The 249,985-nt window shown below is 38.0% G+C and overlaps 4 protein-coding genes and 1 pseudogene across 9 annotated transcripts; 3 read left to right on the top strand and 2 right to left on the bottom strand.

Annotated features, from left to right (window-relative positions):
* The first annotated feature begins 980 nt into the window (after positions 1 to 980).
* On the top strand, positions 981 to 17,264 carry LOC119542542 (annotated as a pseudogene).
* A 1,316-nt stretch (positions 17,265 to 18,580) lies between these two features.
* On the bottom strand, positions 18,581 to 31,707 carry RBX1 (ring-box 1). Its single transcript, XM_037847254.1, has 5 exons — positions 31,574 to 31,707; positions 29,650 to 29,728; positions 24,360 to 24,430; positions 21,586 to 21,671; positions 18,581 to 18,768 (listed from the first exon to the last, which is right to left on the bottom strand). Exons 1-5 carry the CDS (start codon positions 31,649 to 31,651, stop codon positions 18,756 to 18,758), a joined length of 327 nt encoding a protein of 108 aa, XP_037703182.1. The 5' UTR covers positions 31,652 to 31,707; the 3' UTR covers positions 18,581 to 18,755.
* A 52,272-nt stretch (positions 31,708 to 83,979) lies between these two features.
* Positions 83,980 to 205,566, bottom strand: XPNPEP3 (X-prolyl aminopeptidase 3). 6 transcript variants are annotated; one of them, XM_037846656.1, is made up of 10 exons: positions 205,404 to 205,565; positions 179,272 to 179,388; positions 151,655 to 152,062; positions 146,229 to 146,431; positions 122,345 to 122,407; positions 121,393 to 121,506; positions 109,685 to 109,770; positions 89,102 to 89,282; positions 87,887 to 88,007; positions 83,980 to 86,405 (listed from the first exon to the last, which is right to left on the bottom strand). In XM_037846656.1, the coding sequence occupies exons 1-10, from the start codon at positions 205,465 to 205,467 to the stop codon at positions 86,239 to 86,241; spliced, it is 1,524 nt and encodes a 507-aa protein (XP_037702584.1). In that variant the 5' UTR covers positions 205,468 to 205,565; the 3' UTR covers positions 83,980 to 86,238. The 6 variants fall into 6 exon arrangements, with proteins under 6 accessions (XP_037702584.1, XP_037702585.1, XP_037702588.1 ...); XM_037846657.1 differs by lacking the exon at positions 205,404 to 205,565 and adding an exon at positions 201,552 to 201,598; XM_037846660.1 differs by lacking the exon at positions 205,404 to 205,565 and adding an exon at positions 178,266 to 178,355.
* Positions 191,210 to 192,163, top strand: DNAJB7 (DnaJ heat shock protein family (Hsp40) member B7). Its single transcript, XM_037846663.1, has one exon. It carries the CDS (start codon positions 191,210 to 191,212, stop codon positions 192,161 to 192,163), a length of 954 nt encoding a protein of 317 aa, XP_037702591.1.
* Positions 205,567 to 205,742: 176 nt separating the features above from the next.
* Positions 205,743 to 236,859, top strand: ST13 (ST13 Hsp70 interacting protein). Its single transcript, XM_037846464.1, has 12 exons — positions 205,743 to 206,202; positions 213,002 to 213,059; positions 214,916 to 214,991; positions 217,559 to 217,629; positions 221,835 to 221,901; positions 226,485 to 226,569; positions 226,706 to 226,816; positions 229,844 to 229,946; positions 231,192 to 231,308; positions 233,271 to 233,319; positions 235,366 to 235,454; positions 236,010 to 236,859. Exons 1-12 carry the CDS (start codon positions 206,093 to 206,095, stop codon positions 236,136 to 236,138), a joined length of 1,065 nt encoding a protein of 354 aa, XP_037702392.1. The 5' UTR covers positions 205,743 to 206,092; the 3' UTR covers positions 236,139 to 236,859.
* Positions 236,860 to 249,985: the final 13,126 nt, after the last annotated feature.

The raw sequence follows: 249,985 nt of genomic DNA on the forward strand, positions 1-249,985 counted from the left end.
ACAAAGCATTGAAACTCCCCTCCCCTGATCTCTGTTGATAACAGAGCTCTACACCCTTGTGTCACAAGACCCTGCCGAAACTCTGTTCTCACCCCCCTTGTCCTAACCCTTATAAACCAGTCCCTGGCACCCCCTGCTTTTGCGGAGCACTAACTTCCATCTCTCCCAGCCCGTTGCCACCGTGAAACTGTAACTCCTGTAAGTCAGTCCTATTAAACTCTTGTCCGACTCCATGCCCGGTATGTTCTTGGTCCTAGGGCTAAGCTGGGTTGTGACATCCACACAGTAAATCTTTTAGGCTTTAGAGGCCTTACGTCTCTGTCTTAACTACTCAACTCTGCCGTTGTAGCACCCAAACAGCCATAGACAATACATAAACGAATGAGCATGACTGTGCTTCAATCAAGCTTTATTTATGGATGCCCAAATTTCAATTTCATAGAAGTTGCACATGTCATGAAATACTATGCTTCTTTTGATTTTTTTTCCAACCATTAAAAAACATGAAAAGCATTCTTAGCTCGCAGGCCATACCAAAAGAGGCAGTGAGCTGGATTTGTCCACCGGCTGAAACTTACAGACCCCCGAGGCCCCTGATATAAAGCAAGGGAGTGACATAATTAGGGCTGAGACTTAGAATTGGTGAGTCAGAGAGGCAGCAACTAAGCCGGCCAAGGCAACCAGCCAGCAAGAGTGGCAGCGATCTGGGAAACAGGATGAGGTAGAGAGAAATAAGTGATGAATTTAGGGATATACCGCGCAGAGGGGGCTTGGGAACCTTCCCTTCCCCACGCCATTCGGGGAAAGAAAGAATCAGGACTGGTGCCTTTTCCTGCTCACTGCAAGTCCCCAAAGACCAGGATTCTTAAAAGCTTGGGTAACGGCAGTGGGCGGCTCCACTTCCTCCACAAAGGGGAGTCATCTCGAGGTGGTTCCGGAAAGATCCTCCGAGAACAAATGCTGGGGGCTCTCCCTTACCCATGAGCCCCATGAATGTCCGAGACCCTCCCTCTTTGGGGGACGCTCATCTGCGTCATAGGCTGTTTGACAATGCTGTTGTTCACACAGGATGGTTTGGAGGGACTGAGCAAGGCTTCCAGGCAGGACAACTCCAGCTGGGCCATCAGTGGAAGGTTATTGCAGGTAACTGGTCATGGGGGTCTCACCTGAGGGCAGAGAACTCAGCTCAAGGTCTTCCTTGAAACAGGACACAGGTGAAAGGTGCCATGCAGTGGTGGGCGTCTGATGGTCCCTAGGAGTTGGCTTAGCTCCCTGGAGTGCTGGAAGATTCTGACTCCTGCTTTCGCTGGGTTTGGGAAGATCCCATTAAACTCCTCCCCACTTTCTTTCTCCTCCCCTAACCCCAGAGATAATCGCCCCCTCCCACTACTCTCAGGTGAAGTCTTGAAACTATTATCTCTTCTCCTTCTGAGCTACTGTGAATGGATAAATATCGCATCCTTCCCCATTCAGGGTTTACCGTACTAGTCTGGAAATCCAGCCCCTGCAAATGAAAAGCTTTGGCTCTCAGAGCTTCCCACAGCAGGGTGGATGGACAGCCTGCTGGGCTCCTGGCTCGCTAACCAGCCTGCGTTTCCCTCTGCCCTCCCCCCTTCATCCAGACAAACTGCTTCAGAAACTAGTACCAAGAAGGAGGCTGTATTCAGTGCTGATTACTTCTCTGCCTCTAAGAGAGGGAGAGAAAAGTGAACCAGAGAAAGGTGGTTGGGTTGCTGGAGGCACTGAGGCCCTGCTTGAGTTTTTCTCATCAACTCAAAGTGAGAACTTTCAGCCTGGTTGAGGTTTTTCTCCAGCTGCATTCAGCTGTTCAGCATAGAATGGTAAGGAGGGACATGAGGATAGGAAGGGCTATGACTTGTTAAAAGATGAGGGATTAGTTCTCAGAGGTCCCAAATGTGAAAAAGAATTGTCACATCAGGTTACTAAAAGGAGGAACTACAAATATAGATGGAGGTGGAGATCTGAGACTGGGATGCTTGTGCTCTATGATCTGTCAGTTCTATTCCTAGGTATATACCCCAAAGAATTGAAAACAGGGACTCAAACAGATGCTTGTATGCCAGTGTTCATAGCAACATTATTTGCAATAATCAAAAAGTGAAAGCAACCTGTGTCCCTCAACAGATGAATGGATAAACAAAATGCAGTACATACATGCAATGGAATATTTTTCATTCATAAAAAGAAATAGTGATACAAGCTACAATAAGGACATACTTTCAAAGCATTTTAGTAAGTGGAAGTGGCCACTCTCTCTCTAACTAAGCCACCTCTGCAGATGAACTCACTGCCTTCCCCACTACGTGGGACCTGACTCCCAGGGGTGTAACTTTCCCTGGCAATGTGGGATATGACTCCCGGGGATGAATCTGGTCCCGACATTGTGGGATTGAGAACATCTTCTTGACCAAAAGGGGGTGCAAAATGAAATGAAACAAAGCTTCAGACACTGAGAGATTTCAAATGGAGTCGAGAGGTCACTCAGATGGACACTTTTATGCACTATAAAGATAACCCTTTTTAGGTTTTAATGTTTTTGGAATAGCTAGAAGTAAATACCTGAAACTATCAAACTCCAATCCAGTGGCCTTGATTCTTGAAGACAATTGTATAACAATGTAGATTACAAGGGGTGACAGTGTGATTGTGAAAACCTGTGGATTGCTCTCCCTTTATCCAGTGTATGGATGGATGAGTAGAAAAATAGGGGCAAAAAAACAAAAGGAAAAATAGGGCGGGAGGTGGGGGACGATTTGGGTGTTCTTTTTTCACTATTTGTTTTTTATTCTGATTATAACTTTTTCTGGTAAAAGGAAAATGTTAAAAAATAGTCAGGTGATGAATGAACAACTATATGATGGTAATGTGATCAATTGATTGTATATTTTGGATGATTTTATGGTGTGTGAATAAACCTTAATAAATTAAAAAAAAAAAAAACATGAAAGTGGCCAGACAGAAAAGGACAAATATTGCATGATTCCACTTATATGAACTATCAAGAATAAATAAATTGATAGAGATAATAAGTAGATGAGAGGTTACCAGAGGCCACAGGGTAAAAGGAAAGGGAAATTATTGCTTAGCCAGTATACAGAGGTTCTGCTTGGGGTGATGAAACAGTTTTGTTAATGGATGGCTGTGATGGTAGTGCAACATTGTGGATGTAACCAATGCCACTGAATTGTATACTTAAAAATGGCTAAAATGGGAAATTCTATGTTATTAAATATGTTACTGCAATAAAAATTAAACAAATGGAAATGAAAGTGCCAAGAAGGAGGTAGTATTCCGTACTGACTGGAGGTGGAGCCGTTCTGGACAATGAGGAGCTCCAGGGCATGACAAGGGCAGCAAGTGGTGAGGAACCAGCCCCTGGCAGCCTGGGGGCTGAGGAAGCCCAGGAGTCGGGGGGATGGTCTACGTGGTCTAAGGAAGAAGGAAGTGAGGAGGAGTGGAGGCGGAGAGAGAGGGAGGAGCGCGGGAGTACTCCGGGAGGAAGCTGAGCTCCTGAAAGGCAGGCAGGTCCTGTGCACAAGGGAGGTGGGAGACTTGATAGGAAGGAACGAGGGACAAGGGTCAGGAAGAGGCAATGGGGAGCCTGGAGGAGCCCCCGCCTCACCTCCAGCACTTTGATATATGGAGCACGAGAGCTAAAAACAGTCCCCGTCTGAGAGCTGTAAGGAAGCAGTGTCTTCAAGGGAAAGTCAGGTTAGCAGAGAAGAGGTTGGGGGGTTAGAGAGTTTTGCTGAGCAGAGGCCGAGTGCTCCGAGGGCATGGTGGGAGCACTTAGCAGATTAGGGGGGTATGAGACTGGGATGGATTAGGGGATGTTCAGAGCTATATGGGGACAGGGTCCAGGTGATGAGGGTGACCTGGGAGATGTGGGCTTGGGCAGTGTGGAGAATGATGGGCTCCTGTCCTCTGAACAGTACATCTGCTCCTGGTTCCTCAGACTACTTCTCTTCTCTGTTGGAACTCACTCCATAGACGATCAAATTCAATCCCCCGTCTTTGAATACTAACTGCCAACGACTCCTCAATTGTATCTTCCCCTCTAGTCTCTAAACAGCCCCAGAAGGTCACATGCACGTGCTTGCTGGACCTCCAAAATAGGAATTGTGAACACTGGAATCCACTCTTCTCCCAGTAAATGGCACTATTTTTCACCCTATTACTTGGGACAAAAACCTAGGAATCACCTCTACTTCCTTTAACCCCCTCCATCCTTTAACCCCCTCTATTTCCTTTAACCCCCTCCATTCAATCCATCAGCAAATCCCAGAAGCTCTAGCTTCCGAATACATCCAGAATCTAACACAGCTCATCGCCTTCATGGTGCCATTGTAGTTTAGGATGCTGTCATCTTCACCTGGCCCCTATGCCACTTCCTAATCCGTGTCCTGCTGCCACTTCTCCCCGCTCCCACCCTACTTTCCATACAGCAGCCAGAGAGAATTTTCTAAAACATAAATCAGGCCATGTATATCGCCTCCGCTGCCTTCCCAAAGCATTTGGAATAGAATCTCAAATCCATGATTTTCAAGTCCTGCGGGATCTTGTGTGTCTCCTGTCTAACCTCCCATAACCCTCACCCTGGCTCACCCTGCCCCAGCCACACCAGCCTCCTTCCTCTCCTCAGACACTTGCATCTGCCTCCTCTTGGGGCTTTTCCCCGGGATGCTGGATCTTTGCCTCATTTAGGGCTCTGCTGCATCGCCACCTTCTCAGAGAGGCCCTCCCTGGCCATCCTGCTTAGATAGTCCCTCTCTTTACTCTGCCCCCTTAGTCTGCTTTGTTTGCTTCATCGGAATCAACCCTCATGGACATATTAATATTTACTTGTTTATTTGATGATGTTCTATCTCTCCACTAGAATAAGTGTTCTATGGAAGGTAAGGATAAAACGCCCACCTTCTTTCTACCCCCTACCTCCCAACTGATTTTTTTTTCAGTATAATTTTTTTATTAGAGAAGTTGTAGGTTCACAGAAAAATCATGCAGAAAATACAGAGTTCCTGTACACTGTCCTTCCCCCCTTACTAATGCACCTTGCATTAGTGTGGAACATTTGTTACAATTGATGAAATAATATTATAATTGTAGTATTAATTGCAGTCTATGGTTTACATTAAGGTTTCCTGTTTGTGTTGTACAGCCCAGTCCTATGGCTTTTTTTAAAAAAATATAGTCCAGTAACAACCTGAAATTTCCACTTTTAACCACATTCAAATACATAATTCAGTGTTGTTAATTATGTTCACAATGTTGAGCTGCCATTATCACCATTCATTACCAAAACTTTTCTATCACCCCAAATAGAAATTCTGTACAATTTAAGCATTCACTCTCCATTCCCTGTCTCCACTCTCATCCCTGGTAACATGTATTCTAGTTTCTGACTCTATGAATTTGCTTATTCTAATTATTTCATATCAGTGAGCTCAAACAATATTTGCCCTTTTGTGTCTGGCTTATTTCACTCAATATGATGTCTTCAAGGTTCATCAGTGTTGTTGCATATATCAGAACGTCATTCCTTTTAAGAGCTGAATAATATTCCATTGTATGCATGTACCACATGTTGTTTATCCATCCATGGACACTTGGGTTGCTTCCATCTTTTGGCAATTTGGCCACTAAGGACATCAATGTGCAAATACTTGTTTCAGTCCCTGCTTTCAATTCTCTTGTGTATATTCCGAGAAGTGGGATCATAGGGCCATATGATAATTCTATACTTTCTGAGGAACTGCCAAACTGTCTTCCACTGCAGCTGTAGCATTTTACATTCCCACCAGCAATGAATGAGTGTTCCTATTTCTCTACATCCTCTCCAACACTTGTAATTTTCAGTTTTTTTAAAAAATGGTAGCTGTTCTAGTGGGTGCAAAATGGTATCTCATTGTGGTTTTGATTTGCATTTCCTTGAAGGCTAAGGATGTTGAGCATCTTTTCATGTGCTTTTGGGCCATTTGTATGTCTTCTTTGGAGAAATGTCTATTCAAGTCTTTTACCCATTTTTTAATTGGGTAGTTTGTTTTTTTGTTGTTGAGTTATAGGATTTGTTTATATATTCTAGATATTAAACCCTATAAGATATGTGGTTTCCAAATATTGCTCCCATTCTGTAGGTTGTCTTTTTACTTTCATGATAAAGTCCTTTGATGCACAAGAGTTTTAAATTTTGAAGAGGTCCCATTTATCTATTTTTTCTTTTGTTGCTCTTGCTTTTAGTGTAAAGTCTAAGAAACCTGGTCCTGAAGATGCTTCCCTCTGTTTTCATCTAGGAATTTCATCATTCAGGTTCTTATATTTAGGTTTTGATCCATTTTGAATTGATTTTTTATAAATGATGTGAGGTAGGGGTACACCTTCATTCTTTTGCCCATGGACAGCCAGATTTCCCAGCACCATTTGTTGAAGAGGCTATTATTTCCCTATCAGTGGACTTTGTACCCTGTCAAATATCAGTTGGTCATAGATGTGAAGCCAATTGATTTTCTAAAAATTGTGATCAAGTATATGTAACATAAAATTTGTCATTGTAACCATTTTTAAGTATATAATTTAGTGGCATTAGTTACATTCATGATGTTGCACAACCATCACCACTATATTTCCCAAATTTTTCACTTAACACAGAAACTCTGTCCCATTAAGGCCTAACTCCCCGTTCCCCACTACTCTCAGTCCCTGGTACACTCTAGTCTACTTTCTGTATGTGGATTTACCTGTTCTCAATATATCATTGTCCTTTCGTTTCTGACTTCTTTTACTGAGCATGTTTTCAAGGTTCAACCATATTGTGTATGTATCTGAACTTCATTCTTTTTTATGGCTGAGGAATATTCCATGGTAGGGATAGACCACATTTTGTTTTCCCATTCATCTGTTGATAGACACCTGAGCTGTTTTCACCTTTTGGCTCTCAAAGTCTACCTTTTTCACTACCCTATCTCTACACTCGAAATTGTTCACAGCTCATTATAGAGGTCAGTAAGCATATGTTGAATAAATAGATAACTTGAAGGAGGTTATTTTATCTGATATGGGCCTCAAGAGCTCATTTCGAAAATCAAAAGTTGAATATTGACAGTTCCTTTTTTGCATTCTTGATAGAACAATTCTAATTCTCCCCAAGGCAATCTTTTGACTGAATAAGGCTGTTAGTGAAAGAAGAGCAGGGGTAAAAAAAAAGCATACTGATGAATACTTTCTCTTTTGGTTGGTACAGAGTCTTGGGCAGGACAGTAAAGAGTTCTGTGTTTCTCAGCATAATAATGGGCAAGTCTTTTTCTGAAAGGGCCGGAACAACATTCTGTCTCCATGGCATTCAGTTGCCTCTGAAAAGAGAAATAAGCAGACTTGGAGCACCCACCTTCACCCTCACTAGACGTTCCATTTCGGAGTCCACAAGGCTGGAGCACATCAGAGTTCATCTGTCCAAACACTGAGAGCGATCGGGGTGGATGGACGCTCTATTGGTGTTTGAGCATGGAGAGGAATAAAGCTTAGTCTTGTTTGAGAAAAAGAAACGTATTAGGCAGTGGGATGAGAGTGGAAGCTTTCAAGAGAGAAGGAACTGCAACTAAAAAGGCTTCAAGCTAATTAGGAGCAAGAAACATTTGCTCTGAAGGTTGATAACACCGGAGAGCAGTAGAGAATATCCCAAGGGACAAAGTGGCTCTGGCCAGACCAGTTAGGGCCTTGTGGGCCACAAGAAGAATTTTAGTTTTGATTCTCAGGGCAAGAAGCTGCCCTTGAATAGTGTGACAAGATCAATTTGGATTAAAAAAGATCCTGGCAGAATGGATTGGAGGGGGCAGAGCAGACTCAGGGAAACCAGGTGGGAAGCTGTTTGCAAATTTCCAGGTGAGGCATGATGGTGTCGTAGACCGGTGGGGAAGCTGGAGAGAACTACGTGCACTTGACAGATATTTAAAGACCGTGCATTTGACAGATATTTAAGACCTAAAATTGGTAGGGCTCAGCAGCAAGTCAGATACAGAGGATGAGGTAGAAGGAAGATCAAAGGAGAAGCCCGTGATTCTTGCTTGAGATATCTATGGATTTGGTACCATTTATGAAATGGGGAAGGCTGGGAGGGAAGAGGCAGGGAGGGGAGGGCACACGTTCAACCAGAGAAATAGGAGGAAAACCCGGGGAGCCCTGTGTCACGGAAGTTTAAGCAGACACCAAAACCAAGGTTAAAACATCTGTGGTGGGCTGACAGAAAACTGTTACCATGTATATAACAGGTTACTAATGAACAATATGAAAAATCCTAAAAGAAATAGGAAAATGACAAACAACCCCACAGAAAATTGGGCAACTGATATGTAAAGGTGATTTGCACAGAAAGGATCCAAATTCCCAGTAAACATATGCAAAGGTGTTCAGTGTCCCCAGAAATCAGAGAAATGCAAATTTAAAACAACATTGAGATGCCTTTTTATTGTTCCCATCATCTTTGCAAAAAATGGAAAATATTATCAATATCCGATGTTAGCAAGTAGGTGAGGAGACTCCCCCTGCAGCTGCTGGTTGGAGTGTGATTTTGCGACACCTATTTGGAGGACAGTCCAGCAGTGCATGATGGAGTAAAATTGAAAAGGCCCATGCACTGCAACGTGTTAATTCCGGTTCTTTCTGGCGATCCTGCAGAAATATTTATGCGTGTTCATAAATGAATTTTCTTTGCAGCACTTCTGTAATAGCAGAAACCTGACCAATCTGTCATGTCCACTGATGGGGAAGGTCACATACTCCGGAAGGTCTTTTCTTGGGGAGGATTCACAGGGAAGCTAATGAAGCTTAAGCTGCAGGGCTCTTCGTTTGCATCAGCCCCTTCCAAGACCTGGGGAGGGACTCCAGCAATTTCTATGCGTAAATTTGTATTATTTTTCTTTAAGAGGCTTCCCCAAAACATATAAGCTTCAGGCTGCATAAAATTGGAATCCATCCCTGTCATGCTATATAATGCATGGCAACAGTTAAAAAAGAAATGAGGCAGAAGACAAAAAGCAATGAGTCTTTTTCTCATCCAGAAGTTCTTGATGACCTTGCTGGGCTGTTGCCATGGAGTGGTGGGAAAGAGTTGGCAGATGGTGGAAAGTGGCAATGAGGAAGTAGGAACTTCAGTGTGGACAGTCCTTTCAAGAAACCTGGCTTCCAAAGGGCTGCAGAGGAAGATGAGCTAGGGGAGGAAGTCACCTGAGTGAGGGAGTTTTAAAGAAGGAAGAGGCTTGAGCCTCTGTGTTGAGGGAAAAATGACAGGCGGTGCCTAGCGTTGAGGTTGAATAACAGCAATGCAGAAAATATTTGTCATTTTGGCTGCCCAGCCTCCAAATGCTCTTCTAATTTGGGGGATTATCTCAAGCCCCTGCCTCCCATCGCAGAAGCAGAAGGAGACATCATTCCCTTCCACCCACCCACTGCCACCCAGGGCTGCCAGCATGGGCAGGTGACCCAGGCTGGGCTGATCCGGGGCTCTTGCTTCAAGGGTGGCATTAGAGCCCAGGAGTGGGCAGCCTGTTTCACAGGCTGTAGGGAGTGTTCCGGGGTGGCAGTGCTAGCTGACTGCTCCTGAAGTTTGCTTTTTGCCTCCTCTTTGCCCTTCTTGCTTCCAGTCTTTTCTCTAAGCTACTGCTCTAGACTTCCTGCCATTCCGTGAGCCATCTAATAGTCCACTAAGAAATCCCTTTCTTGCACAAGCTAGCCAGTTTGCTTCTGCTGTTTGCCACCAGGACCCTGACTGGTACAAGCAGCTTTTCCCCAATTCTCAGGAATATTTAAGGGAATGGACAGAATCCTTCCCAATCTAATGTTTTGCTCCCATAAATTTTTCTGAAATCTTTGGTGCCTGCTATCACTTGCCTCAACTAGAATTTCATATAAGATGGTATTTGATTTTGCACAAAAGGTATAGGTCTATTTCTTCTAGGTTCAGTACATCCCCTGATCATTGTGCTCTGCCAAGAACACGAGGCCATCCAGGAACCCAGACTCCTAAAATTTCTGAGGATCCCTGTGTACACACCCCTTTCTTCCAAAGGGGAAGATTCTCAGAACACTCAACCTCCTCGAGATTTTGTTCCCTGTATAAGAGGTAAAGTGATAGAGTGGAAAAAGTGTGAGATCAGGGGTCAGGGGTCAAGTGTCCTCAGGCAGGCTCTTAAATGCTCTGCATCCTGATGCCCTCATTTGCAAACGTGGATAATAGTACTCTACTGATGGGCCTTTGACGAGATCCTGGGCTGCCACCCCACAGCACAGTCTGAAGGAAGCAATCAGAAGCAGATGTTATGCACAAGTTGTTTCTCCCAGGGCATTTCTCTTTAAGCATCTGGGGGTCCTCTCTTAGCTTCTCTGGGAAAAACTCTAGGCTTCATCTCCAACTGTCAAGGTCTGTGTCGGCTCTGAGCTCTCTTCAAAATGTCTCTCTCTGCCTTTTATCCTCTCATAGAGGATGCCAGTAAACTAACTGAGACCCACCTTGAATGGGTGGGGTCATATCTCCATGGAAACAATCTAATAAAATGTCCCACCCACAACTGGGTGGTCACATCTCCATGGAAACAACTTAATCAAAAGATCCCACCCACAATAGGTCTGCTCCCACAAGAGTGGATTAAAAGAACATAGTCTTTTTGTGGGGTTCATAACAGATTCAAACCAGCACATCGAGACTGCACCACTCTGCAGAGAGCTGGAGTGGGCACTGCCTACTTTTGCCTCAAGGATGCTCCAATTTGGTGTTTCCAAGATTTATTTCCTTAGAAAACCACATGTTGTTTATTTGGATATATTAAAACCCTCAAGCCCTTCACAGTCCAATCTTGCTTGCCAGAGATCCACTTCCTTTCTGCCAATCAGAAATCCCAGCTCAGATCTGTTTCAGCAGGCAATCTAGTTTCTTTAAGTCACAGTTTTCATGGTAGTCCCTAGTTATACTATTTTTATTCTTATTCCTACTTTACAGATGTGATGGTTAGGTTCATATGTTTTCTTGGCCAGGTGATGGTACTCAGGTGTCTGGTCAAGCAAGCAGTGGCCTAACGATACTGCAAGGACATTTGTGGCTGGTTAATAAACCAGAAGCTGGTTTATTAAATCATCAGTCAATTGGCTGCAGCTGTGACTGATTATATCAACAAAGGGTGTGTCTTCCACAATGAGACAATGAAATCAGCTGGATTTAATCCAATTGGTTGAAGACTTTTAAGCAAGACAGATAGAGGAACTTCACTTCTGCTGACCAGCGAAGCGTTTCCCAAGGAGTTCATCGAACACGTTCATCGAAGTTCTCAGTTTGCTGCCTGAGGAGTTCATCAAACATCTTCGCTGGAGTTGCCAGTTTGCTGCCTGCCCTACGGAATTTGGACTCGTGCATACCCACAGTTGCGTGAGACACTTCTATAAAATCTTATATTTACAGATATCTCTTGTTGATTCTGTTTCCCTAGAGAACCCTAACTAATACAACAGTTAAGTAACTCAAGCTCAGAAACTTGTTCAGAGTCACAGCGTGGGTTGGTAGCAGTCACGATTTCAAGCTAAGCTTGTCTGACCCCTCCTGGGAGGAGACTGGGGATCAAGAAGGCCTCAGGGAGATATCTGAGTGGGAGTGAGAAAGAACACAGACAACACTGGATACCAGGGAGGACAGAGAATAATGACAAGAAAATGGCAAGAAAAAAATGACAGAAAGAGAGGCACTTGGAAACTTGGGCAACGCAAGGTGAAAGGACTCCAGAGCCTTAAAGCTTTATTGCAATGCACAGCAGATGGATAATGAAGAGAGTGTGGTTGATAATTTGATACAAGGAGCTAAATACAATCTCAGGTGTTGCTGAGATGAGCTGGTGACAGGAGCCCAGCAATTGACTTTGTTCAAAAGCAAAGATCTGATAGAAGAAGCAATTAGGCAGATCAGATGAGATTGTGTGAGAGCACCAGGGAAGTGGTAAGTTGTGAGGATAAACCCTCAACAGGTTGAGTCATCTGTCTTGGCAAGTGGAGCCTTCTGGAGACTTTAGACAGTATGGCTTCATAGGGGAATTAATTTTTCCTTATTTTAAATGCAAGAGAATCTAAAGCAAGAATAAAGGAAAAACAATTATAAATGACCCATAATTTCCTCTCCCCAACTGCAATTTCATTTTTGCATGTTATATATTTTTTACATTATTGTACTCACAGTGCCAGTGATAATTCTTGTTTTTCTTAGTATCATATAATAAATAATTTTCTATGTTTTTTTGTTTGCTTTCTTTATTCTTTTTTTTTAAATACAATTTTATTGAGATATAGTCACATACCATACAGTCATCCAAAGTGTACAATGGATATTGGGACTGGGGAAAAGTTGGTATTGAAGGTGACTTAGAGGTTTCCAGCCTGTTTGACTAGATGGCATGTCTTTAAGCAATATAGAAGCTACAGTTACATGAGGAGGAGTTAGTTTGGCAGAAAACAGAATATTTAATTATCAGGGCATCTCAGAGAGGTGTAATTCTCCTGTGAGTAAAGGATCTGATAGGTTCTCCTTTGATGGTAGTGGATATTCATGTCTCAGAATGCAAAATGCAGGCACAGTTAGTCTGAAGAGTGGCTACTCTGAAGTTGCTTTTGACCAACAAGAAAGAACTGGTTGGGTAAAGTAGAAGAAATAGGAAGCTTTGGAGAAAGTGACTGTGCTGATTCAGACTTCACTGTGGCCTGTGCTTATCCAGAAATATGCCCTTGCTTTAGGGAAGATTTCAAAATGTTCAGAGAAAAGAGCAAGCCTGCATGACAGGGATTCTAAAGGAGATGGGTGCCCACTGTCTTTTTAGGGGAGTCTAGGGTGGACCAGTGTCTCTAGAACCACACTGAGGCAGGGGATGAGGGACCCTGAGTGGACTGGACAAGAGATGAAACTTGGAAGGTGTTCCACTTTGCTAGAGCTGCCATTATGCAAAATACCAGAAAGGGATTGGCTTTTATAAAGGGGATTTATTAGGTTACAGATTTAAGTTCTAAGGCCATAGAAGTGTCCAAACTAAGGCATCAACAAGAGGATACCTTCACTGAAGGAAGGCCATGGCATCCGGAACACCATTGTCAACTGGGAAGGCACATGGCTGGAATCTGCTGGTCCTTTGCTCCCAGGTTGCATTTCAGAATGGTTTTCTCCAAAATGTCTCTGGGCTCTGTCACTCTTAGCTTATTCCAGCTTTCTGCTTGGTTCTCCTGGGGCATTTCTCTCTAAGCATCTAGGGGTCCTCTCTCAGCTTCTCCAGGGAAAACTCTGGGTTTCATTTCTTAGCTTAGCATCTACAAACACCCTTCTGTCTGTGTCTCCTAGCATCTCCAAGCATCTGGGTCTGTATGGGCTCTCAGCTCTTAAGGACTCCAATGATCTAATTAAGACCCACCCTGAATGGGTGGGGTCACACCTTAATGGAAATAATCTAATCAAAAGATCTCACCCACAGTTGGGTGGGTCACATCTCCAAGGAAACAACCCAATCAAAAGGTCCCACCCACAATAAATCTTCATGCACAAAACTGGATTAAAAGAACATGGCTTTTCCTGGGGCACATAATGGTTTCAGACTGGCACAGAAGGTATAACTAAAATTGAGCAAGTGCAGCTGGAGCTACAAGGCAGTAGTGGGATCGGGTCAGAGGGATGGGTGCAAGCCTGTAAACAGCAGATGAATGTGAGGGCCCTCTTCATTTCTCTCCAAAACTTTTGAGTTCCCTCCAACTGGTCATTCTGTCCTTAGTCTGCTTGCTACAACCCCAGTCCCCAAGGATACTCTGGGAATCGTGTGAGATTCTGCTTGCCATGGGGTGCTATGCCAGCTTGGAGGGCTGGGCAGTGGTCTCAACTGGGGACAGAGGTTCACCAAGAGATGTTCCAACAGTACGTTGAACATAGGTCTGATTAGGAAGAAATGAAGCACTGTCTAGAGAAACTTGATAACTACACAGGGAATCAACTCCTCCGTGAGTTATGGTTTGAAAAAGAATCTGATCAAAATATGAAACAAAAACAAAGTAAAGGATTCTGTCAGCAGACACTGATGGGTGTAAAATGTCAAATGACCCTCTAATGTAAAGGGCTTTTTTAGATAGGAATGTTTTGAGAATGAATGAGGAAAAGGTGTTGGTCCACTGGTACAGACAGGCAGGCATAATGAGAAGAGGTGAGGATTTTTATAGCAGAGTGGATACTAAGAGGATGTTGGAGAGCTCACATTTGCTCTAGGGGTGGGGGAGAATCAGGCTCAGAAAATGGGCAGCAGCTGCAGGCGCAGCCAAAATTATGCCACAAAACAAGTCTGGGGAGGTGTTGGCTGTTGACACTGAATGTCACAACCTATTTTGCCATTTGCACTGGGCCCCGGATTCTGCCCACAACCATGACAGAAGGTATGGAGATTGTCTCTGATCCCTGGAGGTTAGGTAACTGACCTCACTCAACACAGTATGTTCAAGGTTATGCATGTTGTAGCATGTATCAACACTTCATTCCTTTTTATGGCTGAGTAATAGTTCATTGTATGTGTACACCCAATTTGTTTTTCCATTAATCCATTGATGAACACTTGAGCTGCTTCCACCTTTGGACTACTGTGAATACTGCTGCTATGAACATTCGTGTACAACTATTTGTTTGAGTCCCTGTCACTGTCCTAAAGGTGGTCACCAGGCAGTGGTGTGCTGATAAATGAATGCCTAACTACGGGCTTTCCAAGGAAAGAAGCTCTGATTTGTAACATTTCCCAATTTCTGTGGTATAAATACACTCACTGTGGCCAATTTCAAGTAATCAGCATGAGGTTACTGCAGGTGGATTTGGGAAGGGAGGAATACAACCAGTTCTCTGGAGCTGATCTGGGAACTCAGCATGCCTCTGCAAATATGGGTGAGATAGGGGTTTCCCAGGAAGAGAAGAACCCTCTGAGAATGGAACCTTTGGGAACAGACTGAGGAAGAGGAGCTTCTACAGGGGACAGGAACTGTCAGAAGTGAAGGAAAACCAAGAAAGAATGGGCACTTGCTGATCAAGCCCAGACCTGGGCACTCAATCTCTCCAGAATCAACTTCCATCTTTCATTCATTTCATCATTTTAGCGATCTCCCCTGTGAACTTCTTGGGGGAAGGGATGCTGTGTTCCCAAAGCATAGCATACAGTAGGCAGATAATAATTCCATTAATGACCTTTGGATCAAGATCCAGAGACCTTAACAAACTAAATTTAGGGAAAAAAAAAAAAAAAAGCCCTAAACTAGCCAGAGGAAATTAACAGGGGTAAATAAAAAATTCTGCAGCTAGGTTAAAAAATCAATTGCACAAGAATATAGGAAGGAGGGGTGGCTTAATCACTGCTTTTGAGAAAACCATGTAGTGATTTAGTTGACTGCAAGTAAAACACAATAATGTGAGTAGCGTGGTCTGGAAACCTGCAGCATCAGCATCACTTGAGAGCTTCACAGAAATGCAGAATCTCAAGTTCCACCATGACACACTGAGTCAGAATCTGCATTTTAACAAGATCCCCGTGTGATCTGCATGCTTACCGAAGTTTGGGGAGCCCTGGTCTAGAGGTCTTCAATGAAAGAACGGCACCCAGTCTGAAGAGGTAATAGCTCCCATCTTTCCCTGCATATGAAGTGCAATTTTCAGTTCTGGGCTTCAAATCTTCAGAATACACTAGCTAACTGGAAGGATTTGGGGAGTTCGACTAGGATGGTGAAAGTTTGAGAAACCAGCTGGTGAGAAACTGTTGCGGGACCCAGATAATTTAGCTTGGAGAACACTGGGAAGGGGAAGGAGACCTATTGGCTATCTTTGAATATCTGAAGGGCTATCTCTCAGGAAGGAAGATTTATGTCCACCAACTTCATGAAGCAACACAAGAATAACTGGGTACATATTACAAGACACTTCAGCCAATGTTAAAAAGAATCTTCCCAGCAAGTTGTAGTAGACACCTCTGGTTCTGTCTGCCCCACACTTACTCCCGCCCTTCTGGGAACTGTTACCTTCCATTCTATGAGGCTCTTCAGGCAGCTACTATTTTTCTACATAAACCTACCAGCTGCTCAGTGATGGGCACCTGAACTGGCTGGGATCAGAACTTAGAGCTAGTCTAGTCCCTTACCTGGGGCAGAAGCTGTGGGAGAGGCAGTGCCAGAGGAGGCTCCTGCAGCCAAGATTTCCATCTCGTGCACTAAGCTAGTCTTTGGTAAAGAAGCAGTGTTTCAGAAGCTCAATTCACTGGTTCCATTTATTCTTGCCCAATCCAGCTGTATCCTAAGCCCTTCCCCTATTAGCTTACATAGCCAGGTAGCTCCTCAAATTTCTTTTGGCCTAAGCAGAAGCTGGATTTCTGTACTCTAAGTCCGAGAATCCTGGTTAATAACTGAGCAGAACTCTCCAAATACATAATGTGTTAGCTTGTGAGAAAGCAAAACATTCTTTGTTACTGAGAGTATTCACACACAGCTTGAGTGATCACTTGAAAGGGCTTTAGAAGAGGGTATCTCTACAGAGGGGGTAGTCCTACAAGGCAGCAATAGCAGCCACCTCCATCTGTTTGCTACATACGACACCGTGGGGTAGCTAATAAATAGTGGAGCTGGGCTCCATCCAGGTTCCTTAGGCTTCAGAGTTCTTACTTACAAGCTGGAGGTTCTCACACTTTTTAGTCTTGGGACCGCCTTAGGATCTTAAAAGTTATAGAGGACCCCAAAGAGTTTTCATTTATGTGGATTATTACCAGAATGAAAATCCAAACTGAGAAACTTAAAAAAAAAAAAAATTATTATTCAAAAAGAACAAAAACCCACTGGGATTGCAGTTACTCATGGGCTGGGCACGTGGAGGGGTCACCGGGGGTTGCAGGCAGGGATGTGTCCCTGCACAATTTCAGCCTGAGAATGTGGGTGCAGTTAGTCCATCCACTCCCTCACCATGTGGCTGGTGGAAATGCTCTTCCTATGGGTGGGGCCTGTGTTGCACCTGTGCAACCTCACCATGGCCATGTGCAGGGCTTCAACTGTGTCCACCTTGTGTCCACCACCCTCCTTGGAGATGCCAAGTCCGTGGGACAGGCCCAGGGCTTAGCTAGGAAGACCAACAAACAGGTGTCTGTCATATACAACCTTCCAAATACTGCAGCTTGGCATTACTTATAGAAAACAGGATCAAGTAAGAAATGGAGATCTTTCTGGAAAAGTGCTAGCTGAGTGGTTTAAAAGAAGATTTCTAACTTATGTACAATATAATTTTAAGTTGATTGAATTTCAAAACATGCTACTGTTAACACATTTTTATGAAAAAATTATTTTTCAAACTAAAAAATTAGTATGAGTGGCATTGTTTCACATTTTTTGCAAATCTTGTCTGACAGAAGACAGCTAGATTCTCTTATCTGCTTCTGTTGTGATATGTTGGTTTAGATGAAGTATATAAAATCTGGCCTCACACATGTATGCAGTTGCAAAAGGGAAAACTTCATGAACCCTCTGAAATGGTTTCAGATACCCCCAGGAATCATACTTTGAAAACCATTGCACTAAACTATCCTGCATCCCAGTGAAAATCCTCATATAGTCATTGAATTAGTATCAGAATTGGCAATTCCTTCCATGCCCAAGACATTTAAACAAATCGCAAAGAGGGGTGATGGTGGTGAAGGAAACTTGAATGCTTCAATTTTAAGTGACACCATTTTCCAACTTGAATTCATAAATTATTCTTTGCCAGTCAAGATTACATATTAGATTTTTAAAAGTTTATCTTTCTAAACTGAGAAAGCAAAATGTCATACATGCTGGGGCAATGGAAAGGTTGTGGTAATGGACAGTGGTGAAAGTAGCACAGTATTGTCAATGTAATTATCGCCACTGAATTGTATGCTTGAAGGTCGTTAAAATGGGAAATGTTATGTGGTATACATAACACCACAATAAAAAATATAAAACTTCACAGATGTAACCATCTGAGTGTTTTTATAAAATGTGTGTGTATGAAGGACCAGCAAGATGTATTACAAAGCATTAAAGGTGATCATCTTTGGTAAAAACAAAGAAAACAAAACACACACACACAAATGTCATGCACAAATTTAATCTTTGTATAGTGGGTTTACCTTTTAGAAAACCTCTGTGCATACCCACCCATTGTCATTTAGCCCTGATGAGCCTTTTTTAAAGGAGAATAGCTCAAGCCAGGAGGTGACTTGCCCAGGATGGCCTTCTGTACGAGGCTGTGGAACCAGGACTGAGGTGGGGTTTTATGACTCAATCCCACATTCTCCCACTCACTTGGCCATTGTGTACAAGGAAGACGGTGCTGAATGCTCTTTCCAGGTGCCCGGAATCCACTCGTTCCCACGCCTGGATTCCTTGCAACCTAGTGATACATTCACAAGAAAACTCTGTTCTGGCTCTAATGAACAAATGTTTTCACTTTCAGAAGCTGGCTTTCCAACTTTAGAAGAGGGGACCTTTTATTTAAAATATGTTTACTTTTTCCGTATACACAAGAGACAGCATCTGTTTTAGAATCCAACTGGATTTTATTTGACACAGAATACAATATGGCTGTATGAACAGCAAACTGAAAAGACAAAGCAGAAAAGACATGGTTCTATCTAATTTATAATTAACAGGAGGGCAAGTCATTAAATGTATAACAAAACAGTTGAGTTTGATGGGAGAATTCTCTTTGTCTAGTGCCCATACCTGAAAGACAAAGTAAACTCTTTTATTAACTCCAGGGTAATTTCCTATTTGAGACTATAGAACCTGCTTAAACATATGAGCAAATACAGTTAGAACTTTGAAGAAATGTGACAAGGTGCTCCAAGACTGGGTGATGACACTGGTCTCTGCCTCTGCCCTGACTTCCTCTCATCTCACCATCCTTCATACAATTTCTTACCTACTGGGCCCTTCCTGAAGGATGGCCCCTTCCTGTGGGTCAGCCATAGCCCTGGACTCTCCTCCCAGGTACCAGACAGACGGTGCTTGGCATTAGGGAAGGCGAGAGGCAAAAGTCCGAGCTGGTGGTTGTGAAAGGGAACTCCACCCACTGGCCCCACACAGCTGCTTAGACACATTTCCACCTTAACTCCAGTACTCAGACAAGTTTAGGGGAAGGCAGATACTGAAGAAAGTTTCTGAACTGCCTTCAGTTCAAATCTATCACCAACTCCTATTACAGCCCTGATTACATTCAGCACTACAGAAAGAGAATTGTGGAGAAACTAGGCATGTATATCAGGAGGTTTCTGATTTCCCCAGAAGTCAAAATTTGGCCCTAACAAGATCATACAATAAATAAGTGCAGGCAATTTCTTCCACATGTAAATGTATTTCTTCAACACAAGATCTTCATTATTATCTTATTTTTTGGGGCCTGGTTCTTCTTGAATAGTTAGCCTCCAATTAAAATAATCTGCTATGTGGATAGAAACCAGGGCCATCGAACTTTGGATCATTGCTTCAATCACCCTAAAGGCTTATGGCATAAATTAGATCCTTTAAGTATTTCTCATGAGAAATCCACTTAAATATTGTCTAAAAAAGACTTTGTTCTACCAAATTCCACACAGGTTAGAGCTCGGGTATATTTCAGTGGGCTGTAGAAGAACCTGGAAGTTGTCTATCAGATTAAAGGTGCTGTAATTTGTTCCTCATGAATTTGTTTTCCCAGTGCACTGATAACCACTGCCTTGCAAAGTCACAGGTTGGAAAAGTGGCAATGTCAGAGCCCAACATGAGGGATTCTTCACATTTCCTAATTCTTAAAAGAGTTTTGCCCTGGGCATGTATAATGGACAACACGAGACTGTCCTGGTCTAAATGGAACCTTGGGCCTGCTCTAGGGCACAGCCATTACAAAGGTCTCTTGAGAACTTAGAAAAGTTCTTCTGCCTTAACTTGTATTATACTGTCAATCAGAGTAGAACTTCCTCAAGGACAGGGAAGGATTGCTCAAACGTTTTTTGATCTTACACAGTACTTAGCAAACACTTTGATGAAAAGACTTAGATACTTAGTATTTGGTGAGTTTCTTAAAAAAGAAAAATGAACATGCTTTGATAAGACTTCCAAAATTCTTCACCAAAACAAAGGCTAAAAGCACTGTACCAATAATGGATTTCCAAACATTTCACAATTAAAGAACCCTATTTTTCATGTTTAAAACTTAAGAATATCCTATTAATAAAGACTCAGGTAAATAAGAATCCTTCTTACCATACAATTTAATCAAGAAAATGAATAACAATACAACAACAACAAAAAACAAACAAACAAAAAAAGAAGGGCACACCATGCATCAATCGACTATGAGGAATAAAAACTTATGAAAAATTGCCCAATCTCACCCCAATTTTAACAATGCAAATCCAAACAATGAAATACTAATTTTCCCTATCAGCTTGGCTAAGACAGAAAAGTTGATAATATACAGCTGGCAGGAAATGTAAAAGGTATTCTGCTTCACTGTTTGAAGAGAGTTTGGATTAGTACATATTCTTGGGAAAGGAGACTCTGACAATATTTATCAAAAATAAAAAAGTACACACTATTTACCCAGAAATTCCTCTTTGAGGAATTACTGCTACAAATATATTTGTACATAGACATAAAGATTCATGGGAAAGTACGTTCACCTCTACATTGTCTTTAACAGCAAAAAAATGGAAACCCATCAAAAGGGACTCATTAAATAAATTACAGTACATTTGAACAGGAAATTTTTAGTTGTATGTATGTTACATTACAATACAAATTTTTAAAAAAATTATAGTACATTTGCATAAAGAAATGCTCTGTAACCATTCGAAAGAGGCAGTTCAATATATACAGATGTGGAAAATCCTCCCTATGTACTAGTAAGTGGAACAGTAAGGTTTTTAAGTACATAGGATGCTCATATTTAAGTTATTAAAGAAAAAAGAAATATATCCATGTGTGTGTGCACATAGTCAGAAAAACTACTAAGAAGTTGTCACTGATGGCTACCTATGGGGAATGGGAGTAGGGGTCTAAGGTGGGAGGACTAATTTTTTTGTGGCATATCCTTTTCGAACATTTGGATTTAAAAAATTTACCATGTCATGTTGTATTTGCATAATAATAAAAAATGTAATCAAAGATATCCATAGATGCTATATTGGAATTAATCAGCCAATGAAACATGACAGGTGGATACAACTCTAGCCCAAAGCAAAGAAACCTGAAATTTAGTTAGTCCATGAAGCCTTAATATGGGTGTGATTTTGGAAATATTTATAGCTTGTGGATTCCTGTATTTTCTACTTTTACAGTCCCCAGAAGGTGGAAAACCCTAGGCTACAAACTTCTAACAATGACTAATCCTTTGTGAATCTTCTTCACAGGTGAATCTTTAACCAAAACTAGTTTAAAAAACAAGGCATGTTCCACATTTCCATCTTATAAGACATATACCCTCTCAGCTGAGGTGAGTCAGAGATTGGCACTGACCACAAAGCCCAACTGTATAATGTGAAAATGACCAGAGACACCTACTTTTGGAATTCCCACTCTCTGTTGTCCAACGGACACACCTGTCGCGTTTTGAGCCAGCGAGAGATGCAGTGGAAGTGAAAGGCATGCTGAAAGATAAAGATACATTTTATTAAAAATAACTCTGTATAGGCTCAACTATCCATTGACAAATGTCTCACATGTAGTGGTTCAGAGAAGAATAATGGCAGACAACAAGCAATGAGAGGCAAAAAAAAGTTCAACAAAAGATTACACTTTGGCTAGGTATAAGCGAATTTCCAATGAAATGTTTGTTAGGAAGGCCGTTACTACTAAAGGTAGGAATTATACAGGAAGCACACGAGTATGTTCTTGCTGTGAGCTCTCTACTCTGTAAGGATGGGATGAGGCTCCCAGGCCCTATTCAGACTTTAAGGAAATGCTTCTAGTCTCTTGGGAAAGGAGGTCCCTGATCACATGTAGATTTCAGACTTCCCCATTCTTGGTCCCCTACCCTTTACTCCCTTCCTTTCCTTGGAGAATGGGAACCTCAGGAGTACAGCCTTCTCCTCAGCCTTTGGTGTAGTGTACTGCCACTGCTGCCCACCGAAAGCTGAGACACTTCCCCAACCTCCCCACACCCAGCTCAACTATGTTCAAAGAAGTTTATTTCTGAATTTTTTTCACTGATATACTGCTATTAAAAGAGCTGAATAATCATTAAACCTGTTAATGGGCAAGGAGCTTTGTTTTAAAAAAGAATGAGACTCAGTGTGTGCATTCCATGAAGCAGCACCACAACTTTATAATAATTTTCTTCAGTTTCCTTTAATAATAAATCACAGAAGATATCCAACATGGTCCCCACCTTACAATGAGAGTCATACGATAAAGAATTTTGTTCGAGCAAGATTCATGTTAATATGTACATATTCCTATATAACTCTGACTAGCTTCAACATTCAGATAGCTCACTCTACCATTTTAGTGAATCCTAAATTATATAGGGTTGATATATTTAATATCAATATATTCACCACAAAATTTTGATAAAATAACATACTCTCATAGGGTTGTGAAGATTAAATGAATTAATATATGTAAAAGTTCCTAGATCTTTCAAGTTCTCAATGAATGTTAACTATTATGAAGAAAAAAAAGGAATGAGAAAAAATTGAGGTGAGAAAGGAAGTATTAAGAAGAAAAACTGCACACAGGAAAAGAACATGTGAGGGTCCACTTCATGGTCTAGACAGGAGTTGAGAGGCCAGAGCACCAAGCACACTGGTAACTGGCAGGGAAATAAGTGTTGGACTTCAAATTTCAGGAAAAGGAAAGTACATATAGTTTTTTGGAGTAGGTTAATGACATACAGATGCTAACCATAATACCTCTGCCATGGGCATTTAATCTCATCCCCAGGCTCACCTGAGGTTATTCTGGATACCCTTCTCCACCTTCCACCTCACTCATTAAGCACTTCGCAGCAGTACAGGGTCCTTTTATATCCCAACGACCTCAAAGACTGCCGATGTGGAGGGCAGGAGGGGCTATAAATGAGGCTGCAGGGCAGGGGCCAGGATCCCTGAGTGCTTCCTGATCTCAAATGTCTTCCTGTTAATAATCTAAGATATATTAATGGGTACATTTAAGAGTCTCAAAGTACACTAGAAAATGCTAATACATATTACCTCATTTGAGCCTCACAGCAACCCTGCTTGGCAAGCATGACAGACAGTATTATTATCTTCATTTTACAGGCAGGAAACTGAAACCCAGAAGTTAAGTGACTTGCCTAATTCATGGAGCTGGATAGCAGAAGACTCAGAACTAGAACCTAGAACTAGTCCAAAGGCTTCTGCCACACCAGGCCAGCTCTCCTTTATGGAGGCTCTGTGGCAGCTGGGCTGGTCTCTCTAGGCAAATTTAAGGGGAAGTCCACTCCCTTTCCCTACCACAACACAGAAATGCGTTTCTTTGTATATGCTGGAAGTATATATGCCAGGAATGGCAAAAAGCTCGATACATGAGGGAACCCAGGCACACAGATGTTAAATACTTCGCCCAGATACCTTTAGCAAGTAAGCTACAGAGACAGGAAATGGGGGCCTGATTTCAGAGCCTCTTGGCCCTGCGCCATGCTGGAAGCTGTGGTCCTCTGTCCCCATGGCACAGGAGGCCCAGAACAAGACAATTTTAGCTCATGTGAGTGTGACTATATAGCTATATGGCTGAATTTTTAACACATGCTAGAAGTAACATATTCAACATTTGTTATCCTTCACAGCTGTCACACCCTGGACTCATTCCAATGATGTTGCACAAAACATTTCTGGCATGAGCCATGTTAAAAACAAAAACAAAAACATCCAAGGTGTTACATTTGCCACACTTAAAACGTACACATACAAAGACATGAGCATTCAACTTATTCATCAAAGTTAGTTCTGCAAGCCTTTAAAAAATACATATATATTTGTTCAGAAAGTAAGGATTTCCGCCAACAAGAGAATTCTCTCAAGACTGTGCCACAGGCTTTTTCCTCAAGGATGAATTCCCAAAATGTTGCTAACAAAAGTGGGTTCACTTTGTAGCTAAGACACAAGTGCCCCCTTGCAATAACTAATAATTTTTACCCTGCAACAGGTAAATAGTACTATGAATTAAAATCTTTTTAAAATATTTGTATACTTTTTGGAAGAAAGGTGGGCTATTCTTTTTTTTTTTTTTTTTTTTACTTATTTTCAAGACTGGCAAAGCAGGAAAAGTGGTAATATGTTTACAAGCCATGCTAATAGGTAAAGATGTTTCCTTACATTACAGACTCCCCATGCAACAGTACACTCCTCCGAAGTAGCTGAGGCCTGGTTGGCTTGACACTCTATGCCTGTGGGAACAAGAGCAACAAGATCACTTGACCTCAGGAGCAGCAACCTTCCAATCTACAGCAGAATTGTAATTCTGTACAATTACATGATCTGGGGGGAAGGGGCAAGGAGGAGGGAGCAAACCTGAACAAAATTAGCTAATGGCTAAATAATCATAATTGATGTTTCATGAATGTGAAAAAGACTGAATAGAGAAGGTAACTATGTGACCTAACAGTATATTCTGCAACAATTTCCTATAAGGGTTTAAATGCAGAATAACAAATGGAAAAGACACTTTTTAATTCTGATCATAACCTCTTATTAAAATATAAGTGATCCCTTCTCATTTGGTAAATTGAGTGAATTCTGAAAGCCACCTCATAACTCTTACTGTTCTGAGAACTGACATCTTTTCTCTATTCTTGGTGAATGCTTCCTTTTAGGCCCTTAGAAATCCAGGCTTGCCTACATGAAGGCCCAGCTGGGGAAAAAGTTCCAGTCCCTAAAGAGGTCCGGTAGGAAACTGTAAACTGGGTCATGAACAAAATAATAGGGAGTAAATAGGTCTGTGGTAAACTGGAAAGTGTGGTCAGTCTAAAGGCATCAACATTCAAAATTCTATAAAACATAGCAAAGCTGTTAGGCCAGTGGATTAGAGATTTGGGGCCCACCACTTTGTGACATTTATAGCCCTTAACTGATTGTGTCTGTTGAGTAAATTACTGCAAATTTATCCATATATCAATTTCATGGAGGGGGAAGAGAAGGGAATTTAAATGGAATAAAAATCTTTTTGAGACAGAGAACTGATGAGTAAAGCTCTACTGGGGATAGACATTCAAAGAACAGGATTACTAATGTATAATTTGCTTTCTCTGAAGGTGGTAACTAAAAGGAATCTCCCTTTTGCAGAATAAAATGCTTCAGGAAAGACTATTTAATAGGAGACAATTACTTCAGACTACCACAAGTGGAAAATAATAAAACTGTAAAAATAATGCTGAAATGTTAACGGGTGTATTTGGTCTTAGGGAATGAGATATCCTGTAAGATTTTTATCGTCCTTCAGAAATATGAAAGACAAAGGATCTGAAATGACAGACCTTGCTTTTGCTAGATTCGCAACAGAGTGTCACTGGGTTTGCCACTGGTTAAGAGTGGAGAATGTAGCTTCTAACACAGTATATTTAAGAATCTATTAGGGCTGTAAATGCACTACCATATTCAAAACAAGGGCAGAGAAAATAATATCAAATGTCCTAGTTGGATCCTCTATCTTAGACAAGACCTATGTATTATAAAATTAGCTAAATAAGAAACACATTTTTTATTATTTCTTAAGGAAAAAAAAAAACTGTTTCATGGCTCATTATCATGTTTAAATTTGTTTTAGGTCTTCCTTTCCCTCACTGCCCCTTCAGGGTATAGCCTTTCCTTCCTCCATACCTTTATACCATACCTGGAACACCCACCTCTTCTATCACTGTAAATCCCTCCTTACCCTTCAAGATCCAGCTTAAATCCTTATTTCTTGGGTGAAACTTTTTCATGACTCCCCAAAGCTGAGTTGTTTTCCTCTCCTTTAGGTGCTCATAACACTTACTATTTATTATAGCATCTATCAAATGATATTATGACTCTTTACATACCTTACCTCCCACCTGCCCCCTCTGAAGCTCCTGCAGAGCAGGAACTTTCTTTCTATGCCAGGTGCATAGCAGGCTCTCAGAAGTTGAATAAACCAACAAAAACCATTTCTAAAACTGAGAGACTGGGGGTCAAATATATGTTTATTCTTAACCAAGAACAAAAATACACAGGAACGACAAGACGGTAATCTAGAAGGCCAGGTAAGAAAAGATGACATAAAGAATGATTAAATATGAATGTAAAATGTGCTCAAATATAAAATGTTTCTGAACTTTTGGTGCACAAAGTGAATACAGGGGTTGAATCTAGTTTAAACAGGGTTAGGAACTGTTTACGGTCAATTGGAGAAGACAAACAGAAGCAGTGCATACTGTGTTTGTGTCATACCCACTGTGTTTGTGTCATACCCCCGCAAAGGCAGAAGCTTATTTCATGTGAATTATAAAGCTTGGGGACTTTTACATTCAATACAAAAGCATACCCACCAAAGGACTGTTAGGGAAGCAATGGGTTCATCTTAGAAGTTGACAGATTTCACACTTTCAAAACACTGATGGATCTGTAGGTTTTAGGGAGAATCACTTCTTAAGGGCAAAAACTAGGTCCAAGCACTTGGGCATGCCTGCTTCATCTGGAATAAGACTACCAGAGGTAATGAAAAAAATAACACCTAGCAAATTGTGTATTTCAATCTCTTTAAAAACAACCAAGAAGTGGGGCAATGTAAAATAAATGTGAAGCTACAGTAGGGTCTGTATTATTAATATGGACTCAAAAGGGGAAGTAAGTCTTCAGACCAAGAATGCTTCTAGAAGAGTCTGACTGGGACAAAGCCATAACCACTTTTATTTACTTAAAGCTACATGTATAACTATTCATTTAATGCCAGACCAGAATTCATTAGAAATGGCCATGGCTTAATCAAGATTATTTTTATCTTTAATAAAAGTCTCTTCAGAAAAGTCATAATCCATTTATTTTTAAACGAGATGCAAGCCTGGTACTGGCAACCAGACTTCTCATTAGTGTCTTCAATAAAAAAAATGGGTACATTTCTTAAGGGTAAAGAATTTTTTATCCTGTTGCCCAGCAGACTGTCCAACATATAAATATTCACTGACTGAACAGAAGATATGACTTAAGAAAAGACTTTCATAATTTTTTGTTGCAGGATTTCAATATTCTGCCTCTTCTGTGATAAAACAGGTGTCTACCTGAAGACCTACACTGATACCTCAAGTGTTCAACTTGTTCTAAGAGAAGACAGAACATAGATGACCTTTATCTTTCTTGGTGCTCCCAAGAACTGCATTCTCCGGTATCCAAAGAAACACAAAATGACTTAAATATAGAGGTTAAAAAAAAGTCAAGGCTACAGAAAATCATTAACTATTTTAAGAAGAGAGCCCAACAAAAGTAAAATTTTCTCTGGGTACAACTCCTTGTGAAAGTGCAAGGCACAGAAATTGGCAAGCACATAATCAAAGACTCCACCCAAACACATTTAAAACTATGCAAGTGTTTTTCTGTGACGGGTATCTTCCATCTATATGAAACGTCCTGGTAAATGCTGATTTGCTTTGACTGTAATGTGAAAAGATAAATGTGGTCAAAGTCCACAGAAACCAAGGGCAATAAACTACCAACACATGCCATGATTGCTTTCCAGCACAAAATACTGATTTGTTTTCCAAGTTGCAGTGATCACAGACTATTCCCCTGTTTTGCCTTTTTATTATTCATTCAGCATCATTTACTGAGAACTTATTATGTACCAGGCACTATGTTAGATGTTGGGGATATGGCAGAAAATAACATAGCCATGAGAGAGAACCAACAAAATTAGAACATTGTTACAAAGGGAAAGTACAGGATGCCTTGGGAATATTTAACAGGAGTATAACCTTCTGTTAAATATTTTTGAGTGTTTGTCTGTGTTTATTTGAGGAAGTTCATGGTGGGATCTGAAGACCATGGCTTAGTCTTGGGTTGTCCAATACAGTAGCCATGAGCCACATGTGGCTATTGAGCACTTGAAATGTGGCTAGTATGAATTGAGATGTGCTGTAAATATAAAATACTCATTGAATTTCAAAGACTTAGTTTAAAACAAAAAGTGAAATATCTCATTTTTTTTTTACATTACATGCTGAAATGAAAGTATTTTGGGTATAGTGGTTTAAAGTACATTATTAGTTATTTCCTTATTGTGAAATATATATACAAAAAGGTAATATCTTTCAAAGTATGATTTAACAAGTAGTTATATAGGAAACTTCCAAGGTTGTTATGAGTTATAGCACCATGTTTGTTATTTCCTTATTGTGAAATGTAACATACATACAAAAAGGCAATAGCTTTCAAAGATAACTGAAACTGTGGAACTGTAACCTATAATAGTCTTTGAAATTTGCTCTCTAACTATTTGTTAAATTGCACTTAGAAAGTTATCACTTCTATGTATATATGTTATATTCTACAATTTAAAAATGATTAAAAACAAACAAAAAATAAAGTACATTATTAAAATAATTTCAACTATTTCTTTTTACTTTATTAATAAGGGTACTAGAAAATTTTAAATTACATATGCATTTGCACTTGAGGTTCACATTTATATTGGACTGTCTTGGTTTAGATAAAGGTCGGAGGCAGAAGAGGGGGAGAATATTCCAGACAGAGGGAAGAGAAAATGGAAGGACTCTTAACAAACAGCATGGAGACTTCGGGCATGAAAAGAAGGCCAGAGAACGATCACAGTGAGCAGCAGAGTGGCTCACAATGAGGCTGAAGAGGCAGGTGAACCATTTCAAAAATAAGTGCTCATAATTTCAATTCTAGAACTTTGGAAGTTTCTTCACCTGGTTTCTGATTTCAATGTTACTACATAGTACAAGGTTATCACTTAAATCCTACAGCATTGCTCCATAACAAACTCTAGAATTTAGCATCTGGATGAAAAAGTAATCTCAACTGTTTCAGTGTAATCAATCTTCTTGCCCCCATTACTACAAGCACACTAAGTTAGTCAGTTAACAGCTATAATCAGATCCACTATGTGTTGATCACCATATGTAATGAATATGGGAAGATTTAAATAAAATTTCTTTAGTGAAATTAATCGAAAATTAATTGCCTATTTAGATGTTGGTAGTGATGTCCTTTTTACTTCTGTTTGGGACTAAAGCTGTAAGTCCTTACTCTTTAGACTTCTTTTCTTTATATATCATGCCCAGCAAAAACTAGCTTGGATAGAATATTTTAGCTCAAAGTTTATTTTCTTCCTTTTATTACCTCTGCCTCTGAGTCTCTGTAGGAGATGGGAAACATGTAAAAAAGAAGAATCAACAGTGCCGCTGTGTCTACAATTCATTCTAAATGTGGTTTTACTGTCTTTAGATTTATTTTAAGAACTGGTTATGTCTCCGGGACAACACAAAAAAACTACTCAATTTCAAACACACCAACAAACTAGATGCAGAAGACCCCAAGCACTGTTTTACACATTTTGTGAAGAAAATTGATCACATTAGTAACAATCCCTGCCACCTTCTCAACTTGCTCCCGTCTTCCTCCAATTACTTACAAAGATCCATAATGTGGTTCCTGCAGATGGCACAGTTATCAACCACAATATCCCAGGCCCAGAGGGCTACTGCATTCCACTGCAAAGAGAGAAGAGAGGGAACAGTGCACTTTCCTTGTACCGTAACACACACACTAAAGGATTTCATGCTGCAGCTGCAGTTATCATCTCTTTAGCCTCACGAACCATCAAACAAAAGAGTTTCTAGATATTACACTACTCTTATTATATCAGAGGACAACAATAGGCCACAGATACTCTCTTCCATTCTCCAAAATGTTAAATACATGAAATTAATGTAATTTTTTTAATTTTATTTTTTTCCTAGAGCTTAAAATATTTAGCCAGCCATTTCCATGTAAGCAAATCAGGAATAATTTTTAAGTGCCTGTTTTAGCTTTAATAAGCACAATCCTGCATCACTGTGCAGGTTCCCCAGGCAGATGCAGAAGAGCTCAAAATCTGCATAAATAAATATCTGCCCTTAAAGGCAGCTTTGGAAGTATGAGTGGGGAGGAGAAAGCTAGGAACAGAAAGAACCGAGATGATGATTGGATCATAAAACAGGTAATCGTGGATTAAGCAGGATAATTACCCACAATGTTACTACACAGTACAAGGTTATCACTTAAATCCTACAGCATTGCTCCATAACAAAGTCTAGAATTTACTGAACTTTTAGTTTCTATAACCAAATAAAGGAATATTCTCAACTTTTATATGCCCACTTACTTCTGCATTTGACTGAGATAATTCCAACAAGAGATTATCTAAATGCAGCATTTAAGTAATTTCAATCTCTGCTTCTGCAACTCCCAAGGCCTTTTTCATCCACTAATTTGGCGCCACTCCCACACCTTCATCTACCGCAAAACCCAAGTCTCAGCGTCTAGTAACTTCTTCAGCACTTTTCACCCCACAGCTTCAACTTGGAGGAAAAAGACCTACTACTCTTATTCTTAAATATGGCTGCTGGCTGTAACTGAGCGTGCAGTTCCACAATGAGACGCCAAAAAGCACTAGGAGAATATTGTCAGTGTTTGGCCAGATATTACTCATTTTAAACAGATTTATTTCATCTTAGATGGAAATCCATACTTTTCTCCCAAACTGCTGGCAAACTACTAAAAGGCATTTCATGCAAAAAGATACATTCAACATTTTAGCTTTCCCACTTTGAACAGCTCACTCGCAAGTAGGACTCAACCCTTCCTAATGCCACGAGGTTTCGGCTTCTACATGCTTTTTTGGGGGGTGAGGGGGGCTTCTGGACGTGACGGAGAACCATAAGACTGAGGCGGCTGTGTGACAAACCAACAGACGCCCCAGAGAAGTCAATCGTCAGACTCGATACATTAACTTGGCGGGCGCGAGGGCCAGAGAGGCGACTAACAAGAGGCCTCGCTTAGGCGACGACTAGGTCGTATCCCCAGTCAGTGGGACTCCAAGCTTCAGAAAGGGGCGGGACAAGGAGATCACCAGCCCAGCTCCTCAAAGACCTACAATGCAGCAGGACCTCAGGTTCCCGACTTTCGCCTCACTGTCCCATCCTCCACCCACCGCAGTCGCCCCGACTCCCCCATCCACCCACCCCACCTTCTGCTTCCCCCACCCCTCCCTCCACCACTCCAGTGACAGCTCAGGCGCTTGGCTCTCGCAGCCAAGTCGCAAGCCGGCGTATCTCAATAAACACCTCAGTGATTGGACCCTCAGCCTCCGAGCGAAACCAATAGTTCCACGGACAGTGGGCCGCACTCACGCCGATCAACACTAAGACCCACCCCCCGGCTTCCTTTCGGTGGTACCCGGTCCCAGGAACGCCCTGAAGTGAAGCCCTTTTCTTCGCGCCTCGGTCACCCTCGGGCCTGCCAGCCAGATCCGCGCCTATCTAGCTTCTTTGAGGAAAGCGCTGGCGAGACCCAACCTTTTTCACTTCAAAGCGCTTCTTGCCCGCGCCGCTGTTAGTGCCGCTCGGGGTATCCACGTCCATCGCTGCCGCCATTTTGGAAACACACGATCCGTCGTCTGGGCACTGCGCCTGCGCAGCGGCGCGCGCCTCTTTCCTCCCCCCATCAAGCCCCTCCTCCCACACCCCACCCCATGACTGGCGCGCGAGGGGCAGATGGGGGCGGAGCACGTGACCACGCCTCTTAAAGGCACTGGTGCAGTTTCCCCCTCGCGTCGGCAAGGGAGGAGGCGTTGGCCGCGGTGGCCTGGGCGGCTGGGGCGGGGCCGGGCGGGGCCGCGGCGACGTGCGCGAGCAGAGTGGAAACCTTCGAAGAGACTCGTTCTCGTCGCCCTCCCGCGGGAAGCCCCCAACCACGCTCCCTGTGCTGGGGCGGCGGCTGCTTCCTCTGCCTTGGCCCCGAAGTGCAGTCCCGGCCCTGCCCCGCCTTCCCGGCCTGTGCCGGTGGACCCCCCGCCGCGTTCGGCAGCCCACACTGGCCTCTCGCAGGCCCGAGGTGCAGCCCGCCTGGGAGGCCTGAGGCTGGGGAAAGCCGGGGCCCAGGCACCGTTTGGTTTCCTGATTTCAGTTCGGGAAAGGCTCAGGGATTCGAAGGGGAGGGAGGAGATGTCCGAACCTCCTCCTCAAGGCTAGGATGAGCAGGCGTTCTCCTGCCGGGCTCTCACCCCGGCCAGAAACAGGAGGCGGGCGGCCCGGGAACCTGGGCGATAATCATCTCCTGCCTGCCCGTAAGCCAGACGCCTCTAGAATGGCTCTGCCTAAGGTCCAGGATTTTGGTTCACTCGCTTGAGTACGCATTCACCATTCCTCTAGTGGCCATCTGACCACAGGGTCCTTCTCCCTTGTTTCTTGTCATCTTTCTGCTCCCTGCGCTATAGTCAAGCTGACCCATCTGCAGTCGCAGTGCTGCTTAAATGTCTGTGGAGCATTCTGCCGCTTATCCTTAACTGGTCATTCTCTCCAGGCCGAAGCACCTGCACTTTATGTCACATTCCCATTTCTAGACAAAACCACCTTATACATCTAATCTTGCAAGGGTTATGACTCAGGTAGATCTGTCTTATATCTTTTAATGGTTTTTTTGAAATCTTATGTTTTCTCGTAAAAGAAAATTGGAGGGGTAATGGTTTATGTTGTTTGACTCCATTCTAAATCGGACCTGTGATTTGTTTCCTTGCCTTGGTCATAAACAAGAACCACAAATCTGTAAAAACATACCACAGCTGTTACCAGACTTGAAAAGAGAAACAAATCGGATAAGATCCTAAAGCATATAGGAACCCTACAAAGTCCTTCTTAGCCCAAGTTTTGTTAATGATTCCTTGTTCAAGTTTTCTGTCATCTAATTTATTGTGTACCTACAGGCTCCTATGGGAATAATAGCAGCCTATAGTAAATTAAGGTATGTTTATCCATCATTTAGCAAATGTATTGTATCCTTAATAGATACCAGGCCCTATTATAAACAAGAGAGACACGGTGATGGAGTCGGTCCAGGCCCCTCCTAGTAGGGAAACCAAACACTAGTCCACAGCTAAATACATCAGAAATCTCAGGTAGTGGTAAGTGCTGTGAAGAAAATGAAATAAGGTGATGAGATGGGGGTGGGGCGGGGAGGGGAGGAGGCAACAGTAAATCAGGTGACCAGGAAAGGCCTCCATGAGGAGGTGACCTTTGAGCTGAGGCCTCAGTGACCAGGCGCCCTGCTACAGGCTGAGGGAGGAGCATGTGCAAAGGCCCTGAGGCAGAAATACACTTGACTTGTTTAAGAAACAGAAGACTGTGTGTTTGGCTTCCAAGACTCCACACACCCGCTCCTTATTCCTACCTCACAGGCCGTGTCGTCTCAGTCCCTTTGTTGGCAAATGGGCCCCGATCTTTGGTCTACTTCTCCACCTATACTTAATCCCTTGCATGATTTTTTCCTATAGCATTTTTTTTTTTTTTAATTATTGTGGTAACATTCATAAAGTAAAATTTGCCATTTTAACTATTTTCAAGTATATCATTCAGTGGCATTAATTACATTTACAGTGTTGTGCTACCATTACCACTGTCCATTACCAAAACCTTTTCATCATCCCAAACAGAAACTCGATACTGATTAAGCAATAACTTCCCCTTGGCCCCTCCCTTGGCCCTTGGAACCTTTAATCCACCTTCTATCTCTTGAGTTTGCTTTTTTCTAGATATTTCATATAAGTAGAATGCTGCAATATTTGTCCTTTTGTGCCTGTCATCTTTCTCTTGGAATAATATTTTCAAGGTTCATCCATATTGTAGTGTGTATCAGAACTTAATTTTTTTTTTACTAAATAATATTCCATTGGATGGATATACCACATTTTGTTCATTCATCTATTGATGACACTGGGTTGTTTCCATCTTTGGGCTGTTGTGAGTAATGCTGCTGTCAACATTGGTTTGGTATGCAAGTATCTGTTTGACTCCCTGCTTTTAGTTCTTTCGTTATATACTTAGAAGCGGGATTTCCGGGTCATATGGTAGTTTTGTGTTTAACTTTTTGAGGAATTGTCAAACTTTTTCATAGTGGCAGCACCATTTCATATTCCCACTAGCAATGTACAAGGATTCCAGTTTCTCTGCATCCTTGCCAGCATTTGTTATTTTGCATTTTAAAAATAATAGCCATCCTGGTGGGTGTGAGGGGGTATCTCATTGTGGTCTTGATTTCCAATTTCTCTAATGGCTGAAGATGTTGAGGATCTTTTCATTTACTGATTGGCCACTTGAATATTTTCTTTGGCGAAATGTCTATTAAAGTTCTTTGCCCATTTTTAAATTGGGAGTTCTTTTTATATTCTGGATATTAAACCCTTATCAGATATGATTTCCAAATATTTTCTCACACACACCACATTCATTTCATCAAGAAATTCTCTGGACTCTACCTTCAAAACGTACCCAGGATCTGACTTATCTCACCATCTTCTCTGTGGCTCCTCTGATCCAAGCCAATCTGATCCTGAATTGCTGCCCTAGCTAGTCTCCTGTTTTTTCCTTATTTCCCCACCTTTACTCTCAGCAGCCCACAGATCTTTTTACAATATTATTCAGATCAAGTAGATTGCTTCCGAAAATTCTCCAGTGGCTGCTGATTTCATCCAGAAGAAAAGCTGAAGTCCTTACAATGGCCTAAAAGCCCCTGTGTGTCTGCTTCCCCATTCATTTTACCCCTCTCCCTCCCTTCTTTCCTTCCTTCCTTCCCTCCCTCCCTCTCTCTGTCTCTTTGTTTCTCTCTCTCTCATTGTTTGATACATGTACCTCCTAACTTACTTTGTAATTTACTCATTTATTAGGTTTATTGTTTGTGGTGTGTCCTCATGAAGAGTGGGGATTTGGGCTGGTTTTGGTTACTGGTATCACAAGCTTTCTAGTACGGTATCTGGGAAATTGCAGGTGCTCAATATGTACTAAATGAATACATTTGGAGCTTACTGAGCAAGGCGAGAGTGGTAAGAGATGTCAGAAAGGTAGGCAGTGGCCAGATCAAGTATGGATTTCATTACAAATATTATGAGAAGGATTGGAAGATTGAAAGCAGGGGACTAACAATCCTATATAAGTTTGTGACTGTTGTAAAGCTTTGTGGAGAAAGCATTTTAGAAATGCAAGAGAGGAAGGAGTAACCATCTGAAGGTTTGCTCCCCACTGAGTAAAGTCACAGTAGGGAGATGGATGGTCTTAGGGGCAGGTCTGTGAAGGGATGAAAACCTCATGTCTTGATCTCTCCTTCAGAGGTTTGCCTGCTGTGGGGATTCGCTATGACATTCTGTCTAGTAGATTCTGTTGCATAAATCTAGGAGAACTTTTTGCAGACTCCATACCAGATTTCCTAACCCTTCTTCATAATTTCACTGTTACAATGCAATAGATTGTAATTTTATTTTAATTCTATTCCTTTTATCCATCCATTAATTCAACAAACATTTAAAAAATATCTACAGCACCTGCCGGGGGTCTACTATGCCCTGCTGATCTAGATAAAAAGGCATCTAATATCTTAAGTATTTACTTGCAAAAGATCCTTTCATCATTGAACTGTGGTGTAGTAGCAGGGAATATAGTTGATTAATGATAATTCCAATGAATTTATTTTTGTTTTTATTTTTTTTAATTTTGAAATAAATTCAAAGTTATAGGAACAGTTGCAAAAACAATACTAACCCCATACACAGAATTCCATCATACCCTGACCCCCTTCCCCCGATAGCCCAGTCCACCAACTTTAACATGCTATCACATCGCTATTTCTTTCCCTCCCTGTCTATCATCCATCATCTGTTGCTCTGTCTTCTGAACATATGAGAGCTAGCTGCACACACCTTTGAACAAATACTATAATTCACATGTACACTTCCCATGAATAAGAACATTCTTTTATGCAATCCCATTAAGCGCAGCTGAGAAGTACAAGAGATTCAACAATGATACAAAGCTTACATTCTATATTTCCTTTTCCTTATGTCTCAACTGTGTCCCTTTGAGCCTCCTCTCCTCCATCCTCCAATCCCATCCAGGCTCATCCTTGGCATTCAATTGTCATCTATTTAGACTGTCTTTTTTTTTTTTTCAATTGTGGAAACATATATACAGCCTAAATCTTTCCATTCCACCCCCTCCCTAGCATTCCATTAGTGGGATTAATCACATTTAGAATGTTGTAATGCTCTTTCCCACCACCCATTACTAGAAATTTCCCTTCACCTCAGATAGCAACCCTACACTCATTTTTTAACTCCCCCTTGCCCCTTCCCCCATTTCCCTTAACCCAAACTCTACTTTTTATCTCTATGGTTATATTCTCTGATAATTTCTTTGTGTTTACTGTGGGGCTTAAAATTAACCTCTTAAATCCATAACAATCTTGTTTTTCTTTGATACCACCCTCATTTCAATAGGACACATAAACTATGTTCCTATACTCCTTCATCCCCCCACCTTTATATAGTTATCTAAAATTACATATTTTACGTTGAGTTCAAAACCACTGATTTGTCATTAGAGTTTGTGTATTTTATATCATGTTGGAAGTAGATAGTGGAGTAACAGTTCAAAAATTATTGATTTCTATTTGTATTCCATTGTGGTTGGAGAATGTGCTTTGAGTATATTAAAAAAAATTTCTTTTTTAATTTATTGAGGCTTGTTTTATGTCCCAGCTTATAGTCTCTTCTGGAGAAAGATCTGTGATCACTAGAGAAAATTGAGTGTCCTGGTGATTTGGGATGTAAGGTACTATATATGTCTGTTAAAATTCTCTATATCTCTTTCTCCTTTCTTTGTTTCTCTGTTGGTAGGGCTCTCTTTAGAATCTGAAGTAGGGCAGGTCTTTTATTGGCAAAGTCTCTCAGCATTTGTTTATCTGTGAAAAATTTAAGCTCTCCCTCAAATCTGAAGGAGAGTTTTGCTGTGTAAAGTATTCTTGGTTGGAAATTTTTCTCTTTCAGAATTTTAAATATGTCATTCCACTGCCTTCTCGCCTCCATGGTGGCCGCTGAGTAGTCACAACTTAGTTTTATGTTGTTTCCTTTGTATGTGGTGAATTGCTTTTCTCTTGCTGCTTTCTGAACTTGCTTCTTCTCTTCAGTATTTGAGAGTCTGATCAGAATATGTCTCGGAGTGGGTTTATTTGGATTTATTCTATTTGGAGTTCACTGGGCATTTATGCTTTGTGTATTTATATTGTGTATAAGGTTGGGGAAGTTTTCCCCAACAATTTCTTTGACCAATGAATTTTAAGAAAGGGGAAGTACAGGGTGCTTTGAAGCAGGAAGCAAGGGAATTTAACCTAGTCTGGCAGTGGGAGGGAATCCTCCTAGAGGAAATGACTTGAGACTGAAGGATGAGCCAGGCAAAGAGAGTGGAAATGGAATACTGGTAAATGTTTAAAAACTAGTCCTAAAAAAAAAGAAAAGCCAGATTTGTACCATTTAACAGCCAACTTGCAAAATTCCTTAAAATCTAACAATTGCTCTGCAAGCCAGTACAGGCTGGCTCCAGCACATACACGACGCTGAGGGTGGTAGAGGAAGGTGGCATTCAGGCAGAGGGAACAGCATGCAGAAAGGGCTGGAGGCTGGAGAGTGCACAGTGCATTCTTCTTTTTTTATTATGATAAAATAAACATAAAATAATTTTGATCATTTTTAAGTGTAAAATTCTGTGATAAGTACATTGACACTGTTGAGTAGCCTTCACCATGATCTGTTTTAAGAACATTTTCATTATCCAAAATGGAAACTCACATGCATAGTATACTCTTAAAGAAGTCTGGAATGACTGGTGTACAGAGAGAAAGATAGAGTGCCATAAAATGAGGCTGTAGTGGCATGCAAGAGTCAGTCATAGCATGTCTTCCTAATTCCATGTTTAACAACATCCTGTTGGTGGCTTGCAAGTGGCCACAATAAAAGTATTTACACTGTGGAAATCTGCAAAGACTACAAATCAGGGCTCCCGTGTTTGTTAAACATTTACCACTGGTAGGCACCAGGCCATACAAGACCATTTAGTAAAGTCATAGAAAAGATTTTGATCTTAACCTTAGTGATGAGAAACTGTTGATAGATGACTGATTTTTTAAATTCAGTTTTATTGAGATATATTCACATACGATACAATCATCCACAGTGCACAATTGTTCACAGTATCATCATATAGTTGTGCATTCATCACCACAGTTTCTAAACATTTTCATTGATCCAAAAAAAGATAAAAATAAGAATAAAAATAAAAGTATAAAAGAACACCCAAAACATTCTATCCCCCTCATGCCACCCTATTTTTCATTTAATTTTTGTCCCCATTTTTCTATTCATCTGTCTGTACATTGGATAAAGGGAGTGTGAGCCACAAGATTTTTGCAATCACAAAATCACACTAACTATATAGTTACATAATCATCTTCAGGAGTCAAGGTTACTGGGTTGCAGTTCGACAGTATTAGTATTAGTATTTCCTTCTAGCTATTCCAATACACTAAAGACTGAAAAGGGATGTTTGTATAGCACATAAGAATGCCCTCCAGAGTGACCTCTCAACTCCATTTGAAGTCTCTCAGCCGCTGAAACTTTATTTTGTTTCATTTCTTTTTTGTTTCATTTTGCTTCCCCATTTTAGTCAAGAAAATTTTCTCAATCCCATGATGCTGGGTCCAGGCTCATCAGTAGATGATTGATTTTTAACCAGAGAGTCACATAGTCAGACATGCCTCTTAAAAAGTGCAAGGGAATATATCTTAATAAAAATGAATTTTTTAAAAAAAGCATGGCACATTAGCTCGGCCTTTGTGAAAAAAAATAAAAAAATAAAAGTGCTAGGAAGGACTTCCATTTCTGGAAGATGGAATTGATGTACCTTTCCCTATTATTCCTTCTAACCTAGCTAATGTTATATATAAAACAAACATAGGAAGACCGAAAGGTGGAGAGAAGGTGGCAGAACAGCTGGGGGCCTCAAGACCTGAGGAAAGACATGGTGGTGAATCCTCAGGTTTTCTTTTTGCCTCGTGTATTCCAGACTTGGAGCTTAAGAAGCTGGCAACCTAGAGATGCCAATGGGTTCAGACAAAAATGAAAATCTCCAATAAAGGCCTGCTTCTCTAGCCAAAGGACAAGGAAAGGGGCAGCTTAGCAAACAGAAAACTTTTAGATAATAACTGCTCTACTCCATCCAAACACCACAGAAAAAAAATGACTCCATCCCTACCCAAATCATCAAAGGCAGAGTGGGGAGCCTAGATGCCCACTCTTGCAGGGGTGTATCCCCAACCTCCCTGCTGGTGTAGTGTAGGAGAAGGCCAAGTAGGACTCTGGGACTTTCATCCCTGTAGCTGGTAATGAGCCCTCCCACTCCATGGTCAGGGCCATTCAGGGAGCTGAGACTTACATCTTCACCCAGCAGTAACAAGGTGTACCTTCTCTTTCTGGCTGGAGTGGTATAAGAGGAGGCCTAGTAGGGAGTGAGGACATCCATCATCACCCAGTACTAATGAAGCCATCCCCACCACAGCGGAGACCGCATCGGAAGATGGAATTCCTATCTCCACCCAGTAGTAACAAGGAGCACCCACACCCTTGGTGTCAGTGGAGGCCAAGTGAGGAAGCTGGACTTCTGCCTCCATCTGCTAGTAATGGGGCTGGAGTCCTCACCCTCATCTGCTGGTACAATGTCAGAGAAAGTCAGTTAAATGTATAAATAAGATGCCGGGTCTCATAACATAACATTACAATGTCCACATTTCAATAGAAAATCACTCAACATACCAAATGCCATGGATACCTCAAATGGAATGAAAAAAGACAATCAATAGATGCCATTGCTGAGATGACAGAGATGTTAGAATCTGACAAAGATTTTAAAGGAGCCATGGTAAAAATGTTTTAATGAGTATTTATGCAATGAGTATTTATGCACATGCTTGAAACAAATGGAAAAAATAGTCTCAGCAAGGAAATAGGAGATATAAAGAATAACCAAATAGAAATTTTAGAACTGAATAATATAAAAACAGAAATAAAAAGCTCAGTAGATGGGCTCACCAGCAGAATGGAAGGGAAAGGGGAAAAATCACTGAACTTGAAGTTAGAATAATAGAAATTACCCAATCTGAACAAGACAGAGAAAAAGAAGGAAAAAAAGAAAAAAAAGCATCACAGACCTATGGGATATAATATAATAACAGATACAAAATCTGCATCATCAGAATCTGGAAGGGAGAGAAGAAAGAAGGCTTAATTGAAAAGGTACTCAATTAAACAAATTTGGCAAGATTCAAGAAACTGAGTGAACCTCAAACAGAATCAGGAAACTGAGTGAATACCAGACAGGCAAAACTTGAAGAAATCCATACCGAAACACATCACAATTAACCTTCTGAAAACTAAAGACAAAGACAAAAATCTTAAAAGCAGCCAGAGAAAAACTATGCCTTACCTATAGGGGAAAAATAACTCAATTGAGAGTGGATTTCCCATCAGAAACCTTAAAGGCCAGAAAAAAGTGGCATAATATTTTTCAATGCTGAAAGAAAAAAGCTGTCAACCAGTAATTCTATGCCCAGTGAAAATATCCTTTAGAAGGGAAGGGGAAATCAAGATATTCTCCGATAAAGGAAACTAAGAGAATTTGTTGCAAGTAGGCCTACCTTAAAAAAAAAATGGCTAGAGATATTTCCTAAATAGAAAGGAAACAATAAAAGGAGGAACCTTGGAACATCAAGAAGGAAGAAAGAACATGGTAAACAAAACTATGAGTAAACACAATAGGCTTTCCTTCACCTCCTGAGTTTTCTGAATTACATTTGACATTTGAAGCAAAAATTATAGAATAGTCTGAAGTCATTCTAAGTATATGTTGAGGTAATATTTAAGAGAATTATATTATAAATTGGGGCAATAAAAGAACATAAAGGGAGAGACAAGGTTTCTATATTTCACTTGAACTGGTAAAGTGATGATACAAGAAGACTCCTGAATTATGTATATGCAATATAATACCTACAGCAACCACTAAAAAGATACACAAGGTGATCCAGTCAAAAACACCATAGATGAGGAGCTAAGATGGTGGCATAGAGAGGAGTGGAAGACTGTTAGTCCCCCTGGGAACAATTCATAAATGACCAAAAAACTAGTAAATAACCTGGAATAACTGCAGGGAGACAAACATGACTGTTCACTCATCATCCACCAACCTGAATGGGAGGAACGCCCGAGATCGCAACATAAAATCTGTAAGTAAAAACTGTGGACCCGCGCTGAGAGCCAAGAAATGAGAGCCCCTCCCTCATGGAAGCCTCCTGGTGCTAGAGAGCAGCACTCTCCAAACAAGCGAGTGGGCCTCAGCTCAGCTCGAACTGGGGTTTTAATATTAACTGCTCAATACAGACAATGAATCCCCAACAAGCACACAGAGGCTTTTGGTGACAACTGACCTTGGGAGACTCGGGGGGCATATTTGTCTCAGGACAGGGAGCCCAGAGGATCTCTCTGTGGAGAAAACCTCAGCCGTTTTTAGCCCACAGCACTTTGCAGTAAAGAAAGTCGTAGCCATTTTAAAATCAAAACACTTGGATCAGCAGAGTCAGAGAAACAAAGAACTTATTGATATGCAGATGACCTCTCTGGGCATAGCTTCCCAAGAGGAAAGGGAGGGGCCCAGCTCTACTGCCTGCCTTTCTGGAACCAGACCCCAAAGCCTGGGGGAGGAGAGCCATAGGCAACACCCTCTTACACCAGCTGGTGATAGGCTGACAGGTGCATCTGCTCGGCAGAAAAGCACAGGTGTGTCAGCCCTCTAAGAAAAACCATCAGGGAAACCGGATACTGAATGTTTCCTCCTTCTGTGACCTGAGCCTGTTCTCATCTGGGAAAACCTGATTGGGGTGGCCTGGGAGGTGAGATGCCTAGACAACAGAAAACTACAACCTACACCAAGAAAAATGAAGTTATGGCCCAGTCAAAGGAACAGATGTACACTTCAGCTGAGATACAGGAATTTAAACAACTAATGCTAGATCAATTCAAAAAGTTTAGAGAAGATTTCGCAAAAGAGATAGAGGCTGTAAAGAAAACACTGCGCATACATAAGGCAGAAATCGAAAGTTCAAAAAAACAACAAGTAGAATCTATGGAAATGAAAGGCACAACACAAGAGACAAAAGACACAATGGAAATATACAACAGCAGATCTCAAGAGGCAGAAGAAAACTCTCAGGAACTGGAGAACAAAACACCTGAAAGCCTACATGCAAAGGAGCAGAGGGAGAAAAGAATGAAAAAACATGAGCAACATCTCCAGGAACTTAAGGATGAAACAAAGTACAAGAATATACATATCATTGGTGTCCTAGAAGGAGAAGAGAAGGGAAAAGGGGCAGAAGCAATAATAGAGGAAATAATCAATGAAAATTTCCCATCTCTTATGAAAGACATAAAATTACAGATCCAAGAAGCACAGCGTACTCCAAACAGAATAGATGTAAATAGGCCTATGCCAAGACACTTAATAATCAGATTATCAAATGTCAAAGACAAAGAGAGAATCCTGAAAGCAGCAAGAAAAAAGCAATCCATCACATACAAAGGAAGCTTAATAAGACTATGTGTGGATCTCTCAGCAGAAACTATGGAGGCAAGAAGGAAGTGGTGTGATATATTTAAGATACTGAAAGAGAAAAACCACCAACCAAGAATCCTATATCCAGCAAAGCTGTCCTCCAAATATGAGGAAGAGCTCAAAATATTTTCCAACAAACAGATAATGAGAGACTTTGTGAACAAGACACTCACCCTACAGGAAATACTAAAGGGAGCACTACAGAGTGATAAGAGAAGACAGGAGTGCATGGTTTGGAACACAATTTTGGGAGATGGTAGCACAGCAATGTAAGTACACTGAAAAAAGATAACTATGAATATGGTTGAGAGAGGAAGGTTGGGAGCATGTGAGACACCAGAAGAAAGGAGGAAAGATAAAAACTGGGACTGTGTAACTTGGTGAAATCTAGAGTGTTCATCAATTGTGATAAAATGTACAAATATGTTCTTTTATGAAGGAGAACAAGCAAATTTCAACCTTGAAGGTGTTAAAAATGGGGAGGCATTGGGGGAGGGATTCAATTAACATAAACTAGAGACTGTAACTAACAGAATCATTGTATTATGCTTCCTTTAGTGTAACAAAGGTGATATACCAAGGTGAATGCAGATAAGAGGGGGGGATAGGGAGGCATGTTAGACACTTGACATTGGTGGTGTTGTCTGACTCTTTACTTTGATTTAAGGTTATTTTTCCTTTTGCTGCTTCCTAGCTGTCATTTTTTTCCCTCTTTCTTTGCCTCTCCCTCCTGCCTTGTGAAAGAAATGTAGATGCCCTTATATAGATAGTGGTGAAGGTGGTGAACACATAAATGTGTGACCATACAGAGAACCATTGATTGTTTACTTAGGATGGAATGTATGGTGTGTGAAAAAAATCATCTTAAAAAAAAAAAGGGTCGATGACAAAACCTCGAGGGCAATATACTGAGTGAAATAAGCCAGACACATAAGGACAATTATTGCAAGAGCTCACTGATAGGAACTAATTATAATATGTAAACTCATAGACATGAAATATAAGGTACCAAGATATAGAACGAGGCTCAAGAATGGGGAGCGGTTGCTTAGTATGAGCAGAATGTTCAACTAGGATGAACTTAAATGTTTGGAAATCAACAGAGGTGTTGGTAGCAAGATGTGAGAATAACTAACAGTGCCGAATGGTGTGTGAATGAGGTGGAAAGGGGAAGCTCAGAGTCATATATGTCACCAGAAGGAAAGTTGGAGGTCAAAAGATGGGAATGTATAAAACTGAATCCTATGGTGGGCAATGTCCATGATTAACTGTACAAATATTAGAAATCTCTTCCATGAACCAGAACGAATGTATGACAATATAATTAGAAGTTCATAATAGAGGGGCATATGGGGAAGAAATATATACCTATTGCAAACTATATACTACAGTTAGTAGTATTTCAACGTTCTTTCATAAACAGTAACAAATGTACTATACCAACACTACGAGTCAACAATTGAGGGGGGTTGGTTAGGGATATAAGAGGATTCGAGTTCCCTTTTCTTTTTTTTCTTTTTTTCTTTTTTCATCTTTCACTTTATTTCTTATCTGGAGTAATGAAAAGATTCTAAAAATTGAACAAAAATTAAGTGTGGTGATGGATGCACAGCTGTGTGAGGGTGCCGGAGGCAACTGATTGTGCACTTTGGATCTTTGGATAATTATATGGCATCTGAACAATCCCAATAAAAATTAAAAACAAAAAGCAAAACAAATCAAACAAACAAAAAAACCAAACACCATAGATATATCAAAATAGAATTCTAAAAAATGTTCAAGTACCCTCAGAAAGGCAGGAAAAGTAAGAGAAACAAAAACAAAGAGAAAAAATAATCAACAAAAGAGAAAATGACAGACATAAGACTTCAACATACCAATAATTACATTAAATGTAAATGTTCTAAATACACCATTTCAAAGCAGAGATTGGCAGTGTGGATTAAAAAATATGACCCAATTATATGTTGTCTACAAGAAACTCACTTCAAATATCACAATTTATGCAGGTTGCAAGTAAAAGTATATGTCATGAAAACACTGATAAGAATATTGACACTCATTCATAATAAAAAGGATTAACAAACTACTATAGAGGAAAATTAGTTTAATAAAATAAAAATCTATAGCAAACATAAAAAAAACACTGATAAAAGGAAAGTTGGAGTGATAATATAGACAAAAAAGACTTCAAGATAAAGGTGTATTATCAGAGATAAAAAGAGACATTGCATAATGTTTTTTTTTTTTTTTTTTTTTTGCTTTTAAACTTTTTATTACAATACGGTGGAAGTATTTCCTTCAGCATCAGAAGTGTGGAGACTGATCAAAAGTTTACCCATACTATTGGTTTAGCCTAAGACTGCAATTCAGAAGATCAAGAGTACCAAGATCGAGGCTTGTTCATTCTTGTGATGCTTTCCCAATGTCCCCTTAATGCTTTGCTGAACCTTCTTTGATTCTTTTTTTTTTTATCTTCATTTTATTGAGATATATTCACATACCACGCAGTCATACAAAACAAATCGTACATTCGATTGTTCACAGTACCATTACATAGTTGTACATTCATCACCTACATCAATCCCTGACACCTTCATTAGCACACACACAAAAATAACAAGAATAATAATTAAAGTGAAAAAGAGCAATTGAGTAAAAAAGAACACTGGGTACCTTTGTCTGTTTGTTTGTTTCCTTCCCCCATTTTTCTACTCATCCATCCATAAACCAGACTAAGTGGAGTGTGGTCCCCACAGCCTTCCCAATCCCACTGTCACCCCTCATAAGCTACACTTCTACACAATTGTCTTCGAGATTCATGGGTTCCGGGCCGCAGTCTGACAGCCTCAGGCATCCACCACCAGCTACCCAATTCTTTAGAACCTAAAAAGGGTTGTCTAAAGTGTGCGTAAGAGTGCCCACCAGAGTGACCTCTCGGCTCCTTTTGGAATCTCTCTGCCACTGAAGCTTATTTCATTTCCTTTCACATCCCCCTTTTGGTCAAGAAGATGTTCTCCGTCCCACGATGCCAGGTCTACATTCCTCCCTGGGAGTCATATTCCACGTTGCCAGGGAGATTCACTCCCCTGGGTGTCTGATCCCACGTAGCGGGGAGGGCAGTGATTTCACCTTTCAAGTTGGCTTAGCTAGAGAGAGAGGGCCACATCTGAGCAACAAAGACACATTCGGGAGGAGGCTCTTAGGCATAGTCATAGGGAGGCCTAAAATGGACAATACATCAGGAAGACATAACAATTATGAATGTACATGGCCTAAAACAGAGCTTCAAAATATGTGAAGCCACAATGATAGACCTGAAAATAGAAATAGTCAAATCCAAAATTATATTTGGAGACTTCAACATCTTTCTCTCAACAACTGACATAACAACTTGAAAGAAAAGCAGCAAGGCTATAGAACAACTCAACAATATCATCAACCAATAGGATCTAAGTGACATTGTGAACCTTTCACCTAACAGCAGCAGAATAGACACTATTTTTCAAGTGTCAAGGAATATATACCAAGATAAACCATACTCTGAGCCAAAAACAATTCCCAACAACTTTAAAAGAATTGTAATCATAGCATGTATTCTTGCAATGGAATGAATCTAGAAGTCAGTAACACAAAGATAACAGGAAATTCTCCAAACACTTGGAAGCTGAGCAACACACTTCTAAAATTTCATGGGTTAAAGATAAAGTCTCAGGGACAATAAAGTAATACATTTAACTGAATGGGAATGAAAACACAATATCAAAATTTGTGGGACATAGCTAAAATAGTCCTGAGAGGGAAATTTTTAGTACTAAATGTATACATAAGAAAAGAGAAAAAATTCTCAAGTCAATAATTTAAGTTTCCACCTCAAGAAATTAGAAAAAGAAGCAAACTCAAAGCAAACAGAAAGAAAGAAAGAATACAGATAAAAGCTTAAATGAAATTGAAAACAGAAAAGCAATAAAGAAAAGCAATGAAACAAGGCGATTTTTTTTTGAAAGGTCAATAAAATTGATATATTTCTAGCAAGAGTAGCAAGGAAAAAAGATAGAAGATGCAAACTGCCAATATCAGGAATGATATACAGGATATCACTACAGACCCTGATGACATCAAAAGGCTCATAAAGGAATATGACAAACAACTCTAATGCATAACTTTGACAACTTAGACAAAATGGAAAGTTCCTTGAAAAATACAAGCTACAACTCACTCAATATGAAATAGATAGTTTGAATAGCTCTGTAACTATTAAGGGAATTGAATTTATAATTTATCCCCCACCCCCACCCCAGAAGAAATCTCCAGACTCATTTCACTGGAGAATTCTACCAAGTAGTAAAAGAAAATTAAACACCCATGCTATACATTCTATTCCAGAAAATAGAAAAACATTTTCCAATTTACTTTATGAAGCTAGTATTACCCTGATAACAATATCAAACTAAGACATTTTAAAAAGAGAAATCTACAGACCAATATCCCTCATGAATATTGATGTGAAAATCCTTACGAAAATATTAGCAAATACAATTTGGCAATATATAAAAAGAATTTTACACTATGACAAAGTAGGGTTTATTCAAGGGATGTAAGGGATTAACAGACTCAGGAAGAAAAAAATCAAAAAATAATATCAATAGATGCATGTAAAACATCTGACAAAATTCAATACTCATTCATGATAAAATTTTTCAGAAATATAGGAATAGATGGGAACTTCCTCAACCTGATAAAGAGAATCCAAAAAAAACCTACAGGTAACATTGTACTTAATAATGAAGCACCAAATACTTCCCCCCTAAGATTGGGAACAAGGGAAGAATGCCCTCTCTCATGACTTTTATTCAATATAGTAATGGAATTTCTAGCCAGTGCAATAAAGCAAGAAAAGGAACAAAAGGCATAAATATTGGAAATAAATAAATAAAACTCTCCCATTTTTTGATGACATGATTCTTTATGTAGAAAATCTTGATGAATCTACAAAAAGGACTTCTAGAACTAATAAGTGAGTTCAGCAAACTTGTAAGATAGAAGATAAACATGCAAAATCATTGTTTTTAAATATACTTTCAATGATCACATGGACACTACAATTTAAAGTACAATACCATTTACAATCATTCAAAAAAGTTAAATACTTAAGTGTAAATCTAAGAAAACATATACTGAACTTGTACACTGAAGACTACACAATGCTGTTGGAGAAGAACTAAATAAATAGAAAGATATACTACATTCATGGATTGGAAGACTCAAAATAAAGATGTCAGTTCTCTTCAAATTGCTATGCAAATATAATGCAATTCCCATAAAAATCCCAGCAAGTTTTTCTTTGTAAACACAGACAAGATTATATTAAAATGTATATAGAAATGTGAAGGAACTGGAATAGCTGAAACAATTTTGAAAAGGAACAAAGTGGGAGGAATTACTCTTCTGGTTTAAAGACTTACACAGCTACAGTAATTAAGAGTGTGTGGTGTTAGAGGAGGAATAGACTCAAAGATCAGTGTAGTAGAACAGAGAACCTAGAAATAGACCACACAAATATGCCCAACTGATTTCTGATGAAGGTTCAAAAGCAATTCAATGGAGAAAAGATAGCCTTTTCAACAAATGATGCTAGAGCAAGAATATTCATGGGCAAAAAAGAATACTGACCCAAGTTTCATGCCTTATGCAAAAATTAACTCAAAATGGATCATACACTAGCATGTAAATCATAAAATTATAGAGCTTTAGAATTAAACATCAGAGAAGATCTTTGGGATATAGGACTACACAAAGCATTCTTTGATTGACATGAAAAACACTATCCATCGAAGGAACAATTGATAAATTGGACATCATCAAAATTAAAAACTTTTGATTTTTGAAAGACCCTATGAAGAGGATGAAAAGACAAGCTACAGAGTGGGAAAAAATTTCCAAACCACATTTCCAACAAAACACTATCAGTTATTGAGAATATGTGAAGAACCCTTAAAACCCAATGTTAAAAACAACAAAACAAATTAGAAAATAGGCAAAAGACATAAAGAGACATTTTAATGAAGAGGATATACAGATTGTGAATAAGCACATGAAAAGATGTTCCATACCAATAGCTATTAGAAAAATCAAAATTAAAACAACACCTATCAGAATGAGTAAAATAAAAAAATAGTGACAACATCAAATGCTGACAAGGACATAAAGAAATTGTATCACCCATAAATTCTGGTTGGGGATGGCAAATGATGCAGCCACTCTGGAAACGATTTGGCAGTTTCTTTAAAATGTAAATGTGCAACTACCATAAAACCCAGGAATTGCACTCCTGGACATTCATCCCAGGGAAGTGAAGATTTCTGTTCACATAAAAACTTGTACACATCAAGGGATTGAGAATGCCTTTTTGACCAAAAGGGGGGAAAGAAAGGCAACAAAATAAGGTTTTGGTGGCTAAGAGAATTCAGATAGAGTCAAGAGGCTGTCCTGGAGGTTACTCCCATGCAAGCTTCAGCTACATATGCCAAATGATCACAGTATGATGAGCCCAAGTCAACAGCAGTCCTGAAAACCCTTAAGAATCTGAGACTCTATAAAAGTTTCACTATGCTTATTCTTCAGAAACTTAAATCCTTCAAAGAGCTCCTATGAGGCTAAGTCCCAAAACCCAGAGGCAATAGCTTCTTCAAGAACAACAACCAGATGTGTCCCCTTTTCTCATAAGGTTGACACCCCTTTTCAACATGAACAAGTTAGGGTGGTCACTGCCTAGACATCCCCAACGTTTGGGAAAGTGATTAAACTAGAGGAAAGGATAGCAACAGACAAGATGGAATTTAACAAAGGATTATGAATATTGAATCACTATATAATTTTCTTTTCCTTAGTTGCTAGGGTATTAGAATAGCTAGAAGGAAAGAATTCAAATGGTGGAACTGTAACCCATAGCATCCTTTGAAATTTGTTCTATAGCTACTTGTTAAATTGTAATTTGAAAGTTATCACCTTTTTGTATATATATTTCACAGTAAGGAAATAACTGAAACTATGGTGTTGTAACTCAACATTTTTGGAAATTTCCTATATAACTACTTATTAAATCATACTTTGAAAGATATTACCTTTTTGTATATATGTCATATTTCATAATAAGGAAATAACTGAAACTGTGGAACTGTAACCCATAATATTCTTTGAAATGTGCTGATTACTTGTTAAATTGCACTTGGAAAATTATCACTTCTATGTATATATGTTATATTTTACAATAAAAAATATGATTTTTTTTTAAAAAACATGTACACAAATGTTTGTAGCAGCTTTATTCATACTAAACAAAAAAATGGAAACAGTCCAGATAAGTACTTCAATGGGTGAATGTTCAAACAAATGTGATATATCTGTGCCATGGAATACTACTCAGCAATAAAATGGAATGAACTATTGATACATGCAACAATGTGGATAAATATCTAGGGAATTATGCTGAGTGAAAAAACACAACTCCCACAAGGTTACTATACAAGTTCTGGTCAACCAACATGGCAGTGTAAGATACTCCAGGGTGTCATTCCCCCATAGAATCTTTGAACAACTAGCAACTGGCAGAGCCATCTTCCTCAAAACTCCAGAAAACATTTAAAGAATTGCAGAACCTAGGTGAGTGCTGAATCAAGAAAAAAAACCACTTTAAAAGCAGTAGAAGCTCACAGCACCCTTGCTTGTCCCTCCCCCAACTCCTCCCTGGTTCCATACGGAGCCAACCTGTTCTCCTATTGTGGGTCCCTGGCCCTGTTCCTGCAGGAGCAGAGTTACCCCTGTGCACATATTGGGGTATTTGCATGTCAATGACAATCAGTTGGGTGGTAGCCTGAAATACTGAAATAGGGAACTCACATCAAGCTCACCCTGCAGAATTTGCCCTGCCTGCAGAAGAAGCAGCTTGCAGACAGCTAAAGCAGTGTATGAGAAAATTAAATAAAAGCAGCATGGGGCAAAGGATTACCTGCTTTAGGTCATAAAATAGAGCACCTGGGAGGGGAAAAAAGCCTTTTTCACAAGGAGTATATCTGACATTCAAATTCCTGTAAATGGGGGAATATGTAAGGCCATGAGTAAGCACAAGCCCAGGAAAAGACGCAGGCTCTTAAAAGTGGAGAAGGAACTTGTACTTCACATTCACCTTCAGCTGAACTTCTTGATAGAAGGGTTAAAATCTGAAGGAGAGCATCAGCCAATGCAGAACCAATTTTCAAAGACTGTGGAAGGTATTTTCTGCATTGGTTTGCTTTGCCTTTTTTTTTTTTTTTTTTTTTTTTTTTAGCTCCTGGCACTTAAGGAAATCTGTCATATCACTATTAGGATACAAACTTAAGGAACAGACAACCCAGGAACCAACTATCAGTTAACACATTAAAATATTAAAATGTACAATGTTCAACAAAGATTATAAGACAAACAAAGAAACAGGAAATGAGAGCTCTTTGAAAGGAACAAGATAAAAATCCAGAAGCCATTAATAAAGAAGGCCATACTTTGGACATACTGGACAAAGACCTTTTAAAAATTATCCTCAATATGCTTAGGGAGATAAAGGAAAACACAGAGAAAGAACTAAAGGATACCAGGGAAACAATGAATGAACAATATGAGAACCTGAAAATAGAGATAAAAATCTTAAAAATGTCCCAAACAGAAATATTGGAGTTGAAGATGAAAATAATTGAAATGAAAAATTCCCTAAGGCTTTCAACACCAGATTAGCGCTGGAAAAAGAAAGAACCCATGAACTCAAAGGCAAGACAATTGAAATGATTCAGGCTGAAGAACAGAAAGAAAAAAGAATTTTAAAAAGTGAACAGAGGAAGGTGGCAGAGTAGGTGAGGTGGAACAGGCTTCTCCTCCATGAAGGGAAGTAGAGAGGAGCCAGAGGATGGCTGGGACTGCTGTTTCAGGGTGTAAGTGGTCACAGAGGGACTCCTACAGTATGTGGTGGGGACATGGATGAAAAGACAGAGAAACTGTGTCTCAAGGGATGGGGTGAGTTTGTTCAGCTGGAACTGCCTCCTGGGGCTGGTAATTGTGAGATGGCCACCAGGCAAGGGAGTGAGCAGCAGCTCTCCACTATCAGGCACCCACTTAACAATTAACCGGGGAGATAATTCTCCACAGCCACATGGCCAGGAGGCATTGGATGGGAGAGACTGCATTTACTCTCCCCCCACGGAAGTCCAGGGGGTGCATGAGCAAGAAGCAGGGATAGGAGAAGACAACACATGGAAGCATCAGGAGCCCCTCTCACACCCAAGAGGTTCGTGGGCACACAGCAGGCAGGAAGCAGGGCACATTTGAGGTGGAGGGTGCCCTTGAGCAGATTCCCTGCCAAACTGCACTGGGCCCACATCGCACCCCCAGGGCAGGCAGTCCCCAGTGCTCAGTCCCCAGTGCTCAGTGCACTGATTGGATACCCACCTGGTTTGAACCCTGCCCAGTGCACAGCTGAAGTTGGGGAAAGCAGGTTTAAGAGTAAGAGGTGGCTCAAGAACTCCATCTGCTGGTTGGACATGAGCAACAATAGTACCAACAGCCCAATTATAAAATGGGCAAAAGAAATGAAAAGGCATTTTTTCCTAAGAGGAAATACAAATGGCTAAAAAACATGAAAAAAATGTTCATCTTCACTAGCTATTAGGGGAATGTAAATCAAAACCACAATTAGATACCATCTCACACCAATAAAAATGGCTGCCATTAAGCAAACAGGAAACTACAAATACTGGAGAGAATGTGGAGAAAATGGAACCGTTAATCATTGCTGGTGGGAATGTATAATGGTACAGCCACTGTGGAGGACAGTTTGGCAGTTTCTCAGAGAACTAGATATTGAATTACCCTGTGATCCAGCAATTCCATTTCTTGGTATATACCTAGAAGATGTGACACAGAGACTTGTACACTGATATTTATAGTGGCGTTGTTCACAATTGCTAAGAGATGGAAACAATCCAAGTGTCCTTCAGAGAACCTCTTTTGTTGCTCAAATGTGGACTTTCTCTCTCTAAGCCCAACTCTGCAAATAAATTCATCACCCTCCCCCTAATGTGGGACAAGCCTGCCCAGGTAAGTGAGTCTTCCTGGTGACATGGGACACAGATCCCAGAAATGAGCCTGACCCAGGCATCAAGGGGTTCAAATGCCTTTCTGACCAAAAGGGGAAAAGAAAAGCAACAAAATAAAGTTTCAGTGGCTAAGAGAATTCAAATATAGTCAAGAGGCTGTCTTGGAGGTTACTCCCATGCAAACTTCATATGGATATCCCAAATGGCCACAGTATGATAATCCCAAGTCAACAGTAGTCCTGAAAACCTAAAGAATACCCAGGTCTCTATCTGAGACTCTATAAAAGTTTCACTTACTAAGTTTATTCTTCAGAAACTTAAATCCTCCAGAGAGCTCCTATGCCAGCTATGTCCCAAAACCCAGAGGCAATAGCGTCTTCAAGAAATTCAACCAGATGTGTCCCCTTTGCTCATAAAGTTGACACCCCTTTTCAACATGAACAAGTTAGGGTGATCACTCCCTAGACATCGCTGAAGATCAGGAAAGTGACTAAACTAAAGGAAGGGGTAACAACAGACAAGATGGAATTCAACAAAGGATTATGAATACTGAATCTCTATATTTTCTTTTTCTTAGTTGCTGGGGTATTGGAATAGCTAGAAGGAAAGAACTGAAATGGTGGAACTGTAACCCATAGCATTCTTTGAAATTTCCTCTATAGCTACTTGTTAAATTGTAATTTGAAAGTTATCACCTTTTTGTATATATGTTATATTTCACAGTAAGGAAATAAACTGTGGAACTATAACCCATAACATTCTTTGAAATGTGCTAACTGCTTGTTAAATTGCAGTTGAAAAGTTATCACTTCTATGTAAATATGTTATATTCTAGAATAAAAAAGTGAACAGAGTTTAAGAGACCTGTGGGACACCATCAAGCATACCAATATACACATTATTGGAATCTCAGAAGAAAGAGAGAAAAGGTCAGAAGGAACATTCAAAGAATTAATAGCAGAAAACTTCCCAAATTTAATGAAAGACATGAATATGCACATTCAAGAAACTCAAAGAACCCAAATCAGAATAAACTCAAAGAGAACCATGCCCTGACACACTGTCATCAAACTGTCAAATACCAAGGACAAGGAGGGAATTCTGAAAGCTGAAAGTGAAAAATACGTGTATGTAAAAGGGATTCCCACTAAGATTAAAGTCCAATTTCTCACCAGAAACCATAAAGACAAATGCAGTGGGAGAAAATATTTAGAGCACCGAAAGAAAATAATTGCCAACCAAGAATTTTATATATGGTGAGACTGCTTTCAAAAATGAGGGAGAACAAAGGAGAGTCTAAACTTGCATGTAATGGTGCCTAAGAGTCTCCCCCTGAGTATCTCTTTGTTGCTCAGATGTGGCCCTCTCTCTCTCTAACTGAGCCATCTCGACAGGTGAACTTGCTGCCCTCCCCTCTACGTGGGACCGGACTCCCAGGGGTGTAAATCTCCCTGGCAATGCAGAATATGACTCTCGGGGATGAATGTGGACCTGGCATCGTGGGACTGAGAGTATCTTCTTGACCAAAAGGGGGATGCAAAATGAGACGAAATAGTTTCAGTGGCTGAGAGATTTCAAAAGGAGTCGAGAGGTCACTCTGGTGGACATTCTTATGCACTATATAGATAACACCTCTTAGATTTTAATGTATTGGAATAGCTAGAAGTAAATACCTGAAACTACCAAACTCCAACCCAGCAGTCTGGACTCCTGAAGACAATTATATAATAATGTAGATTACAAGGGGTGACAGCGTGATTGTGAAGACTTTCTGGATCACACCCCCTTTATCTAGTGTATGGATGAGTAGAAAAATGGGGATAAAAACTAAAGGACAAATGAGGCGGGATGGGGGGATGATTTGGGTGTTCTTTTTTCACTTTTATTTTTTATTCTTGTTCTGGTTCTTTCTGATGTAAGGAAAATGTTCAGACATAGATTGTGGTGATGAACGCATAACTATGTTATCATACTGTGGACAGTGGATTGTATACCATGGATGATTGTATGGTGTGTGCATGTATTTCAATAAAACTGAATTTAATAAAAAAAAAATGAGGGAGAGACTAAAACATTCATAGATAAACAAAAGCTAAGGGAGTTTTTTGCCACTAGACCTGCCATAAAGCAATGCTAAATAGAGTTCTTCACCTGAAAGGAAGCATATTATATAGTGGTTGAAGGCAGCATAAAGAAATAAAGACCTCCAGTAAAGGTAATTGTATAGGTAGTTATCAATGCCAGTTCTATTGTATTGTATTTGGTATGTAAATACACTTTTTATTTCTTACAGGTTCTGAAATGCAAATGCATAAAAGAGTAATAATAAATCTATGGTTTTGGATACACTATGTTTAAAGATGTAATTTATAACAAGTACAACAAAAAGGTGGGGTGATGGAGGGGTATAGGAAGAGTGTATGTGTGCAATATTGGAGTTAAGTTGGTATCAAATCAAACATAATTATTATAGATTTAGTATGTTAAATTTTAGCACCATGGTAACCACAAAGAAAACTATATGAACAGTATATTCAGAAAGAAATGAGAATGGATCCTATTTTAGTTTGCTAAAGTTGTTGAAATGCAATAAACCAGAAATATTTGGCTTTTACAGTGGGGATTTGTTAACATACAAGTTTACAGTTCTGAGGCCATGAAAATGTCCAAATCCAGGCATAAATAGGTGATGCTTTCTCCCTGAAGACTGGCTAACCAATCTGGGACTCCTTTGTCACATGGAAGGCATACTGTGGCATTGGTGGTCCTTCATTCCCATGTTTCATTACTTCAAGCTTCTGGGTGCTCCATCTGTGGCTTTCTTTCTTTATTTTTTTTTTTAAATCAGTTAATTCCTTTTTTTATTTTCAATTCCATTCTTAGCATCATTCCTGGTCCCATTCATTCAACAGATATTTACACCCACCAAGAGCACAATTAGGTATTATGAGGTAAGCAGCAGATGGAGCAAGACTATTGGGTTTATCATCCACTTTTCTGTTTTTTTTTTTTTTTATTGAGATATATTCACATACCACGCAGTCATACAAAACAAATCATACATTCGATTGTTCACAGTACCATTACATAGTTGTACATTCATCACCTAAATCAATCCCTGATACCTTCATTAGCACACACCCAAAAATAACAAGAATAATAATTAAAGTGAAGAAGAGCATTTGAAGTAAAAAAGAACACTGGGTACCTTTGTCTGTTTGTTTCCTTCCCCTATTTTTCTACTCATCCATCCATAAACTAGACAAAGTGGAGTGTGGTCTTTATGGCTTTCCCAATCCCATTGTGACCCCTCATAAGCTACATTTTTATACAATTGTCTTCGAGATTCATGGATTCTGGGTTGTAGTTTGATAGTTTCAGGTATCCACCGCCAGCTACCCCAATTCTTTAGAACCTAAAAAGGGTTGTCTAACGTGTGCGTAAGAGTGCCCACCAGAGTGACCTCTCGGCTCCTTTTTTTTTTTTTTTTTTTTTTAACTTGTATTGATTTTTTTTTTTTAATCATCATTTTATTGAGATATATTCACATACCACGCAGTCATACAAAACAAATTGTACTTTCGATTGTTTACGGTACCATTACATAGTTGTACATTCATCACCTAAATCAATCCCTGACACCTTCATTAGCACACACACAAAAATAACAAGAATAATAATTAGAGTGAAAAAGAGCAATTGAAGTAAAAAAGAACACTAGGTACCTTTGTCTGTTTGTTTGCTTCCCCTACTTTTCTACACATCCATCCATAAACTAGACAAAGTGGAGTTTGGTCCTTATGGCATTCCCAATCCCACTGTCACCCCTCATAAGCTACATTTTTATACAACTGTCTTCGAGATTCATGGGTTCTGGGTTGTAGTTTAATAGTTTCAGGTATCCACCACCAGCTACCCCAATTCTTTAGAACCTAAAAAAGGTTGTCTAAAGTGTGCGTAAGAGTGCCCACCAGAGTGATCTCTCGGCTCCTTTTGGAATCTCTCTGCCACTGAAGCTTATTTCATTTCCTTTCACATCCCCCTTTTGGTCAAGAAGATGTTCTCCGTCCCACGATGCCGGGTCTACATTCCTCCCCGGGAGTCATATTCCACGTTGCCAGGGAGATTCACTCCCCTGGGTGTCTGATCCCACGTAGGGGGGAGGGCAGTGATTTCACCTTTCAAGTTGGCTTAGCTAGAGAGAGAGGGCCACATCTGAGCAACAAAGAGGCATTCGGAAGGGGGCTCTTAGGCACAATTATAGGGAGGCCTAGCCTCTCCTTTGCAGCAACCGTCTTCCCCAGGGTAAAACCTATGGTAGAGGGCTCAACCCATCAAACCACCAGTCCCCTATGTCTGTGGTCATGTTAGCAACCATCGAGGTGGGGTAGGCCAATACCCCTGCATTCTCCATAGGCTCCTCAAGGGGGCACTGCATATTTTTTTCCTTGTTTTTCTTTTTTTTTGTGGCTTTCTTTCTGAGCTTCCCTTCATGTCCTTCTCTCTCAGCTTCTGTCTTTCTCTCTGTTTCTCATCCTCTTTTTATAGGACTCCAGTAAGAGGATTAAGACCCGCCATGAAAGAGGTGGGTCACATTTCAACTTAAGATCCTACTCACCATAAGATCCTACTTACATAGTGTCCACACCCAAAGGAATGGATGAGCTTTAAGAACGTGATCTTTTCTGGGGCTAGGAACAACTTCAAACCATCATAGAGTCTGTATAGTACAATACAAAAAGTTTAAAAAGGAAGTAGACAGTAACAGAAGACTAGAGGGACAAAAAAGATATTAGACTTACAAAGACCATGTAACAAAATGGCAGAAGAAAGTCCTGCATTATCAATAGTATCTTTAAATGTATATGGATTAAACCTTCCAATCAAAAGGCAGAGATTGGCAGAATGGATAAAAAAGCATGCGACAACTATGTGCTGTTTAAAAGAGACTCACCTTAAATTCAAAGGCACAAGAGGGTTAAAAGTGAAAATGTGGAAAAAATGTACCATGCAAATAGTAACCAAAAGAAAACTTGGGTAGCTATACTAATATGTAAAATAGAGATTAAGTAAAAAAACTGTTCTGGTTTTTTTATATCAGAGTTCCAAAATGGCAGATTAGGAGAGACAGAGCAAAATTCTCCTCTGTGAAAACACTAGATAAAGAACAGAAAGTGCTTCAGAACAGCAGTTCCAGGGTTCCACCACCTGAGCAGGAACTTCTACACCATAGTGAGTGCATACTTGGAGTAACTAAGAGACTGTGTTCAAGACTTGTGAGTGTTCAGCCTGGAATGCCACTGGGGAATGGGTGGCTGGAATAGGACTGACTGACAGTGCAGAGGGAGTATGCTTCTATGCCCCAGGCACCCTCCAAAGTACCAGGCTCAAGGGATAACCCTTTACATATCCATGGCCAAGAGCCCCCATGCCAGGGACTGGTGGTTGGAGTAGGCAGATGATCATGTAAGGGGGGAACTTTCCAAGCCCCAAGCAGCCATCTTTGCAGTTGCCTGGGAGACAGCTTTTCATGGCCCCAGTGCTTGGAGTTTGCATGTGCTGGGAGACAACTTTTCACAGCTCTGTGGCCGGGAGCCTCCTTGGGGGAGCTTGATATTCAGCAGGCTTGTGACAGTGTGTACTCTTCCTCTGTGGAGGCCCATGGTATGCACAGCCTTGAGGCAGGGGTGCCACACAGAGATGCCAGGAGCCCTCCCCCAACCCTAGGGACTCATAAGTGCATGGCAGAGAGGGACATTGGGGCATTTGAGTTGGAGGCTGAGACATGCAGCTCTGCAGCCCCAGAGTGGTCCACCTGCAGCCTTGGGAGTGGCTGGGACTGCTGGGTCCTTGGGCTGACTTCCTACTAAACTGCACAGGGCACACCCCCCACCCTTTGGACTGACAGCCCCCAGTGCACACAGAAAATGGTGCACTGGTTGGACTTCCACATGGTTTGGGCCTCCACTCAGCACATAAATGAAGTTCAGAACTGACTTAAGGGTAAAAGGTGGCTTAGGGGCGCCATCTGCTGGTAGGTCAGGAAAGAGCACCCCACCAAATTGTAGCTCAAATTGTAGATAAATGTTCAAATAATCCTGCTTATTTTAAAAGAACATTGTCAAGATAAGCAAATGTCAAGAGGCCAAAACAACAGAAAATTACAAAGCAAATGAAGAACTAGAAGATATGGATAACCCAAACATCCAAATGAAAAAGCCAGAGAAGTCACGAAACCTGGAGCAATTAATCAAAGAAGTACTCACAAACATCAGTATTATAGATCAGGATATAAAGGATACAAAGAAGACCCTAGAAGGGCATAAAGAAGAATTTGCAAGAGTAAATTTTAAAAAGTGGATCTTATGGAAATAAAAGATACTGTTTATCAAACTGAAAATATTCTTGGGAAACATAACACCAGATTTGAAGAGGTAGAGGGACGAATTGGTGATCTCAAGGATAGGATGATGGAAAGTGAAAGCATAAAAAGAATGAATGGTAAAGGGGAGTGAATCTCCCTGGCAACGTGGAATATGACTCCCGGGGAGGAATGTAGACCTGGCATCGTGGGACGGAGAACATCTTGACCAAAAGGGGGAAGTGAAAGGAAATGAAATAAGCTTCAGTGGCAGAGAGATTCCAAAAGGAGCCGAGAGGTCACTCTGGTGGGCACTCTTACGCACAATTTAGACAACCCTTTTTAGGTTCTAAAGAATTGGGGTAGCTGGTGGTGGATACCTGAAATTATCAAACTACAACCCAGAACCCATGAATCTCGAAGACAATTGTATAAAAATGTAGCTTATGAGGGGTTGGGAAAGCCATAAGGACCACACTCCACTTTGTCTAGTTTATGGATGGATGAGTAGAAAAATAGGGGAAGGAAACAAACAAACAAACAGACAAAGGTACCCAGTGTTCTTTTTTACTTCAATTGCTCTTTTTCACTTTAATTATTATTCTTGTTATTTTTGGGTGTGTGCTAACGAAGGTGTCAGGGATTGATTTAGGTGATGAATATACAACTATGTAATGGTACTGTGAACAATCGAATGTATGATTTGTTTTGTAGGACTGTGTGGTATGTGAATATATCTCAATAAAATGAAGATTAAAAAAAAAGAATGAATGGTGAAAAAAAATTTGAAATGGATCTCAGGGAAATGATGGATAACATGAAGCACAAAAATATAAGAATCATTGGTGTTCTAGAAGGGGAAGAGAAGTGTAATGGGCTAGGAAGAGTATTTGAAGATATTGTTAGGGAAAATCTCCCAACCCTTCTAAATAACATAAATATGCAAATCAAATATGCCCAACAAACTCCAAATAGAGTAAATCTGAATAAATCCACTCCAAGACATATCCTGATCAGATTGTCGAATGCTGAAGAGAAGGAGAAAGTTCTGAAAGCAGCAAGAGAGAAACAATTCATCACATACAAGGGAAACAGCATAAGATTGAATACTGACTATTGATTAAATTTATTTTTGATATTTGATTCTTTAAATTGTCATTGTAAGTGGAATTTCTTTCTTGATTTCCTCCTCAGATTGCTCATTACTAGTGTAAAGAAATACTACTGATTTTTTCTTGCTGATCTTGTACCTGCCACTTTGCTGAATTTATTTATTAGCTCTAGTAGCATTGCTGTAGATTTTCAGGACTTTCTATACATATAGGGTCATGTCATCTGTGAATAGTGAAAGTTTTACTTTTTTCTTTCCAATATGGCTGCACTTTATTTCTTTTTCTTGTCTAACTGCTCTGGCTAGACTTCCAGCACAATGCTGAATAACAGTAGTGATAGTGGACACCCTTGTCTTGTTCTGGATCTTAAAGGGAAAGCTTTCCATCTTTCACCATTAAATACAATGTTGGCTGTGGGTTTTTCACTTATGCTCTTTTTCATGTTAGGGATGTTTCCTTCTAGTCTCTGTTTCCTAAGTGTTTTTATCAAGAAGGGGTGCCAGATTTTATCAAATGCCTTTTCTGCATCAATTAAGATGATCATGTTTTTTCCCTTCATTTTGTTAATAATATGGTGTATTACTTTAATTGATTTTCTTATGTTGAACCAGCCTTGCATACTTGAACTCCTACTTGATCATTGTGTATAATTCTTTTAATACACTGATGGATTCTGTTTGCAAGTATTTTGCTGAGGATTTTTACACCTATATTCATAAAAGAAATTTGTCTGTAATTTCCTTTTCTTTGTGGTATTTTATCTGGCTTTGGTACTAGGGTGATGCTTGTCTCATATAATAAGTTAAGAAGTGTTCCCTCTTGTTCAAATTTTCAGAATTTGAGCAGAATTTGTGTTTATTCTTCTTAGAATGAGTGGTAGAATTCCCCTGTGAAGCCATTTGGTCCTGGGTTTTTCTTTGTTGGAAGATTTTGATTACTGATTCAATCTCTTTACTAGTTAATGGTTTGCATGAGATCTTCTATTTCTTCTTGAGTCATTTAGGTAGTTTATGTGTTTCTAGGAATTTGTCCTTTTCATCTAGGTTGTTAAATTTGTTGGCATACATTCGTTGGTAGTATACTCTTATGATCCTTTTTATTTCAATGGGGTCAGAGTAAAGTCCCCACTCTCATTTCTGAGTTTGTGTTTTCTCTCTTTTCTTTATCAATCTAGCTAAGTGTTTGTCAATTTGCTTGATCTTTTCAAAGAACCAACTTTTGGTTTTGTTAGTGCTGCTATTGTTTTATTTCAATTTCATTTATTTCTGCTCTAGTATTTGTTATTTCTTTCCTTCTGCTTGCTTTGGTTTAGTTTGCTGTTTTATTAATTTCTCCAAGTGCACAGTTATGTCTTTAATTTTAGCTCTTGCTTCTATTTTAATGTCAGCATTTTAGGCCATAAGTTTCCTTCTCAACACTACTTTTGCTACATTCCATAAGTTTTGATACATTGTGTTCTGTTTTTCATTCACCTCCAGATATTTACTGATTTCCCTTGTAATTTCTTCTTTGATCCACTGATTGTTTGAATATGTTAACTTCCATGTAGTTTTTGGATTTTCTAGTTCTCTGCCTGTTCCTCATTTCCAGCTTCATTCCATTACAGTCAGAGATAATGATTTGTTTAATTTCAATATTTAAAAATTTTTTAGATTTGTGATCTATCCTGGGGAATGATCCATGTGCACCTGAGAAGTATGTATACACTGCTGTTTTGGTTCAATATTCAGTACATGTCTGTTAGGTCTAGCTTATTTATCATATTTGAATTCTATTTCCTCATGAACTTCTGTCTAAATGTTCTATCAAATGATGAGAGTGGTTCTATCTGTTGAAGTCTCCAATTATTATTGTAGAGCTTTCTATTTCTCCCTTCAGTTTTGCCAGTGTTTGCCTCATGTATTTTGGGGCACTGTGATTAGCTGCATAAATATTTACGATTGTTATTTCCTCTTGGTGGATTGCCCCTTTTATTGAGATATCATTTCCTTTTTGTCATAAAAGTTTTGCATTTAAAGTCTATTTTATCCAATATTAATATAGCTCTTTTTGTTTATTATTTGCATGAAATATCTTTTTCCATTCTTTCATTTCTAATGTATTTGTGTCTTTGGGTCTTCTAACCTATGTGAGTCTCTTATAAACAAAATATAGTTGGATTATGTTTTTTTAAAAAAATTCTGTGTGTTTTTATTGGGGAGTTTAATCCATTAGCATTCTGTGTTATTATTGTAAAGGCAGTACTTATTTCAGCTATTTTATCCTTTGGTTTTTATATGTCCTACCAATTTTTTGGTCTCACTTTTCTATGTGGTTGATCTTTTGTGATGTATATGACTGATCTCTTTCTCATTTCTGTTTCTGTATATTTTTAAGATAATTTCTTTGTGGTTTCCCTGGGGTTTATATTACACACCATACTTCCATAATCTACTAATTTGAAAAAATACCAACATAGTTTCAGTAGCATACACATTCTCTGCTCCCATATCTCTCTGTCTCCCCTCTTTATGTTGTTCTTTTTTTCTACTTTACCACTTTATGTTTTGCATTATCAGGAAATATGCCTTTTCCTTGTTTGATTGTATTCTGACTCTTTTAGGACTTGAAGAGTGGAGTTGCATATTGAGGATACAGTACTACTGGGTTTTGCATTTATCCTTTTAGTTACCCTTACCTGTAAATCTTCATTTCTTCACACTACTTCAAGCCACTCTCTCCTGTCTTTTCCTTTCAACCTGTAAAACTCCCTTTAATAATTCTTGTAGGGCAGGCTTTTGTTGATGAACTCTCAGTTTCTGTTTATCTGTGAAAATTTAAAATTCTCCCTCATTTTTGAAGGACAGTTTTGCTGGATAAAGAATTTGGGGTTGGCAGTTTTTCTCTTTCATTATCTTAAATATATCATACCATTGCCTTCTTGCATCCATGGTTTCTGATGAGAAATCAGTACTTGGTCTTAATGAGGATCCCTTGTATGTGATGAATCACTTTTCTCTTGATGCTTTCAGAATTCTATTTTTATCTTTGGCATTTGACATTCTGATTAGTATACATCTCAGAATAGGTCTTTGGAGTATGCTGTGCTTCTTGGACATATATACTTATGTCTTTTATAAGAGCTGGGAAATTTTTGGCCATAATTTCCTCAAACATTCTTTCTGTGCCCTTTCCCCTATCTTCTCTTTCTGGAACTCCCATAATGCAAACATTTGTACACTTCATGTTGTCACTGAAATCCCTGAGACACTGCTCAATTTTATCTGTTCTTTTCTCTATCTGTTCTTCTGACTGTTAATTTCAATTGTCCTATCTTCTAGTTCACTGATTCTTCTGCCTGTTCAAATCTGCTGTTGTATGCCTCTAGTATATTTTTAATCTCTATTATTGTGCCTTTCATCCCCCTAATTTCTGTGTAATACAATTTTATTGAGATACATTAATGCAACATACAATCCTCAAAATTGTACAGTCAGTTGTTCACAGTATCATCATACAGTTGTGCATTCGTCACCACAATCTCTGAACATTTTCACTACTCCAAAAAATAAAATTAAAATTAAAAAGAATATCAAAACATCCCATTCCCCCATTGTTCATTTAGTTTTATTAATACAGTTTTATTTGAGATACATTCACACACTCTACAATCATCCATGGTGCACAATCATTCATAGCACCATCATACAGTTGTGCATTCATCCCAGAATCAATTTTTGAGCACTTTGCTTGCTAAATAAAAATAAAAGCAAAAAAGAACACCCAGAACTTTCCATCCCCTCCATCCCACCCTATTCATAATCTAATTTTTGTCCCCATTTTTCCACTCATCTGTCCATACACTGGATAAAGGGAGTGCGAGCCACAAGGTTTTCACAATCACACAGTCACACTGTGCAAGCTACGTAGTTATACAATCATCTTCAAGAATCAAGGTCACTGGGTTGCAGTTCGACAGCTTCAGGTATTTCCCTGTATCTTAAATATATCATACCACTGCCTTCTCACCTCCATGGTTTCTGCAGAGAAATCTGTACATAGTCTTATAGAGCTTCCCTTGTATGTGGTGAATCTCTTTTCTCTCACTGCTTTCAGAGTGCTCTCTTTGTCTTTGACATTGGACAGTCTGATCAGTAAGTGTCTTGGAGTAGTGCTATTGGGATCTATTCTGTTTGGGGTATGCTGCACATCTTGTATCTGTAATTTTATGTATTCCATAAGAGTTGGGAATTTTTCAGAGATTATTTATTCTATTATTCTTTCTGCCCCCTTTCCCTACTCTTCTCCTTCTGGTACACCCATAACATGTATATTTATGTGCTTCATGTTGTCATTCAGTTCCCTAAGGCCCTGCTCTTATTTTTTCACTCTTTTGCCTATTTGTTCCTTTGTGTGTAGGATTTCAGATGTCCTGTCTTCTAGATCACCTATCCTTTCTTTTGCCTCTTCAAATCTGATGTTGTAAGTCTCCATTTCTTTTTCATCTCTTCTATTGTGCCTTTCATTCCCATAAGTTCTGCCATTTGTTTTTTCATACTTTTTAGTTCCTCCTTATATTCACCCGATGTCTTCTTTATATCCTTCATCTCTTTTGTCATATCTTCCCTCAGCTCAATGATTTGATTTCTGAATTGATTTTTGAATTGATTTAGGAGATCTGTTTGACTATTAAATAGTTGTTTCAATTCCTGTACCTCAGTTAAAATGTTAGTTTGTTCTTTGGCTGGTCCATATTTTCATGTTTCCTAGTATGGCTCACTATTTTTAGCTGTCTTGGGATCTGATTTTCTTGAATAATTTATTCTGTAGCTCATTTTCACTCTTTTACCTAGGGTTTTCTTGTCAATTGGCTCTGCTCTTTGTTCTTTGGTGTTCAGTTCAACTTACTTTAGACCTCTTCCATAGATTCTGTTTAATTAATCAGATTTTTCAACTCTTGTTTTTTCTGGTTCTTGCTCTGCCTCTATGTAAATGTTTTGTGAGAGGGTCTCCCTAGATATGATTGACCCCAATCAGATTTTCCCAGTCCAGACAGGCCCAGGTCTTAGGAGGAGGGTATGGAATTTCCCTAAGGATAAGGACCTGAAGATTGCCAGACCCTTTGAAGCCTCTAGACTCCGTGTTTTCATATCCTGTCCAGAATTTGGCACTTGTCAGCTCACAGCTCCAACCAGTGTAAAGAGATGCCACAGGTGCCTTGAATACTCTGCAAACCTTGTCCCTGCCTGGGGTGTGGCTGACTCAAGCTGGTTTCTGTTTTCCAGTCCCTAGGCACTAAGTTCTCTGAAGGAGGGCCACCACCTGAGCTGGGCCCCTGTCCTTCCCTTTTCTTGCAGAAGTTATGCCCTTCAGGGGATTCTCTCCCCCACTAGACTCATTGCTTTTTCTCTCAGAGCTATCTTAGCTCTGGTCTTGCCTGGGTCCAGTGGTCAACTGCAATATTTGAGGCTTTCTGTAATGAGCTACATAGAATAGTTATTTCAAAAAAAAAATAATAAAATAAAAAAGTATGAAAAAGAAAAAGAAGTCCCCATTCAAGGCCTTTCCCCAGCCCCCAAATTTTGTCACTCCCAGTATGGACTATTTAAAGATAAGCCCTTTAGGCTATTATCTCCTTCACCTGAATAGTTACTCTGAGACAACTTTAACTCCGGCCTTGCAGGAGGGCCTGGGTTGAAGCAGAAGCTCTCATGGACTATTGAAATGCAAAAAAGATAAAGAGAGCAAGAGAAGAGGGGAAGAAAAAAAAACAAAAAATAGAAATACCCACTTTCAGAGCAGAATCCCAGCTTCCAGGGATTGCAAATGGGAATCTACATACCCTTTTTGTCAGAGCCCAGCCCTTTTCCAGTATTCTGAACACCTCCAACTCCAAAAGTCTCTCTCCGTGTGTGGCTTTTTATTTATTTTTTGTTTTTTCTTTTCTTTTTCTTTTTTCTTTTTTTTTCTGTTGCTGTTTTTGTTAGCCCTGGATTCTCTCTGCTGGGCTGATTATTCCCGTATTCTTTCATGCCTGCTCTCAGTTTATCTGTGCTTGGAGCTTTTATTCATCAGTGCATTAGTTTGTTAATTCTACAGTTCAGGTTGGGTTGAATCCCCCTCCTTGCTCCCAGCACAGATTGTTTCTTTTTTCCACAGGGAACCAGCTCCAATACAGTCTGCATGCTGGGGGGGGGGGGGCAGTGGGTAGAGGGGAACCTGGCCAGGGAAATCTACAGGTTTTGTTGCAGTCTTAGCCATTCCACCCATTCCAGACTGTTTTATGATGTTCCACACAGTTCCTGGCTATTTACCAGCTGCCCTAGGGGAGTAACTAAATTCCACACTTCACCACTCCACCATCTTGCCACACCCCCTGTTATGTTGCTTTTTAAACTTTTAAATTCTTCTTTATGCTCACCCATTGTCTTCTTAATATCTATTTATGCATATGTCCTGGTTTACTAATGCTGCCAGAATGCAAAATACCAGAAATGGGTTGGCTTTTATAAAGGGGATTTATTTGGTTACAAATTTACAGTACTAAGGCCATAAATGTGTCCAAACTAAGGTATCAACAAGAGGATACCTTCACTGAAGAATGACAAATGGCATCCAGAACACCTCTGTCAGCTGGGAAGGCATGTGGCTGGTGCCCTGGAAGGAAAAAGCAGAAAAGCTAAGAGAAAAGCTAAGAGAGACAGTAGCCCAGAGACATTTTGGAGAAAGTCATTTTGAAACCAGAACCCAGGAAAACGACTAGCAGATGTTGCCACGTGCCTTCCCATGTGGTAAAGGAACCCCAGATGCCATTGGTCTTTCCTCAGAGAACGTATATACGTCCTGATGCCTTAATTTGGACATTTTCATGGTTTTGGAAATGTAAATTTTGTGAACTAATAAACCCCCAATGTAAAATCCAATCCATTTCTGGTATTTTGCATTTTGGCAGCTTTAACAAACTGGAATATATGGTTTCCAAATACTTTCTCCCATTGTGTAGATTGTCTTTCACAACAAAGTCTTTTTCTTTTCTTTTTTTTAATTAAATTCAGTTTTATTGAGATATATTCACATACCATACAATCACCCATGGTGTATAATCAACTGTTCACAGTACCATCATATAGTTATGCATTCATCACCTCAATCTGTTTTTGAACATTTTCCTTATACCAGAAAGAATCAGATTAAGAATAAAAAATAAAGGTAAAAAAGAGTACCCAAACCATCACCCCATCCGACCCTATTTATCATTTAGTTTTTGTCCCCCGTTTTCTACTCATCCATCCATACACTGGATAAAGGGAGTGTGATCCACAAGACTTTCACACTCACACTGTCACCCCTTGTAAGCTACATTGTTATACAATTGTCTTCAAGAGTCAAGGCTACTGGGTTGGAGTTTGGTAGTTTCAGGTATTTACTTCTAGCTATTCCAATACATTAAAACATAAAAAGTGTTATGTGCATAAGAATGTCCACCAGATTGACCTCTCAACTCCATTTGAAATCTCTTAGCCACTGAAACTTCATTTCATTTCATTTAGCATGCCCCTTTTGGTCAAGATGTTCTCAATCCCACTATGCTGGGTCCAGATCCATCCCCGGGAGTCATATACTGCATTGCCAGGGAGATTTACACCCCTGGGAGTCAGGTTCCACATGGGGGGGGAGGGCAGTGAGTTCACCTGCCGAGTTGGCTTGGCTAGAGAGAGAGGGTCACATCTGAGCAACAAAGAGGCACCTAGGGGGAGACTCTTAGGCACAATTATATGCAGGTTTAGCCTCTCCTTTGCAGTAATGAGCTTCATAAGGGCAAGCTCCAAGATAGAGGGCTTGGCACATCAAACTGCCAGTCCTCAATATTTGTGAGAACATCAGCAACAATCCAGGTGAGGAAGTCTAACACTTCTGCATTTTCCCCCAGCTCCTCAGGGGGGGCTCTGCATATATATTTTTATTCTCTGCCCAAATTACTTTGGGATGGTCACTATTTCACTCTAACATATACAAACCTACCATATCTCACTTCCTATTCAAAGTTCCATGTAATTGTAGTGTTTGAACAGACTGTAGAAGTTATATTGTTTAGAAAATATAGATCCTGCACCAAATAAACATCTCTTCCCTTGGTCTCACATGGAAGTTGAAGTTTTAAAACACAGTCAGTTTCAACCTTTACCCTTTGGCCCAATTTGCCCTAGTTTTAACTTGATCTGCTTCATTCATATATCTAATTGAAGTCTGGGCTCTTTTTCAGCTTTTTTTTTTTTTTTTTTAACAGTTGCTGTATGCACTAATACTGACACTCATACCTGCCGAGCTCTAGCTCTGAGTTTCAGGTATCACACAGATACCCAATGTTCCAGAGCCCAATCAGGTTATACACAAAGGGATCAGCATCTCAGAGTTTGGAAATAGCCATTACAATTCAGGAATAGATTTTACTGCTGTAAGAGCTTATAACCTAGGGACAATTACAATAATTGTTCCCCTGTTAGACTGTGCTCTAAGGCTCAATTCTGACTTTATACATCATAGTTAGTTCATACTGGTGAGGCATTATAGCGTTTGCCTTCATAACAAAGTGTTCTGATGCACAAAAGTTTTTAATTTTGAGGAGGTCCCAATTACCTATTTTTTTTTTTCTTTCATTGCTTGTGCTTTGGGTGTAAAGTCTAATAAACCGTTGTCTAACACAAGATCCTGAAGATGTTTTCCCACATTTTCTTTTAGTTTTATAGTCCTGGTTCTTATATTTAGGTCTTTGATTCTATTTTCTGTTAATTTTTGAATATGGTGTGAGATAGGGGTCCTCATTAATTCCTTTTCATATGGATATCCAATTCTCCCAGCAACATTTGTTGAAGAGACTGTTCTGTCCCAGATGGGTGTACTTGGCAGCTTTGTTAAAAATCAATTGGCCATAGACGTGAGGGTCTATTTCTGAACTCTCAATTTGATTCCATTGGTCAATATATCTATCCTTGTGCTAGTACCATGCTGTTTTGACTACTGTAGCTTTGTAATATGATTTAAAGTTAGAAAGTGTTAGTCTTCTAACTTGGTTCTTCTTTCTAGAGATATTTTTTTGGCTATCTGGGTTCCCTTACCCTTCCAAATAAATTTGATGATTGGATTTTCCACTTCTGCAAAGTAGGCTGCTGGAATTTTGATTGGGATTGCACTGAATCTGTAACTCAATCTGGACAGAATTGACATCTTGATTATATTTACTCTTCCAATCCATGTAAATAATATGTCCTTCCATTTATTTAGATCTTCTTTTATTTCTTTTAATAATGTTTTGTAGTTTTCTTTGTATAAGTCCTTTAAATCCTTGGTTACATCTATTCCTAGATATTTGATTCTTTTAGTTGGTATTTTGAATGGATTTTTTTTTCTTGATTTTCTCCTAAGATCGCTCATTATTAGTGTTTAGAAACACTATTGATTTTTGTATGTTGACCTTGTACCCGGTCACTTTGCTGAATTTGTTTATTAGCTCTAGTAGCATTGTTGTAGATATTCTGGGACTTTATAAATATAAGATCATGTCATCTGCAAAAGGCAAAAGTTTTACATCTTCCTTTCCAATTGGGATGCCCTTTATTTCTGTTTCTTGCCTAACTTCTCTGGCTAGAATTTCCAGCACAATGTTGAATAGCCATGGTGACAGTGGGCATCCTTTTCTTGTTCCAGATCTTAGAAGGAAAGCTTTCAGTGTTTCACCATTGAGCATGATGTTAGCTGTGGGTTTGGCATATAATATTTTTAAATATATTTTTTTTAATTGAAATGTAACCTATATACATAACAGTGATAACTTTCAAGGTACAGTTTAACAAATAGTGAGAGTGTAAATTTCAGAGAATGTTATGGGTTACAGTTCCAGAATTTCAGTTATTTCCTTATTGTAAAATGTAACACATATACAGAAAGGTGATAACTTTCAAAGTACAATTTAACAAGTAGTTATAGAGGTAATTCCAAAGAATGTTATGGGTTACAGTTCCACAGTTTCAGTTCCTTTCTTATTGTGAAATATAAGATATATACAGGAAGGTGATAACTGTCAAAGTACAATTTAACAAGTAGCTATAGAGTAAATTTCCTTATAGCTATTCTAATACCCTAGCATATAAAAAATTATATAATGATTCAGTATTTGTAATCCTTTGTTAAATCCTGTCATATTTATTGCTACCCCTTCCTCTCATTTAATTACTTTCTCAATCTTCAGGGGTCTCTAAGCAGAGACCACCCTAAATTGTTCATATTGAAAAGGGTGTCAACATTATGGGGAAGGGGGCTGCATCTGGTTGTTGTTCTTAAGGAGGCTGTTGTCTCTGGGTTTTAGGCCTTGTCTGGCATAGGAACAGTTTGGTGGATTTAAGTTTCTGACAGATAAACAGTGAGAGAAACTTCTATAGAATCTTAGATAGGGACCTAGGTATTTCGGGACTACTGTTGGTTAGGGCATGGCATACTGTGACTATTTGGGATAGTTGGGTGGAGATTGCATAAGAGAAACATCCAAGATAGCCTCTTGACAATATTTGAAATCTCTTAGCCATTATAACTCTTCTGTTGTGCTAAAGCTGCTGTTATGCAAAATACCAAAAATGGATTGGATTTTATAAAGGGGATTTATTAAGTTACAAATTTACAGTTCTAAGGCCATAAAAGTGTCCAAACTAAGGCATCAACAAGAAGATACCTTCACTGAAGAACAGCCGATGGCCTCTTGAACATCTCTGTCAGCTGGGAAGGCACGTGGCTGGTGTCTGCTGGTCCTTTGTTCTTGGGTTGTTTTTCAAAATGGCTTTCTCCAAAATGTCTCTGGGATCCTCTCTCTCAGCCCCTGTGCCTTCTTGCTTCTTTCTCCCAAGGCATTTCTCTCTAAGCATCTGGGGGTCTTCTCTTAGCTTCTCCAGGGCAAATTCTGGGCTTCATCTCTTGGCTTAGCATCTTCAAATGTCCTTCTGTCTGCATCTCCCTGCATCTCTAAACATTTCTGTGTACTCCTATTCTTAAAGGACTCCAGTGATCTAATTAAGACCCACCCTGAATGGGTGGGGCCACAACTCCATGGAAATATCTAATCAAAATTAGTCACCTACAGTTGGGTGGGTCACATCTCCATGGGAACAACCTCATCAAAAAGTCACCCTAATCAAGACTAATAAGTCTGGCCCCACAATATTACATTAAAGAACATGGCTTTTCTGGGGGACATAATATATCCAAACCAGCACAGTAACCTTATTGTTAACCTTTCTTTTCCCTCTTTTGGTCAAGAAGGCATTTTCAAGCCCTCAATGCCAGAACCAGGCTCATTCCTGGTCATCACGTCCCACATCGCCAGGGAGATTCACCCCCCTGGGAGCCATGTCCCATGTAGTGGGGAGGTTAATGAATTTATTTGCTGATTTGGGCTTAGAGACAGAAAGGCCACATCTGAGCAATAAAAGAGGTTCTCTGGAGGTGACTCTTAGGCATAATTACAGGAAGGCTTAGCCTCCCTTTTACAGCCATAAGTTTCACAAGAGTGAACTTCAAGATTGAGGGCTTGATTTATTAAGTATGGGGTTCCTAATTTTACATAGCATATATTCTGTGCAAGATAAACAATCAGTATCTCACATTATCTTCACTTAGTTGCACAATCATTATCACTGTCAATTTTAAGCAATTATCATAACACAAAATATCCCAGAGCTCTGTAGCCACTAATTATTCATCCCTAGTGTTAATGTAGTGTTGGTAAGATATTTCTATTAAATATAGTCTGTAATATGTAATGGGTAGTTTTCCAAATACCACTCTGTTGTTTACTGTTTGTACCAGTGTCATACTTCAGAGGTATATCATGCAAACACTTATTTATTGGAATATAATCTTGACATAAAATAATACCCCATAGACAATTCCCAAGTCAAAAATAAGTGAATTGGGGATCATTTTCTCTTTAGGAGTATGTCAGTCACTAACCTTCACCATGCACATTTGTAAACATAAGAATTAATCAATGCCACTCAGAAGATGCTTATTTGTCAGAAAGTGTTTTGATTGTCCACAAACGGTTTAGGTGCATATGGTCAAACTGGTTTCCCAAGACCCCAGTTAGATATAAGATGGATTCTACTATCTGGTTCTAGAATGAAATGGGGGAAAAACTGGGAAGAAACTCATTAAGTTCTTTAGTTTGAAAGTTAACCTTCACAAGATGTTGCTCTGATTAACACCTTGATGTAAAAATTAAAATGGTGGAAAAGCTGCTAATTTTTGGAAGTTAAATTTTAATTAGGATGACATAAAATCTTGTCATTTTCTTATATATCAGGAGAAGATCTTCAGATTTGTACTCTGGTCTTGAACATTAAAAAAGAAAAAAGATTGGATTTTGTTGAATTGCACAACTTTATTCTTTGTATACTCAAAATCACAAAATCTGTTTGTCTTTAGGTCCATTACTTGCCCTTCCCCTGCCCTGCCATTGTCATGGGGGTCAGGGACAGCAGCCTCTGGCTCAGTGAATGGGAGGCACTGGTGGCAGAGGAGAAGATGGCATAAAGGGAGAAGTATTTTGTTTCAGGGGCATCCTGCAGGCATCTGAGTCTGCTCTGTGACTCCATCTCCTGCCAGCAGGTGGCCTTCTGAGGCCCAGCTTCCATGGCTGACATCTGCTCCTCTTTTGTCTCTTCAGCTTGGGGGTGGCAGAGACTTCCTGCTGATGCTCAGCTTTAGGATGCCTCATTATCCTATTTGGCTGCTCTTTCAGCACCTGTAACACCAATTCCTGGTATTAAATTTTCTGTTTTAAATATTAAGATTAGCCTTATTTTCCTAGTAAGATTCCAACTGATACAAAACTTTAGAGGTTAAGTATTATGACAATGAATGCTTTTTATTAACCTGATTGATTTCAGAGTATTTGTTACTAGCTTAGGTTTGAGAATCCATTAATTCACTCAAGAAATGTGACTACAAAAGAGAGTAAGAAAATATACAGGAGGATTGTTGGAAGATGGTGGAGTAGGGTGATCCAGGATGGAGTCCTTCTGTCAAAACAACTATTAAACTGGCAGGAACTGTCTGAAACAATTATTTTGAAACTCCAGAGGCCAGAAGAACACTGTACAGCATTTGGAGAACAGTGGGAAGAAGAGGCTGATAAATTACAGTAAAGAGCAGTAAACTGCCCTCTCTGCATGGCAGCCACAGGTGCCCATCCCTCACTCTCAAGGTGGGCAGTCATGGGGGCCAGCTAGCTTGTTGGTGACAGGAAGGAACACAAAAATCCTCTTACTCAAGAAGAGGGGTGGGCCTTGCTTATCACTTGTCACTGCTTTTGATTAGTGAATTTGGATCCTTGGGGGCTGGGCTCAGAGAGTGGCCATTGTTTCAGCCAGCCCAGATAGAGGCAGTGGCAGCCATTTTTTTAACCATTCCCAGGGTGGTGGCAGTGAAGACTTAAGGATGCTGTGTTTCCTCAGGGCTGCAGGGGGCAGTTAGTTGAAGGGCTACATTTGCTGGGCAGGCCAGAAAAGCTCAGCGTTGGGGATCTGTTGGAGAAGCTCTTGGCACTTTTCCTGATCCCCTCCCCAGGATACTTTAGATCTGGTCTGCACCCCCTTTATGGGTGCCTTGCCCTGTTTTGGCTGGGAAAGACTGACTTGGGAGAGTCGTCTCTGGCATGCCCCTCCTCCCAGAATTTATCCTCCAGGAAAAAGCAGCCTGAGATAATGAAAGGAATGTAAGAAGTTATAGAGGCAGACAGTCTGGGGCAAAGGCCTGCTGGCTTCAAACACCCAGGAGAGGGAGGTCTGTCTCCTGGGAAACAGTGGTGACAACCAAAATCCTGTTAACAGGGGAACTAAAAAATAACTAACAAACAAAAGCCCAGGACCAGACAGAGGCCCAGAAAGACAGGGAAAACCCTGGTGCTCTGCCTTTACCTTGGCAGACCTTCCTGAGAGGAGGGCTGAAGCTCAAGAAAATCTATCAGCTGGTTACAAAACAGACATCTCAGGGAATAAATCCCAGAGTTAACAGTTTAAAATATTACAATGTACAGTGTGCAACAAGAGGACAAGACAAACAAAGAAATAGGAAATGATGTTCTATCCAAAGGTAGAGGATAAAAATCCAGAAAACACCAACAAAGAAGATGAGAATGTGGACATACTGAAAAAAGAAGCCTTTAAAAAATGACCTTAAAAATGCTTAAGAAGATGAGGGAAAATACAGAGAAAGAAATAAAAGCTATCAGGAAATCAGTGAATGAGCCATCTGAGAGTCTTGGTAAATAGTTAGAAATTTTAAAAAGGTATGGTTGGAACAAGTTCACAGAAATGTTGCTATATTAGGTTATTTTCTTGGGGTAGAGTAGGAACATGTTGGAAGTAAAGCAATTATTTTAGGTTAGTTGTCTTTTTCTTACTCCCTTATGTTATGGCTTGTTTGAAATTTTTTTTACCATATGTTTTAAAAAAAATTTTTTTTTGGACATGGTTAATTAAAAAAAAAAGAGAGTTAATAAAAAAGAACATGAAAAAATATGCAGAGCCCCCTTGAGGAGCTGGTGGATAATGCAGGGGTGTTGGGCTTCCCCACCTCAATGATTGCTGATGTGCTCACTGACCACTGACATAGGGGACTGGTGCTTTGATGGGCTGAGCTCTCTACCATGGGACTTGCCCTTGGCAAGACTGTTGCTGCAAAGGAAAGGCTAGGCCTGCCTATGATTGTGCCTAAGAGCCTCCTCCCGAATGCCTCTTTGTTGCTCAGATGTGGCCCTCTCTCTCTACCTAAGCCAACTTGGCAGGTGAAATCACTGCCCTCCCCCTATGAGGGATCTGATACCCAGGGGAGTGAATCTCTCTGGCAACGTGGAATATGACCCCTGGGGAGGAATCTAGACACGGCATTGTGGGATGGAGAACATCTTGACCAAAAGGGGGATGTGAAAGGAAATGAAATAAGCTTCAGTGGCAGAGAGATTCCAAAAGGAACCAAGAGGTCACTCTGGTAAGTCCTCTTACGCACAATATAGACAACCCTTTTCAGGTTCTAATGAATTGGAATAGCTAGCAGTAAATACCTGAAACTATCAAACTACAACCCAGAACCCATGAATCTTGAAGACAGTTGTATAAAAATGTAGCCTATGAGGGGTGACAATGTGATTGGGAAAGCCGTATGGACCATACTCCTCTTTGTCCAGTGTATGGATGAATGAGTAGAAAAATGGGGGGTGGGGTGGGGTGGGGAAGGCACCCAGTGTTCTTTTTTACTTTAATTGTTCTTTTTCACTTTAATTTTTATTCTTATTATTTTTGTGTGTGTGGTAATGAAAATGTTCAAAAGTTAATTTTGGTGATGAACTCACAACTATATAATGGTGGTATGAACAACTGAATGTATGCTTTGTATGACTGCATGGTATGTGAATATATCTCAATAAAAATGAATTAAAAAAAAGGGAACCACGCAGAACTACTGGAGTTGAAGACCACCATAACCGAAGCAAAAAATCCCCAGAAGGGTTTCAAGAGCAGATGGGAGCTGGCAGAAGAAAGAATCAGTGAATTTGAAGACATGGCAGTTGAAATGAGTCAGGCTGAGGAAAAGAAAGAAAAAATAATTACTGAAAGTGAAAATAGCCTAAGACACCTCTGGGACACCATCAAGTGCACAAATATAAACATTATGGAACTCCCAGAAGGAGAAGAAAGAAAGGGACAGAAGGAATATTCAAAGAAATGACAGAGGACCTCCCAAGCTTAGCAAAAGATGTGAATACACACATCCAAGAAGCCCAGAGAACACCAAACAGGATAAACATGAAGAAAATATACTCTGTCATATACTGATAATGTTATCTAATGCAAAGAAAAAGAGACAGTTTTGAAAGCTGCAAGAGAAAAGCAATGAGTTATATACAAGGGAGTCTCAATTAGACTGAGTTTTCCAATTTCTCATCAGAAACCAGGGAGGCAAGAAGGCAGTGGATTGAGATACTTAAAGTGCTGAAAGACAATTGCCAACCAAGAATTCTGTATCTGATGAGATATTCTTTCAAAAATTAGAGAGAGATTAAGACATTCTCAGATAATCAAAAGCTGAGGGTATTCACCACTACTAGACCTACCCTACAAGCAATGCTAAAGGGAGTTCTTCAGCCTGAAAGGACTAGACAGTGGTTCAAAAAATAAAGTGGTTCAAGAAATAAAGACCTGCAGTCAAAGTAACCACTTAGGTAATTTTATATTAAAAGAATATATCAACCCTCACATTTATGGCCAACTAATTTTTTTTAAAATTCAGTTTTATTAAGATATATTCATATATCATATAATCATCCATGGTGTACAATCAACTGGTCACAGTACCATCATAAAGTTATGCATTCATCACCCCAATCTATTTTTTGAACATTTTCCTTATACCAGAAAAAGTAAAAATAAGAATAAAAAATAAAAGTAAAAAAGAACACCCAAATCATCCCCCCCATCCCACCCTATTTTTCATAAAGTTTTTGTCCCCATTTTTCTACTCATCCATCCATACATTGGATAAAGGGAGTGTGATCCACAAGGCTTTCATAATCACACTGTCACCCCTTGTAAGCTACATTGTTATATAATTGTCTTAGAGTCAAGGTTACTGGATTGCACTATGATAGTTTCAGGTATTTACTTCTAGCTATTCCAATACATTAAAACTTAAAAAGGGTTATCCGTATAGTGTGTAAGAGTGCCCACCAGAGTGACCTCTTGACTCCATTTGGAATCTCTCAGCCACTGAAACTATTTTGTCTCATTTCGCATCCCCTTTCTGGTCTAGATGTTCTCAATCCCACCACCCTGGGTCCAGATTCATCCTCGGGAATCATATCCTGTGTTGCCAGGGAGATATACAGCCCTGGAAGTCAGTTCCCACATAGTAGGGAGGGCAGTGAGTTCACCTGACAAGTTGAACAGAGAGCCACATCTGAACAACAAAGAGGTACTCAGGGGGAGACTCTTAGGCACAATCATAAGCAGGTTTAGCTGCTCCTTTGCGGTAACGAACCTCATAAGGGTAAGCCCCAAGATAGAGGGCTCAGCATACCAAACTGCCAGTCCTCAATGTTTGTGAGAACATCAGCAACAATCCAGGTGAGGGTCTACCACTTCTGCATTTTTCCCCAGCTCCTCAAGGGGGCCCTGCATATATATTTGTATTCTCTGAATGGCCAACTAATTTTTGACAAGGTGGCAAAGACAACTCAATTGGGAAAGAATACTCTCTTCAACAAATGGTGCTGGGAAAACTGGATCTCCCTTCGCAAAAAAAGGAGGACCCCTACCTCACACTATATACAAAGTGGATCAAAAACCTAAATATAAGAGCTGGAACTATGAAACTCCTAGGAGAAAACATAGGAAAGCACCTTCAAGATCTTGCATTAAGCAGTGGTTTCTAAGACTTTACATCTAAAACACAAGCAAGAAAAGAAAGGATAAATGGGACCTCATCAAAGTGAACTTTTACACCTCAAAGGACTTTATCATTAAAGTAAAACAGCGATGGGAGAAAATATTTTGAAACCGTATATCTAATAAAGATTTTATATCCAGAATATATAAAGAAATCTTTTAACTTAACAACAAAAAGACAACTCAATTAAAAAATAGGCAAAAGACATGAACAGACATCTCTCCAAAGATGATAAACAAATGGCCAGAAAGCACATGAAAATATGCTCAACATCATTAGCCATCAGGGAAATGAAAATCAAAACCATGAGATACTATTTCACACCCACTAGAATGGCTGCTATTAAAAAAAAAAAAAGAAAATAACAAGTGTTGGAGAAGACATTGAGAAATAAGAACACACATTCATTGCTGGTGGCAATGTAAAATGGTACAACCTCTGTGGAAGACAGTTTGGTGACTCCTCAGAAAGCTAAGGATAAAACTACTGGCAATCCCAGTACTCATCACATACACAAAAGAATTGAAAGCAGGGACTTGAAGAGATTTTTTGCACACTGATGTTCATAGCAGTGTTACTCAGTTGCCAAAATATGGAAGCAACCCGAGTGTCCATCAACAAATGAATGAATAAATAAAATGTGGTTTGTACATACAGTGGAATATTTTTCAGCCATAAGAAGGAAAGAAATCCTGATACATGTGGCAACATAGATGAACATTGAAAACATCATGTTGAGTGAAATAAGCCAGACACAAAAAGACATATATTGTATGATTTCACTGATTTGAAACAATTAGAATAAGCAAACTCATAGAGTCAGAATCTATAATATGGGTTACGAGGGGATGGGGTGGGGATAGGGAATGTAAAGTTAAGGTTTAAAACGTACAGGTTTCCTATTTGGAATGATGGAAACATTTTGATAATGGATGGTGCTGATGATAGTACATCATTGTGAATGCAATTAACAGCACTGTAAAATACATCTGAATGTGATTAAAAGGAAGAAATGTTAGATTGTATACTTGTTAACAGAATCAAAAATTTTTAAAAATCGGTGGAACTACAATACACAAACAGTGAACCCTAAGTTAAACCATTGACTTTAATTAATAGTACAACTATAAAAATGTGTAATCCATCGATTTTAACAAATGTTCCACTAATGCAAGGTATAGGTGGTGGGGTGTTGTATGGGAATCCTGTATTTCATGTTTTCTGTAAAACCACAACTTCTCTAACAAAGGCAAAAATTATATAAAGGGTGGAGAAGTTGAATATTTTAGTTTCCTGGCTGCTAAAGCAATTATTGTGCAATGGGTTGGCTTAAACAATGGGAATTTATTGGTTCCCAATTTGAAGCTAGAAGTCCAAAGTCAAGGTATCAGGCAAGGCAATGCTTTCTCCCAGAAGACTGTGGTGTTCTGGAGCTGGCTGCTGGTGATCTTTGGTCCTTGCTTTTTTGTCACATGGGAATGCACATGGCCTCTCTTGGCTTCTCCTTTTCTTCCAATTTCTGTTGACTTTCAACTTCTGGATGCTCCCTGTGGTTTTCTCTCTCTCTGTGGCCTTCCCTATAAGGCCTTCAGTAATTGGATTAAGACCCAACCTGATTCAGTTTGGCCACACCTTTACTGAAGAAACCTCATAAAAAGGTCCTATATACAAGGGTTCATACCCATAGAAATGGATTAAGAACATGATTTTCTGGGGCACATAGCTCTAAGCCACCACAGCGAGTGAAATCTGTTTACAAACATAATCAATCTGGTAGGTTGAGGAAATGTTTTTTGGGGGCAGGAAGGAGGAGCATTACTAAGAAGGCAGAGTTACAGAGCAGATGGAAAGCAACAGAATCAAGGGCACAAGCAGAATTGAGTTGACTCCTGGTCATCGAGACAGAGGAGCTGAAGCAGCTCTGTAGACCTCTATGGGAGTAAAAGTAAGGGAGTTTACTCACCAAAGACATTTTCATTGAAAATGGAGGGAAACACACTTAGCTAAGTTTAAGGTGGGTAAAGGGCCTAAATTCTTGAAGAGAGTGGAACAGACTGTGGGAATCAGCCTGCTGTCATGAAAAGCACTCTGATCTTGGAGCCTGGAAACCTGTTTGTAAACTGACTACAATAATCAGCTGTGTGATTTTGCGCAAGTCACTCCATTTTTTTAGACTCTTCTGTAAAGGATTTGGACAAAATCATTAACAATACTTTTACCTCTAAAATTCTGATTCTATGAGAGTTCTAGCTTCTACCTACTTGTCCTGGTTCTACCTAATGGTGCAACACAAAATAAAATGTTCCACATGACATCCTTTCAAATTATTTGGAGACAGACATCATACTTCTCTTCACCTTTCTCTTCTCCACCCGAAATAGCCTCTGCTCTTTCAACCATTTTTTTTAATACCACTATTTCCTGGTAACACTCACCTGAATACAACTTTTTAAAAATAGGAACTCAGAAATGTACATGATATTTTGGACATGGTCTAATTATCACAGGGGACCATGAGTTTTTACTAACTCCTGTTATTTGGTGATACTGATTTAGCATTTGATTAATTTTCATTTTAATTACTTAAATACTATCAACCTCAACCTGCCTTTAACTTTTCTCTTCTTATTATCCACATACTAATAAAGCTGTTTTTAAAATGCAGGCTGTGGAAAGCAAGGAGGACTGAAATGTGTCTCATTTGGGTCTATCTTGAACTTTATGTAAAAACATGCTGACCACTTAGTAAATGAAAACTTTTTTTTTTTTTTGTCAAGAGCAGACTCTTTCAGTCTTCTATAAGTGGTCCGTGCATGCTATCACTACTTTATATAATAGCAAGTGCAATTTACTATGGATAATGACCCTATTGTAAAGCAGGATCACCCAAGTATGACGCAGAATCCATTGCCCAGATTATAATAGATGTAGGGGTTGGCTATAGTTTATTAGAGATCCTAATCTCTATAAGATGAAGAGAATAACCAACCACTGAACAATGAAGTATTTAATAACATTTTTCAAGATGAGTATTTTTATAAAAAATTTTGACAAATCATGAAGATTTCATAATACCTGTTTCCTCAGAAAAGAAAGTACTTAATGGAAACTATCCAGAATGACTGGGGTTTAAAAACTGGTGGAAATTTGCATTAATATTTACATAGTTCCACAAATTTTTATGTCCACAGTAAATTTTAGGCATATAATTCTAGATCTTATGATCCTAAATTAAATACCCTAACTGGGTGCCTTGAAATTCATGTGCTGGGAGATAATTGATCCCCTTGGTCCTCAAAGGCCGTAGGATGGAACCTGGAGCAGTCATGGCCCTCCATACCTGTCACCTGTCACAAGGAGCCCTGGACTCTCTGGAACATGGCAAAGGAGCCCCCCCCCCCCCACCTCGTCATCTACTTCAGCAGCAGCTGTAGAATGAATGCACTGTTGCTCATCAAAGACAAGGGAGCCATGGAGTTGCTGGAGCAGTTGGCATTCCAGAGACCTAAGGAGCTGTTGGACTGTGGGTGTTGTGGGGGCAGGAAGACTGGGCCAGGGCTCTGCTTTCAGACCTTTGTCAGTGATGTGCCCTTTAAATGCAGTTCAAGCTATCGGTAGGGTGATTGTGCTAACAATACATGTATATTTTGCAAACTGTAGCTTCATTATTCTGAAATATTTGGAATAAAAGAGTTCAATTGAATTAGAAATCCATTCACATTATAAGAAATGGCACATTACATTTGTTAGTGAAAGACAGTTGTTATTCTTTTAAATTTATTTAAATTTCAAATGCAAATTAAAAAATTTTTAATGATATAATTCACATACCATAAAATTCATCCTTTAAAAATGTCCAAGTCAGTGTTTTTTGGCATATTCACAGAACTGTGTAACCATCACAATATAATTCCAGACATTTTCATCACCTTCCCAAAACCCCATTCCCATTAGCAGTCATTCTCCATTCTTCGCCACTCCCAGTTTCCGGCAACCATTAATCTACTTTCTATCTGTATAGAATTGCCTATTCTGGGCACTTCATATAAGAGAAATCATACAATATGTGGCCTTTTCTGTCTGGTTTCTTTCACTTAACATGTTTTCAAGGTTCACCCATGTTGGAGCATATATTAATACTTCATTCCTTTACATGGCTGAATAATATTCAATTGTATGTAGACATCACATTTTGTTTATCCATTTATCAGTTTGACTGTAAATTTTTGAATGATCATAAAAATGGCTTAAAATTTTTTATCACCCACTTGTGCAATCACTTTTCTTGTATATGGTCATTATCAATAATTTGAAGACACTATCACTAAAAAGTCTGGATTAAGAATTGCTGTAGATGTTTCAATTTGATATTAAAAAATCCATGCTCCCAGAAGGAAGTGCCAGTCTTTCATTAACATTTAAAACCATTTTCAGAACTGTTACACAAATTTATTTCTCTAAAACTCTGTACATTTTCCTTTTATCATAATTATACAAAGATGATATGTAATGAATTTTTTCTCCAAGTTCCATGTACACATCCCTAAATCCTCTCAAGTTTATTCCAACTGTGCCAAACAAAAACTATTTTTTTTACATTTGCTGGGATGTGAAAAACGTTGGAAAGCACAGCCCTAGAGAGAACCTCAGACTTTAAAGAGGATTCCTAATAGGGAGAGATAGCTTCATTTATGATCCTTTATATGGCTCACTGAAAAAGTTAACATATTCATATAATTTTGCAAGTTGATCCTATTTCCCCAGCCTTTATGCAAATCTCATGGCTATAGTTTGTAGTCTTGAGTGCTAGAGAGGCTAGCTGGACATCTATGGGTCAGTTTTGTAGAGGGTTAACCTTTTAATAGGCTGGGTTTACATCTAGTCCACCATTTTTTCTCTCTTTACGACTGATAAGATTATTTCAAGTTTGCTATAATTATTCTAAAACATACACACATACACACACTTGTATATTGTTTTATATTTTATTTTAAAAGTAACAGTAATAAATGCTTTCCCTTGTTGGGGAATGACATTGCTATCATCAGTGGATAAAGGCTTAAAAAGTAACAGCGTTTTGTCCCAAATGAACTTACATAATTGCACAAGTCATAAAGCATTCAGAAATGCTAGCAAAAATTACAGCTTTCTAAGGTCCTTGTGAAGCACACCACAGGAGACCTTGATTTTAGTGGGGATCCCTGATCTGAACAATACTGCTGCATCTAAGGTCCCTCAGTTTTACACAGACAGTTAAGATGAGCAGCCAGGAGAGCGCAGGTGTTCTGAGGCAATGGAATTCTGCTCTGATGTGCGAGTTTAATGATGTATTCACCTTCAAATTACTCCAAGAGCATTAAACACTTCAACTTAAAGTTATTAGCCTAGGCACTCACTCTATTCATCTTAAGTTACAGGATATAGATCCCACCTCAGGAAACGAAAATTAACGAGAATCATCCACCCCCTCAAAACCCCATTCAAGCCGAGTCCTTTATGCTGCCACCATTAGCTTCTAACAAACACCCACAAATATATTATCATCTATCATATACTAGTCGAGGGATGGCAGATGGGCTTTAACTCAAATTCCAACTCTGAAACACTGTGTTAAAAAGGAATCTGAGGTCACAGGTGAATTGGGGGAATAGCTCCCTGTGCTTCAGTTGGGCGGGATCTCTAAAATGGGCACGGAGAGGTGGGAGGCAGCACTCATGCTTCATATCTGCAATTTCTGTATTACTACAAAAGCTGAAGAGGGTGTTGGTTATGTACACTTGGAAAAATATAACAAAGCTCCATTTTTCTATTTGAATTACTATGTCTTTATCTCGGGATTTAACTAGTTTCATGGACCTGAATCTCAATTAAGATAGAATGTCTATGGTGAGGGTTTCCCTTTTGACTTTATAAGAATTAATGAGAAAATAATATTCTGAAAAAGGATGCATTTAGAGTACTTTAAATCACCATCAGAAGCACCTTCCTAATTGTGACTACAAGTAGAGGACAGTTCTTATTCTTGTATTTCTACTGCTGTGTTTCAAATAAAAAAACAGTCCCAGTTTCCAGAATGTGGGGAAAAATATCAATTCCTGAAATAAGAATGTAAACACATGCAGCAGAGGCTATCCAGGTATGCTCCCTCCATTTACGTGGCATCGTTAATGACCTAACCATATCTTTTCAACCCTAGTTCAGGGATGAAAAATTCCAGAGGTAATATTTGTATAATTTTTTTTTTAAATTAAGGTTTTCATTATGAGAGCCAGGTGTATATATGGACTATTTTTTACACTTAGACTTGGAGGGAAATGTGGACTGGGACCGTGGAACGGCTAGGAATGAATGAGATCCCCTGACTGTGCATAATTATTGGCTGTACAAATCCTCAATATAAGCAGGCAGCCCTCAAAACATTGCTATGAAATGTTCATCATGTTACCTCTGGATGGTTCTGATAGTCTGATTCAAACACTTCATCTGGGACTCAAAGGATAATAGACCTGACTCAGGGACTAAATGTCAGCAGAAAATTCCACAATACCCATTGTGACTATTACCAGCAACTTCTGCAGAACTTGACTGAAATCTCATTTCCCTAATCAGAAGAAATCTGTTTTGCATCCAAGTATGCTGTTATATGTAAAAGTTACCTACTATTTAGTTAGAAAGTTGAAGACCACAGAAAATGATTTATAGAAAGAAAAGGAAATTGCTTATTTTGGGGATTATAAAGAAAAAAGGAAACCCAAACCAAGAAAAGGTTGTCACAGAGGCCCAGGGAGTGAGGGTACAGTGTAAGAATTTGTTTCCACTCTTCTTTTAACAAGTTAGCACATGACGGAGAAGCTGGAAGGAGGCAGACAGTGAAGGTGCAGGGGATGATAACTCCAGTTGTGCAGCCATCCACTCCTATATCTCTTTAGATAAGGTTATCAAAGCCAAGCATTCATGACCAATACTGTCAGGTTACCATTTGTATCACTTTGGTTTATAACACTATCTTTGTCTCTCGATTAAATCATTTCCTGTCTGCTTTTGGCTCTGTACCTTTAGTTTTCCTGATAAGATGAGCAAACTTCCAGAACTGCAGGGAGTGCTAATCCCTTAGCTTGTTCTTTCCGAATACAAATACTAAAACAAAACAAAACAAAACAAAAGAAATTTATGCTCTATCAATTGACATGTTTTGTAAGTTTTGAGCTCATGTTCAGGTTTAAAGGAAGCAAAAACACTGGTTCTTAAAGCTTCCCTCTATGACAGAAGCTCCTGAAGAAACCATCTGTAGTTAATCTAGCCGTGTTCACCTTCCAAAGTGTGCTGTTGCATAACTGCATCTAATGTTGTGTTTGGAGAAATAGACTCCCTGCCACTGTCCTGCCAGAGCTAATACTGAGACAGATAAGGATCACAGGATGTTCACAGTTACTTGGTGGATCCCGTATTTTGTTTTTATCTGTGCCAGAGGAAATCACAGAATGATAAACAGGGGTGTCCCTCTGAAAGCTGGGTACTACTACTCTGGCTTTAAAGGCTAATTAGAGGATAGGCTCCTTTGCTAGTGCAGCATTAAGGGTGTGCTATGAGGGTCAGTGTGCTAAAAACCTACAAAGAATGGATGTATGGGAAAGGAATCATCTTTAAATTGAGAAGAACAGATAGATAGAGGTCTGGATCTCTAGTGGATGCAATATGTATTTTCTTTCTCTTCCATTTCCTACCCTGGCAAGACTCTAAACACCTTCCAGGCTCCAGACAACCAAATGGCAAGAAAGGCTCAAAATAATTTTGTTCGATAGTGAGAGTTGCTGGGATCTAGACCATGGCTAAATGGTAGCACTGCAGGACACCAGTGCTCATGAGGGCTTCTGTGGTTCCAGGAGATACACGGGATCCAGACTAGGTAGGGAGAAGTTGGGCTGGAGTCCATCAGTCGCCACACTTACTGATCAGTGGTTTTTAATGTAGGCTAAACCTTGATGATTAGCTTAAAATGTAAGCGCAACACAAAGACTTTATGATAGGTGGATGGCAGCAAAAGTGTAAGAGGGAGGGACCTAGAGAGAAGGAAGATTTTCTGCACGTTTAAAAATGTTAATTAGAATGCATGGACATATGTAACCAAGACTTTTCTTTAAGTTTAAAAATGAAACTTGCCCAGGTCATTAATTCTACAGAATTAATGTTACTAAAGCTGTAATAACATACATTTGAAAAGGCAATTTTTCCGAATTTCTATCTACTTCAAACAAAATCCAAAACACATACACAATTACATACATTCATACAGCCACTGCACTGCCAAAAATAAGACATGTGTAAACTTGCCCACGGACACTCAGAAAGCACATATGCATGGATGCCAGCATATTCCCCGCTTTAGGAACCTGAGATGCATGTGGGCTGCGATGAGGGTCAAGAGACCCTGCTGCAGATCTGTTCAATGTCACTCATCTTTTTGGGACAATCTGCAGAAAGGATGAAAGGTGAGTCCTGAGTCACCACTACGTCATCCTCAATTCGTACACCGAGACCACGAAACTTTTCTGGGGCATTCCTGTCATCCTCTGGAATATAAATGCCTGAGAAGTAGAAAAAAGAACATGTTGCTAATCAATGACAGTAGCTGGGTGATTTGCAGCAAGTAAGTTAACCTCTCTGTGTTGCAATTCCCTTATTTGTAAAACTAAGATATTAATGGTACCTACCTAATAGAATTATGAGGATTAAATGAGATAAACATGTAAAAGTTCCTGATACATAACGGTCAATAAATGTTGGCTAGCATGATTAGGATTAAGATTACAGTTATTTTATATATTAGACTACAGGCTCCATATAACTATGATAATGTTGATCACGATTCTGTCATATTCTAAAGGCTCAAGCAGAAGGCCGCTAAAATTACTTAGCTTACAAGTATGTCAATACATGCTGAGAACAAGCAGATTATACACATGCATCCTTCCTCTGCCTCAGAGTCCCCTGGAAAAGGGTATTATACATTTAGGTATTAGGAAAAAGAGCTAAGGTATTTTAAAATGTAGTAAAAGAAACACTTATTAGAGATTATTAGGGTGAACAACTAGAAGCTGCAAAAATAATCATTAAAAAGATATTTTCTTTTAAGCTATAAACTATGTCCACAATGTAAAGTAAGAAAGAAATAGGAAGACTTTAATGAACATTTGGAAAAATATAAGAGCCCAAGGTACCCTTTCTAATCATGGAGGCAGACAGACACCAGGTGGACGACACCTTCCTCATTACACTCACAGATACTGCTCTGTGATGATAAGTAAAAGATCAGCAGAGGAAAAGCTAGTGAAAGTCTAAAGAAACGCCCATGTGCCAACTAGATTGGACTAAATGGTATCAGAGAGCATGGTAACAGATGACCAGGTTCAAAGAGTGGTATAAAAGATGATTTCCATCTATCATTTATATAATTTAGAGATGAAAACACTTGAAACGTAAGATTCAGATCTGATTTCATGACAAAAACAGCATGCTCATTTAAAAATCAACTCTTCTAACATCAATTTTCACATACCACTTCTTGCCACCACTGCAAGTATCATCCAAGCCAGGTAGCTTATTTGATTGTCACCTTTCTCTGAAGTGTATGAGAAAAGATGTATATACTAGAAGTGGGATAATGCTGGGAAGTTCAATGCATTTGTAGGCAGGAGGTGTGGCAGCTAAGAATACAGAGTCTGTGTCTCTCTGCAAGAAAACACTGAACTGCCAGCTACCATCAAGCAGAAGACAAGTATAAATTTGCCGTGGCAAAGGCAGGGTTTAAAAAAGATTTATTTCTTAATATCTGCTTATAGAAAGTATTTTCTATCTGTTATTGATTGGAGAAGTTAAATTAAATAAATTGTGTGATATTAAATAAGAAAGCTAAAGATAAACGTAAAATAAACTACACTGGAAATATTTTTTTTTTTGTCTCTTCTAATTATGTTGGTACAGATAAAAATAAACAATGTTTACCTTGCTATTTCACATTATCATTATGTGTCACAAGGGGTCAAAGGTTGCTAACGTACCCCCTTACCTGGCTCAATGGTGATTACCATACCAGGCTGTAGAGGGAGGGAACGGGGAATGTCTGGAGTGTCATGGACATCCATCCCAAGATAATGGCCAACATGATGAGGGCAGTATTTTTGAGCAAACTGAAAAAGACAATTACCACAGTGCTAGTAGAACAATGGCCCCTTACAGGGCAAGTTGCGCATACATAAATGAATGAGATATGTGTTAATTCCCCCTCCATGGTTCTGCCACTTAGGTTTAACCTAGCTTTGGGATAATAATGCTCAAGAGACCTGATAATCTGCCACCTCTGGTATGCACTTCGGGCAATAACATCTAACTAATCTGCATTCCCATTCCCACTATTTAATATACCACATATATGCCGATTTGGGCAACTCCAGTGCTGACAATGGCAAGTGAAATTCCTTTTGGGGAGATGGGGAGGATGACTATATTAGGGTAGTTGAGATTCCTCTCAGGAAGTCTATTCTGGAGAACCTAAGCATCTCATAGCAGCTTATGGAGTAAACATTAGATATTAAATAACAGCAATTATTGGGCATTTACCAGGTTAGATATTCCAATCAGTTAATTAAAGATTTGTTAGCCTGAGCAGAGGGTAATTTATATCTTCTTTTCTATTGATAAAAGAGGCCCTGGAAGTCAAAACTTTAAAAGTGGGAGAGGCCTAATGGTCTGTCTGGTGTGACAACTTGGCATCTTTCTTTAAAGCTGAGGTTTTCCATTTTTTCTGAACACTGTTACATTTTGGGTACAATAAAATTCACTAAAGACATTCTGTCCCATCGTTTCAACAATGTCACTAAGACTACAAACATCCTCCCCTTCAACCTCTTCCTTTTTATAATCACCACAAAAGAATTAAGAGTTAACCTCTCCTTTTTTGTCTTTTTCCACTCTGCATCAGACTTCATTTTGTTTTCTGAACACTGAGCTAGTTATACAGTATGTACGCAACGAACCAGAATGTGCTGCCATCTTCTGGCAGAAATAAGTACTGATGCTCTTTGTTTTAATCCAGGTAGGCTTGATTTATTAGATCATTAAAATTATTAAATTTAAGTACCTCCCTGAGCGAGCTCTGAATCTCAACCTCTTACAGATGAAGAGACACAAAGTCCTTTTCTAAATCTTTTTAGCTTTATATACAATAAAAACAGAGCAGTATGTTAGGTGTTCTTGAGAACTAGCGTCAAGAAAAGTGAAGTACCTTGAAGGCGTTATTTTCCTTAATGTTCTTCATGATCCCCAACTCTTTAAGCTTCTGTCCTACCAGTGTCAGCATCACAGAATAGATGTTCTCCAAGCTTGACCCAGGGGAGCAGAGGGTCAGACATGCTCTCTGGATCTCTAGAACAGCTTCATAAAGTTCTGCCTGAGGTGCAGTGAACCTGGGGACAGGAAAATCAAAGAACCTGAATTTGGAATAATCTGACATTACAGGATACTTGCTTCTAAGACTGGTTAGAAAAACCCCAAGATGACGATGAGGGCATTGTAGATACTTAACGAGCACCGATATATCATTACTGACAGGGTCTTAATCGTGCCCTGGATGCTCAATAGGAAGAACAACAACAGTGTCTCCTTCCAAAGGTTGGCAGACACATGTGAGGTGAGGCTAGAAAGTGCAGCAGCCACAACTGCAGTCGAAGACCCAGACCAGGCTCACCACTGATCCTTTTTCACCCCTGATCGTACAGGCCAACATCTTAAAAACACTCAAAACTCACAAAAAAGACAAAGCCTAGGAATACACTTCTGAAAGGTAAAGCAGATGTCAAGGGATAAACCAGTCAATACTTCAGCTACTAGTAACTTAATAGCATCTGGGGGGTTATCAGCATACCAATTTTTCAGCAATCTTGGGGAAAAAATGAGAAAAAAGGGAGCTGGGGTGATATATGACATGTATTCTCATACATTGTTGATGGGAGTGTAAATTAAACTAGTACAGCCAATTACATCAAAGACATTAACAATGTCATAATTTGAGTTTAAGAATAATCCATCCTCAGAATATACTTGAAATTCAAAAAACCTTTACGTACAAAAATGTTCACTGTAATATTTTTAAATAAATACAAAATATTAGACACAAACTAAATGTCCCCTAATAGAGGAATGGTTAAACAATGTAATGTAATAGTATAGCGAATGCCTGTGTACCCATTTCCCAGGTTCAACCATAAGCATTGCTATGCTTATATTGTCTATAACCGCATCCACCTTCCAACCCCATCCCGGTGTTATTAAATAATTATTTTTTCCAGTTCTTTTTTAATGTAAAAATACATACACTGACATGCATAAACCTGAGCTGTACAACTGTGACAAATGGATGTACCTGTATAATCCATATCCCTATCATGATATAGAACATTTCTATCTCCCCAGAAAGTTTCCTCACATCTCTTTCCAACCAATACCTCCACCTTCAGAAGCAAATGCTATTCTGATTATTTTCACCTTGGTTTTGCTATCCTAGAACATTACATAAATGGAATCATACAAAATGTACTCTTTTGTGTCTGCATTCCTTCACTAAACGTAATACATGTGCAATTTATCCATGGTCTTGCTTTAATCAGTGGTTTATTCATTTTTATTATTGAATAGTATTCCATTGTACAAACAGAGCACAATTTGTGTATTCTTCTTCTGTTGGACATTTAGTTTATTCCCAGTTTTTGGTAATTGTGATTAAAGCTGTTATGAACATTCTTGTCAAATCTTTTACTGGACATATGTTTTTATTTTTCTTGGATAAATACCTAGAAGTGGAGTTGCTGGGTCAAAGAGTTGGAATTTTTAACTTTATTAAAAACTGCCAACATTTTTCCCAAAGTACTTGTAGCATTTTACATTACCACGAGCAATGTATGAGAGTTCTAGTTGCAATCCATTCTTGCCAACACTCGGGATGGTTAGTCCTTTTAATTTTAGCCATTCTAGTGGATGTGTAGTGGTATTTCATTGTGGTTTAATTTGCATTTTCCCAATGACTAACGATGATGAACACTCTTCAAACATGTCTTGGCTATCTGTATATGCTCCTTTATGTTCAATACTTTTTTTGGTGAGATATATGTTTAGCAAAAAAGTTTATCCCAGTCAATCTTTGACTTCCCTATTCATTTTTTTTTTAAGTTCAGTTTTATTGAAATATATTCACATACCATACAATCACCCATGGTATACAATCAGCTGTTCACAGTATGATCATATAGTTATGTGTTCATCACCACAATCTATTTCTGAACATTTTCCTTACATCAGAAAGAATCAGAATAAGAATAAAAAATAAAAGTGAAGAAAAGAACACCCAAACCATCCCCCCCATCCCACCCTATTTGTCATTTAGTTTTTATCCCCATTTTTCTACTCATCCATCCATACACTAGATAAAGGGAGTGTGATCCACAAGGTTTTCACAATCACACTGTCACCCCTTGTAATCTACATTATTATATAATCGTCTTCAGGAGTCCAGACTGCTCGGTTGGAGTTTGGTAGTTTCAGGTATTTACTTCTGGCTATTCCAATACATTAAAACCTAAGAGGTGTTATCTATATAGTACGTAAGAATGTCCACAAGATTGACCACCAGACTCCAACTGAAATCTCTCAGCCACTGAAACTATTTCGTCTCATTTTGCATCCCCCTTTTGGTCAAGAACATATTCTCAGTCCCACGATGCCGGATCCAGATTCATCTCTGGGAGTCATATCCTGCGTTGCCAGGGAGATTTACACTCCTGGGAGTTGGGTCCCTTGTAGGGGGGAGGGCAGTGAGTTCACCTGCCGAGGTGGTTCAGTTAGAGAGAGAGAGGGCCACATCTGAGCAACAAAGAGGTACTCAGGGGGAGACTCTTAGGCACAATTATATGCAAGTTTAGCCTCTCCTTTGCAGTAATGAGCTTCATAAGGGCAAGTCCCACGATTGAGGGCTCAGCACATCAAACCGCCAGTCCCAATGTTTGTGACAACATCAACACCAGTCCAGGTGAGGAAGTCCAACACTTCTGCACCTTCCTCCAGCTCCTTGGGGTGGGGAGTGGGGGGAGGAGGCTGTAAATATATTTTTTATTATCTGCCCAAATTACTTTGGGATGTGTCACTATTTCACTCTAACCTATACTAACCTACCGTATCTCACTTCCTATTCAAAGTTCCATGTAATTGTAGTGTTTGAACAAACCGACTGTAGAGTTATACTGTTTAGAAAATATAGATCCTGCACCAAATAGACATCTCTTCCCTTGGTCTCATATGGAAGTTGAAGTTTTAAAACACAGTCGGTTTCGACCTTTACCCTTTGGCCTGTTTGCCCTAGTCTTAACCAGATCTGCTTCATTCATATCACTAATTAAAGTCTGGGCTCTTTTTCAGCATTTTTTTAAACAGTTGCTGTATGCACTAATACTGACATTCACATCTGCTGCACTCTAGCTCTGAGTTTCAGGTGTCTGAGAGATACACATTGTTCCAGAGACCAATCAGGTTATACACTAAGGGATCAGCACCTCAAAGTTTAGAGATAGGCATTACAATTCAGGAACGGAGTTAATTGCTGTAAGAGCTTACAATCTATTCCCTCTTCATTTTATTAACAGTGTCTTCCGATAAGCAGAGCTGAGATAAGGGCTGTGGTAGACTTTTTCATCCAATGTTCCAACATCACTTGTTGAAAAGATTATCTTTTCCCCAAAGGCTTGGCACCTTTGTCTAAAATCAAGTGACTATATAAGTGTGAGTCTATTTCTGCAATCTCTATTGCATTCCATTGATATATTTATCTATTGTTATGCCAATACCACACTGTCTTGATTACTGTAGTTTTATATTTATAATAAATCTTCAAAGTAGTTTAAATCCTTCAGCTTTGTTCTTTTCAATTGTTTTAGTTATTCTAGGTCCCTTGCATTTCCATACAAATACTAGAAATCAACTTGTCAATTTCTACAAAAAAAGTTTGCTCGTTCCCACATTCTGGGCAGGAGACAACTATGCTGAAGGATCCTCTAACTTCTCAGAAGTATGGTCTCCATCCAGGGCTGGGACTGTAGGAGCCCACCTGGGATACCTTCTTGATACCCTGGGTACTTACCTGCAGGCCTCGGGAGCAAAAAAAAAAAGAAAAAGAAAAGTTTGTTGGGATTATGATTGGGATCACATTAAATCTACAGATTAAAATTTGCAGAGAGAGGGTATCTTAACAATATTTAATCTTCCTACCCATGAATATGAAATCTCTCTCCATTCATTTAGGTCTTTAATTTCTCTCAATGTTTTATAGTTTTCAGTGTTGAGCTTTACACATATTTTATTAAATTTATTCCTATTTTATGTTTTTGATGATATTGTAAATGAAATTTTAAAAACTTCAGATTCTGTTAGTATTCAGAAATACAGATTTATATCTGGGTACTGACTTTGTATCCTGAGATCTTGCTAAACTCATTAATTTCAATTTTTTGGTTGAATGCTCAGGATTTTATACGCAAATGATCATATAAATTCATCAAGGAATCAGGACACTTTTTTGTTTCTTTTGTTTGTCTTAGTGTCTTAGCTTAGACCGCCACTACAATGTTGAAATAGAAATGGGGACAGCAGGCATTCTTACTTCTGATCCGAAAGTAAGCGCTCAGTAGTCGTAGTTTTTGTAAAATAAACTTGTAAAAAAGTTGTAGTTTTTGGAACCTGGTCTTTATTAGATTAAGGAAATTCTACTCTAAGCTTGCTAAGAGTTGTTCTCTATATCATGAATGGGTGATAAATTTTGTCAAATGCTTTTTGCATGACTATTAAAATGATCATCTGGGTTTTCGGCCTTAATCTGTATGGATTATAGTGACTTTTAAGTGTTAAACCAATCTTATATTCCTGGGATTAACCCCACTTGGTGACACATTTTTATATATTGGTTATGTTTTTATATATTGCTGGATTCAGTTTGCTAAAAGAATTTAGTGTCTATGCTTTTGGGGAATATTGGCCTATACAGAAATTTCTTTTTTTATAGTATCTTCATTGAGGTGTGGTATCAGGGTTATGCTGGCCTCATAAAGTGCTTGGAAAGTATTCCTTCTTTCTCTATTTTCTAAAGAGTTTGTGTAAGGATGGAATTATTTCTTTTGCAAACATTTGAAGGAACACACCAGTAAAACCATCTGAGCCTGGAGTCTTCTTTGTGTGGAAGATTTTTAAGAAAAAAAAATTTTCTGATAGACATAAGGCTTCTCAGATTTTCTATGTGATCTTGTGTGTCACATTTAAAAAAATTGTGTTTCTGAAGAAATTTGCCCATTTCATTTAAATGGCCATTTATTGATACATAGTTGTTCATAGTATTATCTTACTATATCACTTTTGGTATCTGTAGGATTGGTAGTGATATTCTCTCTTTCATTTCTGATAAAGATAATTTGTGCTTTTTCTTGCCTAGGAGTTTATCAATTTTATTAACAACCATTTGGCTTTGTTAATTTGCTCTATTATTTGTCCTTTTTCTATTTCATTGATTGCTGGTCTTCATTATTTCCATCTGCTTACTTTGGTTTAATTTGTTCATTGTTTTATAGCTTCTTAAGGTAGAAACTTCAATAACTGACTTTAAAACTTTTTTTTCCTTTCTAATATAAGCATTTCAAGCTATACATTTCTGCTTCAGCTATATCCCATGCATTTTGGTATGTAGTATTTTCATTATCATTCAATTTGAAATACTTGATAATTACTCTTTGGTTTCTTCTTTGATCCACAACATATTATATGTATTCACTAATTGTCAAATATTTGGGGATTTAAAAATATATCGACCATACTCTGTAACATCTGTCTTTTGAAATTCATTGAGACTGGTGGTATGAGCCAGTATATGGTCTATCTTAATGAATGTTCCACATGTATCTGAAAAGAATGTGTATTCTGCAGTTGTTGAATGTGTATTCTACACGTGTCAATACAACCAAGATGGCTAATAATGTCATTCAGATCTTTTATATCTTCCCTTTCCTTTTTTATTTTTTGTATAATTGGTCTTATAAATTAATAAGCATGGTGGTTGAAATCTCCAACTATGATGGTGGGTCTGTTTATTTCTCCCTTTAGTTTTCATTTCATGTATTTTAAAGCTCTGCTTTAGTCATACCCGCATTCATAACTGCTATGTCTTCTTGAACGCTTTTTATCATTATGCAATGTTCCTCTTCATCTTTGATAATACTCCTTTATCTTTTAGTCTATTTTGTCTGTATTAATATAGCCACTTTAATTTTCTTATGACTAGTGTTTGCATGGTTTCTATTTCTACATCCTTTTGTTTTCAACCAGTTTGTGAATTTGTATTTATACAAGCCTCTTTCGTAAACAGTATAGAGTTTGGGTCTTGTTATTTTATCTAGTTTGACAATCTCTGCTTTTCTTTTGGAATGTTTAGTCCATTTATATTTAGTGTCATTACTAATATAGTTGGATTTAGTTCCTCTATTTTGACATATATTTTTTGTCTCATCTTTTTTTGTTTGTTTTTTGTCTCCTTCCCTATCTTCCTTTAGGCTAATAGAAAATTTTTAGTATTCCACTTTAATTCTTCTGTTGGCTTTTTTGCTATACCTATTTGCATTATTTTTTAGAGAGTGCTCTAGGGATTACAATATGAAACTTTAACTTACGACCTGCTTAGCATTAATACTGTACAACTTCATATAAAAATACAGGAACCTTGGAAAAGTCTAGTTCCATTTAGCCTCCCTATTCTTTGGGCTACTGCTGTCATATATATTATATTCCTTAAAAAATTTTAATTTTGAAATAATTTCAAACATATAGAACAGTTGCAAATACAATAAAAACCCCATACAGAGAACCCCAACACCTCCCCAACCCCAGATAGCTGTATCTACCAATTTTACATTTTGCTACCTTTGCAGTACCTTTCTTTCTCCTTCCTTCCTTCCTTTCTCCCTCCCTCCCTCCCTTTCTCTCTCCCTCCCTCCCCCCTCTCTTTCTTTCAACTATATCTATTATCTTTCTATCAATTATCTATCTATCCATTTATCATCTTCTGAACATTCGAGAGCAGGTTGCACATATCACAGTCCTTGAACTCATAACACTTCCATGTACATTTCCTACAAATAAGGATATTCACTTATCTCATTAACTTAACTGCAGTTAATTGAAGAAAATTAATATGGATAGTAAGCTTAAATTCTATATTCCAATTTTTCCTTATGCCCCCTTTGAGCTTTTCTCCTCCATTCTTAGATCCACTCCAGTATCATATATTGCATTGACTGTCATTAACTCTTAATTAACTTTTAAAAATTAATTATATATAAAAATTTTTTTAAAAAAAGATATACAATAAAAAAACATTTCAAACAAATCATAACAAGGGAGTAAGAAAAAGACAACTAACCTAAAATAACTACTTTACTTCCAACATATTCCTACTCTACCCCAAGAAAATAACCTAATATAGCAAAATTTCTGTGAACTTGTTCCTACCATACCCATCAGAAATTAACAAACCATAGTCATTCCTGGGCATTCCCAGAACATTAAATTTACCCACAATAGCTTATCTGTTCTTATTGGCTTATCATTCTCCCTTCATGAATTTCTTTCTATCGCTAGTTCCCCTACATTCTACATTATAAACCATTTATTTTAGGAGTGTGTTGTTTAACCTCCAGGTGTTTGTGAATTTTCTAAGTCTCTGATGGTTATTGACTTCCACTGTGGTCAGAGAATGTGCTTTGAATAATTTCAATTTTTTAAAAATTTATTGGGGCTTGTTTTATGTCCCAGCATATGGTCTGTTCTGGAGAAAGTTCCGTGATCACTAGAGAAGAATGTGTATCCTGGTGATTTGGGGTGTGATGTTCTATATATGTCTGTTAAATCTAATTCATTTATCAGATTGTTTAGGTTTTCAGTTTCCTTATTGGCCTTCTGTCTGGTTGATCTATCTATAGGAGAGAGTGATGTGTTGAAGTCCCCCACAATTATTGTGGAAACATCCATTGCATCCTTTAGTTTTGCCAGTGTTTGTCTCATGTATTTTGTGGCACCATGATTGGGTGCATAAAGATTTATGATTGTTATTTCTTCTTATTGAATTGCCCCTTTTATTAGTATAGCAGCCTTCGTCTCTCATAACATCCTTGCATTTAAAGTCTATTTTATCTGAAGTTAATATTGCTACTCCTGCTTTCTTTTGGCTGTAGCTTGCATGAAATATTTTTTCATCCTTTCATTTTCAATTTCTTTGTGTCCCTGTGTCTAAGATGAGTCTCTTGTATGTAACATATTGATGGTTCATTTTTTTGGATCCATTCTGCCAATCTATACCTTTTAATTGGGGAGCTTAATCCATTTACATTCAATGTTATTACTGTGAAGGCATTTCTTGAATCAGCCATCCTATCCTTTGGTTTATGTTTGTCAGACATATTTTTTCCCTCTCTCTCTTAATGTCCTTTAAAGAACCAATATTGAATCTCTTTAGTACTGAACCTTTCTCCATATCTCTCTCTCCTTTCTTTGTTTCTCTGTCTGTAGGGCTCTCTTTAGTATCTGAAGTAAGGGAGGACTTTTATTAGCAAAATCTCCCAGCATTTGTTTGTCTGTGAAAAATTTAAGCTCTCCCTCAAATTTGAAGGAGAGCCTTGCTGGATAAAGTATTCTTGGTTGGAAATTTTTCTCTCTCAGAATTTTAAATATGTCAATGCCACTGCCTTCTCCTCCATGGTCGCCGCTGAGTAGTCACTACTTAGTCTTATGTTGTTTCCTTTGTATGTGGTGAATTGCTTTTCTCTTGCTGCTTTCAGAACTTGCTTCTTCTCTTCAGTATTTGACAGTCTGATTAGAATATGTCTTGGAGTGGGTTTATTTGGATTTATTCTATTTTGAGTTTGCTGGGCATTTATGCTTTGTGTATTTATATCATGTAGAAGGTTTGGGAAGTTTTCCCCAACAATTTCTTTGAATACACTTTGTAGACCTTTACCCTTCTCTTCCCCTTCTGGGACACCAAGGAGTCTTATATTTGGATGTTTTATTTTATCTATCATATCCCTGAGGTCTATTTTGATTTTTTTTTATTTTTTTCTCCATTCTTTCTTTTGTTCTTTCATTTTCTGTTCTGAGGTCCTCGAGGTCACTGATTCACTGTTCAGCTTCCACTAGTCTTGTACTATGAGTATCCAGAACCTTTTTAATTTGGTCAACACTTTCTTTAATTTTTATAAGATCATCTACTTTTTTATTTACTCTTGCAATTTCTTCTTTATGCTCTTCTAGGGTCTTCTTCATGTCCTTTATATCCTGTGCCATGCTCTTGTTGTTAGTCTTTAGTTCTTTGATTAATTGCTCCAAGTACTGTGTCTTCTCTGATCTTTTGATTTGGGTGTCTGGGTTTGGGTTATCCATATCATCTGGTTTTACCATTTGCTTTAAAATTTTCTGTTGTTTTTGGTCTCTTGGCATTTGCTTTACTTGATAGGGTTCTTTTAGGATAAGTAGGGTTAGTCAAAGATGAATCTGATTTGTCAGATCTATAGCTTTGTGGCGTACACTTTCTCTAACTAACCAGCAGATTGTGTCTGTGAGTTACCTATTCCCCTCAAGTCAGTTCTCCCCAACTTTGTCTTTGTGGTGTGTGTGGGTCTGATTCTTGTGGGGGCCACTTGGTGCACCAAGTTTGGGTGTGTTGTTGGTGCTGTCCGCCCTGAATGTGGGGTGTAAGTCTGAGTGGTTAGGGAGGGAGGGCAGCTTTAACAATCAAACCTCCCAGGTGTTCCTGGAGATTTAAGGCTGTCGCAAGAGCCTAAACCTTCATTTCAGTCTCACCACAGATTGTCTCTGTCGCTGACCCACAAGTCTTTGGTATTGGTGTATGGTCCCTGGGCTTTCCAAGTGGGTCCCTCTTCCAAGCCGTGCCCTTCTAGGGCCTCTGCTGAGGGAAGGCTGTGCTACGTCACAAGTGTGCGCCGTCCCTAAAGGGAAGTTCTGGGCTGCCGGCCCGTGTAGGGACATTCCCAGCCTGCTGAATGGATGGCTGAATGGAGCATGTTAATTTTCCCCTTTTCACACAGCTCTGCCTTCCCAGCTCTGGGACAGTTAGTTGTGGGTGCACGAAAGGCTATTGTCCACACCCGATCTTGTGGCGTGTACGTGTGTTGCTGGAAACACTTCCTGTCACACTGGGATTTTGGCACAGCTCTGGGCTGTGGCTCCAGCGCCGGGCAGGAGTGTTCCCAGCCCACCGGGAAGATGGCTGCAAGGGGCGTGGTTATTTTCCCCCTTCTGGCTCACCTCTGCCTTCCTCGCTCCGAGACAATTAGCAGCGGGTGCATGAAAGGCTATCTTCCATGCCAGATATTGAGGTGTTCACACAGCCCTTCCTGCCGCACTTCACTGAGCAGTTCTCGCTGCCATATCTGCAGCTGCTTTTGGGTTTTTTTAAAAAAGAACTAGTCTGCCTCCAAACGCCAACCCTTGGTTTCCCCACACTGCAGCATGGCTGCCGGATATTCTGCGGCTTACTCACTTGTTTCAGAATGCCAACTCCCAGTTTCACCAAGTGCATGGTCCCTTTGGATTTAGCAGATCTTGTCCAGCTGGTGCGTCACTGGAACTGGTGTTCTGGGTCACTTTCTGGCTTTTATCTAGTATTTTTCATGGAGGTGTTTTTTGGCCCTGTCTCTCCTAGCCGCCATCTTAGGTTTTCCCCACATTTATATACTTTATAACCCCTACAACGATGTTATAATTTTTGCTTTAAACAACCATATATATATTTTAAAGAAATTAGAGAAGAAAAAAAGATACAGTCTTCATATTTACGATTTCTGGTGATCTGCCTTCTTTCCTCTATATTCAAGTCACCATTAGGTATAATTTTCCTTTAGTCTGAAGAACTTTAGTATTTGTTCTAGTGCAGTTCTGCTGGCAACAAACATACTCCATTTTTGTTTATCAGAAAGTGCCTCTACTTCGCCATCACTTAAGAATAGTTCTTTCTCTGGATATAGAATCCTGGGTTGACTTTAAAAATATCTTTCCATTGCCTTCTGGCCTCCATTGTTTCTGAGGAGGTGAGCTATTAATCATGTTGTTCCTCTATGTAATGTATTGTTTTTCATTGGATGCTTTCAAGATTTTTCTTGATCTTTGAGAGTACAGCAGTTTGATTAAGATGTACCTACATATGGTTTTCTTTGTATTTACTGTCACTGGGGTACATAAGTTGTCTTTCACAAAATTTGTAAAGTTTTGGCTATTACTTCTTCAAATGTTTTTTTTTCTGCCCTATTTTCTCTCTTCTCCACTTCTGGGACTCCAATTGGATGCAAGTTAAGATTGCATGAAAATGTCTACTAGGTCTCTGAGGCTTTGTTCAATGTTCTACAATATATTTCTGTTCTTCAGCTTTAGAATTTCTATTTAGCTCTTTTAAAAAAATCTTTTAATTATTAAAAAACACAAAAATACAGAAAGACAAATCAAATACAGATCTTACGAAATGATTTTAAGGTGCACACTAGTCAGACAAAAAAATAGAACGTAGTTAACTACTGCAGAAACCCATTCTATGTGCCCCATTAAATTACAATCTTCCCCAATAAGTAACCATCATCCTAACTTTTATAGTAATCACTTTCTTGTGGTTTATTTATTTTCTTATTAAAGAAGGTATAGGTTTACAGAAAAATCATATAGAAAATACAGGGTTCTCATATACTACTCTACTGTTAACACTTTGCATTGGCATGGTACATTCGTTACAAGTGATGAAGGCACATCATTTTGGTAATTGTACTAGTAACCTTAGTCCATGGCTAACTTAAGGTTCACTGTTCATGTTATGTTTGTCTTGTGGTTTTTTTTTTTTTAAAGTGTGTGTGTATTTATCATTTTAATTGATATAATTCAAATATGATAAAATTCTTCATTTTAAAGTGTACAATTCAGTGGTTTTTAAGTATTTTCACAAAACTGTGTAACGATCACCACTAATTCTAAAACATTTCCCCAAAAAATAATCCGTTAGCAGTCACACCTCATTCCTTTTGTGGCTTTTTGTATGCATGTAATTTAATGTAGTCTTTTTAGTTCAATCACATTTTATCTTAATCCAAATCCTTATGTCAACAATGCTGGAAAATGCATTCCTATTGTACCCATGGCTCACCCCGTTGAGAAGAAAAAATATGCCCAACCACGTAACAACTTCACCCTCCCTGTGTTCTTTTTAATCCTAAGAGATTTTGTTGTTTGCCACCTGGTGCCAACAATACACCCGAGCCAGGCTTTGAATTGATGGACAGCATATGGGTGCTAAGTCCAGTGGCTCAGTACCCTTCCTAATGGCCTCCCTTCAAGTTCTTCTTGGCCTCCACAGAGCCCCAAACTTTTTGGTGCAGATATCCTTCCTCAGGCAGCCACCTGGGGCCAAGGAGGCCTGCACACACCTGCCATACCCAAAGGCTTCGGTCACATAGGTGGCAGCGCTAGAGGAAGGTGTAGAGGTGGCTTTGCATGGGACCCCATACTGCTCCATTCGCTGACATGAGCAGCTCCTTCCGACAGTGAAGCATATTGGCATTACTTGTGTTTTAAAAAATATTTTAATCAATCAAATATGTATTCCAAGACAATTTTCTTCCTGCTCATTTTAAATAAGTTTGATATGTCTTTTAAGTCTCTTCTATAGTGAACAGGTTCTTCCTTCACCCTTTTTCATTTCCTTATAATTTATTCATTATAATTGGGTCTTCTGGTTGACCAAGAGGGTGGCATAAAATGCTCTAGGGTTCCCTCAGAAACTGCTCAAGCCATCTTTCTTAGAGGTCCAGAAAAACAGTGAGCACTGAATCAAGAAAACGCAGCATAATTAAGGTGGGAGAAGTTCCTGATGCTGTTTCTGGTCTCTCCTGCCCCTTCCCAGGCACACTGTAGAGCTGGCTTGCACTCAGTGTGGGTACCTGGCCCTGTTGAAGAGGGAACAGAGTAACTAACCCACCCTATATGCATACTGGGGTGTGCATATATTGGTGTCAATCTATAAGGTGGCAGCCTGAAAGGAAGGAAACTCTTCTCAGGCTCATCCTCCCAGAACTTGCCCTACAGTCAGAACCAGCTTTTAGACAACAAAAGTAGTGTAAGAAACAACCTGAAGTGGCCTGGGGCAAAGGACTGATTAAAACATACAACAGAGCATCTTGCAGGGGGAAAAGTCTGTTTCAAAGGGACTAGAGGCAACATTTGAATTCTTGGCTGTTCACAATAGCCAAAAGGTGAAAACAACCCAAGTGTCCATCAATGGATAAAAAGATAAATAAAATGTGGTATATACATACAATGGAATATTATTTGGGTGTAAAAAGAAATGAAGTTTTGATGCATGATATAACACGGATGAACCTTGAAAACTTCTTGTAGAGTAAGTAAGTCATGAACAAAAGTGAGTTTTTCATAAACTCATTTATATGAAATAATTAGAATAAGCAAATTCATAAAGTCAGAAACCAGAATATAGGTTATCATGGGCAGGGCTGGGGTGGGGAATGGCGAGTTAATACTTAATGGGAACAGGGTTTCTGTTTGGGGTGATGGGAACATTTTGGTAATGGTGATGGTAGCACAGCATTATGAAGGTAGTTAACACCACTGATCTGTATAATTGAAAGTGGATAAAATTGGAAATTTTATGTTGTATATGTGTAACACAAAAAGTGAAGAACTTATACCTAATAGTACAATTATAATAAAATTGTTTCATCAACTGTGACAAATGTACTATACTAATGCAAATTGTTAGTAGTGGGAAAAAGTATATGTGGGGTGAGGTATATGGCAACTCTCTACTATCTGCCTGACTTTTTTCTGTAAACTTACAACTGCTCTAAAAAAAAAAAGAATCCAGTTTTCACAGTTTACCTTGGCGCAGTTCAACATGTTGCTTTGCTTTTTTATTTCCCATAAATTGACAGCTGGATCCAGAGACTGGGTGAAACTCAGGTTCAACCCCTTCAGCAAGAGCTTAAGTAGAACTTGGCAAAATTACAGGAGGCACATAAGTCTTTTTGTGATCTTAGTAGCCACTAAAGTATGGTGCTTATATCATCCATTTGTGGGGATTGCAAAATGGCAAATTCCTAGTCCTATAATTTCTTTTTCATTTACTTCTTGGAAGAATTTTAAGGAGATACTTCCCCTCATCAATTTAGTTATCCAAGTGTACAGTATTCATATGATAAAGGTAAGATATCCTTTCCTTTAATTCACCAATTTTCAATATAATGAATTGGTTCCAATCATTCTTAAAAAAATGGCCAATATTTTTTCTTTTAAAAATACCATTATGAACTCATAGATTTCATTTAAATTTGATGGGTTTAAATTCAATGCAAGTATTATCATTATTCAAGCTTAAATTGTTCCATCTTTGACCTGTGGAACCTCTTTAAGTTGCTTCCTGAGTCTTTCAGACATGAGTCTAGTAACCTTTAATAATTTCCTTGGTATATGGTATTATAAGATGTCCAAGGCTCATCTTACAAATTTCATGACCCTGACCTGGAATCAGCCAAGTTTTCAAGAAGCCCTCATTTCTTCTAGTGAGAAACTGTATTTCAAGGATATAATCTGGACACTGGGGATGCTTACTACTACTAAGTTGGTCATTGTTCCTAGACTTTTGAGTAGACAGAACTAGGGGAAGGAAAAAAACACATACAAAGAGAAAAACTATCATGAGTTCATAATAATACTTCCATTTCAAATCTGAGACCACAAAACTTTTAGTTAACCCCTTGCTATTTTGTTATCCTCTTTCTTCCATACCATGAATCCTGGTTCTCCAGGACACAGGGATGATAGAATTAAAATATTTTATAATTACTCATTTTTAATCCCATACTACACACACAACATCCTCAGAATAAAAATACAAACACTGCAAACAATATTATTGGAAACACTGTTTTTTTGCATATGTTACCCCAATTCTCTCCCATTATTAAAAATAGTTGTACTATTCTATATTATCAGAGTACACAGCCATTATACACTATACTCGCTTCCTCTTAGCACTCAGCTAGTCATAATTCTATAATTAACTATGTTTTAAATGCTTACCACGAGTCCTTAGATCAATGTATCTTTAGTCATTTTGTTCACCTGAAGCTCATTCCCTATAAAGCACTGTCCAATAAAACTTTCTATGATGATCAAGTGTCCTTTACCTGCATTTTCCAATACATAGCCACTAGCTACGTGTGACTACTGAGCACTTGAAATGTGGCTAGTGCAACTGAAGAACTAAATTTTATATCTGATTCAATTTTAATTAATTTAAATTTAAACAGCCACATGTGACCAGTTGCTATCATACTGGACAGCACAGCTCTAAGAGATGCTCATGAAGACTCATGGGAATAACAATCCTCGAGTTCTTATACATTGATAATTTGTCGTCTTCTTTTCTTAAATGAATTATTTTATAATCTTTTTACTGTGAAATATAATGTATATAAAGAAAAGTGATAACTTTCAAAGTACAATTTAACAAGTAGTTAGCAAATTTCAAAAAACGTTATGGGTTTCCACAATCAAATGAATTTTTATTTCTAATTATTTCCTGAGTTTAATCACCTAATTTCTCAGATTTCCTAACTCTGATATGTTGGTCTTTCATGTCTTGAATCATTAAAAACTTTTCTTCTGAGCTCATTTTAAAATCCCAGGTCACTGTTTTGATCTACTTTGTGGGTTTGTCTTTCTGGCATGCTTTTATTATCTGTAGGGATATTATTCTGCTCCTTATTCTCCTTTTGCTTATAAAAACATTTTATGAGATTTAACCTTGAAATTCTTTGATTGCTCATTTTTACTTGAAATTAGTTTTTCTCAACTTTTAAAATGAGGCTGATTTAGGAAAGATTTTAAATTTCATAGAGCTCCCTCTTCTGTTATTTTTGTGTAACGTTAAAAAAGAATAGTGATGTAATACATCTGCTGTCACTTTGGATCAACTTCTCATTATTTTATCTTAAAATTATCCAGTTACATCTTAATTCTACCCAAAGAAGATACAATCTGAAGATAGATGTGTACTTTCTACAATGCAACTTACTGTACAGTTAGAAAGCAAAGTGTTAAATAGAAAAAATATTTGTTTTATTAAACATTTTAAGATTTAGATAAACAACATTTTAACTGAATGTCTCAAGTAATTATCTTTTTACCTCCCAAGTTAGTCTTATGCTTTTTTAGGGTTTGAATTAAGGCTTTACATAAGAAATTATTAAAAACGGGTGTGTGGGTAATAAGTGTATATAACATTAAACAATTTAATGTAGGTGTAGATTCCTAAATGCATGTGGTTATAGCTTTACTATGGGTACTTTCTTCTTATGATTGGTGTAGAAATGTGTGAATTTGGGTGGCTTTTTACAACTTGGCTACCATTGCATGAAACACTGGAATTTCTTTAAAATGTGTGCGTCATAGTTATTTTGGGAAGGGGGATTGTTTTCTTCCGTTTCTTTTCTGAGACTCCTACAGGAGCTAAATTTGTAATTTAGAAACATTTCATTTTGTTAATCCCATCTGGGACACTTAAAGTTAACATCTAAAGCATTACTGCTTTAGATTGTTAAAATAAAATTTCTTGACCAAAAAAATATTAAAAAAAAAAAATAAAAAGGTGACTTGTTTCATGAGTGTTCCTGGCTCTGTTCCTCATTTCCACTTTGATCCCTTCTTCTTCCTTTTTTCTCTCTTGTCCCTAATTTGCTCAATTTTTATTTCAGTAATTACTCTTTAGTGTAGGGAGCAGTCCTAGAAGGGAACCCAGGGAGCCCAGCCCTTTCAGACCTTCTTACATGGGCCACTGGAGTGGCAAATCTTTTCCATTTCTAGCTTCTGTTCTCGAATTAGCCCACTAGCCATTCCAGGGGATACCAAAATACCATTGGTTATTTTGGCTTTCTCCTGTCTTCAGGTCTGTCTGATGGCCTCCCCCAGCCCGCTGCTTCCTTCTTCCTTCCACCCAGACACTGACACCATGCAGGCCTTGTGGCTGTTCATAGTTATTCTCAACTTTTTGTATTTTGAGTGTTGTGGTGATACCATATCACCTAGATTTTGCTTTCACTATCTAGTTGTGCTCTATTTTTATTTGGCAGTTTAGAGAAATTGAAAATCTATGCTGCTGCTGCCATCTTCCCAGAACCCCTTGTTCTTTTATAGTTTCTATTTCTCACTGAAATTCTCCATCTGTTCCTTCATTATGCTTGTGTCTTTTAATTCCTTGAACATATCTATTAAAAGCTGATTTAAAGTCCTTGTCTGTTATTTGGAACATTAGGGTTGTCTTAGGGTTAGTTTCTCTCTCTTTTTTTTTTTGGTCATTAGAGTTTGTGTATTTTATGTTATGTAGGAAGTAAATAGTGGAGTTACAAATCAAAATTTATTGACTTCCATTTATATCCCATTGTGGTCAGAGAATGTGCTTTGACTATATTCAATTTTTTTTTTTTTTTAATTTATTGAGGCTCGTTTTATGTCCCAGCATAAGGTCTATTCTGGAGAAAGATCCGTGATCACTAAAGAAAAATGTGTGTCCTGGTGATTTGGGATGTAAGGTTCTATATATGTCTGTTAAAATTCTCTCTATCTCTCTCTCCTTTCTTTGTTTCTCTGTTGGTAGGGCTCCCTTTAGTATCTGAAGTAGGGCAAGTGTTTTATTGGCAATCTCTCTCAGCTTTGTTAGTGAAAAATTTAAGATCTCCCTCAAATTTGAAGGAGAGTTTTGCTGGATAAAGTATTCTTGGTTGGAAATTTTTCTCTCTAAGAATTTTAAATATGTCATGCCACTGCCTTCTTGCTTCCATGGTGGCTGCTGAATAGTCACTACTTAGTCTTATGTTGTTTCCTTTGTATGTGGTGAATTGCTTTTCTCTTGCTGCTTTCAGAACTTGCTCCTTCTCTTCAGTATTTGAGAGTCTGATCAGAATATGTCTTGGAGTAGGTTTATTTGGATTTATTCTTTTTGGAGTTCACTGGGCATTTATGCTTTGTGTATTTATATTGTGTATAAGGTTTGGGAAGTTTTCCCCAACAATTTCTTTGAATACTCTTTCTAGACCTTTACCCTTCTCTTCCCCTTCTGGGACACCAATGAGTCTTAAATTTGGACGCTTTATTTTATCTATCATATCCCTGAGATCCATTTTGATTTTTTTGATTTTTTTCTCCATTCTTTCTTTTGTTCTTTCATTTTCTGTTCTGTGGTCCTCTAGGACACTGAGTCATTGTTCAACTTCCTCTAATCTTGTACTATGAGTATCCAGAGTCTTTTTAATTTGGCCAACAATTTCTTTTATTTCCATAAGATCTTCTATTTTTTTTTATTTACTCTTGCAATTTCTTCTTCATGCTCTTCTAGGGTCTTCTTTACATCCTTTATATCCTGTGCCATGTTCTTCTTCATGTCCTTTATATCCTGTGCCATGCTCTTGTTCTTTGATTGTAGTCCTTTGATTAATCGCGCCAAGTACTGTGTCTCTTCTGATATTCTGATTTGGGTGTTTGGGATTGGGTTCTCCACATTGTCTGGTTTTATCATATGCTTTTAGATTTTCTGTTGTTTTTGGCCTCTTGGCATTTGCTTTGCTTGATAGGGTTCTTTCAAGTTATAACAAATACCAATTTAATTTTTCAGATCTACAACTTGGTGGCGTACACTTTCTCTAACTAACCAGCAGATGGTGTCTGCGAGTCACCTATTCCCCTCAAGTCAGTTCTTCTCAACTTTGTCTTTGTGGTGTGTGGGGAAATGATTCTTGTGGGGTTCAATTGGTGCACTCAGTTTGGGTGTGTTATTGGTGCTGCCCGCCCTGAATATGGGGCTTGTGTCTGCGTGGTTAGGGAAGCAGGGCAGCTTTAATAATCAAACCTCCCAGGAATTCCTGGAGATTCAAGGCTGTTGCAAGAGTATAAGCCTTCATTTCAGTTTTGCCCCAGATTTTCTCTGCTGCTGACCCACAAGTCCCTGGCATTGACGTAGCGTCTCTAGGTTTTCCCAGCGGGCCCCCTTTCTCAGCTGTGGTCTTCCAGGACCTCTGCTGAGGGAAGGCTGTGCTACGTCACAAGTGTGCGCCGTCCCTCAAGGGAAGCCCCGGGCTGGCAGGCCATGCAGGGGTGCTCCCAGCCTGATGCAAAGATGGCTTAATGGGGCGTCCCCCCCCCCCCTTTTCACATAGCTCCTCCTTCCCAGCTCTGGGACAACTAGCTGTGTATGCACCCAAGGCCACTGTCCATGGCTGATATTGTGGCATGTGTGCGGTGCCGTGGGATACACTCCCCGTCACACTGGGTTTCCTGGCGCAGCTCTGGGCTGTGGGTACGGCCCCGGGCAGGAGTGTCTCCAGCCCACCAGAGAGCCAGTTGCAAGCAACGCAGTTTCTTTCTCCTTTTGGCTCTCCCCTCTGCCCCCCAGCCCTGAGGGAATCAGCAGTGGTCTATCCTTCACGCCAGACACTGAGGCGTTGGCATAGCCTGCTCCTGCCATGCTTCACTGCACGGTTCTCACCATTGTAACTGCAGCCGCTCCTGGGTTTTTTTTTTTTTTAAACAACTAGTCCATCTCCAAATGCCAACCCCTGGTTTCCCCACACCGCAGCGCGGCTGCGGGACTTTCAGCAGGCTTGTTTCAGAATGCAGACTCCCAGTTTTACCAAGTGCACAGTCCCTGTGGTTTTAGCAGACCTTGTCCAGCTGGTGCAAGGCTGAAATTGGTGTTCTGGATCACTTTCTGGTTTTTATCTAGTATTTTTCACGGAGGTGTTTTCTTGCCCTGTCTCACCTATCTGCCATCTTAGGTTCTCTCCAGGGTTAGTTTTTCTTGACTGTGTTTTTTCTTGATTATGGCCCACATTTTCCTGTTTCTTCTCATGTCTAATGATTTTTAAATTGAATACAGGAAACTATGAATAATATGATGTATGGATTTTGTAATGTTCTTCTGTAGTGTGATTTGTTTACTTGGCTGGATTCAAACTGCAAACTCTCTGCTCAGTTAATTCAGCTTCTGACTGCTGGTATTTTGCTGGGCTTCCTGGGATCTCCCTCCCAGCATATAGTTTAGTGATCAGCCAAGGATTTGGAAATATTTTATATGCAGACCTTCTCTTTGGCTTCCTCTCTTCCAGGATTCTCCCCCCATCTTTCTGGCTGTTCTGCTAATACCTAACTTTATTCTCTAAAGCCTAAAACCAGTAATGTTGTTGCTTTCTGCTGTCTAAGCTGTGCGGACTTGTGAGTGCCCCCACGTAAAAAGTGTTAACCATTTATATCTTACCCATTATAGTTCTTTCAAAAATAAATTTGTACTGCCTGTTTTTAGAAGCTCTCTGGTACCTTGAAATAGTTGTTTTGTATTATTTTGTCCAAATTTTATAATTATTATTTGTGGGGGGCTAATCCAACCAATACTCTACCAGTAATAACCCAAAATATTACTTTGTAATCAGAAAAAAAATCTTCAAATTGCATTCATATCTGTATGTGTTAACTGGGTGTTTCAAGATGACTGATCCTGTGATATGAAAAATAAAACAGTCTTGGAAAAATAATTGGGGGCTTTGTGAAGGCAGTTAACCTGATGTACAGGGAATCTGTATATTTCTTTATTCACTTATCCCAAATATATCCACTTTCCAACCCACACTCCTAAGAAGTAGTGGGACATGTTACTCTAAAGAAGTCCTACCTGCCATTGACAGGCCATGTACGGGTGATGTCACTCACATAGCAGGAAGATTCACAGCCTCCATCCAGCAGCACCATTTCTCCATCCTGGAACAAAATGAAGATAGGTTAAGGTAGGTAACCTCAGGAATGTAAATGGTTTCTTCTTCTAAACTAATTTCTTTGTACTTTCCATTATATTTTATTTTTTTTAAAGCACTAATATAAAGGAGACTAATCTCTGGTTTCTATTTATGAGAAACAACTTTTAAACTTTTCAAATAAATTCACATTGGCTCAAGAGGAGAGGATTTTGAGAAGATGGCTGAGTAGGAAACTTCAGTAATCAATCCCTCTACCAAAATAACTATTGAACTGGCAGGAACTATCTGAATCAACTATTTTTGAAACTCTGGAGTGTAGTGGAACACTGTGCAGCTTTCAGGAAAGAGCTGGAGGAAGAGGCTGTTAATTTGTGGTAAGTATTAATAAATTTCATCCTCTGAGCAACAGGGGGAGAACATCTTCAGGACCAGGTAGTAGGCAATGGATTTTTAAATTATATACCAAAAGAAAAATTAGATAAAATGGACTTCATCAAAAATGAAAACTTTTCAGCAAAGTGAAAAGATAAGCTACAGAATGGGAGAAAGTATTTAGAAACTACATATCCAATGGGGTTTAATATCTAGAATATATAAAGAAATCCTACAACTCAACAACAAAAAGACAAACTACCCAATTAAAAAATTGGCAAAAGACCTGAATAGACATTTGTCCAAAGAAGATATACAAATGGCCAGAGAGCCACTGTAGAAGACAGACAAGTTGGTGGTGCCTCAGAAAGTTAAACTAGACATTACTGTATCACCTGACAACTGTGCTCCTAGGTATACCAAAATAATTGAAAGCAGGGATTAAGACAGATATTTGTACATCAATGTTCACTGCAGTATTATTCACAATAGCCAAAAGATGGAAGCAACCAAAGTGTTCATCAACAGATGAATGGATAAATAAAATGTTCCATATCCATCTAAACAAATATATTATTCAGCCATAAAAAAAAATGATGTGCTGAGACATGTGACAATATGGGTGAACCTCGAAGACATCATGTTGAATGAAATAAGACAGACACAAAAGGACAAATATTGCACACTTTCTCTTATATGAAATACTTAGAATAAGCAAATTCATAGAGACAGAATGCAGAATAGTGGCTACCATGGGTGTTAGGAGGAGGAATGGGGAGTTACTATTGAACAAATATCAGTTTTGGTTTGGGATGATGAAAATAGACTGGAAATAAGAAACGGTGAAAATTACACAGTATTGTCAATGTACTTCATGTCAAAGAATTGTTCACTTAAAATGGTTAAAAAGAAAAAAAGAAAGGTGATATTACACAGTGGTTAAGTGCAAGGGCTCTGGAACTAGACCGCTTGGGTTTCAATTACTAGGAGTAAACATTAACATATTACAAATATTACTATTATCATTATTAATCTTAAAATCCTATTTAAATTGGTATTTGGGGCCTTATTCAAACACAATTACCCTTAATCATTTAATTTTTGAATATCTCTTCCCCTTCTGTTCTCCTATCAGTAATACACATGGGGAAAGAAGGAAACTTGGGTGTATCTCTATGTTACTATTTGTCATGTTATATTGAAATTATCTATTTATGCTCTTGAAGACAGGGACAGAGTCTTGCTCATATCTAAATAAACAAAATTTTGTACTTAGTAACAGCGACTTTGAAGAATGGATGCGGAGTTTTTGTTTCTGGCAATTTGATGGACTAAATTTCCTGCTAGAAAACAGGATAAGAACACATTTTATGAAATGTTGACTCACATAATATGAGAGACATCTTAAGGTTTGTTTCTGTTTTGAAAAAATATAAACACAAAACTGAACCTTGAACTGAGAGCAATGACAAGGTAAGTGTTAACAGTATATGGGAAAATGTGTTGCCCTGAAGATCTATAGCAAAGTGGGGAAATTTAACCTGAGAGTCTTGCATTAAGCCGAGATCTTCATAGGGGATAAAAGGGTCCCAGGTCATAGGACCCACCTGGCTCCTGGCAAAAGCATATGCAAATAATCTTTGGAGGAAATTTCCCCCAAATACCAAATTTAGATCTTCCAGGGACTTTAGACAATGTAATTATCAGATATAGCATAGCTATGTATGAAATGTTTAAAAAGATAAAGACTGGAATAACAAAGATGAGCAAACAATAAGAGACAAATGGAATAACTATGCAGATTTGAAAGGAATCAAAATGAAATGAAAAACAACTGCTGAAATATAACACTCAATGTTTAACAGGAGACAGTTTAAGTAGCAGATTAGTTAGCTGAAGAAAAAATTAGTTTCCTGGAAGGTATATTACCCAGAATGTAACAGAGAGAGGCCAGGCAAAGGTAAATAGGAAAGAGTAGGTAGCTTATAGAGGACAGAATGAGAAGGTGCAACAAATATCTAATTGAATCCTTAAAGAAATGAATAGAAGTTAGAAGGGATAATATCTGAAGAGAAATATGTGAGAATTTTTTAGAACTGAAGAAAGATATGAATCCACAGATTCAGGAAGCAGTAGAAAACATAATCAGGATAAATAAAAATATACTTGTGCTTAGACCTATCACAATGAAACTAAGGAATCCCAAAGAAAATCTTAAAAGTATCCAAAGCATCACAAAAGGAAAAATATTGTATGATTCCACTTAAAAGATATACCTAGAATAAGAAACATACATAGAGACAGAAAGTAGATTAGAGATTGCCAGGGGCTGGAGAGAGAGGAAATGAGGAAACAGTTTAATGGGTACAGAGTTTGTTCTTGGTGATGAAAAAATTTTGGTAATGAATGGTGTTGATGTGAGCACAACACGGTAAATGTAATTAATGCCACTCATTGTACACTTAAAGATGGTTAAATAGCAAATTTTATATTTATGTATATTGCCACAATAAGATAATTCTCCAAAGCAAAGCGATTTCCAACAAGGAAAGTATTTTATTCTGTTTTTAAAATCAGCAACAGTAAAAACCAGAAGACAGAGTAATATTATAGTCAAATTGATGACTAAAAATAACTGCCAATCTATGACAGTTTTCTTTGCATAGCTATTCTTCAAGAATAAGAATGGAATAAAGATATTTCTGGCTTAAACAAAATGTAAAGAGTTTATCAGAAACAGGTCTTCATCTAAAGGAGGTTCTTCAGGTAGAAGGAAAGTGGTTCTAGAAAGGACATCTAAGATGTAAGAAGAAAGGATAAGTATGCAGATAAACTTAAACTCTGTCAGAACGGTTCTGCTTTGACTTAGAGATTCAAATGTAGTTGTGGAAAGCTTAGAGGCAGAAAACAGGACTGCCAGCTCTCTCTGACTATATTTTTTTGTCAGTGGCATAGCATCTGGTCCACTGTAGTGTCCTTCCAGATGTCCCAAGAGTACCCTGCATTTCTCAGGGCTTGTTGATGAATTTGCCCACTGTCTTCCCTAGAAGGGGCCCTTCCTGGTAAACTCAAAGATAACTAAAGCCAGACGATGACCTAGAAGTTCTCTTGGGTTGGTCACTCTAATAGCGGCAATACTGCTCTGTATAAAGCTAGGTTTAGGTTGATTTCTCAGTTTTTCAAGATTGAATAATACATTGTTTAAGAATAGAAACACTAGTGAGAAACTATGAATAAAATCAAGAGAATGATTAAAACAAAAGTAAAGACAGAGGTGGGGCAAGATGGCAGCAAAGAGAGGTATGGGATTTTGTTAGTCTTCTAGAGTAACTAGTAAATAGCCAGGAACAACTAGCAAATAGTCTGGAACAACTGTTGGGGGACATCTGTGACTGGACACACATCATACACCACCCTGGAATGGGTGGAATGGCTGAAATCACAGCAAAGAACTGTAAGTAAAGCTCCACAAACTGCGGACCTGGCACCCTATCCCCACCGGCATGGCAGACTGAGTTGTAACACTTCTCTGTGGAAAAAAGAAGCAGGCTACCTGGAGCGACGGAAAGTAACACAACCAAGCTCCAGCTGCAGTTTTAATTAACAAATATGGACTACTGAATACAAGCTACAAACACAGATAAACCCAGAGCAAGCAAGAAAGGAACCCTGAGGCCGCTCCTGGCAGAGCAGAGGTGGGGCTGATGGAAAAATATAAATAAATTTAAGCAGAGGCTTTTGGAGAAGGCTGAGCTCAGAATGCTGGAAAATGGCTGTGTTCCAAGAAAAGGGGCACAGAGAACTGGGAACCAACACTGGTTGACCGGCGAAACTGGGTGGGGGGGGCTGGGTTCTGGCTCTGAAAAGAGGCTTTTTCTCTTCCCCCCGCTTTTTTGCTCTCCCTTTCCAAGTAGCTTATTAGAGAAAGCCTCAGGCATTTTCAGTTGTCAGCACTTGACACAGGCAAGGGTGGAATTAACAGAGTCAGAGAGACAAAGGCAGAACTCAAGTGTAGGAGATAACTCCCTAAAGGGTGTATCTTCCATAAGAAAAGGGCAGCGCCCAGCTCAAGTGGCTGCCCTCCCTCACAGAATTCAGACCCCAGGGCCTGGGGTGGATAGCGGAACCAGAAACAACTTAAGCTTGGCTTCTGACACTCTTGGCCCCTGGCTAAGACAGGGTCTGCTGAGAATTAAAGGGACCACACCTCTTTACACCAGTGGGGAGCTGCGGGCTGATGCGCACCACCTGCTGGACAGGATAGGAAAAGCACAGAGTCTAGAGGCCTCACAGGAAAGTAACAACCTGCTGGGTCTCATCCTCAGGGAAATGTGATACTGATTACACCTTCCTGAGAGCAGGGCATGTCTGGTATGGGAAAATGTGATTGGGGTAATCAAGGAAACCAGATGCCTATACAACAAAAAATTATGAGTCACGTTAGGAAAAATGAAGATAAAGCTCAGTCAAAGGAACAAACTTACACTTCAAATGAGTTACAGGAGTTGAAACAACTAATTAAAGATCTTCAAATAAATATGCTAAATCAATTCAAAAATTAAATCAATGAGTTGAGGGAACATATGGCAAAAGAGATGAAGAATATAAAGAAGACATTGGGCGAACATAAAAAGAAGAACTCAAAAGTTTGAAAAAACAACTAGCAGAACTTATGGGAATGAAAGGCATAATAGAAGAGATGAAAAAACACAATGGAGACATATAACAGCAGATTTGAAGAGGCAGAAGAAAGGATTCATGGATTGGAGGCCAAGACATCTGAAATTCTACAAACAAAAGAACAGAGAGGGAAAAGAATGGAAAAATATGGGCAGTGTCTCAGGGAATTGAATGACAACATGAAGTGCATGAATAAACATGTCATGGGTGTCCCAGAAGAAGAGAAGGGAAAAGGGGCAGAAGCACTAATGGAGGAAATAATCACTGAAAATTTCCCATCTCTTACGAAAGATATAAAATTACAGATCCAAGAAGTTTAGCATACCCCAAACAGAATAGATCCAAGTAGATGGATTCCAAGACACTTAATCACATTATCAAATGTCAAAGACTAAGAGAGAATTCTGAAAGCAGCAAGAGAAAAGTAATCCATCACATACAAAGGAAGCTTGATAAGACTATGTGTCGATTTCTCAGCAGAAACCATGAAGGGAAGAAGGCAGTGGTATGATATATTTAAGATACTGAAAGAGAAAAACTGCCAACCAAGAATTCTATATACAGCAAAACTGTCCTTCAAAAATGAGGGAGAGTTTAAAATATTCTCGGACAAACAGACATTGAGAGAGTTTGTGGAAAAGATACCTGCTCTACAGGAAATACTAAAGCGAGTACTACAGGAAGATAAGAAAAGACAGGAGTGAGAGGTTTGGAGCACAATGTTGGGTGCAATATTTTAAGTATACCGAACAAAAATGACTGTGAGTATGGTTGAAAAAGGAAGGTTAGGGGCATGCAGGACACCAGAAGGAAAGATAGAAGATAAAGACTGGGACAGTATAACTTAGTGAAAATTACAGTGGTCAATGATTGTGATTAAATGTACAAATACAAGAATGTTTTTACATGAGGGAGAACAAATGAATGTCAACTTTGCAAGGTGTTAAAAATGGGGTGCTATGGGGGAAAAATACAATCAATGCAAACTAGAGTCTAGTTAACAGTAACATTGTAATATGCTTCTGTTGATTGTAACAAAGGCAATATACCAAAGCTAAATGTGTATAAGAGGGGGATGTTAAGGGAGGGGTATGGGATTCTTGGTGGTGTTGTCTGACTTCTTTATTGTATTTTATTTTAATTTATTTTTCTTTGGTTGCTTTTTATTTGTCATTTTTTCTTTATTAGTATTTTATTTTTTTGCCATTTCCTCTTTCTTTGTGGAAGAAATGGAAATGTTCTTATATAGATAGTGTTGGTGAATGCATAATTATGTGATTATACAGGGAACCACTGACTGTTTACTTAGGACGGAATGTGTGGTGTGTGAATAAAACCATCCAAAAAATAACCAGAGGAATACAAGTGCTGGAGAAAATGTGGAGAGAGGGCTGTACCTAATCCCATTGGTGGGGAAGTAGAATGGTGCAGCCCATATGGAGGGCAGTATGGTGGTTCAATAGGAAGCTAAGCATAGGGTTTCCATATGGTCCTTTAACTCAGTAATTGGGTATATACATGGAAGAACTGAGAAGAGGGACATGAATGGACATTTGCACAGTGGGGTTTATGGTGGCAGTATTCATGATTTGCAGTGGATGGAGGTGGTCTAAGGGTACATTGACTGATGAACGGAATGGCAAACTGTGGTATGTACATACAATGGAATATTGAGCTGCTACAAGAGGAAGTGAAGTTGTGAGGTGAATGGACATTGAGGACAACATGTTGCGTGAAATAAACCAGAAGTGAAAAGAAAAACATTATAATGCCTCACTAATATGTACAATTATAGTGTGCAAACTGAGAATTGAGTCTGAGAGCATAAGTTATCAAGGGAAGGCTTATTGTAAAGGTTCCTAGATTGTAAGCTCTTACAGAAATTACATCTATTCCTGAACTGTAATGGCTATTTCTAAATTCTGAGATGCTGAGCTCTTTGTGTTTAACCTGGTTGGTCCCTTGAACTTTGGGTATCTGTGTGACACCTGAGACTCAGAGCCAGAGTCCGGCAGCTATGAATGTCAGCATTACCCCATACAGAAAATGTTAAAGGGTCTGAAAAAAGAGATCAGACTTCAATTAGAGATATGAATGAAATGGACTTGGTTAGGATTAAGGTAAACCAGACTAAAGGGTAAAGGATGTTACTGATGGTGCTTTTAAAGCTTCAACTTTTGTATGAGATCAAAGGAAGAGAAGTTTATTAGGTGCAAAATCTTTATGTTTTGTAACACACTATATAACGTAACTTGTATGGTCAGTTTATTCAAACAACATAAATACATGGAACATTGAATAGGGAGCAAAATCTGGTTGCTTTGTACAGGTTAGTGTGAAGCGTGAATACATCCCAGAGTAACTTGCGCAGTGAATAAAAATGTATTTGCAAAGCCCCCTTGAGGGACTGGGGGAAAATGTGGAAATATTAAATTTCCCCACCTGAAGAATTAATGATACTCTCACAAGCACTGGGGACTACCAATTTAGTAGGCCAAACTCTCAATCTTGGGGCTTGCTGTTATGAAGCTTGTTACTGCAAAGGAGAGGCTAAGCCTATTTAAAATTGTGCTAAGAATCACTCCCAGAGAACCTCTTCTGTTGCTTAGATGTGGCCTCTCTCTCTAAGCCAACTATGCAGGTAAACTCACTGCCCTTCCCCTCTACATGGGACGTGACTCCCAGGGGCGTAAATCTCTCTGGCAATGTGGGACATGACTCGCGGGTATGAGCTTGGCCCTGGCATTGTGGGATTGAGAAAGCCTTCTTGGACCCAAAGGGGGAAGAGAAATGAAACAGAAGTTTCAGTGGTTGAGAGATCTCAAACAGAATCGATAGATCATTCTGAAGGTTATTCTTATGCACTATATAGCTTTTTAGTTTTTAGTGTATTGGAATAGCTAGAAGGAAATACCTGAAACTGTTGAACTGCAACCCAGGAACCTTTATTCTTGAAGACGATGTAAGATATATAGCTTACACTGTGTGACCATGTGATTGTGAAAACTTTGTGGCTCCCACTCCCTCTATCCAGTGTATGGACAGATGAATAGAAAAATGAGGACAATAAGTAAATGAATAATAGAGAGGGATGGGGTGTATGGGATGTTCTGGGTGTTCTTTTTTACTTTAATTATTATTCTTTTTTGTGTGTGGTAATGAAAATGTTCAAAAATTGATAGTAGTAATAAGCATACAAGTATATAATGGTACTGTGAACAACTGATTGTACACCATGGATGATTGTATGGTATGTGAATATATCTCAATAAAATTGAATTAAAATAAAAAAGTAAAGACAATAGATATCTATGGGAGATAGGAGACGGGATGCCATTGGGATCACTCAGGGGTCCCTCTAAGGTACTAGCAATCTTCTTTTTACTCTTGCTGTGGATACATGGGTGTTAATTTATTATTTTTAAAAATTGTACATTATATTCATTGTTATTTATGTATGATACATTCCACAGCTTAAAAAAACTTTGAATGAAAGTGAAAAACTTATCCTTAAATATTTATATTAGAAAAGAAAGGATGAAAATTAATGAGGTAAGCATTCAAATTAAAGAGCTAGAAAAAGAAAAGTAGAATGAACACAAAAATAGAAGGGTAAAAATAGAAAGCATAGAAGAGGATTAATGATGTGAAAAATTGGCTATAAAAGACTAATAAAAATCAATAAACCTCTGGTAAGATTTTTTAACTGACAATATTTTTGAGGTACAATTTAAACACAGTAAAATGCACAAATCTTAAGTATATGGCGATAATTTACTTTCTTCAAATGCATACACCCATGTAGCCCACACACACTCTCGTGCCCCTTCCCAGTCAATCTCCCAATCAGAAATAACCAACGATCGGATTTCTATCACTAGAGATTACTTTGTCCATTTTAGAACTTCATATAAATGTAACCATACAGTGTATAATTTTTTGGTGTGTGGCTTCACTAAGCAGGTTTTTGAGATCATCCACATTGTTGAGGGTTCAGCAGCTTGTTCCTTTCTAGTTTATGAATGTATCATACCACATTTTGTTCATCTAATCGTCTGTTAATAGACACCTATTGTGAGCAAGGATGCTATGAATATTCTTGTACAAGGCTCTCTGTGGACATATGTTTTAATTTCTCTTGGCTATATACCTATAAAATGAATTGCTGGCTCATACGGCATATGCATGTTTACTTTTTTAAAGTTACTATCTAATGGGATTTAGTAGAAGGAAAGAGAAAAGGCAAAAATAAATATACCAAGAATGTAAAAAAGGTATATAACCACAAATACGAAGATTAAAAGACAATACTATGAGTAATTTTTAAAACTTAGGCAAAATGGACAAAATGGTAGAAAAGTATAACTTATCAAACTGTTTCAGGAAAAAATAAAGGAAATATAACTTGAAATAATCATTTTGGATACATTTGGTATTATTTACCAAAGTTGCAGGTATGCATAATGTTGGACCCAGTAATTTCATTATTAGGTGTCCCTTAGACAAACTTGACAACTTGTATACCAGGCAAAATGTATAAGAATGTTCACAAAACACTGTTCACCATAGTAAATACCTGGAAACAACATACATGTGTATCAACAGAAGAGAAAAGTAAATTATATATTTATATAGGTGAATGCTCTAAAGCAAATATTCTCAAACTTTTTGGTCTCAGGATTCCTTTATTCTTAACAGCTACTGAGGATTCAAAATATTTTGTGGGTTATACCTATGTATACTTATTTCATTACAAAATTAAGTGAGAAAATTTTATATTTGTTAATTCTTTAAAAAAATAACAATAAACCCCTTGCATGTTAAATTAAGTAACATTTTAATGAAAACTACATTTTTCTAAATAAAAAGTTTAGTTAGAAAAGTGGCAGTTTTACATTTTAGTAAACCTCTTTATGTTTAGCTTAATACAAGACAGCCAGAGTCTCATATCTACTTCTGCATTCAATCTGTTATTTATATCAATATCATGGAGCCTCTGGGATAGTTCACTGTACATGTGTGAGTGAAAAAGGCAAACAATGTCTTAATATTCCTATGAAAATATATTTAATCTCACAGACCACACTTTAATTGCTGCTCTACACTACAGCAATTAAAGCGAACAAACTACAATTACATGCCACAATATATTGTTGCATGAAAGAATACAAAGACACAACATGACTTCAAATATATAAAGTTCAAAAATAAGCAAAACAAAAATATGTTAAACTACATTATTTATTAGTTGTAAAATAAAAAGGAAAGCAAAGAAATGATTACCACCAAAGTCAGGGGTGTGGTTATCTTAGCTGGGAAAGAATTATCACTGGGAAGGAATACATAGTGGGAAAAACTTTTGTTTTTTTGGGGGGTGGTATTATAATGTTCTATTTCAGGGGTCAGCAAACCTTTTCTCTAAAGGGCTAGATAGTAAATATTTTTGACTTTGTGAGCCATACAGACTCTGTTGCAATTACCCAACTCTGGCACTGTAGCAGGAAAGTAGCCATAAACATTACATAAATAAAGGAAAATGACTTTGTTACAATAAAACTTCATTTACAAATACAGATGACAGTCTGGATTTGGCCTGAGGGTGCTGGTTTGTTGACCCTCATTCTATTTCTTGACCTGGGTAAAGGTTACATGGATGTTCATTTTATAATTACCCATTAAACTGTTTCTTTATGTTTTAAATACTTTCCTGATACATGCTAAGAACAAAAGAAAAGAAATAGAAAGCCTCAATACATTAAAGAAATTGATGTAGTAGTTAAAAAGTCTTTCCACAAAGGAAAATATCAGGCCCCAACAGTGGTGTGTTCTACAAAATTTTCAAGAACCATTTGTTCACATCATTCCTTAATAGTAAAAAAGAGACTCTATCCATTTATGAGCTTAATGTTAATATGAAAACCAGAAAAAGACAGTATGAGAAAGAAAAATTATGGCCCAATCTCACTAATGAGCACAGATTGGAATATTCTAAACAAAGTATCAGCAAGTTGAAACTAATAGTACCAAAGATAAGAAAAGATGCTCTGCTCACGAGAAATGTGACAATAGCAGGCGATGGGGAGGATACGGTCACCAGAATCAGACACTGTTGATGGGAGGGTAAACAAATACACATGCTTGGGAAAAAATTAGTACTATCTTATACTTGTGAGCTAAAAAAAAAAAATGTTAATTCCCCCCCAAAATACATAACAGCAGTATATTATTTTTATATAACTAAAAGACAAGCAAAACTAAATATTTAGGGAATCATGTATATGATAAAATTATAAAAATAAAAACACCAAGGGAATGAAAAACACAAAGTTTAGAATACTCGTTACCTTTGGGAGGAAGGCAATGGGATGGAATAGCAGAAGGGAACATAAGTAAGTACAGTGTATTGGTAAAGTTCTAGCTCTTAAGTTGAGTGGTTGGTTAATTGATACTCATTTTAAAAACTATGCTGTATAAGTTACATATTTGCTATATTTATTCTTTTGAATTAACAGAATATTAAAATAATAAAGAAAAAAATGGGTTTAAAGGAATACCCGGTTCTTTATTTGTGTACCTTGATGAGTTGATTATTCTTCACATAGTGCAACGTGTTTGACCGATTACCACCAGCAACCACAGGGGGGTAGGCTAAGATATCTGCGCCACGAGCCCGGCATTCAAATTCAAACTGTAAAAAATAACAGGAGGGTATGACTGGAAGAAAGGATTTGTGTAGGGCTGTCCCAGATCAGGCTCTCTTCATCATTCCCCATCTCCATACCAGTGCTTATCTTAAGTCACTACTGGAAAACTATTCCTCATATCTAATCAAACCTTTTATCCCATAATTTCAATCCATTTCTTTTATTCTCATCCCATGTGCTATAATCCATGCTATACATTTTCTTTACTCTCTTTCTCTCAACAGTTTTGTTATTCAATCTTATTACTAAATCAGTTCTTTTCTTCCTGGTACTCCCTAAGTTTCCTATGATTTTTCAAATGGTAAAGTCCAGAAGAGGATACAGAAATCTCTAGAGGATCAGTGCTGAGTACAGAGACACAATCTGTTTGTTTATTCTTATTTAGATAATCACTGGGATATGGCTTGCATTTTTAACAACAATTCTAAATTACTGATGCCCATCTTTCAAATAACTACCAGCCAAACTGCTCTGGAAAAATGAAAAGGAATGCTAGGCAAATGGTAAATTCCACTAATTTCAATACATCCTAGAATGGAGCTGGATGGTGAGTATCTGCCATGATGCACAGCACCGCCTCAGACTCTCTTCCTTTACATTTACCTGAACGGTATTATTCTTCCCCTCTCACACTTGTGTTTTCCCTTCTTCAGCAGTTTTACTTTGCAATTTTCTTCCTACTGCACTGCATGTTTTAAACTCCTCTAATAAATTGCCAATGACATTTAAAAACGAAATCCTCTCCAACTGAAATCCTGGTCACTTCTATCTGAGCCAAATGGTTTCCCTCCAACAAATTCTTTCCAACCTTTTAAAACTCACCTTAGCATAAAGAAAGGCTTCATCCACAGGGGCTTTACTGGCAAACATGGTCTCTATTAAAGCCTGCAAAGAGAAAGGAGGATGAAAAGAACACAATCTCATTTTAACTATGCTATTTATTCGGTTATTCAAAATCCTGGAGCTCAAATGAAAAGTACCATTTCTCCCAATTTTGTTGATCTGAAGTTTATCTCAGTGAGCAGAATATACATTTGCAAAGGGGAAAATACTGCTTTCAGGAATATTTGACTGATGACAGATTTAGAAGAGCAACTAACTTACCACTCAGAATACACACTGATTGCTAGAATAAACTATATGGGAACACAGTCGTCATTTATGTACCAAAATCCTTCTATAGCCCTGGAATGTACAAAATTATGGACTGAACAGTTCAGTGTTAGCAGGATTTCTAAACCTTGGCACTACTGACATTTTGGGCCAGATAATTCTTTGTTAGGGGCTATCACGCACAATGCAGGATGCTAGAAACACCCCACAGGTGTGACAACCAAAAATGTCTCCAGAAATTCCAAATGTGCTCTATGAAGAAAAACTGTTTCTTGTTCAGACCACTGATCTACAGTATATGTATCTTAAATAATTCTCTGTGACAGCCACACCATAACTATGTGTGATTTGTATTTTTATAAACATACATGTTTATAACTTACCATTCTCTTGTTCCAGAAAGGACTGTGATTAATTTACATGGATACATGAAATATGACAAGATTGCAAAAATAAAAGATAGAGTTAAAGAAAAGCAAGGCTAGGGACAAACGGAACTCAAAATAAGGTAAATAATGTATATTATAATGATCTTCACAACTACCATAGGTGGACTACAAATTTGTATCAGAGTAATCTAGCAGTCAATGTGCAAAGGGAAACCTTGGCAGCTACATATTTTCCAATGTCTGTGGGAATAAAACAAATCAATTGCACAGGGACATGGCTATATGGTATTACATTTATAAAGGAATTTCTCTCAAACTGTTATGACCATGATCTGAGCAGATACAACATTTTTAGGGAAGTTTTTAATAGCATTTCTCAATATAAGGTAATGACATCACAATAAAACCCCCAAAACTAAAAGCAACTGTGCTGGTGGTAGTGGTATCTGTGTGGCTTGCTCCCTTGTCTTCATTCCAAGCTTTCCTCAACTCCTCAACTGTTTCTTTCTTAGAGAGGCCTTTACTGACCACCCTATTAAATTAGTACCTCCCATCATACTTTATCTCCTTCAATTGCTTTATTTTTCTTCATGACATTTAATCTCTGCTGGCAACACAGCATATGCTTATTTGCTTATTGTCTCTCTGCAACCAGAATGTAGACTAAGTGTGAACAGGGATAGTATGATTTGCTTACCCCTGTATCTTCAGAATCTAGCAGTGTGCCTGGCACATAATAAGTACTCAGTAAATATCTGCTGAATGAATGAGCAATTAAAATAAAGTATACATCATTTATAAGTACACACAAATGTGGACAAAAAACTAGCTAGCACTACATTTTTAGTATGAGATTAAAAAAAAAAGAAAAAATGTAGTAGCTCTGGGGAGGCTCATTTGCTCAAAAGAGAGATTTGTTTGACTTTTTGTTAATTTTCTTTCAAAACTTTACTGAATGGCTTACAGAATCAAGTCATGATCCTTTTATACTACTAAGCAGACTATACAAGGTAGAAAAGTTTCTCTTGCTTCCCTAGGTGGTCAAATGACTGATGTTGCTTTACTTCTTTTTGCTATTGAATGTGTCCTCTACGAGTTGTTTTCTTCACAGATGATTTCAGATATATATGGCACAGAGTTCAAATGCTACCTACCATTACTAGGTGCTTGATATTCTTTCTGTAAAGTTCAAGGAACAGATTTTATGATTAGCACTTCTTAACTCTAGCTTCACTAGGTACTATGTAAATGTTTGTATTTCAATTTCTGAAAAAATGTGAAATAGATTTTCTTTGCATTTCTCTTTGCGCAATAAGAACACATCACAAATGGACAATAAATAGCGTAGAGAAGGGAGTGTGGGGAGAAAAAGCATTTCAGGAAGTTTCATAAAGATTTATGGTGCCATGTGTATATGATACAAGGGTAGAAACTGTGCTATTTGAAAAAGGGGCTCAGGGCACTCCAGGCAAAGAGATGGCATGAGACTATGACCCATCTCAGAGATCAGTTTGGCTACAGTGTAAAGACCATTTGGAGGAGCAGGAGAAGATGAAGCTGGGGAAGCAGAAAGGGGGCAGATCAAGGCCTTGCATGAGCATCTTTAAATTTAATCATAAAACAACAGGCAGCCACCAAAGAACTCTGAGTAGGAGAGGGACAGTCTGATTTATGAAGATCTGGCTAGGGGAGAATGAGACCAAGGCAGTACTGAAAACAAGAAGGCAGTTCAGGACTACTAGGTGCTCTATTATACTAGGCACTTTATTTTCATTATTTCATTTCATCTTCCCACAAGTCTATGAGATAGCTAATGTTAGCCTCATTTTATGGCTGTGGAAACTAGGGCTCAGTTAGGTTTAGTAACATGGCCAAAATGACATTGCCTGGCCTTTATAAATCCAGGTCTGTTTGAGTTTTCCACTTCACTACTCTGTCTCCCTATGCGACTAGTTAGATTAAGGGTTTGGGGAGAAGCAATTGTCTGGGATAACTGCCATATTTCTACCTAAAGTAGCTGGGTATATGTTATTATTAACCACGAAAAAGAATATAGAAGGTCAGATTTTGTAGGGGGTAAAGCCCAAATTTAGGTGACGAAGGGAAACTCAGGTAAAAGTTGTCCAGAAAGCAGGATATAAATACAGCCAGAAGAAGGATCTGAGCTGGAGAAAGTCTCCCCGCTTCTCTGACTTGTTATTTTGCCAACATATTCTATCAACTGTCTGTCTATAATTTATTCGGCTCTAATAGCAATAACATGCTGTCCCTTACTCATTTTAAAGCAAATCAGAGTGTAACAAAACCAAATGATCAGCATTACTTTAGCACAAATTACATTTGGCTTGCACCCTAAAAGGAAAACTTTGGTTTTATATTTTTATATAGCACAATTATTCTTAAGAAAGCTATTTTGCAGACACTCAAAAATCTCACAGGCACTTTCAAGATCAGATTTGGGAGCCTTTATGAATACAATCACTTGCAGCTAGAAGTTGTTCACTAAAATAAATAAGGCCAAACTCCATCACCTTGTCTGATGTTATTATTGGACTGGTAAATAAAGGGATGCCACAGGCCTAATACTGTGGAATTTCAGTACAGCACTTAAAATAATCTCTCTGTTATCAGTATGGACAAGTGAAAAAAGTGTGGATCAGAATAGCACTAGGTGAATTTATAACTGATTCTACACTTTATCCAAAGACATCTGATTATTGGCTGATGTCAATGCAGAAGGAGCCTTTAACATTTTCCACAGATCTGTTCTTAGCTTATTCTCTTCCTTATCATAAAAACCAATGATTTAAAAAGAAGCGAAAACAAAACAAAACAAAACAAAACAACCCAATGATTTGAAGGAAGATATAGAGGTATGCTTATCACGTCTGCAATTAGTACAACTCATATGGGTAGCTAATATGTTGGTTGACAGATTAGGATTAAGAAAGATGTGGACCAGCTGAAATGCTGATTAAAATTAACAAGATGGAAACAGCAACAGGAAGAAAAGACCATATAAGGATGAAAAGAGAGAAGTCTGGCGTTTCAGCAAAACAGGTGAAGAAGGCAAGGCAGTTTTAGCAGACAACAACATATCATAAGGGATCTGCTGAAGAAAAACTAAGGTAACCTCTGCCTCTCTACATTGACTCCAATGTAAAGCAAAGGTACAACTGTAGTCTTTGTCAGTCTGGCTGTGCTAGAGCTGGTCAACTCTTGTACTCGAACAAAGATATTGACAAATTAGAGAAGATACAGAAGAGGGTTACCAAAATGAGGGAAAATACGGTATATGAGTAATAGTTAAGGAAAACAAGAATGCTTTGCTTTGTGAAGACTTAAAGTAAAAACAGAAAAGTAGTCTTCAAGTTTTTGTGTGCCATTATGCTGTGAGGGTTAATTCCAGCAGGCCTGGAATTAGTCTGAGCTGTAGTGCTAAAATTCCTTCTTGGCACTGATCCTGGTCAAATCATGAAACATACTGATTAACAGTGCTGCTTTAAAATTATTGCTTTGGAGTCTAGGGGTGGTTTGTATCCTTTAGTTAAGCTTTACCCTTGTTGGCCGGCAAATAGAGCTCCAACCAAAGGAACCTGGGCTGCTATAATTTTTGATGAATCAGTGAATCCATTGAGAACCACTAAAACAAAGATAATTCAAGTGGGGCAAGTGACAATGGAGGGCAGGAAATCATGGAAATAAATGGCTATTCAACAAAATAAATGAGTCATTTTGTAAATTATAGACAACAGCCTGATGAACCTTTGTTAAAACGGCTTTTAAGAATTTTAGATGAAGGAGCAGTGTCTCTGGCTTTGAACACTGCTCAATGGAGGGAAATGTTTGGGCTCACCTTCGTTCACAGGGAAACACCTAATTTTTTCTAGAATGGATTAAGGAAGAGAGTCAACATACATACTCAGAGATGAGCAACTGCCCTGCCCCTCCTTGTCACATAAATGGTTAGTGCTTATGAAGCTGCAGAAATGCTGTGGATGCACATAGGACTGGACTGGCTACATGATGAAAAAAAAGAGCTCCCTATTGGAATGCCCCTCACCCAGGTTACGACTGACACTGTGATAAAAGGCAACTACAAGCACAAACTTCATATGGGACATTAGTGTTGGCACTAAGGAGAAAGTAAGAGGCAATTTCAGATCTTTTATCCAAACTTCCTAGTATGAATAATAAGAAGTAAAAAGAAAGGAAATCAAGTAAAAAGGGGACAACCTACAACTGCGTCTCCTCAAACACCTCAGAATATAAAAATCCCAAGGTTGCATACTCAATTTATCCAAGTTTATTGGAATTTTAGAAAAATTTGGCATTACAGGATGCCAAAATACTTGCTTTTAATATAAAGATGGTGTCTTAGTTTCCTGGCTGCTAAATCAAATACCATAGGGTGGGTTGGCTTAAACAAAAGAAATTTATTGGCTCATGGTTTTGAGGCCAGGAGAAGTCTAAAATCAAGGCATCAGCAAAGGGATGCTTTCTCCTAGAAGACTGTGGCTTCTGGGGCTGGATGAGGGTAATCCTTGGTCCTTGGCTTTTCAGTCACGTGGCAACACACATGGCAATGTCTTCTCCTTTCGACTTCCGGCTTAGTCCCATGGCTTCTTTTCCTTTTCATGTCTAATTTCCTTTACTCATGAGGTCTTCAGCCATAATGGATTAAAATACACCTTCTTTCAGTTTGGGCACACCTTAATTAATAACAGTTTCAACGACCCTTTTACAAATGGGTTCACACCCACAGGACCAGGGGTTATAGCCTGAACATGCCTTTTATGGGGGACATAATTCAATCTCCAATGGGTGGAAACGGAAGAAGAAACCTGATAGGAAGGCTAGGGTCTCTTGATCCAAACTCCTTGAGGAGATTCAAGGCCTTGTAGTGGGTGAAATGGCCTTGGGATGGAGAAGAACTTCACTTAGGACTACTGGATATAGGAACACAGTGTATAGTAATGTCTAGGCCTGCTGATGGGCCTCTTTAGGGATGACAGAATTAATTCAGGGAGCGATGGGGATACTACTGTGAAAAGGATAAAATTAGTTTGGTTAAAAGTTGGAATGTGACTTGACAAAACAGCAGCATACGATAGTCCAGGAGTCTGTTCCCCCAAAGAATCTTTTCCTTTTTTAAAAAATTTGTCTCTCTCTCCAAGAACCTTTAAACAACAAACTGAAATTAGCAGAGCCATCTTCCTTAGACTTCTGGAAAACATTTTGAGGGTTGCAGTAACAGGGGAAGTGCTGAATCAAAAATGCAACTTAGAAACAGTGGATACAAACTTAAGGAACACACAACACAGGGACTACATTCCAGAGTTAACACATTAAAATGTGTTAAAACATGCTGTGTACAACAAAATATTAAGAGACAAAGTAACAGGAAATGATTGCCCACCCATAGAAACAAGAAAAAAACTTCAGAAACTATCAACAAAGAATATGGTTTGGACATACCAGAAAATGATCTTCAATGTGATCAAAGAGCTAAAGGAAAATGCAAAGAAACTGCTAAAAGATAATAAGAAAACTAAATGAACAAACTGAAAATCACAATAAAGAGATAGAAATTATGAATATTAACCAAACAGAAATACTGGAGTTGAAGACCACAATAAATGAAATTTAAAAATTCCTTAAACAGTTTAAAAAGCAGATTGGAGCTGGCAGAAGAAAGAATCAGTGAATTCAAGGTTAGTTAATTAAAATTATTCAGGCTGAGAATCAGAAAAAAAAAAAAATGAAGAAAAGTGAACAGAGCCTAAGAGACCCACAGGAAATCATCAAGTATATCAATATACACATTATGGGAGTCCCAGAAGGAGAAGAGAGAGAGAAAGGGGCAGAAGGAATATTCAAAGAAATAATGGTAGAAAACTTTCCAAATTTAATGAAGGACATAAAGGTACATTTTTAATGAACACAATGAACCCCAAACAGGATAAACTTGAACAGAACTGTCCCAGATACATTGTAGTCAAACTATCAAATGCCAAGGAGAAAGAGAGAATTTCGAAAGCTGCAAGAGAAAAGCAACATATCATTTACAAAGGAACCAAATTAAGATTAAGTGCCAATTTCTTATCGGAAACCATGGAGTAAGAAGGCATGGGATGAAATATTTAAAGTGCTGAAAGGAAATAACTGCAACCAAGAATTTTACATCTGGCAAGACTGTCTTTCAAAAATGAGGGAGAAGGAAACTAAAATGGCTGCATAGAGAAGAGTGGAAGTTAGTTAGTCCCCCTGGAACAACTAATAAACAACAGAAACATTAGTAAATGGCCTGGAATAACATTGGGGAGACAAATGTGACTGTCCACTCATCATACACTAACCTGAATTGGGAGGAATGCCTGAGATTGCAGCATAAAATCTGTAAGTAAAAACTGCAGATTCGAGTGGAGAGCCCTCCCTCACAGAAGCCTCCTGGTGCTAGAGAATATACCTCAGCCCAGTTCCAACTGGGGTTTTAATGTTAACTGCTCAATATAGACAGCGAATCCCCAACAAGCAGACAGAGGATTGTGGTGACGACTGACCTTGGGAGAGTCAGGGGATGTATCAGGACAGGGAGCCCAAAGAATTGGGTGCTATCTCTGGCCAACGGGTCAATCTAGGGGCCATGGACGGGGGCTTTCTGTCCCTTTCTCTCTCTCTCAACCTGGGCAGCTCAGTGGAGAAAGCCTCAGCGGTTTTCAGCTCGCAGTGCTCTGCTGTAGAGAAAGCCTCAGCCATTTTAAACTTGCAGCACTCTGACCCAGACAAGGGTGGAGATAGCAGAGTCACAGAAACAAAGAATCTATTTATATGCAAATGACCTCTCTGTAGGGGGCATAGCTTCCCAGGAGGAAAGAGGAGGGGCTCAGCTCTACTACTTGCCTTCCATTCAGAACCAGACCCCAGAGCCTGGGGAAGGAGAGCTGCAGGCCACATCTCCTTACACCAGCCTGGAGTAACAGGCTGATAGGTGCCACCTGCTGGGCAGAAGGGCACAGAGTGTGTCAGTCCTCTAAGACACACCACCAGGGAAACTGGATACTGAATACTTCCTCCTTCTGGGACGTGAGCTTGTTCTTGTCTGGGAAAACCTGACTGGGGTGGCCTAGGAGGTCAGATGCCTAGACAACAGAAAACTACAACCTACACTAAGAAAAACGAAGTTATGGAACTAAGGAAACGAAGTTCCTTATGTTATAAGGAACAAACTTATACTTCAACTGAGATACAGGAATTTAAACAACTAATGCTAAATCAATTCAAAAAGTTTACAAAAAGTTTAGAGAAGATATGGCAAAAGAGATAAAGGCTATAAAGAAAACACTGGGCATACATAAGGCAGAAATCGAAAGTTCAAAAAACAACTGGCAGAATCTATGGAAATCTATGGAAATAGATACAACACAAGAGGAATAGATACAACACAGGAGAAGAAAGACATAATGGAAACATACAACAGCAGATCTCAAGAGGCAGAAGAAAACATTCAGGAACTTGAGAACAAAACACCTGAAAGCCTACACACAAAAGAACAGATAGAGAAAAGAATGGAAAAATATGAGCAACATCTCTGGGAACTTAAAGACAAAATGAAATACAAGAATATATGTATCACTGGTGTCCCAGAAGGAGAAGAGAAGGGAAAAGGGGCAGAAGCAATGATAGAGGAAATAATCAATGAAAATTTCCCATCTCTTATGAAAGACATAAAATTACAAATCCAAGAAGCTCAGCATACTCCAAACAGAATAGATCTGAACAGACCTACGCCAAGACACTTAATAATCAGATTATCAAACGTCAAAGACAAAGAGAGACCCCTGAAAGCAGCAAGAGAAAAGCGATCAATCACATACAAAGGAAGCTTAATAAGACTATGTGCAGATTTCTGAGCAGAAACCATGGAGGCAAGAAGAAAGTGGTGTGATATATTTAAGATACTGAAAGAGAAAAACTGCCAACCAAGAATCCTATATCCAGCAAAACTGCCCTTCAAATATGAGGGAGAGTTCAAAATATTCTCTGACAAACAGACTATAAGAGACTTTGTGAACAAGACACCTGCCCTACATGAAATACTAAAGGGAGCACTACAGACAGATAGGAAAAGACAAGAGAGAGATGTTTGGAACACAATTTTGGGTGATGGTAGCAGAGCAATGTAAGCACACTGAACAAAGATAACTATGAATATGGCTGAAAGAGGAAGACTAGGAGCATGTGGGACACCAGAAGAAAAGAGGAAAGATAAAGACTGGGACTTTATAACTCAGTGAAACCTAGAGCATTCAACAATTGTGATAAAATGTACAAATATGTTTTTTCACGAGGGAGAACAAACGAATGTCAACCCTGCAAGGTGTTAAAGATAGGGAGGCATTGGGGGAAAAATACAATCAACATAAACTAGAGACTATAATTAAGAGAATCATTGTATTATGCTTCCTTTAATTTAACAAAGGCAATATACAAAGGTAAATGCAGATAAGAGGGGGGCATAGGGGAGGGGTGTGAGACACTTGGCATTAGTGGTGTGTCTGACTCTTTACTCTACTTTGATTTAAGGTTATCTTTCCTTTTGCTGCTTCCTAGCTGTCATGTTTTGTTTTTTTTCCTCTTTTTTCTTTTTATTTTGCCTGTCTACCTTCTTTGACTCTTCCTCCTGCTCTGTGGAAGAAATGTAAATGCCCTTATATAGATAGTGGTGAGGGTGATGAACACATAAATATGTGACCATACAGGGAACCATTGATTGTTTACTTAGGATGGAATGTATGGCTGTGAACAAAACCATCTTAAAAAAAAAATGGGTTGATGACAAAACCTTGAGGGCAATATACTGAGTGAAATAAGCCAGACACATAAGGACTAATATTGCAGGGTCTCACTGATAGGAACTAATTATAATATGTAAAATCATAGACATGAAATATAAGTTACCAAGATATAGAACGAGGCTAAAGAATGGGTAGTGGTTGCTTAGTATGAGCAGAATGTTCAACTAGGATGAACTTAAATGTTTGGAAATGGACAGAGGTGATGGTAGCACGTTATTATGAGAGTAACTAACAGTGCTGAATGGTGTGTGAATGTGCTGGAAGGGGGAAGCTCAGAGCCATGTATGTCACCAGAAGGAAAGTTGGAGGTTAAAAGATGGGAATGTATAAAACTGAATCCTGTGGTGGGCAATGTCTGTGATTAACTGTACAAATATTAGAAACCTCTTTCATGGACCAAAATAAATGCATGACCCTACAACTAGAAGTTAATAATAGAGAGGCATATAGGGAGAAAAAATATACCTATTGCAAACTATATGTTAGTAGTGTTTCAACATTCTTTCATAAACAGTAACAAATGTACTATACCAATATTACGAGTCAATGATGGGGGGTGGTTAGGGATATGGGAGGATTTGAGTATTTGAGTTTCCTCCCCCCCTCCTTTTTTTCCCCCTCTTCTTTGCCTTTATTTGTTGTCTGGAGTAATGAAAATGTTCTAAAAATTGAACAAAAATTAATTGTGGTGATGGATGCACAGCTGTATGATGGTACCAGGGGCAACTGATTGTACACTTTGGATCTTTGGATAACTGTATGGTATGTGAACAATCACAACAACAACAACAACAACAACAACAACAAAAAATGAGGGAAAGATTGATACATACCCAGAGAAAGAAAAGCTGAGGCAGTTCATCACAAGGCCTGCCATAAACAATGCTAAAGGAAGTACTTCAGATGAAAGGAAAGGACATTAGACAGTAGTTTGAAGCAGCATAAAGAAATAAAGACCTCTGGTAAAGGTAACCAAATAGGTGATTATAAACACCAGTATTAAGTATTTTTTACATGTAATTCTCCATCCCCCCCCTTTTTTTTTTTGCTTTTTACGAGTTCTAAAATGCAAATGCATGAAAAATAATGATAAATCTATGGGTTTGGACAATGTGTAACTATATAGTTTGTTACAAGTACTACAAAAAGGTTGGAGATGGGGGGATAGAGGAACATAGTTTGTATATATTATTGAAGTTAAGTTGTATCAAATCAAATAAATATTATTAAAAATGATTATTATAGAAATCATCTATATCTGAAAATCATACAAAGAAGGAAATAAGAAGGGTCTCAAAAAGGCTCATCAAGAAAAACCAACCATATATGGAAGTAGGCAGTAACGGAAGAATTGAGGGAAAGAAACGGTATGTGAGTTACAAAGACCAAAAAGCAAAATGGCAGAAGAAAATTCTGCATTATCAGTAGTGACTTTAAATGTAAATGGATTAAACTCTCCAGTCAAAAAAACAGACATTAGTAGAATAGATTAAAAAAAAAGCATGACCCAACTATATGTTGTTTACCAGAGACTCATCTTAAATTCAAAGACACAAGTAGATTGAAAATAGAAGGATGGAAAAAAAATACGAAGTCAATAGAAACCAAGAGAGAGCTGGAGTAGCTATACTAATATCAGATTAACAGACTTTGAGTAAAAAACTGTTATAAGGGACAAAGAAGAATGCTATATACTGATAAAGGGGACAATTCAAAAGGAATATATAAACAATCACAAAATAAATATGCACCTAAAAGCAGAGTTGCAAAATATATGAAGCAAATAACAGATTTGAAAGGAGAAATATTGTTCTATACTAATAGTAGAAGATTTCAATACACCACTTCAATAATGGATAAAACATCTAGACAGAAGATTAATGAGGAAATAGAAGACTTTAATGATACTAGAAACCAACTAGACCTAACGGACATATATAGAACACTTCACCCAACAGTAATACAATATACATTTTTCTCTAGTGGGCACACATCATTCTCCAGGATAGACCATAGGTTAGGTCAGAAAAGTAGTCTCAATAAATAAAAAAATACTGAAACCATAAATGTACCTTCTTCGATCACAAAGGAATGAAACTAGAAATCAGCAACAGAGAGAGAACTGAAAAATTCACAATATGAGGGAATTAAACACTCTAAAATTAAATAATCAATGGCTGTGCTGGTTTGTATATATTATGTCCCCCAGACAAAGCCATATTCTTTGATGCAATCTTGTGTGAGCAGGTGTATTAGTGCTGATTGGGTTGGAACCTTTTGATTGAGTGTTTCCATGGAGATGTGACTCAATCAACTGTGGGCAAGTCCTTTGATTGGACAATTTCCATGGAAGTGTTACCCCATCCATTCAGGTGGGTCTGAATTAAATCACTGGAGCCATATAAAAGACAAACAGAAGGAACTCAGAGCAGCTAAGAGTGACATCTGGAGAGCAGCTGCAGCTAAGAAAGGACAAAATGCCCCAAGAGCAACATTTCGGAGAATGCCATTTTGAAATGCCACCTGGGAGTGAGCAGATGCCAGCCACGTGCCCTCCTAGCTAACAGAGGTTTTCTGGATGCCAATGGACATCCTTCAGTGAAGGCACCCTGTTGTTAATGCCTTACCTTGGACACTTTATGGCCTTAAGACTGTAACTTTGCAACCAAATAAACCCCCTTTATAAAAGTCAATCCATTTCTGGTACTTTACATAACGGCAGCATTAGCAAACTGGAACAATGTGTCAAAGAAGAAATCACAGGGGAAATTAAGAAGTATCTTGAGGTGAATGAAAATGAAAACACAACATACCAAAACTTATTGGATGCAGCAAAGGTAGTACTGAGAGAAAAATTACAGTTTTAACTTACATTTAAATAGGAAAAAATCTCAAATCTTTGGATCCTCACAAGCAGAAGATCTAAAGAAAGAAGAGTAAACTAAACCGAAAAGCAGCAGAAGGAAGGAAATAAAGATTAGAGCAATGATAAATGAAATAGAGAACAAAAACAACAACAAAATCAGGAGAGAGAATCAACGAAACCAAAGTTGGTTCTTTGAAAAGATCAATAAAAATGACAAACCTTTAGCTAGACAAAGAAAAAAGGAGAGAGGACACAAATAACTAAAATCAGAAATGAAAGGATGGCATCACTACCAACTCCACAGAAATAAAAAGGGTTACAGAGGACACTAAGAACAACTGCATGCCAATAAATTAGATAACATAAATGAAATGGACAAAAGAAGAAATAGATCTCCACAGATGTATAACAACTAAAGAGACTGAATCAGTAATTAAAAACTCCCAGCTATGAAAAGCCCAGAACCAGATGCTTCACTGGTGAATTTTACCAAACATTCCAAGAACAAACTAAGACCAACCCTGCTTAAACTTGTCCAAAAAGCTGAAGAGGAAGAAACACTTCCTAACTAATTCTATGAGGCCAACATCACCCTAATACAAAGCCAGATAAAGATACAATAAAAGAAAGTTACAGACAAATTCCCTTATGAATACTGGTGCAAAAATTCTCAACAATATACTAGCAAACCCAAAGCAACAGCACATTAAAAGAATTGTACCTGAAGATCAAGTCAGATTTATCCAAGGTACTCAAGAGAATGAAACAAAACAAAACAAAACAAACAAACAAAACCCCAAACCAAAAAAATCCACATGATCATCTCAATCGAGGTAGAAAAGACATGTGACAAAATCCAACACACTTTCATGATAAAACACTCAGAAAACCAGAAACAGACTGGAATTTTCTCAAAACGATAAAGGGCTTTCTATGAAAAACCACAGCAAACATCATTCTCAATAGTGAAAGATTGAAAGCTTTCCCGCTAAGATAAGGCACAAGATAAGGATGCCCACTGTCACTACTGCTAGTCAACACTGTAGCGGAAGTTCTAGCCAGAGCAATTAGTCAAGAAAAAGAAATAAAAGGCATTCAAATGGGAAAGGAAGAAGTCAAATTTTCTGTTTGCAGATGATATGATCTTATATAGAGAAAATCCTGAAAAATTCCACAACAAAGCTACTAGAGCGAATAAACAAATTCAGCAAAGCTGCAGGATACAAGATCAATATGCCAGAATCACTGGGGTTTCTACATAGCAATAATGAACAATTTGAAGAAGAAAGTGTTTTAGTTTTCTGGCTGCAAATGCCACGCAATGGGTTGGCTTAAACAAGAGAAATTTATTGGTTCACGGTTTTGAGATTAGAAGAAGTCCAAAATCAAGGTGTCATCAAGGTGATGCTTTCTCCCAGAAGACTATGGTGTTCTGGGACTTGTTGCTGGTGATCCTTGGTTTTCTGTAACATGGCAGTGTACAAAGCGGCCTCTCCTGGCTTCTCCATTCTCTCCTGGGTCCCACTGACTTTCAGCTTCTGGCTGCTCCCTGTAGTTTTCTCTCTTTCCATGTCTTTCCCTATAAGGCCTTCCGTAATAGGATTAAGGCCCATCCTGAGTTAGTTGAGCCACACCCTAACTGAAATAACCTCATCAAAAATTCCTATTTACAAGAGTTCACACCCACAGGAATGGAATAAGTTTAATAACATGCTTCTGTGGGGTATAGAGCTCCAAGTCCACCACAAAATGGTATGAGAATATGATGACAGAACATTATCTATTGAATATCCCATCTGTTATAATACTTTTAAGTGTAAAAGTAGCTATTTACCCAGTTTTTGTGGATGAATAGCCATAGGAGGTAGAGGGACAATTGGGACACTGGAATCACTGACAAAAGAAAAGAACTAGTTATAACTTGGGGGGCCTATATTCCTGAGAAAGAAAAGGAAGAAATTCGACGTGGTAGTTATGAGAAATGTTACAGCACACTCAAACCAGTCTATTTAGGAGTGACTACTATTCGTTTGACCTAAGCCTGGGGGATTAAAGATTTTTTTGGTACTAAATTTTTATCTGCCAATTGTACTAAAGCAGTTAGAACTCAATGGCAACAACACGTTTGCTTAGAATAAGAGAACCTTAGGGGAATCAGGAGCTGGGCTAAGAGTAATTGGTCAGGCAGATTTGCTTTTAAACAGGAGGAAAGATACACCGATGACAAAACCTCCTAAAATGAACAGGGTGCCGTGAAGCCATCTTATTCCAGGAGTAAGGACAGAAGTGGGAAGCTGCTTGAAATGACAACAAAGCACTGACAAAATGCCTGTTACAACTAGAGCACACACAAAGACAACATGCCCAAACTCAGCAATGGGAATAAGCTTGCATGTTAATGCAAACTAGGTTATTAGATATCTTAATTGAAATGGAGTCCAAGGAATCCCAGGCACAATGGCCAGAGATTCTCACTGTAGAAACCCAGTTTACAACTTATGGGAGACTTATGGGCCACCTCAAGTCCACAGAAAATTTTAACTGGAGAATGCAAGCTGCTGAGGTGCTCTTTAATAGCTTTATCACCATGACTAAGTGCTAATCATTCTTTCCCTATAAGTGTAATTTGTGGGTACTGGACAAATTTTAAACAGGAATAGAGTGCTTTCCATGGTAGATAAATAGTTTCTGTTGTAGGACTCCTATCACTGGAACCAGCATTTGTTAAATCACATAAACTGAGAAAAGGGATTTGGCTATGTTCTCAAGATGTTTTGAATCCTGAAATAACAGAGATGGCTTCTGCTCTATTCTCCTATGAGAAATAATATATGACATATGAGAAAAGATGTTGAGAGGGACAAAATAATTATACCACAATTCTGTCCAATTTAAATTGTAACCATGGACCCAGAGTACTACATAGTACTATTAACATGGTGTAAAATGGGAGTCATAAGTAAAGTTTGTGGTAGAAGCTGATAAAACTTAGGATAATACTAATATTGATGATAAAATATATTGAGATATTGAAAGTCCCTCAGGATGTTATCTCTATGGAGGAGAACTGACCTGATGAAAATTTAGTCTTAATGATAGGTTAATTATGGTGCTGGTTCTTAAAAATTCCGTAGATGTGGACAGAATGTGGATAAAATATGAATAACTATAGATCCGGGAGGCAAAAGAACTGTGCAGTAACTACAAAAACATGAGAAACTATAATCGGATAGTACAATTGTCTGTTTAAACCCATACCTACCACTCACTGGTTATTGTAAATGTCTGAATTCTATGTGTGCATTTTGATTGTCTACTGATTATATGATACCACAAGGCAAGTAACTCCTGTCAAACTAGGGATTACTGTTTTATCAGAAAAAAAGCCTTGACAATAGGTCAGGGAGGTGGATTGTTCTGTGAGGGTTAATTCTAGCAGGCCTGGAATTAGCCTGAACTCTTCTGCTCAAGTTCCTGCACAGATTCTGGTCAAGGCACAAACATACTGATTAATAGTGTCATTTTTTTTTTTTTTAATCTTCATTTTATTGAGATATATTCACATACCATGCAGTCATACAAAACAAATCGTACTTTCAATTGTTCACAGTACCATTACATAGTTGTACATTCATCACCTAAATCAATCCCTCACACCTTCATTAGCACACACACAAAAATAACAAGAATAATAATTAGAGTGAAAAAGAGCAATTGAAGTAAAAAAGAACACTGGGTACCTTTGTCTGTTTGTTTGTTTGTTTCCTTCCCCTATTTTTCTACTCATCCATCCATAAACTAGACAAAGTGGAGTGTGGTCCTTATGGCTTTCCCAATCCCATTGTCACCCCTCATAAGCTACATTTTTATACAACTGTCTTCGAGATTCATGGGTTCTGGGTTGTAGTTTGATAGTTTCAGGTATCCACCACCAGCTACCCCAATTCTTTAGAACCTACAAAGGGTTGTCTAAAGTGTGCGTAAGAGTGCCCACCACAGTGACCTCTCCGCTCCTTTTGGAATCTCTGCTACTGAAGCTTATTTCATTTCCTTTCACACCCCCCTTTTGGTCAAGAAGATGTTCTCCGTCCCACGATGCCAGGTCTACATTCCTTCCCGGGAGTCATATTCCACGTTGCCAGGGAGATTCACTCCCCTGGGTGTCTGATCCCACGTAGGGGGGAGGGCACTGATTTCACCTTTCAAGTTGGCTTAACCAGAGAGAGAGGGCCACATCTGAGCAACAAAGAGGCATTTGGGAGGAGGCTCTTAGGCACAACCATAGGGAGGCCTAGCCTCTCCTTTGCAGCAACCGTCTTCCCAAGGGTAAAACCTATGGTAGAGGGCTCAACCCATCAAACCACCAGTCCCCTATGTCTGTGGTCATGTTAGCAACCATCGAGGTGGGGTAGGCCAATACCCCTGCATTCTCCACAGGCTCCTCAAGGGGGCACTACATCTTTTTTTCCTTGTTTTTCTTTTTTCTTTTTTTTAACTTTCCCTTCTTTTTTAAATCAACTGTATGAAAAAAAAGTTAGAAAGAAAACAAACATACAATAAAAGAACATTTCAAAGAGACCATAACAAGGGAGTAAGAAAAAGACAACTAACCTAAGATAACTGCTTAACTTCCAACATGTTCCTACTTTACCCCAAGAAAGTTACCTAATATAGCAACATTTCTGTGAACTTGTTCCTACTATATCCATCAGAAATTAACAGACCATAGTCATTCCTGGGCATCCCCAGAACGTTAAATAGCTTATCTGTTCTTGGATTTTTGTTCCCCCTTCCTTAATTGCTCTCTATTGCTAGTTCCCCTACATTCTACATTATAAACCATTTGTTTTACATTTTTCAAAGTTCACATTAGTGGTAGCATATAATATTTCTCTTTTTGTGCCTGGCTTATTTCGCTCAGCATTATGTCTTCAAGGTTCATCCATGTTGTCATATGTTTCACGAGATCGTTCCTTCTTACTGCCGCGTAGTATTCCATCGTGTGTATATACCACATTTTATTTATCCACTCATCTGTTGAAGGACATTTGGGTTGTTTCCATCTCTTGGCAATTGTGAATAATGCTGCTATGAACATTGGCGTGCAGATATCTGTTCGTGTCACTGCTTTCCGATCTTCCGGGTATATACCGAGAAGTGCAATCGCTGGATTGAAGGGTAACTCTATATCTAGTTTTCTAAGGAACTGCCAAACTGACTTCCAGAGTGGCTGAACCATTATACAGTCCCACCAACAATCAATAAGAGTTCCAATTTCTCCACATCCCCTCCAGCATTTGTAGTTTCCTGTTTGTTTAATGGCAGCCATTCTCATCGGTGTTAGATGGTATGTCATTGTGGTCTTAATTTGCATCTCTCTAATAGCTAGTGAAGCTGAACATTTTTTCATGTGTTTCTTGGCCATTTGTATTTCCTCTTCAGAGAACTGTCTTTTCATATCTTTTGCCCATTTTATAATTGGGCCGACTGTACTATTGTCATTGAGTTGTAGGATTTCTTTATATATGCAAGATTTCAGTCTTTTGTCAGATACATGGTTTCCAAAAATTTTTTCCCATTGAGTTGGCTGCCTCTTTACCTTTTTGAGGAATTCCTTTGAGGTGCAGAAACTTCTAAGCTTGAGGAGTTCCCATTTATCTATTTTTTCTTTTCTTGCTTGTGCTTTGGGTGTAAAGTCTAGGAAGTGGCCGCCTAATACAAGGTCTTGAAGATGTTTTCCTACATTATCTTCTAGGAGTTTTATGGTACTTTCTTTTATATTGAGATCTTTCGTCCATATTGAGTTAATTTTTGTGTAGGGGGTGAGGTAGGGGTCCTCTTTCATTCTTTTCGATATGGATATCCAACTCTCCCAGCCCCATTTGTTGAAAAGACCATTATGACTCAGTTCAGTGACTTTGGGGGCCTTATCAAAGATCAGTCGGCCATAGATCTGAGGGTCTATCTCTGAATTCTCAATTTTATTCCACTGATCTGTATGTCTATCTTTGTGCCAGTACCATGCTGTTTTGGCAACTGTGGCTTTATAATAAGCTTCAAAGTCAGGGAGTGTAAGTCCTCCCACTTCTTTTTTCTTTTTTAGAGTGTCTTTAGCAATTCGAGGCAGCTTCCCTTTCCAAATAAATTTGATAACTAGCTTTTCCAAGTCTGCAAAGTAGGTTGTTGGAATTTTGATTGGGATTGCATTGAATCTGTAGATGAGTTTGGGTAGAATTGACATCTTAATGACATTTAGTCTTCCTATCCATGAACATGGAATATTTTTCCATCTTTTAAGGTCCCCTTCTATTTCTTTTTTTTTTTAATCATCATTTTATTGAGATATATTCACATACCACGCAGTCATACAAAACAAATCGTACTTTCGATTGTTTACAGTACCATTACATAGTTGTACATTCATCACCTAAATCAATACCTGACAGCTTCATTAGCACACACACAAAAATAACAAGAATAACAATTAGAGTGAAAAAGAGCAACTGAAGTAAAAAAGAACACTGGTTTTGGTATTAGATTGATGTTAGCTTCATAAAATGAGTTAGGTAGTGTTCCATTTTCTTCAATGTTTTGAAAGAGTTTGAGTAAGATTGGTGTCAGTACTTTCTGGAAAGTTTGGTAGAATTCCCCTGTGAAGCCATCTGGCCCTGGGCATTTATTTGTGGGAAGATTTTTGATGACTGATTGGATCTCTTTGCTTGTGATGGGTTGGTTGAGGTCTTCTATTTCTTCTCTGGTCAGTCTAGGTTGTTCATATGTTTCCAGGAAATTGTCCATTTCTTCTACATTATCCAGTTTGTTGCCATACAGTTGTTCATAATATCCTCTTATAATTTTTTTAATTTCTTCAGGATCTGCAGTTATGTCACCTTTTCATTCATTATTTTGTTTATATGGGTCTTCTCTCTTTTTGATTTTGTCAGTCTAGCTAGGGGCTTGTCAATCTTGTTGATCTTCTCAAAGAACCAACTTTTGGTGATATTTATCCTCTCTATTGTTTTTTTGTTCTCTATGTCATTTATTTCTGCTTTAATCCTTGTTATTTCTTTTCTTGTACTTGCTTTAGGATTGGTTTGCTGTTCATTTTCTAGCTTCTTCAGTTGATCCATTAGTTCTTTGATTTTGGCTCTTTCTTCCTTTTTAATATATGCGTTTAGTGCTATAAATTTCCCCCTCAGCACTGCTTTTGCTGCATCCCATAGGTTTTGGTATGTTGTGTTCTCATTTTCATTCGTCTCTATATATTTAGCAATTTCTCTTGCTATTTCTTCGTTAACCCACTGATTGTTTAGGAGTGTGTTGTTTAACTTCCAGGTATTTGTGAATTTTCTAAGTCTCTGATGGTTATTGACTTCTAATTGTATTCCATTGTGGTCAGAGAATGTGCTTTGAATAATTTCAATCTTTTTAAATTTATTGAGGCTTGTTTTATGTCCCAGCATATGATCTATTCTGGAGAAAGTTCCGTGAGCAGTAGAAAAGTATGTGTATCCTGGTGATTTGGGATGTAATGTCCTGTATATGTCTGTTAAATCTAATTCATTTATCAGATTGTTTAGGTTTTCAATTTCCTTATTGGTCTTCTGTCTGGTTGATCTATCTATAGGAGAGAGTGATGTGTTGAAGTCTCCCACAATTATTGTGGAAACATCAATTGCTTCCTTTAGTTTTGCCAGTGTTTCTCTCATGTATTTTGTGGCACCTTGATTGGGTGCATAGACATTTACGATTGTTATTTCTTCTTGTTGAATTGCCCCTTTTATTAGTATGTAGTGGCCTTCTTTGTCTCTCAAAACATCCCTGCATTTAAAGTCTATTTTATCTGAGATTAATATTGCTACACCTGCTTTCTTTTGGCTGTAGCTTGCATGAAATATTTTTTCCATCCTTTCACTTTCAGTTTCTTTGTGTCCCTGTGTCTAAGATGAGTCTCTTGTATGCAACATATTGATGGTTCATTTTTTTTGATCCATTCTGCGAATCTATATCTTTTAATTGGGGAGTTTAATCCATTTACATTCAACGTTATAACCGTGAAGGCATTTCTTGAATCAGCCATCTTATCCTTTGGTTTATGTTTGTCATATTTTTCCCCTCTCTCTATTAATATCCTTTATTGTACCCATACCGAATCTCTTTAGTACTGAACCTTTCTCCAAGTCTCTCTGTCCTTTCTTTGTTTCTCTGTCTGTAGGGCTCCCTTGAGTATCTCCAGTAGGGCAGGTCTCTTGTTAGCAAATTCTCTCAGCATTTGTTTGTCTGTGAAAAATTTAAGCTCTCCCTCAAATTTGAAGGAGAGCTTTGCTGGATAAAGTATTCTTGGCTGGAAATTTTTCTTACTCAGAATTTTAAATATATCGTGCCACTGCCTTCTCACCTCCAAGGTGGCTGCTGAGTAGTCACTACTTAGTCTTATGCTGTTTCCTTTGTATGTGGTCAATTGCTTTTCTCTTGCTGCTTTCAGAACTTGCTCCTTCTCTTCTGTGTTTGACAGTGTGATCAGAATATGTCTCGGAGTGGGTTTATTTGGATTTATTCTATTTGGAGTTCGCTGAGCATTTATGATTTGTGTATTTATGTTGTTTAGAAGATTTGGGAAGTTTTCCCCAACAATTTCTTTGAATACTCTTCCTAGACCTTTACCCTTTTCTTCCCCTTCTGGAACACCAATGAGTCTTATATTCGGATGTTTCATGTTATCTATCATATTCCTGAGATCCATTTCGATTTTTTCAATTTTTTTCCCCATTCTTTCTTTTATGCTTTCATTTTCCATTCTGTCATCTTCCAGGTCACTGATTCGTTGTTCAACTTCCTCTAGTCTTGTACTATGAGTGTCCAGAATCTTTTTAATTTGGTCAACAGTTTCTTTAATTTCCATAAGATCATCCATTTTTTTATTTAGTCTTGCAATGTCTTCTTTATGCTCTTCTAGAGTCTTCTTGATATCCTTTGTATCCCGTACTGTGGTCTCATTGTTCATCTTTAGTTCTTTGAGTAGCTGCTCTAGGTGGTGTGTCTCTTCTGATGTTTTGATTTGGGTGCTTGGGCTTGGGTTATCCATATCATCTGGTTTTTTCATATGCTTTATAATTTTCTGCTGTTTTTGGCCTCTTGGCATTTGCTGAACTTGATAGGGTTCTTTTAGGATGTGTAGACCAACTGAAGTCCTTATCTCTAATTTATCAGATCTACAGCTTCGTGGAGTACACTTTCTCTAACTAACCAGCAGGTGGCATCCACGAGCCACCTGTTCTCCACAAGCCAGTTCTCCCCAGCTTAGCCTTTTTGGTGAGTGGGGGAGTGAGTCTTGTGGGGTCCAATTGGTGTACCGAGCTTGCATGTGTAGTTGGTGTTGCCTGCCCTGTATATGGGGCGTGTTTCTGGGTAGTCAGGGAGAGGGGGGTGGCTCTAACAATCAAATCTCCCTGGTGATCCTAGAGTTTTAAAGTTGCTGCAATAGTCTAATCCTTCAGTTCAGTCCTGCCACAGTTTGTTTCTGCCACTGACCCACAAGTCCTTGGTATTGGCGTATGGCTCCTGAGACTTGCAAGTGGGCCCCTCTTCCAGGCTGTGCACCCCGGGTCCTCTGTTGAGGGATGACTGTGCTATGTCACAGGTGAGTGCCATCCCCCCAGGGCAGTTCTGGGCTGCTGAGCTGTGTAGGGAGGCTCCCAGTCTGCAGAAATGCTGTCTGAATGGGGCTTTGTTAATTCACACTGCTCCACCTTCCCAACTCTGGGACAATCAGCTGAGGTTGCAGGGAAGGCTAATGTCCACGCCCAGTTTTGTGGTATGTGCCTTTTATTTGAAGCACTTCCGTCACACTGGGTTGTCTGGGGCAGCTCTGGGCTATGGGGCTGGCGATGGGCAGGAGTGTTTCCTGTCCACCAGGATGATGGCTGTGAGCGGACACCCCCCTTTTCTTGGGAAGTTGTGGTGTTTAGTGAATTTTCTCAGCCACTGGATTATTGCATTTTGTCTCAGAGCTCTCCTAGTTCTGCTCTTGACTTGACCTGCCCAAATTGCAAGTCTTTGAAGCTTTCTGTATTGGGCTTCTTAGAGTAATTGTTTAAGAAAAAGAAAAAAGGATTAAAAAAAAAAAAAAACAAAAAAGGGCCCTCCTCAGAGATCTAATGGGTTATTGAAATGCTAAGAGACAAAGCAACCAGGGCCATTAAGGAAAGGTCCACAGGGCAGAGAGATCAGCTTTTCTTCGGGATTTGCATATGAGCCTCAGGGCCTGAGCTCTGCCCTTCCCCTTTCTATGTTCACCAGAACTCCAAAAATCCTCCGCTTTTATTTTGGAGTTTTTCGTGTTGTTTTTTTCTATGCCTGTCTCCTCTCTGCTGGGCTGGCTGCTCTCAGATTCTCTGGTGTCTGGTCTCAGTCTATCTATGGTTGGAGTTTGGATCAGCAGAATGAGTTTCTGATAAGGGCTGCCACTGCAGTTCTCCCTTCTCCTTCCCGGAGCTGACAGCCCCTCCTCCCACGGGACTGAGCCTGGCAGGGAGGGGCGTGGGTCCCCTGGCCACAAAAACTTACAGATTTCGCTGATCTCAGCAGTTCCACGTTTTCATGAGTGTTGTATGAAGTATGCCCAAAGTCAGAGTGCTCTGTGGTGTCCAGTCCACGCCGTTCCTGGCTTTCTACCTACTTTCCTGGAGGAGTAACTAAAACATACAGCTCACCAGTCCGCCATCTTGCCCCGACTCCAATAGTGTCATTTTGTAACCATTGCTCTGAGGTGTGTTGAGGAAGTTTGTATCAGATTGTGAGTACTGATAACAGTGAGATTAATGGTCTGTACTTGGTCTGGTTGAGATCTTCAGAGGGCTTTGCTGTTATATAGTAGGAATATGCCTATGTGACCAGGAAAATGTAAAAATCCCCAGCTAAGATTCTATTTTGAGTTCCCTAGATGTGAGGTATTCTGTGTGTGCAATAATGGTTCTTGATCTGTGAGAGAAAATGCATCTTGCCCTGGCCCTTAATGGAGGGCAAAAGAAGCCTACCCCTGGCTTCTCTGGACTCTGGCTGTGAGACAGCCATTGGCTGTGAGGCATATGCTTAGTTTAATGTTGTTGTTATACTGTACTTTTACAATGTACCCTATCATAAAGTGTAGATTTATAAACATTGTCATTTTGGCTTCTATGAGATTTCAAACTCTGTTTATTATTAGTGTAGGTATCACAGGGAAAGGAAACAGATTAATTCATATTGTTTCAAGAAGAAACAACTAAGGTAGATGGGTAAAAGATACAAGAAGGCAGATTTACTTTGCCTTGCAAGCCACTGAGCAAGTCTCTAGACAGACTGGCTGAACAAATACGTAGAAGCTAGATGTTCATCTAGAAAGAAGACTACTACATCAGATATATGACCTCAAGGTGCCAGTGAACCGTAAGAGCTTATGGTTTTTAATTTGGAAAAAGCCATTTCAATAAGAACCTTACCTGTGATGTCAGCTTCCCAGCAATATGCATTCGCTCAATCTCTGCAGGAGATTTGATTAGCCGGAGGCGCTGAACCAGCTGCTGGACAGCCCGAACCTTGTTTTTGCTCCTGGCTTTGGCCTCAGTCAGAGGCTGCATGAAGTCACAGTGAAGCTGTGCATGAGAAGGTCTCATCCAGTCATACCAAATGGTATTTGTCTCAGCTTAAAATGAGAAGCAAAAAAAAAAACAAATTTAAGAAAAAAACTAACAGCAACAAGAAATATCAAACTGTCATAGTGGCTTGAACAAGAGTCACAACTTAAAACCTATAGTGTACAATTCGACTAGGTAGAGCACAAATTCTCTCAGGGCTGAAGTAATTGAAGGTTTCCTCACAGCAGGCCATGGGCAGCATTCCTTACAACCTAAATCTGGAGAGTTTCTATGGTTTGTAAGATTAAAGGAACTTAGGACAGTGTTGGGAAAAAATCCTGAAAACTCTGATTGGATACGTATTGGAGATACAAAGTCCTAACTATTTTCATTTAAAAATAAAAGTGGTTTTCCCTCATATTACAAGGGAAACACTAATCTGACTTTCAGTAGATAGAAATTAAATGGTTGTTATTTTTAAAAAGTAATAGCAGCCTCTATACCTATATATGAAGTCATAGCCCAACTTAGTTTTTTAAACTTTTAAATACATATAGTTTCATTAATCTTTTCCTTTGCCTAATGCTTTTATCCAGTAAACTACTAACATTAAGAACACCTGGTAGGATCTAAGATGGTGCATAGAGAGAAGTGGAAGCTAAGTAGTCCCCCTGGAACAACTAAAATAAAAACCAGAAACAACTAGTAAATAATCCAGAATAACTGCAGGAGGACAAATGTGACCGTACACTCATCATATACCAACCTGAATTGGGAGGAATGCCCGAGATCACAGCATAAAATCTGTAAGTAAAAACTGTGGATCCAAATCAAGAGACCCCTCCCCCACAGCCCGAGCTACAAAGCTTCACAGTGCCAGAGAGAAGCTTTCTCCCAGCAAGTGAATATAGCTCGGCTGAGCTCCAACTGGGGTTTTAATTAGCGAGTATGAACTGCTCACTATGAGGTACGAATCCCCAACTAGTAGACAGAGGCTTTGGGTGACGACTGACCTTGGAGAGCCGGAGGGTTGCCTCAGACTAGCTCTGTTCCTTTTTCGACTCAGTGGAGAAAGCCTCGGCCATTTTCAGTTCCCAGTTCTGTGACCCAGACAAGGGTATAGCACAGGCAGACAGAGACCACTGAAATGCTAATGACCTCCCCCTAAGGCGTCTATCTTCTCTAAGAGGAAAGGGGTGGGGCCCAGCTCTACTATCTGCCTTTCATTCAGAACTTAATACCAGTCAAGAATTATAGGCTAATCTTTGCATCAGGCAGAGAGCGCCCCTGCACGGCCCAGCGGCCCGGGGCTTCCCTTGAGGGACGACGTGCACTAGTGAAGTAGCACAGCTTTCCCTCAGCAGAGGTCCTGGAAGATCACAGTTGAGAAGGGGGTCCCGCTCGGAAAACCCAGGGACGCTACGTCAATGCCGGTGGTTTGTGGGTCAGTGACAAAGAAAATCTGGGGCAAAACTGAAATGAAGGCTTAGACTCTTATAACAGCCTTGAATCTCCGGGAACACCTGGGAGGTTTGAATACTAAAGCTGCCCTGCCTCCCTGACCACCCAGACACACGCCCCACGTTCAGGGCGGACAGCTCCAACAACAAACCCAAACTGAGTTCACCAACCAAATCCCACAAAAATCATCTCCCCACACACCACAGAGACAGAGTTGGGGAGAACTGACTTGAGGGGTATAGGTGACTCGCAGATGCCATCTGCTGGTTAGTTGGAGAAAGTGTACGCCACCAATTTGTATAGCTGAAAAATTAGATTGGTATTTTTTTTTACAACTTGAAAGAAACTTATCAAGCAAAGCAAATGCCAAGAGGCCAAAAACAACAGAAAATCTTAATGCATATGATAAAACCAGATAATATGGAGAACCCGATCCCAAACACCCAAATCAAAATATCAGAAGAGACACAGTACTTGGCACAATTAATCAAACAATTACAATCGAGGAACAAAAACATGGCACAGGATATAAAAGACATGAAGAAGACCATGGAACAGCATAAAAGGGACATAAAGAAGACCCTAAAAGAGCATAAAGAAGAAATTGCAAGATTAAATAAAAAAATAGAAGAGCTTATGGAAATAAAAGAAATTGTTGGCCAAATTAAAAAGATTCTGGATACTCATAATACAAGATTAGAGGAAGATGAACGACGACTCAGTGTCCTAGAGGTCCACAGAACAGAAAATGAAAGAACAAAAGAAAGAATAGAGAAAAAAATCGAAAATATCGAAAAGGATCTCAGGGATACAACAGATAAAATAAAACATCCAAATCTAAGACTCATTGGTGTTCCCAGAAGGGGAAGATAAGGGTAAAAGTCCAGACAGCATATTCAAAGAAATTGTCAGGGAAAACTTCCCAAACCTTCTACACAATATAAATACACAAAACATAAATGCCCAGCGAACTCCAAAGAGAATAAATCCAAATAAACCCACTCCGAGACATATTCTGATCAGTCTCTCAAATACTGAAGAGAAGGAGCAAGTTCTGAAAGCAGCAAGAGAAAGCAATTCACCACATACAAAGGAAACAACATAAGACTAAGTAGTGACTACTCAGCGGCCACCATGGAGGCGAGAAGGCAGTGTCATAACATATTTAAAACTCTGAGAGAGAAAAATTTCCAACCAAGAATACTTTATCCAGCAAAACTCTCCTTCAAATTTGAGGGAGAGCTTAAATTTTTCACAGACAAACAAATGCTGAGAGAGTTTGCTAATAAAAGACCTGCCCTATTTCAGATACTAAAGGGAGCCCCACCGACAGAGAAACAAAGAAAGGAGAAAGAGATAAAGAGAATTTTAACAGACATATATAGAACCTTACATCCCAAATCACCAGGACACTCAGTTTTCTCTAGTGATCACGGATCTTTCTCCAGAATGGACCATACGTTGGGACATAAACAAGCCTCAATAAATTAAAAAAAAACAAAAAAAAAAACAATTGAACATATTCAAAGCACAATCTCTGACCACAATGGAATACAAATAGAAGTCAGTAATTTTTGAATTGTAACTCCATTATTTACTTCCTACATGAGATAAAATACACAAACTCTAATGACAAATCAGTGGTTTTGAACTCAATGTAAAATATGTAATTTTTGACAAGAACTGTATAAAGGTGGGGGAATGGAGGAGTATAGGTACCTAGTTTATGTGTACTATGGAAATTAAGTTGGTATCAAAGAAAAACAACATCGTTATGGATTTAAAAGTTTAATTTTAAGCCCCACAGTAAACAGAAAGAAATTATCAGAGAATATGACCATGGAGATGAAAAGTAGAGTATGGGTTAAGAGAAATGGGGGAAGGGGCAATGGGGAGTTAAGAAATGAGTGTAGGGTTGCTGTTTGAGGTGAAGGGAAATTTCTAGTAATGGATGGTGGGAAGGTGATAGCATTACAGCATTCTAAATGTGATTAATCCCTAATGGAATGCTAGGGAGGGGGTGGAAAGGGAAGATTTAGGCTGTATATATTGTTTCCACAATTGAGGGGGGGGAAAAAAAAAGACAGTCTAAATAGATGACAATTGAATGCCAAGGATGACCCTGGATGGGATCTGAGGATGGAGGACAGGAGGCTCAAAGGGACACAGTTGAGACATAAGGAAAAGGAAATACAGAATGTAAGCTTTGTATCACTGTTGAATCTCTTGTACTTCTTAGCTGCGCTTAATGGGATTGAGTAAAAGAATGTTCTTGTTCATGGGAATTGTATATGTGAATTATAGTGTTTGTTCAAGGATGTGTGCAGCTAGCTCTCATATGTTAAGAAGACAGAGCAATAGATAATGGATGATAGACAGGGAGAGAGGTAGGGAGGGAGGGAGGGAGGGAAAGAAATAGCGGTGTGACAACATGTTAAAATTAGTGGATTGGGGTATCGGGGGAGGGGAGTCATGGTAATGCTGGAGTTCTGTGTATGGGGTTTGTATTGTTTTTGAAACTGTTCCTATAACTTTGAATTTATTTCAAAATAAAAAAAAAAAAAATACCTGGTAGATGAGAGTTGCTTCTGTGAAACACATTTTAAATGAGATTTTAACTATACCGGGTTAACAAAATTTAGACTGTCAAACATGACAGCCAGTAACTAATTCAAGAAATCATAAAGGTACACAGAAAATGATTCTGTATTCCACATTTACGTACACTTAGGAGACATCAGAAAGTTTCACTAATTTAGCTGAGTAATTATCACTGTAAAATAGAAAATATTTCTATAAAGTAATGAAAAGAATTAAAGAAAATGAATTAGTACTTACACATTCAAATAAATGCTTGCTTTCAAAGGAGACTTGGTAGGAAACAGTATACTCCATGATTGCTGGAAACATTTTTGGAATTCTCTTTTAGGAACTGTAGTCAGAGGTGTTTTACAAGCCATAGAAGAAAATCAGACTAAACTTTACAATCATACATTATTTTGGTCTAAAATCACTATTTTGCAACTTGATCATCTATCTTATTTCTCAAATTTGGCTCGTCAAAAACTTAAGATGCTTCAAAAATTATGACACCTCCCAGAGTTGAAGAATTACAACAATTACTAAGGATGGTTTATAATGTGGTATAAGTTGTAAAGTAAGTTCCAAAAGAAGAATCCCAAAACATTCTAAGTGATTGTAACATCACGAGAATAGTATCTATTTTGAGGGGCAAGAACTCAACTGAAGGTATAAACTGTGATTTGTTTGTTATAAATTAACTCAGAAAATCTAGAGCAGGATTTCTCAAACTTTAATGTGCATATGAATTACTTAAGAAACTTGTTAAAATGCAGATGCTGATTTAGTAGGTAGGAGAAATGGAGGCCTGAGATCTTACATTTCTAATATATTCCCAGGTTATGCTGATGGTAGTGATCCATGGATCACTCTGAAAATACTGCCTCCTTTTGAGAAGTTGTCAAAACATAAGAAGTGGTTGTCAAAGATCAACAAACTGGTCAGTAATACTGAAGAGTGGCCCATGCCTATCCTTCACATGGAAAGAAAATTCTTTCTCTCAGATTTCAAGCTATTCATTTAAAAAATGAATAATTAGTAAAGATTTATCAAATGAATAAATGTAATCCATAAAGTAGCTCAGTCTTCTGGAGAAGACTTATGTCCCCTCCATGGCAGTCAGGGAAATCCTGCTATGATAATCATTTTAGGAAACAGAACTTTAATCTAAACAGGAATTGGATGGTGAAGGCAAGGAAGGTCTTAACTTCAATCTGGCCTGTGATTTGACTTCTGATCTCATCTGTTACCTTTCAATTTTGGTACTAGATGTTGAAATTCCTCCAGTGTATAGGCTTCATCCACTCCAGTTAGAGCAATTGCTCCATCTGTGCCAGATCGTGGGCCATCCCAAAGTTCTCGACTGGGATCTCTCCGAGGTACAAAGAGCATGGCCTTGTGTGATGGTAACTGCTTGCCAGGGATGCTTTGGAGGACGAGAATGCTATCAGGCTCTTGGAATCCACATAGGTACAGAAAGTTGTTGTCTTGGTGAAAAGGGTAGGGGATATCATTGCTCATGTAGTATGTAGGGTTGGACAGCAGGACCACTGTCTGGTCAGTTCCACTCTGTCCTTGTGGTTCCTTTTGAATTAGAGACATCAGTTTGTGCCTGCGAAGTGCATATTCCACCTGGGATAGTCCTGGTGTCACCTCCCCTAGAAATGACAAAAAACAGTGATGTTTTGCATTTCCATAGTGCCAAAGTACTTAAAGTAACTCAATATTAGATGGAGACACCTAAGTTCAATTTATGCCAAATCTCATCATAACACCTGGAGAATTAAGAAATCAACCCAAGTTTCAAATTCCCAGTCAATTGCAAAACTTTGCAAGAAATGATAGTTAAATGTGGTCCTGCCTGAAAACTGGGATGAATGAATGAATCTGTTTGATTCATTCTTTTTCTCATTCAGTCAAATCCTTATTCAACACTATTACGTGGAAGCATTGTTAGGTATATAATCAAAGTTGCCCTGAAAATTCAATATTATGAGATGGAAAGAAGGCTCACATTCTCTGTGTATTACTTCTCCAAAAGAATGCAAGCTCCATGAAGACATAGATTTTTGTCTATTTGTTAAATAATATATATTTCCAAGGTTTGGAATATAGTGGGCATTTGATAAATACCTAAACGATCTATAGTTTTTAAAATAATAGAGCCTAAGGCCAAAAAGCATTCCTCAATTTCAAGAGCTGGAATAAATTTCTCCTTCTTCTGAATTCCAAGGCATAAGACCTTTCTAATAGGACTTGTCACATTCTACCTTGTATTAATAGTGAGGTGGGTATATATAAGCTCCTTGTGTGTCAGGGCCAGCTTTGTATCTTCTAAACACCCTAATAATATCATCTACTTCTTAGAATCAAATTAGATGAAACATGTGGTTTTCTCTAGAGAATCTTTTGAAAGCTATGGATAAATTCCACTCTGTAAATTGCATGTAGGCAAATAAAAAATTCTGACATACAATTTCAAGAGACTCAAATTCCCTTAAACCCACCCATAGGGCCCCAAAATACATAGATTAAGAACTGCCGTTATGAAGTGTCATGTGTCAGTTCTTAATGTTAGTACCTAGCAGACTGCTGGGCACTAACATAGTGATGAATGGTCAACACTTCCAATATGAAATGGAAATTATGCTTGTTTTTAATTTAGGTTCCAAACCAAAGACCCACAAAAACTGGGATGAATGAATGACTCACAAAAGTTGTATTCCTCAGCCTATACATAGCACTAATAGTGTGAAAGAGCATCTAAAGCTTCCTGGATGCTTACTGAATGTTAAGATGCTATTCTAAATTGTAGACATGTATCAACTCATTTAATCTTTAAAATAACTCTCTGCTGTGGGTTATAATCTTTACTACTGGTTGTAGCCAATCTGCAAGATGGTGCCCATGAGCCCCAGTCCCTGGTATTTACACCTTTGTATAGTTCCTTCCCACACTGTACTGGGGTTGGTCTGCTATATTCAACAGAATACAGCAGAAATACTGATATGTTGCTTTCAAGGAGAGGCAATAAGACATTGTAGCTTCTGTCTTGGATGCTTGTTCTCCTTCCCTTTGATCACTTAGTTTGGAGGAAGTCAATTGCTGAGTCGTGAGCAGCTATACAGAGATGCCCAAATGGTGAGGAACTGAGGGCTCCTGTTAACAGCCACATAAGCCATCTTGGGAGCAGATCCTCCAGCCCCAATCAAGACTTCATATGACACTTGCTTTATCCAATAGCCTGAGTGAAATCTCATGAGAGCCAGAGTCAGAAATCACCCAGCTAAGCTACTTCCAGAATCCTGGCCCTTGAAACTTTATTAGTTAATAAATATTCATAGTCTTCAGCTGCTAAGTTTTGGCAACAACAGATATCTAATATACCCCCATTCCACAGAAGAGGACACTGAGGCACAGAGAGATTAAATACATTTCCCATTGAAACAGAGCCAGTAAGTGGCAAACTGGGATCTGAGTTTAGGCAGCCTAGAACCAGAATCTGTGATTTTAACCACATACCTTACACCCTTTCTAAAAAATAACAAAAGCTTTTATTGAGTGCTGATAAATCTTGAGCTAAGTCAGGGGTGCATGAGTTTTTGTTTTATTCCTTAAACTATATATGTAGTCTCATATGGTCTTACACCTATGATATATTCTACAATAAATATTACTTGGCAACTTAAGAGTCAAGGATGGTTTATTTACACTTTTCTATCAGTTTAGCTGCCAGCACATAAGACTATTTTCATAAGAGTAGTATATTCCTATAGAAAAGGTAGAAATTCATTGTAATCCTACTACTAAAAAATAACCAGTTTTAACATTTCAGTATACTGTTCATCTATGCAGGATTTTTCTATTTTTGTGTATTTCTTTTTAAAGTTTTAAAAGAAGTGAGACTATTACACTGAACATACTGTTCTGTAATCTGCTTACTATTAGGCTTTTTGAACTGAATTTCATCTTCAGTGAACCTTCTTTATATGCTGGATGTTTCTAATGCTTACCTAGTTACTAGTAGTATAACCTTGGGCAAGGTACTTAACCTCTGAGCTCAATTTCTTCATCTGCAAAATTATATTGCCATAAGAACTTAATTAATCACTACATGAAAAGAACTCATAAATTTTTTGAAAACTACTATCAGAGTGAAAAGGAGAACATTTTCCTATGCAAATATGGAAAGATAGCCAGGAAAACAGCTGTATAAAAAAGTAAGTTATATCTTCAGTGTACATGAATCATTCTCCAAGAAGACCATATGTTGGGTCACAAAACTAGTCTCAATAAATTAATACTGAGATGACACAATTAATATTTTCCAACCACAATGGAATGAAGCTAGAAATCAATAACAGACGGAAGCACCACGCTAAAATGAGTAAAATCTTTTTGAAGGTATCTCTTGTTTGTAAACATTTTTCATATTCTAACTTTTTTCTTTTTGTATTAAAATTCAACTATGGATGTATATGAAACACAACAAATGGAGATAATTTTTCTCCCCCCCCCCAAAAAAAAAATAACTGAGGGGGAAAGGGAAAATTCACAAATATATGGGAATTAAATAACAATCTTAAACAACCAATGGGTTAAAGAAGAAATCAGAAGCAAAATTAGAAAATATCTTGAGGTGAATGAAAATGAAAATAAGACATACCAAAACGTATAGGATGTAGCAAAGGCAGTGCTGAGAGGGAAATTTATAGCTTTAAATGCTTGCATTATAAAAGAAAGACCTGGAATCAGAAACCTAACTTCAAAACTGGAAGAACTAGAAAAAGAAGAACAAACTATATCCAAAGTGAGCAGAAAGAAGGAAATAACAAAGGTAAGAGTGGAGACAAAAGAGAAAACAAAACAAAAATAGAAGAATCAACAATACCAAAAACCGGTTCTTTGAAAAGATTGACAAAATTGACAAATCTTTAGCTAGACTGGCAAAGAAATAAAATGAGAGGATACAAATAATGAAAATCAGAAATGAAAAGGGGAGCATTACTACTGACCCTGCTGAAATAGAAAGGACTAGTAGATACTATGGAAACTGCATGCCAATAAACTAGATAACCTAGATGAAATGAACAAATTCTTAGAAACACACAAACCACCTGCATTGACTCAAGAAGAAATAGAAGATCTCAAAAGACAAATTACTGATAAAGGGATTGAATCAATAATAAAAAAAACCTTCCAACAAAGCGAAACCCAGGATCAGACGGTTTCACAGGGGAATTCTACCAAACATTCCAAGAAGACTTAACTCTAATCCTGCTCAAACTCTTTCAAAAAAAAGGCCACCATCACCCTTGTACCAAAGCCAGATAAAGATAACCACAGGAAAAGAAAACTAGAGACCAGTATCTTTTATGAATATAGATGCAAAAATCCTCAACAAAATACTAGCAAACCGAACCCAACAGCATATTAAAACAATTATACACCATGATCAAGTGAGATTTATCCCTGGTATGCAAGATTGGTTCAACATAAGAAAATCAATTAATGTAATACACCACATTAACAGAACGCAGGAAAAAAGAACAAATGATCATCTTAATTGACGCAGAAAAGGCATTTGACAAAATCCAGTACCCTTTCTTGATAAAAACACTTAGAACACTAGGAATAGAAGGAAACTTCCTCAACATGATAAAGGGCATATATGAAAAGCCCATAGCTAACATCCTACCTAATGATGAAAGACTGAAAGCTTTCCCTCTGAGATCAGGAACAAGACAAGAATGCCCACTGTCACCACTGTTATTTAACATTGTATTGGCGCAATTAGGCAAGAAAAGAAATAAAAGGCATACAAATTGGAAAGAAGAAGTAAAACTTACCCTATTTACAGATGATACGATTCAATATACAGAAAATCCTGAAAAATCCACAACAAAGCCTCTATAGCTAATAAACGAATTCAGCAAAGTGGCAGGGTACAAGAGTAACACCAAAAAAAGTCAGTGGTGTTTTTATTTTTATTTATATAAAAGCAATGAACTGGAAGAAGAAATCAAGAAAAAAATTCCATTCATAATAACAACTAAAAGAATCAAATATCTAAGAATAACTCTAACCAAGGATGTAAAGGACTTGTACACAGAAAACTAAAAAACATTGTTAAAGAAATAAAAGAGGAGCTGAATAATTGGAAGGGTATTCTGTGTTCATGGATTGGAAGACCAAATATCATTATGATATCAATATTACCCAAAGCAATTTATAGGTTCAACACAATCCCAATAAAAATTTCAACAACCTTCTTTGCAGAAATGGAAAAGCCAACCATCAAATTTATATGGAAAGGTAAGGAGCCCTGATTAGCTAAGGCCATCTTGAAAAAGAATAAGTTGGAAGACTCACGTTTCCCAATCTTAAAACTTATTACAAAGCCACCCCCAAAGCACAATTAACAAAATTAAAAATAGGTAAATGGGATCTCCTCAAAGAACTTTAACATGAAAGTAAAAAGAAAATATTTGGAAACCAAATATTTGGTTTGGTTTATAAAATAAAGGATTAATATGCAGTATATGTAAAGAAATCCTTCAACTTAACAATAAAAAGACAAACAACCCAATTAAAAAACTTGAATAGACATCTCTCCAAAGAAGATATACAAATGCCCAGAAAGCATATGAAAAGATACTCAACAACATTAGCCATCAGGGAAATTCGAATCAAAACCACAATCAGAGAACCATTCCATACCCATTAGAATGGCTGCTATTAAAAAAAAGTGGAAAATAAGTGCTGGAGAGGATGTGGAGAAATAGGAATACTCATTAACTGCTGGTGGCAATGTAAAATGGTGCAGTTGTTGTGGAAGACAGTTTGGTGGTTCCTCAGAAAGCTAAATACAGAACTACCATATAACCTGGCAATCCTAGTACTCAGTACACACCCCAAAGAATTGAAAGCAGGGTCTGGAATAATATTTGCACATCAAACTTCATAGCAGACTTATTTACAATTGCCAAAAGATGGAAGCAACCCAAATGTCCATCAACCAATAAATGGATAAATAAAATGTGGCATACAGACACAATGGAACCTTATTCAGTTGTAAAAAGGAAGTCAGTCCTAATATATGCAACAATATGGATGAACCTTGAAGACATCATGCTGAGTGAAGTAAGCCGGACACAAAAGGACAAATATTGTATGATCTCACTGATTTGAAATGATTACAATAAGCAAACTCATGGAGTCACAATCTAGAATACAGGTTACCAGGGGACGGGGGATAGGGAATGGAAACTTAAGGCTTAAAATGTACAGGGTTCCTACTTGCAATGATGGAAATGTTTGATAATGGATGGTGCCGATGGTAATGGATGGTGAATGCAATTAACAGCACTGAAAAATATATCTGAATGTAATTAAAAGGGGAAATGTTAGATTATGGATAAAGAATAAAAATTAAAAAAAAAATCTATGGAACTATAACACAAACTGTGAACCCTAAGTTAAACCATGGACTTTAATTAATAGTACAATTATAAAAATGTGCTATCATCAATTGTAACAAATGTTCCAGACCAATGCAAGGTGGTGGTGGTGGTGTGGTATATTGGAATCCTGCATTTTATGCATGATTGTTCTGTAAAACCACAACTTCTCTAATAAAGGAAAAAAAAAAGGAGGTTACAGAACAAGATGGATAATATGAGCTCCCTTTTGTGTAAAACAAACAAACAAAAAAACCCAGGAGAGAAATAGAAAAACATTAGAGAAGAATCACACTTTTTATAGCGATGATCTATGGAGACCAAGATAGAGAAGACTGAAATTTTCTCTTTTATATGCTTTATTATTGTTTGAATTTTGCTTAAATAAGTATATACCTTTATCATTAAGACCCCAAATAAGGAGAAAAAGAGGATTAAAAAAGGAATCCATGGAAAGTCCATTCCAGGAATCCATGGAAAGTCTTTTCTATAATCATAACTTAAAACGGTTCTTTGTTGCTCATTAGTTCAAATTAAAACTGTTAAGCCTAGAGGGCGGGGCAAGATGGCAGACTGGTGAGCTGTAAGTTTTAGTTACTCCTCCAGGAAAGTAGGTAAAAATCCAGGAACTGTGTGGACTGGACACCACACAGCAATCTGTCTTTGGGCATACTTCATACAACACTCATGAAAATGTCGAACTGCTGAGATCAGCGAAATCTGTAAGTTTTTGCGGCCATGGGACCCGCGCCCCTCCCTGCCAGGCTCAGTCCCGTGGGAGGAGGGGCTGTCAGCTCCGGGAAGGAGAAGGGAGAACTGCAGTGGCTGCTCTTATCGGAAACTCATTCTACTGATACAGACTCCAACCATAGATAGACCGAGACCAGACACCAGAGAATCTGAGAGCAGCCAGCCCAGCAGAGAGGAGACAGGCATAGAAAAAAAACAACACGAAAAACTCCAAAATAAAAGTGGAGGATTTTTGGAGTTCTGGTGAACAGAGAAAGGGGAAGGGCCCTGAGGCGCACATGCAAATCCCGAAGAAAAGCTGATCTCTCTGCCCTGTGGACCTTTCCTTAATGGCCCTGGTTGCTTTGTCTCTTAGCATTTCAATAACCCATTAGATCTCTGAGGAGGGCCTTTTTTTTTTTTTTTTTTTTTTTTAATCCTTTTTTCTTTTTCTAAAACAATTACTCTAAGAAGCCCAATACAGAAAGCTTCAAAGAATTGCAATTTGGGCACGTCAAGTCAAGAGCAGAACTAAGAGAGCTCTGAGACAAAAGGCAATAATCCAGTGGCTGAGAAAATTCACTAAACACCACGACATCCCAAGAAAAGGGGGGTGTCCGCTCACAGCCACCATCCTGGTGGACAGGAAACACTCCTGCCCATCGCCAGCCCCATAGCCCAGAGCTGCCCCAGACAACCCAGTGTGACGGAAGTGCTTCAAATAACAGGCACACACCACAAAACTGGGCGTGGACATTAGCCTTCCCTGCAACCTCAGCTGATTGTCCCAGAGCTGGGAAGGTGGAGCAGTGTGAATTAACAAAGCCCCATTCAGCCATCATTTGAGCAGACTGGGAGCCTCCCTACACAGCCCAGCAGCCCAGAACTGCCCTGGGGGGACAGCACTCACCTGTGACATAGCACAGTCATCCCTCAACAGAGGACCCGGGGTGCACGGCCTGGAAGAGGGGCCCACTTGCAAGTCTCAGGAGCCATACGCCAATACCAAAGACTTGTGGGTCAGTGGCAGAGGCAAACTGTGGCAGGACTGAACTGAAGGATTAGACTATTGCAGCAGCTTTAAAACTCTAGGATCATCAGGGAGATTTGATTGTTAGGGCCACCCCCCCTCCCCGACTGCCCAGAAACACGCCCCACATACAGGGCAGGCAACACCAACTACACACGCAAGCTTGGTACACCAATTGGGCCCCACAAGACTCACTCCCCCACTCACCAAAAAAAAGGCTAAGCAGGGGAGAACTGGCTTGTGGAGAACAGGTGGCTCGTGGACGCCACCTGCTGGTTAGTTAGAGAAAGTGTACTCCACGAAGCTGTAGATCTGATAAATTAGAGATAAGGACTTCAATAGGTCTACAAACCCTAAAAGAACCCTATCAAGTCCAGCAAATGCCACGAGGCCAAAAACAACAGAAAATTATAAAGCATATGAAAAAACCAGACGATATGGATAACCCAAGCCCAAGCACCCAAATCAAAATACCAGAAGAGACACAGCACCTAGAGCAGCTACTCAAAGAACTAAAGATGAACAATGAGACCATAGTACGGGATATAAAGGAAATCAAGAAGACTCTAGAAGAGCATAAAGAAGACATTGCAAGACTAAATAAAAAAATGGATGATCTTATGGAAATTAAAGAAACTGTTGACCAAATTAAAAAGATTCTGGACACTCATAGTACAAGACTAGAGGAAGTTGAACAACGAATCAGTGACCTGGAAGATGACAGAATGGAAAATGAAAGCATAAAAGAAAGAATGGGGAAAAAAATTGAAAAAATCGAAATGGACCTCAGGGATATGATAGATAATATGAAACGTCCAAATATAAGACTCATTGGTGTCCCAGAAGGGGAAGAAAAGGGTAAAGGTCTAGGAAGAGTATTCAAAGAAATTGTTGGGGAAAACTTCCCAAATCTTCTAAACAACATAAATACACAAATCATAAATGCTCAGCCAACTCCAAATAGAATAAATCCAAATAAACCCACTCCGAGACATATACTGATCACACTGTCAAACACAGAAGAGAAGGAGCAAGTTCTGAAAGCAGCAAGAGAAAAGCAATTCACCACGTACAAAGGAAACAGCATAAGACTAAGTAGTGACTACTCAGCAGCCACCATGGAGGCAAGAAGGCAGTGGCACGATATATTTAAAATTCTGAGTGAGAAAAATTTCCAGCCAAGAATACTTTATCCAGCAAAGCTCTCCTTCAAATTTGAGGGAGAGCTTAAATTTTTCACAGACAAACAAATGCTGAGAGAATTTGCTAACAAGAGACCTGCCCTACTGGAGATACTCAAGGGAGCCCTACAGACAGAGAAACAAAGAAAGGACAGAGAGACTTGGAGAAAGGTTCAGTACTAAAGAGATTCGGTATGGGTACAATAAAGGATATTAATAGAGAGAGGGAAAAATATGGCAAACATAAACCGAAGGAAAAGATGGCCGATTCAAGAAATGCCTTCACGGTTTTAACGTTGAATGTAAATGGATTAAACTCCCCAATTAAAAGATATAGATTCGCAGAATGGATCAAAAAAAATGAACCATCAATATGTTGCATACAAGAGACTCATCTTAGACACAGGGACACAAAGAAACTGAAAGTGAAAGGATGGAGAAAAATATTTCATGCAAGCCACAGCCAAAAGAAAGCAGGTGTAGCAATATTAATCTCAGATAAAATAGACTTCAAATGCAGGGATGTTTTGAGAGACAAAGAAAGCCACTACATACTAATAAAAGGGGCAATTCAGCAAGAAGAAATAACAATCGTCAATGTCTATGCACCCAATCAAGGTGCCACAAAATACATGAGAGAAACACTGGCAAAACTAAAGGAAGCAATTGATGTTTCCACAATAATTGTGGGAGACTTCAACACATCACTCTCTCCTATAGATAGATCAACCAGACAGAAGACCAATAAGGAAATTGAAAACCTAAACAATCTGATAAATGAATTAGATTTAACAGACATATATAGAACATTACATCCCAAATCACCAGGATACACATACTTTTCTAGTGCTCACGGAACTTTCTCCAGAATAGATCATATGCTGGGACATAAAACAAGCCTCAATAAATTTAAAAAGATTGAAATTATTCAAAGCACATTCTCTGACCACAATGGAATACAATTAGAAGTCAATAACCATCAGAGACTTAGAAAATTCACAAATACCTGGAGGTTAAACAACACACTCCTAAACAATCAGTGGGTTAAAGAAGAAATAGCAAGAGAAATTGCTAAATATATAGAGACGAATGAAAATGAGAACACAACATACCAAAACCTATGGGATGCAGCAAAAGCAGTGCTAAGGGGGAAATTTATAGCACTAAACGCATATATTAAAAAGGAAGAAAGAGCCAAAATCAAAGAACTAATGGATCAACTGAAGAAGCTAGAAAATGAACAGCAAACCAATCCTAAACCAAGTACAAGAAAAGAAATAACAAGGATTAAAGCAGAAATAAATGACATAGAGAACAAAAAAACAATAGAGAGGATAAATATCACCAAAAGTTGGTTCTTTGAGAAGATCAACAAGATTGAGAAGCCCCTAGCTAGACTGACAAAATCAAAAAGAGAGAAGACCCATAGAAAGAAAATAATGAATGAAAAAGGTGACATAACTGCAGATCCTGAAGAAATTAAAAAAATTATAAGAGGATATTATGAACAACTGTATGGCAACAAACTGGATAATGTAGAAGAAATGGACAATTTCCTGGAAACATATGAACAACCTAGACTGACCAGAGAAGAAATAGAAGACCTCAACCAACCCATCAGAAGCAAAGAGATCCAATCAGTCATCAAAAATCTTCCCACAAATAAATGCCCAGGGCCAGATGGCTTCACAGGGGAATTCTATCAAACTTTCCAGAAAGAACTGACACCAATCTTACTCAAACTCTTTCAAAACATTGAAAAAAATGGAACACTACCTAACTCATTTTATGAAGCTAACATCAATCTAATACCAAAACCAGGCAAAGATGCTACAAAAAAGGAAAAGTACTGGCCAATCTCCCTAATGAATATCGATGCAAAAATCCTCAACAAAATACTTGCAAATCGAATCCAAAGACACATTAAAAAAATCATACACCATGACCAAGTGGGGTTCATTCCAGGCATGCAAGGATGGTTCAACATAAGAAAAACAATCAATGTATTACAACACATTAAAAACTCGAAAGGGAAAAATCAATTGATCATCTCAATAGATGCTGAAAAAGCATTTGACAAAATCCAACATCCGTTTTTGATAAAAACACTTCAAAAGGTAGGAATTGAAGGAAACTTCCTCAACATGATAAAGAGCATATATGAAAAACCCACAGCCAGCATAGTACTCAATGGTGAGAGACTGAAAGCCTTCCCTCTAAGATCAGGAACAAGACAAGGATGCCCGCTGTCACCACTGTTATTCAACATTGTGCTGGAAGTGCTAGCCAGGGCAATCCGGCAAGACAAAGAAATAAAAGGCATCCAAATTGGAAAAGAAGAAGTAAAACTGTCATTGTTTGCAGATGATATGATCTTATATCTAGAAAACCCTGAGAAATCAACGATACACCTACTAGAGCTAATAAACAAATTTAGCAAAGTAGCGGGATACAAGATTAATGCACATAAGTCAGTAATGTTTCTATATGCTAGAAATGAACAAACTGAAGAGACACTCAAGAAAAAGATACCATTTTCAATAGCAACTAAAAAAATCAAGTACCTAGGAATAAACTTAACCAAAGATGTAAAAGACCTATACAAAGAAAACTACATAACTCTACTAAAAGAAATAGAAGGGGACCTTAAAAGATGGAAAAATATTCCATATTCATGGATAGGAAGGCTAAATGTCATTAAGATGTCAATTCTACCCAAACTCATCTACAGATTCAATGCAATCCCAATCAAAATTCCAACAACCTACTTTGCAGACTTGGAAAAGCTAGTTATCAAATTTATTTGGAAAGGGAAGATGCCTCGAATTGCTAAAGACACTCTAAAAAAGAAAAACGAAGTGGGAGGACTTACACTCCCTGACTTTGAAGCTTATTATAAAGCCACAGTTGCCAAAACAGCATGATACTGGCACAAAGATAGACATATAGATCAATGGAATCGAATTGAGAATTCAGAGATAGACCCTCAGATCTATGGCCGACTGATCTTTGATAAGGCCCCCAAAGTCACTGAACTGAGCCATAATGGTCTTTTCAACAAATGGGGCTGGGAGAGTTGGATATCCATATCCAAAAGAATGAAAGAGGACCCCTATCTCACCCCCTACACAAAAATTAACTCAAAATGGACCAAAGATCTCAATATAAAAGAAAGTACCATAAAACTCCTAGAAGATAATGTAGGAAAACATCTTCAAGACCTTGTATTAGGCGGCCACTTCCTAGACTTTACACCCAAAGCACAAGCAACAAAAGAGAAAATAGATAAATGGGAACTCCTCAAGCTTAGAAGTTTCTGCACCTCAAAGGAATTTCTCAAAAAGGTAAAGAGGCAGCCAACTCAATGGGAAAAAATTTTTGGAAACCATGTATCTGACAAAAGACTGATATCTTGCATATACAAAGAAATCCTACAACTCAATGACAATAGTACAGACAGCCCAATTATAAAATGGGCAAAAGACATGAAAAGACAGTTCTCTGAAGAGGAAATACAAATGGCCAAGAAACACATGAAAAAATGTTCAGCTTCACTAGCTATTAGAGAGATGCAAATTAAGACCACAATGAGATACCATCTAACACCGGTTAGAATGGCTGCCATTAAACAAACAGGAAACTACAAATGCTGGAGGGGATGTGGAGAAATTGGAACTCTTATTCATTGTTGGTGGGACTGTATAATGGTTCAGCCACTCTGGAAGTCAGTCTGGCAGTTCCTTAGAAAACTAGATATAGAGCTACCATTCGATCCAGCGATTGCACTTCTCGGTATATACCCGGAAGATCGGAAAGCAGTGACACGAACAGATATCTGCACGCCAATGTTCATAGCAGCATTATTCACAATTGCCAAGAGATGGAAACAACCCAATTGTCCTTCAACGGATGAGTGGATAAATAAAATGTGGTATATACACACGATGGAATACTACGTGGTAGTAAGAAGGAACGATCTGGTGAAACATATGACAACATGGATGAACCTTGAAGACATAATGCTGAGCGAAATAAGCCAGGCACAAAAAGAGAAATATTATATGCTACCACTAATGTGAACTTTGAAAAATGTAAAACAAATGGTTTATAATGTAGAATGTAGGGGAACTAGCAGTAGAGAGCAATTAAGGAAGGGAGAACAATAATCCAAGAAGAAAAGATAAGCTAACGTTCTGGGGATGCCCAGAAATGACTACGGTCTGTTAATTTCTGATGGATATAGTAGGAAAAAGTTCACAGAAATGTTGCTATATTATGTAACTTTCTGGGGGTAAAGTAGGAACATGTTGGAAGTTAAGCAGTTAAGCAGTAGGAACAAGTTGGAAGTTAGGTTAGTTGTCTTTTTCTTACCCCCTTGTTATGGTCTCTTTGAAATGTTCTTTTATTGTATGTTTGTTTTCTTTTTAACTTTTTTTTTCATACAGTTGATTTAAAAAAGAAGGGAAAGTTAAAAAAAAAAAAAAAAAAAAACAAGGAAAAAAAAAAAAAATGTAGTGCCCCCCTTGAGGAGCCTGTGGAGAATGCAGGGGTATTCGCCTACCCCACCTCCATGGTTGCTAACATGACCAGAGACATAGGGGACTGGTGGTTTGATGGGTTGAGCCCTCTACCATAAGTTTTACCCTTGGGAAGACAGTTGCTGCAAAGGAGAGGCTAGGCCTCCCTATATTTGTGCCTAAGAGTCTCCTCCTGAATGCCTCTTTGTTGCTCAGATGTGGCCCTCTCTCTCTGGCTAAGCCAACTTGAAAGGTGAAATCACTGCCCTCCCCCCTACATGGGATCAGACACCCAGGGGAGTGAATCTCCCTGGCAACGTGGAATATGACTCCTGGGGAGGAATGTAGACCCGGCATCGTGGGACGGAGAACATCTTCTTGACCAAAAGGGGGATGTGAAAGGAAATGAAATAAGCTTCAGTGGCAGAGAGATTCCTAAACGAGCCGAGAGATCACTCTGGTGGGCACTCTTACGCACACTTTAGACAACCCTTTTTAGGTTCTAAAGAATTGGGGTAGCTGGTGGTGGATACCTGAAACTATCAAACTACAACCCAGAACCCATGAATCTCGAAGACAGTTGTATAAAAATGTAGCTTATGAGGGGTGACAAGGGGATTGGGAAAGCCATAAGGACCAAACTCCACTTTGTCTAGTTTATGGATGGATGTGTAGAAAAGTAGGGGAAGGAAACAAACAGACAAAGGTACCCAGTGTTCTTTTTTACTTCAATTGCTCTTTTTCACTCTAATTATTATTCTTGTTATTTTTGTGTGTGTGCTAATGAAGGTGTCAGGGATTGATTTAGGTGATGAATGTACAACTATGTAATGGTACTGTAAACAATCGAAAGTACAATTTGTTTTGTATGACTGCGTGGTATGTGAATATATCTCAATAAAATGATGATTAAAAAAAAAACTGTTAAGCCTAGATTTTTAAAAATAATTTAACTTTTAATTTTAAAGCTTAATTCTGAAATACTTTTAAATTTACATGACAGTTACAAAAATAATACAAACCCCATACAGAGAACTCCAATTTATCCCTGTATCAGCAGATACCCAGATCCATCAATTTTAACATTTTGTCACATTTGTCATATCTTTCTATCTATCCATCAATCTATCTGTCCATCTGTGTCTATTTATCAATCCAATTTCTGAACACTCGAGTGCAGATCATATATTTCATGCTCCTTGAACAATTAATGCCATGTACATCTCTGAAGAATAAGAATATTCACTTGTGTATCCATCTTCACTGCAGTTATTAAATTCAATAAATTTGATACTGATATAAAGCTTACAGTCTATTTTCTGATTTTTTAAATTGTCCCAGAAACGCCCTTTTAAGCTTTCTTTCCTTTCTTGTTAGATCTCTTTTAGAATCATTGATTGCCTTTCTCACTATCTCTTTAGTTGCTCCTCCTTCCTTTCTTTTCTTTTTTTTATTCTGGGAACACATATACAATGTAACTTTTCCCATTTCAACTACCAAGCATACCAAGTGGATTGATTAATCACATTTACTATGTTCTGTACCCTCAACACCTTCCATTAACAAAATTTTCCCATCTCCCCAAATAGAAACCCTACATGCATTTTTCGTTAACTCCCCATTTCCCTGTCTCCTGCCCCTGGTAACCTTTACTCTAATTTCTGTCTCTACGAGCTTGCAAATTCTGATATTTTCTTCCTCGTTACCACGGGGCTTAAATTTAACAACCTAAATGTGTAACAATCTCATTTGTTTTGATAACAACCTAATGTCAATTGTATACATAAACTATGTTTCTACCTTTACCGTTCTACCCATCTTCATTTTTTCCTTTCTGTTGTTCTCACTGAATAATTTCAATTGTCTTATCTTCAAGTTCACTTTTCCTTTCTTTTGCCTGTTTAAATTGGCTGTCAAATATGTCTAATGAGTTTTTACTTTCAATTGGTGTACTTCCTGCACCTCAAAATTTGTTTGGTTCCTATTTATAATTTCCATCTCTTGATTTTGTTCAGCCAACTTTTTCCTAGTTTTCTTTAGTTCTTAGTATATGGATTCCTTTATATTAAGATAGATAATTTAAAGTCTGACTAATAGTCTAATGTATAATTTTCCCAGGGACAGTTTCTGGTAAATTCTTTTTTTTCCTAGTGAATGGGCTACACTTACCTGTTTCTTTGGGTGTTTTGTAATTCTTTGTTAGAACTGGCCATTCCAAATCTAGTTTTCCTGCCTCTATGGTATTGCTAAGTTTGTCGTTATTGTTGAGGGTTGCGGCCGTCAATTTTTGACTTTTCTAAACTATTTTTGTGCTAAAACAGGGAAGGGAAAGAGAAATGAGGAAAAATAATGGGTATTGCCTCATCTGCAGCTTTTGCCTTTCGTGGGTTGGAACAATGGCTACCATCAGACCAGCCCCCCAGGGAATGAAGTAGCTGATTAAAAGCAGTAATTAGCAATTAGACCACATACCCCTGAGTTTTGTAGGACTAGGTTTTTCTAGCCCACCCTGGCATCAGCAAGCTGTATCGGGAACCCACCAGGCTGCTTGTCCCCACTGCTACCTGTTGCACTGTTGGAGGATGGGGAACGGTAGCTGGTGTACAGTGGGTAAAATTCACTGATATTTGTAACAATTTACCAGCCTCTTTATCCATATTTTCCCTGGATGCTGCACTAGATTCCAGTTTCAAAATAACTGTTTCCTATAGTTCTTGCTAGCTCAATAGTTGTTTGGTGGAGTGATGGATTTCTAGAGCTTTGTATTTCACCAACCATCTTCCCACCATCCTCCTCTCTCATTTGTTTTTTTCTGAAAGACAGTTTTGCCAGATATAAGATTCTTGCTGGCAATTTTTGCTTTGAGCACTTTAAGAATGTCATCCCACTGCCTTCTTGCCTCCTTGGTTTCTGATGAGAAATCAGCATTTAATTTTATTGAGGCTCCCTTGGTGTGACACATTGCTTATCTCTTGCAGCTTCGGAATTCTCCCTTTATCTTTGGCATTTGATAGTTTAATTATAATATGCCATAGTATGGGTATATCTGGGTTTATTCTGTTTGGAGTTCACTGAACATCTTAGATGTATTTATTCATTCTTTCATTAATTTTGGTAAGTTTTCAGCCATTATTTCTTTGAATATTCTCTCTGCCCCTTTCTTCTTCTGGGACTCCCACAGTGTGTATTTTGATACACATAATTGTGTCCCACAGGTTCCTCAGGCTCTGTTCACTTTTCTTCATTCTTTCTTCTTTCTGCCTCTCAGAACGGATAATTTCAATTGTTTTATCTTCAAGTTCACTAATTCTTTCTTCTGCAAGCTCCAATCTGTTGTTGAATCCTCATAAGAAATGTTAAACTTCTGTTATTGTGGTCTTCAGCTGTTTGATTTCTTTTCATAATTTCATCTTTCTATTAATATTCTCTGTGTTCATTTATTGTTTTCCTGATTTCCTTTAGTTCTTTGTCCATGTTTTCCTTTAGCTTCTTGACTATATTTAGGACCATTTTTTAAAAGTCTTTGTCTAGTATGTCCAGGTCTGGTCCTCTTCACTGATGGCTTCTAATGCTTTAATTTTCTCCCTTGTCTGGATTATCAGTTTCTGTGTCTTTGCATGTTTTGTAATCTTTTGTTGAAACCTGGACATTTTGATATTTTAATGTGTTGCTGCTGGAATTTCAACTCTAAGGCATGTGTTCATTAAGTTTGTATCCTGCTAGTGTTATGACACAGCTTTCCTTGAATGTCAGGAGCTAATGGAGGAGGAGGAAGAGAAAAAAAGAAAATACCTCTCCCAGTCTTTGTAGATAGAGTACAGTAAGTTTGGAGAATAGTTCCAGGTCAAAAGGTAGGGGCCTCTCTGATTCGTTCTGTGGAAGTACATGTGGTGCTGAGAATTACCCCCATTTACATGGATACAAATATCCCCTCTTCCCTAGGATACAGTTTCCTCAGGGTCCTGGATCCTATACTGTATATCCTACAGCCACAAATCCCTTGCCCCAGGGAGAGGCACTTAAGTGCTCTCTCACAGCAATCTGTAGGAGAGCTCTGCGAATTGCCTTCTACATGTAGGCAAGTTCTGGGATGGCAAGCCCCTCTGGTTACCACCAGACAGATTGGACCAGACGTATATGCTCCCAGTAAGTGCATGAGGGTTACTCTCCTCCCTTTGGAACTGGGATGAGGGATCTGCACTGGCAGCACAGGCCAGCTCCATGCCAAGCCAGTGAGGGGTGGGGAAGGGGTCAGCCATGGCACCAAGAGAGTCTACTACTGTTAAATAATCTTTTTGTTGATTTGGTGCTTGCCCTGTTACTGCAGTTTTCTAGAGCCTGACAAAGATGTTTGGAGCAACCAGTTCTTGCTAGTTGTTCAAAGCTTTTGTGGGAGAACAGAGCCCTGAAGTGTCTCGTTAGGCCTTGATCTTAATGTGCTCCACCAAATGATGTCAATTTATCTGACCAACATTTTTTCCCCATTTTCTTAACAGCTTTATTGAGATATAATTCATATACCATTAAAGTCACCCCTTTATTGTGTACAGTTCAATGGTTTTCCTTATATTCACCAAGTTGTGCAAATATCACCTCAATCTAATTCCAAAACATTTTCACACCCCAAAAAGAAATTCCATGCTATTTAGCAGTTACTTCCCATTATGCCCTCCTCCAAGCCTAGGCAACCATTAATCTATCTTCTGTCTCTAAAAATTTGCCTATTGTGGAGATTTCACATAAATAGAATCATATATGTGGTCTTTTTTTCAATTGGCCCACTTTTATTGTTATTCCCCCAAATTATTCTATAATTAATTCCTTCTTATATATTACATAAATCCAACCTGTTCTTTTTGTATTACTTTCCTTACAATGTTGGCCCCCTTCTAAAATTTCTTCTCCCTCCATGCTAATTCCAATCCAAGATCTTCAGCTTAATATATGTTTTTAGGCTCCTCTCATTCAAAAGGCTTTTCTGACTAACCTAGATCATATATTGATTGTCCCTTTGAATTAATTAAAAAGAAAAAGTTAACTATTACATTTCCTTACACATACACATCCTATGGTTGTTTTTGAATACAATCATCTCATTCTGAACTCTTTCAAATAGTGTAGTATTTTTCTCCCTTTCCTTCATTGCTTGGTTCCTCACCCCTCCCTACCCCCCACCCCCCATTCCCTCCTCCTATCCACATTGGCACCTCCCTGTGTTAATAATCTAGTATGTATATTTCATTTTTTCAACATTTATATAATCATACATACACATGCATTTGGGGATTTTTTTGGTTACTATTGTTTTGTAAAAATGGGATCATATCTTTCTTGTATCTTGCTTTTCCAATGCAACAGTATTTCATGGAAATCCATCCCTCCAAATCCTTTGGTATAGCTTCAATCCATTCTGTCTGATGACCCCATACTATTTCTTGGGGTGGGTGTACCATAATTTATTGAGCCATTCTGTACTCATAGACATTTATATTGTTTTCAGCTCTTTTGCCTTGAAAAACATTGCTACAATAAACAACTTTATACCTTATAGCCTAGTACTCTTATGTCCTTTTATATTGGTGCTTTTATTTATATGGGATAGTTCCCAGGAGAGAAAATGCTGAGTAAAAGACCTTTGAATTTTCTTATTACTTATGTTTGGTTCTCATAGCTCAATTGTTCATGATGGCCTTGGAAATGTCAAGTTGTTTTACCTATACACAGTTTATCTCTCCAGTAAATTCTATAGTTTGCATTCCATTAATAAAATGCTAACTTTTTAGAGTTATTTACAATAGAAAATAAAATTACATTTATACTAATGAAGTTGGCAAGAAATAAAAGACAGGGAAGAGAAGCTCTTACAAGCCAGTTTGAATTAGCAAAGCAATAGAGTCACATCACATTTATTTCCCTTGGGATTAACTTGCCTAAATGCTCCTAAGCTCTTGGTCAGAGTACTGAACTTTGTACCAGACCCGAGAAACAGCTTAACTATCTCTCTCCTTGATAATTTTTCATGTTGATCTGCTATTTTACCTAACACTGGAGATTTCCCAATTTACCCAAGCACAGATACAATTTTAAGCAGAGGCTGGTTATAACTGCTGGATTATCTGACTTTTTCTTTTTTATTTATTCTTTTCTCCCTTTCCTGAGCTTTGGCTATTGGTTATCCCACAGCCACAATCCATGAAATAAAAAGAAATAACAAATCAATTCATTTGGTGATTTTTATGAAACATTCTAGGAGATGAGAAAATTCATGATTTTAATGATTTTTTTCCATGTTTTATCTCTCATTTTCATTAGTAACACTGTCATATATGTATGTATTTACATGTGTATATAAATAAATCAGAGAGTGACTTCTGCAAAAAGATACATAATTATTTGGGAATCAAAGTGGGATTGGAAAATCATTTTTTATAACCTTCGAAGCATTCCTCTTTGCTGAATCCAGTTTCATACAAATGATTATATGAGAAATATTTTAAAACACTGGATATATTTTCCCAAGTCTACTAATTATCAACATTATGAAATGACCATTAATTAAATGCTTTTAAACTTCTAAAATTTCAAAGTGACAAAAAACTCTCAGTCACAACAGAAACATTATCCAAGTTAAAAAGATTCCTTTTCTTTTCATTTTAAGGAGAGAAACAAAGATGTGATAAAACAATGAACTTTAACCCTGGAGGTAGAGTTGGCAGTTGTTATGGTCTTTGGTCATAGATGTAATCATTATCCCACTCTGGCCTGAATTTCTTCTGATAAAACTGTACCTGAATATACAGTCTGGCAACTTTGTCAAACCATAAAGTATTAAGAAACAAAGTAAGTATTTTAGAATATGGAATCAATTAAGGATGTAGGGCTATTCTAACAAGCTTATTTAACCAATCAAAACACCAGAGGTCATAAGTTGGACTCTGTAATCAGGAGACAAAGTCTCACAATCAATCCTGAGATTCTGCAGCCAAGAAGGAAAGTTCTTCAGAAACATTTAGAATTGAGTTTCTCAAGAGAACAAGAAAAATGTTCTTCATATTTCATCAGCTGAGCAGAAAATCCAGAGAGGAAAGTTAGATGAAGACTGGAAATGGATGGAAAGATGAGGTCTTTCCCACAATCTAGGTATGTATTTTAATTATTCCCTTAAAGCCAACTAGATTAGGATTTTACAGGATCTGATTTTGAAGCAGTCCTTACAAACAATTCTGTTCAACATTATTAGCTTTTGCTCTATATAAAGGAGTAGTTCCTAAACTGATCTATTACTAAAGTAATTGGGGAGGGGGAGATAAATTAGTAACTGCGTCCTTTATAAGGGAAACACAGAACTCCCTGAAAAAAATGAAATGACCAAATAAATTATAAAAAGTACTCTGAATAGATTTTATTTGCATATATTGAGCAAAACAAGCCAGACAGAAAGGTTACATATAGTATGATTCTGCATAATTCTATTTATATGAAGCTCAAGAACAGGCAAAGCAATCTACGGTGACAGAAATCAGAGCAGTGATTGCCTAGGAGGTGAGGAGTGACTGCAGGGGGCACAAGGGAACTTTCTGGGGTGATGGAAATATTCACTATCTTGATTGAAGTGTGGGTTACACTGGCATATGCCATGGTGAAAACTCACTGAATTGCAAGTCACTGTATGTAAATTTTACCTAATTAAAAAAAAGTATACCACTCTCTGAAATTTGATAACTTTTATACTAAGAATTCTCTCAGTTGGATTTCTTCTTATCAAAAAAAGTATAATGAGAAGAGGCCTTTTTATCCCAGACAGTATTCTTTGGCATAGGTATTATGCATTGTTTTGTGTTTAAAACTGTGGACTCTGAGTGGGACTTTAATGACTTGGAATTCTGTCTTAGTAACTTACTGTGTGACTCCGGGAAAGTGATCAACCCTCTCTGTGCCAGTTTCCTCATCTATAAAATAAAGACAATAATAGCACCCACTCCATAAAATTAGCAGGAGGATTAAATAAGTGAATAAAATACTCAGCATAGAAAGCACTATATAAAATTAGCTATAGTTATTACCACAATAAAGAATTTACACTGGAAGAGATTGTTATCCTGGTAATCCAAAGCCAGGTAAGACCTGGGAAAAGTAAAATTCACATGGATACAAAAATTAATTCCAAGTGGATCAAAGACCTAAACATAAGCGCTAAGAAGAAAACGTAGGGCAATATCTTAAACATCTTGTGATAGGAGGTGGTTTCCTAGACCTTATACCCAAAGTGCGAGCAACCGAAGAACAAACAGACAAACGGGATCTCCTCAAAATCAAATACTTTCGTACACTAAAGGAATTTGTTAAAAAAGTAAAAAGGCAGCCTATGCAATGGGAGACAATATTTGGAAACCACATATCAGATAAGGGTTTATTATCCCGAATATATGAAAGCAATACTACAACTCAACAACAGAAAGACAAACAACCCAATTAAAAAATGGGCAAAAGACATGGACAGACACTTTTTGAAGAGGAAATACAAATGGCTCCGAAACATATGAAAAAATGCTCAACTTCACTGGCTATTAGGGAAATGCAAATCAAAACCACAATGAGATATCATCTCACACCTACTAGAATGGCCATTATCCAAAAAAACAGAAAATTACAAGCGCTGGTGGGAAGGTAGAATGGTACAACCACTCTTGAAGACAGTGTGGAGGTTCCTCAGGAAGCTAAGTATAGATCTGCCATGTGACCCATCTATTCCATTGCTAGGTATATACCCAAAGGAACTGAAAGTTAAGGCACAAACGGACGTTTGTAAACTGATGTTTATTGCATCATTCACGATTGCCAAGAGATGGAAGCAGCCCAAATGTCCATCAACGGATGAGTGGATAAGCAAACTGTGGTCTATACACACGATGGAATATTATGCAGCTATAAGACAAAACAAAGACATGGAATAAAAATGTGGATGAACCTTGCAGACATTATGTTGAGTGAAGTTAGCCAGAAACAAAAGGACAAATACCGTATGGTCTCACTAATATGAACTAACATTAGTGAGCAAACTTTAAGAGTTAAAAGCTGATAACACAGGTTATCAGGAGATCAGGCATTTGATGCAGAAGGACTACAGAATGTTCAGCAGGATTGATTGTATAGATCCAGAAACAGATAGCATAATACTCTGTAATGGTAGCACAATATTGTAAGTACACTGATCAAAGATGTCTGTGAGTAAAATTCACATAGATAACTAGCATTCTAAACTTCTGTGGTCAAAATAATTATTTACATAGAAACCCTGAAAATTCTTGGCTTTCTCACACAGTAACATGAATAAATCTCAAATGACCATTCAAGGGCTTTTTATGATTCAAGGTTCCTGATTCTTGTTATCTCAGAGAATTTCTCACTGTGAAAGAGAAATGTGCACAAAGGTTCAAGAAAGAAATGGACAAACCATTTATTTTAAATGTATCAGTATTTAAAACACATGAAAAGTGTAATTATATTTCAAGATTTTCTACTGTTCCCCAGTACAAAAAAGAAGGAAATCATCTATAATTTCTACACTAGAAGTCAGTTTATGGAATTTCTATAAGCTAATTATCATTATTATAGTGGTACCTTGAAGTGAATTGTCAACATGCATCATACATTCATTATATAGGTTAAAAATACAAGTTTATTCACCTACAGCTTATATACTTAAACGCTATTTTTATTCTGCATTAAAATCTAATTCAGAAGATGAAGACAAGAGGAAAATATATAATTATGATGAATATATAGCTGATTTAAAAAATATATAACTACACCAGGGTTGAGAAAAGAAAAAACATTGCTTTATGAAAACAAGTAGCACTCACGGTGAAATGCTTATGGAAAAAGTAGGCCTTAAACTTAAATTTAAAAAATCTAGAATACAAAACTTTTTAAAGTCTACTATGTCTATCAGGTGTAATCTACAAAGTCTTTTGAAATGGCTAGATAAATGTAAAGTCATCACTCAGCAAATGTTTGACAGTAGTGATGATGAAAAAGATGTGAATGAATTTAAGGACTGTGTGTTTGGGGATGGCAACATCAGAGAGGCACAGGAAGGGTCCACAGATTTGATACTCTTGATTTCGTGGCTTCAAAATGGGGCCTATGGTGACAGTGTGACTGTGAAAACCCTGTGGATTGCACCCTCTTCATCCAGTATATGGATGGATGAGTAGAAAAATGGGGACAAAACCTAAATGAAAAATAGGGTGGGATGGGGGGGTGATCTGGGTGGCTTTTTTTTTTTTAATTTTTTTTAAATTTTTTAAATTTTTATTTTTTATTCTGATTCTGATTCTTTCTGGTGTAAGGAAAATGTTCAAAAATAGATTGGGGTGATGAATGCACAACTATAAGATGGTACTGTGAACAGCTGATTGTACACCATGGATGACTGTATAGTATGTGAATATTTCTCAATAAAACTGAATTAAAAAAAAAAATGGGGCCTATGGCAGCAAATCTGGCTTGCCCCCACAAGTAATTAAGTATTTCACACACTCAGATAAATTAGTAGCCATTAGGCCAGTGGTCTACATCAGAAACACCTGGGGAGCTTTTTCAAATCACATGGTCTAGGCTCACCCCTTGAAATTCTCATTCAGCGTCTATGGGGCCTTGGCAAACATATTTTGAAAATCTCATCCAATGATCTAGGTATATTCAAACCACTTTCAATTTCTGTCATTTTTAAGAAATAATATTTTAATTTTTAAAATAGTATAAAAACCTCCCCTATCAAAATAAGTAGCACTATCTTTTAGATATTATTAAAGTCAACCATATTTAACATTTTTTTAAAAATGCATCCCTTGTTCAAGGCAGAACTACACCTAAATTATCACTGAATGACAAGTAGTTGATTGGAAACTAAATTTAGAGAAGAAGATTCAGAAATTACTTTCTATAATCCACTCTAGAACCAATATTTTCATCATTTTAATTATACTTGCCAATAACTATATTGTCTCTCCTGCTATATTTAATGATAGAAACATGTTAAGGGTAAAAGCATTCCCTTAAATTGTGAGCCACACAGATGTACTCTGATGACTTCCCAGTGAATGTAATCAGTGCTATAGCTGAAAGACCAGAAAGTAGCCTGGGTATGTCAAACAAGGCATTCTGACAAGCCCAATTCTCTGAGAAGTCCCTTTTAAAATCTATTTCTCCAAACTAAGCCATACTTTTGAAAATTAACTTTGATTAGGAATGTAAAAATATTTGAAATGTAGATTTTTTTGGGAAAATGCATCAATAGGCATCTCACTGATTCTTTCCATTTCAAGTTTCCACTGTTTTGTGAGCTGAACACATTGCTGTTCTAATGACAGCATTACTACTGTGGCAATGTCAGGAAACTATGTAAGTTTCTTTCTTGTACAGTTTTTATAAAAAGTAGATTCAGAGTTCATAATATTATACACCTCAGAATACCACTTCCCTTCCTACCTGGAATACTTTTATAGTTCTGGGTGACAACTGGAAGGTATATTAGTGATCCAGGAGACTGAACTGACACATCTTAAATTCTATAGACACTGTCCTTAGAACATGGAAGGCACTGTCATGAAAAGTGGAAATCGTCTACAATGCTCAGATTTCTTTAAGGAAATGCTAAGTTTTGAAAATCACTAGGAGAACTTGGGGAGTCAGTCTGCCTCTATGGTTCTAGGTAAAGTAGCAGTAGCACAGCCAAAATGGAATTCCTTTATTTTCTGCAATATTTTCAAGCTACTACTGCTTCAGGAAACTTGGGAGGGAATGGCAAAGAGAAATCCAGGGGAAACAGCTCCCTCAAATTCAGAAGTAGCTGATTCAGCAAGTTCATGTCTAAGAATTTAAGGAAGTAACTGAGCAGTAGTCTGTATTCTAATTCTATTACTTTGAAAGAAACACAAACATACAGGAATTAGTCTAAAAGGATATATACATCTAAATCTCAACAGTGGTTTTCTCTGAGTGTGATAAATCTAAAAAAAAATTATGCTTACCTGTACTCTAATTTTTCTACAATAAAAATAGAACTTATGTTATATTAGAAAAGGGTTTGAGATGTTTTCCAAAAGTTTTAAGTACTACCAAGTATTGAGGAAATATACATATAAATACTGGATGCCTCTTCTCAAAATAACTATGCCAAACATGAAAACTTTTGGATTAAACCAAGTGGCAGATGACATAATTTTCTACCATCAAACTAACAAACTGAATTTGGTTCTGTAAAAGATTTTTAAGAAAGCATAATAGGCCCTTTAATTTTTCTTAAATATGTACCCTTCTCCCATTCCATAATCATTTAACATTTTCACAAATTTTGCAACTCTAGCTAGAGAAAAACAGATGATTTATATTTTTGGATACCTGTACAGCTTTGCCTCTATTACAATACTTGTTGATTTCTCTAAAGTTTAAAATACTGATAGTTCTGCTTCAAAATTTTGTCTGTTTCTTTCCCTTCTTACTTGTCCCAAATCCAAAACCCTATGTCTTGGAGACTAAAAATTAGGACAGGCATCTCTTTTCCCCCCATAGCCAATCTGAATATATGTGTATACATACACACACAGAGAAATATATATACACATATAAAATATATATGCATATATAAATGTGTGTATTTATTTACATTCATTTTTTTTGACAGTCAACATACACATAATGTACATAGTAAACATCTTGATACATAGGCCATCATCTTGACCATATGATTAGTAGGTTCAAGGCCTGGAAAATGCAGCTCACCATGTAAAAGTATTTCACCACGAGAAATCAATAATTTTCAAAGCTGGAAAAGCTTAGTGTGAATCCCACTTTTTCTGATTTTTGTTTTAATTGAGGGTGCAAGTAGGTTAATAAGGTAGGTAAAAACTTAACACCAACTTGATTGCTATTAATCTTACCTTATAGCTTTGAAAAACTCTGATTTCTTGTGTTTCAGTGGTGAGCTGCATTTCCTGAGTCTCCGCCAGCTTCCCAGCAGGAATTCCAATCTGATGAAGAATCAGCAAAAGGAAGCCCTCACTGAGACACACACTGGTATCACTAAGTGGAGATAGTGAAAGAGTAACATATTTCTAAAGGCAATTTACATTATTGTTTTAATTTATATGCTTACATACTAAATACAGATTTAACTTCCCATGGTAGAAGCAATAATTACTTTTCCTTAGAACACTGCTTTTTCTTTAAAGCATCTGGTTTACCCTATCTACCTCTTTGGGATAATTTTCATTGCCCATAGTGTACTACTCCTTAGCTGTCTTTTTTTTTTTTTAACCTTTAGGTCTTAAGGTGAGGAATAGGGATAACTGGAAGCAAGGCTGGGGTCTTACAATAGAAAAAACAATTCGTGATTTAAATCTTTGTCAATTTTTTTCTATCACATTTATCAACTGGGATACCTCAATCTTTGACAATCACATGTGGAAAGCTTGCAAAATCTATACAGAAACATTTTTGTTAAACAAAACCTTGAAATGAGCATTTAACACCATCAAGAAAATCATGTTTTCCAAAATGCTGTTAACACAATAGTTCACCAAAAGGAGTTAATAGTTAGAGCACAGTTTTAGAAACTATGTTTGAGAAAGCAATAGCACTTTAAAAATATCCTGAAATATATATTTTTCATTAATTATTCTGAATTTTAAGATTTATATGATTATGCTCTATACTTATACTATCTAACACAGTACCATTAGCCATATGTAGCTATTTAAATTAAAATTAGTTAAAATTAAATAAAATAAAAAATTCAGTTCCTCAGTCATACTAGTCACATTTGGTTAGTATACTGGACAACACAGATATAGAACATCTCCATCACTGCAAAAAATTCTATTGGACAGCACTGTTGTAAACAAAGCACCTAAAGAGAAAACAGTTACTATGGTTAAAAGATCTTACCTGTTCTGAGGAGGTGTGGATGTGTAAAGGGACTAGGCTGGCCTAAGTATCGGTTTGGAATCCTCCTCTCTGGGACGGGCTGGAGGGAATACATCCGAAGTGAACATGACACGCACCCTGAAGGAGGAATAAAAAAGATGAAATAGAACAACGGATCTAGAAAGTCTTCACATTATGCACACATATAAATATATGTGTGTAATAAATAATATTGCCAGGAGGATGTTTTAGAAAAATGCAAACTAGTATTTCCTTCCTTCTTTCCCTCAGTATTTAGGGGGCCCTTCCTTTGTGCCAGAGCCTTTGAAACCCTAGGAATACAGAAATGAGATATCTTTATCCTTAAAGACTTTAGTTTGCTATAATATAATAGATGAATATATACATACATATAACTAAGGTATAAATAAGAAGCTATACGAAAAGAAGGAAGGGAACAATCAGAAGCAGGGGAGACGTCTGGAAGGTTTTCACAGTAGTGAGTAGCTATGACCTAAAATTCAGGATAAGAAAATTAACATTTTTTATTGAGAATACATTAAGCATGAGAAAATGTACATATTCTATTTCATTGAATCCTGGAATGCTAGCCAGATAGACCATTGTATGAAAAATGCTTAATCATAGTCAGCACACAATAAATGTTACCATTATTAGCATTCATTCAACAAAGATTTATAGAGCAAATGACTGGAGCATGTGCTGGGAAACTCACAAGGAGACCATTTGTCCTGGCCCTCAGAGAATGGACAGTATAGTGGAGGTGAGATAAAATAGAGCATTACAATATGATTTGGAGAATGCACTGGTGAAGTCACACACAAGGTTTTTGAGAGCAGAAAGATTATTAAAAGGCTGTGAGATGGATGCAATTACAAAGACACACACCTGGTGCTCTGAGGAACACAGACAAGCATACAAATGGTGTTTGTGTGGAGCAACAGAAGTAAGTGATAGTTAATCTGACTAGGAATCAGTCATGTGAACGAAACAAAAAGGCAGAGGAAGATTTGAGGCAGAGAGAAGGCATCATCAACAAGGTTACAGAAAGCACTGTGTGTATGCAGATGTGTGTGTTCCTGTGCGCGCTTGTGTGTGTAGAAGAGGGCAGGGAAGAGAAGAGAGAAAGAAAACACATGAGTGCACCACTGCAAGAGGAGTCTACTCTACCAGCAAGTCAGTGGTGCAGAGACGAAAAGAAGAGGAAGGTGGAGATAAGACCACTGAAGGCCTTTCATGCCAAATTACGGAATTCAATTTTCGGCTGTCATGTGAGGTAAGCATTATCATTGCTGTTTTACAAATAAAGAATCAGAAGCAGAGAAGTAACTTGTCCAAGGTTACATAGTTAGTACAGGGGAAATTGGATTCAATCCCAGGTTTATTTGATTCCAATATCCCTCCATACTGCCATTCAGTAGTTCTTCACTGTTGAATTCCAACAACACAATCAGTACTATACAATCTCTTCATGAACATACAATCACTACAGCAACAGAATATGGTAAAACTGGATCAAGTTAAAAGTTTCTAGGCAGAATGAAAATATAGTTAAGAACAGTGAAAAATAAGAAACATTCAACAAGTATTTCTTGGAATCTGTCTTTAGAAAATGCACAGAATATGTATTAGGGTATGTGCCAGTTTGAATATATTGTGTCCCCCAAATGCCATTATCTTTGATGTAATCTTGTGTGGGCAGACATTATCCGTGTTGATTAGATTGTAATTCTTTGAGTGTTTCCGTGGAGCTGCGCCCCACCCAGCTGTGGGTGATGACTGATCGGATAATTTCCATGGAGGTGTTGCTCTGCCCATTCGGGAGTGGGTCTAAGTTGAGTCACTGGAGCCATATAAATGAGCTGACAAACACAAGGAACTCAGTGCAGCTGTGACTGACATTCTGAAGAGAAGCTACAGCCAAGAGGGACACTTTGAAGAAAGCACAGGAGCTGCAGATGAGAGACAGTCTGAAGATGGCCGTTGAAAGCAGACTCTTGCTCCAGAGAAGCTGAGAGAGGACAAATACCCCAAGTGCAACTAAGAGTGACATTTTTTGAGGAACTGCAGCCTAGAGAGGAACATCCTGGGAGAAAGCCATTTTGAAACCAGAACTTTGGAGCAGACGCTGGCCATGTGCCTTCCCAGCTAACAGAGGTTTTCTGGACACCACTGGCCATCCTCCAGCGAAGGTACCTGATTGCTAATGTGTTACCTGCACACTTTATGGCCTTAAGACTGTGACTGTGTAACCAAATAAACCCCCTTTTATAAAAGCCAATCCATTTCTGGTGTTTTGCATTCCAGCAGCATTAGCAAACTAGAACAGGGTACACTGCCACACTGAAAAGCTTAACAAAGATGAGGTATATGATTTTTTTTTTATTAAATTCAGTTTTACTGAAATACATTCACACACCATACAATCATCCATGATATACAATCCACTGTCCACAGTATGATAACATAGTTACGCGTTCATCACCACTATCTATCTCTGAACATTTTCCTTACATCAGAAAGAACCAGAACAAGAATAAAAAATAAAAGTGATAAAAGATCACCCAAATCATCCCCCCATCCCACCCCATTTGTCCTTTAGTTTTTATCCCCATTCCTCCACTCATCCATACAATAGATAAAGGGGGTGTGATCCACAAGGTCTTCACAATCACACTGTCACCCCCTGTAATCTACATTATTATATAATTGTCTTCAGGAGTCCAGACTGCTGGGTTGGAGTTTGGTAGTTTCAGGTATTTACTTCTAGCTATTCCAACAGAGGTATATGATTTTTTTTTTTTTGCATTTTTTATTGTGAACTTTAATATATATGAATAGCAGTGATAACTTTCAAAGTACGATTTAACAAGAAGAGAGCAAATTTCAAAGAATGTCATGGGTCACAGTTCCACAACTTCAGCTATTTCTATTATTGTAAAATATACATACAGAAAGGTGTTAACTTTTGATGTATAGCTCAATAAGTTATATATGTAATTTCAAAAACTTCTACAGGTTACAGTTACACGGTTTCATTTCTTTCCTTGTTATGCAATATAGGGTATATACAGAAAGGTGAAGACTTTCAAAAGCACAATTCAACGAGTAGCTATAGAGCAAATTTCAAAGGATGTTATAGGTTACGGTTCTGCGATGTCATTTACCTCCTTCCAGCTATTCCAACACTCCAGCATCTAAAAAATATATATATATATTTATACAAAATTTCAGTATTCATAGACCTCTGTCAAATTGTGCTTGTGAGGTAATGATTTATAGAAATACAGAGGAACTTGTTAAATGACACCATGGGGACACTACAGGACAAATCACTCAGTTTCTTCAACACATAAATTGCAAGGCAGGAAGGGGGTAAGAGAATCTATATATTAAATGAACGTAAAAGACATTATCAACGAATTTAATGTGTGGACTTTATCTAGATCCTAATTCAAGCAACAAATTGTAAAACAAATACACTCACCCACCCTATTTATTACATTTATGAGAGAATTGGAAATTTGAATAGTGATTGCATATTTGATATAATAAGGAAGAAATGTTAAAAAATTTTAAGGTATGATAACTTTGGGATTATGTTAAAAAGAAAGAACCTTGTCTTCTAGAGATAAAAACTGAAATAGTTACAGGTAAAGCAATATGATCTTGGATTTGTCTCAAAACAATACAGAGGTGGCGTGTATTAAGGGAGAGGATGAATGGGGGTTTGGATGAAAGAAGACTGGTCATAAATTGATAATTATTGAAGCTGGATGATGGGTACATGGGCACTCATTTTACTACTCTATCTACTTATGTATCTATCTGAAAATCACTATAATAAAAAGGTTGTTTTTGTTTTTTTTAAAGATGGGGTAAGCACAGAGAAAAATGAAGGAAATAAGTATGCACTCTGGAGCAATCTAAGGCAAAGAGTTAAAGACAGCATGGTATAGTAGAAAGAGTGCTAGATCCAGTTCTAGTCTTAGTTCTACTGTCTATGTGATCTTGACAGGCTATGTAATTCCTCTGTAATTTCTTCATCCGTGAAACAAAAGAGTTATATTAGGTAGTGGCTTTCTAATTATTTTGACCAAGAGCCATAGTAAGAAATATATTTTACACGGTGACCTAGTATACACAGACCTGTATATATATAAAATGTTATAATTTTTTTAAAATACTACCCTTTCAATGACTAATGTAGTGATCTTTTTTCATCTTCTATTTCCCTTTAAAAAAAAAAAAGGTTTGTCTTAATGCACTAAAAATGATTTTATGACTGTAGTGGTTTGAATGGTGGCCCCCAAAAGATATGTCCACAGCCTCATCTTTGGAACCTGTGAATATGACCTTATTGTGAAAAAAGTCTTTGCAGGAGTAGTTAAGGATCTTGAGATAAGGAGATAATATTGGATTATCTGGGTGGGACCTAAATTCAATGCAAGTATCCTTATGAGAGAAAGGCTGAGGGAGATTTGAGGCAGACAGAAGAGGAACAGGCAATGTGACCAGAGAGGCAGAGATTAGAATGATGAGGCAACAAGCCAAGGAACACCTATAACCATCAGAAGCTGAAAGAGGCAAAGAATGGATTATTTTCCAGAGCTTTCAGAGGGAGTACTGCCCTACTGACAACTTGATTTTGGACTCTTGGTCTCCAGAACTGCGATAGAGTAAGTTTCTGTTGTTTTAAGCTGCCAAATTTGTAGTAATTTGTAACAGCAGCCTCAGGAAACTAACACAATGACCCACTAAGATTACAACCTGCAGTATGAAAAACACTGCACTAAAAGTCTCTCTCTCTATATTGAGGTCAGTTCTAGTTCATGAGAACAGTGGCCTCAATAACGTTTAACAGTGTAAAGCGATCCTGAGACCAAAACATCTGAGAAACACTGGTTTAACATGATGAGATCAAAACTTTTTATTTTTCCCTAAAATAATCTACTTTGGCAGGACAATTTCCCCCTACCCAAACATCCAATTCCCTATTTCTTTCTTGCAAACACTGACAGTGGTGATCTTCCTGAAAGCATACAGCCTTTGGCCCACTTAAATTTTTAGTTATGTGACATTTGTATTGAAAGTAAAGAGAAGGCACAGGGAAGAGATGATAGTAGTTTTCCATGTACAGGAATGTGTTGGTAGAATGACTTGGATAGAAGTATGAAGAAAAGGATTAAAATGAGAAGTTTATAATGGCTATAGAGAGGAGGCTAAGCTCACCTGTTATTATGCCTGGGAGTCACTGCCAGAGAGCCTCTTTTGTTGCTCAAATGTAGACTTTCTCTCTCTAAGCCCAACTCTGCAAATAAATGTCACCCTCCCCCTGACATGGGACAGGACCCCAAAGATGAACGAGCTTTCCTAGCTACATGGGATCCAGTGTGCCAGTTTGAATGTATTATGTCTCCTAAAATGCCATTATCTTTGATGTAATCTTGTGTAGGCAGATATATCAGTGTTAATTAGATTGTAATTCTTTGAGTGTTTTCATGGAGATGTGATGCACCCCACTGTGGCTGATGACTCTGATTGGATAGTTTCCATGGAAGTGTGGCCCCACCCATTCAGCATGGGCCTTGATTAGTTTACTAGAGCACTATACAAGCCCAGACAGGAGCGAGCTTGCTACAGCCAAGAGGGACACTGAAAAATGCACAGAAACTGAGAGAGTAGCTGTAGATGAGAGACAGTTTGAAGACAGCCGTTGAAAACAGACTCTTTGCTCTGGAGAAGCTAAGAGAGGACAAACATCCCAAGAGCAAGTTAAGAGTGACATTTTTGAGGAACTGCAGCCTACAGAGGAATGTCCTGGGAGAAAGCCATTTTGAAACCAGAACTTGGAGCAGATGCCAGCCACATGCCTTCCCAGCTAACAGAGGTTTCCAGACACCACTCGCCATACTCCAGTGAAGGTACCGGACTGTTGATGACTTACCTTGAACACTTTATGGCCTTAAGACTGTAACTTTGTAACCAAATAAATCCCCTTTATAAAAGCTGATCCATTTCTGGTGTTTTGCATTCTGGCAGCATTAGCAAACTAGAACACATGGATTCCAGGAATGAGCCTGACCCTGGCACAGAGGGATTGAGAATGCCTTTTTGACCAAAAGGGGGAAAAGAAAGGCAACAAAATAAGGTTTTAGTGGCTAAGAGAATTCAAATAGAGTCAGGAGGTTGTCCTGGAGGTTACTCCTATGCAAGCCTCACCTAGATATGCCAAATGACCACAATTTGATATGCCCAAGTGAACAGTAGTCCTGAAAACCTTAAAGAGTGCCCAGATCCCTATGAGACTCTAAAAGGTTTCACTCACTAAGTTTATTCATCTGAAACTTAGATCCTTCAGAGTGCTCCTATGCCAGCTAAGTCCCAAAACCCAGAGGCAATAGCCTCTTCAAGAACATCAACTAGATGTGTCCCCTTTGCTCATAAAGTTGACACCCCTTTTCAACAAGAACAGGTAAGGGTGGTCACTGCCTAGACATCCCTGAAGATCAGGAAAGTGATTGAACTAGAGGAAGGGGTAGCAACAGACAAGGTAGAATTTATCAAAGGATTGTGAATACTGAATTTTTATATAATTTTTTCTTAGTTGCTAGAGTATTAGAATAATTAGAAGGAAAGAATTGAAATGACGGAACTGTAACCCATAGCATCTTTGAAATTTCCTCTACAGCTACTTGTTAAATGGTAATTTGAAAGCTATACCTTTTTGTATATACATTGTATTTCACAAGAAGGAAATAACTGAAATTAGGGTACTATATCTCTTAATAGGTTTGGAAATTTCCTATATATCTACTTGTTAAATTGTACTTTGAAAGATATTACCTTTTTGTATATATGTTATATTTCATAATAAGGAAATAACTGAAACTGTGGAATTGTAACCTATAATATTCTTTGAAATTGGCTCTTTAACTACTTGTTAAATTGCACTTAGAAAGTTGTCACTTTTATGTATATACGTTATATTCTACAATTTAAAAAAAATGAAAAGAAAAAAAATGAGTTTAGCAGAACCACCCCAGATGTTTTCACCTACAGGCAAACTCTTGTCCTAATAAAACTCACAAAACTTAGGATGCAGATCTATTTTTTCTTACTGGAACAAAAAACAGAGTCATGGTATATTCAGTGCTTTCAAATCACAGGTGGTCAATACTGATGGTAACGGTCATGAAGCTAACAGCTAACTTTTATTCCATTATTATATTCCACAAAATATTCTAAATATTCTACATGTATTAACTTTTTTAACCCTCGTAACTGTGGAAATAAGTACTATTTTTAATTTTTAAATAATGTTTGAACTGGTAACATATTCACATGGATCAAAATGTATTACAGAGAAACAAAAGGGGTTTATTGGGAAAGGCCTTCTTCTCACACCTGCCCCCAAGCTACCCTGTTTCTTTCCCTCAAGGCAGTCACTATTATCATTTTTTAAATCCATATGAAAGTACATCTATTAATTAATATCCCCTTCTAAATAGTATCATTCTATGTTTGACATACATACTATTACAATATTTCCCATTTTACAGATGAGAAAAAGATGCACAGAAAGGTTAAGTAACTTGTCCAAAATCAAGAGCACTAAGTGATGGAAATAGGATTTGAACAATTTATTTCTAGAGTCCATAACCACTATACATGGTCTCCACTACCATTTCAATGGCAGAATAGAATGTAAAAAGTTAAGCAATTCTCTCTCTCTCTTTTTAATGCTCAGATGAAATAATACTGCATACCCAAATCTTCTATTTTGGACCACTTCCGAGCAGAGGAAGCTTAACTCTAACAAATGTAAAGCCAGCAAATAATATTTTAATATGACAGCTAAACTGAGATGTTTATTTTTAGTAAATTAAAAAATAAAGTCTAGATAGCTTTTTACCTACATTTAAGTCAACACGATCTTTTGCTCAAGATCATTTAATTAGTAGCAAAGCATGTATGTCAAGTCCTATCTCTCAAACATTCAATTCATTCTCAAAGCCACTTCCTTGACTTAGCCCTCCTCAATTCACCAGGACTACTGTGACAGTCTCCAAACTGGTCTGCCTGTCTTATGTCTTGTCTCTCTTAGTCAATTCATCCTCCACAGGCTACACTATTTCCATAGTGATCCCTCTAGTCCCTTTCCTAAAACTCTTAAGAATTGTCAACAAAAACAGTTTCAAATTCTAGGATCTTTCCAATCTCCTACACTAACACTATATGTTTTAAATTTTCTTTATTTCTAAATACGCTTCAAACTCTTTAGCTTAGCATCCTTGGCCCCTGCTCACTCCTCTAGCCTAATTCTCAAAAAGGCATTATTACAGCCTCACTAAACTACCTGAAGAGCTCTTGCTAATCATTCTGTGATAACCACAGCCGCAACTGAATGCACCGAACTGAAGCAGTTTCTCTTGGTCTACTATGGCCATTGCTGGGTTCTTTGTCTACCCAACTTCTCAAAAATCAGCTCAAACATCACTTATCGAGGACACCTCCTCACTCCTACTGCTCCTGATGCAGATGCCCCTCCTGTGCTAACTTCTAGTTTAACACCTACTACACTGCATATAATTGCTAACTAATTCTCCAGTCTACTATAAACTTTTGGAAAACAGGGATCATCTTCTATTTGATTTTATTTTCCCAATGACTGGATTTGAGATGTATTTTGAAGGCAAAGCCAAAGAGATTGGTTCTTTGATTGTATGTGGGGAGTAAAGAAAAAAGAGGAATTAAGGATAATTCCCAGGTTTTTACTGTTTTTGGTCCAAAAAATGGGTAGATAGTGGTACTGTTAAATAAAGTAGGGAAGACTGAGATACCTTTTGGTCATTCCAATGGAGATGTCAAAGAGGCAGTCTTAAGTTCAAGGGAAAAAGGTGATAGGCTAGAGATACAAATTAAAGTGTCACAGGCACACAGATGGTATTTAACGCTCTGTGACTGGATATTATCTAGGGAGATTGCAGAGATAAAGTCCAGGTACTAGTAACATTTTAGGGTGAGGAGGTAAAGCTAGCACAGAAGACAGGAAGAGGAATAGAAAACTGTATCTAGGAAGTTAAAAGAAACAAAAATGTTTTAAGAAGGGGGAAGTGCTTAATTGTGTCAAGTGTTGTTAAACATGAGGCCAAAAGGACAACCACTGGATTTGGCAACACAGAAGTCATTGAAGACCATGACAAGAACAACTTTAGTAGAGAATACAAAACAGAAGCCTTATTGGATTGTGCAGAGGAAAGAGTTTGCAGATGTAAGGAAGCATAGAAACTAAGTAGAGACAAGAGGTCTGAGAAGTTCTGTTTTGAACGGGAAAAGGAAAAGGGCATAGCAGCTGAAAAATGAGAGGGATCAAGGGAGGGGAATAATTGCGGAAGTCAGTCTTTGTGTTCCACTTTTACACTCTACTGAAATAGTTTTTTTCCAATTATATGAGTTCTTGGGAGCAGAATTTTCTATCTTCTAGCTCCTCTCTGTATCATAGGTTCTTAATACATGTTTGTGGAATGCGTAGTCCCTAAGACTCTTAAGTCCTAGTTTAAGAAATGTGGTGGAGTAGAAGAGCGGAATTTGGAATCAGACAGTCAATCAGACAGGCAGACAAATTATTTTGTCTTTCAGAATCTGTTTCCTTATAGGCTTAAAATATTTATTTTGTTGGAATGCTATGATAAACGAGAAACTGCATGTAAATTGCTCAGTAGAGTGTCTGATCCAAAGAGGGTGCTCAAACAACGTTCAATATTATTATTATTTTCATGGCTAGCAAAAGTAATCAGTGTTCACACATATATACATGTAAGCACATATACTGGAGAGAATGGAAATTAACTGAATTTTAGGAATTCCACAATAACCTTGTTGACAACTGGTATGTTCTTGTGGATTGAACTGTGTCTCCTCCAAAAGATATGTTGAAGTCCTTATCCCCAGTATAGGTCAGAATGTGACCTTCTTTGGAGAAAGAGTCATTACAGATGGAATTAGTCAAGTTAAAATGATGTCATACTGGAGTAGGATGGACCCTTAATCCAGTATGACTGGTGTCCCTATAAGACAAGAAAATTTGGACAAAGACAGAGAGGCAAACACCATGGACTGCTGGCAAGCCACTGCCAGAAGTCAGGAGAGAGGCAAGAACAGATTCTTTCATACATATTTTAGAGGAAACATACCTACTGTATGATTCCACTTGTATACATCCCTAGAAAATGAAAACTAACCTACAGTAACAGAAAGCAGATTGGTGCTTGCTTGGGGATGAGATGGGAGAGTGGGGCAGAAGCGAGGAATTACAAAGGGGCAGGAGGAAGCTGGAGTGGGAAGTGTGGGGTGATGACAACGTGTACTATCTTTATTGTGGTGAGGCTTCCATGGGTGCATACATGTCAAAACAAACACTTTAAATATGTGCAGTTTATTTTATGTCAATTATACCTCATTAAAGTCATTCAAAATATTAAACGTTAAACTCATATCCCATAAGGCCGTACATGATTTTGCATCCATCTACCCCATTTCATCTCCTACCATTCTTATCTTCACTCAGTATGCTTGAGCGACACTGTTCTTTCTGAACCTCCAACAAATGACTTATATCCTGCCCAAGTGCCTTTGCATTTGCTGTTGCTTAGGACAATTCTCTCAGATCAGTGTGTCTGATAGAACTTCGTGTGACGACAGAAATGTTCTATATGTATGTTGTACAATATGATACAACTAGCCATATGTGGCCATTGAGACCTTGAAATGTGACTAATGTGACTGAGGACCTAAACATATTAATTCAATTTAATTTAAATAGTCATATATGGGTAGCGGCTACTGTACTGGATTATTACATGGCCGACTCTTAGTCATTTAGGTCTCAGCTCTAATGTCACCTCCTCAGAGAGGCCTTCTGAAACCAATCTAAAGTAGTCCTCTGCCCCATCACATTACTTCCTCATATCACATCATTTCAAACTATTTTATCTATTTGTTTTCCTCTGTTAACAAAGTACACCTGTTTACTTAATCTGTTTACTTGTTTTCCTCTATATACACAATGAAAATTTGCACCTTATTTCTTTTGTTCAATACTTTCATCACCAGTGTCTTAAACTGTGCTTGGCACAAAGTAGGCATTCAGTAATTATATACTGAATGCATAAGTGCACAATTGTTAAAATCTTTAACTACCTGTTGTACAGTGGTAAACTTCAGGTGGATGAAGATACCATCATCTCAAATGACTCACACAGACATGCAGAAAGCTTACATACTAGGCTTCCTCCAGGAAACTTTCCCTGATACCTCAATTCTGGGTGCCAGACTAATTGCTCAGTATCCAGGTCTTCCCCCGTAATCATACCCCTTACTATAAATTCATTACTTGTTTTTATCTCCTGTTGAACTGTAAGTCTCTTAACTGAAATATACAAACGTTAACTGCCTGAATACTTTTCCCCCATAATCCAATAATATTCACATTTTTCCAAGTCAAAACATGGATTAACTGGGAAGTAAGCAATCAAGGCCCAGTTACCTAGAGGTCATATGATGCAAGTGGCATGCTGGGACCATTAGTAACAGGTCTCATTGTTTTCTGAGGCACTGTCTGACACTTTCAGGGAAATATCAGGGAAGTAGTTCAGAGTCTGGTATAACTCTGGACTAGCTCCATCAGAAGGTCCAGTCCCTTCCTCAAACCCAGAATGACACCATAATGCAGCACTGACATAAGCTTGTAACTCTGCTTGCCACATAATCAGTATCCTTACATCTCCTAGCAGCAGCCCAAGGTAGTAACATTGCCATCAATGTAAAAATACATAGTTGCAGTTACTGTCTACCAACACTACCAGCACAGCCTGAGCTGAGATGAAACCATAGGCCTCGCTACCCAGTGCACCTCTTTTCAATGATCTGTTAAAACATGGTAGATTATTATGAAGTTCTAGGAGTGCAGAAATATGCTTCACCTGAGGACATTAAAAAGGCTTATCGTAAAGTGGCCCTTAAGTGGCACCCTGATAAAAATCCAGAAAATAAAGAAGAAGCAGAGAGAAGATTCAAAGTAGCTGAGGCATATGATGTGTTATCAAATGATGAAAAACAGGATCTTTATGATAAATACGGCAAAGACGGATTAAAGGGTGGAGATGGAAGACATTTTGATGATCCTTTTGAGTATGGCTTCATGTTCCGTAAGCCAGATGAGGTCTTTAAAGAAATTTTTGGTGAAAGGGACCCATTTTCATTTGACTTTGTTGAAGACTCACTTGAGGACCTTTTAAATAGTCCAAGATGTCCCTATGGAAACAGAAGCAGAGGTGCAGGATCGTCTTTCTCTACATTCAGTGACTATCCACCTTTTGAGAACAGATTTTCTTCATATGATACAGCATATACTTCATATGGTTCACTGGGGCAGGAGGGCCTTAGTCCATTCTGTTCCATGGCATTTGACAATACTGGGATGGGAAGACACATATCCGTCACAACTTCAGGTAAAATAGTTAATGACAGAGATATCAATATAAAGAGAATTATTGAGAAAAACCAAGAAAGAGAAGAAGCTGAAGATGATGGCAAGTTGAAATACTTCCTGATAAATGGTCTGGCAGATGAAGAGGGCTTTGCAGAAGAATGCAGGTGGAGACGGCAATCATTCAACAATCATTCCCCAAATTCATGTAGCCCCAAACATGTGTCTCCTTTGCTCAATCATGAGCAAAGTATACCTTGGGTCAATGATGAACAAGGTATACCCTGGGTCACCAGCGAGTGGGATCCCTCCATTTTCTCAGCAGGATTCAAAGAAGGTGGTAAGAAAAAAAAAAAGCACAAAGAGGTACATAAGAAGAAGTCAACCAAAAGGAATCGCTAAATTGACTCTTCAGACACATTATGTTCATGTAACATTTGAACAAGACTCTGTGTGTTTTGGTTAATCAAAGAGTATTGTAGATAACATTTGTTTAATACTATACTAAGATTATTTTTTAATGTTTTTAGCAGGATTGTGGACATTTGGATAGTGGTTGTTTAGATTAGGTATGTCAGAGAAAAGATTAGTTTGTGGTGATGGCGATGTTAAGAATTTGGAAAACACAAAGATTTTTTTTTTACTTCCTATTTTGTGTTTAAACTAAATGCTTGCAGATTATAGAATTTTTCTTTGGTAGCGTTCACAGTCTATTTCATTTATTTTATAATTAAACCACCACACCAACATCTGAAGTATTGAGAGCATTAGGAGGTAAAAATGTATGAAGGTTCACAGGTTCAGACTATATAATTATTTTTCCAATGGAGGCAGATCATTCAATATGTAAGTTAAAGACAGTATAAATTTAAAACTGAAATATAAAGTATTTTCTTTTAAGTTAAAAATAGCCAGCTATAACTGTGATTCTTCAGAGCAATATGGCTAATATCATAGGTGGTAGGTTATCAGTGAATCACTCCAGATAGGAAACTTTCTATTTTTATTTTGAGTAGGCACACAGGAGCCATACTCTAAAGCACCGTTAGCCATTATAATTTAAGGGTCATGCTGGAAGAAAAATAGATGAGTTACATATATATCAAATATTGAGCAAGTGGTTTCAGCTAAGTGTTTGCATATGCTTGTTTACCATAAACTGATTTTAGTTTCAACACAATTACTTCTTACCTTCCTGTAATAATTTCATTTTCAAAATATATTGCTTCTCAACCTTTTATTTTTATTAATTGATTCATTCAACAAATAGTTTTTGAGTACCTGCTGTTTGCCAGGCAGTGTTCTAGGTGCTTTGGATACAGTTAGTGAAAAAATCAGCAAAAACCTTAACCCTCACAGAGCTTACAAACTGGACACAGATACAATAAACATGTATATTAAGCAGCATATAGTCTGATGCTAAGTAAAAAATAAAGCAGGGTAAAAGCAGGGGTTTGAAATTTTAGCTAAAATAGCCAGGGAAAATGATGGTTACATTTGAGAAAAGATCTAAAAGAAGTGAAGGAGTTAACCATATGGGTTTCTGGGGAAGAGCATTCCAGGCAGAGAGAACAGCAAGTACAATGTCCCTATGGCAGGCTATGAAAGGTGTGACTGAGGAACACTGAGGAGACCAGTATGGCAGATTAAGAGGACAAGTAGATGTAACCAGAGAGGTAACAGGAGGTCAGATTATGCAGAGATTGCTAGATCACAGTATAGATTTTGGCTGTTACTGTAAGTGAGGTAGGAAGTCACTGGAGGTTTTTTTTTTTTTTTTTAATTAAATTCAGTTTTATTGAAATACATTCACACACCATACAATCATCCCTGATATACAATCCACTGTCCACAGTATGATAACATAGTTATGCGTTCATCACCACAGTCTATCTCTGAACATTTTCCTTACATCAGAAAGAACCAGAACAAGAATAAAAAATAAAAGTGAAAAAAAACACCCAAATCATCCCCCTATCCCACCCCATTTGTCCTTTAGTTTTTATCTACATTCCTCCACTCATCCATACACTAGATAAAGGGGGTGTGATCCACAAGGTCTTCACAATCACACTGTCACCCCTTGTAATCTACATTATTATATAATTGTCTTCAGGAGTCCAGACTGCTGGGTTGGAGTTTGGTAGTTTCAGGTATTTATTTCTAGCTATTCCAATACATTAAAGCCTAAGAGGTGTTATCTATATAGTGCATAACAATGTCCACCAGAGTGACCTCTCGACTCCATTTGGAATCTCTCAGCCACTGAAACTATTTCGTTTCATTTTGCATCCCCCTTTTGGTCAAGAAGATACTCTCAGTCCCACGATACCGGGTCCACATTCATCCCCGGAAGTCATACTCTGTGTTGCCAGGGAGATTTACAACCCTGGGAGTTGGGTCCCACGTAGGGCGGAGGGCAGCGAGTTCACCCGTCGAGATGGCTCAGTTAGAAAGAGAGAGGGCCACATCTGAGCAACAAAGAGGTACTCAGGGGGAGACTCTTAGGCACCATTACATACAACTTTAGACTTTCCTTTGTGGTAATGAGCTTCATAAGGGCAAGTCCCATGCTCGAGGGCTCAGCACATCAAACTGCCAGTCCCAATGTTTGTGACAACATACGCTAGGGGATCAGAATCTTAAAGTTTAGAGATAGGCCTTACAATTCAGGGATAGAGTTAACTGCTGTAAGAGCTTACAATCTAGGGACTATTACAATTATTGTGTCCACGTTAGGCTATGTTCTAAGATTCAATTCTGAGTTTACACATTGTAGTTAGTCCATATTAGTGAGGCATCATCCCTCTCACCATGTTTTCTCCAACACTTTTACTCCTATATATATATTTTCCTACAATTTTATAGAGTCATATTCACATACCATACATTTATCCACAGTGTACAATCAGTTGTTCACGGTATCATCATAAAGTTGTACATTTATCACAATCAGCATTTGAACATACTGATTACTACAAGAAAAATTGTTTTTTTTTTTTTTTTTTTTTAGCAATAAGAAAAAATGATAAAAAGAAAAATAACATGTCATACAATACAATATACTACTAAGGACAGCAAATAACACCACTACCAAGAATCCCATATTACTCCCCTATATCCCCTTCTCATATACATTTAGCATTGGCGTATTGCCTTTGTTACATTTAATGGAGGTATATTACAATGTTACTGTTGACCACAGACTCCAGTTTGCTTTGATTATGTTTTTTTCCTGAATACCATCCCTTTTTCAAATTTCTACATGGTTGACATTCATTTGCTTTCCCACATGCAAAAACGTTTTTATATTTGTATATTTAGTAACAGTCATTGGCCACTCCAGTTTTTGCCACGTTATACAGTCCCAGTCTTTATCATCTATCTTTACCTCTGGTGTCATACATTCTCCTAACCCACCTCTTTCAGCTTTACTCAGACATCTTTGTTCAGTGTACTTACAATACTGTGCTACCATCACACAGTATTATGCTATCTATTTCTGGATCTATGCAATCAATCCTAAACATTCTGTAGTCCTTCAGCATCAAATGGCTGATCTCTGCCCTCTTTCTATCTCCTGGTCGCCTGTGTTGTCAGCTTTTAACTCCCAAAGTTTGTTCATTAATGTCTGTTCATATTAGTGAGACCATACAGAATCTGTCCTTTTGTTTCTGGCTAACTTCACTCAACATAATGTCCTCAAGGTTCATCCACATTATTACATGATCCATGTCTTTGTTCTGTCTTACAGCTGCATAACATTCCATCATGTGTATATACCACAGTTTGTTTATCCACTCGTCCTTTGATGGACATTTGGGCTGTTTCCATCTCTTGGCAATTGTGAATAATGCTGCAATAAACATTGGTTTACAAATGTCTGTTTGTGTCTTAAGTTTCAGTTCCTCTGAGTATATACCCAGCAATGGAGTAGCTGGGTCATATGGCAAATCTATATTTAGCTTCCTGAGGAACCTCCATACTGTCTTCCAGAGTGGTTGCACCATTCTACATTCCCACCAACAATGAATAAGTGTGCCTCTTTCTCCACATCCTCTCCAGCACTTGTCATTTTCTGTTTTTTGGATAATGGCCATTCTGGTAGGTGTGAGATGATATCTCATTGTGGTTTTGATTTGCATTTCCTTAATAGCCAGTGAAGTTGAACATTTTTTCATATGCTTTTGAGCAATTTGTATTTCCTCTTCAGAAAAATGTCTGTTCATGTCTTTTGCCCATTTTTTAATTGGATTGTTTGTCTTTCTGTTATTGAGATGCAGGATTCCTTTATATATTCGGGATATTAAACCCTTATCTGATATGTGGTTTCCAAATATCATCTCCCATTGTGTAGGTTGCCTTTTGACTTTTCTGACAAATTCCTTTGATGTACAAAAGTGTTTAATTTTGAGGAGATCCCATTTGTCTATTTGTTCTTTGGTTGCTCGTGCCTTGGGTGTGAGGTCTAAGAAACCACCTCCTTTCTCACAAGATCTTTAAGATATTGCCCTACATTTTCTTCTAAGAGTTTTATGGTCTTGGTGCTAATGTTTAGGTCTTTGATCCACTTTGAGTTAATTTTGGTATAAGGTGTGAGATGGACATCCTCTTTCATTCTTTTGGAAATGGATATCCAGTTCTCCAAACACCATTTATTGAACAGGCTGCTCTTTCCCAGTTGCTTCGGCTTCACTGCCTTATCAAAGATCAGTTGTCCATAGATGTGAGGGTCTACTTCTGAACACTCAATTCGATTCCATTGATCAGTATATCTGTCCTTATGCCAGTACCATGCTGTTTTGAGCACTGTAGCTTTGTAATATGCTTCAAAGTCAGGTAGTGTGAGACCTCCCACTTCACTCCTCTTTCTCAAGACTTTTTTGGCTATTCGGGGCATCTTACCCTTCCAAATAAATTTAGTTATTGGTTTTTCTATTTCTGTAAAGTAAGTTGTTGGGATTTGAATTGGTATTGCATTGAATCTCTAAATCAGTTTAGGTAAAACTGCCATCTTAACTATATTTAGTCTTCCAATCCATGAACATGGTATGTTCTTCCATTTTTTCAGGTCTTGTTCAATTTCTTTTAGCAGTTTCTTATAATTTTCTATGTAAAGGTCTTTTGTGTCCTTGGTTAAGTTTATTCCTAAATACTTGATTCTTTTGGTTACTATTGTAAATAGGATTTTCTTCTTGATTTCCTCCTCTTGTTGCACATTACTTGTGTATAGGAACACTACAGATTTTTGCGTGTTGATCTTGTAGCCTGCTACTTTGCTGTATTCATTGACTAGTTCTAGTAGCTTTGCTGTAGATTTTTCTGGATTTCCTACATATAGAATCATGTCATCTGCAAATAGTGAAAGTTTTACTTCTTCCTCTCCAATTTGGATGCCTTTTATTTCTTTTTCTTGCCTAACTGCTCTAGCTAGAACTTCCAGCACAATGTTGAATAGCAATGGTGATAGTGGGCATTCCTGTCTTGTTCCTGATCTTAGAGGAAAAGCTTTCAGTCTCTCCCCATTGAGTGTGATGTTAGCTGTGGGTTTTTCATATATTGCCTTTATCATATTGAAAAAGTTCCCTTCTATTCCTATCCTTTGAAGAGTTTTCATCAGGAAAGGATGTTGAATTTTGTCAAATGCCTTTTCTGCATCAATCGAGATGATCATGTGGTTCTTCTGCTTTGATTTATTGATGTGGTGTATTACATTAATTGATTTTCTTGTGTTGAACCAGCCTTGCATACCTGGAATAAATCCCACCTGGTCGTGGTATATAATTCTTTTAATGTGCTGCTGGATTCGATTTGCGAGTATTTTGTTGAGGATTTTTGCATCTATATTCATTAAAGAAATTGGTCTATAATTTTCTTTTTTTGTAGTATCTTTGCCTGGTTTTGGTATTAGGGTGATGATGGCTTCATAGAAAGAGTTAGGTAGCTTTCCCTCTTCTTCAATTTTTTTGAAGAGATTGAGCAGGATTGGTACTAATTCGTTCTTGAATGCTTGGTAGAATTCACATGTGAAACCATCTGGTCCTGGGCTTTTCCTTTTTGGGAGCTTTTTGATGACTGACTCAATCTCTTTACTTGTTTGTTTGTTGAGGTCATTTCTTCTTGAGTTAATGTTGGTTGTTTATGCTTTTCTAGGAAGTTGTCCACTTCATCTAAGTTGTCTAGTTTATTAGCATATAGTTGCTCATAGTATCTTCTCATTATCTCCTTAATTTCTGCAGGGTCGGTAGTTACATTTCCTTTCCCATTTCTGATTGCATTTATTTGCATCTGCTCTCTCTTTTTTTTTGTTAGCCTAGCCAGTGGTCCATCGATTTTATTGATTTTCTCAAAGAACCAACTTCTGGTTTTGTTGATTCTCTCTATTGTTTTCCGGTTCTCAATTGCATTTATTTCTGCTCTAATCTTTGTTATTTCTTCCCTTCTGCTTGCTTTGGGGTTAGTTTGCTGTTCTTTCTCTAATTCCTCCAGGTGAGCAGTTAACTCTTCAATTTTTGCTCTCTCTTCTCTTTTAATATAGGCATTTAGGGCAATAAATTTCCCTCTCAGCACCGCCTTTGCTGCATCCCATAAGTTTTGATAAGTTGTGTTTTCATTGTCATTTACCTTGAGGTATTTACTAATTTCTTTTGTAATTTCTTCCTTTACCCACTGGTTTTCTAAGAGGGTGTTGTTTAGCCTCCATATGTTTGTGAATTTTATGACCTTCTGCCTTTTATTTATTTCCAACTTCATTCCATTGTGGTCTGAGAAAGTGTTTTGTATAATATCAATATTTTTAAATTTGTTGAGACTTGCTTTGTGACCCAACATGTGGTCTATCCTAGAGAATGTTCCATGAGCACTTGAGAAAAAAGTGTATCCTGCTGTTGTTGGATGTAGTGTTCTATAAATGTCTGTCAAGTCTAGTTCATTTATCATGCAATTCAACATCTCTGTTTCTTTAGTGATCCTCTGTCTAGATGTTCTATTCATTGATGAGAGTGGTGTACTGAAGTCTCCAACTATTATTGTAGAGGTATCTATTTCTCCTTTCAGTGATCGCAGTGTTTGCCTCATGAATTTTGGGGCATTCTGGTTTGGTGCATAAATATTTATGACTGTTATGTTTTCTTGATGAATTGACCCTTTTATTAATATATAGTGTCCTTCTTTGTCTCTTTTAATTGTTTTGCTTTTGAAGTCTAACTTGTCTGATATTAATATAGCTACTCCCGCTTTTTTCTGGTTGTTGTTTGCATGAAATATCTTTTTCCAACCTTTCACTTTCAGTCTGTGCTTGTCCTTGTGTATAAAGTGAGTTTCTTGTAGACAGCATATAGATGGGTCCTGTTTTTTAATCCATTCTGCCAGTCTGTGTCTTTTTATTGGGGAGTTTAATCCATTTACATTTAGTGTTATTACTGTAAGGGCAGTACTTTCTACTACCATTTTGTTTTTTGGAATTTATATGTCATATCTTATTTTTTCTTCTCCTTTTACCTTTCCTGATAATCTTCATTTCTGCACTCTTCTCCAACTCTCTCTCTCTTGTCTTTTCCTATCAGCCTGTAACACTCCCTTTAGTATTTCTTGTAGTGCTGGTCTCTTATTCACAAACTCTCTCAGTGTCTGTCTGTCTGAAAATGTTTTAATCTCTCCCTCATTTTTGAAGGAAAGTTTTGCTGGATATAGAATTCTTGGTTGGCAGTTTTTCTCTTTCAGTATCTTAAATATATCATGCCACTGTCTTCTTGCCTCCATGGTTTCTGCAGAGAAATCTGTACATAGTCTTATTGACTTTTCCTTGTACGTGATGGATTGCTTTTCTCTTGCTGCTTTCAGAATCCTCTCTTTGTCTTTGACAGTGGACAATCTGACCAGTAAGTGTCTTGGAGTAGGTCTATTGGGATCTATTCTATTTGGGGTACATTGTACTTCTTGAATCTCTAATTTTCTGTCTTTTATAAGAGTTGGGAAATTTTCAGTGAATACGTCTTCTATTACTCTTTCTGCCCCCTTTCCCCTCTCTTCTCCTTCTGGGATACCCATAACACGTATATTTGTGCATTTCATGTTGTCACTCAGCTCCCTAAGACCCTGCTCATATTTTTCCATTTTTTTCACCATCTGTTCTTTTGTGTGTATGAATTCGAATGACCTGTCTTCCAGTTCACTGATCCTTTCTTCTGCCTGTTCAAATCTACTGTTGTGTCCCTCCATTGTGTTTTTCATCTCCTCCATTGTGGCCTTCATTCCCATGAGTTCTGCCATTTGTTTTTTTAAGTTTATGAATTCTTCTTTATGGTCAGCCAGTGTCTTCTTTATATCCTTCAGCTCTTTTGCTATATCTTCCTTCATTTCATCAAATTTATTTAGCATTAGTTGCCTCCACTACTGTGTCTCAGCTGAGCTATGAGTTTGTTCCTTTGGCTGGTCCATGTTTTCGTGTTTCCTGGTATGGCTTGTTATCTTAAGTTGTCTAGGCATCTGATTCTCTTGATTAGTTTATTTTGGAGCTTGTTTTCTGTCTTTTACTTAGTGTTTTTCTTGTTGGTTGGCTTTGTTTTCTGGCCTCTGTTATTCAGTTCAACTTATTCCAGACCTCTAACTTAGGTTCTATTTAGTTCATCGGAATTTTTCCCCTCTTGTTTTTTCTGTTTCTTGCTCTGCCTCTATGTAACCTTTTTGTGAGTGGGTCTCCTCAGATATGGTCGACCCTAGTCAGATTTTCCCAGTCTAGTGAGGCCCAGGTCTCACTGGGAGGGTATGGAGTTTTCCTGAGAATGAGACCCTCCTATGAGGCTTTTAGAATTGGTGCTTTTCCTCTCCTGTCCAGCAGGTGGCGCTGGCCAGCCCGCAGCTCCCCCACCAGTGTAAGGAGGTATGGAGCCTTTAGTTCTCCTGGTGACTCTGATCCTGTCAGGGGCGTGGCTGACTGAAGCTGGAATCTGAATTCCAGCCTCTGGGGTATGAATTCCCAGAAGGAGGACTGCCAGTTGAGCTGGGCCTCCCTCCACTCTCCCAATCCTCAGAATTCCAGTTGTCTCTCAGGGGCACTATTCCCTTCTCCTCTCTCCTCTTTGGGGCCTCTCCAGGTAGATTCCTTGGTCAGCCTGAGTTGCCAATTAAAGACGGGGGTGGAGGCCTTCAGCAGTGAATACGGAATTCAAAGACACTGTAGGTACTCTGTCTCCCCTCAAGCCCAGCTCAGTCCCTCAACCTGGGCTTTCTGATAGAAAATAACCACATATATTACTTTTAGATTAAAAAAAAAAAAAAGTAGAAAAGAAATCAAGAAAAAGAAAAAAGGAAAAAAAAAGAGTCTCTTTTAAACGTTTTTCCCCAGCCTGGAAGTTTTGTCAGTGTCAGAATACAGCATTTAAAGATATGCTTTGGGCTATTGTCTGATAATTACTCTCCAACCCCTTCAGTTCCACCCCTGCCGGGGGCTATTGAAATGCAAAAAGATAAGGGATCAGCAAGAAGCCAGAAGGGACAAAATGTAAGGGAAAAAAAAAATGGCTTTTTTGGAGTCTGGGAATGGGTGCCCGCTTTTACGTGCCCCCACTTCTTGGAGCCCAGCCATTCTTTAGCACCCCAGCTCCCAAAGTTAGTTAATTAATTTGTTAATTAATTCTGCAGTTGAGGCTGGTTTGAGCCTCCCTTCTTGCCCTCAGCAGATTGCTGTTTTTTGTTTTTTTTTTCCCCCCTCTTTCAGGGAGCCGGCAGCAAGACAGTCTGTGAGGTCTGGGTGGGGAGGGGCGCCAGACCCCTGGTCCGGGAAACTTACAATGTTCGCTGCGATCTCAGCTTTTCCTCCAATTCCAAACTTGTGTCCAATGTGTGACTGGTTACTGGAGACCCCGAAAACACTGTTTCATATAGTTCTTCGGTAATTGCCAGCTGCTCTAGGGGAGAGACGAAATTCTGCTCCTCACCACTCCGCCATCTTGCCCCGCCTCCCTCACTGGAGGTTTTGAGCAAAGGAATGATATAATATGATTTACATTTAAAAAGGACCACTCTGGCTGCTGTCATTGAAGATAGACTCAAAATAAGGAACGGAGATAATGAGGCCATTGCGGCAATCCAGTCAAGAGATTATGGTAGCTCGGTCCAGGGTAGTGGAAGGTGGGGGTGGTGAAAAATCATCAAATTCTGGATATATTCTAAAAGTAGGACCAACAGACTTATTACCAGCAGACTGGATATTGGGTATGATAAAGAGAGGACGACAAGGTTTAGGCTTTAAGCAACCATAAGAATAGAGTCGCCATTAACTGAGATAGTCCTGGATATTTAAGTTTCGGACACACTACATTTGAGATGCCTGAATTTATTAGGCATGCACTGAAAAGAATTTCCTGCAATGACTTGCATCCTGCATGCTACTGTCATCAAACTCTTCCTTTCTGGCAAAAAGACCTACTGTTCATATTCTTTTAATCTTTTATCTCCTAGAAATGTAATTACTGTAAATTTTATTGTGTATGAAAGGTATTAGGGAATAATCTAGCAGCACTAAAACCCAAAAATCTTTGGTAAAATACAGTTCAGTTCTATTTAGCAATGCAACCAATTTGGAAGTCAGAAAAAATTATAAATCTATTTTTAAATGACTGCTATAGTAAAGTGTAAGTTTCCGTTTTGTTTGTTTTTAGTGGGCAGGTAGGTTGGGAGGAAAGGTTATTTATTCTATGGGAGGAAATAGGGACAATTAGCATCTAAAGCTTATTTTTGGAAAATAAAACCATTTAGCTTAGGGTATTTTAAACAAGACTTACATAAAATGACATTTAGTAGCATTCATCTGTCATCAGGTATGTGGTATTATTCAAAAGTCAAAAAAAATAAAATAAAATTTTCCAAAAACAAAAACTCGTGTCCCTGAAAATTCAATAATGCAATTGACACACTCTCCCACTCCATTTCTCTACTGTTATCAGAGATAACTAAGATTTAGATTTGATCCTTTTACTCAGCAAACTTAACATTTTTCAGTGGTTTCCCCTGCCTGGAGGAAAACACCCAATAACTTACTAGACAAGGCTTTCCATGACTCTGCCACCAGCTTTCTCCCCAATGTGATTTTTCTATCATCTCTTCCTACACACATTACTCTCCAGCCCAGCTTTTCCCAAAATCTATTCCAAGGGACGCTAGTTCAAAACTTACCTCAGAAAAAAGGGCTCCACAGTCAACTATGTTTTGCCAAGTTTCTGCCAGATACACCTCCTTCTGAGAGACTGAGAATGAGTTCATTACGAGTATTATTTAACACATCATTCTCCATACTCCTTTGACCATAGAACTTTTTGGTATTATAGCCATTATGCCCAGGAACATATTTCAAAAAAGCTTCTCCAGTCATACCAAACAATTGCAATGCTAGTCTGCTTCAATGCCTCTGCATATGTTCCCTTGCCCGGATGGCTCCTTTTCTCTAGTTTGCATGGTGAAAGTCTTTCAAGTCAGTCCCTTCTAATCTCAAAGGGATGCCCACAGTTCCTCTCTAACTCTCCCTACTTTCTACAAAATAATTTATTACTTCTTCATTCTCCATATCACTGAACCTCTATGACTAGACCTGGTATATCATATTACAATTATTTGTCTACTTGTCTGTCTTCTCCTGAAGACAGAAAATTTTTATGCTCGGTGCTCATATTTGGTGCTCAATTAATGTTCATTGAATGAATGAATTATTACTTGCACAAGTCTTTAAAACATTTATTTTCTACTTAATATTTTCTTTAATATCATTTTCAATGTCTCCATTCCCCATCCTAAACTTACAATTATATTAAATTTAATCTTTTAAAATATAACTTACTTTTGCATTATTAGTGCTTGTTTTGCTTGTTCTTATAATTAGTGCTAATAGATGCATATTACAGTTAATGAAATCTTGCTCTTAAACCTTTACCTAATCAAAACATTTTCACTTGAGGAATGCATGACTTTCACAGATGAGAAAGTTTTCTATGGTATTCAATACTCTGTGTACCCAGAGCCTTTCTAGAGAGAGGTGACCAAGGAACCACAGACATTCAAAGTTCTATTTGAGTACTTTCATCAGTAAAATTTTCAAATGCTAAAACTTAATTAAACCTCAGCATAACAGGATACTTACAACCCATTACTTCTTTTCCCGAACTCTCATATCATTTGGTCAAGACACTATTAGAGCACTTTGCTATACTGTCATTTATCTGTTGCTTCACTCTGACTAAACCTTCAGTCACTTCAGGGAAGGGGAGATTCATTCACAATGACAACTAAGTCAAAAGTTATTTAATTCTTTATGGCCCACACAATGAAAAATAAGTTCCAAAAGGACTCTACCAAGCCAGAGTGACACCTACTAGTGTAAAAGAAAAAGGAGTAGAGGGCAATCTAAAATTTTGAGCTCGTACTTTATGATCCATTAGTTTCAGTTCCTCATAGGTAAAATGGGGATATCAGTCCTGGCTTCCTGGATTTGTGAAGATCGAAGGAGATTATTCATTTGCTTAGCTAAAAAGCCAATATATATTTTATAATGTTAATATAACAGGTTGTTAAATTTACTTATTCCACTGAGGAAAACTGAAGAAAAATGAGTATTTTGGAGTGTGTAAACAAGAATCTAGTCCTACATCCTGATTATCAGTCTGAATAAATCTAAAGAAAGTCACAAAGATGGCTCCAGTTCAAAAGTTATAGGTTGTGGCCTTGCCCATCTACCTTTTCACCTACTCCCTTGGAGAATGATAGCTTTCTGTAGTTTTACTATTAGAACTGAAGAGCAAGTTCTGTACACTGGACAATGATTATTGTTTTATTTTTTATAGCAAGGAGAGGTAAGTCTTGAGGTAATTATCCCACTTTCAATGAAGTCAAGTATAACAACACAGGACAAGAAACATGCCAAGACATAGCTCTGATGTCAAATGCAATATGCCACGGTTTACAGATTATTCACAAACCGGCTCAAAAGACTGAAATATGAGGCAAGAAGATCCACCTGCTTGGCAGATGATACAGTTCTCAATGATCAAGCTCTTATGTTCATCTGAGTAATTGCTGGCGAGAGTATAACCTAAAAAATAGGTCCCCTTCTACATGGGCTCCGTCATCTTGCCTCTACAAACATACTTTCAAAAACAAAAAGCTCTTGAGTATTTTTAAAAATTATCTCTTCTTAGAGGAACTGCTCAAAGTGTTTGTGTTATTAAATACTTTTTTTGTATAATCAACTCTTTGAAAACACGAAAATAGGATTTTAGGTTGACCTAACAGAAAAAGGGCTTGTTTTGAGAGACTCTGTCATCTTAATGAAGTGTAGTAACTGATACAACTTCTGGATCCGAGTAACTCTGAAGACAGCTCGTTTGGGGGATAGCACATATTTTTCTCGCTGCAGTCATTTCAGTTTCCCCAAAATATCTCAATGATAGAACACAAGGCCCACCCTCTTCCAGGAGCAGCAGGTAAAGAAGAAATTCAAGGAATACACAGAGGGTATGGGAGCAGAGGACCCAGGAAGAGGGAGAGTCCGCCGAATTAGGGTTATCCTGAGAGCAACTGGGATCCCTCTAGGGTACTTCACGTTCCTCAGAGAGCAATCCCAGGAGAGAACACCGTGGGAAGAGGGTCTAACCTGAGAGGCCGCGGGCGCTCGCTACGGCGGGAACCAGCTTGGGGGTTGACAGCAGCCAAGGCATGATGGCCTCGCTCACGCATCAAGAAGGGAAGGAAGAAAACAGTATGGGAAGCTGCGCCGCCAGCGCCGCGTCGCCAGGAAACCGTGCCAACCGCCCCTCCCCATCCGGCCGGCGCCGGGCTTTCCTCCCACGGCGGCGCAGAATGCTGACGTCACACCCTGCGCTGTGACCTCAGCTGGGGCCGACCATCTAGTTGCGTCATACTCTACTTAGTACACACATTTATGGACTGCCCTATTCTAAATGGCTCTTTAGTGGGGACTGATATCTCCCGCCACCTTGAAAGCGCCCGTGTAGGAGGTTGATCCATCCAGGGAATTGGTTCCGAGCCAACACTATAAGAACACGTGCGTGAAGAGGCAGGCAACAGGACGAACACCCAGACTTCTAGAAGGTTCTCGCCAGTGCGCAGAAGCAGAGGTGGCGGGGGTAGGAATGAGCGGGCCAAGGGCTCGGGGTCACGAGACCGTTGGGTGGGCGGAGCCAGCGGACAGGGAGGTTCTAGTTTGTTCTGCCTCGCGACCGCCGCCCCCCTTCTACGCGGTCACGCTGTGCTAGCGCTCGGGCCTGCAATCGGACCGTACCTTTCTCGGCCGCGCCCTTCTCTTCACACTGCTTCGGAACCATGGATCCCCGCAAAGTGAGCGAGCTTCGGGCCTTCGTGAAAATGTGTAAGCAAGACCCGAGCGTTCTGCACACCGAGGAAATGCGCTTCCTGAGAGAGTGGGTGGAGAGGTGAGACCCGGGCCTGAGGACCGTTGGGATGAGCAGGGTGGGAAGAGGGAGGCCGGCCGCAGCTGGGGCGGGTTCGGGAGAGGGAGCGCGGCGGTGAGGGCGAGCGGGGTCGGAGCCTCTTGCGGACTGCTCGCTCGCTGGCCTGCAAAGAGGCGACTTCGAGGGGCTAATGGAGGATCGCGAGCCTTGGGTAGTACAGGGGCGGGGAAGGAGGGGTATACCTTGTGGAAATGTGCATGCAAACAGCTTGGACACTGACGTCGGGGAGAAGGGTGAGAACCGCAAGCCTTATTTTTCGCATGGAATGTTGCCTCATCTCTGGTGTCCAGGTTAGGTCGCATTGACGCATAGCAGCTCTTTTACGTACCTTCCTTTTAAAATACTGTTACAATAACAATGGCAATTTATCACCTAATAGACTAATATATTCTCATCATAGTAGTACCTGGATTTGATTAGATTATTATTAAAATTACAGCGGTCCTAACTGCGTAGAATTACTTTGGCAGTTACTTGTTAATACCTCTGTTAGTGGCAGTGATATGACGCCAACCGCAAAAAAGTGAATTTCAAGGACAGCCATGCTTCCAGGATCTACTCTTTATTTTTAACTCTTGAGTACCTCACTACGTGCACGGAATTAAGTGAACAGGCACTGTGCCAGGCGCTGGCAAACAGTGTTAAGTTCAGTCTGTTTAGGGATACGGATAAATAAATACGAAAATCCGTTTCGATATTTACTATGTAAGAGAGATAAGCATTCTGCATATTGGAAGGACACCGAAGAGAAAAGACGAAACAGAAATCTTCCCCGAAGAGAACGTGGAACAACAACAAAATTACTACTGATAGGGTGTAAAAGAAATGACGTACTAATTGCATTTCAAGGTGATAAACAGCGAGAATGCAAAGCTTTGTGAAGTGTAAGAGGTATTGCCTTAAGCATTGATATGGTTATTTTAGTAAGATTTTTATAGGGGAAGATGAAACCATGAAATATTTGAAAAAGTATTTCTGCCAACAAGCTTGTTCCAACGAAGAGATCTTAAGATAATATCAATCAGCATTGTATGTGCTGGTATAATTTCATTTTTGCTCTTCAGTTTCTCAGTCTTTTTTTTCCTCACCGGTTTTGCTACTGTAAGATTTTTGCCCCTGTTATATATACAAAATTCTGAAGACACTTGAAGTTAACTATTCGGTTAATATATACTGTTAACTTCAACAAGAACCCAATTTGCTTCTCAACAGAAAAATCCGAAAGTTGCTATTTAGGGAAACTACATTTTACTAGAGTCTGGATTTCTTAAGTTTAGAATTATGTGACTTTGGCTTTTGCTAGGGCTGTAACTGGCTTTCCTTTCTCTTGTTTTGGGAGATAAATTTTGGGAGATAAATTGCAGCCTAGATTTCGGTCGCTTTTTCTATTGAATAGCTTGACGGTCCAGAAAGTTCACTTGCTTAGGTAGTTGTATGCCTTTATCCTCTTCTGTCTACTCATGAGAGGAAATGTCCTAAAATTCCAAGTAAAGCAGATGGCCACCACAGGAAGAAAAAGCTGGCACCAAGAGTGAATATTATGCTGAGTGGATACAAATGTTTTGTTTTGTTCGATTGCTACCAGAGAGGAAAAGTGTGAAGAAAAAGTTAAAAGCAATCTAAGAATAGTGTAATTTGTGTTGGAGTGATTATGGCTATGTAGAGAATTGTGATTTAAGCTCTGTAAAATGTCAGACACTATTTCAAAAAATAGCCACGTATTTTATTGTATTATTTCTCAGAGATAATTCTCTCCTATTTATATTTGTCCTGCAGCATCCTACACTTGTCTGAGGTGAAGCATCTTTTGGCATATGTAGGAGACTTAATTTTAAACTTCGAGTAGTACCATAAAAGCTTTTGGTATCTCTCTATTTCATTCTAAGTTTAAACTTAATAAAAATAGTCCGTAAGGCCTTTTGCTTGAGGTGGAATCAGTTCCTTCCTTTGCATTCATAACAGGCTCCCTAAAGCAATCCAAGATTGGGCTGAATGTTGAGACATCTAGGTCCAAGAATATTCCTAGATCCAAACTTACTAGTAGGGTTCCTTGAATTGAAATCATCTCCGCGTTCTCTCTTCCATAGTTGCCTAAGCCTAGAGGTTGAAGAACAGTCCATTTGCTTATTTGCCATAATTGGTGCCATTTTTTATAGCTTAAAGATTCATTTTGTGTGCGAATTTACTGGTTTAACGACCTTTGAATTTGACAAAGAAATAAGGGGAAAATTTTTTTGACTCAGTTGTCACTGGGGATCCAGGGAGACTACAAATATATTTTGGGATGCTTTAATTTTTCTCTTTCTGGAGGGAAAAGCTTTGACTGGCTTCTCCTATTTAACATTTGTCTACTTCGGAATTTTATCATTTTATTTTATGGGAATTTATCTTTGTTTTCTACTCCCAAACACAGTGCCTGGCACATGGCTTTTCAATCAATATTTCAAGGGCAGTTGAACAGGGTGCATTTCTATCCTCAGTGAATTTAGAATATAGCAGCCAGTTTTTTGTACCTGTGTATAAATAAATATATGTAGTACAAAGCAGATTGTGACTGTAGTAAGAGAATTATGAAGTCCCCTGTGATCCCATCTGAGGGAGGTCTCTGCACCAGCCCTGCTTGATTATATAACATAAAAGCCAATATTGGCAAAGTCCACGTTGCAGTTTTTGACAGGAAACTTATTCTAAGTCTTGGAAGCATCAATTGAAATTTCCGCATCTATGAATTGGTGTTACCTTCCAGTAGTTACTAGAATTGGAATGTGAGAAACTCTAAATGTAGTTTATGAATAAATCCTCTTCTGTTTTTACCCCATTTTTAAAATTTTTTATTTCTTAAAATAATTTTAGCTTACAGAAAAATCGCAAGTACAGAACAAAGAACTTTTTTCCTGAACTATTTGAGAGTAAGCTGCCAACATCGTGCCTTTAATGTTATTGGATACTTTTGTGTGTATTTCCTTTGATGAAGGACAGTTTCCACAATACAGCCATTAAACTCAGTAAACTAATACTGATGTATTAATACTTTCTAGTCCTAAGAAATTCATGTTGCATTTAGTTGTCGTATGTCTTGGTCTCCCACATTCTGAAACAATTCTTCAGTCTTCTCCTGACTTTCATGATTTTGACAGGACAGTAATTTTGTAAAGTTTCCCTCAATGTATGTTTGTCTGATCTTTCTTGAAGATTAGATTCAGCTTAATACATTTTTGGAAGGGATATCACTCACAGTGCTTTTTTTTTCCCTTGCAATTTTATTGAGGTAATAGTCACATGCTGTACAATCGTCCAAAATGTATATTCACAGTATCATCATATATTTGTGGATTCATCCCCACAATCAATTTATGAACATTTTCATTATTCCAAAAAAAAAAAAGTTAAAAAGAACATCTGAAACAATCCATACCCCCTATTATTCATTTACTTTTTTTGTGCCAATTTTTCTACTCATCTGTCCACACACTGGATAAAGGGAATGTGAGCCACAAGGTTTTCACAATCACAGTCACATCATGCGATATATGTAGTTATACAGTCTTCTTCAAGAATCAAGGCTATTGGGTTGCAGTTCAACAGTTTCAGGTATTTCCTTTCTTTATATATACATATATATATATATACATATATATATATACATATATATATGTATATATATATATATATTTAACTTTATAAAAAAATTTAAAAGCAAACAAACAATAAAAAAACATTTCATCACTGCCCTCCCCCCTATGTGGGATCAGACACCCAGGGGAGTGAATCTCCCTGGCAAAGTGGAATATGACTCCCAGGGAGGAATGTAGACCTGGCATCGTGGGATGGAGAACATCTTCTTGACCAGAAGGGGGATGTGAAAGGAAATGAAATAAGCTTCAGTGGCAGAGAGATTCCAAAAGGAGCCGAGAGGTCACTCTGTTGGGCACTCTTACGCACACTTTAGACAACCCTTTTTAGGTTCTAAAGATTTGGGGTAGCTGGTGGTGGATACCTGAAACTATCAAACTACAACCCAGAACCCATGAATCTCGAAGACAATTGTACAAAAATGTAGCTTTTGAGGGGTGACAGTGGGATTGGGAAAGCTGTAAGGACCACACTCTCCTTTGTCTAGTTTATGGATGGATGAGTAGAAAAATAGGGGAAGGAAACAAACAGACAAAGGTACCCAGTGTTCTTTTTTACTTCAATTGCTCTTTTTCACTTTAATTATTATTCTTACTATTTTTGTGTGTGTGCTAATGAAGGTGTCAGGGATTGATTTAGGTGATCAGTGTACAACTATGTAATGGTACTGTGAACAATCAAATGTACGATTTGTTTCGTATGACTGCTTGGTATGTGAATATATGTCAATAAAATGAAGATTTAAAAAAAAAACATTTCAAACAAAACAGATCAAAGGAGTAAGAAAAACAAATAACCTAAAATAACTATATTGCTTCCAACAGGTTCCTACCATACCCCAAGAAAATTAACAAACCGTAATCAAAAGAATAAGAAAAACAAATAACTTAAAATAACTGCATTGCTTCCAACATGTTCCTACCATACCCCAGAAAATTAACAAACCTTAACCAAAGGTATAACAAAAACACATAACCTAAAATAACTACATTGCTCAGGAACGACTATGGTTTATTAATAGTATTTCCTTCTAACTATTCCAATACACTAAAAACTACAAAGGGATATCTGTATAGCATATAAGAATACCCTCCAGAATGATCTCTTGACTCCATTTGAAATCTTTCAGCCACTGAAACTTTATATTGTTTCATTTCTCTTCCCCCCTTTTGGTCAAGGTGGCTTTCTCGATTCTACAATGCCATGTCCAAGGCTCATCCCCAGGAGTCATTTCCTTCATTGCCAGGGAGATTTACACATCCCATGTAGGGGGGAGGGCAGTGAGTTTACCTACAGAGTTGGCTTAGAGAGAGAGGGCCTCATCTGGCAACAAAAGAGGTTTTCTGGGGGAGACTCATAGGCACAAGTCTTAGTAGGCTTAGCCTCTCCTTTGCAGTAACAAGCTTCGTAAGGGCAAGCCCCAAGATCAATGGTTCAGCCTCCTGAATTGGTAGTCCTCAGTGCTTGTGAGAATATCAGTAATTTCTCAGATGGGGAAGTTTAATGTTTCCACACTGAATACTGCATTTTAAAACTTAGAAAAAACAGCTTAACAAACCCTGTGTCTTCATTAAAATTCAACTGCAAAGAACTAGTATGTGATTACTGTGACTCTTTAGAAAAGTGTTGTGTTGTTTCATTCTGTAGAACAGAATTTTAAAGAATTTTATAGTAGTTGTATGCCTATTTTCCTGTCATTAAAATTTTGCTTTGCTGAATTTTAATTTATGATGTTTTTGATCCTGTGATACTCCTTTTCTTTGGCATATGTGAGCCATTTTCCTTAGGTTACTAAAGAAACTGAAGTTTCCTAAGGAAATGTAAACAACAGTGGGAAAAGTGTGCACATTGTTCTTGATTGCAAGGTGCTTATAAGAAATTTGCTACACAAGCAGGAGAAGATGTTTGCAACACATAAAACTTTGGCTCATATGCAGAATATACAAAGAACCACCTACAAGTAAATAAGATACGTAATCTAGTAGAAACTTGGATGAAAGTTGAACTTCACAAAAAAGGCTCATCACATGGCCAGTAAATACATGAAAGGGACTCAACTATAATGAGATATCACTACACATCTATCAGAATGTCTAAAAATTTAAAAAATGGCAATAGCTAAGTATTGGCCAAGATGTGGAACAACTGGAACTCTTCATACTGCTTTTGAGGTTTAAATTGGTAAAAGAACTTTGGGAGACTGATATCCATTTAAATTGACATTCCATCCAGCTGAAAAGAGTGGATATATGGACATGATAACTGGTTATAAAGAATTGACACTTAAGGGTGCTTTGGAGTAGGTCCTTTTCTGTTTTCCAAGTTAATATATCCTTGTTTTTCATAAAAGCTATGGCCTTTTTTAAGGCAAATTTTCATAAAGTCTTAATATTGTGGAGTGCCCTTAAATCCTTCGTACATGTTAGCTACTGGACTGTTGCATGGAGCCCATATACTTCAAAGTCTGCATCAAATGGATCATACAATGCTAATTCTTCCTAATCTGTGTTTTCCTTGTTACTAATTTATTTGCTCATACTTCATGGTGTTGCCCTAGGATATTTAGGAAAGAAGGGTTTGCTACAAGGCCAGGAAGAGGTATTAGTGGGCAAAATTTAGAGAGGCTAGAAGGAGGAAGACCCATTTATCAGGGGCATATGACTAAGCAAGAAAAATCCCTGTAGGTCCCGATCAGAAGAAAAATAAACATTTTGAATTATTTCATAAACTGCCTGATTGAAAGGTGTCAGATTTCAAGTTTCGTGTTTGAATATACATACTGAATTCTAAACTAAAAACTTGTACAAATAATTTTGTCAGATGCTGGGTTCTCTGCCTCTTTTCTTCTAGGAATGGGTACAGAAAAACTATGTAATTGTGTATATTAGGCTGCTTGAGGCAGGGAAGGAGTTAGATTTTCACTATGAATACATTAAAAATAAATACAAATTTTGGAATGGAAAAATAATGTAATCATAATGCCAAAGCATTCAGATTAATTGAAGGTTTTGAATGGTAACCATCTGAATGTCCTAATCTTTTTTTAAGGCATATGTTTGCTGTTTAACTTAATGAATTTTAGTTTTCTAAACAATCTTTTTTTTTTTTTTTATCATCTTCCTTTAAGCATGGGTGGTAAAATACCACCTGCTACTCCTAAAGCTAAAGCAGAAGAAAATATCAAGGTAAGTTAAGAATTTCATTTGTATATTTAGTGATAAAGTACCATAAGGCTTCTAAGGAGTATTTCACTTCTTTCAAATTATCACCTCTGATTTCTCCAAGATCACTTGGAAATAAGAATCTTTGTAAAATTTCCGTTTGGAGACCAAATTTCTGGAATCTGATTTAAAACAGAATTTTGGGTTGGATATTCACCATGTTTTAGAATAAATGTTATATATATGTTATATGCATGGCCTGTATGTGGTAAGCTCTGTGATGATAACACATCTTTTGTCTTCATCATTGTATCTTGAGCACTTAGCATAGTGCCTTATGCACTGTGGGTGCTTGATTAGTATTTGCTAAGTAAATAAACAAGTAGTCAAGATAAGTAATTTCAATTTTTTCTGCCCTACCACCTGAGAGATATTGCTGAGTATGATTGATGGTGTTGCTGTGGAATATTTGCCAAATGTGTGTGTGAGATCAGGAAGAGGCTGCCAGTAGCTGAAGTTTAGAATTGAGGGGAAAATACACATTTGAGAGTGCTTCCTTCAGAATTCTCCCATTTCTACCAGCATGTCTAAAAGGTTTTTCCCCCCAAGTTTTCTCATTAGTCTAAATTGATAAGAGAATGTGCTGCTTTATTACTTACAGTAATAACATTGTTTATCTATTTGGATATGAAAATAGAAGTTGTATTTATAAACAGCTGAAATGAGAGAAAATAAGCAAAAGCCCAGCAAATTGTTATACTTTTAGATGAATCATTTATCAGAGTTTGGTAGTTTCTACAGTCGTGGATAAGATCTTTTACCATGTTGTAAACCTTCATGGAAACAAAATTATATTTAACCTGTATCTCTGCTAAAAAGTTTTTGTAATAAGAACAATCTGATTTAGGATTATGGTCAGGCTCATTTTTAGTATATGCTAAAGCATCTGTCACTTGCACAGACTGGTAGGGGTCTCAGCAATTTTTTTTTTTTTTTTTTTTTTTTTTTGATGGGAGACCACCTGGGAATACTGGGTGCTGTAGGCTTTTTTTTTTTTTTTTTTTTTAATAATTCAGTTTTCTTGAGATCTGTTCACATACCATATAGTCATATAAAGAGCAAATGTTTTTTAACAAGGTGAAACTTTGATTCCAATTTTTTAGGAAACAAAGGAGAAGCAACCTAAATAGCTAAAGTACTTCTGATAACACTAATACAGTTTAATGAATAGATCTAGGTGGGCTGATAATGGCATTGTTAAGTGAAAGATGCAAAGTTCACAGTTGTTTTATGTAAATGGAGACTATCTAGAATGGAACACAGGAAACCACACACACTGGTTACTTATAGGATGGTAAGGAAATTTGCTGTTCATCATGTGTACTTTTAAATTTTTTGAATTTTCATTGTATCTTAACAGTTCCACAGTCCCTTATTTGCAGTTTCAAAACTGAAAAACCCTTAAAATGTAAAGGTTGTTAGTAAACTCATTTGGCAGCAAAACATAATCTAAACTGACAGGAGTCTTTATCTCACTTATTATGAATGTTCAAACTGTTTTGCACACCTGTGAATGTACTTGATTTTGGGGGGTTGTGTGCTGCAGAGCCTTTTGAGGGTGTTAACATCATATATGGTGTAAGCATTGTATTAGCTTTCTCAAATGCAAATGTCTTTGAATTCTGAAACACATACTACAAAAGTTTTGAATAAAGGACTGGACCTATACTTAATTAAAAGAAATGGAAACAAAAAATAGCAAAGGTAGTTACAAAAGCAGAACAACTGAGAAATGAAGTACTTGAATATTTTATACATAAATTTGGTATCTATTTTGGTGTGTTACTAAATAATGAAATCATTTGTCATCCCTTTGCTAGGAGGAGAAAACAGATAGTAAGAAGTCAGAGGAAAACATAAAGACAGAAGAACCATCAAGTGAGGAAAGTGATCTAGGTGAGGAGATGGTAGTTTGTATTTGATACCTTATGATATAGTCCTTTGTTGATTTTTATTAAATTGTCTAAATCAGTGCTGTCTAATAGAAATATGTGAGCCACATATGAAATTTAGTGTTTTCTAGTGGCCATGTTAAAAAAGTGCAAATTGACTGTTGCCTATTTTATGTTTTATTACCTCAAGTGAAACTAATTTGAATAATGTTTTATTTAAACCAATATATCTAAATATTTCAACCTGTAATCAGTGTAAAAAAAAGGTTAGATATTTTCCTTCTTTTTTCATACAAAGTCTTTAAAATCCAGTGTGTGTACTTTACACATTAACATTTCTCAGTTTGGATGTTAAGTTTTCCTTGGGAATTCTTGATCTTTATCTACATTTCATAATATTTGTGGGTGAAAAGTAGGGTCACACACCCAAATTGTTCTAAATTTATTTAAAAGTTTTCCAATAAATGAATTATCATCTATTTTTTGTTCTTTAGTTTTTACATCCCCCTTGATATAAACTGATTCATTATTTAGAATAGATTTGACTTTGAATCCAAAGCATAACAGTTTTAAAACCTTATCTGTACAAGTTTAGTAAACTCGTAACTCTTCTGTCAATTCAGTATTACATCAAATTAAAGGGGTGATGCATAAATTGCAACACTAAATTTATCGTATTATTTTTCAGATTTCCTTGTAATTTTTTCTATCAATTTATGTAAAGTCTGTTAAAATTAAACCTGCATATTGGTTCATGTTAGAAAAATGTGAAATAATTATTTCAATTTGTGTTATGAAAAGTTTCAATTTCAACAAAAATTCTTATGCTAGTTTAGCTAGGTTTTATAAATATGTTTTTCCTTTCCTTGGAGCTTCAAATTTAGCTTGGTCATATTTTGTGTGTTATGGTGAGAAAATGCAAATCACACTGACATTTTTTTATCTTTGGGTATTGACCATTTGGCACATATTTTTTTTTCCCCCTAAAAAAATCTTGAATTCGAGTTAGCAGTACAGTAAGTTGTATAACTCTTTTACAACTCAGCATTTGCTAATGAGCATTAGCAAAGAACCACAAGATCATTAAATGAATTACCTTCAGATTCTTTCAACTGTTCCATAAATTGGCAATGGTTATAGCATTTGCATCCTGAATGATATTTAACAGTTCTATTCATGACAGTTCTCAGAGTCTGCTTCAGAAAATTGATGACAGATGTTTTCAGTATATGTCATACGGTGAAATAAAACTAAGAGAAATGTCATTGTCATGTTTAAAAATTCTAAAGAATATAAACTTTTGACCTAACGTACCCAGAACATCTTTTGGTGATAGAAACTGCTTTTTTCATGGGTAGCTGAAATTCTTTGACAGATAAGATGATTCAAAAATATCTTTGCTAGGAGTTTGATTTTTTTTTTTAAGGCTATAAATTGACAAAATTTCTTCATAAATTTGGAAGTCTTCTGAGACTAAATGGGTAAACTCATCTTGCACAGCTTGTCTAAAAGCTAAAGAAAAGTACTTGGAATTTTTCAAACATTGAATCAATTGATCTTTGCTATTGTAAGAAAGTTCTTCTGTGAGCATTTGTTGGCAGTGTAATTGAAAATCTTTCATTTTTTTGTAAAATATCTTTTTTAGTCTCACAATTTCTTTTACCAACTCTCCATCTAAAAATGGTTTTCTTTTTTGTCACATTTCAAGTTTTCTATGGTCGGATAAAAGTACAGTCTCAGTTCCTGTTAAATTGTTTAGAAAATTTTCTGTTACACATTTAATTCTGATTTCAGGTGGCTAATTTAAATTTTATTTCTTTAACTGTTAAGAGAAAACTTATCAGATTCACTATATATTTGCTTAGAATGTCTCTTAATATTTTCCGCATTGTTTAAAGCTTTTTGTTATACATAACAAACAGGATTTTTTGTTTTGCTCCATTGCAGCAAATCATAGTTGCCACTTGTCATGAAATTTGCAACATACCTCTTTCCAGTCTCTCTGCTGTTTTGGTAGTAGTAACTCAGTTCTGCATTAGTGGAATGTCTTTATTTCAGATTTAAAAAGTAGTCCACTAATTTTTTTAAACCTGAAAAATTATTTATATTATTATTAAAATAAATACTTCATTATAGTTTAATCAAAGTATCACTGTAACTTGTGCTATCTGCATATAACACATTTTTCAAAATGCATTACAGTGTTACACTAGTGTGTAGAACACATTATTTGCACTGAATCAATTCTTTGACACTGGCTAGATCAGTGATGTGTCTTATGTATAATACCATGCCTGCGCCAACGTTGGCACTACAATACAATGAATGATAAACATCTCACAAGTTGTGACAGTGAATTGTAGTCTTACCAAACAATAAAGTTGTGTTTAATGGAGAAATATTTTATAATGTGCCAGAATTTGAATGTAAATTAATTGAAATTAAATAAAATTAAAAATTCAGTTAATTGATAGCACTAGCCACATTTTGAGTTTTTAAATAACCTTATGTGGTTAGTGGCTACTGTGTTGGACATTGCAGATCTTATTGTCATTTTCTTGGCTTTGGCAGAAATTGACAATGAAGGAGTTATTGAACCAGACACTGATGCTCCTCAAGAAATGGGAGATGAAGCTGTAGAGGTAAATTCAGTGACCTGTTTTCTGCTTTTTGTAAGGAATGTGAAGGCCTCTCCTGTTGCAATGATTTTAGGACATGACTCTCCTAGGAAAAGCACATACAGGCATACCTCAGGTATTGCAGGCTTTGTTCCAGACCACCACAATAAAATGAGTCACACAATTTTTTTTGATTTCCCAGTGCTTATAAAAGTTATGTTTACACTACACTGAAGTCTGTTAAGTGTACAGTAGCATTGTGTGTAAGAAAAACATTGTACAGACTGTAATTAAAATGTGTTCACACAAACATGGAGTGAGTACATGCTTTAGAAAAACGGTGCTGATATACTTGTTCGACATAAGGTTGCTGCAGACATTCCAATTTGTAAAAAATGCAGCATCTGCAAAGTGCGGTAAAACAAGATATCTCTGAATTAAATCCTTCTCTGACTCAAGACATTTAGGGAAAACACTTTGGTACTATATATTTTATTTTTGTTTGTGAAAATTCCCATGTTATTTTTAGCCATACTCTTACAATGTCTGAAATCCTTATTTTGTTTTACATGCTATTTCAATTTGCATCTAATTTCATTGCTCTTTAGACTATAGAGTTCACCTAAAGTATATGGAATTGCCTGTTAATAGGATATCTAATGCCAAATTGTTTTCCAAATGGGTTGTGTCATAGTGGGGTCAGTTTTGGTTACAAGAGGCAGAAATTGGTTCTTGGGAGTGAGGTTGAAAAATGCAGGTACAGCAATGGCTAGTGGGTCCTCCAAATGATCATTACACACTGTATTTGGGTAGGGGGTAGAAGGTGGCAGGAAATAGGGGGAAAGCATGTCTAGAAAGGTTCCTTAGGGAATTGATAATGGGAAAAAAGGTTGAGAATCACTATAATACAGCAACAGTAGTTTGAAAGTGGTTGGTTCATTTCTTCAACACTTGATACTGTCAGATATCATTTTTTTTTTAATCTTCATTTTATTGAGATATATTCACATACCATGCAGTCATACAAAACAAATCGTACATTCGATTGTTCACAGTACCATTACATAGTTGTACATTCATCATGTCAGGTATCATTTTGCTGAGTTAATTGTGTGAAAATGTATGGCCTTGTGGTTTTTAATTTGCATTTCCCTAAAATCTAATAAAGTTGAGCATACTTTAATGTTAGTGGTCACTCACAGATATTTGTGAAATCCTGTTACATCTTTTGCCCATTTTTCTGCTGGTTTGTCTTTTACTGATTTATTGCTCTTTTGTATTCTGGATACTAATAATTTGTTTTTTTTTATGTGCTTCACAAATTTTCTACTAGTTTGTGGCTTGTCTTTTCACTTTCTTTACATTGTGTCAATAAACAAGTTCTTTTAAAGCAAATTGACTCTTTCCTATTTTATGTTTTATTACCTCAAGTTTACAACTGTTCTAATAGATTGTTCGATTGTTTTTTCCTTCTGAAAATCTTTTTAGGTTCGCCGCCAGCGCAAATATATTGAAGAATTCCTCTCCCTACCAATTTGCAATGCCAAAATACCATACTGTTTCCATTTATGTGTGGGCCAGTTTTGGCACACTTTTATTATATCTAATTTTTTCCCCCAGCATTAAAGTCACATTGTCTCATAGAGCTTGATACTAATGTTGCTGTATGGTAGGGTAGGGCCCCTCAATACTTCAGTAGTATCCTGGCTGTTCTTGGCCCTTTGTTCTTCATATAAATTTTACGATTAGATTGTCGAACTTCCCCCTCCAGAAAAAACAAGCCCCCCCCATTAGAATTTCACTGAATTTAAATCATTTTAGGGAAAAGATATATCTGCTTGCTATTGAGATTAACAGCCATGGATGTGGTAACTAATTTTTAGCTCTTTTTCTAAATGTCTTTCAATAACTTATTAACATTTTCTCTGGAAAGGTCTTGTACATCTTAGTTAAGAACAAAATATAAATACTTTTTGTCGCAATTTGTAAAAGGAGTTTTAAAAAATTATACGTTCTGTTTGTCAGTGCTGCTGTTTATTGATATGTTCTGTTTATTCATGTTTCACTTCAGTGTGTCAGGTTTGTGATAATTTTATTTCTTCTACTTGGGATTCATTGGACTTCATTAAAGAAATTCAAGTTGACTTTCTTTATCTCCGGAACACCCTCAACTATTTTCTCTTTTAAATACTGCCTTTTCCCCATTCCCTCTCCTATCATTCTGCAGCTCTGGTTAGATATAGGTTAGGCTTTTTCACAGTTTAGTTCCATTTCTATCTATCTGTGCTGAATTACGAGTACTTTCTATATTTAATTTGCTGTTTGTTCCATTGATGTTTGAATTTTGAGTTTTTATATTTTTCATTTTAAAACGTTTACTTTGGTTCTTTTTGAAGTCTGCTTAGTTATCTATAAAGATCTTGCTCTGTACTGCTTTTGAGATCTTGATTTTATTCCTTTAAACACATTAAATTCTTTGTTGGACTCTTGCTGGTCTTACTCTTCTGTTATTTTTCCTGGCTCTTGCTCATTGGGATACTTTGTTTACTGGTGGGTATGTTACCCAGTTTGTGTGTGTGAAAGAGATTTTGACAATGAATTCTTTGCAACTTTACCAATGGAAAATTTTTGCGGTCTGGGTGGAAGATGTGTTTCACCAAAGGAGGGATGATGGGTATGTTACTATCAAATCTCTTAAGTTAGCACTCCCAACTCAGGACCACTTTTAATTCTCAGCTTTATTTTTTGTTGTAATTTTTAAACTACAGAGGTAATGTGAATCCCACAGTAATGGCTGGCTTGTGGTTGTAACTTTCAGATTTTTTAATCCTCCAAAGTTGGCTGTCCCTTGTTTTAGACAGGTTTATTTTTGTTTTAATACCATTATGCTTACAGCTGTAGGTGTTTGGGGTACCGTATTTATTTGGGGATTGGGTTTCTGATTAGACCATATACCATCTCAGAATTGCAGGGTCACTAGGGCTTGGCATCTGGCACAAGGGTGAAAGCAGATGGATTGCTTTCTTGGCTGTCTCATTGGATTTTAGCCTTCATTTAATCTTTGTCTTTGAGGATTTCTACATCTTTGGTAGATCAGAAATGGGTTTTTAATAGTTGTTTTTAGAATCATTGAGGGTATCATGTTGCCATAAACAGAAGTCTTACCTTTTTTAAAAAAATTACCCTTGCTTTGTAGGGTGTCTTAATTAGCTGGTAAAGTGTGTCTTCCTTTGTTTTTTTTTTTAATTTTAAGTTTGTCCAAAACTAATATTTGTTGGAATTGCTTTGAATTTATTGAGTAACTTCGGAGTGGATTAAAATATTCAAAATAATATCCTTTCCATGAACGTGGTGTGTATCTCAAGATTTCTTCAAGTTGCCTTTGTGTCCATTAATAGCATTTTACTCCCTATAAACTACAGGTTTAGTTTCTATTGTGAGTGGTATCTTATTCTGTTATATTTTATAATTAATTTTTCCTGATGAGGAAGTACTCTGGTTTTTGTTTTTATGTTCCTCTTGAATCTGACAACTTAATTGTCTTTTAAGTTTAAAAACTTGTTGGTTCCATTGGATCTTCTAGGTAGAAATAGAGTTTGCCACTCTCCTTCCAGTTCTTAACTCTGTCAAATCATTTTCTTAATAAATCGGCCAGCACTTCCAATAATATTTTGAGCAGTAGTGGTGATAGAGTGTTTGTTCTTCCCTAATGTTAAAATGCTTCTAAACTTTGCATTTTAGGTAGGAAGTTTGCTGTAAGTTTTTGTTCTTACTAATCTTTGTACTGTCAGCATCCTATACAGTTCTTGTTCATCTCTTATAGGGGCTTAGTAGATGTTACTGGAACACAGGAATGACACCTTCCTCTTCTGAAAACTAGCTTTTCACTCTTTGTGAAGAGATTCGATTTTAGTATTTATGGATATCTAGGAAGGGGGTGGTAAGACTAGGGCAGAACATCCTACTTTGGTTGGGATGGAGGAAAAACAAAAGCTCATGTCTAAAGCAGAGTGTGGGGTGAAATTTACTGTTGTTTGGTATAAAAGATTAAAGTTCATTGTGTGTATTTTCTTAATAATCAGTTATGATTATCCTCTTGTTCCCTGGAGACTAGAGAAGAATGAATGAAAATAAGAGTTGTGACTACCTATCCCACAAAAAGTACAGATTGCTTCTTTCTCTCTTTGCTTTCTTTACTACTTCTAAGTTAACCTTCAATTTCCCCTTAGATAACTGAGGAGATGATGGATCAGGCAAATGATAAGAAAGTGGCTGCCATTGATGCCCTAAGTGATGGTGAGTGATTTTTTTTTTTCCTCTTTTCTTCATATCCTAAATATTCTCTTCTCTACTGCAGTAACTATTAAATAGCAGGAGAGTGGAAGTGAATTCAAGTTTTTTATGTCATACTGGAGTGTTTTTCACCCACTCCTTCCCCACTGTTAAAGTGGATTATACTTAGGTATCAACCAACTACCTTGCCTCAGAGCATGGACAGATCCTAATCTGACTTAAAGCCTCTGCTTTCCTGACTGGATCACGGTGTTTCTCCACTGAGAGAAGACTTTAAAAAGTTAAAAGGCTTTCAAAGAAAATAGTGTTGGAACAGCAGCCTGCAACTTTTTGCACAAAAACCCCCTTGACAGATGATGTTCATAGGCATAAGATTCTTGTCCTAGTCCGTGCATTCTAGATCGGCTTCAGAATATCCTGTCAGAGTGGGAGAGTGCAGATATTACTAAGTATAATGCTTGATCAAGTTAAAAAAACAATTTATAAACTTGGGTACTGTGACTAATATCAGTAACATTTCCTGCATATCCCTTCATAACTGTGCGTTAGTGTGTCACAATGTCATTAGTTGAGTAGATGCTGCCATATAATCTATGCATTTGGACCTTATTCATAGACTTCGAAAATGACAAAATTTTTGTTTTACTTTATGAGTTCAGCATTGCTGTCCAAGTTGGCAAATATAATCAGTTTTTTCTTTTGTTATAATCCCATCACTTTCTTCGTTTAGATCCTTATCACATTTATACTAGTACAATTGCCTTTTAATAGTTGCCTGTCTGAACTGTCTCTTTATTGCTGTCTATTCTCTGACCCTCGGTTATTCTTACTCAGAACTGCTTTTTATTATGTTACTTCCTTTCTTGTAACCTGAGACTAACTTTTTGCATATGTTATGGAGATCATCTTCATTATAGCATTGCAGAACTGCTAGACTTTGACCTTATATTTTAATCTTCCAGCCATTTTTACTCCTTTTTGAACATTAACCTTCCATTCCAGCCAGATTTCACAGTCCTAGAATGTTCCTTTACTTGTGCTCCACTGCTTCTTTTTAAAGTTCTTCACTTAGGTCACCTTTTAATACAGACCCATCAGTTGATCCCAACCACTGCTCTTTCCAAGACCATTCCTTTTCCACACTAATCTTTTCTTAATTTTCCCAGTTCCTAAGATTTCTATTCATCCAACATTAATTTAGTGCCATCTACATGCCTGGCAGTTTTAAAATGTTTTCACATGCATTATTTCATTCACATTTCATTATTTTAACAGATTGACAACCTGAGGGCTCAGAAGTGGTGTGACTTACTTATGACCTTCTATACTATACCAAAACCTCATTTATTGTGTCACTCATGTTGGCATGTTGTCCTGTATTTTTTAAAATTCATTTTCTTATTGTCTTAGCAATATTTAACAAAAAGAATGCAGCTGTCACGTAATAAGTCATATTCCTGTTTCTCCGTGTTATATTCCAAGCTCTGTGTATGTAAACTTGTCCTAGTTCTAATTTTTGAATAGGTGCAAATTATAGTCTAACTTAATGAATAAAACACTAACATTCTAAGCTAGTGGTTGTGGGTTCAAGCCCCACCTAAGGTTGGTGAAGGCACATTTCCCTGGAGAGGCAGGAACGTAGTTAAAGACTGGACTCTGGAGCCAAAATATCTGGGTTTTACTCACTCGGAAAACTTGGGGAAGTTACTTTTTTAGTCTCTGTTTCCTCCTCTGTAAAATAGAACAATACTTACCTGATAGGGTCTTGAGGAATAAGTCTGTAAATATGTGCCCTATGCCTGAAATATTAGCACATACTAAGATGTTTCCAGCTTTCACATTATTAGTACATTGTTATTATACTTTTGCAACTTGATAGATTTATTCAACAAATATAATTGTTCCAAACCAGGTTAGTCCCAAGACCAGGCTTGGAGTTAGACATGTGTTTAATAGGACTGACTGACAGGAGGTATGGTTCCACGGCAGCACCCAGCCAAGGAAGACAGAAGTTAGTGCTCTGTAAAAGTGGGGGGTGCCAGGGGGTGGTTTATAAAGGTTAGGATGAGGAGGTTGTGGACACAAGGGTGTGGAGATTTATCAACAGTGATCTGGGGAGGGGAGTTTCAACCCTTTGTTTACAATACGTTTTTTCCTCACCTGGGGAGGTCTGATAACTGCTAACATTTGTCCCAAATAGGCACTGTGGAGGAGAACGGGGTCCAGGCCTTAGGTCCTCATACATATTGAAGGTTTACTATGTTCCAGGCTGTGTTCTGGATTCTGGATGTATAGTGGGAAACAAAGTCCTTAACCTCATGGAGCTCATTTTAGTGGGGAACAAAAGTAAACGAATTTATAATATGATGTCTGCTGGGAACCACGAAGAAAAGTAGAGCTGAGTAAAAAGATAGTGATGGAGGCAATATTTTATATATGGTGGGTCGGGAAGAAATCTGAGGAAGTGAAGGAGCAGACTGTGTAAAGAAGAACACTTAAGACAGAGGGAAAAGTACAAAGACTGAATTCTGGGAGCATGTGCCTGTTGGACAGTTCAGTATTCAAAGAATAGTAAAGAGGCCAGTGTGGCTGGAGTGAGGTATGTGAAAGAGATATAGAGTGGAGTGGTAGAATTGAGGTCAGAGAGGTATCTTGGGAGTGGAAGATGGGTGGGAAGGGTTTTGGTGGTTAGGGAGAGAACTAAAGGACTTTGTAGACCATGCTAAGGACTTCAGATTTTAACATTAAGGATGAGAGAAAGCCATTGAGGGATTTTTTATTAGGAGAGTTTCACAGTAAGATGCGATTTACTTTGGAAAGGGTTTATTCTTTTCACTCTATGTAGATCAGGTTATGGGGCAAATAAAGGAGAAGTAGCCAAAACATGATAAATCTGACCCCTTGTAGAAGAGAGAGAAAGAAAATTGGGTAGGAAAAGTCTTAGACTGTGGTGTGTTTCTAAGAAATTTTCAGTAAGCCAGAGTTCCCCCTTAGCGGAGTCACTCATCTCACAAGAAGTGACCAGCTTTTTAGTATCCTTCTGTACTCGATCATTAGCTGGGAGCAGCCCTTACGAAGTGTGGCCTTGAATGGCAACAGCTGGGGTCTTTAATCAGTTATACTCCCCACAGTGGTTGTAAGAGATGCATTTTCATGGCATTCCAAAGTGGAAGCAAGAAGTTAAGTCTTATGCTGTAGTTCAAGCGGTTTCAATTTGGGCAGAGGCTCCCAAACTTGGGTTTATAGTGCCTTGTGTGTCTCCATTTTTTCACAGTACTCCTGATGCCAAAAGAAATAGCTTATGCTTTCATGTATAAAGTAAATTTCATTCTTAAATAATCATCTTTACCTTCTGATAGGCTGTGGGTATTTATTGGCATTGAAAAGCTCCTCAGTTCTTGGAGTCAGATTGGACACGGCCCCCTCATTTCCTATTGCACATCAGTTTTTGTGCATCACTTGCTCTTTATCATAGCAGTCATCAGAAGCACAGTTTTGCAAAGACTTCGTCAAAAGGAATGTGGTGATCCATTGTTGCAACTGTAAGCTAACTCGAACCAGCAGTTTTTGTGGTCAGGTATCACTGTGTTTCCCTTGAAAATTTAAACTGTCCCGTGACTCCTTGCTGCATGGTTTTGAAACGCAGGTTATAAGTGAGATTTAGATTTTGGATATATGTTGAAGGTAGAGCTAAAAGAATTTAGATTTTAGATGGGGAGTCAAAAATGATTCCAATATTTTTGGCTTGAACTAGATCAGGAATTGTCAAAATACAGCCACCTGTTTTTTGTAAAGTTTGATGGAATTCAGCCACACCTGTTCACTTATGTATTGTCTGTGACTGCTTTCACATTACAACAGCCGAGTTTGATTAATTACAACAAACTGGTCTGTCAAGCTTAAATGATTAAATGGCCCATTGCAGAAAAAGTTTGCTGGCCCCTGGACCAGATGAATGGAGGAGCCACTTAGTTGGCAAGATAGGGATGGAGTTTTGAACATGGTAGGTCCGAGTTGATGCTTAGACATCCAAGTGTAATAACTTGTAATAGATATCTGTAATAATAACTATATGACTTAATTAACATTTTTCTGTTTTTCTTGACTCCTCAAATTTCCTTTGGCCAAGAATTGTTTTAGACTGTATGCAAAGAACCATTGTGTTTCTCTAGTATGTCTTATTTGTTTAAAAAACTTAATTTAAGAGACTATTTTAATTTACAAAGAAACTATGGGAATGGGATATAATTGAATGAATTTAAAATGTGGTTTGGGGTCCTTACGGGAGCTCTAGTTTTCAAACTTAATGCGTCCTTCTAAGAATGTAGTAATGTACTGTTTGTTTTAGAGGATTGTGTGCCAAAAGATTTTCTCTGTCTTGAGTGATACACGACATAGGTGTTTGCTTTGAAAAGCTGGTTTTGTATATTACTTTAGACATAAGTCTTTTAGTACCGTGGTAAGAAAAGAACGTAGAATACTAATCTAAATGTTAAGATAATATCAGGTAAGAGAGCAACACTTTTTTTTTTTTTTTTTTTTTTTTAATCCTCTGAGTATTTCTCAAAACTTTCATTTTACTTTAGGTGAACTACAGAAAGCCATCAACTTGTTCACAGATGCCATTAAGCTGAATCCTCGCTTGGCTATTCTGTATGCCAAGAGGGCCAGGTGAGAACTCTAAACAAAAAAAGCATCCCTTAGTCAATAATTTTAGCTCATTCGCTTAAATAGAATTGCTTCTGCAGAAATCTCAAAGGTTTATTGTATGAAATTTATATTTTTTAATGTCACACTTATTTTTTAGTGTCTTCATCAAATTACAGAAGCCAAATGCTGCCATCCGAGACTGTGACAGAGCTATTGAAATAAATCCTGATTCCGCTCAGCCTTACAAGTGGCGAGGGAAAGCACACAGGTAATAATGGAATGTAGTTATTTTCAGAATCCTTTTTCAAATTTAAATCTAATGTTTTAATATTCTTCGGTAAAACGCTCTTCTCCTAAAGATTTAGTTTCAGAGAAATTGGGCTCAGTATAAAGAATTGAAAGAATATAATAAGGAACAAAATAAGAAAATAAAAATCCTTTTCACTACTTCCATTCAAAGAAAATCACTGTTATTCTGTAAGTAAGGATTTTTCTCAAAATTATCTCTAAACAAGAGAGAGAGAGTGCCCTTTTGTTCTGGTTTGCTAATGCTGCCCTTTTGCAAAACACCAGAAATGGGTTGGCTTTTATAAAGGGGGTTTTTTGTCCTCTCTCAGCTTCTCCAGAGCAAAAGTCTACCTTGAATGGTCGTCTTCAGAATGACTCTAAGTTGCAGCTCTAAGGTTCTTCTGTTTGTGAGTTCCTTTGTACAACTCCAGTGATCCAATTAACGCCCCTCTCCCCCGAATGGGTGGGGTAACACCTCCATGGAAATTATCCAATCAAACATTTCACTCAGAGTTGACTGAGTCACATCTCCATAGAAACACTCAATCAAAGGATTCTAATCTAATCAACACTAATATGTCTGCCTCCACAAGATTGCATCAAAGATAATGGTGTTTTGGGGGCCATAATATATCCAAACCAGCACACCCTTATATCTGTGTCCTTATAAAATTTCTCTTATTTTTAGACTTTCTGTTTTAACTTAAGAAGAACAACCAATATGTTATAGAAGGAATATGCTAGCTTGAAACTACTTTAGTCACTGTTAGATCACCTGAAAAATTATTGAAAGAAGAAAATAAAGAGACAGATTTAACCAAGATTAGTAATTATTTCAGGGGGCAAAACTTAATGTTGTGCACATGACTGCTTGCAGCTTCAGAATGAAATATCCAATAATAGCATCTTTCATGGATTGAAAAAGTGTTGTACTTCAAATGTGCGTGGGAAATGAAAATGGATATTTTTGGGACAACTGTGTTTATTAGGTGACCCTGTAAGATAGTTCTAGCAATTAGGAAGACAATAGTCCAAGATAGAGATGCAAAAAGTCAGAATAAAGATCATTAATGATATGTCGGAATAGGAAAAGTCCATGCCTTGCTCTTAATCCTTTTGAGACTCCATTGGTCTTTGAGCATTTCTTTGATTTCTGGTACAAAATAGCACTGGCCCATCTTGTACTTGGATCATTTCAGACTTGCAGTAAACCTTTTCTCCAAGACATTGTGACTCATTTTAGTAGGGATGGTATTTAGAAACAAGTTTTGGGCACTACATTAGTTCGTTGCTTTTGGGTGTTACATTGCTTCTGTCATTTCAGTTGGCAGAGCTAGAAAAAACACTTTAAAGTCATGATTTTTTAAAAACCTCATGAAATGAATTTATACTGATATTTCCAATTAAAATTTAATGTTAAAATGTTTTCTCTTGCCTTTTTTTAATTTTTGACGGTTTTCTCCTACAGTGAAAATATTTGTCCCTAATAGCATGTATACTTAATCCTTTTCTACAATATGGATAAAACAGTTTCAGAATTACAATACTTTTAAAACAGTATACTTACTAAGAGAAGTTTAAAGTGTTTTGTAGTTCTTCTTATCTCTGTATCCACTGGACAGTCATAGTACTGTTTTACTAGCTATTTGAATTAGTTTTTTCTATGTGGTTTATGTTACCAACATGATGTATGTTTAGCCTCTTATATTTCTGTTTGTATTCAGGTGGTTGTTTGCTTTTTTCCCATTCATTCTGATTAATTTTATTTTCTGAGTGTAAACATTCACATGTTTAAGGAGTCAAAACTGAGAAAAAAGGTATACCCAGGGAAGTCTTAACTTCCATTGGTACCTGCTTTATCCCATTATTACCTACCCCTAGCAACCATTAGTTTCTGATTTATCCTTTCTGTTTCTTTTTTCAATAAAAGGTGCACGCATGTATATATTGTTTCTCCTATTGTTTTAGTTTGCTAATGCTGCCAGAATGCAAAACACCAGAAATGGATTGAAACAATCCATTCAACCAACAGTGGAACATTTAATTGATTCATGAAAATGGATTATGAAAGGGGGTTTATTTGGTTACACAGTTACAGTCTTAAGGCCATAATGTGTCCAAGGTAACGCATCAGCAATTGGGTACCTTCACTGGAGGATGGCCAGTGGTGTCTGGAAAACCTCTTGTTAGCTGGGAAGACACGTGGCTGGCATCTGCTCCGGAGTTCTGGTTTCAAAATGGCTTTCTCCCAGCACGTTCCTCTCTAGGCTGAAGCTCCTCTTCAGAATTTCACTCTCAGTTGCTCTTGGGGCGTTTGTCCTTTCTTAGCTTCTCTGGAGCCAAAGTCTGCTTTCACCAGCCATCTTCAAACTGTCTGTCATGCAGTTCCTCTCTTCTCAGCTTCTGTGTATTCTTCAGCGTGTCCTTCTTGGCTGTAGCAAGCTCACTCCTTCTGTCTGAGCTTATATGGTGCTCCAGTAAACTAATCAAGGCCCACGCTGAATGGGCGGGGCCACACCTCTGTGGAAATATCCAGTGAAACATCTCGCCCACAGTTGAGTGATCACATCTCCACGGAAACATTCGATCAGTCTTCAACCCAATCAACACCGATAAGTTTCCTGCCCACACAAGATTGCATCAAAGATAATGGCGTTTTGGGGGACATAATACATCCCAACCAGCACACCTATTTTATACAGAAGGTAGCATGCTAAATACACATGCTAATCCTGCTTTCGAAGTTAGGGCTCTACATGCTTTTTTTCTGTAAATTTCATAATCTTTTAAATTTTTTTTTTCTTTTTTAGTGGATCAGCAGTTAATAGAATTAACCAACAGTGGAACATGGAATTGATTCATGAAAATTTATGGTTCAAAATTTAACTTTAACCTATTCTGTGACAATCTTTTCTTTTTTTCCTTTTTTTATAAGGAAGAAAGACACCATGCCACGTAAGTGAATTATGTATAAAAAGCTCTTAAAATGAGTTTAAATCTTTTTCAGACTTCTGGGCCACTGGGAAGAGGCAGCCCATGATCTTGCCCTTGCTTGTAAACTGGATTATGATGAAGATGCTAGTGCAATGCTGAAAGAAGTTCAACCGAGGGTATGCTAAAATAGAGAAGGGAAAGTAACTATATAATAATTCACATCTCTAGTGCTTAGGCCCTGGAAGCAGTAACTTACCTGAAAAACATACAAAGAAGTAAACATATACATAGTATGTAGTAACTGAAGCATTGTGCTCAAATCAGGAAGTCCCATTAGGCATTCATTTCTCATGCTTTATTATAGCAAGCTGTATTATTTTGGTCGCAAGCCTGCAGTGGAATTATAACCAGAAAATTCTAAATGTAAAAGGGGGTATCAGGTTTACAGTAAGCAAGGAAAGAGATGGAAAGTCTATAAAATATGATCCAAGAATCAGTCTATTCTGTTAATTTACTCTAAGTGTATACAGCCACTTATAAAGCAAGAGGGTCTTGCAGAAGTTTCAACCTTTTTAAAATGATAATACTGAATCCAAAAGCATATTCTAAGATGACTTCCCTCTAAAATAGTTAATTAAAATAATTTTAGAGCATTTACATGGTATATCTTTAGCTTTGTGAGCCAACTACCCAGAATTTATTACCAAAGGTTTTTAAATACTGGAAATTATTAAATTTAACTTACCTACCACTTGAGACTTTATTTGATTTTCTTTTTTGCTTCTTGTAACAGGGCTAACTCAGCAAGGTTGTGTGAGACCTTTGTTCTAGAACATGAGGGTCTTAAATAATCATGAACCAACTAAAGCAATGATTGAATGCCTAATCTTTTACCTTTATTTATTTTCTGAATAAATAATAGATTCCAGGTATTTGGCACTGATGATGTACTAGTGTCTAGTACATATATATGTATTTTCTATCTTAATCCCTATAGCAGATTATGAGACTGCATATCTCCCACCCCATCTTATGAATGAGGAAATTTAAGTATAGTTAGACTGTTTGAGAATAAGTGTTCTCAATCTCTGCCAGAGCAGACAACACTAATGGTACTCTTTCCTCCTGAACTCAGAACTTCCAAGAGTCAGGATTTCTGAAGTCTTAATTACTAGGCAGCTGGTAGAAACTGTTAGGCTTGAAGAATGGTCTTGCAGTTTGAAACTTCTTTCATCCTTGAGCTAGTTAATTGTTTGAGGAATTGAGATTGGTCTTGTTAAAGCCTAATGTCATGTCTCTCTCTATAAGGTAAATCCATCATTATTCTTTCCACAAAGAAAAGTAACTTAACAAAACTGTTATTTGTGTTGGCCTTAGTCAACTTTTGGAGAAGACTTATTTTTCTCACTTTTTTCCCCTAGGCCCAGAAAATTGCAGAACATCGGAGAAAGTATGAGCGAAAACGTGAGGAGCGAGAGATCAAAGAAAGAATAGAAAGAGTTAAGAAGGCTCGGGAAGAACATGAGAGAGCCCAGAGGGTAACGTTTCTACAACTATGCCATGAAGGGAAAATATAATTCAGAGTTTTTAGTATACCATTCTAATTCCTGACATTTAATGGTGATTGCTGTTCTATAGGATAATCGTACTACTATTAAGAGGTGGGGGTGTGGGGGTCTCCCTTTTCTTCATTATCTCTAATTTGTGAGGTTAACTAATTCTTTTTTTTTAATTCATTTTTATTGAGATATATTCACATACCATACAGTCATACAAAGCCATTCAGTTGTTCACAGTACCATTATATAGTTGTGTGTTCATCACCAAAATTAATTTTTGAACATTTTCATTACCACACACACAAAAATAATAAGAAAAATTAAAGTGAAAAAGAACGATTGAAGTAAAAAAGAACACTGGGTGCCTTTTTTTTTTTTGCCTCCATTTTTCTACTCATCCATCCATACACTGGACAAAGGGGAGTATGGCCCATATAGCTTTCACAATCACATTGTCACCCCTCATAAGCTACATTTTTATACAGTTATCTTCAAGATTTCATGGGTTCTGGGTTGTAGTTTGATAGTTTCAGGTATTTACTGCTAGCATTCTAATTCATTAGAATCTAAAAAGGGTTGTCTGTAATGTGCATAAGAGTGCCCACCAGAGTGACTTCTTGGCTCCTTTTGGAATCTCTGCCACTGAAGCTTATTTCGTTTCCTTTCACATCCCCCTTTCCGTGAAGAAGATGTTCTCTATCCCACGTTGCCATCTAGATTCCTCCCCAGGAGTCATATTCCACGTTGCTAAGGAGATTCACTCCCTTGGGTGTCAGATCCCATGTGTGGGGGGGGGGGGGCAGGGCAGTGATTTCACCCGCCAAGTTGGCTTAGCGAGGGAGAGAGGGCCACATCTGAGCAACAAAGAGGCATTCGGGAGAAGGTTCTTAGGCACAATCATAGGCAGGCCTAACCTCTCCTTTGCAGCAACAGTCTTCCCAAGTGTGAGTCCTGTGGTAGAGGGCTCAGTCCATCAAACCACCAGTCCCCTATGTCTGTGAGCACATTGGCAACCATCGAGGTGGGGAAGCCCAACATCCCTGCATTCTCCACCAGCAATTCAAGGGGGCTCTGCATATTTTTTTCATTGTGTTTTTTTTTTTTTTAATTTTTTTTAAATTAACTGTATCAAAAAATTTTTTTAAAAAAACATACAATAAAAAAATCTTTCAAACAAACCATAACATAACAAGGGAGTAAGAAAAAGACAACTAACCTAAAATAACTACTTGACTTCCAGCATGTTCCTATTCTACCCCAAGAAAATAACCTAATACAGCAACATTTCTGTGTACTTGTTCCTACCATACCCATCAGAAATTAACAAACCATAGTCATTCCTGAGAATTCCCAGAACGTTAAATTTATCCACGATAAGCTTATCTGTTCTTATTGGGCATATGTTCCCCCTTCATTAATTAATTCTTCAGTAGTGCTTATGTGTATCCAATTTACTCCTTTCAAGGCATTCTTATTTGTCCTTCTAAAATCAGGGATTTTTGCCAGTCAAATAATTAAAACTTAACAGTATTTTTCTATATTTTTTTGAGGTTGCTTGTCCTGACTTAAGTTTTGTGATTCCTACTGTTGAGTAGTGGATGCTTGGATATTTAGAATTGATTCCAGTTGTTTTTTATTTTTAGTTACAAAATCATATATAGAAAATTTAGAAAAAAGGAGAAAGCATGCATAATACCTCTACAGTATTGCTGCTACTGCTTCTGTTAGGATTTCTCCTAGGAATTTATTGGAAATCCATTTGGAAGTTTCGTTTTATTTTTCTGGGGTGGAGCAGGGGGTGTCCAGTATTGGAAGCTGTCGTTCTTATAAGCCTTCTAACTAGCTTAGTGTACAATTTTTTCATGATTTTTCATGGATAGGGTAGGGGTGGATAGCAAACTGTTCTCCCCATTACATTATTTATTTGCTTTCATTTTAAAGGAAGAAGAAGCCAGACGACAATCAGGAGCTCAGTATGGCTCTTTTCCAGGTATTTTTAAAGAAAAATTAAAACTGTTATTACTGTAAGTAATTGGTATATTCTGAGTTGGAGGCTCAAATATATATATTATTTAGTTCCATAGTCCTGGGAACACTGAGGAGTTTTTAAAATGTTAAAACATTTTAGAAACATTTAAAGGTTCATTCTGATTTTATGTTGGTGGAAGCACAGTTAATTTTCTTCCTGTAATTTGAGTATGTCTTTTTAATAGCTAACATATATTGATGCATGAGTATTATACTTTATGTTAAGAGATTATCTGTAATTACTTATTATGATGTAATCTCAGTACTTCTAAATTGCTGTAATGAGATTTTGTTCTAAACATTGATATTCATGAAGATACTTAGAAGCTCTGTATAGAATTATTAAGTATAAAAAAAGTGTTTTGAGCCCTATATGGAAATAGTACACATTCTTCCCTGTTTTGCAAATATCATTAATCACAAATTGCTAGCAAAGTAAAGCACTATTCTTGAATGATACTAGAAGCCAAAGATACAGGTAAAAAGAAAAAAAGGCACTCAGAAAAATTATTGAATGCTTCCTGAATGATATAGTATAAAATTGATGTAGAGACCACAAAGACATGAAAGGAAGTTCATAATTCTGGTGGGAAAACATCTGTCTCCAGCTACCTTTTCTTTTAATGAGGTTATATAGAGGCAGCTACATACCACTTATGCTTACATGCCACTACCTAGAACTTAGTTACATGGGCAGAAGGTGGAAAATGTAGATTCTGTTCTGCAAAGTCATAGGCCCAGCAATTAAGATTCTAATTCTTTAGAAAAGGGGAAGAACAAATATTGGGGATAACTTTCTGTTTGAAGACAAAGCTAAATAAATAAATAAATAAATAAATTTTAGCTCATAGTTTACTTATTAAAAATCTTATAAATAATCTTATTTGTCAGGTGTTTAGAAAATGAGTGCTAATGTATACTAGTATACATTATACTGTACATTATAATGTTTACTAGTAATAGAGATAATTTTTTCTTGTATGGATTTCATTTTCTGGATTTGACAAGCATGTTGGTTAACCTTTGTTGCTTTGGGCTGGTAAATTTTTTTATAGGTAGGAGCCAAGTTTTCAAAGCCTCGGGGTCAGTAAGGGCAGAAAAAGGAGCTAGAGGGTGTGGGGGGTGGTTCTCTTTGTTGTCCTAATCTTTGATTAAGACCATGTTTGAATTATCATAAATTACTCCCTTATTTTTATTTATTCATGATGGCTTTACTTCATCAGTAGGACACATTAATGTTAACCTGTCTTTCCCTTCAGGTAGTCCCTAAATTAGCATTGTTTTGATTTCAGAGTATCTCCAGTAGACATAATTTATGGCTAGTGAAGAAACAGAGAGAGGAAAGTAATTTTAGTTTGTACTCTAACAATGTGCTAGTCGAATAAAATCTTTTTCCTAGAGCATTATTTTCAGTAGAATCATGAGAAGTGCTTGTTTAAAAGGCAAATTTCCAGTTTCACTTTCAGAGATTTTGATTCTGTCTGGGTTGGAGATCAAGAATCCACAGTTTTTTTGTGGGAAGCCTTTCAGGTAGTTCTTGAAAGAATAACTACTCTCCTGGAAAACAGTAAAAATAAATAAATAAAAGAGAGAACCTAGAAAACCTAAACTTTATTATGAATTGCCTTTAAATTTAAATAATAACGAAAGAACGAGAAGATAGCATGACACTGAATTTTTAAATTTACAATCTTCAGAGCTGTTAGTTGGTTTCCTCTTTGTTTTTAAGATATGATTAGTTTTCTTTTTCAGCAATTCAGTCGTTTGGAAGAAATAAATCTAGAAGATAGCAAAATCTGAAATACTGCCTTATTTTTAGGAGAAAATTAGAAGTTACATATGGTGCCTTGTTAAATCCAGATAGAATGTTGAAATTACTTTGTGTTTAGTGGTACCCTTGTTTTTTGCAAGTGTGTGTGTTATTATTTTTAATCTGAAAGAAATAGTACAGCAAATCACATGTGAGTGCAGGTTGGTGTCTGTAAGGTTATTTCATTTATTCTTGCAGGTGGCTTTCCTGGAGGAATGCCTGGAATGGCAGGAATGCCTGGACTCAATGAAATTCTTAGTGATCCAGAGGTTCTTGCAGCCATGCAGGTAAGAATTGAAAAAACAAAGTTGGACTTTATATCATTAAGCTAATTCTTTCATAATTCTGTGCGGAGACAGAGGTTACTGTTTACACATTTTTTTGTTGTTGTTGTTGATCTGAATTACCAAATAGTCAGTTATGCAGTTGTGAAATTCATTTTCTCTTTTCAGATCGAGTGATTTAAATTTTTTTAATTGATTCATAGGAAATACTCAGTAGTAGTTGGTAGTTGTCATGTCCAGTGTCCTTTTCTTTGTGTAAGAACTGTATATGCTTTTTTGATTATCTAGATACATCAGGTAACTTAATTGAGCTTGGCTTTAAAGTGCACATTAATATTATTTAAATAATTGAAATGATGGTAAAAAATACTCTTATTGAAGTATTTTGAAGCGTACTTCAGGAATTTGTCTACTAGTTGATCTCCAGTCCAAATCCCAGTTGACTTGGCAATGACAAAATTATAGGTCTAAATAGAGACAGAGGATTTTGAATAATAAACTTCTTTAGCCAATAGGATGCTTTTAAAATACTAATAAAAACAAAAACCTGTCTTGCAGGATCCAGAAGTTATGGTGGCTTTCCAGGATGTGGCCCAGAATCCAGCAAATATGTCAAAATATCAGAGCAACCCAAAGGTTATGAATCTCATCAGTAAATTGTCAGCCAAATTTGGAGGTCAAGCGTAATGCCTTGTGACAAATAAAGCTTTTGCTGAAGGAAGAGCAACCTAGATCACTTAATGGATGTTGCAATAATAACAAACCAGTGTACCTCTGACCTTCTCATCAAGAAAGCTGGGGTGCTTTGAAGATAATCCCTACCCCTTTACCCCAAATGCAGCTGACATATTTTACAGTGGTTTGCAATTAGGATATTCACTGAGATAATGTTTTCCTATTAGGAATCACAAACTTAACCCTTTTTAAATCTTAAAAATATTTCAAACAAATTAAAAGGGTATACTAATTCCTGCATTTTTCTTTACTGATCAGTTTTTATTTTCCTTTGAGTTGGTTGGGTAAGGAAGAACTAAGGAAGATTTATTGCTTCAGTTTGAGCAGGAGGCAAATATAACTCATTTAAATAGATAAAGTTGGAATTGGATCTTTGGTTACTGAGACAGTTTGATTTGTACTTTCAAATGCTTTATTTTTAAAAAATGATTTATTTAGATAATAAAACTATTGGGACCACCAGTATTGCAATAGGACCTGGGTAGGAACTGGAAGTACTTGGTGGGACAGCAGTCTTATTACATTTTATGTAATATGAGCCTCTGTGCAGGTTGCATTTAAATCTTACACTTTCGTGGTGAAGGGATGATTTTTGTAATGCTGCAGGAGAGTTGGATTACTTAGCTCTGTTCTTGTCCAATATATAAAATAAATGTTTTGTATTATTTCCATATAGGGGAAATACGGGAGTACTCTTCTTTTTATATTCTTGGGTTTAAAATTACCTTCCCTGGTCAGAAGATGCCCAACTCTGTATCTGCTTGTTTTTCACATTTTTTCCCTTCACTCTTCTTGGGCTGTGGATAATCTTTTTCACTGAGATAATCGCTGCTAGCATCATTCACAGCGTAATTGTGCGAAGCATATTTATGCTGACCTTAATTTAATATGTAATACATATGACAATTATGTAGGGTAATACCCATAACAGCTATAGTTTCTTACTTGGCTAAGAGATAACATATTTAATACATTCAATTTCTACTTTCATGTAATCTGGCACATCAGAAGATTTTGGTAGTAGGGATTCCCTTTGGTGTTTGGTCTTGTTCTTAGGAAATCCCTATTGCTATTGGAATTTAATTCATCTTGTAGTATTCACCTTTGTATTTTGGACAGTATGAGGTTTGAAGTAATTGGTACACATAGAGATTAACCTGACTTGATTCAGCATGAATTATAAAATAGATGAGATATAGATGATTGTTCTTCCTTGTGGAATTGTTGACACTGAAAGATTTGTTCTCTTCGGCTGTTCCTTAAATACCACGACCACATGTCCTCCTCTTAAACTTTCTCCTACTTCCTCTCTAAGAGGGGGAAATGATAAATTGTTTTCTGTTGTGCATACAGTTCTTATTTTCAAGTAAGACTAAGTACTGTAGTGGAAATTGTAGGCTTCTTCCTATCTTCCCTTATAAAGTGCTGGTATTTAAAAGCAATGTGAAGGGATGATACTCTCTGTACTTTGCTTATTTGAACAATCATAATAGAATCAGTGAAGTAAATTCCATGGAATACATTTCTGAAATAGCATATTTCTGAAATCTTAGATAAGTTGATTCTAGTTCTAACCCTCCTTTGTACACAGGACAGAAATGCGTCTGTTACATAAATGAGAAAAAAGCTGTATGCTAATTGAGCATGCTTTTTAAACCCTTTAAAAATACTCAGCATTTAAACCTGCTTTTGAGCTGGCTGGTGTTCATTTTGTTAATATGTGTTCCCTTTTCTCAGAATTCCCAATGCAGTATGTAAATAGTTCAAGAAGCTCATTTTCTTCTGGATTCTTTATTTGGTTTACTTAATTATACATTACCTATTACATCCTAACATTGCAAATATTAGCATAAATGAGTAAAAGTAAAAATTATCTTCTGAAAATGTGTCCTGTGCTTTTAGACTTTTAAGTTCCACAAATACAAAATACATCATTTTCACTGAAACTTAATATTTCTAAACCAGAAATGTTCTTTTCTTGTGCTAATGAAGCTATAAAAGAAAAGAACTATTTTTGTTTGCTTAAAGAATAGTTACTGGAAATTTCTAGCTATGTTAAAAATAAAGTATCGTTTCAAACTGGATATTGTCACACACACCCCTTTTTACTGCACATGTTCTGTTTCGTTTATAATGTCTTAACAGTGCTGAGCTTCTTAAGTGTTTCGGTATACTAGCTACTAGGTACAGTAGACTACAGATTATAAAGTGCTATTAACAAAGATCCATAAAGATACATTAGCCTAAGTAAAATAGCTTTACTTTTCTTTCAGGAAGCAATCCAGGGTTGTAAGATGGTTCTGCCATATTCAGAAGTATGAGCCTTCCATCTCTGAGTTCAAAACTACTTTCCCTTGTTTTCATCTCCTGAAGAAACAGGAGAGGGGGCCAGGGAAGCATATACTTAAATACTGAGGTTAATAATGTGGAATTGGCATTTTATTACTTCTGGTCACATCCCATTAATCAGTTATAAGGAAAGCTGGAAAATATAGTCCATAGCTGTGGAATTGGCATTTTATTACTTCTGCTCACATCCCATTAATCAGTTATAAGGAAAGCTGGGAAATATAGTCCACAGCTGTGTGGTCCTTGCCCAGCAAAAAAAAAAAAAAATAAGCACCACAGACAAATAGAGAAAATACTTGGTGACAACTGCAGTTTGCCCCCCTAGGATACAAGGGCTTGATGGGATAAGGAGGAAACAGTTTCCATTTAAGTAATTGGCTTAATAGCTGCAATTAATGCTTCTGAACAGGCTCATGAATGAGGTAAGTAGAACTATTCTCTGCCAGGTACGGTTGTAATCAGTATTATGAAGTATTGACTTAATTCTGATAATAATCATAAGAGAAAGTGTTTTTATTCCTGTTTTAGGGATGAGGAAACTGAAGCACTTCACATAAGTAAATTGTCCATAATAACACAACAAATACCGACAATCAACAGAATATTAGCTGTTCAACTTTAAAAGAGCAAATTTAAACTGGCTTGTCAGGTTGCAAAATTTTGATAATCTTAGCAATTACTCCATTAGACCTTTTGTATAGTGCTGGTAGAAGTACAGATTTACGCTTTTCCAGAAAGTTTGGCAATATTTAAATTCAGTAGAAAAGTCATTTGGCTAATTCTAGATGAAATTATAGAACATTTTCAGGTTACAGCATAAGTAATCTGACCATAATTAGGTATAGAAGCAACATACATGAAATGACCAGTTCTGGCTAGCTTACTTTAATTCATTTTGTACTTAAGACATGGTATGTACAGAATGCCATGGAATTCTTTATGTAATGGTTATCAGGGCAGATCAAGGTTTTGTGGGTCCTCATGTTTATATAGTTGAGGGCCAACTTCAATGGAAAGAATAATGAATATTAAATTAGGTATAAGTTATGAATGGGAAACTAAACAAAATGAAGCTTTTGATGAAATGTGAAACATCACAAACAACTTTAGAGATGGTTCCATTTAATAACTGGCTAGTACTTGTAGTTTTTTGCTACTACAATTTTTGCTGTGTTTCTGGTTACCTTATTTGACAATGACTTTGCAGTGTTTTCAGTAGAGTAGGTATGGTTTTTGATAGCTGGGATTCCTCACTAACGGAGAGGATTTATACAGATGTACATGTCTATCTGCTACAGGATAGCACATGCCCTGTGTGCCAGTTTGGATATATTGTGTCACACACCCCCCCCCAAAAAAAAAAGCCAATATTCTTTGATGCAGTCTTGGGGGGGGCAGATACATTAGTGTTGATTAGGTTGGAATCTCTTGATGTGTTTTCTTGGAGATGTGACTCCATCAACTGGGCAACTGTTTGATTAAATTATTTCGGTAGAGATACTGGCCCTGTTCATATCAGGGTGGGTCTTGATTTAATCATTGGAGTCCTATAAAAGAGCTCAGGAACAGAAGAAGCCAAGAGCAGCTGAGAGGGACATTTTGGAGAGAAGCTAAGAGCTGACACTGATGCTGATGCTTAGACGTGCTTGGAGAGGCAGACAGAAGGAGTAGGTGTGTTAGTACGAGGGCTAGGATGATAAATGGAAGGATGAAGTGGAAGGCGAAGAAGCGGGTCAGTGTGGCTTTGTTTAGCTAAGAGATAAAGCCAGGTTTGCCCCGGGCTATGCTAAGACAGGACCCCCAGGCACTTTGAGAGAAACGTCCTGGGAGAAAGAACCAAGAACACGCTACTGCTGAGAGACATTTTGGAGACGGCCATTAAAAGTAGACTTTTGCTATCCCAGGGTTTGCCTGGGAGAAACTAAGAGAACACCCTGAGGTGCTTAGAACCATCCTGTGAGAAAGCCATTTTGAAACCAGAACCCCGGAGCAGATACCAGCCACATGCTATCCGAGCTGACAGGTTTTCCAGATGCCATTGGCTGTTACTCAGTGAAGGTACCCTATTGTTGATGCCTTAGTTTCGACACTTTTATGGCCTTAGGACTGTAACTTTGTAACCAAATAAACTCCATTTATAAAAGCCAGTCCATTTCTGGTGTTGGGCATAACAGTATTAGCAAACTGGAGCACCCTACAAAATAGGAATTCTGATAAATTCTATTGTGTGCAGTTAATCATCAAAAGAGAAGTAATCACATGATGAGTTTATAATTGTGTATGCAGCAGAATTCACTATATTCTTGATGAAAGAGCTTCCAATTTGAGTTAATGAGAATTAGTCTGCTTACAGTTTTTTTTTTTTCTTTTTTTTTTCTTTTTTTTAATTCAATTTTATTGAGATATATTTACATACCATGCAGTCATACAAAGCATACATTCAGTTGTTCACAGTACCATTATATAGCTGTGTGTGGGTACATTACTTCTTTTTTTTTTTTTTTTTTAATCATTTTATTGAGATATATTCACATACCACGCAGTCATACAAAACAAATTGTACTTTCGATTGTTTACAGTACCATTACATAGTTGTACATTCATCACCTAAATCAATCCCTGACACCTTCATTAGCACACACACAAAAATAACAAGAATAATAATTAGAGTGAAAAAGAGCAATTGAAGTAAAAAAGAACACTAGGTACCTTTGTTTGTTTGCTTCCCCTACTTTTCTACACATCCATCCATAAACTAGACAAAGTGGAGTTTGGTCCTTATGGCATTCCCAATCCCACTGTCACCCCTCATAAGCTACATTTTTATACAACTGTCTTCGAGATTCATGGGTTCTGGGTTGTAGTTTAATAGTTTCAGGTATCCACCACCAGCTACCCCAATTCTTTAGAACCTAAAAAAGGTTGTCTAAAGTGTACGTAAGAGTGCCCACCAGAGTGATCTCTCGGCTCGTTTTGGAATCTCTCTGCCACTGAAGCTTATTTCATTTCCTTTCACATCCCCCTTTTGGTCAAGAAGATGTTCTCCATCCCACGATGCCGGGTCTACATTCCTCCCCGGGAGTCATATTCCACGTTGCCAGGGAGATTCACTTCCCTGGGTGTCTGATCCCACGTAGGGGGGAGGGCAGTGATTTCACCTTTCAAGTTGGCTTAGCCAGAGAGAGAGGGCCACATCTGAGCAACAAAGAGGCATTCAGGAGGAGACTCTTAGGCACAAATACAGGGAGGCCTAGCCTCTGCTTTGCAGCAACCGTCTTCCCAAGGGTAAAACTTATAGTAGAGGGCTCAACCCATCAAACCACCAGTCCCCTATGTCTGTGGTCATGTTAGCAACCATGGAGGTGGGGTAGGCGAATACCCCTGCATTCTCCACAGGCTCCTCAAGGGGGCACTACATCTTTTTTTTTTTCCTTGTTTGTCTTTTTTCTTTCTTTTTTTTTTTTTTAACTTTCCCTTCTTTTTTCAAATCAACTGTATGAAAAAAAAAGTTAAAAAGAAAACAAACATACAATAAAAAAACATTTCAAAGAGACCATAGCAAGGGAGTAAGAAAAAGACAACTAACCTAAGATAACTGCTTAACTTCCAACATGTTCCTACTTTACCCCAAGAAAGTTACATAATATAGCAACATTTCAGTGAACTTGTTCCTACTACATCCATCAGAAATTAACAGACCATAGTCATTTCTGGGCATCCCCAGAACGTTAAATAGCTTATCTGCTCTTCTTGGATTATTGTTCCCCCTTCCTTAATTGCTCTCTACTGCTAGTTCCCCTACATTCTACATTATAAACCATTTGTTTTACATTTTTCAAAGTTCACATTAGTGGTAGCATATAATATTTCTCTTTTTGTGCCTGGCTTATTTCGCTCAGCATTATGTCTTCAAGGTTCATCCATGTTGTCATGTTTCACCAGATCGTTCCTTCTTACTGCCGCGTAGTATTCCATCGTGTGTATATACCACATTTTATTTATCCACTCATCTGTTGAAGGACATTTGGGTTGTTTCCATCTCTTGGCAATTGTGAATAATGCTGCTATGAACATTGGCGTGCAGATATCTGTTCGTGTCACTGCTTTCCGATCTTCCGGGTATATACCGAGAAGTGCAATCGCTGGATCGAATGGTAGCTCTATATCTAGTTTTCTAAGGAACTGCCAGACTGACTTCCAGAGTGGCTGAACCATTATACAGTCCCACCAACAATGAATAAGAGTTCCAATTTCTCCACATCCCCTCCAGCATTTGTAGTTTCCTGTTTGTTTAATGGCAGCCATTCTAACCAGTGTTAGATGGTATCTCATTGTGGTCTTAATTTGCATCTCTCTAATAGCTAGTGAAGCTGAACATTTTTTCATGTGTTTCTTGGCCATTTGTATTTCCTCTTCAGAGAACTGTCTTTTCATATCTTTTGCCCATTTTATAATTGGGCTGTCTGTACTATTGTCATTGAGTTGTAGGATTTCTTTGTATATGCAAGATATCAGTCTTTTGTCAGATACATGGTTTCCAAAAATTTTTTCCCATTGAGTTGGCTGCCTCTTTACCTTTTTGAGAAATTCCTTTGAGGTGCAGAAACTTCTAAGCTTGAGGAGTTCCCATTTATCTATTTTCTCTTTTGTTGCTTGTGCTTTGGGTGTAAAGTCTAGGAAGTGGCCTCCTAATACAAGGTCTTGAAGATGTTTCCCTACATTATCTTCTAGGAGTTTTATGGTACTTTCTTTTATATTGAGATCTTTGGTCCATTTTGAGTTAATTTTTGTGTAGGGGGTGAGGTAGGGGTCCTCTTTCATTCTTTTGGATATGGATATCCAACTCTCCCAGCCCCATTTGTTGAAAAGACCATTATGGCTCAGTTCGGTGACTTTAGGGGCCTTATCAAAGATCAGTCGGCCATAGATCTGAGGGTCTATCTCTGAATTCTCAATTCGATTCCATTGATCTATATGTCTATCTTTGTGCCAGTACCATGCTGTTTTGGCAACTGTGGCTTTATAATAAGCTTCAAAGTCAGGGAGTGTAAGTCCTCCCACTTCGTTTTTCTTTTTTAGAGTGTCTTTAGCAATTCGAGGCATCTTCCCTTTCCAAATAAATTTGATAACTAGCTTTTCCAAGTCTGCAAAGTAGGTTGTTGGAATTTTGATTGAGATTGCATTGAATCTGTAGATGAGTCTGGGTAGAATTGACATCTTAATGACATTTAGCCTTCCTATCCATGAACATGGAATATTTTTCCATCTTTTAAGGTCCCCTTCTATTTCTTTTAGTAGAGTTATGTAGTTTTCTTTGTATAGGTCTTTTACATCTTTGGTTAAGTTTATTCCTAGGTACTTGATTTTTTTAGTTGCTATTGAAAATGGTATCTTTTTCTTGAGTGTCTCTTCAGTTTGTTCATTTCTAGCATATAGAAACATTACTGACTTATGTGCATTAATCTTGTATCCCGCTACTTTGCTAAATTTGTTTATTAGCTCTAGTAGCTGTATCGTTGATTTCTCAGGGTTTTCTAGATATAAGATCATATCATCTGCAAACAATGACAGTTTTACTTCTTCTTTTCCAATTTGGATGCCTTTTATTTCTTTGTCTTGCCGGATTGCCCTGGCTAGCACGTCCAGCACAATGTTGAATAACAGTGGTGACAGCGGGCATCCTTGTCTTGTTCCTGATCTTAGAGGGAAGGCTTTCAGTCTCTCACCATTGAGTACTATGCTGGCTGTGGGTTTTTCATATATGCTCTTTATCATGTTGAGGAAGTTTCCTTCAATTCCTACCTTTTGAAGTGTTTTTATCAAAAAGGGATGTTGGATTTTGTCAAATGCTTTTTCAGCATCTATTGAGATGATCAATTGATTTTTCCCTTTCGAGTTTTTAATGTGTTGTAATACATTGATTGTTTTTCTTATGTTGAACCATCCTTGCATGCCTGGAATGAACCCCACTTGGTCATGGTGTATGATTTTTTTAATGTGTCTTTGGATTCGATTTGCAAGTATTTTGTTGAGGATTTTTGCATCTATATTCATTAGGGAGATTGGCCGGTAGTTTTCCTTTTTTGTAGCATCTTTGCCTGGTTTTGGTATTAGATTGATGTTAGCTTCATAAAATGAGTTAGGTAGTGTTCCATTTTTTTCAATGTTTTGAAAGAGTTTGAGTAAGATTGGTGTCATTTCTTTCTGGAAAGTTTGGTAGAATTCCCCTGTGAAGCCATCTGGCCCTGGGCATTTATTTGTGGGAAGATTTTTGATGACTGATTGGATCTCTTTGCTTGTGATGGGTTGGTTGAGGTCTTCTATTTCTTCTCTGGTCAGTCTAGGTTGTTCATATGTTTCCAGGAAATTGTCCATTTCTTCTACATTATCCAGTTTGTTGCCATACAGTTGTTCATAATATCCTCTTATAATTTTTTTAATTTCTTCAGGATCTGCAGTTATGTCACCTTTTTCATTCATTATTTTGTTTATATGGGTCTTCTCTCTTTTTGATTTTGTCAGTCTAGCTAGGGGCTTGTCAATCTTGTTGATCTTCTCAAAGAACCAACTTTTGGTGATATTTATCCTTTCTATTGTTTTTTTGTTCTCTATGTCATTTATTTCTGCTTTAATCCTTGTGATTTCTTTTCTTCTACTTGGTTTAGGATTGGTTTGCTGTTCATTTTCTAGCTTCTTCAGTTGATCCATTAGTTCTTTGATTTTGGCTCTTTCTTCCTTTTTAATATATGCGTTTAGTGCTATAAATTTCCCCCTTAGCACTGCTTTTGCTGCATCCCATAGGTTTTAGTATGTTGTGTTCTCATTTTCATTCGTCTCTATATATTTAGCAATTTCTCTTGCTATTTCTTCTTTAACCCACTGATTGTTTAGGAGTGTGTTGTTTAACCTCCAGGTATTTGTGAATTTTCTAAGTCTCTGATGGTTATTGACTTCTAATTGTATTCCATTGTGGTCAGAGAATGTGCTTTGAATAATTTCAATCTTTTTAAATTTATTGAGGCTTGTTTTATGTCCCAGCATATGATCTATTCTGGAGAAAGTTCCGTGAGCACTAGAAAAGTATGTGTATCCTGGTGATTTGGGATGTAATGTCCTGTAGATGTCTGTTAAATCTAATTCATTTATCAGATTGTTTAGGTTTTCAATTTCCTTATTGGTCTTCTGTCTGGTTGATCTATCTGTAGGAGAGAGTGATGTGTTGAAGTCTCCCACAATTATTGTGGAAACATCAATTGCTTCCTTTAGTTTTGCCAATGTTTCTCTCATGTATTTTGTGGCACCTTGATTGGGTGCATAGACATTTACGATTGTTATTTCTTCTTGCTGAATTGCCCCTTTTATTAGTATGTAGTGGCCTTCTTTGTCTCTCAAAACATCCCTGCATTTGAAGTCTATTTTATCTGAGATTAATATTGCTACACCTGCTTTCTTTTGGCTGTAGCTTGCATGAAATATTTTTTTCCATCCTTTCACTTTCAGTTTCTTTGTGTCCCTGTGTCTAAGATGAGTCTCTTGTATGCAACATATTGATGGTTCATTTTTTTTGATCCATTCTGCGAATCTATATCTTTTAATTGGGGAGTTTAATCCATTTACATTCAACGTTAAAACCGTGAAGGCATTTCTTGAATCGGCCATCTTATCCTTTGGATTATGTTTGCCATATTTTTCCCTATCTCTATTAATATCCTTTATTGTACCCATACCGAATTTCTTTAGTACTAAACCTTTCTCCAAGTCTCTCTGTCCTGTCTTTGTTTCTCTGTCTGTAGGGCTCCCTTTAGTATCTCCAGTAGGGCAGGTCTCTTGTTAGCAAATTCTCTCAGCATTTCTTTGTCTGTGAAAAATTTAAGCTCTCCCTCAAATTTGAAGGAGAGCTTTGCTGGATAAAGTATTCTTGGCTGGAAATTCCTCTCACTCAGAATTTTAAATATATCGTGCCACTGCCTTCTTGCCTCCATGGTGGCTGCTGAGTAGTCACTACTTAGTCTTATGCTGTTTCCTTTGTATGTGGTGAATTGCTTTTCTCTTGCTGCTTTCAGAACTTGCTCCTTCTCTTCTGTGTTTGACAGTGTGATCAGTATATGTCTCGGAGTGGGTTTTTTTGGATTTATTCTATTTGGAGTTCGCTGAGCATTTATGATTTGTGTATTTATGTTGTTTAGAAGATTTGGGAAGTTTTCCCCAACAATTTCTTTGAATACTCTTCCTAGACCTTTACCCTTTTCTTCCCCTTCTGGGACACCAATGAGTCTTATATTTGGACGTTTCATATTATCTATCATATCCCTGAGGTCCATTTCGAGTTTTTCAATTTTTTTCCCCATTCTTTCTTTTATGCTTTCATTTTCCATTCTGTCATCTTCCAGGTCACTGATTCGTTGTTCAACTTCCTCTAGTCTTGTACTATGAGTGTCCAGAATCTTTTTAATTTGGTCAACAGTTTCTTTAATTTCCATAAGATCATCCATTTTTTTATTTAGTCTTGCAATGTCTTCTTTATGCTCTTCTAGGGTCTTCTTGATTTCCTTCATATCCCGTACTATGGTCTCATTGTTCATCTTTAGTTCTTTGAGTAGCTGCTCTAGGTGTGTCTCTTCTGGTCTTTTGATTTGGGTGCTTGGGCTTGGGTTATCCATATCGTCTGGTTTTTTCATATGCTTTATAATTTTCTGTTGTTTTTGGCCTCGTGGCATTTGCTGAACTTGATAGGGTTCTTTTAGGGTTTGTAGACCAGTTGAAGTCCTTATCTCTAATTTATCAGATCTACAGCTTCGTGGAGTACACTTTCTCTAACTAACCAGCAGGTGGCGTCCACGAGCCACCTGTTCTCCACAAGCCAGATCTCCCCTGCTCAGCCTTTTTGGTGAGTGGGGGAGTGAGTCTTGTGGGGCCCAATTGGTGTACCAAGCTTGCGTGTGTAGTTGGTGTTGCCTGCCCTGTATGTGGGGCGTGTTTCTGGGCAGTCGGGGAGGGGGGGTGGCCCTAACAATCAAATCTCCCTGATGATCCTAGAGTTTTAAAGCTACTGCAATAGTCTAATCCTTCAGTTCAGTCCTGCCACAGTTTTTCTCTGCCACTGACCCACAAGTCTTTGGTATTGGCGTATGGCTCCTGAGACTTGGAAGTGGGCCCCTCTTCCAGGCTGTGCACCCCGGGTCCTCTGTTGAGGGATGACTGTGCTATGTCACAGGTGAGTGCCGTCCCCCCAGGGCAGTTCTGGGCTGCTGGGCTGTGTTGGGAGGCTCCCAGTCTGCTCAAATGATGGCTGAATGGGGCTCTGTTAATTCACACTGCTCCCCCTTCCCAGCTCTGGGACATTCAGCTGAGGTTGCAGGGAAGGCTAATGTCCACGCCCAGTTTTGTGGTGTGTGCCTGTTATTTGAAGCACTTCCGTCACACTGGGTTGTCTGGGGCAGCTCTGGGCTATGGGGCTGGCGATGGGCAGGAGTGTTTCCTGTCCACCAGGATGGTGGCTGTGAGCGGACACCCCCCTTTTCTTGGGAAGTTGTGGTGTTTAGTGAATTTTCTCAGCCACTGGATTATTGCCTTTTGTCTCAGAGCTCTCTTAGTTCTGCTCTTGACTTGACGTGCCCAAATTTCAATTCTTTGAAGCTTTCTGTATTGAGCTTCTTAGAGTAATTGTTTTAGAAAAAGCAAAAAGGATTTAAAAAAAAAAAAAAACAAAACAAAACAAAAAAAACGGCCCTCCTCAGAGATCTAATGGGTTATTGAAATGCTAATAGACAAAGCAACCAGGGCCATTAAGGAAAGGTGCACAGGGCAGAGAGATCAGCCTTGCTTCGGGATTTGCATATGCGCCTCAAGGCCTGATCTCCGCCCTTCCCCTTTCTGTGTTCACCAGAACTCCAAAAATCCTCTGTTTTTATTTTGGAGTTTTTCGTGTTGTTTTTTTTCTATGCCTGTCTCCTCTCTGCTGGGCTGGCTGCTCTCAGAGTCTCTGGTGTCTGGTCTCAGTCTATCTATGGTTGGAGTTTGAATCAGTAGAATGAGTTTCCGATAAGAGCAGCCACTGCAATTCTCTCTTCTCCTTCCTGGAGCTGACAGCCCCTCCTCCCCCGGGACTGAGCCTGGCAGGGAGGGGCGCGGGTCCCCTGGCGGCAAAAACTTACAGATTTCGCTGATCTCAGCAGTTCCACGTTTTCATGAGTGTTGTATGAAGTATGCCCAAAGACAGATTGCTCTGTGGTGTCCAGTCCACGCAGTTCCTGGCTTTTTACCTACTTTCCTGGAGGAGTAACCTGCGGGGTCCCGAGAGCAGGAGCGGGCTCGCGCGCGACGCCGGCGCGGTAGGGCCGAGATGAAACCTCCGGGATTGACGAGCCGGGCGCCCTGGGGTCGCCGCCGCTGCGGGCCGGGAGCGGATCAGAGCCGCAGGCGGAGGTCACTTCTTAATCTCACTCTATAATCTGGTGAGGAAGGTTTCATCAGCCCTGTATTCCTTACTCCTCCTCTTAAAGGACTGCACTTTTCTTCTTCCTTGACTCCACGGAATGGTGCTTACAGTTTTACGATCAACAAGCTTCTGTCCGTGTTCCAGTGGAAAGAGCATGTCTCCATATGATTCCATGATCTAGGATGGGGGGGGGGTATTCCTGGATGCCATTCTTCCAACTGGACAGCTAGCAATAACGTAATCATACACGTATACATACATATACGTATATACATCACTAAACCCAACTCAGTGTGTTCCCAACTCATCTTTATCATATGGTCACTGTAACAGCATTAATAAAGGGAAGTTAAAGTGGTGGTTAAAACGTTAATGAAAAGTTTTAAAAAAGCTTGGCCAGGTAAACTGTTAGGGCCCTTTTCGCGAGGATTGGATGTGATAATGGGCACAAAGCACCGAATCTGGCATATTAAGCACTCAAGGATTGTTGCCAAGGGTGTTAGAAAAGTAGACTTGCTGGTACTGTCCAGTTGGAAGAATGGCATCCATGGCAGAGACACTCGTGTCCCAGGAGAAGGAGTGAATGTGTCCATGAGGAATGTCCCAAAGTGATTATTGAGAGTATGTCTCAATACGACCTGGTTTAGAAGTTGAGTGTGACTTCTTAATGTATTTTGATTATTCACTTTAAAACATGGAAAAGGTTTTTCCCGTTATTTTATAAATTGCGTTTCTGTAAATTAGCTTTTGTAACCTTTACAGTGAGTGTGGTGGTTGGTTTTAACATTATTTCACAAAGGAGGAAGTCAGGTTAAATATTCCATAGTTGCTTTCTAGTATGAGCCTCTCCCCCAGCATCTGATCATTTTGGTCTCACACTTAGGGTCTCTTCCTCTTACATCCCAGGGTTTTGCACAAGTAAGAACCCTCCCCTCCGTTGGTCCAAACGTGACTTCAAAATAGCAGAGATAGAAAAGATGTTAGGTCGCAGATAAACAGTAAGATTGGAATC

This window comes from Choloepus didactylus, chromosome 8 (assembly GCF_015220235.1).
Source record: "Choloepus didactylus isolate mChoDid1 chromosome 8, mChoDid1.pri, whole genome shotgun sequence".
Lineage (NCBI taxonomy): Eukaryota > Metazoa > Chordata > Mammalia > Pilosa > Megalonychidae > Choloepus > Choloepus didactylus.

Bases quoted from the DNA above. Each gene is read 5' to 3' on its own strand.
- XPNPEP3 (XM_037846656.1), bottom strand. From the start codon at position 205,467: ATGCCTTGGCTGCTGTCAACCCCCAAGCTGGTTCCCGCCGTAGCGAGC. The intron at 179,389-205,403 runs GTTAGACCCTCT...TTCCTCCTTCAG, and splicing joins GAGCGCCCGCGGCCTCTCAG to GGTGCGTGTCATGTTCACTT. The intron at 122,408-146,228 runs GTAAGGTTCTTA...TTCTCTTTGCAG, and splicing joins CTGGGAAGCTGACATCACAG to GCTTTAATAGAGACCATGTT.
- RBX1 (XM_037847254.1), bottom strand. From the start codon at position 31,651: ATGGCGGCAGCGATGGACGTGGATACCCCGAGCGGCACTAACAGCGGC. The intron at 29,729-31,573 runs GTTGGGTCTCGC...CTCTCTTTGCAG, and splicing joins AGCGCTTTGAAGTGAAAAAG to TGGAATGCAGTAGCCCTCTG. The intron at 21,672-24,359 runs GTAAGGAAACAT...TTTATCTTTCAG, and splicing joins TTGCATGGGGAGTCTGTAAT to CATGCCTTTCACTTCCACTG.
- ST13 (XM_037846464.1), top strand. From the start codon at position 206,093: ATGGATCCCCGCAAAGTGAGCGAGCTTCGGGCCTTCGTGAAAATGTGT. The intron at 214,992-217,558 runs GTGAGGAGATGG...TGGCTTTGGCAG, and splicing joins AAGTGAGGAAAGTGATCTAG to AAATTGACAATGAAGGAGTT. The intron at 229,947-231,191 runs GTATGCTAAAAT...TTTTTCCCCTAG, and splicing joins TGAAAGAAGTTCAACCGAGG to GCCCAGAAAATTGCAGAACA.
- DNAJB7 (XM_037846663.1), top strand. From the start codon at position 191,210: ATGGTAGATTATTATGAAGTTCTAGGAGTGCAGAAATATGCTTCACCT.